General features: G+C 37.8%; 14 protein-coding genes across 21 annotated transcripts; 7 read left to right on the top strand and 7 right to left on the bottom strand.

The window, feature by feature from the left end:
- Positions 1 to 1050: 1050 nt before the first annotated feature.
- cxcl14 (chemokine (C-X-C motif) ligand 14) lies at positions 1051 to 7787 on the bottom strand. The gene is made up of 4 exons (XM_087799826.1): positions 7556 to 7787; positions 6159 to 6264; positions 2475 to 2588; positions 1051 to 2165 (listed from the first exon to the last, which is right to left on the bottom strand). Exons 1-4 carry the CDS (start codon positions 7617 to 7619, stop codon positions 2150 to 2152), a joined length of 300 nt encoding a protein of 99 aa, XP_087655952.1. The 5' UTR covers positions 7620 to 7787; the 3' UTR covers positions 1051 to 2149.
- A 30937-nt stretch (positions 7788 to 38724) lies between these two features.
- Positions 38725 to 56079, bottom strand: csnk1a1 (casein kinase 1, alpha 1). Of its 3 annotated transcripts, none has more exons than XM_087799774.1 (11): positions 55304 to 56079; positions 54962 to 55068; positions 51911 to 52037; positions 50825 to 50923; positions 47325 to 47408; positions 45108 to 45247; positions 44937 to 45015; positions 44508 to 44582; positions 44313 to 44419; positions 43852 to 43964; positions 38725 to 39553 (listed from the first exon to the last, which is right to left on the bottom strand). In XM_087799774.1, the coding sequence occupies exons 1-11, from the start codon at positions 55424 to 55426 to the stop codon at positions 39546 to 39548; spliced, it is 1062 nt and encodes a 353-aa protein (XP_087655900.1). In that variant the 5' UTR covers positions 55427 to 56079; the 3' UTR covers positions 38725 to 39545. The 3 variants fall into 3 exon arrangements, with proteins under 3 accessions (XP_087655900.1, XP_087655898.1, XP_087655901.1); XM_087799772.1 differs by having other exon boundaries at positions 43816 to 43964; positions 55304 to 56078; XM_087799775.1 differs by lacking the exon at positions 47325 to 47408 and having other exon boundaries at positions 43816 to 43964; positions 55304 to 56052.
- Positions 56080 to 58691: 2612 nt separating this feature from the next.
- LOC148071878 (serine protease inhibitor Kazal-type 1-like) lies at positions 58692 to 60225 on the top strand. The gene is made up of 4 exons (XM_087799476.1): positions 58692 to 58824; positions 59799 to 59836; positions 59942 to 60045; positions 60103 to 60225. Exons 1-4 carry the CDS (start codon positions 58758 to 58760, stop codon positions 60158 to 60160), a joined length of 267 nt encoding a protein of 88 aa, XP_087655602.1. The 5' UTR covers positions 58692 to 58757; the 3' UTR covers positions 60161 to 60225.
- A 4424-nt stretch (positions 60226 to 64649) lies between these two features.
- Positions 64650 to 99798, top strand: LOC148071877 (storkhead-box protein 2-like). Of its 3 annotated transcripts, none has more exons than XM_087798429.1 (4): positions 64650 to 65474; positions 89402 to 89554; positions 92774 to 95183; positions 96078 to 99798. In XM_087798429.1, the coding sequence occupies exons 1-4, from the start codon at positions 65129 to 65131 to the stop codon at positions 96280 to 96282; spliced, it is 3114 nt and encodes a 1037-aa protein (XP_087654555.1). In that variant the 5' UTR covers positions 64650 to 65128; the 3' UTR covers positions 96283 to 99798. The 3 variants fall into 3 exon arrangements, with proteins under 3 accessions (XP_087654555.1, XP_087654556.1, XP_087654557.1); XM_087798430.1 differs by lacking the exon at positions 64650 to 65474 and adding an exon at positions 74919 to 75161; XM_087798431.1 differs by lacking the exon at positions 64650 to 65474 and adding an exon at positions 85297 to 85454.
- A 1624-nt stretch (positions 99799 to 101422) lies between these two features.
- Positions 101423 to 112192, top strand: LOC148071876 (glycerophosphocholine cholinephosphodiesterase ENPP6-like). Its single transcript, XM_087799526.1, has 8 exons — positions 101423 to 101811; positions 105509 to 105688; positions 107057 to 107168; positions 107243 to 107384; positions 107457 to 107636; positions 109209 to 109346; positions 109607 to 109730; positions 110861 to 112192. The coding sequence occupies exons 1-8, from the start codon at positions 101574 to 101576 to the stop codon at positions 111064 to 111066; spliced, it is 1320 nt and encodes a 439-aa protein (XP_087655652.1). The 5' UTR covers positions 101423 to 101573; the 3' UTR covers positions 111067 to 112192.
- Positions 112193 to 114465: 2273 nt separating this feature from the next.
- Positions 114466 to 121680, top strand: LOC148071875 (glycerophosphocholine cholinephosphodiesterase ENPP6-like). Its single transcript, XM_087799816.1, has 8 exons — positions 114466 to 114703; positions 115839 to 116018; positions 116082 to 116193; positions 116273 to 116414; positions 119176 to 119352; positions 119590 to 119727; positions 120250 to 120364; positions 121357 to 121680. Exons 1-8 carry the CDS (start codon positions 114466 to 114468, stop codon positions 121557 to 121559), a joined length of 1305 nt encoding a protein of 434 aa, XP_087655942.1. The 3' UTR covers positions 121560 to 121680.
- Positions 121681 to 121890: 210 nt separating this feature from the next.
- On the bottom strand, positions 121891 to 128885 carry LOC148071874 (NXPE family member 3-like). 3 transcript variants are annotated; one of them, XM_087799807.1, is made up of 7 exons: positions 128748 to 128882; positions 127082 to 127215; positions 124561 to 125028; positions 124199 to 124494; positions 123829 to 123899; positions 122834 to 123031; positions 121892 to 122770 (listed from the first exon to the last, which is right to left on the bottom strand). In XM_087799807.1, exons 2-7 carry the CDS (start codon positions 127187 to 127189, stop codon positions 122196 to 122198), a joined length of 1716 nt encoding a protein of 571 aa, XP_087655933.1. In that variant the 5' UTR covers positions 127190 to 127215; positions 128748 to 128882; the 3' UTR covers positions 121892 to 122195. The 3 variants fall into 3 exon arrangements, with proteins under 3 accessions (XP_087655935.1, XP_087655933.1, XP_087655934.1); XM_087799808.1 differs by lacking the exon at positions 128748 to 128882 and adding an exon at positions 128185 to 128416; XM_087799809.1 differs by lacking the exon at positions 127082 to 127215 and having other exon boundaries at positions 121891 to 122770; positions 128748 to 128885.
- Positions 128886 to 130655: 1770 nt separating this feature from the next.
- On the top strand, positions 130656 to 136306 carry LOC148071873 (uncharacterized). Of its 2 annotated transcripts, none has more exons than XM_087799824.1 (6): positions 130656 to 130984; positions 131047 to 131106; positions 133107 to 133238; positions 133384 to 133530; positions 133610 to 133667; positions 136171 to 136306. In XM_087799824.1, the coding sequence occupies exons 1-6, from the start codon at positions 130820 to 130822 to the stop codon at positions 136272 to 136274; spliced, it is 666 nt and encodes a 221-aa protein (XP_087655950.1). In that variant the 5' UTR covers positions 130656 to 130819; the 3' UTR covers positions 136275 to 136306. The 2 variants fall into 2 exon arrangements, with proteins under 2 accessions (XP_087655950.1, XP_087655948.1); XM_087799822.1 differs by having other exon boundaries at positions 136168 to 136306.
- Positions 136307 to 136364: 58 nt separating this feature from the next.
- rab33ba (RAB33B, member RAS oncogene family a) lies at positions 136365 to 149845 on the bottom strand. Its single transcript, XM_087799821.1, has 2 exons — positions 149399 to 149845; positions 136365 to 138049 (listed from the first exon to the last, which is right to left on the bottom strand). The coding sequence occupies exons 1-2, from the start codon at positions 149615 to 149617 to the stop codon at positions 137570 to 137572; spliced, it is 699 nt and encodes a 232-aa protein (XP_087655947.1). The 5' UTR covers positions 149618 to 149845; the 3' UTR covers positions 136365 to 137569.
- A 991-nt stretch (positions 149846 to 150836) lies between these two features.
- Positions 150837 to 158684, top strand: hspa9 (heat shock protein family A (Hsp70) member 9). Its single transcript, XM_087799800.1, has 16 exons — positions 150837 to 151060; positions 151714 to 151772; positions 151882 to 151969; positions 152443 to 152624; positions 152707 to 152831; positions 152904 to 152977; positions 153064 to 153170; positions 153241 to 153403; positions 153569 to 153661; positions 154426 to 154635; positions 155116 to 155343; positions 155427 to 155649; positions 156615 to 156709; positions 156789 to 156881; positions 156950 to 157090; positions 157898 to 158684. The coding sequence occupies exons 1-16, from the start codon at positions 150980 to 150982 to the stop codon at positions 158012 to 158014; spliced, it is 2079 nt and encodes a 692-aa protein (XP_087655926.1). The 5' UTR covers positions 150837 to 150979; the 3' UTR covers positions 158015 to 158684.
- A 783-nt stretch (positions 158685 to 159467) lies between these two features.
- On the top strand, positions 159468 to 162914 carry LOC148071870 (uncharacterized). Its single transcript, XM_087799366.1, has 5 exons — positions 159468 to 159536; positions 160380 to 160488; positions 160556 to 160702; positions 160813 to 160906; positions 162650 to 162914. The coding sequence occupies exons 2-5, from the start codon at positions 160395 to 160397 to the stop codon at positions 162792 to 162794; spliced, it is 480 nt and encodes a 159-aa protein (XP_087655492.1). The 5' UTR covers positions 159468 to 159536; positions 160380 to 160394; the 3' UTR covers positions 162795 to 162914.
- A 2210-nt stretch (positions 162915 to 165124) lies between these two features.
- LOC148071869 (uncharacterized) lies at positions 165125 to 170180 on the bottom strand. Its single transcript, XM_087798607.1, has 9 exons — positions 170150 to 170180; positions 169891 to 170016; positions 167427 to 169049; positions 167257 to 167356; positions 167043 to 167191; positions 166802 to 166914; positions 165560 to 165649; positions 165350 to 165472; positions 165125 to 165277 (listed from the first exon to the last, which is right to left on the bottom strand). Exons 1-9 carry the CDS (start codon positions 170178 to 170180, stop codon positions 165125 to 165127), a joined length of 2508 nt encoding a protein of 835 aa, XP_087654733.1.
- A 2327-nt stretch (positions 170181 to 172507) lies between these two features.
- On the bottom strand, positions 172508 to 176672 carry LOC148071868 (uncharacterized). Its single transcript, XM_087798605.1, has 6 exons — positions 176531 to 176672; positions 175198 to 175432; positions 175048 to 175139; positions 172936 to 173075; positions 172756 to 172860; positions 172508 to 172685 (listed from the first exon to the last, which is right to left on the bottom strand). Exons 1-6 carry the CDS (start codon positions 176670 to 176672, stop codon positions 172599 to 172601), a joined length of 801 nt encoding a protein of 266 aa, XP_087654731.1. The 3' UTR covers positions 172508 to 172598.
- A 1264-nt stretch (positions 176673 to 177936) lies between these two features.
- LOC148071867 (uncharacterized) lies at positions 177937 to 194204 on the bottom strand. Its single transcript, XM_087799819.1, has 7 exons — positions 194032 to 194204; positions 184278 to 184416; positions 182355 to 182498; positions 181064 to 181186; positions 179962 to 180141; positions 179640 to 179765; positions 177937 to 178697 (listed from the first exon to the last, which is right to left on the bottom strand). Exons 1-7 carry the CDS (start codon positions 194124 to 194126, stop codon positions 178524 to 178526), a joined length of 981 nt encoding a protein of 326 aa, XP_087655945.1. The 5' UTR covers positions 194127 to 194204; the 3' UTR covers positions 177937 to 178523.
- Positions 194205 to 244150: the final 49946 nt, after the last annotated feature.

Raw genomic sequence — 244150 nt, 5'->3', positions numbered from 1 at the left:
ACGAAACTTATAATTTCAAAATATAAAGCCGAATTTCGATCTTATTTATTATATATATACACATTTTTTTTAGCAAAATGTGGAAGCAGCAGACACATGCCACCTAGTGGCGTGTGCGAGTAATGCGGTTATATTCTCGTCCATTATGAGATAATAGATTTAAAATTAAATGTATAATATAAATATTTAACAGCATTACGGGTAATGACCACCACAATATAAACTTATTAAAAGGCTTTCAATTAAATGGCTCGTATTTTCTTCTGCAACATCTGATCGATAGCAAACCAAATGAATAAATAACAATGATATACATCTTCTGTTGTTTATTATTTAAACTTTTATCTGTTTTGAGGGTTTCTAAGGGACCATTAACGGCCTAAATGTTAACCAAAATGTGTATAATTTGTTATTGTTATGTAACTATTATTATTATTATATCTCTATTGACACTATAGGCATTTTTTGTGATTCCATGAATTGAGACTCATTCATTCCACGAAAAGATGATGATATTCCATGTTTATCTTTGTATCCTTTGTCTTTGTTATTTTTTTTCTTTGATCTTTGTTCTTTATCTTTAGACTTATGTAATCTTGCATTATCTCTTTATAGAAACTTTGCTTTGGTTGGTAACACAATTACCCGAACGTGACCTCCAGAGGGATCAATAAAGTTGTATCTATCTATCTATCTATCTATCTTTAAATAATGTATCTTTATTCAATGAAAAACCTATTCACAGATGTATAAATAAAGTCTTACTATGCAATTAGCAATTAGCCTTGTAAGGAAAAACAAACATGTATTAAACATGAACTACAACGAACATAAACTTGAAAAAAAAAGAATAGAAAAAACAAAACAGAACAACAGCTAGAAAAACTAACAATGAACCTAAAACTAACAAACACAAACTTAACACAAGCAATTGTGAACTAAACACAGTCATCTATAAAACACAAACATCAAGAACTAATTAAATATGAACAAACATGGACTAACGTACAAAACATGAACAAATACAGACAGACAACACAAAGAAGCAGATGCTGCTCTATAGACACTTTATTTCATATTTTTTGCTGTTTTACATGTATTGGAATGTACATTGGTGTGTCTGGTGGGACACCCCACCTTACAAAAATCTGTTACCAACCCAAAATTTAAATATCAAAATAAGCATAATGCAGTAATACAATATACATGACTACATAAGAGTGGCTTTACTCTCTACAGCATATAGGCTAGCATGTTCCATTTACAAAATGCTCGTGATATATTTATACATTTATATCTGCAAATATAAAACAACAGTAATGCTCATTCTTTAAAAGTGATAGAAATGGTGTTAAATATGTGTGAAATGAACTCCAGGTGAACACAGTGAGGAGGTTTGAAACTAGAGACATGAATAAATCCTGGATTTGTTTTTTTTTTAAAGTCGATTGAAACATGAGATTTACCGGAAAAAAATGGTCCCGGATTCTCCAAATAACAATAAATCTGATTAATTAAATTGATACATTTTGATCCAGGGCCAAAATATTGATTTTATCCCTTATTTATCTTTCTCATCAGCCCCTAAACATCACAGAACTACATAAGTAGTTCATCAAAGGTGAACTTTTAGAAGTTGAAAGGGGTCTCGTGAAGGTAAAATGAAAATAAAGCGATGCAAGTAGGTCATCCACAACAACATTGAGATAATCTTGTTATCCAGATAATGGGTCACGTGAGATGAGCTGAGGAGACGTCCATGTCATCGTGTAATGGAAATATCAGAGTATTATGGAGATTTGTTAGCTCGAGCTGAGAGGCTGCAAAATCATCCTTATATTTTCCTTATAGCATGAATTTAATGGCACAACATTGTTATATTTTTTAAAAACTGCTGTTGATCTACAAAATGTTGACACGTCTATCTCTGCCTAGTTTCTCATTCAGATCTATTTGAGGAACTACAGTTGTACTTATGGCTGAATGCACAATGGTTGTCGGTCTGGAGCTGAAGAAAAAAGAGGAAGAAAAAGAAGAAGAAGAAGAAGAAGCTTGTTTGCAGATGACGTATTTGTGCTGCACCGAAAACAGTCCTGGTGGAGGATTTTGTAGATATTTACTTTCACTTTCCTGTGAAAGAGCTGAAGACTTAGGCCTCGTAAACCCTGTAAAGAAGATGACACATCACTTTAACATTATGACCACCTGTTGAAGCAGAAATAGTACAAGAAATGTAAAAAAGATTGTTTCTAGCGCCCCTAGTGTCAGCAGGGTGTAAGTGCAACGTCGCAACGAGCCGCAAGTAATAAAACATAAATAGTAAATAAATAGAGTAAGTTGGACCAGTAAAGACATTGAGGAACATTGAGAAATTACGTTTTACGTTATTACTATTCAACCATTGTATGTTATTTAAAAAAAATAAAATAAATAAAGGATTTTTATGGTGACTTATTTTAGGTTTCAATATTTACCTGTGCTTGTCTTTCCAGATCCGGAACCACTTGACCAGGTTCTTGGTGCTCTGAAGTTTGGGATGAAGACAGTACTCTTGCCCTTTGAACCTTGACACGTTCTCCATCGTCACACTGAGGAAAACATGGATGTGTTAATAAGTGTTTACGTGGTTATCATCTGCCTTATCATTGTATAAGTTTCAATTTGACAACTTTCATTAAACTGTTTTTTTAAACTTTTTTTCAAATCATTAAGTCATTTTAAGATCTGTCATTCTTAAGTCCACTTGAATTAAATTGAAGAAGTTAGTTTATGTGAAGTTAATAAAAAAGTTTAAAAAAAAAAAACATATTTGGACCACTGCATAGTATCTTCATTATTATCAACCTGTTGATTAAAAGAGTGTCAAAAATAACTCCATTAATCCTCAACAATAACAATCTTAACAATAACAACAGTCTTTAAATGATTATTTTATTTTATTACTTCTGCCAAGGAGGTATTGGACCATCAATAAGTATCTGTATATCTGCGAAATATTGCAAAACATTTATTTATATTGTGATCAAAACCATGTTATTACATATTGGGGGAGTTTGGGTTGATTTTCAAATACAGTTGGAATTTTTTCTTTCTTTGTCTATTGAGATGTGTGTTGTGCAAGCAAGTTTAGTAACACTAGTAACATCCAATCAAGCTTATATGACAATACAACTGATCATTTAAATGGTAAAAAGGCTGGTACAAATAAAGAACAATAATGTCAAGTGAATAAAGCAGCTGCTTGGCAGAGGTCTGCACCCTCTGAGGGATTATGTATTTGGGTTATATAATGACTTGCGTCAGATGTTTTTGCTTTTAATCTCATCTGTACTACAATAAGATTTCCACGCCACAGCGAGAGCTCTGGCTCGGTGCTGCCACTGAAAAATGCGACATCTGAACTCCCTGAATCACTGTAACCCGGGTCTTTGGGCAACGTTGGAAGAAAGTCCGCCTGCATGTGGCGTATTCAGGCCCAACAAGAGAAATGTGGGAAAAAAAACAGCCGGCGTGCCAGGGAGACCCTCCGTCCAGAAACAAAACATAAAGCATGAATGTTCGACGGGGAGACGAGAGAAGAAAAGACTCGACTCTCACCGAGAAAAGATGCATTCAGTGTTTAAAACGATTACAGACTTCATGTGTGCTCGTGTGTGTCATGAACTCAAATAAGAGCCTTTCTTCCAAATTAGTCTTTTCTTCAGTGACTTTTTAATGTATTACAAAAGTTTTTCATTGAATGCTGAACTCAATCACTTGCCCTAATTGAATGATTGACCTTAATAGGGAAATCTAATTATAAACAATTGAAAGCGTTCTTTTAATAAAGACATAACAAAAAAATATTAAATTACCTGGAAAGACACATCTTTAAAAAAGGATATCATTTAAAATATATATAAAGAATTTAAAGCACCATCAATCTTCTTTTTACAATTTAAGAACATTTTAAAAAATATATTTTTTTAGTATTAATTGTATGATTGATTGATTTCTTAATAATGAATCAACTTTCATGTAAATAATTTGTAATACATTTTTGAGACTCATTTTATAGAAGCAAAAACGTCCTTAATTGATTCATAATGTAGTACATACTGTTATGTAGTGTATTTTGTATGTATTTATATATATATAATTTAAAAAATATAAAATTTAGTTTTTTTTTCATTAAGAATAGTGTCAATCCATACATAATAATGGAAAAAGTATGTAAAAATATTGAGAGAACCTTTTTATTTGTTTATATTTTAATATATGTATTTATTGTTCCCACATTGAGTATTCCTGTTTTATTTCTACATTTATACTTCCTAATATTCTATGAAAATATATGTAATTAAGTGAAAATTTGGCTCCTTAGTGAAGAAAACCAGCTGAAAAATAGCTGTATTGTACTTTTACTGCATACTTCTGGGCCTCAGATACAGACAGCAACAGCTGCAGACATAACGTGAAGAGAAACTTCCTTGAAATGTTTCATGTTACACATACAGGGGAGCAGCTGGAAAGCAGATCATTCAGACAAGCTGCGTGTACACTCTGGATGGAACATTAAAATATATTTTTTATTTTGTCTCCACAAAACAAATGGGTTGGTGTTCAAGGTTATATAATAAAATAAACTCAGAGGTAATGGCCTCTTTTTTGAGGCCCCCCTGGCCGGCTTGTACGTGTGTGCTTAGTAGTATCATTCCTGAATGCCAAACTGTGAGCTGGAAGCCAAGCAGCCAAAACAAAGAAGCGACCTCTCTCTTGCTTTTGGAGGTTTTCCGGAGCCTGCTGGGACTCATTTTTCACCGAGCACCAGCGGGTGGTGGCCCCGTCTCATGCTAATAGATGACCGACCCTCCTGGAATAATGGCGGCGACTCAAGAAACCTGTGAGCCATCGCATCAAACTCATGCCGTCATTGTGGGGAAAATATGTTTTTATGGACAACATCAAAGAGATTTCACTATTTATTATCTATTTATTATTTAATTTATTGTTTTTAATTCTAATTTTCTGACACCAAACTGTCCACACGTTACCCCAAAATAACTACTAAAAAAAGAAAGATAATTAAAACCTTTCTTACTTTTTATTTGATCTCCATCTGCCTTATGAAAAGTGTCTTTAAAATTGATGAGTAAAGCAGTTTTTGGAGCTCACATTATTCCGTTTCGCCAGCAGGTGGCAGCAGAGATCGCCACTGACTAGTAACTTCTATATGTGATAGACTTCAACACACTTCATCAATAGAGGAAACAAAAAGAAAAGTGAACAAAAGTTCTCTCATTTACAGTAGAAAAAAAGTTTGAGGTTCGTTTTGGATTAAAGTGTAGCTATCAGCAAAAGAAAAAAAGTTCAGATTTTAGCTTTAAAATAATATTACAGACCAATTTAGCGGGTATCTGTTTATCTTTGTTATACACAGAAAGTATTTTAAATGATTCATGTGCTGGTCTTGGAAAGTACAGGTGATTGGGGGCGGGGCATAGAAGTTCCAACCAATAGAAAAGGATGGAAGCAACAGAGGCTCCGTAATTGAAAAAAACAAAAAAAAGAAAACATTAAATTAAAACATTAAAAACCTCAATACCTTTAGCCCTCAAAAAGAGGAAAAAAAACACAACATTTAATATAATTTATTATTGTAGAAAATTGGAAGGTTTTTTTGGAAGGTTAAAATAAATAAATAATTGAATTGAAAACAGTTGCACTACCAGCCTCGGCCAGAGGGGTGGCCCTAGCAGTATTGAGAAGTTTGTGTGGTTTCGAAAAATAGGGGGACCCCCTGGAAAGGCCGTCATGAGACATACAGGCATCAAAACCAAACATACATTTACAAATAACCATTACTTACTTACATACTTACTTTTCAGGATTTCAGAGCAGCTAATTCTGGCGCATTTTTTTCTATATTAAGTTGGTTGACAGTGTGTAGTGTGACAGAGTGAATCGTTTGAGTCGGTTCAGTGGTGAGTTTTAATGGCAACAAAGTCGAGACTTGATGAAGTGAAGAATTTCAGACAGATGTTAAATATTTCCTCTTTTAAAATATCATCATATATTTACAGATCTAAAAAAAAGGCATTAAAAATAAAATAAAAAGTGTATTTTTCACTGGGGATGAACTGAAATGAGATAGAAAGAACGTGTTATTTTGTACTTACAAAATCATCTTTTCTTGACAAAACGGGTGTTTGGGTTTGATCTCCAACTTCTGGACGTCCTTGTATCTGATCTTGGGTCCCTTCCTGGTGCACCGGCACTTGTAGGCTGTTGACACAAATGCAAGTCATCCTTTCATTCATTTTAATTCATAAAAAAAAAACAGTGGATCCAAACCAAATTGATAAAAATCGGCGAGTTCCCAACATGTATAAAATTAATTTAAGAGCTTGTACTTGTTTATAAATCACCCAAATCAATTAGAAAATATTAAATTAAATACAAAATATAATACAATAATACAATTGAGACATTTATAAATAAAAATGAATGGATGGAATACGTAAAAAAAAAGTTGTCTGTTGAATAAAATGACAGAAATATGCTACGTTCTCAATTAAGACAAAAAGAAACACAGGAAACCATAACAAAAATACAAAAAAATCATATAACAATGTTTGCGTACAAATAAAAATGTTTCTTAAAGCATTATATAAACATGGATACATACATATATAATATAATTATCAATAAATAATATATCATTATCATCATCCTGGAAGGGAAATTCTTTTTTGAAATACATTATAAAAATATACATTTAAAAGCAACAACTAATATGTGGGTAAGAAATCTATAAAATGTATACATTTGAGTTCAAAGTATGAATGTTTTCACAAGGAGGTCAAATCAAAACATTGAATATACGAGATTAACAAACATGTGTCTCTTCTGACTGGTCTTCCCTTTGGTCACCACTTTTCCAACAAAAAAACCCAAAAACAAACAGCAGATGATCGCCAGCTGCAATCAAACTACTGGAAGATAAATAAAATATTCTTGTGTTAAAGTAGTTTTCCACACGATCGCCTCCAGTGAGTGGACGTCCGGGATGGTTCAAGGTTCCAGTCATCAATCATGATGTTACACTCAGTCACAACAAAACAGAGGGACATCTTCACATCCATCTTTCAACCATCGTGTACAGTCCATGGATTGAGATATTTATTCAATAACATTTGAAGTTTTCTCCTATAAAATCATTGATATTTTTATTCTATAATGACATATTCTTGTTCATTATTTAGATCCAATTAAATTAAATGTTGAGTTATTATCACTATTACAACATAATAAATAATTTATAAAAAACAAACAAAAAAAAACGTTATAGATATAAAAGTGAATACAAATTATTATAAAGAGCATTTAGGGAAATCTTCAATTTAAATGAAAATAAAAGTATATTATAAACTATATAAAATATAAAAGCAACTGAATCACAAAAATGTATCAACGACCGGATCATGTCCTGCAATATTCTTTAATTCCAATATTTTGTCTTTTAAAAACACACCCGAATAGACACAACTAGTGAGTGAAAAAAGTGTATATTTACCTTCTGCGCTCAGCACATAGAACGCCAGCACTAACAAAACTAGTACTGCTGAGCCTCGATGCATCTCTCTTAAATAAAAGTTCTGAAAAAAAAAAAGTCCTGGCAAGTTGAAATCAGAGCTCTCACGAAAACAAAGTTTCTCGGTGCAGCTATATCCAGCGTCTGTCAGTCGCAGGAGGAGATTGTGCAACTGAGTGGTCTGGGATGAAGCCTCACTGCCTCACTGGAGAGAGAAAGGGAGCCGAGCTGCAGCTCTTTCTGAGCATCATTAATATTCACAGCCAGACAGCGAATCAAAACACTTGTGGACTGCGAGGGAGAAGTTGAGTCCATGGAAAGAGGAGGAGGAAGAAGAGAAACTATTACATGCATCAGCTGGAGGAGAGAGAGAAGAAGAAATGAACCCACGGCTACAGTAATATATTTAAACTATCGTCATTTTCGAGCCTTTTTTTTATTTTGACCCCAAGTCTCTGCGAGTCTGATTTGTTGTGTAACGAATGACTCACACGTCTTCTCTTGCTGTTGTTGCTGTTTTTCACCTCGTTCAGATGTTTGAACAAATATATATTCTATAAAAAAAAGGCCTATAAATCTTTTGCATAACGTTTTATATTGTAGTTATGACAGTGACCACCAGGGGGTTCAACGTGAATGTTTACTAAATGATGGTTTCCTTTTTGAAGGTCTCTCTTAGTTAATTTGTTTTAGCGAAAAGGAACACCCTGGAAAGCTTCCTAGACACATCTTTGAGAAATATTGTTTTATATTGATTTCCAGGCGGTAACTCACTAATTACGCTGATGAGTTCACTGAGAGGTAGCGAGACAAAGACAGTCGTACTGCAGTTAAAGTGCGTTTACAGAAAATTTCAATGAAACATTAAAAAAATGTACCTGGAAATACACACTTTTAACGTTTGGCTACTAAGTACTTTTTGCACAAACTTAAACAATCTGCAGAACTAAATATAAAACATGAATAATAACTTTTCAAGCAATTGAATCAAAATTATAGATTTATTACCACGTTAGAAAGTTGAAGAAAATATGTTTTCCCCCTACATTTAAACTGGTATGACACATTAAAATATTTGCAGTAATGTTGAAATATAACATGATATTGAAAATGTAATTTATTTAACGTAATTTAAAAAAAAGAACTTAAACGTGGCATATAAAAAATTATAGATATATATCTAGATCACTTGTATATAGCTTTGGTTTTGAGGAGAGGTAACCTTGATTGGAGGAACCTTCAGGTAATGTGCATTTTTTGGTTCATCCAAGAAGTCTTTAAAAGATTCATGGTCTTGGTCTTGCTTGGGGGAGGTCTGCGGTCTCCTAGTGCTCTCATCAAAGGATCCACATGATTCATTGGTTTGTATTCATAGTTTCACTTCATTTTATCCATTCCAACTTTTGACCTGTAAGAGATAGCCCTGAGAAGGTGTCCTGACCACTCCCACCAGGGACAGAGTGACCACAGGATTGCACCGTCCATCATCAGTCACCGGGGACTCTTCGCTGTGAGCTCAAAGGCTGCCGCTGTTATCAGTCAAGCCGGCGGCCATGAAACGTCTACACGTTAACAAGATCCGAGCGTAGATTTGAGGGGAGCGGGCGGCGGAGGATTCACCTCAGGACAACTCAGAACATCCATCCAAGTCGCTTCGATTGTTCTAGAATCATTGATGTCTTGTTGGTTTCTTTGACACTTTTTGATCCGGTGAAAATTGGCTGATCATCAATGTGACACGTGTCGTTTTCATCAATCGCATGAGGCTTGACGTCTATCGAGCTTAAGGTGATGAGAAGGAGAAGATTAATCTGTCAGGAAGGATCAGGAAACCATGTGAAGCGGTGAGAACACTGAATGAAACGAATGGGCTTTTCTGAACCTCCTACAGACGTCGGTGTGGCTTCCATGAGCGTCTCTGGATCCTAAAGGTTTGAAGGAATCATCAGGTCAAATTAAAGTTCAAAATCCAGCTTTTCTCAAGAATTTTCTCACATCCGGTTATCTTCACTGAATCCTGAATGTGATGCAGCTGGAATAAAATTCATCTCTTCCAAATCAGACACCATGGTTCTCAGTTTGAATCATGTTGGCTCTCTTGTCCAGGTTGGAACCGAGATGCTTCCCCAGGTGAAGAAGAACAAGTGTATGGTTCACAAGTGAGGGAGATGACGGGCGAGTGATTCTGTCTGTCATGGTAAAAAAAAAAGAGAGACAAGAAAAATGAATCCGTTTTACCAAACTTTAGGTGGTGACCCAAATAAGATGATTGCGAATAAAAGCAGACAAAATAAGAGTTTGGGTTAGGTAAGGGTAAGGGTAAGGGTAAGGGTAAGGGTAAGGGTAAGAGTTAGGGTAAGGGTAAGGGTAAGGGTAAGGGTAAGGGTAAGGGTAAGGGTAAGGGTAAGGGTAAGGGTAAGGGTAAGGGTAAGGGTAAGGGTAGGGGTAAGGGTAAGGGTAAGGGTAAGGGTAAGGGTAAGGGTAAGGGTAAGGGTAAGGGTAAGGGTTAGGGTTAGGTTTAGATTTAGGGTTATGGACTAGGGTTAGGTACGAGTTTAGGGATAGGTTTAGGATAAGGGGATAAGGATTGGGGAAATGGTAAGGTTAGGGTAAAGATTAGGGTAATGGTAAGGCTATGGTTCAAGGTTAGTTTAAGAGTTAGGGGTATGGTTAGGATAAGGTTTCGAGTTAGGGTTAGAGTTACTGTTAGAGTTAGAGTAAGGTTAGGGTTAGGGTTTGTGTTAGGGTAAGAATGAGGGTTTTTGCTAGGGTTTTGGGTTAAAGGTTAGGGTTAGGGTTAGGGTTAGGGTTAGGGTTAGGGGTTAGGGTTACCCAAGTGTAACAAAATGTTGTCATATTTTTGAAAATATATAGAGTAAAGCCTTTTCCCACTATGTGACAAAACTGACATGGCAAGACTTTTGATGAACCCTGCATGAGCAATATATACATAAATTTGAAGAGGATATGCATGTTTGTGTGCGAAACACTGAGGTGAATTTCTGATAAATCCACTCCCGCTCAAAAAACGTAGACAAATTGTAAATATTCATTCCACACCTAGGACTGTTTACAAAAGGAATTGCAGTGGTCACTGGTCTTTGGCAAGAGTTAAACTCTGAAATAAAACAGGGCTTGTGTCATGTGGGGAAACACACAGATGATAGAGCAGATGTTATTATGCATCTGCAGATGTTGCAGATGTGGTCAACAACAGGAAGCCACGGACAGAAGCGAGGGCAGGACGGGGGAGGACGAAGTTAAGTGAAAAGTGTCTTTGGCTCCTGAAGCTCAAGTGGCTTCCATTGGTGTCAGGGGTGAGGCGAAGGGTGAGGCTCGCTTCCCCCCTGAGGGAAATCCATAATAGCTTTGGATCACATCTCATATTTGGAACAGGTTTTGAAAGTTAAGTGCTCACGTCAAGGGATAATGAGAGAAAACAAGTGGCAGGTGTTACACGAACATTTGTTTCTTTAAAAATCTGACAGCAAAGATGGACGACACACAAACACACAAACACACAAACACACAAACACACAAACACACAAACACATGGAAGGCAAAGAACGTTAATTCAGTGTCTCGTTTCATTCTCTCTCTGGTTCTAAATTTGAACGTTATGTTGTAAAACTAAATCCCCACCTGAGGACAATGACTGATTATCATCTTGGATAATAAGCAATTATCTTAATAACTCACATTTAGATATTGACCTCTGGACCTAATGGGGCTTTTCTAGACCAACAACCGCTTTTCACAACCTGTCTACAAGAAAACACATTTTCATATCTCATCTTTGAAACAAACAATAAAGGAGTTAAATATTCAAACACAACAGCTGGGAATTTTGACGTTAGTAGAAAAAAGTTTTGAATTGGGTTTAAAACAGTTTTTTCTCTTTCAAAAAATTTAAATCCCCATCTTGGAGGACCTGGATTCGAAACATTAAGGTTATGGATACAAATAATTTATGAGAAATTAAATACTATTCCTAAAATAATTTCAATATATTCACTATCGGATGCCAATTCTGGGGGGGGGGGGGGGTGTATTCGAACCATTTTTATTAAAAAGATCTTAAAATGTTTTGACTGCAATGTTATTGCAGATTTAAAACTTCAATTTTCATATTAAAAAACGTTTTTATTTGTTTGAAATTTTCTTTGTTTCACAACTTTAGATATGTTTTTTATTTTTTTAAAGAAGTTAAAAAAAAAAAATAGACATTTGACCCAGATCCAGCACCATACTGTGACTTATGGTTTGGTTGTCAAATTTATCCACACAAAAAAGTTAAGCTTCTTGAAAATTGTAAATTCCGAGTCATTAGAAGTAATTGTTTTCAAGATAATTGAAAATCCTAGAGAAGATAAACATGAATTTCTTTGATTTTAAACCCACTGACTGTTTGTATTTAATGTGTTCTTCTTGTTCAAAAAACGAAGTTCTATATCAAACAGTCTTTGATTCTTTTTGTTGGTGTTTCGGAAATCTAATAATGTTTCAAACCCTTTTTTAAACCTTTTCTTTTTAACTTTTGACTCTAATTTAGGACCATAATACGAAACCTTTTTTTTCACAATTAATGTTTGTGGACTTGTGGGCCTTCATTTAACAATTGAGGTTCTAGTGACTAAATATATCTGTACCGTCTTGATTCTGAAGAACAAGGATTTTAGTTTCTATACTTTTTTTTTCCTGAGAAAAGATTCCGTGTTTGAAGATGAAACATGAGACGGGATGTGAAGAGTAAAGTTCAAATAAAGATGGAGGAATCTTCTGGTGTTAATAATGGAAAAAAAAAAAAATCCCAGCTCGAAGTACAAAGATGTCCTCCAATGTTTCCACACCTCCGTAGATCCAGCCAGAATAAAAGTGTTTACACGTGGAGCCACGCTGAAGATTTTGCCTTAAACAGCCTGAAGTGTGAGTGGAATGCAGCAGCGACACTACGTTGCCTGTCTGGGCTTGAAAAGAACAGACGGCACAAACATGCCATCGGTTGTTTGGACTCACTCGTCTTCTTGAAAAAGAACGTTTCGCAGGTTTAGCCCAAAGTGATTTGTGTGTGTTTTGCGCGAAGAGATCCCCGTCTTCCATCCACGCCACTTCACACGTAAACAGACGGTCCGTTGAAGCGCTGCGTCTGCGCAGAGGCAGGTGAAGCACACCATGTTCACGGGCGGACGGAGATAATGGCTGTTTTTTTGGATGAAACTAGACGGTATTCAATTAAAAACGGGGGTCGTTAAAAGCATCTTGAGGACGACACTGAAGAGCCCATTGTAACAAAGGTGGAACATCAGAGACGTTTGATGGTTCTTGACTTCCATTTATAGTCAAAACTAACCAAGTTTGACAGTGTTTCAGACCTTCTCTGATGACATGTAAATCTTATTTAATATCACATTATTTACCTCATTACGATCATTTTAAGTCTCCATTGATGTGATGAGTATCAGGATCTTGATCCAGTTTGAGGATTAGTTCCTATAGATCACAAACATGGCAGCCTTGAGTGAAAATGCATCCATTTTTTTTTTTTTTTTAATCCAGAAGCCCTGAAGACCTGAATGACTCATTCAACGTTTGCTGTGTGAAGATACGAACTGAGATTGAAACACATAGTCATTTGTCATTTTAGACTTTGAAAAGGCTGTAATAAATCAGAAAGTTCCTCAACCGTGACACACTTAACGATTTACTCTTTTATCTCAGATCAAGTTCCAGCAGAGTCGCAGTAACCGATCCAGATTATCATTCATGTGAATTAAAGTGGATTCCACAGATATAGTATCAAGCTTTAGAGGAGATCAACATTAAAAAAGCTTTAAAAATCTGACAAAATTATGGGTTTTAAAACGCAATACATTACATTTATTAAGTTAAAAGGGAAAATAAGAAAAATAATTTTATCACATGTGACATTATAAAAATAATATTAAAAGCCTGATGATTAAAAATTCCACCTGTTTAAACATAATTTCAGTTCAGAAAATTAAAAAAGTTTACTTTTGTTTGAAAAAATAAATGCTAACTATTATCGCAAAAATAATATATCTGTATAATAATGAGCAACAGGGATAACCATGATGTGTAAAATTCAATAAGTAGTATTACAAAAGAGAAATAACTATATCTTGAGCATTATATTAAAAAAACACAATGTAATGTAGGTATATAAAATGTGGATTTATACAAATATACAAAAATACATCTTGTATAAAAAAGAATGTGTACGTTTTATTTCAATTATATGTGACTTAAAGAAAAACATTTGCACATATTCTAAAATTAATATTCTGACCTGAACTATAGTAACGATTTTATTATGATGAGAAACAAGATAGGACTAAAAGGGAAAAACTTTTATTTGGATTATTCTCGTATTATATTTGTCTTTTTATTTAATTTTTATTATTATTTTCTTACTTCTATTGATTAATTATATTCTGCAAACAATGGGAATTAGAAGAACATGTTTTTTTATTCAGTTACTAAACAAATCCAGGTTAAACACAAATGAAATAAAGTCATAGTATTAATGCTGTTAGCGTCTAAAATCTGTTAGCGATCAGTGTTTTGATGGAATATTTGAGAGAACAGCTGCAGGGAAGACGTTGCCCAATTATTGCTTTGGAAAATCTTATCCTTAAATGCACTTTGCTGTTGAAGTAAAAAAAAACACACGAGGATAATATTCCATGTTCCTGGCAAAGCCGTGATAGAGAATGAAAAAAATGTGCTTCACAGTGAGAGACATTGTTCGTCATTATTTAAACAGATTACGTTGTGATGTTTCATTTCCACAGTTAGCTTTCGTCCAAACAAGCTAGCTAACGTGCTAAACATCATCTTAATACACAGTTGCGTCACTTTCTTTCTTTTTTAATTTGTTGTTGCATGAAACTGATCTAAACTATGATTATTACACATTATATAAATTCCCCCGTCATTATCTAGCTAGTTTAAATTATATAGCAACCGAGCAAAACAACAAGCGTTTGTGTCGTCGAAAAATAAAAAAGGGTCTCGCTCTGATTCTAAATGTAGGTCACGGTGCTCACTAGATATATCGGGGAAACACAGAAACGTGAGCGTTCTCCTGAAACATTCACGTGTAAAGAGAGCACACGCCTGACGACGACACAGATCTATAAATAGTCACATGACCGACGATAATTCATTCTCCGGCTCCGAGCTAAGACGCTAAAGTTTGACCCGACACTGGACCAATAAACTCCCGATTAAAACTTTTTATTTCAAATTGTTTTTGGCAGCTTCCTCTTTATTTGGTCAAACGAATTTAGGCTCAAATTCCCAGCATCAGTCATTGATGAGCCGAATGAAATATTCACCGGCGAGTCTTCTTTGTCTTGTGCCGCTAATTGACCACGACAACCTTCGGACACGCGAGACACGGCGTGACGCCTCCGGTTTCGGTCGAAAGACGGGGAAACCCACACATGGACACGCGAGACTTCCGCTTTGTTCCCGGAGCAACGCTCGCACACACCTGTGTAATATGAAGACAAGAAGAAGACGTGATTGATGTCGCACAACTGAGGCCGGTCACGTGTGCGTCACCTGATCGGATGACACCTGTAGTATTGAACACTCCCAAAAATTAAGAGGTCAGATATCAAGGGTCAGATAAAATCAATAATAATTCATATTTGCACATTAGTTAAACGTATAATTGTGCCTTTTCAGTCGATCATTTTGACTCTACGCTAACTTTAGACCCCCGTGCAAATTGACACGAACCAGCGACTCCATAATCATCGTTGCTAACTACATGTATGTCATTGATATCATTCAATAACTGTTTAAAGCATTTGAAATAAACTGCTCCGTGTTCATTGTATCACGATAACACAAGTCACATCATGCTTCCAAACCACTGTCCGGCACCAGTTGTCTCTGCAGGGAGCAGGACGATTAGGTTCTAGTCTATAAAGGCCTTTTGTCCCGAGTGTCTGCTAAACACACACACACCAGCACATCAACACAAACAGACACCAGCTGCTTTGTAACCTCATTATGTCGCCGCTACGATCAGGCTACTTGGAATTGCAAACACGGGCCGTGCTGGGGCTGTTGAGCTACTCCCGACACACACACACACACACACACACACACACACACACACACACACACACACACACACACCAAACAAACAAACAAAAACAATTATATAAACAATTACATAAACAAACAAATACACAATAAAACACACATGAATGTGAAACAACACTAGTACACACATACCGATTTAACGCACAAACACTAATGTAAACAAACGTGCAAGCACACAAACAAAAACTCACATGGACACATACATGCCACCCTTATACGCACACACATGCATGCATACAAACACACACACAAACATGTATACATGAACAGACAGACACACACACAAACATGCATGCATATACAAACGCACACACACACATACACAAACGCACACACCCGTATGCATACATATACAAACACACAGAATAATGGAGGCATACACAAACACACACACGCATACATAAACACACACAGAAACTTTTATTCATACACAGATACACAAACATGCATCGATACGCAAACGCACACACAAACATACACAAACGCACACACAAGCATGCATACATATACAAAAACACACACAAACATTTATGCATACACAGACACACACAAATATGCATACATGCATAAAACCCAAACCCAAACATACACAAACGCACACACAAGCATGCATACATATACAAACACACACACAGACATGCAGGCATACACAAACACACACATGCATACATAAACACACACCTACATGCACACACACATATGCACAAATATACAAACACACACACTAACATACATTCATACACAAACACACATACTAACATACACACATACACAAACACACACACAAACGTACACACATACACAAACATGCATGCATACACAAATACACAAACACAAACTGCATATGGAGACAAACGCACACACAAACAACAACAGAAATACACGCAAACATTCATATATACACAAACACACGTTTTTGGAAACACACACACACACATAATCTCGAGATACATACACAAAAATGCCCATTTGCACATATACAATCATAGATGCATCCAAAAGAGAGACACATTTGCGAACTCACTCTATACATACATACACACAAAAACACACTCCTGCACGCACACACACTCACAAACATGCATTCACACTCACATACACACACACAGAAACAAACACACACACAAACAGTGTCTGGTCAGTGTGGCCTTGTGTCAGTAAAGTGGTGTCAGGTGGGTTTTTCCAGAGAAACAGAAGAAGTGGATCCGTCACCGGCGTTGGAACCATCAACTCATCATCTCTGACACTTGTAGGTTAGTGTGAGCGACAGCTGAGGCGATGATCCAGGACGACGACGACATGGAGATCGTCTGACAAACACACACAAAACGTTTGTATCCGTCCAACGGATCTTATCAAAAGGATCTCGCGCTGTCAATCATCCTGATCTGCACTTGATTATTTCCTTCAGTCCAGATCCGTCCGAGTCAGGAAATGAGCAGCAGGATCCTTTCTTTAAGTCGGAACAAAAGAATTAAAGGTTTATTGTACAAAGAAGGAAGGATGCCATGGAAGGAAAAAAATACCAGTTATATAAAAGAAGATATGAATCATCGCTCAATTAAACGAGAAAAGGTCAGTTTTTGATCGTACGTGACTTAAAAACGGTTTAAAAATCGTGTTTTTTCAAGTACTTTGTGGTGTTTTGAAGACACTTTTCAGCCTCAACAAGCTACTGTTACTGAGCAACATGGACCTTATAGTGCGACTACATACGTGGCGTGATGCACATGAATCACGGAGGACGAAGGCGAACGTGGGCCGCTCCGGAGGCAGCGATGAGACACTTCAATTAGACGTTCAGCTGCCGATGACGTTTGTTGTCATGTTTGCTTATGAGTCACGAGAGGCCAAAGGCGGCTCAGAAAGGAGTCTTTTGTGTCGATTCAATGCTTCGATACGATCGCTGAATAGTCCTCCATCGGATTTTTTCTTTTCTTATTTCTTTTTCTCAAACTTGTCACAACCGGACAGGAAACGTTGCGAACAAAGTGCTTTTTCTTCCTCTGACGTATTTTCGGTTTCGGGGTCTCGCCTACTCTGTGCATAATTTCATTCATGACACACTTTTGAGCGCTCGCCTGAGTGGGCTCTTCCGACAATTTGACCACTTTTTTTTTTGTCCGATTCCTCTCTGTATATTGAATTCATTGAAGGGGGGGGAGTTCGGGAACATGTGGAAGACATTTGAAAAGCGCCGAAGGCAAAGGAAAATGTTTTTTTCTTTTATCTTTTTTTTAAAGGTCAGTATTTCTCAGGTGAATCTTTTTTTAAGAAAACTGTTTTAAAATCATGTTTGATGGACATTTTAATCAAATATATAAATTTATTAAGCATGTCATCAATTATATGTATCAAGAAAACATATTTAAATGAATAATAAATGTCCAATTATTGAAATAAATGTGTTTTAATATCATGCCTGTGAGTCAATCAAGAATATATTTAATTAGTTCTTATCAAACTTTTGAAAATCTTTCCATTTTAATTCAAAATTTTCTTTTATAGTTTTAAACGTGAGAGAAAACATTGGATTGTTATTATGATGTATACATCTTTACATGATATATATTTAAATGTACTACTTTTAAACTACTTTTGTTTTTAAAAACGTACTCAAACTCCAAAAGTTTTTTTTAGAGCACATCTTCTTTTTCATTCTCTTCAGTTTATGAAACTTTTCAGATTAATTGTGAATATTTAAGGTCTTAACTTGCTGGAAAACTTTTTAAAATCATGTTTGATGGACATTTTACACGAAAATAATCAAATATATACATTTATGAAGTATGTCATCAATTAAGTTTCTCAAGAAAACATATTTAAATGTATAATAAATGTCCGATTATTGAAATTAATTTGTTGTAATATCCTGCCTGTGAGCACAGTTTATAATCATTTGCCTCTATTTACCTAAAAGTAAATAAATCAAAAATATATTTAATTCATTCCTATCAAACCTCGAAAATCTTTCCATTTTAATTTTAAAATCTATTTTATAGTTTTAAACGTGAGAGAAAACCTTTTATTGTTATTATTATGTATAAATATGTACATATTATATATTTAAATGTACTGGATGTCATAACAGAATGTGTTGTTGTGAATGCTAATGTTAGCTTAAAGCTAACAACTTTTTTTTAAAAACCTACTTAAACTCCATCCGTTTTTTTTCAGAGCACATCTGCTTGTCATTCTCTTCAGTTTATGAAACTTTTTAGATTAATTGTGAATATTTAAGGTCTTAACTTGCTAGAAAACAGCATCTAGAATAACATATTTTGAACACTGTGTCAAATATCAATGTGTATTGGACGTTATTTAGAGTTTGAGGCTTTTAAAATGACTATTTAACTAGTTTTTCTTTGCCCAAAAGTATTTAAATCTTAGAAAATAAATGGCGACCCGGTTGTAATATACACAGGAAGTCAGAAACGATTCACCGAACGTGCCTCCGTTGACAAACTGCAGGACTGAAGCCATCAGCGCGAGCGTTCATCCACAGCCTCCAAACAGAAGGAGCTCAGGGTGAATCACCTCATTTCACCGACAACACATTTGCCTCGGAGCGCAGAAAAACAAGGTGAGCGGCGCCGGGATGCAGTTTTTTTCGAGACCCACAGCTTGATACAAACACGACCGTCGTCCCGTAAAAAAAAAGAAGAAAAAAGGGCGCCACGGACCGCTGCCGGAGCCAGACGGGACCGGATGTACGAGTCGCCTCGGGGACTGAAGAACGAAACAAGTTTGACTCTCGACGGAGTTTATTTTCACGTGGTCATAAATGTGGCGTCTTCGCACTTAAATCTGATGAGCAGATATGAAGCTTTCTTCTTAATAATCCTCTTAGCGTCAGTGATCTGAGGCTCCACTTCCTCATCAGGATTGATCATCCCGTCGTATCTCTGGCCTGATTATGTCTCTGAAGTGTTAGAATCACATGCAAACGTTACTTAGATCACAGCAGTGGATATTAAAAGATTTTTTTTAAGAAAGATATTTACACATGACGGAATAAAATCCAGATTATAATGCAACACTTTAGTCAGAAGATCTAACACTTTGGTCTCTTTAATCATTTTGAGATTTTCTTTTTGTGAAGAAGCTGGTGGCAAAAGTAAAAATGGCGTCCCAGTCAAAAGAAGCAGTTTGCAGAAAAATACTTTTTACAGATATATTGTGGGAGAGAAAGATCTGTGATGCGTTCAAAGACACTTTGCGCATAGTCCACAAATCAACGCTTTTTTCATGATAATTCCACATTTTAAGGGATGTCTTGTGTTGTCTCTGGGTCAAGGTGACCCGAAGATCCAGAAAACAAATCTAACAGGTTTATCCCTTGTGTTGTCTCTAGGTCAAGGTGACCCGAATGCTCCAAAAACAAATGTAATCGGTTTATCCCTTGCGATGTCTCTGGGTCAAGGTGACCCGAAGGGCCAAAAACAAATGTAATCAGTTCATCCCTTGTGTCGTGTCTGGGTCAAGGCGACCCGAATACTCCGAAAACAAATGTAATTGGTTTATCCCTTGTGATGTCTCTGGGTCAAGGTGACCCGAATGCTCCAAAAACAAATGTAATCAGTTTATCCCTTGTTATGTCTCTGGGTCAACGTGACCCGAAGATCAAGAAAACAAATCTAATCGGTTTATACCTTGTGTTGTCTCTGGGTAAAGGTGACCCGAAGATCCAGAAAACAAATGTAATCGGTTTATCCCTTGTGTTGTTTCTGGGTAAAGGTGAACACAAGCGATAAAACGGTTACATTTGATTTCGGGGCCTCCGGGTCACCTTGACCCTGAGGTAACACAAGGGTTCCTTTTACAGTGTGTCTAAAGAACTATCTTCTGAAAATATTGTTCATTTTTTACGAAAACAAAATGTAGTCACTTAAATAAAAAAGATGAAAAACAAGATCAAGAGAATATATTTTGTGGGACAAAATAGTTAAAATTTGACTTTAGTTAATCTGTCCAAGAAGACCGGCGACATAAAAATGTCATCCTCTGCTCTGACTTAACAGCTAAACTTTACGATAATTACAAGTGTGTTTGCTGGTACAACGTGTTAAACACAAATTACACCCATTGAATGCTGCGACATTTACAAAAAGTGGAAACGAGCTTGAGTCACCACGAGCTCCGCTAGAAGCACTTATCGTGAGGATAAGAATGAAAACCTCCCTCCCAGCAGTCGGGAAGTCTGTGTTTTCCCAAAAAACAAGATGTTCCGTCCTGACGCTGATGATAGTGATCGAGAGTCTCCACTCTACGAGGTGCGAAGAAGGTATGATCAGCATTTTCTAATTATTATAACTCTGTGGGACCTCAGTACGACCCGGGGCCACGTGAGGCTCTTAGCTCGGCCCTTATCTGTTATAAGTGAGTCAAAATATTCCACGTTTTTGGGTTATTTTTAAAGTATTTTTGAATTAAATCATCTTGAATGGATGATATTTATAATTTAATTTAAATCTTTTTCTATTAAAATAGTTCTATATATATCTAAATATAAATATAAATATTCATAACCCCTCAATTCTATTATTTTGGGATATTTAATTGTGAAAACTATTGGTGCTGACCATGATATCTTTTCAGTAACCTACAAGAGGATATAAAAGGAGTATGATATCTAATAAAAAAAAGGTTTAGTTTCAAGGGTTTCTGTTTGAAAAGGCAAAGGAGAAAAATGTTTTCACTTTAAACTTTTACGATGTGGCTCAAAAAGAAACGTTAAGTAATATTTCTTGTAACTATGTTTTTGTTTACGTCGTTGTCACCTGCGCTGACGTCAAATGATCAGACGTGTGTGTTCTTGAGGACGGTATGTTGCTCTAATCGTCCTCGTAATTACCTGCTCCAGGACTCCACGAAAACACTACGATACTCAGGTCTGTCCACAGGAACAGACAACAAAACAAGGTGGTGGTGAATTGATCTGAGGAACTTTGGTTTATGGTCTTAGTTTAGTGACATGGATCGACTTTTATCGATCCATGTGTTTTACACGTTGTACCAGCAAACACACTTGTAATTTTCTATTTCTATTTCTATTCTAAAACAGAGACAGTAACCACTTTTCTCAATCAGAATATTGTTAAAAACGTAGAAAAGACAGAGGTTTCTTGTATCCTTTTTGTATTTTTACATAACTATCTGAGGGTGTTCATCTCCTTATACTTAATTCTACGTTGCCTTGTTAAACACAAATGAATAAAATAAAAAAACTTGGAAGTAAATTTATGCTTGAAATATTTACAAACAAAAATTTGTACTGTGAGGCACAGACAAGAAAATAAGTTTAAAAAAAAAGTATACATTCACGACAAATAAAAGAAAATTCAATACAAATAAAACACTTACATTCAATAATGTCCTGTTATCTTCATTTTCCAGGTTAATTGTTGACATTATTGATCTCTATTACTTCCTGAGAAGAAGCAACTTTACTCAAAATAATTATTTTACTAATATTTTTTTTACTAAACTTTTATTAAGGTTTACTCATTTTTACTAACCCTCAAGTCATTTGAAGGGTTGGGATTATTATTTCAAAGTAGTAGTTTTAGGAGTTACAGGAAAAAATGTCCGTCCATGCTAGTGTAGTAACTGATGCTCACTTGTCTTCGTCCTTTTTTTTTTATACGTGCATTAGTTCGGACAAAACTCTGCAGCGAGAATTCTGACCTGCTCTAGTAGAAGAACTCACAGTTCCCCAATCCTTAAAGCTCTTCACTGGCTTCCAGTTTCTTTCAGGATCAATTCTAAAATTCTGGTTCTTACTCTCAGATCTATTCGTGGTCAGGCTCCTCCTTACATCAGTGATCTGATCCAGACTTACACCCCAGCTCAGGCTCTGAGGTCTGTGGATCAGAATCTACTTATGGTTCCTCGCACACGGTTCTAGGCCGGAGGAGAGAAACATTCCAGGCTGTTGCTCCTAAGCTTTGGAACAATCTTCCTCTCCCTCTGTGTTTGATGGATCTACTGACTCCTTCAAGAAACATCTCAAGACTTTCTTATTTTTGCAGGATTTTCCTTGATTTTCTGGAACTTCTGTGTTTGTCTTATTAGTCTTAGCCTTTTAAAGTATATATATTAACAGTGCATTGTTTTTGATTGTTGAAGCGCTTTGTGACCCTGGTCTAGAAAGACGCTTTGTAAAATGACTATTACTAACCTACTTACTTACTTACAAACAATAATGCTTGAAGAGAGGCAGCTTTAACATCAACACTGTGAATAATCTGTTTAAATCGATGAAATAAATGACTTCCTCTCTTCCTTCCCTACTCACTCCCGCCTCACGTGCGTCCTCTTTTATCAGCCGCTCACAGCAGCGCTAACCCGGCGTACGATCGGCAGCTCACATGCCGCCGCCTCCCTCCGTTGCAGACGCAGCTTATAGATAGATAACCCGCCGGCAGAAAACCACGTATATATATCATCCCATAGCGCGGCCTCACGTGCTGCGCCTGTCGACTTTCGTTTCACGCGACTCCAGACCCTCGAGGGAGTCTTTGGCGTCGTCGCCATCTCTCTGCTCTGTCACTTCATTTAGCTTTAGCGCTTCATCGCCCGCGACCTCGTCGACGACGAACAGCAACACGTCTTCCGTTAGGTTCGGGTTAACTTTACCGATGTCACAGCAGACAGTACTCATCGCCGGGGAGGACGTTTTTATTTGTTTCTCATGATTCTCTTATCAAGTGTTGTGTAAAAAAAAACCTCCCGCGCCAACCGCCGACAGTCTTTCTCTTGAAGTCGGCACTAATGAGCCGAGGGGAGGACGGACGGTCCAGACCTTCGTTTAATGAAGTTTTTTTCTTGTATAACATGCCGGTCTCACGTGTAGGCGGGTTTGTTGACACGCTCCTGCTCAGACAGTTATTTTTCCCTTTTTTCCAGACTGTGACTCGTGGAGTGGCGCCTCGTTTCTGTAAACGAACATGTGAACCGTCTCCATCCTCATCAGCCGGACCGGAGACTCTGCAGCGCTTGTTTGGAGAATGTTTGGCTTCAGGGATCTTTTTTTAATAGACAGCACTTGCTACCGAGTACCTGAACATTTACAGGAGAAGATCCAGAGCAGGGTTCTAGAGCTGTGGTTTTGTAGACATTTGATCCATTTTAATAAAGCTGTATTAATAGTTAAATATTGTTTCCACCTAAGTTGGTGCTAATATTTGTATTGTTTTGTTGATTTTATCAGCGGGATATGTTGGTTTTTCACCATAAGTATAAGTGCTTGCTTTCCAGGTACAGTGCCAGATTCAGATCGGATTGAAGGGAAGTTATCACGATAAGAAAAAGGTTGAATGACGACTTCAACAACGAATCCATTGTCCAACAATCATCTGTTACTTTTTACATGATGACGTCACATGCTCTGAATCGAACAACTTTTTATCTCGACTGTAATTTGGCTGATCGCCGAGGTTTGTCACGTCTGTCATCAATCCCGGGAAGTCTCCAAGGGACTTGTTGTATAAACAAAGCGGGGCATGATAACAGCTGGCTGGAGGAGGAGTGAAGAACATTATTACATCATAACGTCTCCCAACCTCTCGTTCTCAGAGAGAGAACTTTATAAAGGAATACGTTCAAAACATGGTCATGATGAGGGACTTAAACATCAACATTTGAAACATGTGAGTAAAAAGTTACCCCCGTCAAGGGAGGGCTGTTCCAATACTTAAAAGTTGTGGACATTTGAGATTCTTCGGGACCTCCCTTGGTAGTAAGGGGTATCCCAGAATGCCTTGCACATGATGACTGGAATCGGGAAAACGCTTACCTACAAACAAGTATATTCTTTATCAACATGATTGTCTTAGTTTAATGTGATTTTATCGATTACATACCTCTTTGTAGCTTCAATTAAAATAAAATGACGATCGTTATCCAGGTGCAGACAATCCAGCACTGAGCTGGCATGACAGCTGAGATGAATGTAACAAATATATTCCCATTATAAGTAAGTAAGTAAGTAATAGTTATTTGTAAGCGCCTTTCTAGGGTCACAAAGCACTTGAACTATCAAAAGTAAATTACTTACTTACAATTAAAAATACCAACAAATTTAGAAACTCTAAAAGGCAGACACATAAGACAAACACAGGAGTACCAAAAGATAGGGAAAAAGTCTGAACAAATAAAAATGTCTTAAGATTTTTCTTGAAGGAGTCAGTAGATCCATCAAGCGCAAAGAGAGAGGAAGATCGTTCTAAAGCTTAGGAGCAACAGCCTGGAAGGATTTCTCTCCTCTGGTCCTGAACCAGGAACCATCAGTAGATTCTGATCCACAGACCTCAGAGCCCGAGCTGGGGTGTAAGGCTGGATCAGATCACTGATGTAAGGAGGAGCCTGACCATGAATAGATCTGAAAGTAAGAAACATAATTTTAAAATTGATCCTGAAACAAACTGGCAGCCAAGTTTAAGAGTTTTAAGAATCTGGGAAATGTGAGTTCTTCTACTAGAACGCGTCAGAATTATCGCTGCAGAGTTTTGTATTAACTGTATGAGACTTCTTGTTTAAACACGAAAATAAACTATAACAATGGTCCGAGAAGACACAAACGCATGGACTAGAAGCTCCAGATCGTGTTGTGATACTAAATAAGTGTAAGTGCATCCTCCGTCTGCTCCAAGTACCTCAGCAATCCAGCCTCTAATTTGATGTGAATGTCTTTAGAGTTCTCAACAAACCCACTGATTCACCCGAACGGTTCACAAATACCGGAATAAACCGGTCCAGACATATGTGGCGCTTTTACTGGTAATTTGGACATTCCTCCGCCAGGGTTTAAACAACTTCCTTCCAGTCCTAATTGAAATTCTTTCTCCACATTACACCGTAATTGTTGAGGAATGTACAGTTCTAAGGAGCAGCAGACGTCCACAGCATGACATTAAATGACAGCTCATGGTTTCTCTCTCCTTCTTATTCCCCCCCCAAGGCACCGCCATCTGGTGCTGCCGTGCACGCAAAAAAAAAAAGAAAAAATTCCATAAACAAGCGATTGAATTGTCTCTAATTTGATCAGCAACAATAATTTCTCAACAGGAGTTTGTTCTCTGCGATTACTGTAACTTTGTAATTCCACCCTTTTTTCTCTCATCCATTAGTTTGGTCTGGAGTCGTAGATGTACGTGTGTGTCATCTCACATTACACTTTCTCTGTCGGCACAAAACAGATCTGAACGCAGTGACGCAGTCAACCGCGGTTCAGACGAGGGCCATTACATTATCTCTGTTTGTGTGGGTTGCATTTGTTTTGGGCTGCATTGTGAAATATAGGAACATTATTTGAAACCTTTTCTCTCCTACTGTCAGCAAACCAGGGTCATTAGGAGTTCTTTTGTGTTTCCGCCTGGCAGATGCACTTTTGACACACAACTCAACAACAGACAAAATAAACACAAGTGCCATAGAAAGGATTTCCGTTGAACTCTGGGAAGCCATTTAAGCTAATAAGTGTAGACATGAAATAGTTTGAGGGCGTCTGTTTGTGTAAATGTGACATTTTAGGAACTCATTAGCGGTACAATGTATGAATAGAAGAAGAAAAAAACAAAACGCTCTCTGTATAACTTCACTCACGAACGGAATTGTGAATACAAAGGGCCAAAAAAGTTATCTGAAAAGTGTCAGAGCTGTCTCTTAGAGATGATGTTGATAAGGATGGTTAGTCGGAAAAAGATCCTCTGTTTTGAGAGTCAGCTGAGGTGGCTTTGGGATCGGGAAAGAACGTCTCCTGGATGTTTCACTAGTAAAGTGTTCAGGACCATCAGTCGGAGACTACACCTTAGGGTCCCCCAAGAAAAACTGGATGAAGTCGCTGGGGAGGGGAAAGTCTCGGCCTGATCGCAGAAGTTGTTGCCCCAGCGACACGACCCCGGATAATGTCACAGAAAATGAAGAAGTTTAAAATAATCTCTCTAGTTATACGATCAATGTTCTATTGTTTATCCATCCAAGGGTTTCCAAGGTGATGTCAGCTTAACTGTGCATTCACACCAAATCCATCATAGTTGTTTGTTGTCAATAAAGATACCCTAACCCCCCGAAAAAAAGAGATAAAGAAAACAATTGACGTATTTTTACTACGAGAATGTATGTTCTGTATTTTCTCTCTCCTTGTACAAGTAAAATTATAGCGATTTGAACCATACCATAAGCAAAACTGCGCAGATAAAAACTCTTCTCGGGGAACAGGACGCATGTCCACATTACCTCACCTTGGAGGCACCATCTTGACTAGATAGCCATGCCTTCACTTAGTGTCTCACAGATGACTCACCTCTGTGGACCCCAACACTAAAGGGACAGTGTAATAAATCTGAGAGTGTTTCTACTAACATTGTTACAGTTGTTTAGAGGATTGACAGAATAATCTACTGGCTGACAGTATTGACACAAGGGCTTTTATAGTTTTTAGTTTGTCAAAATACTAAAATCATAGAATGTAGAAAAAATTCAGTTTAAGTCTATTTTTCACTCACTGTTACAAGGTTTTTGGTTCTTTTTGATCGTAAATATTCATCACTGTACACAGTTTCTAAAGCTTGATGAACCATCTTGAAAAACAATCAAGCAAATGATTAGAACAACCACACACTTTTCACACATTCCTTCTGACACGACACTCATAAGAACTGAAAGAAGAGAAAGATCCAGTTCTCATTGATCCCGCCTCAGGCTGACAAATGACATCCACATGATACACCTGGATGAGTTTCAGAGCATGAAGTAGAGACGGACGCTTGAACTGACTCACAAAACATCAACGTCTCATCGGATTAAAAAAAGCTTTTGGGAACTATTTTGTTTCTAGATAATTCCTACTTAACTCAAAGACGGGAAAATACATTTCCTAAAGGGCTCAATAATGGTACTGTTGGGATGAGACATTGACCCCCCTAATTTCAAAAGTTGTTTTTTTAATTTTCTTGTCAATTTTACAGAGAAAAACATTAACTTCAAGCTATATTTACTATATTTTAAATTATCATCCATCAGTAGTGTATACTGATGGATGATAATTTATACATCAGATTTACAGCACATCACTCTAACATCGTGAGGGCCACATTAATGAAGCCAAAGGGCCGCATTTGGCCCTCGGGCCAGTCCTGGTTTTATGACTCAAAATGTCTTGCTTTATTACTCAATGTTGGAATAAACCAACTTTTGTTAAAAGTCAAATTTGGTGCCTTAACTTGTTGCTCTCTTTGGTTCTACTTCAAGTCTCCCTGTGATGACCAAGATTCTTATCATGTCGTTCAAAATAAACTTATTTTAGTTGATTCTAACTGATATCTTGATGTATTTTTTGGCGCTAACCAAAGCTAGTATCCTCAAGACAGAAGGTGCAGAACTGAATATTTCGTCATGGCTAAGCAGAACAATACAATCTCTATCCAACACCTTCTGTATTCTGTCTTTCATACTTTGAGAAAATCAGAAACCCCCTCTTTTTTTTACATTGTTCAAACAAACTAAATCTGGAAAATTGGATTTGAACTCGCATCCTTAATAAATTCAGTTGTCAAGGGTGTGTTTATATCTTCGCTTCCACGGGTCCGTGTACGAGCACAAGTCGTTAAGTTTTACGATCAGCCGGTGGGAATATCTGGTTTAAACATGATTCCGAGGTGTGGCGCTCAGAAGGAGACACGCACTCGTCAAATGTTTTTTTTTCCGATGTAAACACGATGTTTATCAGCGTAACAGGAAGTACATTTATGAACGGACTATACATTTTGATCTTCTCAACACACCTTTCAAAGTAAATGTTGATAACGGGGACAGACGGTAGCATTTTCGGTGGATTATAATCTGGGAGATGTAGACTTTTGTTACAGTCTATTTGCTCTATTTCTACCCACGGAACACTACTGTTGCCTCTTTTAAGTACGGCTTTTTTCAACATCATAAATATTACAAATGAGCTGCTTGGCAGAGGTCTGTGCTCTCTGAGTGCTTTTCTTGTCTTAACTTTGATTAGGAAAAACATCATGAACAATATATACACACTTATTTTCAAAAGATTTTTAAATAAAACATATCAGTTAAAGGAAAGAAAATCATAATAAAGAAGAATTTCCTTCAACATAAATCGAAGGAGGCGAAGAGGAGAGTGCAGGCAGGGAGGACAGATTTTTAAAATGGAATTACGAGGAGTTAAAACGAGATGCTGAAGATGTAAGAATGACATCACATGTTTTTTTTTCCAGAAGACGTTTTAAGGACAAAGGTCAGACCAGGAAGAGACATAAAGCTGAGACACGACCTTGACCATGACTCTGACAACTGGACCGACGACTGCATCTGTGATTTATAACCGAGGTGAACCACGTCAGGTCGCAAGAGTCGTAAAAACCGCAGCATCCCTTCAGGGCAGGGAAAAAAAGAAAAAAAAACTCTCATGCGTTCCAAAGGTTATCAAAAGGCTTCTGGAGAGAAGAAAAAAAAAAGCTTAAATACAAAAGAGGGATTAGAGAAACACAAAGAGCTTTGTTGGGAGAAGAGAGGAAGACAATGAGCAGAAATGATGAGAGAGGAAGTGGAGTAAAGGCTGTCATGGAGGATGAGATGATTCTGGTTGAGATGAAGATGAAAGTCTACGGTCCTACAGTGATGCCGAGGAGGAGAAGAGGTTGGAAGAGTTCGGTGATTCTCATCTGTTTGTGAGATATTGAGGTCAAAGGTCGATCGGATAAGTTCTTGAAAATGTGTCAAAACATGATCCGGTGTTTCTTCAGTGGGAAGTCAAGACTGCAAAAAGCTGTGTGTGATTATGTCATTACAAAATAAGATAAATATATCTTATTTGCATCTATTTTTTAAAACGTGAATTGGCCAATTATTGACTGTATTAAATAACTATAAGTCAATTAAATAAACAATACTTGGTTTATTTAAAATAAAATAATACATGCAAATAGTATTACTCTCAAATACGTATATCAAAATAAATATTTCTTCCAGTTAAGTTTCATATTTTTATACAATGTGACCCTGATATATATTGCAGTGCACGAATGCTCCTCCCATGATGCAACACTAATAGACTCAGGGACTCATTTATTCCTCGTGCTTTTAGGTTGAGTTTGGGGGCAGGAGTGGAGTAAAAAGATTAAATTCTATGTTAATCTTTGTATCCTTTTTCTTTTTCTTTGATCTATGTTCTTTATCTTTGGATTTAGATTGTGTCATCTTGTTCTTTATTTTTATTGCACTTTGTTCTTGTTCTTGTTTCATGAATCTATCGTCTGTGTTGCTGTGTTCCTGAAGTCGACCTCCTGAGGGATCAATAAAGTTTATCCATCCATCCATCCATCCATCCATCCATCCATCCATCCATCCATCCATCCATCCATCCATCCATCCATCCATCCATCCATCCATCCATCCATCCATCCATCCATCCTCCAGAGGTATCAATAAAGTTTATCCATCCATCCATCCATCCATCCATCCATCCATCCATCCATCCATCCATCCATCCATCCATCCATCCATCCATCCATCCATCCATCCATCCATCCATCCATCCATCCATCCATCCATCCATCCATCCATCCATCCATCCATCCATCCATCCATCCATCCATCCATCCATCCCTCCATCCTCCAGAGGTATCAATAAAGTTTATCCATCCATACATCCATCCATCCTCCAGAGGTATCAATAATGTTTATCCATCCATCCATCCATCCATCCATCCATCCATCCATCCATCCATCCATCCATCCATCTATCCGTCCATTCATCTATATATCTATCTATACTGTATATTATATTTTTACTTTTTTAATTATTAATTGGGTCTTGCCATTAGTAGGTGATGGTGGATCAGGTGAACTAGTCTAATAAGAAAGTTAGATCGACCAATAAACATCCTTTTGGCTCAGCTCAATATAATGGATTCATTAAACGTATTCCTCACTCGTGAACAAGATGATTTTAAGTTACAGTTTTCGAGTGTAACCTCTAAGTTTGTATCACTAAATATTGTTTAACATTAATGCATTTATCTTTAAAATAATACATAATTACAGAGATATAAATCAGCATTAGTCACGGTTAGACGTTGACAGACACATTTTTGTCACTGTAGGTGTTTGATCATCATTCTAATGGGGGGGCGACACGTCTCCATGAGTCAACTTTGCAACGCCGCGAGCAGAATGTGCCGCCGGCAGCAAATGAGCGACTCTGGCGTGAGTGTGTGCGTATGAAAGCTGGGTTCACGTGGAGTGTAATGCGGAGCGTGGGACTGTCGGCGGCAACAATACACTTAAAAACACACACATCTCTTGATGCTGGTTCTTTTCTGTTGACTCTGCGTGTGCCTGTCAACGCCTCACCGTGCTCTTTAAACCCTGACAGGGTCTTGTTGGGTACATGATGAATGAAGACCAACCTTCCTTTCTTCTGCCGTACCCACTCGTTTTCCATCGTGGTGTATAAGCGCCACATCAAAGGGATCTTTGTTGAGGTCGCTTCCTGTGATTGAGCAGCTTTTGAACCACTTGTTACATCACAGGAATTACTCCGATGGAATTTGTTTGATTTAAGGGACATTATAGGACTCGAGATCGTTACTGAGGAGTCATTATTTCATGTTTGAATCCAAGACTCCTGTGAGAAAACATGAAATAGACATTGTGTTTTGAAGCTTAAAACCATCATTGCACTAATGGCTACATTCAAATAATACTGGGATGTTGGGGGGTTCCTTCTTTTTTATTCTTGAGTTATTGTAGGTTTTTATTTCAGATCAATAATCAGCATTAATGACCTCCCAACAATCTTCTAGTTTTCAACTGAATGACGGTCTCATGATGTTAAGGTTTATGATTTCTCCTTTTCGGGAACATGTGCCGTTTGTATGGAGGTTCATCATATAAAATGATTGGTTTTAACTTATTTTAATTTAACCTATATTTAAGCATTTATCATTTTATCTAATTTAATTTAAATAAACCGAGTATTATTTATTTAATTTACTTCTATTTACTTAATTTAGTCAATAATTGGTGAATTCACATTTAAAAAATATATATGCAAATAAGATATATTTATCATATTTTGTAATGACATAATCACACACAGCTTTTTTTAAATTAATTTAATTTAATTATGTTTATTGAAGAATCATATTCAATATTTTGTATATATTAAATTAGATTTTTTTTTTTTTTTTTACATAATATGATTCAAATTAATTTAAAATATTGAATGAATTTCTTTTTACACAGAGTTTGATTTTCTTATTCCAATATTTCAACAAAATATGATCCAAGTTCAATGTTTTTTCCTTAGTAGCCTTTCAAATTCAATATAAAAATGTTTATGTAATAGAACCTCCATGATTGGCTGAAAGTTCAAGATCCAGAAGCTCCGCACTGTTTTGTTATTGTCTGGTGGGTCTTTTACTATTCATTTGTTATTTCAAAAATACAAAAACAATTCAACCTTTTAATATAAAAAATATTGAATTCAATTATTTAAAAAGAAAATTCAATAATAAAAAAATTAAGAAAAAAATTCTATACAAAAATTAAAAGTTTCCCATTTAAAAAATGTAAATCCAAACTATTTATTATACAATTTGGCACTAACTTACTTCCTTATGTTTAACAAGATCTTGTTTAAAAGGTTCCTGTTCATTTTACTTGTGACTTTGCGTGTGTTTCACAGGAAAAAAAAAGCATTTTAATTTTATCTTCATTCAAATGTTTTACAAGCAATTCCATCAGAAGCGTTGGGAGTGTTTCACGATGAGCACGGTTGTCATTCCAAAACTTTGGAAATAAGTTGAATTCCTGTCTGAAATTGATGGACCTCAGATTCCGAAGTGCTGTGCCAGAGATTACAACCTCTCAGTCTGTTGGACTGGACATGCTTGTGTGAGTGTGAGAGTCATTGATGGGGTCTCGGGCCTGAGGGTCTGCCAAGACAGCTTGACTGGTGAGAACAGATGGCCGCCTCCTTGTGTGTGTGTGTGTGTGTGTGTGTGTGTGTGTGTGTGTGTGTGTGTGTGTGTTTGTGCGTGTGCGTGTGCGTGTGCGTGTGCGTGTGCGTGTGCGTGTGTGTGTGTGTGTGCCAACACTGTGAGTACGTACATTTTCATTGCCTCGCATGATGCAGACAGAACTTGGATTCTGCATCACAGTCGAAAAAGCCAAATCACTTTCAAACTGGATTATTCTCAAATGGTTCTGCATAAAAACGCACTTACAACTTGATGAGCCGTTTTACTGAAGTATCTGGCAACTGGTGAAAGTTGTAATGATGAGCCGGAGATGTAATCCATCAAAATAAAAGACTTATCTAATGTAATAAAGGTTATATGACAGAACTATTTGTTTAGAGATTTCCATTTTTTTTTATTGCAAAGCTAAACCAAATACCATGATTTACAAAAGATTAATAGTTATCTTCAAATGTGGCCATTAGCTACACAGTGTTTTCAGGCTTTATTTCAGACTAATCGCAGTGTCTGAGTCATCATTTAATTCATACAAAATAACATTTACTTTATATAAATCCCTTTTTTTAAACCATTGGTAGGAGAATAAAATCTGTTTCTAGCTCCCCCCGGTGTCAGATCAGTGTAACTGCAATGTTGTGAAACCTCCGTTGCCACATACTTCTTGTTCCTTTGTTTACAAAACAAGATAAAGGCTCTCTTTGAAGTCACTTCCTTGTTTGATCTTCCTGGTAACTATCAGATCATATCTATCAGGTCGTACAGCTACAGTTGTGTAGTACGAGAAATGACTGCTCAACTTTTTTATCGTTAAAACGTGTTTTAAAATGTTACATAGTGCTGCTTTAAGTATATGTAGCAACAGTAAAATGGCAGTTTGAAAACGTTAAAACATGATTTTTCTTCTTTGTGAAATGTTCCATTTAACCAAACTGATTATTTTAAGTTGTTTATTCGATTATTTTAATGTAGCCATTAGCTATCACGGTGATAGCTCACTGTACTGTTGTAGATACGCGTTAATTATCTTGACTTTTAGTCAAAATGTTGCATCAAGTTAAAGGCAGAATGCGCTACTTTGGAACTACTGCAAACCTCCCTTTTAATACTACGAAGAAAAACACAAAACTCTTGCTCTTCGGGATCAGTCTGCATTTATGTGCACGTTTGTCCAGACGCCATTTGGTCGCCATCTGTTGGTTCTCATGATGCTCGTCGACAGCTGTGGTGGGAAATATTCAGTCAGAACACAGACTCTCAGAGTCCAGATCTCAGACAAACACACACGCAACCTTGACCTGCAACATGAGGGTCTAATATCGTAAATACTAATTATAATTATATGATTTATTTATTAGCTAGTATTACATAGATATGATTGAAAGTGTCCTATAAACATAAATATAATGTATACTGTAGGGGGTTTTGCGAGCAAGATTATCATTAAAAATATAGAACAGGCCAATGATTCTTTTTGGGTTTTTTTTTTACATAATAGTCACACTAACAAATATATGTTATGGCTTTTATATAAATTACATCACAGACGGAATATTTGTATTCGGAGTTTATTATTAGTTTATTCCGGTTACTCCGGAAGTGTGAATAATGTTATGGTTGCGACCTCTGCCGGCGGAAGCATGTAAACGCAGGTTGAACAACGATGAAGTAAAATAACTTTAATGACATTTCAACGTGTGAAAACACAAGAATATTTTTTCAAGTTAGTGATATATAACGAATGGAAGACGTGTTTAGTTATTTATTTGTAAAAACAAAAAATCTAGGAATATTTAAGTGTGTTTTAAGTTTTTTAAAGTATTTAAAAATCCTCGAGGATTATTATTTGAAAAAAAATAAAAACAATTAAGAGACTCAAAGACTTCTCGATCCTTTATGTATTGGTTTGATACATATATCAGGAATATTCATTGGTAGTAATGAGCTCAATGCAACAGCAGGTGTCACACAGTAGCTGCGAGCAAGAACAGGAGGTGTCAGCAACTTCTGCACCACAAAGATAAAACTTCAAAAGATTCCTGGATTCAGATGCAAATGGTATTTTTTTTTTGTATCTTTCTGGGTCGGATCTCAGGGGTTGAGCCGGAGCGACAGGAAGAAAAAAAATGGCCAGACCTGTCCTACAGGACGACCAGGTCCCTGAGAGCGACCCGGTTAAAGTGAGGCTGTAAATGTGATTTATGGGCCTCGTGTCGACAGACGGCAAATGTGTCCAACCATTTGGAAGGTAAACCTTCTCTGAACATCTCAAAACACAATTGAGACGTAACTTCACTCGAAGATTCCACAGTTGAAGCACAGTCTGCGTTATACCTCTGCCAAGGAGGTTGTAAATAGTTTGAATTCAAATGTAAAGTGGATTATTCAGATTATAATTCCAGGAAATGTAGATATATAGATATAATTATTAGGAAGTGTATATTGAATTTTCGGTTGTGTTGGAGATTTCCATCTGGATCCAGGAAACATTTGAAGAATGCGTGGACAGCGCAGTGACTTACGTTTATAAATTAAAATGACAAGGCTTCAGTAAGTGCTTTTCTAGTTACTTTTATAAGCAGCTCCTTCTTTAAGCTCGACTTATCTTCAATGTTCCGAGAACACCGAGCATTATTGACGTGATGAGTCATCAAAAGTGACTCATCAAAAATGTGACCTTTAGACGCGATTCAAAAATGATTTGTCGAATCTACAGGTAGAATATGTGACCCTCGTCAGGCTATAAGGAACCGTTTTTCCAAGACTGTTTAAATTCTGGTTATGGTTTTTAAAAACCGTCTTCCTGACTCGACTCTATTTTATGGTTTTCATTAATGGCGCGGTTACGAAACAGATTTTTTTTTTATTGTTTTCCACGGAACGAACAGTCGAGCTGGTCGGACGGCTTCTGTATCAGCAGGTAAAAGCATGTTGGCTGCCGTGCGAGGACGTCACACACGCAACACCCGAGGCTAACGTCTTAAGTCGGGACGGGTTGCAGAGAAAAGGGAGAGGCCCCACTTAAACCAACAGAAACACACCTTACAGGGCGTGGCCCCCCCAACACACTGACGGGGAGGGAGGCTCCGGTGTCATTTTCAATTCTTGCTTGTCGGTTTGAATCCTGAAGAATGTCGAGAACACTCGGTCGATGGTGAGAAAGCAGTTTACTTGTTGTCTCGACTTGTTTTTTCGAGACGCCAGACGACGTCGCAGGGGTTTGATGTGGTGTCGCTGCTGGAGGACGAGGACGAACGGAGGGTTGAACAAAGAGCGTCAGTGTGGCGTAGTGAGTGATCGCAAATAACAATTACATTTGTGATCAAAAACACAACATTTAAATAGTTATTTCCTTTGATATATGTTCTTTATATTTGCACTTTGTCATCCCTTGCACTTTGTCCTTGTTTTTATGAAACTATCGTCCTTTGACCTATGTTGTTTATATTTGCACTTTGTCATCCCTTGCTCTTTGTTCTTGTTTTTATGAAACTATCGTCCTTTGACCTATGTTGTTTATATTTACACTTTGTCATCCCTTGCACTTTGTCCTTTTTATTTGCACTTTGTTCTTGTTTTTATGAAACTATCGTCCTTTGACCTATGTTGTTTATATTTGCACTTTGTCATCCCTTGCGCTTTGTCCTTTTTATTTGCACTTTGTTCTTGTTTTTATGAAACTACCGTCCTTTGATCTATGTTCTTTATACTTGCACTTTGTCCTTTTTATTTGCACTTTGTTCTTGTTTTTAAACTAACGTCTTCTGTGAACTTTGAGTCCCACCCGAATGACTCTACTTGTCTGGGGGCCAGCTTTTCTGCAGGACGTCCAGCTTGTGGCCCTCTACGACTATTTCCTGTTGAACGTTATGCAAACAGATGAAACATAGATCCACAACTTCACGAATCATTTACCACATTCAGTACATTCATCGTTAAACCTATTTCCGTGTAAAATAAAAAGCCTCTAAGGGCCCGATCTGGCCCACAGGCCTTAAAGTGACAAGTTTAAAATATAGATATTTTAGGGTTTTTTTCTGAACAATTTCTCATATCAAGGCTTCAACACGAACATGGATATATTTGGATGATTTTCAGTTTGTGTTTTTTTGAAGACGACTGAGCTCCAGTGGCTACATTAAATAAAACTTACATTATGTGTCTAGAACTCTGAAAAGGGACAGATTACTCTAAAAATAATCCCAACGGTTGGCCCCTGGGGCCATTATTTTGACACATAAATCCTATTAGTATAATTTAAAGATTAAAATCTAAATTACCCCCTGTTTGTTCAACAGAATTTTATGTCAAACAAACATTCGTATTTTTACAGGACGTTGAATTCATTGCTCATACATGACCTTAAACACGGCTCGTCCTATATACGTTTTATTTAACGTACAGTGGACCGACACCGGCTCTATAGACCGACCCGACTGGTGCTTCCGAGAGGTCCTGGTAGACTTGCTGTCCATTCAGCAGCTGCTCTCAGACATCAGCAGATTGTGCCGCGCTCAGCAGAAACTCGCCCTTTGATTCCGTGGATTGACTAAGAGCAGTCGACCATTTTGGGAAGCATGCGGGCCACACCTGTCTGCGAGGGCTCCGGCTCGTGTTGACTTGCTGAGAGCGAAGTCCACGTGAGTCACACAAGCTCCGAGTCACTCCACGATAACCATCCACGAGGAAGGAGAAACTCTTCCTGTACGATGCGCTCCTTAAACCTTATTCCTTGATCATAAAAGTTTGTGTTTTGGATTCGTGTCGTTGAACCGGTCTCTCCTCAGGTTCTTCCACCTGAAGACTTCAAACTGATGAATGCAGACAGAAGTTCAGGTGTCATTCTACATACGTCAGGTTCTTAAATGGAGCGGTAAACAATATTTCTGACTGTTCCATGACCTGCAAAGTAAACATGGGTATTTGACCTTACATTCCTTCAGCCAGAAACACTCATCTTCTCGTGGTCTACTTCAGTCAACTAGATGTATGCACATTTAATTCTCAGTTTATTGATGACGGACTCAAGTCATTTCTGTCACATTTAACTCAATCAATCCAGTGCAAGCACCTAGTTGTGTTGCCATTTCTTACTTTTTTTTATCATTTATTCCTGTTGTTAATGCCAGTGTTGGGGAAAGTTCACTTTCTAACTAGTTCAAATCATCTTAAAACGAACTGTTTCAGTTCATAGTTCAAAAGCTTATGACTCCAAGAATAAACCAGTTCATAGTTGTTTTTTTTCCATGTTGCTAGAAGCTTTTTTTTCCCTTCAAAATGATCCAAAACCTATATATAAAAGTTAAAGTTGGCAATCAGTGCAAAGTCTGCAATTATTAAACCCGTTTTAAAAGAACTTCCTTATCATATCGATAAAATTTTAACATTTGCCAGTATTGTCAAAACAGACATATATTGTTGTAGTGGAATACAATATAAAATACAATGACAATAAAAAAGATAATTAACGTACAGTAAAATAAGTGAGTTGCAAGTTAAAAAAAAGGGTGTAAAATAATTAAGTACCTGAGGTGTTCATGATCCAGACATGATACTATTTTGAATCATAATGAACCAGGTTTTCAACAGGGCAGCATTTTCTGTCTATTCAGTCACATTAGCAAAGATGCGTTCGTGGTCCTGAGGTGCAGATTGTCTTTTTCAAAGTCGGGGGCAAGGCTGAAACTAAATGTACATTTTCTTTCCATCCTCATGGGCCCCTTAAAAATCTTGCAAACTACTGGACCAAGATGAACGGAGTGTGACAATCGCAGACACCGGAACGAACGTGTTCTCAAAAGACCTTGCCTAACAAAGAAGGAAGACACTACAATTAAATATTGACATTAAGCTCAAGTTTTCTGTCGTTCATCTCCAGTTTTAATGACTATTATTCTGTTTTTAAACTCACCATGACAGTCTTTTGCTGTGAATTAGAAAAGTTTGTTCACATATATCAGACGAGCAGAAGAATAAATAAAAATGATTGGTCGGTGGACGTCCAAGTTATGTAATGTTTTTATTGGTATTTTTGGAGAAGACCATAGGTTTTACAACAGATTCAATAATAATAACAATTCAGAGCTCTAAAGAGAGGGAGAGAGCCAGAGCGTCTTTCTACCATCGACTGTTGCCATCAGCTGCTTATATCGTCAACAGGCAAACTCCTAATCACCAGAGGAAAAAAAAAAAAAAAACGAAAAAGAAAAAAAAACAAAAGAAAAAGAAAACTCCATTTGATTTTTTTTTTTAGTAAATAACATCCATGGTTGCATCATTCAATTTCTCAGAAACAAAAAAAAAAAAAAAAAAAGAGGGAGAAGAGTTTTCAGGTTTACATGTTTTAACATTTGCTCGGTAAAAGGAGGGAGTGACAGACGCGGTGAGGATGGTGGAGTTTGAGATGTTTCCACTGGGAGGGAGAGAACAGAGGGACCCGCTGACTAGCTTAACTCCAGTTTCCAAAGAAACCTGACAAAAAGTCAACACTGAAAAGAGGACAGACGAGGGAGAGATAGGCGGGTGAGTGAGTGTGTGAGGGTCACGGGTGAGAAGGGGAGAGGGGTCAAGGGGGGGCTATAGCCTCCACATCCAAAAACCTGGTTTGTCATTCTTCTTTTCCTTCGGAGTGGAGAGATTTTTTTATATACACATATGAATATATAGAGAACACAGCAGACAAATGCGTGTGTGCGTCTATACGATTCCATTACATAGATAGTTATTATGGAAGGAGAGACACAGACTTTCTGTTTGTCGCTTGTCCAGGAAGATAGACTTGTTGGTCCTGGTCACCAACACCTCTTCACCTTCTGCTGTGGGTCCACTCAGAAACCTGGAGACACAAAACAAACACACACACTCATTACGGACATGTCGGCGGCGTGGGGGGGCGGGTGGGGAGCAGGTGAGTCTTAGTGAGGCGGAAAAGAAAGCTGGAGAGAAAAGTGTCATCCTGCGGAGTGTGGAAAAAAAAAGGTGGCGAGAAAAAGCAGTCGAGCTCAGGTTGATTGGTCTCCTAGCAACACCCTCGCAATCGAGCGAGTTTATACTGATGGGCAGAGATCACCAAAGAGTCGAGCGTCGCAACAACACGGTTTTATCGCTGCAACATTCACCCGGGTAAGTGAATTTTAATTTAGGTTCTAGGAAAACTAAGTCGTGAGACGAAAAATAGGCTCTCAGAAAAACCCAACGTCCCATGATTCATACCTTCACCACCTTAGGGGACAAGTGTGTATCCTTGAGTCTCAAAGTAGTTTGACGGAAGAAACCCAGTGAACCAACAAGTGGAGTGTTGAGTCACAAACAGCCTGCTGACGAAGTAAACAAACAAGTTTGTTCACTTAAACACGCTTACGGTAGTTTTCCTAAAGACTATAATGCACTGAATCATCCTTGAAACTGTGACCAGTATGTCGGTCATTGGATCAAATGACCTCATGGTTGTGCATTGGTTTACAAAGCTTCTCCAGCCAATCCTATCAGAACAGCCCCACGTTTCTACAAATGATTTTCGAAGAAAGATATTTAAGACCTGTATGATAAATCTGATGATGAAGGTGACAGTAACAACACAATGATAAAAAAAAAGGATCAACAAGACTGTCAAAGTTGTGCTCTTTAAACCGACAAAAGGCAGTTGTCATTGGAGCATACACAAATATTTGCACATCATGACTTTTGAATCAGTATGGACTCGAGGGCTAGAATTATAACATTTAATTAATTGCTTTAAAATTGAACTGCAATTGGAACATTTTTGAGAGAACGTTTATATACATCTACTTCTCGTGAAAACAAAATGAAGCATATTATTACTAGACCGAACCCATTAAAGTCGTGATGCAAAGGAGAAAACGTAACAATAGTTAAAAAAAAAAAAAAACATCAAACGAACATAAGATAAAGTCATAAGGGTGTTTCCTGATGCAAACTTGTCGACATGGTGCATTTCTTAATATTCCAGTTTGGCAGCTATTTAACAAACGCCTCAAAGTTTTGTTCAAATCACTAGTATCTTTCAACACCTCCACGTAAGCACAATGCGTGTGTATGTGTGTGTGTGTAGCCTTGCATACTGGAAAAACAGGGTGTGTCTCACAATTCTAAACTTTATGACTTTTTTGCTTCACGTTTGCGGTCGCCATCTTGTTTCACTTCTTTTAAACGTCAACCCTCATAGCACTTAAAAGTCCTGCTTTCTTCCAGAGCTGGGCCGAGTTGAGGAATCAGACATGTGGTGTGTGTGTGTTGACTTGCACTCCAGTAACCGTGCGAGAGTCAAAGGCCAGACACGTTGACGCAACATCAGAGGTCACAGATTGATTCGGTTTCATCAACACGGTTCACAGGGAAAGCGAAGATCTTCACTGACGATCTGTAAAGAGTCACGTGTCTACAGGATAAACGCTCGAACAGTCGCTTTTGTGTACTTAAAGGATCGGATCAGAAACGGCCGAGATCAATAAACCCAATACCCTTTTCAATGGAGTCGTGACGACCATGTTTCAGGCAACATCCATGATGACGTCATTTCACACGTTATTCAACATCAACGCAAGTGTGAACAATCCTTGTCATGTTTACAACTGAGGTTGTTTAATTCTGTGTAAATTGTGGGATTTCCCTTATCTGTACATTTCTTTGTTCAAGATTTTAACGCATTTGTTGTGCTTCCAGGACGACTTAAAACTTGTCAAAACATCCAAAAGAAACACCGCAAATTCATATACAAACATCAAACTAAATAATCAAATTGGGTTAGAATTAAAACAATTTACATCGGACTGGACAAGTCCTTTCAATTATTTTTTGAAGAAGCCATTTTTAAAACGGCAACTTTTGTCGTCGCGTTTGAAAACTGTCGATGCAATTGGTATTGTGGCTACAACACATCGGACCACGTTTTCCATCTCTATGGTTTTATTGTAAACTCTCCATTTACATGAACAACATTTAGGAAATAACCCTATTTGACATCATCGTACATTTCTTCTCCAACCTTTAGCTCCTTGTATTTATTCAGATATACACAATTATTTAGCTTGTAGGTGTCGTCTTGAGGACCTTGAGGAGTTGTCAGGCGTCGGATTATTCTTGGGTACTCTTTTTGTCTCTTTTCTCGTCTTAGAATCATTTTTTGACCTGACCACGTTATCATCTGCCTTATCAAGTTGAAATCCTTCTGCTTCTGAAGACAACTTCTCTAGAATAAACAAAAAAAAGTCTTAGTATCTGGACTGTTGTTTTCATAGAATATATGTATACAGTTGAGCTTGTAAACTTGCAACTGTCATAAAACAAGTGTTCACATTCTCATTATCATTTCTCCTACTTAACCTCCCTCGTAACTTCAAAAATATTGTTCATATTATTGAATATTTCATCACCAATTGTTCAGAGGTCGTTAAAAAACTGTATTGAAGGAAAATTAAACTTTGGATTTATTAGAAAACGTATCTAATTGTAAGACATCGTGCAGCTCGTCTACTCACCTGCCATAACTTGCCTAGAATGTTCGCACGAGTACAAGCCAACTGGCTCGTTGTCTTATACAGTACACATCACAAGAAGAGCCTTCAATTATGCAACATATTCTGTGTAACATTGTGAGTCACATGAAAGGCGTGTGATAATATCGCTTTGATTGATTCAGAGTTAAATGCTGAACAATCTGTTTTTCCTTATTAACTTTTGGGCTTAAAAATTAACAAATGTCTACCAAAATAATATTGTGACCATCTTTACTTAAAACCCCTGATTTAGGATGTGAACACAAATATACAACGGTAAGATCCGGGTCTTTAAGACACCCAAACCTTCCTTTAATTAGTTAAGATCAGCAAATATTTTCTTAGGAATATGAATCTGCATTTGCTATAGTGGGAAGAATACATTGTTTATGAATAAGAAAAATTCAAAGAGCAAAATAAAGCCCCACCTAAATATAACCCGGACATAAAGCAGCTCAAGTGCTGACTGTGTGCTTTAGGCCTGGTCACAACAGCAACACAAATACACCTTATTAAGCACACAATGATAGTTTCCTCGAGCGAAACAGGGGTAAGCATAAGGGATTCATTCAACGGATCTGTTCATTTTCCCAGCAAGCTCAACCGCAAATGTGGAAATGTGACCAACATGTGTGCATGTGTGAAATAAAACCAGTGGTCTGTGAGCGGCTGCACATCCAACTTCAGACTGTGGTACATAACAGCTGTTTTACAGGAAAAGCATCAAAACGGACGAATGTTATCTGCAGTGACTACTGTGAGCTGGCGACGTCGTTTCTTTACAGGTTCATCGGTGACAAAAGCTTACTTTACAAATCGGCGGCGGGTTCTTTACAAAAAGCAATTTGGACAAAACAGCAGAACTGTTGCTTGCGCCCCCCCCACCCCTTCTACCATTCTGTGTGAAAATACACTGCTGGAAGAACGTGTTTGCAATCCGGGGAGCGACCACAGTAACGGATGGGCGACATGTGTCTCCTCGTCCTCCAGGACCAGTTTTTCATCGCGACTGCTAATGAGTCACACCTGTTTGCAGTCTGGACAGATGTGGTTCATTAATGTCACGGTACAAAAAAAAAGAAACAGCACAAGGGAGGAAGTGTTAATGAGAAATAGAGAATCTATTTTATCATCATCTAGTTTGAAGAGGGAGCTTAAATGGAGACAGACTGAAGAAAGGTAGGAAATTTGTCATCAGAGTGAGTTGGTTAAACACACTGTCACAGTGGAGAAAGCCCATCGTCCAGCCCCAACAAAGGAACAGAAGAGTTTGGCATCAAAGTTAGTAGTCAAATTCCCCAAGGACGTCTTTGCTTCGGCAAGACAGACCAATTGTAAAAATCTATTTTCTTTTTTTCTTTCTTTCTGTTCTTTTGAAAAGGTGACTCCTCAAAACTGTTCTTTGACTCCATTCGGCAGTGACAATTTGGCATCATTCCAATCATTTCATTATATAACTGGACTCATCTGTGCGTCTCAAATAATAAAAAAAAACGATAATATCCCTAGCTATGATACTAAGTAGCTAACTGAGCAATTGGTGTCTGTGGAAAAAAACGTCGCTTGGCTGTTTGCTACTAACCTTTCATGTTAGGCTTGGGTTTGTCAGTTTGCTTGCCTGTGGGGGTTTGTGCCTGCTGGCTCTGCCCCCCGGAAGTGGCTCCCTGCTGGGCAGCTTTCTGTTTCAGCATGGTCCAGTCAAATGTGTAGTCATACTGGTGGTTCAGAGTCCTGCAACACATGGTTAGAACAGCACTTTGAAAAACTTCTATGAAAAGTGTGGGTAGTGTCCAACAGAAAGGAAAAATGAGGAAATCAAGGATCATGGTATATTAAGGCTTTATCTAAAACATTCCGTTGGTTTTCTGCATCCACCTTTGTTATCATTACATTATGGTAAAACAAGAAGTTATCTACAAGTTATCTGCTTTAGATCGGTCAATTTGTGCTCTCGTGGAATTGTTTATGGACATACGGCCTTAACAAGGGCCAATGTCATACATATGGTAGAAGAAAAGTGTTAAGAGTTTAGAAGCTTTATTGCCGATATCGTTGAAAGTTCTTCAATAAATGTATTACCTGAAGAGAATGCGGAACAACTGGCGCAAGTACATGTAGTCTGGTGCCTCCTCGAAACGCAAGCCACGGCAATAGTTCAGGTACATGGCAAACTCTGCTGGGAAACCCTGGGGAGAAGAAATCCCGGCAGTGAGACCAACGAACAAGACATAAAGAACACAGTGCGCTCTCATCAATTTACAGGACAAAACTTACCTTACAGAGGATTTCCACTGGGGTAGACATTTTCTTCTCTGAGATTTTCTCATACTTTTGCTTTTTTGTGGCAGCCTGAAAAAACATGTCCACATAAAGCCATTAATCAATGCCAGGTCACCTGCTTAAGAGAGCTTAACAGCATGTTTAGTATATGATCATCTGGCCTGACCCACGCGGTCACTATCCAACCAGAGCTTTAAAAGAACTGTCTAAAATAGTTTTGAAGGCAATTCAACTTTAATAATTAAAGTATCTCCAAGTATTAGCCAACAAGAAATACCCTTTGATTATTTTTAACGTCAACATATGCCGCTACTGGGTTTAATCAGGGTAGGCAATGGCAATGGACGGCTCAGATATTAATGCAATACAAAACAGTTTTTCCCCTTTGAAAACTGTGGTCCACAGAAAGTTAGATTGGTGTACCTTTAGTCCTTGCCATGGTAGACTGGTTCTGTTGAAGTACATCAGCACATAGCCTAGTGACTCCATGTCATCACGGCGACTGGAGACGACAGAATTTACAGTTCAGTACAACTTGTGTTAAAATACAACTGAAACTTCAAGAAACGTTGGTATAGACGAGGTCATATGTACCTCTGTTCTATGCCAAGATGTGCATTAATGGAGGCATAGCGTGCCGTGCCAGTCAGATTCTTGTCTTCTCTGTAGGGGATGTGCTGTCGTGATCGGTTGTCTCGGTACTTCTTTGCCAACCCGAAATCAATGAGGAACAACTGATGGCAGATGGAGAACACCGGTTAGATTCCATTTCAGATGGAAAGCAATTACAGGATACGAAAATTGTACACAAAAAGAACATGCACAACGTATAGAGAATAAAATGAAACCATAGATATGCTGCAGCAGGTCAAGCTGGAAAACAACTATGTGCAAATATAAAAATGTGTGTTAGCAGTTACAAATGAACATATTTACATAGTGTAGACATAACTGTGTTGTAAATGAGGCATCACACATGGTATCTAAGGGACTAACCAACTTCCAGATGTGCAAGGCTGCATTTCAGTTTTTGCTAGACTGTTTTAAATGTACACACACATGGTAGGATAAAGTAGAGATTCAATGCCGACAACAAAAGGACTTCAAATAAAGTCAGCACAACATAACTCAGTAGTTTAAATTACTCTAAGTACCTTCTAAAGATTATGGTTCTATTAAACTATAAGGCAAACATAGCAGATACAAGCCTACCACCTCAATTTTGAAAAACGTACACATTCAATGCACTGTGACAGAAGCCCACTGATTCAAACTGTAAAGTATTTTAAAAAAAGTTACACTTAGCCAGCGATCACCTCATATTATGACTAATGCAATGTTCCAATATCTACATTAACGCAATAGTATTAGAAGTTTATAGCTAGAACAGTACTATTCTGTTAAGAAATGCTCACCTTTTATAATGTAATACTCCCATCAAAAAACATTAAACACTCCCTTGTTTATTGATACCCAATTGGATCAGTGTCCAAGCAGTTATATTCTAAACTTACTGAGTCACCAAAAGGTTTATACAACTATCAAAAACCCAACTTCATTCACACAGCTGAAGGTACCAGGAATGCCAAAGGTTGTTAACAAATATTTAAAACCATGAGAAGGGAGCCCTATATAAACCTTAATGTCCACAAACACAGATTGACCACGTGCAACCAGACTGCACCCCCTTACTATAACTGCCATGTGCTCAACTTCTTAGCAGCAGCTGCTTCCCTGATGTATTCCTGTCACTGGACTAGCTGGAATGCTTGCATTTGTTATCATTTGTCATTTAAAGTAAGCTCTTCTGATATAAACAACTAATGCAGAGTCGGGTGACTTAACCTGCACAAAATCCTATTCATGCATACCAGCAGACATGTTTGTTGAGAAAAATCGTATCCATTTTGGGTACAAGAAGCAACAGAAGCCACAGGCAGTGTCGGACCATTTTAACAAAATATCTGGCATGTGATCGTCGATGTTAGACTGCAAGTTATCAACTAGATTAAAGCATTATATAAAGCTACAGTACAAAATTTAGATGTAGCCGTTTGCATTACACACAAGTGTTTATAAGAGTTTTTTTGCGTCATTTAAAGGTTTGGGAGTTCCGTTGTCTTAGTCTCATCTTAAAGTTAAGCTAACTGGAAAGCTGTTTTCTGATACCAGATGATATGAAAGGATAAAGCGCTGAGAGCTACACGCGCAGCCTTATAAAGCAGGCTTCCATTGCATTAGCACTAGAGCTTGTTTACTCCCCATTATCATAAAATCATTGTGATCACATGACATTCTAGAATGATGCTTTCAGCTGAATAAGGATTTAATGAAAGCTATTATGAGAGTAGTAACTTTGTAAATAAACAATAGGGGATCCAAGCAGATGTCTTTAAGCTTATCACAGCAGCTTTCACTTTATAACGCTTGAATAGATACAAGAGTCTATTGCTCTTAAAAGCTGTGCAATTTTTTAATGCATTTTCACCATCCCTATTATTCTGTTATCTAAACCATCATTTGCATAAACATGAGTTATTTTATATTTAACATACCTTCAATAAGAACACAAATGTCACCTAAACTCCGTTCATATGGTCATGCTTAGAGAGTACTTGCCATACGAATCAGACTAGACTACTGAGGCAACATATGCTATCCTTGCAGTAGCATGAATGCTGGTGGGTGGGGAGTTATGAGTGGAAGATGGGTGCAGATGATTCTGTTCACTTGAAGCCAGTGTAGTTAGAAATGATTGCAAAGCGTCAACTGCGGTTTGTGAGGCAGCTGTTGTAGCGGTAAAGGTCACACCTGGTTTAATCCTGAGAAAGATGGGTCCTGAGAAGAGCTAACAGCCAAGCTTCTTTTCCTCTTCCCCACTGACGAGTCTAAACACTAGAGCAGACAGTAGAGGGGCACGGGTCAAAAGTCATACAAGCCTCCGTCCAGCTTCATTCATAGCATGAGTACAACAGGAAATTTGGGTTGCACCCATTTCTTTGAGGCCGTTTTGGTTCAACTAGCAGCTGTGTACAGTGAGGGGAGGCACCTCCTGTACAGCCGAGGCTGGACCAACACATGCAGAGACAATTTTAAATTTCAATCAATCTGGTTATCCGTCGAGAAGAACAGACTTTTCTTCCGACAGAGCAACCCTTTGCAAGACAATTCCAAATGTGGAGGTGTTGAAACTTAAAATATGTCTGACAGTGACAATAAAGGCCAGTGCAGACAGGCAACACCACTGCTAAGAAAAGACCAGGAGAGGGGGATGGGTGGCAGATGATAAAGACACTATTCCAAGTATTTATATATAATTCTGCTAACAATGAGGACTTATGGACCCCTGTGGTTAGTCTGGAATTGATGTCACTATAAAGATGTTCGCCTCCACCGGTGAATACTCTCAGCTAAATACAACTTCATAAGTAAAGATATAGTTATACATGCCTGTCTCAATGGACTCAATTCAAAACGTTAACCACGCCTCAACTCATAGGAATATGGCTAAACAAAGCATAGAAAGATCACTTAAACCAGTTTGTTAGCATCAGCAGGAGATTACATTCTGTTCAGAGATTATAAATGACAAGTACGCTTGAAAATGAGCATACAAAGTTGAGCTTGTGTCGTCTATATCACAAAATAAAGGACTCACTGACACATCTGACTGAATCTACAACATGTAGCTCTGAATTCCAACCTACTACATGCACATGACTAGAAACCCACTGTAACACAACAGGTACTTGAACTTTAATTATGTGTACCCTGATTGTTTCATCAGTAAGAAGATCAAGCCCAAGAACACAGTCAGAAAATACTTAATCCAAATAGGTTTTTGTGTATTTCCTCACAGGCATGACAGTGAGTGCATACAATTATTCTAGAGTCTTTATTTAAAAAAGGTAAAAAAAAAAACAACAACCAGCAGTCATATTTTGGGTATGAACTGCTTAAACAGTTAAAGAAATATCTCGTTTCAAAAGTTAAGCTGACATGGAATGATTAAATATGAATACACCGATAGGCTTTACACTTGCATATAAACATTTGTTGTTTACAAGTGGGATTGGATGACAAAAAAATATAACAGAAAAGGTATTGAGGTCATCTTCTGAAATTAACAAACGTGATTACATTTTTAAAGACCCACTGCCCCTCAATAGTTGATCAGGCCTTAAACATTATCATGATACATGGCCATGAAACAAGACAAGTCATTTCAGGTAGTTTATCTCAAATACCTCAAAACTGGCCAGCCTGCTTCAACAGGTATTTCATCAGTTGACTTATATTCCCATTGTTCCTTATATGCAGCAACGTCAAATTTAACAGTTTGGTTCGCTGTGTGATTAGTTCAGGGAGCATGTCCAGACAGGCAAAGTGTGCCATGGTTGTCTTCCCGACTGCACAGTTATCCTGCAGCACTGCTTTTCTTCTGAACCCACTGCAGCATGGAGTTGCAACCAACACCACATCGAAACACAGTTAAATCATGTGACTGAATTTGGTCTAATAAGCACAGTCACATTTTGAATATACCCCAGAATTGACAAATAATCTTAAGTGATGTCAACAAGTAGCTTCTAGTTGTGAACAGCAGAGCATGCTGTGCCGAGGGTGTACCCCTTTATATGACCATGCCAAATTGGCATCAGCCACCTTTCATTGCTACAAGCACAAACATGAAAAGATACAAACAAGATGTTGAGTAAAAGGGAAATGTTGCTCAGCTCATCTTGGTAGAAGGGCCAAGGAGACAAGCGTAACCAAACCAAGGCTGATGTGAGTCACTTGTATAAATAAAAGTCAGAAAGAAAATTGTTGAAAAGGGAACATCAATTACAATGTGGAAGAATGCAAATTAACTTAATGTTGACCAACCTTCAACATCCTGGTTTCTAAGACAAAGGGAAAAAAATGCTTCTAAAATGGGTGTGTAATCAGAGTGTACCACATAGCCTGTAGACGGGGTGTAATGGGTTCTATTGGGAATGTTCTGTTCTGTGGCTTATACACTTCAAATAAAACGTACATTAGGTAAACACCACCAACAATGACATTTTTAATCTACACATTGAAAGACAACCGATAAGACAAGCTATAAAATAAAAGCAAATATACCCTTTACAACAAAACTAAGAATACTTGTGACCTACTAGTCAAACACTAGAAAAGCATCACTGACAAAGCCAACTGATCAAAATGCCGACTACACAAATTCTTAAAACTAATGGCACAAAGGCCAAGTCAGCCGATCATAGACCCGAAGTTAACGTCCTTGTAATTCAGCATGAAGAACTCAAGAAGATAGGGCCAACAAGCACTCTCTTTCTTACCTCAATGCCAGCAACAGGCTTTCTAGACTTTGTCAGTTCAACTCAGTGGAAGAGAAGCAATTCTTTGTTGTGAATTATACAATGCAGCACAGTGCACATACTTTGGAAGTTGGTCAAATATTCATCCCATGCTTAACTTTGCCAAATGTTGCCTGTCTGCAAGGCGCTTAACAGTAGATACCATTTTGAAAATCAGGCAACTGAAACACACAAATATATTTGAGACCCAAACAAAATACAAGATCTGAAATTTGGCTATGCTTTTTTTGCATGGGCATCAAAATAACGGTCAAACGTAGAAAAAATACATTGCCGATGTTGGGAAAGACAATTCAAGCAGGTTGTAGAAAACACAAGGAAGACAATATTTAAAAAAAAAGTGAAACCAGAGTTAGGAAGGTCCCAACTTTTTAAAAACAAACTATACACTTAGTATAGAAGTAGAACATAAATTAGTTACAGAATAAGACCTCGTGGTTTCCGTTTTGCTTATTAGGCTATTAGACCAACTCTTAATAGTGTATTGACAACTATATAAGCAACTCTGCTGTGACAGTGTTGAGCTAATCCTAACTACCAATTTATTGTTGCTCCCTCAAATGCAATATTTGCACTTGTATTCATCAACTCAAATTAAAGATTAATTAATCCGTCTCTACTTACTTATTTAAACCTAGTTAAATTAACAAATTCACAACGGACACTAGGTCTTATTTCATGTTTTCATGAGAAAGAGCATTGTGCCCGGAAGGAATCAGTTCATTAGTGGCATTAATACTACAGTGAAATAAATAACAGTCAACACTATTAAATGCACAACTCTCTAAATAAATACTTTGTCAATAATCGGGTAAGCCTGGAAAACAAATGGTCATTAAAACAGAGGCCTCTTCAAAATCAGTATGATTTGAAACAAAGATCCTCATGACCAGGAGTGAAGAGTTTTGTTTAATTCAAAATATGACTTACCTTGTTACAGTGACGGCCAATGCCCATGAGAAAGTTGTCTGGTTTGATATCTCTGTGGATGAAGTTCTTTGTGTGTACATATTCAATTCTGCTGATCATCTGCAAGAAAGCAAGACAGGAAGTAAGACCTTGATATGGTACACTGCAGGATTCTTGACTCTTGTGTACTGTGCCGTTTGGCATTTAAGGAAAAACATTTTAAGCACCACTGTCAACTTGCTTTTATTCACTCGCTCAAATAATCTGCAGTGAAATCTAAAACAAAAAACACGATTTGTATAATTTAACATTAAAACATTTGAAATGTAACCAATATTAAAGGAAGTGTTTTTGAGTATTAACAACTGACATGAATGAGGAAACTGTAAAAAAAAAAAAAGAAAAAAGAAAGAAAAAGCTGACTATATCCTCGATCCATTGTTTACCTTGTTCTCTGACAATTGTACATAGATTTGGTCACAATAATAATAAATAAATATTTAATTATAAGACAGGACTATCAAATATTTTATACTGAAGCAATGTGGTTGCAGTGTGGTTTTCAGGACCAAATGAGAGCAACACTCAAGCAAGGTTTACGGCACAATATTAATTTTAAGCCAATTATCTTGTTTTAATTGTGATAAGGTGTAAGCACCCACCCAGCCCCAATTTATTGAATTATGAAAATTCCAAAACAACTCTGCCAGCATTCCATTTGGTAAAAGAAAAAAAAATGTGATAAAGATTGAATGAGAAGTGAAAAATCGACCCTATAGTCTGCAAACAGACCATTTGTCAAAGTATTTTTTACAAGTGAGGAGCACTTTCTGTTGAAGCCTTCCAAGACTACGATGCAAGACTAGAGCAGGAGTTTAGAACATCAGCTTAAGAAACTCCAATATTGTAATCAACAAAGTAAATATAGTGGCATAATTTAGCAGTTATTACTTAAGGCAGAATAATTTAATATGTCATTGAAATCTACCCATCATTGAGAGTATTTTTTTCCGAGTGTATATTTGGTCGCTCATAATTTTGAACAGCTTTCCCGTTTTTTTTTTGTTTTTTACAAATACTAACTACGGGGAGAATATGTGCAATTACCTGATCTGCCAACATAAGGACAGTCTTCATGGTAAAGCGGCGGGAGCAGAAGTTGAACAGGTCTTCAAGACTGGGTCCGAGCAGGTCCATGACTAGGACATTGTAGTCTTTCTCCTGGCCATACCACCTGGTGACAAAAGATGCCAAGACAATTTTATCATCAACACTCTTGACTGAAGATGGTAACAAGATCATAGATACACTTTATTAATCCCTCTGGAGACACTATATAACAAAATGTACTTTTAACATTTAATAATGGTAAGTCCTGACCATTTGTTTATGCACTTTACTATTGATTTGGAAATAAACATTGTGGACTCAATTTATTAGCATGTATTAATAAAGCTTAACATGTCCGTTATTAACAGCAAGCAAACAAAAACACTGTTGACTTGGTAACAATGGCATGTCTATTGGTCGCTTCACCAACAAGAACAAACAAAGGAATGACTTATGGGTTCACATCACTTGTACTCCATTCCGAAGAAAATCCATTTAAATTATTTTTGAAGTTCAGTATAAGTATCAGTAGAGTTTGAAGCAACCAATAGTAAAATAAGGCAATACATATAAATCTTCAACTGATCTGCAATTAATTCTTGACACCAGAAAAGTCTGAAAATCGCATAAACCGTTGATAACTTGCATACTTTCCTTATGGACGTGATTAAGCCCTTTTTCAACCAACATAAGATTGTAAGAACAACTGACCCTAATTCCTTTCTGGTCAGACGGGTTTGCTCATGCATTTACACAGACCCTCAACGTAAATTTGACTAGCATTCTGGTGTTAGTGTGAATCAGAGTACGGCCATCACGGCTTTGAAAAAGAAGCATATTGCCACTTATAAAAGTAGGACGTTGACAGTTCATAAAAGAACAGGGTCCAGCTTCCTTTACAGAGTTGTGCAAGCATTGAAAAGACCGACAGGTAGTGACTGTACAAAGGTAAGCCAGGTTGTAAAGTGTGGGGGATGGGAATCTGGACCAGCAGGTAGGACAGGCTTAAACTAGCTTTAGCTGCAGATGTTAAACCAAGATATTAACTTTGAAGTATTGGTGTTTTTTCCCAGTGATCATAAGACTTGTTAAAAGTTAACATGGTTGAAGATTATAGAAATAGCCACAGCATCCAATAAGTGAAATGAGAGTTACTTGAAGACGTTTTAAATGTTTACCATAAACAACGTTGTTCAGGTACTATTTAAGCAACATACCATTAATGTTTACTGGTTTGTGGAGAAACAAGCATGTGGCAGTGGCCATGAGAAGGACACAAACGTGTAGTAACCATAAACCCCGGTGTGTCTGTAGCAAGTTCAGTTACTTAACAATGAAAGTCTCGTTTGTAGAGATGATGTGGGCGTGCAGAGTTCAGGTTTCAACTCAGTCGCAGAGGCCCGCAGTCATTGTCTGCAGAAAGCCATGTGCCAGCTGGACAGCTAACTGTATATGGTTGTGCGAGTGTGTGTGTGTGTGTGTGTTAGCATGTGTATGCAGGGCAGATATAGAACAGGGAAGGACGATCAACCAATGCTGATATAGACTGTCTTAGTTAAAAAAAACAAATGCACATAGTTTTGAATAAAATATGACTGAGTATCACCAACAAGTGTCACTGGAAAGTATTAAAAAAAAAAAAATACAAGATAGATTCCATTCCCGTAACTCAAGGAAACAAGTGTCAGAATGGAAGGAATCTGTTGAAATTGAAGCCTTAACGTTAATAATTATCAAAATGTTATTTAAGAACAAGTTGCAGAACAATTATTACTAATCACAAGGTTTTACTTTATAATGAACTCATAAGGATCTACGTGTATAATTAATTGTGACAAATAAAATTGCTGAATGAATAAGTGCAACAAACCAAAATACCATTTCTGATTTTTACACACAGCTGATTTTAAACTATTTGAAGCTTCCCAGAAAATATACATTTGACCAAACAGCTTAAAAAAAAAATACCACCATATGTTTATTACAATATAATCCTGCGATCTGATCAACTTCATGCGTATGCATAAGAGTTAATTATCCCACTTGTATGAGAGTTATTGAACAGAAAGAAAGTGTTTTAAAGGAGATTTAAATGTGTCATTAACAAATTATTCTTAAATTGGTGGTCGCTTTTGGATGGATGAGCAACTCGGTGTGGGAGTTTTGCGAGTATCATTTCAAACATTTAGCACAAGTTGCCTTAGTAGAAACCGAATTTAACATAGTTTGACCCCTCCTTGGAGTAAGACAAAACGCACAAATGTGATGACAGACATTTAAGAGCAACAGTTGTTGTGTTCATATGTTAAGGTCAAGGGTGAGCAACAACTTCTGAATTGACAATTGGTGGCTCAGGTTTTATTTATGCTTTCTCCTCCACATAAAGACTGCCTTTCTGAAGTACTAAATAATCAGATATATGTCAACGCTGAAATTTCATTGACTTGGTTATGAAATAGTCACAGGAATTGACAATGTAAAGCAGTGGTTAGCATTTAAATGTTTTAAATCATTATATCTGGGCTGATTATATAGTAACTTCTTTAACCATTAAGACGACGTGTCGTCAAATAGCACACAAGTGTTTGCTTTCAAATATTTAAACCAAAAATCGAAATGACACGACACTACGGATAAAATTCGTGACATTTCCTGGTCGGCATCCACCTTTAGTCAGGAGAGAGCACTGGGCTCTCTGGGCTTGGATTGTTGTTTTCTCCGCCGCCATTTTCTAAGCGAGCAGAGAGGAAGACATGTTGGGAGCTAACACAACAAAAGAGGAGCGGCCATTTCCAACCGCACAGGATAGTTTTCCCCACAAACATAACAGTTACTGTACACACAAAACCACATTTGACCAACCGTGAAAATCACGATCAACATTCACCGAATGGATACAGGTTCTGAGTCAGCGGAATCGTGGCCGTTGACATGAAACACGTTAGGTAGATTAGCAGGCCTTAATACCCAACAGGCTGCTCGACTACAAGTCCTTTTTTGGGACAAAAATCGAGCACAATATCGTACATAAACGGCGAGTAAAGTTACCTTATGTGAGGGATCCCGACACCGCCTTGTAGGATTTTATACAGCTTGCTTTCGTATAACAACTGTGGATGTCTGGCTTTCTGTGACTCCAATTTTACTGCTACCTCCTGGAAATGGGGAAAAAGATGCTTTTAGTGACTTAAAAGATTGTGAATTTGACTTCGGATTCGAACACATTGACTCAAATCGAGTGCTTTCCATGACTAAACAGGTTTAAAAAATCCAGAAACTTAATGACGCCGTGATGCAATGTACATTACAGGGTGAGTCAGCCCAACTAGAAGTGTTCGACCATAAACCCATAAGTTCCACAGAAGAAGAAGAAAAAACCCAGTTGCTTACCTCTCCATTTGTGATGTTGATGGCCAGATATATGTCGCCAAAAGATCCAGATCCAATTTTCCGGACCAGCTTGTATTTTCCACCGACGATAAACTCGGTTTTGGAACCGCTGCTGCTCGCCATAATATCCAATTCCCCACGATTTCACTTTAGGAAAATTCTCTATGGCGATCTAAGCCAAATGCCAACCAAACATACAGAACCAAGTTTGTGTCGGATGGGAAGGAAATCGGTTCTGGATCAAGGAGCGTTAAAAACGCTTAAGTTAGGAGAAAATATATTGACTTCTCCACTTTCTTTCCTCCACCGACTACCATCAGCGAGTAAGGCCTTCTCGAAACGCCTTTTTATAAAAAGTATTACATCCGAAACTAAATCTGGAAAAAAAGAAGCCCTCGGCCTTCGACGACTGCCCAGAATACAGTAGCTAGGCGAACCGAATAAAAGCTAACGTTAGCATGAAGCTAACGCCGTCGAAAAGCCCGTCCCGACCTCCTCCGAACTGAGGCAAATGTCTCTTAAACGAATACTAATCCGAGGCTTCTCGCTCGTCCTCTTCCTTGAAAGCGTTTTTCGACTAACTTTCGAGGGTCGCAACCGTCTGTCCACAGCGCTACCCACTCAATCCGCCATCTTGTCTTCTCTACCCTTTCTCTCAGCTGGTTTCCGTGGGAGGCGATTAAGCTGTGGTTCGATTCGAGCCGTGCTCCCTTCAAGTGCCGTCGGAAATACTGTCCATGGGAGTCATAGTGCGCTTGAACGCAGCAGTACAGCGATTACTCATCCACAAAAGACGCCACACCTTCACAGAGGAAGTCTGAACGTATGGAATTTCACAGTCGAAGGTTTAAAGATATATGTTTTCTCCAGGTGCGGATAGTGATCGAGTCGCATTCATGACTTTGTGAAGTATCACTTTTGAGACGAGCCTTTTATGTCATTTTTGTAGTCATCCCATACCCTTTAAAAACACACTTGTTTTATTTGTTGTAATACATTTAGTTACGAATATGACGTCTTACTGTTGAGCTTATTTAAGGGAATAATACTTTAAAACAACACAGTAGTCTTGCCATATCTTCAGGATTAGACTGGTTTACTTAAGTAATATATAATATATAAAAAATGTGTAAAAAATGAAGTATGTAGTGATACATCTCATGAGCATTTTTTTCAAAATGTTTGGAGTCCAACATGGAATGATAACATATCAAAATATGCATTTAAAAATAACATTTTAATTGATTTACCAATTAAAATAATCGTTAATAGTTTGTTTTTTTTACCTCTGTTACTGTTAATTTCATATTTATTTACTTTTAAATCTCCATAGCTATCTATCAAATTCACTACATAAATAATATATATGCATCTTAAGGCCTAGCAGGTATGGTTTGTCTTTGCAACATCTTTTGTTAAAAATACAGTTTTGTAATACTTAATAATCTGATATCATGTAGTGGCATCACAAAATATGGTATGCTGCATCAAATAATCTATATAGTTTGGCGATAAAAGGAGGCACAAAAGTAAGTAAGTAAGTAAGTAATTTTTATTTATATAGCATTTTTCCAGAACAGGGTCACAAAGCGCTTAAACAATCAAAACAATATTCAAAAAAGTATATACACTTTAAAGGTCAAGATAAAACTGAGAACACAACAGGATTGATGACCTCTGTGCATATCTAGAAAAGCCTGTTAGGATCACAAAACAGAGTAAACAAACTACAACAGTGAAGAGAAAGGAAAAATAAAAAGGATTATCCAGGAAAACAATTACAAGTTCGAGACATTGATTGAAGACTCCATTAAGTTTCATTGAGTGAAAAAGGACGAAAGTTCAGTGATGAGTCAGGACGCTGATGAGATGGTTCGGTGCCAAATGGACAGTTGACCTTTCAGCAAAAGTGGGACCAAGTCACAACCTCCATTTTTCTGCCTCGTTTATTCGGATTATCGTCAACAAAATCTCAGACGCCCCCTACTGACGATTCAGATAAATGGCTCTTATATTATAAGAGATGAGCACAGCTTAATAAAATGATAAAAAAAACTCCCTTACTCTATATACATATAATGTATTTACTTCAAACTTAAAATAATCTAAACAAAGCAAGTTTTGCCAGAGCCTCAACCATGCTGCATAGTTTATCAAGTCTTATAGCGCCATCTACTGTTCATTTATCCACACAACCATTAACAAGCAGTCTCCAACACTTATCATTTAAATAAATAAAAAAATGTAAATAATTACTGAACTTAAGACAGATTTAATTGACTAAACACTTATTTGAACTCGAAGAATCGTGCCCAACACGTCTTGACTTCCTGTATTTTCCCGGAAGTTAGTGAACTTCTGTCCGTGTAAACGAAACATAATGTAAAATGATTCTTCATGACCTTATTCTTGAGCTTAAGGTAATAAATATTTTAATACACTTGAGATAGATAATGAAACTAAAAATATGTTTCACCATCCTTAAAATCCAAGTCTTCAAATCTACAGTCTTAGCATCAGTTGTATCTGTATACAGATGTTAAGTTTTACACAAGTTACACAAGTTTGTCCATTATTTTATTTTTTTAAGTTCTAATTTAAAAAAAATACACATTCCCCCTTAATATTTGTCAATTTATTTTGATTTATAATATCCCATGCGCAGCCTCTGGGTTAAGGGATACCTCAAACACATTTGTTTTCGGGCCTTCAGGTTAACTTGACCCTGATATAACACAAGGGTTCAACTAATTATAATTATATTTACATAGATTCAGAAGCTAAGAACCCATTTTACTTCAGTTTAGCTTTCCCTGCTAAAGTTTAGATGTATACTCATAAATATCTCTTTAATAATAAAACGACTAACTTGTTTGGCATCAACTTCAACCCATTTATTTACCTCAGTTTTCTTACCATGATAAATTATTTTTATATATATTATTATTCATAAAAAATGTCAATTAATATCAAATCATAACGAGTCATTGGAAGTATATAAATAGAAGTATATGATTTTTATTTACTGTAGTATGTTTTGAAACAATTAATTATGTTTATTATTTAAATAAGAATAAATAACTATACACAATTTTTTTTAGACGTTTTCTTTTTTGAAACAAATATATACTTTATTGTCATAGCTACGAAGACAAAATGAGTCACAAAAATGTCCTTCAGGTTCAGAATCAAGATAAAAATGGACGCCACAGCGCCATCATCAGATTCAGTTAATATGGTGTTCATGTGAACATGTCATTTCAGCAGCCTTCCTCAAATATTTGTGTTCTCACAGTTTTTGTCATGGTGCTTTCCAGAAATCGGAAATCCACCTGTCCTGGCTGAGAGTCACTTGACCTGTTGTCTCACTGACGGTCAAGCCCCGCCTTTGTTGCTCTTCTATTTAAGAGGAAAACAAAGTGTGAGAAGGACACACCTGGCTCCGACACAACACATGACCACAATGGCTGCCATGAAGCTCACCGTGCTGCTCTGCTGCGTTCTGCTGCTCTCCTTCTCGGGTGAGTTCTTCAACAAACACACTTTTATTCACAACACTTATTCGCTAAGAAAGAAAGACAGATTAATTGATAGACCAATAGAGAGTGTGTGTTTTGCCAAGCAACTAAAATGCAAATCTTAAAAAAGCAGTAAAACTGGTCTTTGCGTTCCTCAGTCAGTTAAGCAGGTGATGATCATTTTCCAGACGTGTGTTGTGTCAGAGGTGTGGAGTGTTTCAAAAAACCACAGTTGATTTGTCATTCCCTATTTCATCAGAGGCTTGTGATAGAATGTTTTTATTATTATTAAAGGATTAACACTTTTCCAGTTCAACACAGAGAAGTGGAAAAGTCCTCAAATTAAGATGTGTGTGTTGTCTTTTAAGACAAAAAATAGAGGAGTAAGGTTGTGTTTGACAGTTACCAGACAGACATGTAGCCATGTTTTGACCTAAAGTTCGCTCACTTTAGGAAAAGAGGATCAAGTAGTGGAGAAATAAAAAGGCAACTGCCATACATTATATGGCTAACTTTAAGGCCATACATTGACAGACATCGGTCAAATATCAAAATGTATTATAAAGAAGTTAACTTTTCCACAGTGAACAGGTTGTTTTCAATAAATCAAATAATGAGCAACATTTGTCTACTTTTGTGTTTGATTCTTTTTAATATCAACTATACCATTAAAACCTAATAAAGTATAGCATTTGATGTGATGATTTTTTATTCCTTAACCAGCTGACATTTTACAAACCTTGAGTCCAGACAGAGCCATTATGTGTTCTCAAAATAAAACTCAATAAACTAAGTTATTGTTAAAGACTAATAGCTTTACTAAATACCTAGCTTTGTCATTGTGATGACAAAAAGATACTATCTTTTCTACGTGTAACCTTGAAGAAAAGGAAGCTTCTCTTATCATGTTTGCACCGATCAATTTATTTAATGATACGATCGAATCACAAAACCAAATTATATTTTTCTTTCTACAGTGAAAAATATTCTCTGCAATGAAGAGACTGAGGAGCCGGTAAGATCTACCAGCAGTGTTGTACTTCCTGGTAGAGGGATCTTCTCTTGCAGTAATGGCTGAAAAGATCATCGTAACCTCACTTGTTTTTTGCCTCCTATGAAGCTCCGTGAGTGCGACACCTACACAGGAGCATGTACCCGGGAACTGAACCCGGTCTGCGGCAGTGACGGAAAGACGTACAGCAATTACTGTGTTTTCTGCACAGAGTACGTTGATAATTCTTAATCTATTGGTTCAAATGACTGAAGTTTCCTTCTCCACAGGAGACCGGATGACAGCGTCAAAATGACTGCTAGACAGTCTTGCGATGGAACAACATGAAAACAGAAGTTGTGTACAAATATGGGTGGATCCATTACACAACATTAAATTATAGTACAGCATCACTTGTTCTCCCATGACATTTATTTTATCAGGTACTTATTGTGTTAAAACAGCAAGTCCACATAACCAGCGGGTCTGTCAGAATTTAAAATGACCGAATTACCAAGTAGGTAGGTAGGTAGAACTTTATTGATTGATTGTTGTGGGTTTTTTTTTTCAAATTATCCACAGCAAATACAGCAATTTTTCATAAAAAATAATTAAAATAAGAACAAGTGGACTTTTTCCAAGTTAAAACAGGAAACGGACCCAACAATACCCCTGGGATCCAAAACAAGTTGACTGGTGACATGTTTTAAAGTCTTTGAATTCTTGTCTTTTCAAATAAAGGACATGAACAATGATAGAATGTACACAAACAAGGAAGCTGAGGAAGGAAAAAACCCAGTTCAGGCCTTTAAATTTCACAATGCGGCCTACATGTGTCAAACTGGTCCAAAAAATGGCCGAGACGGTGCAGGTTTTGGATCCAACCAGTCAAGCACATATAGTTGAACCAATCAGATGTCTGAAGACAGTAATCAATTAATTGTCAGTCAGGTGTTGCTTGTTTAAGCTGACGCCTGATTGGTTAACTCGGGTGTGCTTGACCGGTTGGAACAAAAACCTACACCACCCTGGCCCTTTTCTGGACCAGTTTGACACCCCTGCCTGAGTCCAATACCTGTAGAGGTCATCTTTGATGTTTTATTTTCACATGACACAAAACAAACAATGTCAAAAAGATCAAATGGGAAAACATTGGCTGCAAATGATAAACCGCTGCTTCAAACTGACGAAAATAACACTCAATGCCAAATTCAAAAGCGATTAAGTCAATCAGTTCTGAAATAACTCGGCATCTTATAGTTGAAAAATTATGATTAATAATAATAATCTTTATTTCATATGTAATAGTAAGTAAATAAGTAATATTTATTTATATAGCGCTTTTCGAGACCAGGGTCACAAAGCGCTTAAACAATCAAAACAATACTCAAAAAAGTACATACTTCAAGATCAAGATAATACTGAGAACAACACAGGAGTTCGAGAAATTCAAGGAAAAGCCTGAACAAATAGAAACGTCTTAAGATGTTTCTTAAAGGAGTCAGTAGACTCCATCAAGCGCAAAGAGAGAGGAAGATCGTTCCAAAGCTTAGGAGCAACAGCCTGAAAAGATTTCTCTCCTCTGGTCCTGAGCCGTGTGCGTGGAACCATAAGTAGATTTTGATCCACAGACCTCAGAGCCCGAGCTGGGGTGTAAGGCTGGATCAGATCAGTGATGTAAGGAGGAGCCTGACCATGAATAGCTCTGAAAGTAAGAACCAGAGTTTTAAAGTTGATCCTGAAAGAAACTGGAAGCCAGTGAAGAGTTTTAAGGACCGGAGAGATGTGAGTTCTAATGTGTGTATATATACCTGTCTACTTGAGGACCGGATCCTTCAAGGGTTTGAGAGACTCTTCAAGCTTTCTGCAATATACTTAGAATAGTATCATTGGGACCATTTTAATTATGAAATTAATTGGAATTTGGTTTTTGAATGCATATGTTGATAGCTGATCATTTTATATGGGACTCACAATACCTTGATAGCAATTTTGATCACTTTAAATATATAAAATAAGTATTTTATCCAAACACTAGTTTTATTTTGAACATGAACTTATTTTAAAGGTTTCTATCTATAATGTGTTAAAGGGTAAGTTTAAGATTCAGGTAAATTAGTCTTAAAGTGATAGTTCACCCAAAATTCAAGATAATTTTCTACTCGTGTTGACTAAGGGTTGGGATTATTTTCCGAATCATCTGGTTTCTTTTTAGAGTTATAGGCTAAAATGTATGTTCATTTTAATGACGCGACTGGAGCTCGGTTGTCTTCATCTTCTTCCAAAAAGATTAAAAACATCCAAATACCTCCGTAATACATTAGGAATTGTCCTCAAAAACTGAAACGAGTCCATATTTTAAGGTTGTTTTTATTATAAACATTGCGCACTGACACATCCAATGTTTCAATAAGGAAAGACCGCAGTTGAGAGACTGATGATTTCTGGTACATGCATAGTTAAAATATAGACCCATTTAAGTGTCTTTGTATCCCTTGTGTTGTCTCTGGGTCAAGATGAACAACCTCCACCACTGCATATGTATTTCTGGAAGCAACATTAGCATGGACATTTTTGAATATAACTTTAAAAAGGAACAGATTACTCTGAAAATAATCCCAACCCTTAGTCGAAAATGAGTGGAAGTTTAATTTTGGTTGAACTATGACTTTAAATGACCCTTATCTATCTGGCAAAAGAGCAATTCGAGGCAAAGGGTTTGACCTGTTGTAAAAAATACTGCAGAGTTTTGTTAACAATTTAAGAGGCTTGTCTTAGTTCCTTTAAAAACTATTCAATACATTACCTTTTTTGAGAACCTGAGACCTGGACTGGACACAAATGGTATTGAATTAATATGTTGTGTGACGAGGTACAGTATCGTCCATCTTGTTTTGAATCCTTGACAAGAATAAAATTGTTCCGGAAAAACTTAAACGTGTCTATGATTTAAGCTTGTTGTGGGTGGAGACTGTCTACGATGGAGCGCTCGTGATATTTACCCGGAGTACTTGGTGAAGGATTTTAGACTTCAAGCTTCTGCTACAAACGATTTTAAAATACAGACTTGTTTAAATTTTTCCGGAACAATTTCTCGTGTCGAGGCTTCAATACAAGATGGACATTACAGACAAGAAGTATGGAGGTATTTGGATGTTTTTAAGTGTGTCTTACTGGACGAAGATGCTGAAGAAGAAAACAACTGAGTACGAAGGACGATAAATGACAGTAGTGTAAATAAATGTATAAACACATGACTAAATGTATAAATAAATATCAAAATTTCAAAATGCATAAATGACTTCTGATTTTATTTTTGTCAGAGAAAGGTGCTTTTCTATACAGTAAGTATCGTAATTCATTGAATATTGTTTTGTTTAAGCGCTTTGTGACCCGGTGCTGTGTTTCAAATTGCATACTTACTTAAAGTACTCAAAGTTAGTCTTTTTAGTGCGTAAGTGCGTCTCAATTCTTAGTATGCGAAATTTAGTGCGCCATGCACACTAAATTGGCGTACTAAAACGCCCACAAAACTGAGTATGGTTCGATGGAAAAAAAACGGAAGTTACGTCATATATATATATATGCATATATTCATATACGTACAGGTGTATTTTCAGCAGCAGTTGAAGGATGAGACGTCTTCGGTGCTGATACCATCTTAAATATCTGGCGAATATTTCGATTCTCATATTTTTTCTTTATTTCTTTTTCCAAAGTTGCAAAACGTGCTGCCATAAGGTGTCGGCGATAGCGTTCAAACAGCTGGTTGCAACCATCGTTAAATAGAAGAAGAAGCTGTCGCGTAATTTCCTGTTAGTGTGTAGCGACAGTGTTTTATCTGAGACATACATCGTTTAAGCGCTTTGTGACCCTGGTCTGGAAAAGCGCTATATAAATAAAAATTACTTACTATCTGGTGAGAATTTGCGTACTAGTTAGTACGTACACTATCCTGATGCATACTAACTTCTAGTATACTAAGAGAAGTATGCGAGTTGAGACACAACACAGGTCTGGAAAAGTGCTCCATAAATAAAAATTACTTATTTACATGTATACATTTATTTATTTATACGTTTTGACTTTTATTTATTTTGACATTTAATTATTTATGTATTTCTTTATTTTGTCTTATTTATTTCAAAATGTTATTGAATTAACATGTTGCGTGACGAGGTACATGACAATGCATTATATATATATATATATATATATATATATATATATATATATATATATACATACAATATATTTTCTGTTACTATTTCCGTTTAGTAGATTTTACTTTTGAAGGTTGAAGCGCTTTGTGACCCTGGTCTGGAAAAGCGCTATATAAATAAAAATTACTTACTTACTTAAATGTATCAATTTATTTATGTATACATTTTGACTTATTTATTTTGACATTTAACTATTTATGTATTTCGCTATTTTAACATGTATTTATAAATTTTTTCTTATTTCAAAATGTTATTGAATTAACATGTTGCGTGACGAGGTACATGATAACACATTACTTTTGTTGCTTTATTCTTTCAAATGTATATATAGTTATTTATATATGTATGTATATATATATATGTTCATTTTTACTGTGCACTTTTGTTGGGGGTACAAAGTAAGAATTTCATGTTACGTAGTACCTATGACAATAAACTCTGAATCTTGAATCTTGAATCTATATATATACAAGTTACTATTTCCGTTTAGTCGATTTTACTTTGGAAGGCTGAAGCGGAAGTGGTTCTCGTCACCAAGATGAACTTGACGCACCTCGGGCTCGATGCCTGCCCGACCCTCGCCGTACCTGGATGAGGCAGACCTGCAGCCGAGAGGTTTCTCTCGCTTCGGCCGCGCAGCGAGCCAGCCTCCGGGACTCCCTTCACCGCCTCCGAGGGACAGGACCGCCGGTGAAGTGCCGACCCCGTAGTACTTGATGCCGCCCGGCTCCGAGGAGCGAGAGGAGGAGGGAGGGGGGCTCGCCGCCGCCGCATCTGTTGCCCGGGTGAATCCAATAACACGTTAGCATCCAGGTAGCTACACCAGGAAACTGGACGTTTTCACGGCGTGGGTCACGAATGTCATCCCTCGGTTCCGGTCCGCTGTGTTACCCACGAGGTGCGTGTGAGAACGGGCCCGGTTTTAAGGTGAAATCCACGTTTTTTTTCCCCCCCAACCCCCGGTTCGGAGGACGGAGCTCAAGGTGCAGCAGGAATGCGGCTACTAGCTACTAGCTACACACCCCTGCTAGCTAACATGGTGCCCGACGCTGTGTGTATTAGAACCCAGTGAAAAAAAAAAAAAAACACGACGATGGAGTCTTTCCTGCAGATCGCTCCGCACTCCCTGGCCATAGTGCTGTCGCGGGTCGGAGGAGCCGGGGAGGCGGTGGGGGCGAGCGGGGTGTCGGAGAGCGACGAGCTGCCGAGGCACCACACCGGCTACGAGATCTTCGCCGACTTCAAGGCGGAGAACACGCCGCAGCAGCACGTCTGGAACCCGCGCATCACCGAGGCCGTGTCCGAGACCTTCTTCCTGGGCTGGATAGACGAGCATGTGCTGCTCATCCAGGGGAAGGAGGACCACCTGGAGGTGCTGAGGGAGGGATGGATGCGCAGGTCCCTGAACCCACCGCGGGGATTCACCATCAAGTACCTGGGTAAGGCCTTCTTCGCACCTGCACCCGAGCACGACCGTTATTCTGCCTTACATTGAGTTATTTATGCTTAGATTATTATGTTTATTTGATGCAGAAAATCATCTGGATCTCAGATTTCACTTAAGAAATTAATGTCCAGGACTTTTAAAAAAAATCTATTGTATGAGTTAAATTACTTGTTGGGGTTATTTTCATACAAGAGTTAAGAATAATTTGGGAAAATAATCCGCAACAAAAATATGTAAAGTGTTCAAGGTTTTTGTTGTGTAAAATGGAAGTAAAATGATGTGAAAATAGGGAAAAGTATTAAATAATTATTTGATTCACTGCCATGTCCTCATTGCATAACACCTGTATTATCTTGATATTTTTATTATATACATTTTTTTTTATTGTTTAAGCGCTTTGTGACCCTGGTCTAGAAAAGCGCTCTATAAATATAAATTACTTACTTACTTACACCACAACTGTATACGATAGATAATAGATATATATAGGTAAGGAGTGTAAGGCAATATTTTGCTTATTATTGTAAAGTTTTATTAAATAAACCTTTAATTTGATATTGAAGTTTCTACTTATTCTCATGTCGACTAATGGCTTTAATAGGATTATTTTCAGAGTAATCTGTTCCTTTTTCGAATTAGAGGAAACATGCATATCCATTTAAATGTAGCAACTAATAGCTCAGTTTTCTTCATCCAAAATGATACGTTTAAAAATATCCAAATACCAAAGTGGTGCTCGTCTGTATCGTCCATCTTGTATTGAATCCTTGACAAGAATAAAGAAATTGATCCGGAAAAACTTAAACGTGTCTATGATTTAAGCTTGTTTCGGGTTGATATCGAGGACGCTTTCACTCTACTGTCTACGATGGAACACTAGTAATATTTACCCGGAGTACTTGGTGAAGGATGTTAGCCTTCAAGCTTCTGCTAAAATACAGACTTGTTTAAGTTTTTCCTGAACAATTTCTAGTGTCGAGGCTTCAATACAAGATGGAGATTACAGACAAAACGTATGGAGGTATTTGGTTGTTTTAAGTGTGTCTTACTGGACGAAGATGATGAAGAAGAAAACAGTTGAGTATGAAGGATGATAAATGACAGTAGAATAAATGTATAAACACATGAATAAATATATGTTTAAATAAATGTCAAAATAAATAAATGCATAAATTACTTTTTTCAGAGAAGGGTGCTTTTCTGTACATATATAAATTTATTTATTTATACATTTTGACTTTTATTTATTTTGACATTTAATTATTTATTTATTTCGTTATTTCAACATGTATTTATTTATACATTTTGTCTTTGATTTATTTCGAAATGTTGTTGTCAGTATGCAAATTAAGTAGGCGGGTCGAACATCGTTGGATCAACTACCACTGCCTTGACGAGAGTCATATGTTCACTTATCTTCAAAGCTTACTTTGGATAATCCTGGGAAGATGGACTGTGTACATGTCATTGATAATGATCTATGATCAGCACTGATATAGAAAATAATTTGTACGATATTTTTGGTTGTACTGCGTTTACGTTTTTCGGTCCTGTTAACAACGTTGTTTTTGTGATCAGAGTACATGAGTTATTCATTTCATACACAGAATTAAAGGTGTTCGGCCGTTTGAAGTAGGAGATCCAGACTTCTTTCATGAGGCTCCTGTGGTTAAATCTGTCTCATGAACACTGGAAACGTATCAAGTTGGTTTGCTAAGGTTTCAGAAAAGATTCTTCCACTCTTCGTGCAACGTTGATGCTTTAGACTAGTTGCTGCCGGAGCAATAGTTTTGAGATCGATTGCTTTAGTTTGTTACGCTTGTCTAGCCAATCACTGCTTCGGAAAGACGTTAGGTCCCCCCTTTAAATTTGCATACAGCCAACGAAATGTCGAAATAAATAAAAGACAAAATGTACAATAAATAAATAAAGTACAAAATGTATAAATAAATGTTTGTATATATATATATATATATATATATATATATATATATATACATACACACACAGAAAAGCATTGTTTGTCAACAAAAATAAAATCAGAAGTAATTTATTTATTTTGTCATTTTGACATTTAGTTGTTTATTTATACATTTATTTATACTTTGAAAATAATCCCAACCCTTCTTCAACATAATGTTAAGTAGAAAATGATTTAGAAAAATAAACCACAAACCAGTTAATGAATGAGAAAAGAATCGGAACAAAAAGTACACTGTTGTGCCATTTATTCTTTTCTTTTAAATAAAAAAACAAGAATAAAAAATACTATAATATGAAGAAATCTGAAAATTGTTTCTCTAATTGTGTTTTGTCCCAGCAGAGTTCTAAACACCTGTTTGGTACTAATTTAACGTTTACCGAAAACTAGTTCTACCATGCATGATGATATTATGACTAGTGAAAACATGTTCCAAGTTTTGCAATTTTTTTAAACTTATTTGTAGCTTAATGTTTGTATTCAATTGATTCTTAATGCGCCTTTAATTTCTCATTTCAAAAATAGCAATCTTCTTGTTTTCTAGATAATAAATGTGCATTTTCAGATGGTGTTTGTAAGGTAGTTCTAACAAGCCATGAGTGATCCATGTAAAGAAAAATAACCTATTTATTTAGATCTATGACACAGAAGCAGTTTGAATTTGGCATTTAACTAAAACATAAGGTTAAAAGAAGAAGTGAAGAAGTGTCATGTCATGTGGGATTCTGCTGGTCCATCAGTTTTAGTTAAAGAACTCTTCTATAGAACACTAATGTGTATCATGTATATTGTTGTTTGATTTATGCAGTTATTCAAAATTGTATTAGATGTGATCAAGAAGTAATAAACATGTTTTTCGTGGGTTTAAACCCTCCTCAGTCTTCTGGGGGATTTTTCTGGTTGCACCGGTAGTCAGTCCTACTGTGTCATAATGAAACACTCATTCAAAGATTCACCGAAAAGTGCAAATCAAGCCTGTGTTTATGCATCGGGAATCTGTAATTAAATGTCTCTGTCAGACACCTTCAGACGCTTTCAGTCTAACGTTCTTGCAGCAGGTTTCAGCTCGTCACCAGTGACTGAACCCATCCAAGAGGACACCATTTGCACTGTTGTGGCTTAAGTTCCTGCTCACTTCCCCTCACCGGTGCCCTCCGGGAACCTTACTCACAATCTAAAATCAGCCTCTTGCTCATCCCTATGATCATTGCCCATGTGGACAAGTTGTGGCCACAGCTTGTAAGGCCCTTTCTGTCCATCACAACCAAAAATGGTGGATTTATACGACGCCAAAACTTCCCTTTAAGTGGGTTAGTCCCCCGTGGGTTGTTATTTAATTCTGCTGCTTGATCAAATACAGCACCCTTGTGTGTGTTAAGTACTGTACATGGAGTTTTTTTGGGTGAAAACAAAGAGGGCTGTGTTTGTGTGGTGAAAGGACCTCTCCTTATCAAGCCATGATGTGTTGTGTGTGTGTGTGTGTGTGTGTGTGTGTGTGCGTCTGTGTATGTGCCGGGGTTTTCTGCTCTGATTAGAGAGAAGAAAGACAGGACTACCATTAATAAAGGTCTTATTCTCCTCACCACCACAGGCGGTTCTACACACACGTTTGTCCTCACGTGCCCAATAGATGGAGTGTGGTAGAATGACGCTATAAAACGAAACGCTAGAACCTATTTTCAACCAAATATTATGCCTATTCTGCTCTCAAATTACGTGGTCGACTTCCTAATTTAAATCCCGGTTTCGATCAGCTGTGGCATGTTTAAGTTGCCATCGAAAGGCTAATTATCACCACCCCTGTTGAGTCACTGGTTGGCTGCTTCCCCCGCCTCCTATTTTGGAAATGCCATCTTGCCATTGCCGTCACTGGATAGGCAGACTGACTTGGCGAGTCTAGTCTGTAGATCATATAGCAAAAGGTAGTCAAACTCTTTTAGCTGTCCAAGTCATACTGTAAATTCTTACTGTACGTCTGAGTTTTATTAAGTCTTTTCATCCTCTCAGGCTCAATTCATCTTAAACACCTCTGTGTTTGTTCTGCTTCACCGAATAAATTCCAGTTTGACTTGTATTCTCAACATCCAGAATCTACTCTGTCTCTCTTAACTCATCTGAAGCCCTGGCATCTTTTACAGGTCACCATATCAACATCTATTTTTGATTTTGAGCCAACCATCTGGCAGGCTATGTAAAATTACTGGCCAGATTTGGCCCCGGGGCCAACACATGTGATCTAGTACCAAGCATAAAACGGCCAATTGATGCGCCCCATTTCACTTTAGCCCATCTTATCAGTGATGGATGGAAGTTCTTCTAAAGCTCAGATGGCGAGAAGACCTCCTCCTTTTCCTGTTTGTTTGTTATTATTGTAGTATATAAAGGGGCTCGCCTGTGACATAGGCAAGCGTCATTAGGGAAGGTACCTCAAAAATGACTATTTACTACTTACAAGCGTATCCAGTGATTTTTCTTTTTTTTTTTTCTTCAGTATACAAATCATTTATCTCTTTATCTTGATTATGTTTGTCAACATTATCAATTTCTAAACATGTCACGGAAGATTCTAACCATCGTATGGAGTCCAGATAACCATCAAAATTTAATAATCGGCTACTTAAGATTTCCTTAAGATTTTGTGTTAAAAGGTTAATCCGTTTTTGAGTTATTTAGCTAAGAAACAAAACCTCCTGGGCAAAGGTAAGAATGGAAATGCAACAGGACTGCGCATTAAATGAGACTGTGCCATATCGCATCGCTTTTGTCCTGTTAATAATTGAAGGTATATTCTTAAGTTTCACTATGAGTCGCATCTTTTGAACAGGAGCGGCTAACGTTTCAGAGAAGGACAATCATTTATCATTGTATAGTTTAAATCACTCGCAAATATATATATACAGAGAGCGCACACCTCTGCCAAGGAGCTTATTTTTACATGAAATTTTAAAGCACAATTCAATTAATCCAAAAAAAAAACATGATTTAAAAAGGATATTGGCTTAGGGCAAGTTCCTAAATTCGGGTTCAAACTTTGTGACTTGCGTTAACATGCTGGGTCTTTACCACTTTGTCACCTGTGATATTAACATTCAGTCACATAAAAGATGAGTAATTTTAGTTCTAACAGACAGATTATTTCATAACCTCTTTGATGGCGGCCATTTTTATTAACCACCCCCTCCCAGAAGCGCCTTGTTTATTCATTTGTCCGATTTTTAAAAACCGATGACACCAACGACTGTGTTTGTAGGGCACACACGTTTGGCTCAAGGGCACTTCGGCAGGTCTGTAGATGCAGCGAGCCTGGCAGCAGGAATGCGTTTGCCGGAATATCAGGTTCCAGCTGCAGACTGTTTTTCTTGTGTGCCCCTCCTTTGGTGATTGTGGCCCTATCTCTCTCACACACACACACACTCACACACACACACACTCATGTCCTTGTACAAACAGATGAAGTCACTTGTAAAGGTAATGGAGCCGGGCCTTTCATCGGGAGGAAAATTACTTCTACCACTCTGGTGTTGTGTGTGCACGTGTGTGGCTGCGCATGCCTGCAGGCTTCTTTCCTGGATCTTCCTCACATGGCTTTTAAAAATTCGGTTCCCCTTTTTAATTATTTTTATGTAGAACTTTGAAGCGAGTGCGGTGATCTCCACATTCCCTCATCAAGTTGTATACGAGTCTCTGTAAACACGTGCGCAAATCGAATTAGAAATCTATGAAAATCGGTTGTAAGGGCAACATCTGGGGGTGCAACTTTTAGCATCTCCATCACCCTTTGTTATATTAATGGTTTAATCCAAGTAGATATTTAAGAATTTTAAGGTTTCGTAATCTCTATTCCATTAAACTTCATTGTAATGATGGCAAAGTGATAATTAATGTTAATAATTGACGAAAATCTTGTGAATTTAAAAAAGGTTGTCAACAGTATTGAACATTGCGAATTAAAGTGAGGTGCAGTTAAGGCGTCTGTCCACTAGATGTCATCCGGACAAAGCCAACGCGAACCAGTATGCGCTCACCCAAGTGACCAGTTCAGTTGAGGCCACGCTTTTAAAATGTTTAACGTGGAAAATGTATGTATTTTTTAATACTAAAATAAACATATTACTGCCTATTTGGTTAATAATTATCTACGTTTCTCAACTCTGGATGCGTTTATGACATTCTTGTAATATGTTTTTACTGTTTTTGCAATTAGAAAAATAAAAAACCCTTTGCTTATTTGAGAAACTTCTGTTTCCTACAGCTTTGTCATGCGAAATTAAAGTATACCGCTTCTGCTCTGCTGTCCTCTGCTGGCTGTTCATGCAAATTGCAGTTTAGTCAAAGCTCCAAAACGCAACTCTACTCAACATGAGCTTCCACAGATATTTGAGGGTTTTTACCACTCTATAAAATGGTTTAAATTATTTTATCTGCGACTCAAATAATTAATAAGGGCAGGCTATCAAAGCCAGTTTCCTAAATGGATTCAATTTTGATTTACAGGGTTCTTAATCGATACCGTTTGATTCAGAATCTGCTCTGGAATTATGAAAATGGTCAGGTTTCCCATATATGTTAAGAAGCTCTTAAGTGCCTTTTATATTCTTTAGAGTATGTTTAAGAAAGCTGTAGAAAGAAGGATGTGTTCACCAGATTTGCTCTGACATTAAGAAGATCTTTCAATAAAGAGGAAATGTAAGATCAAGTGAACCCACTCTTAACAGCCTTCCTAGCCACCGAATGCTCAGTGATCGAGTTCCTCAGTGAAATTTAAATACTTCACTTTTTAAAAAAACAAACAAACAATGCTCCCTGGAGAAATGTTTTTAAATTGAATTAAATGTTAATAGTACTACATATAATTACGTGTGTGTATAATAAGACAGACGTTAATTTAAGTGACGTCATACAAAAGTTCCACTTCATTCAATCCAGGGCTGTGATTGGCTGACAATCTAAAACAACACATGGTGGCAGGAGAGGAAAACGATTCAACTCATGGCATTTCACAGATATCACGAAAACTAATGTAAATAAAGTCTACTGAAGCTCCACTTGCTACTCTTTATAAGAGTGTTGCCAAAGACTGCACTGATATAAGCTGATAAAGAGGTGGATGATCGATTGATGAATGCAGTTTCAGAACCACCATGGTGGACAGCTCCCACTAAGAGCTTTTTACAAAGCTCCTTTGGCTTGAACATAACGTTTCCCCTAAGAAAGCAGTTACGTATGTGTCTAGAAAACACGGGTGTCATAGTTCAACTTCTTAGCTAAACCCTGCTTAAGAACGATAAAATCTGGGAAACCGTAAGCGAATATCGGCACGTTTTAGTGGCTTTGTAACCCAATTTTCTGGCTTTCTGCATTGTTGTTATTGTAGTTTATTTTTCTTGTTTCTAATAACTTTCATCCACTGGCTTGACAAATTGTTGGGAAATAATCTTAAGCGAGGAAACAGACTGGTTGAGAAAGCAACTTGTACCTCGAATTTAATTGACGTATAAACGTGTTTTTACAAGACTCACTTATTTTATGTTGAACCTCTGATAACCCGTACACTTCCGGTACAGCAGAAGGAAATGTTAAGAATACTTTAACATTTTCTACTTTTCATTTGTATTTAAATTAGCTGTAACTGTACCCCTGGCTATAACATATCCAGGGCTTGTTGAATACTCATATCTCATGCTATGGTGAACTCATCGAGCCAATGAATACCTTAGTCAGGTATCTGTTAGTAGATGTGTGGTAATTGTTACTTAGCATCTTTAGTAGTCAACAAGTGGTATTGTCTGCTAGCATGAACACAAGTATGCGTTGTAGCAAACCCGTCATGGTTGTAAGCACATCATAACCAGGAGCCGTTCTTGGGAACATGTACCTCTTAGGCGGATGTATCTTTAGTCCTTGTTATCCCTCCAAGTCTGTACACAGATTACGCTGTTTATGCCATAATTGACCTTGTAGCTGTTGAATCAAAAGGACATTTTCACTTAAAGATGTTTGGCCTGATGACGGCAGAAATATTTTCGAGGCATTCACCCGCCGGTGTTGAAAGTCCCTCAAAGTCACACAGAGATGCATGTCTATTTTAATCTGTGACGTGTAATGACCCGGATGACGGCATGGCAGGAGGCTTGAAGGTGCTTTGGCTGAGATGAAGCCTAGTAACTCTCTGGGAAAAAGGCTGTTGCCCGTGTTGCTGTGTGGGTTGCAACATTTGGTCAGCGAGCTACTAACTTAAGAGTCACTCTTAAGAGCCCGCAGCCGATTGGCCGGTTCCGTGAATTCCTGGCCGCCGTCCAAGAGGAGTTAACGCTCGCAGTCGTACACTCGCGGGGATAAATGTATTAAATGCTGGCGAACCATCAGATTGACTATTGGATTTCCATGTGTGGATGCCTGTGGCTGTTTTCTGTGAATGGGCCGCATTCAGCTGTAACAACAGGGGGAAACAAGGGGGTGGGCAGACGAATAGGATACTAGCTGAGTGACAGGACTCCCCTCCTCCTCCTCCACCTCCTCCTGCTGCTCCTGCTCCTCCTGCTCTCCCACAACAACACTGCGCGTCAGAGTGAGCGCGGGCAGGGAGAGCGAGGCGAGGAGACGAGCGAGAAGACAAAGGAGAAGCAGAGGCAGCACTCGCTCTGCTCTGGATTAACCCTTTCTGTGAAGGCTGTTTCCTTATCATTTCTGGAGAAATATCTGTATTTTATAGCGTCGGCGAACGTTTGCTTTGTTCCATCTCGGTGTCATCTTTTTTTTTTTTTTTTTTTCCTCAAAGGGAGTGATCAATCATGGATGGATGTTAGAGGAGAGTGTTTTTCACATGGATATCGGCTCTTCTCTCCTCCCTTTTCTAGATTTCTTTTGTATCCCCTCCCTTCCACGCTTCATCGCACGGGCTTTAACCTGCTCGACCAGATGAAGCTCGCCTTTTTTTATTCTTCCGCAACCTCTGCTGACCTACTCGAGGGGATGGTCCGCCGTCCTCACGCTTCTGCTGACGGACCACAAGAGCCCGATGATGAGCACAGGCTAGGCTAACGTGCTAGCCTTCGTGGAAGCGCTGTTGAAACCTTGCTGAGTGTCTATTTTTTCCCAAGTATGTTTTGGAGTACTGAAGCATTTTTTGTGTTGATGATTTTTTCGTGAGGGCACAGAAGGGAAAGAAAAGGGCCTTGATGTTGATTTCCACCGAATACACCCCATAGATTTAATGGTTGTGTCAATAGTGACATGATCAACCATGAAACCCGAACGAACAGACTTTCACCACAGAATGGATATTTAATGTTCACTGTTGAATTCTAATCACCTGCCGGCGGTTCAGAATGGAATTCACGTGAGGTCCAGAGAAAAGCTGCCTTTGGTGGTGGTGGGGGGGGGGGTCAAATTATTTGGCCCAAAATTTCAGTTGGTTTACAAAAGACAAGTGTGACCCGAAGTCTCGCGGAGACATTTGCTGTCTGCTGGTCGTCCTTCACCTGCTGAGGATGAAGAAGGCCAGCAGCAGCACACTTAGGCGGGCATGGCCCAGCTCCGAACTGTCGGAGCGTCTGATGGTCCCGGCAGCTTTAGCGGAGCCTCACCGGACCCGACGCTCTCGGAGTGAGAAGGACTACCGGACCCACAAAAGCAGCAAGAGGAGCCACTGCCCACCTCAGTACATGTGCCAGAGTCCACCCGCGTACATCCACAAAGGTACCTCGCTTGTAGTGATCCCGTCACAAGAGTACCCACACACTTTAGTAGTAACTACAACTCCAAACTAATATAATACTCTACTACTTCACACTCCATTCTCACGAATCTAGGCTGCTGCGGAGTGTTTTTTTTTTTTTAGTCTGCCCAGGAGAGAACTGTGCTATTATCTGGATGACATCATCAGGGTTATTTTCAGATTCAGTTAAGCTTCAGAGAGAATTGTTTGTCCTTCAACCACAGAAACGATTACATGGTGATCCGGATCATCAATTCTCAATCATTGCAGATGCGATATAGCAATGATTTAAAACCGAATTCAAGCCGAAATTCTTTAATATTTCAGTCAAATAAATTGGAGACGCAGATGTCCTTATTATTTGCAAAAAAATGAGCACCAATGTACATATAATCAAATTATAACTTCACGTCATTTAGTAGACTGTGTGCATTCATCACTGTCAGTGGCGAGGAATGTTCCTTGATTCATGGGTATATAGAGGAAAGTTTGGTTTCACAACCATCAATCATCTGTGATGAAAAGAAGGAGTTGGGTTTGGTTCCCATGGGTCAGGAAGCCCTCTAAGGGAGAAGAACTGAATAGAATCACAGTGGTTGTCCACCACTGAAGAGTTTTCAATGAGGGATTTCTTTTGTGTCAGATTGAGTTCATAAGATGACCAGAACTGAGAAGTGTTTCTCTAAGAACTTCCTCCGGTCTCATAGCAACCTCACTGAGGTCTTAAGGATGGGATGGTGGTTCTGTGCCAGTGTTTTTCAGATGCTTTTAGTACTTAGATATTCTGTTTGCTTTACCCAGCTAAATCCTCTATTCAATCTACATGTGTTTTGGGATTTAGAGTTTTTTTTAGAATGGGTCTCTTGGCAAAGATTGTCATGGTGTGGAATCGAATCGCTGGATACCAACATTTAAAGTTGTAGTCAGATTCTCTGGAGCAGGTTAGGCAAGTGGTTAGTGACACTGTGTAGTCATTTATTTCGCAGTAGCTACATTTTTCTTACTGATGCCATAGTCTTCTGCTAGTGTTAGTCTTCTGTTTGAACTGTTTGAAAACATAACCATTATAATAAACACTTTAAGTGTTCAGACTCAAGTGGTTGCTATTTCATAACACCATAGTATGTCTTTCACATATCGCTATTCTGTTAAATATACCCTTCCACTCACACCACTCTCTCTGCATCACCGTTTTGTCATACACACAGTCTGACTGGTACAATTAGTAAAGTAATACCAGACCCAAAGTTCATCCTTTTTTTTTAAATTAGTTTCTTGGCTTCTCTCTTCAGCAATTTGGCTGAATTATTTCATTCACATCCAAACATGATGGCCATGTTTATTTCCTTTTGATTCGAAGATTTTTCCTTCTGCCAGTTATTATCTGGATTGTCAAAATCAGCTGATTTGTGGCCTGATGTGACTCCAACAATAGTGTGCATTGTTAAGAAATAAGACGTAATCTCAATGGTATGATGTATGACAAAAGATCTACGGCCAAGAAACCTACTCCCAACAGAGAGACATCGACCCTCTAACACAAGGGGCCACCAACCTTTTTTTTTGTTGCGTTAGTGCGTTTTATGTAGGCTTTCTTTTTCATGATATGGCGTGACCAGCATATTAACTAATGTTTAGATGTTTCCTTCAATTGTTGACTCTAATCATTTATAAAAAGTAAATTATTGATTCAGTTTGGCCCAGGAACAAATGCCCCACATACCAGTATCAGACTGTGAAACCGTGGTTCAGGCCACTTTTTAAATTTTTCCAGATCCAGCACAAAGTACTTCACCTGAAAGGTCTTCCTAGAAGATGCCCGAGCCAGCTCGAAGAACATTTGTCTTGTTTACTCTGTTACAAAGAATTTAAGGATTCATATCCAAAAGGTAGTACATCTAAAAATAGGACATCTTGGGAAACATATTAAAGATGACGGTCAATCTTAAATTGCAATTTGCTGTGACGTCTCTCTGGTCTATTTATCGAAACTACAGTCGGCGATCATGCCAACAGGAAATCATCAGCCCCAACCTCTTTCACAATGTGATTAGATTCTTCAGGCAAAATAGATTTGAGTCTGGTGGACATGAGCTCTGTGACACGCCATGGGATCAAATTCCACATCCGAACGCTGCATCACGACTCTCTATCCCCGCCTCAGCCAGCTCTCTCTCTGCAGCGACATGTGGGCCAACTCCATTAATAGTCCAGCCTCAGTTCGTGCAGTTTACTGGGAAAGTGGTTGATGGTGCTGTCCGGTCTGGGAATCAAAAGGAATTACTTTCTTTTTTTTCCCCCACTTCATACATGTGTGTGACGATGCTTTATCCTTTCCCCCTCTTTATCCTCAGCATCATCCCCATCTTAGTTTGATCATCCCTGTGCTTCTGGGAATATTTCTAGTTCACATAATCTGCCTGTGTGCGGCTGGATCATTTTGATATTGTATTGATGCATCGGTTGTGATCTCTTTTGCAGCCCCGACTTGATTCAGCCAAGATGACGCAGGATTTTGTCATGTTAACAAGCCATTTAGGCATCAGGAAGTTTAACAATTCGCAGTCCCAGATGATGGTCCGACTTTGAATTCTGTCTTCCTCAATCAATCAGAAAAAGATGGTTCCCGAAGTACTTGTAGTCCGATTGGATTCTTGTGTTTCAGGAAGAGGCAGTCGGTGTAATGTTACAGGCTACACTGTCTTGACCATTCTAACTCTACTCAGTAGAGGGTTTCTACCAGGAAAAGCTGGACAAACTAGAGGATAGGCGAGACAAGGTTCTAATTCCAAGCCGAGTAATATGTAATAATATGGCGACTCGGGCAGTAATACTACGGTGACTCAAAGTGTAGCAATTTAACAGATTTTCCAGCGCCGTGTAGCACATAAAATCAGTTCGAAGGCAGCGGCAGAATTATTGCATTAAAACCACTGTGGATTTTTTAGAAAGTCAGATCATTTTAAGTGCCTCATGGTCAGGGAAATGGAGCAGAGGAAGTCATTTCGGCTAATATTTAGTACCTTTGTGACTTTGTGTACAAGAATCAATATTTTTGTCTAACTATTGGATGAGTTTTGCTGTAATATGATTTGGTCGAATGAGTTTGAATTGAGATGGAACGCTCTCATGGTTATAGAGTTCAAACGTGATAGAAAGTTGGTAAATCACAAATCTAAGGTTATTAGCTTTGGTGACGCGTATGGAAACATTTTAAATGTTTACACCCAGAAATTACCTAAACTTTTCAAAGCTTCATCTTATCTAGAATTTTTTTTTCTTCTTCTTTAAGTTCTATTAAAAAAATGTTGGACAACCCAAACGCCAACAAGGTTCACATGCATCAAGAGATGCACAAATATTCTCGATGCTACTGCAGCCTTACAGAATGTTTGAGTAAGAAATTTTGTTTTTTTTCCATCTCAGTTAGGCAGGTAATTGACCTTTTCAAGTACGAGTGTCACTCTAAAACCTATATAAACCAATATTAAAATAACAATAAAACTAATAAAAGAGGAGGTGAAGTGGCCATATTTGTGGATAAGGCTCTTATGAATACTTTAGTAAAAGCGGTAGAAATGTGGACCTGAATAAATCACTTGAAACACGTAATTTTCACATGATAAACACGTGCACACTTGCATAAATGATCCATGGAAGTACATAAAGCCAGTATTCTGTAACATCAAGTTTACACAAGTAAAATTAAATCATTTAAGTATGAAGTAAATATTGTCGTCTGTGGAATAGAAAAGTATTAATAAGGGGAGGGCTGCACGATAGATGGATAGATAGATAGATAGATAGATAGATAGATATCGATATTAATGCGATCTATTTTTATTTCAACTTAAAACGTAGCCATGTGCATGCAGGCGCGAGTGCTGTAGGGGAGGTCTGGAGGTTTAAATAAGGAAAAACTATGCGATTTTTCCCTTTCATTTATTTCTGCGCTTCGGTGCCGACATGATCAGAGAAAAATATCACTTATAACGCTCAGTTTTGCAGGACTTGCATCGGTTTCCCGCAAAACTGAGCGACATCAGAGAGGAGCTTCCGGCGTGTAGCAATATCACCAAATCAATAATAAATACCACCTTCCTGTACACGCACACATAACAGTTTATAAATGACCTGACGCTAACAACTTGGCTCATTTGCAAAGACAGACAGATTTACACTTGTTAGGTAAGTTCTGCGATCTTATAAAAATGCTGAAAACGACGATGAAAAGTACTTACAATATGTTGCTTTAGCAAAGGGGTTTGAAAGCGATGAGCGGCTGACTGGATCACTCGTGTTTGAGTAGCGCTCATAAGTTAGTCTTACTTCCGTGTAAATACTGATCTGGCTAAATCAGCGCGCCAGCAAGACGCGTCGCCATGGCAACCGAGCCTAGCAAGCTGCGCCGCAAAGAAGTATAAGTACAAATTGACGATTCACAACAGAACGTGACACTGATTGGTTGAAGTGCGCATTTAAGAAATGCTTGATTTATCCAATAAAAAATTAACACACATGTTTTTGATATGCATATCGCATGTGCCAATATCGGAATATTGATATTTTTCGATATATCGTGCAGCCCTAAATAAGGGTTAGAAATAACCGTTCCCTCCTAGTACTTTTCCCTCTCACAATCGTGTGTATACTGTATCTATATCTATATAGAGAGGAAGATACAGTACGTTAAACTAAGATGATCATGGGAAGCGAACCCAACAGTCCAAATCAAAGTTTAGGAACATTGGTCACGACAAAGACTGGATGACTGACCACAGTCGTGTGTGTGTGTGTGTGTGTGTGTGTGTGTGTGTGTGTGTGTGTGTGTGTGTGTGTGTGTGTGTGTGTGTGTGTGTGTGTGTGTGTGTGTGTGTGTGTGTGTGTGTGTGTGTGTGTGTGTGTGTGTGTGTGTGTGTGTGTGTGTGTGTGTGTGTGTGTGTGTGTGTGTGTGTGTGTGTGTGTGTGTGTGTGTGTGTGTGTGTGTGTGTGATATTGTTAAGCACTTATGACGTGGCCTTCCTCCTTTTTTTTTTTTTTTTACCCTTCCCTCCTCTTCATATTCTTTCACAACGTGTTTGATGCATTACAGTTGGGCTTATGACGTGCATGCTGGGATTGTGAACTCATTAACCCTTGCTTTGCCGGACCCACCGGCAAACTGGCGCATCACACACACACACACACACATCTATCCACGTAAGCACAAAGCTGATGTAATGGGTCCTTCCGTCTTGTAATGGAATTAAAACTCATCTACAATACCCACATGGCCGCCACACATACACACATGGACACGAAGGCTCTTACAGTCGACATCCCTTACTTGTCATAGACTCGTTCTCTAGTGGTGTCTCCACCAATCAGATCGGCCGTGGCCCTGGCCTGGTTTAGATGGGCCAACCCCCTGAAGCGGACTGCAGCGGATGGGGCTATTTCTGGTTCCTGTCTTCTCTGTTCCCTCATGCACACTTGCATACGCACACATGTGCGGTGATATAATGTACGGCTGTGGGTAATTGACATTCAAGTCTAGGTCAGGCATCGTTATCGCTTAAACTAAAAATATCCTAATTAATGAATGGTCACCCAAACTAAGAAATGGGGGGGGGGGAAAAGGGTCTCTCTGGCGAAATGGCCTTGTTAAGACGTGGTTATTTATTCATTCGTTCACTCAGCAATTTTCCACCGCTTGTTCGGAAACAAGTCAGAAGGGAGAGTCGAGCCACAGGGTCCGGCCTCAGGGGGAGGACCCACATTGTCCTGCCTTAATTCAGTGTAGATGTTGGATATAAATGTACTGTAAGATGAAAGTTAAGTATTGGTTCATTTTAGTACATACATATTTGTATGGAAAAAAGGAAATGGGAAGATTTTTGCTGTGTTTTTTAATGCATGTATATTAATTTAAAATGCAAGTGTTTGTAAAGATGCCATAAAGAACAAACTAAAAAAATAAAATAAAAAACACATATACTGTATTTGTAAAGCAGCTTAATTACAACCAGATTTTAATTTCCCCAATATTATTGCCACAATAAAATACATCTTTTTTTCTGTAATAGTACTGTTGGAACCTTGACTCCAGCAAACACAGTTGTAGCAAAGAAAAAGATGCTACAGCTTTCTGCACATAGGTGAACAAATTCTTCAAAAAGATTTGTGTATTCAGATGGTACTCTGACGATCTCACTTTCAAAACTTCTTGAAATGTTATCAAAATGTGTTGTGGAGCAAATTAATCAATCATACGACTTAAAAATATGACTCAAAATCCAGATTTAGCCTTGGAAGGTTTCAACGGTCACTGAATGCTGTTTGGTCAGTCGTGACCCAAAGAATTATCGAGGAGCTTCCACTCCGCCCTCGTCGTTGCCGAATTTCATTCCCTCAATCACAAGCCAGCTTTGCGTCGTCCACTTAGCTGTGTATTAAAAAAAAAAAAAATCCGAATGACAAAGCGAGGGACAGAGAGGTCATCTGCACTCCCAGCTGTTCCGACCTGACCGCCAGCCCTACAGATTACTGCTGGACAGCCTGTCCCTGACGCACACACAGAAGACCTTTCGTGCCCTTAATGCATCCTTACATGTTCCAGAAGACTCATTCAGCCTCTTGTCGTTGGATTATGTCCACTCTTGTCCACGTCGACCAATCAGAACTGAGGCTGACTCGACAGATGTGGCCTGAGAAAAGCTTCTTTTTGTAGAGGTTCTTAATGACCCGCCACAAAAGTACCCCCATTGTTCTGGTAAACATCACATTTAGTGTGATTTATTTGGGATTGATTGATTCAAAGTTGTGTTAAATTATAAATATTAGAGCTGCATGATGTATCGAACAAACATCGTGATATTGGCACGTGCATATCGAAAACATGTCCGATGTTTCATAATTCTTTTATTGTATAAGTCGAGCATTTCTTAAATGCGCACTTTGACCAATCAGTTTTAACGTCTGTAAAGTTGTCAGTTTGTACTTCTATGTCTTGTTGTCGTTTATGTCTGTGAGTTGTGTGGCGCAGCTTGCTAGGCTCGGTTGCTATGGCAACGCATTTTGCCAGCCGAACCGACTTAGCGAGGCTCAGTTTATACACGGAAGTAAGACTAGCATATGAGCGTTACTCAACCGTGAGTGATCCAGTCACTCATCTCTTTCAACACGCTTTGCTAAAGCAACATATTGTAAGTACTTTTCATCTTCACATCTGATGTCGCTCAGTTTCGCGGGAAACCGATGCAAGTCCCGCGAAACCGAGCCTTATAAGTGATGTTTTTCTCCGATCGTGTCAGCATCGAAGCGCGGAAAAAAACGAAAGGGAAGCATCGCATCGTTTTCCTTATTTACAGTTTTTCATGGTAGCAAAACTATTGCGAGACATGTCAAACTACTCTGTTTTTAGGAAAAACGTTTTTTTCGAAAAAATGTTATTCAGGCTTGTTAAGGTTGCAGTTTTGGATATTTGTCTATACTTTCAAACTGAAAATCTCTTTTATTGGCTATGCTGTATCTCCAGTCGTTTAATCTCAAAACAAGTCACCACCGAAAACTACAGATTACGCTCATTTAAGGATTCTATTGGATGCTTTCACCATACATACATCTTTTACTACTTATCCAATGTTGGGTTCTTTTGGTTGTAGTCGGAGAAAATCTCTTTCTGGTTGGATATACTCACTAAACCTCCGGAGGAATGCTTTCTGTCGCATCCTAAAAATCCTGTCTAAGACTCTGATGTCGGAACACAAGCAGTTATACTTCCCTTAAATTTAGTCTCTTGAATAAATGAGCTCTTCAATTCACTTGTGTGCGCAATTGTGTTCTTTTGGTCACTACACAAAGTTTTGGACCATAGACAAGGGTAGCAACATGGACAAGATTGTGAGCAATGCCAAAAGGGACTTTTGCTTTTCCTGATAATCTCAGTCTTTTCCACTTTTGTGAGCAAGACCCCCAAATACCGGAACTTCTCTACCTGCGGAAGGATCTCGGACTGATCTGGACTGGACAGACCCCTCTCTTTCTGGCAGATTTCACTGATGACTCTTTTAATATTTAGTCAAACAGTAATATTAATCTCTACAAATAACCGGCTTGCCAGTGCCGATGGATGAAGATTCTCTGTGAGATCAACTTTTGTTCATGGTCGAGCCAATTTTGCTTTAGCAAACACTGGGCATGCATTCCGCCTGCAACGTTCACAAGAATACATTTCATACACCCAACACGTTTTTTGCTTGTTGGAACCAAGATCAGCCACTATATATAGATAGCTATTATAAATATCATGTCATGGGTCTTGCGTCAAGTTTTCTTTCTTTTTTCTAAGTTGTTGAGGCCTCAACTGTACAGCCTAATTCTAGATTATGCTCCTGACCTTCTGTTTGAATTGTGTGGCCTCCTTTCTTGTTTTTCCAGAATTTTTGCATCCTAGCTCTCAGTTCCTCTGGTGCGACTAAAGACCTTCTGGATACATAGGCCAGGCAACCTAGCTTGAGCTGGTGGACCCTAACATGACCCACAAGATATATTTTTAAAGATCTGTAATATCAACTTGATACTTGTATTAGTCCACATTCATGTCAACAATATAGATTTAATTTTGCCCACCAGGTTTGTGTTTTTGTTGTTTTTTTTAAGTGTGTTCACCATAACTTCTCCAGATATTTACGATGTTACACACAGGCCAGGCAAGTGTACAACAATTCAGTGTATTTGACACTTAACATGACTCCATCTTCACAGTTTGGAAACGGGGAAAAAGATTTAAAAGCGGCAAAAGCATTTATACCGACAAAAACATTTCATTTGACACGTCAGCCACACATTTAAACAGGTTATCTAAGACTCAAGTTCTTATCTTCAATCTTATGCAAAAGTCTGCGTCGATACATTCAGGGGATGTTGTTTGACTTGTAAAGTGTCGATGTGTGTTTTTTTTAGGTCATTTTGAAATAAAAAAAGAAGCAACTTTTCTTCGGTCCGACTTTAACAATGCATCCCAAAACCTTGTCAAGTGCCTTTCAGGGTTTTGTGGAAGCTTGCATTGAAACTTTTAACCCAAGGACCACTGAAAGAAAAGAGTCCCCCTCCCCCCTTTTTCTTGTCAGCTCTTTAACCCCCGCAGTCCAGTCGAGTTCAACAAGTCCCAACTGGCCTGTTCCCTCTTTCATATGGTAATCCGCTCTAATGGCACATTTGGGTTCAACTCTCCACTGACCTGTTGATGTAGGTTTTCTGAACATTTTTGTTTCTTCCACAAAATATTAATTTAAATGTAGCTTTTTTTCTTACATGACTAACTTGTTAAATAGCATCTCATAGGTTGGCGTATGGTTTTTGGCGTAACTCTTTTTTTATGCATTTTTTAAATGGGTCAACAACTATTTATTTGATAAGAGAGAGGCTGAAATAGTGATCCAAGAATTGTTAGTCCTGATGTAACGGATCGGATCGGACCACGGAACGGTTGATCATTTGTGTTGTCTAAATAAAGTTTACATGTGATTTATCATAAGATAAGATTTGTTTTAATTGTTTATCTTTGAAGGATTGCTGCATAGTGCTGCTCGTTTCACTGTGTGTGTGCAGGCTTGTGTGTGTGTGTGTCCTACATCAGCCCGAGTGTTCAAACTGGGTCACACCAGAACCGAGCTGCAGTACTGCAACACCGGGCGCAGGGAGCATGTGCAGACGACGCACACGGCAGCGAGAAAGAGATATTGCTTTAGAGTTCTTAAAAGGCAAAGTGTGTGTGTGTGTGCATACAAGTGACGGCAACAAAGAGCAACTTGGGATGCGTTGTCATGACGACCCTCTCGGCAGCCCGCCCACAAGCTTGTATGTCTGTGAGCATTACTCAGTGAGAGGGAGGGGGGGGGAGAAAACCACGGCTGCAGAGTGAGGCAGTGTGTGATTGGTCACACCCCCTTGTCTTTGTGTGGCGCAAAGGATTGTGGGTAGCCTATGACTGAATGCTCATTTGTGTGTGTGTGTGTGTGGGAAAGAAGGGGAGGGTGCTTTGGTGTGTGTGTGTGTGTGTGTGTGTGTGTGTATGCGCGTGAGAACAGTGGAGGACGTCGCCTGTGAGTGTGTGAGTAGAGGGGGAGGAGCTCAGTGTGTGTGTGACATAGAGAAGAGCTAGTGTGTGTGTGTCTGTGGTGTGTGTGTGTGTGTGTGTAAGAGAGAGCTGCGTTACCATCTGAGACTACTCTGGTCCTTTTAAACCGGATTCTATTTTCATTTCTTCCAACTGTGGTCCACGATAAGCCGAGGTATGGATCCGTCTTTGCGTCTGTCGAGTGGACTCGTTCATTAGTTAGCCTATTAGCATTGATGCTAGTTAGCAGGGGATTGAGAGGTGTGTGGGGGGGCTGAGGGGGGTGTCATAGCAAAGCATCACAGCTGCAAGGAAGACGGGGATGTGACAGGAGGAGTGATGGCTGACAGATGGTCAGACATGCCCGCATGCTAACATGGAATCATATCCGGGTACTTTACACGGCGAAGAAATGGAAGAAGCGAGGGACGGATGGAGAGATAGAGGGGGTGAGGGATGAAGGAGGGAGAGAATGACAAAAGGAGGGGGTGTGGTTTAGCGCTTTGGACAAAGGAGGCTGGCTGATTGTTTACTACCACTGCAGTGAGAGAGACATGGTCATCAATGCTCCCCCGATCCCTGTCTGACTTCCTATCATCTCGCCACTCTCTGCCTTTTAAAGATCCTTTCTCTGCATCGCATCTTCTTCCCCTCATTTGCCTCCCAACGTCTCCTCACACTCCCCCCCCCCCTCTCTCCAGCCCTCCCCCTCTCTCCCTCTCTGACTCTGGTTTTTGGACAGTGTAGTAGTAACGGAGTGAACAGGGCTGCAAGCTAACAGCTGCTACTACAAAATGGCTCTTGCTTACATTCATCTGAGCTGTGTTGCCGACACCGCAGTGCCGACACACACTCGGGGAGGCAAAAGTGATCCTCAACAGCTGACGCTTCATCGAATCCCTAGTCTGCGATGTGACTTCCGTGATATGTGCTAAACACCGCTAGTGCCATGAGTCCTGTGCGGGGAAAGGAATCTTCCATTTTGACCTGAATATTAGATGACAAATGTGAAATCCCTCCATCAAACGTAGTTCCCTCGCACAGTCGTGAAGGTTTCCTTCGACGCTCGATTCATCAAAAAGCTCTCACACGCATGATATTGAGAGATCGTGGCTTCTCAACGTTGTTTCAGAACTATGTGTCATGTTCAGGAGATAAAACACAGATTATAGACTTAAAGATCAGAGTATCATATAATCGTATAAATAGCATCTAGCGTTTGAGAAGCCTCAGACACTGAATGCACAATGAACATTAACACAAATAAATCCAAATGCCATGAGGTAGAATGCTTTACTTTCCTTAATATTGAATACAATTGTTTAGCATTACAATCTACAGCAAACCAAAAAGTAGCTGAGAAGGTCTATCTATACTTGAGATCTTGTTGACAAGTGTATGTGATCAATGAGGATGATTGATCAGAGTAATAACCGGTCTAAGGGGTTCTTTAAGTCACAGTCCTTCCTTTGAGGGACATCCTTTTAAAATGGAAGTCGTGTGGGGCCAAAGGGCCAGTTCCTAGTTTGATTGGCTTTCCAGAGACCAGAAGCTTTCGTAACTTAAGGCCCTGAGTTTAAGGTTCAGCATAGAACAAGCAAATGACTCAGAACTTCTTATCTTGGTTATTGTTAATGACAATGGGGCACAGTATTGACAGAAATCAATCTGAACAATGGCTCTCGATTGATGATCAACTTTCATTCCTACCGTCGCCTTTGAACGTGACATTTTTAACGAGACTCTTAACTTAAGTTAGAGGTCACATTAGCCATGTTACAAGATCAGTCATTCACTAGGGACTCGGAATAAAACGTACGTTCAATATTGTAGACTTGTGATTCTTGAAACTTCTTTTGATCTAGGCACCAATTTGGAGTAGTCTGTCGGTCTTGTCTCAGTGGTCTATCGTCTTGGTCTCTTTCTCAGCGGTTTATGGTCTTAATGCACGAGTGCTCAGACTTTTTTTTTTTTTTACCATAAAAGCTACAATAAAATGAGCAATTAAAAATTACCAACCTACTGTAATTCTTTATACAAATGCATAATCCTAGTTAATATTGCGCAACGCGATACATTTTGGCATCCCCCAAGTTTACTCTGATGACTTGCACTGAATGGAATAATTTAGGTCAATGCAATCTCAACATTTAATCAGTTTAATCTGGCGGTCTTCGAAACGCCAAATCAGCTACTAGTAGGGGCTTCGAAAAGCTTTCTTTCCAAGACAGTGTAGTGTCAATAATGCGGTACAAGTTATCAGAATAAAATACCAAAGTTGAAGTGAAAAGATAGAAGTCAGATTTTACAAGTCTTAAGTCGACTAAGTGAATTGATGTTGCGTGCGGCCTCATCACTCTCTGGACAGAAAACTGCTTTTGAAGTGATTATACTGATAGAAAAAAGAGTCAATTGTACAAGGTTGACAGCAAAATTCAACGAATCAAGTCATCCTCTTTTACCATTTAGTCTACATTGCTTTTGTAAAATGTTTACTTCTGAATATTGGTTGGGAAAAGTTGTCTTATTTTCTATCAGTTGGATGGAAACACTCCAGTTAAACTCCAGATTAATAAAATATATATTTTACTTGAACAGTGTCCCCTTATAAGCAGCATATTGGGAATCATCTCAAGCTCAAATATCTATAATTCATCACTGACGTAGCACCAGCATGGAAATGGGATGGGAAATGGCCTCACTCAGCTGTTTTTATTTCCTTAAAAACACGCTTGCCACCCTCATTCTGCCAGTTTTTAGTGTCTTCTAAAAAGAACTTCCATGTTTGGACATGTCCAGCTGTTAAATGTTCAAGTGTGGTGGTCAGCCACTGTTGTTCTTCAAGTGTTTCAGATGGTCGTTCATGTTTGAAAAGAAAGCTGACTTATCACTTCTAATATTAAAATGATGATGAAGCAACTTGATTTCTTCACATTCTTGCATATTTTTTTATACAACAAAAGGTACATTTGTTCTAATAAAATAATGATTAGGATAAAAATAACTAAATATACTTATAAATTAAATAAATAAATTTAACAGTTTTTTGATAATAACTAAAATAATGTAACTTCTTCAATCAATACCTGTGGCAATGTACTGACAAAAATGGTGTTTTTAAGCATTTCATGTGTAATGTCTGTTGACGGACACATGGTACACACAGTATTTGATTGATAACCATTGTAGAAGAAAAAAATCTGTCAGTTTTCACATGAGACTTGTGTCATTTAAAAAGGTTAAACATGGTTATAAAGTGTTACTTGGTTGATAATTCGGTTGATAATGCAGTTGAAAAACATAGTTGTGAAGTTTTTTAAGGATTTGTAAAGAACCACATGGACAACAGGATGATAAATTAAAAAATATATAATTATTTCATTGAAATGGTTAACATAGTTTCAACATATTTGTTTATGTCCTCCAACGTAGTGTTGTTTTGCACTGGGAATTATTTGTTATTTATTTTCTCTGTACGAAAACAGCTTGGAGTTCAACATGTGCCAAAGCTGAAACTTAATTTGTACTATGTGAACGGTCCTTTTCTTCTGTTACAATTGATCTTATGAAATTGTTATCGAAAAATGTATCGTTCAGGAACTAGTGACAAGGGAAGGTATATAAGTATTATTACCTGTATCAAAAGACTTTCAAACGATACGGCCCTAATCCTATATTTGGTTAAACAACAACATTAAAACGGTCAATAGCACATCATCCCTAGTTCTAGTGCACTTGTGTATGTGCTGAACTTATGAACCCAAGGTCTTTATTATTCAGCACCACAAATATCTTCCTTTTCTGCTGACATTGATGCAACACTTACAGTGTGTGGACACATTTTTCTTTCTGTGAGCTGGACACTGAATAGAAAGTAGAAAAGGAAGAAGAGCATCTACCTGGTGGGATCAAGGCAATTGAAAACGCAGGAATAAAACCAGTTTTTTGACCAAATCAAGATTGACGTTTTTACAGACTTGTGTATCAATGTGTTCATCCATTATTGGCTTAAATACATTTCTGTGAATGACCATCTTCTCTGCTCTTTGATAGTGTTGATGTTGATGCAAGAAGTCGATCGGTTTTCTCACTGATTAATCCCATTTCTCTGCTTTCTTTTAGGTGATGTGTCACCCATCAGTATGTCCCCTATTAGCCAGTCACAGTTCATCCCTCTGGGAGAGGTACTGCTATTGGCTATCTCTGCTATGAACTCCGCCCATAAGCCTGTCACTCAAGAGGCTCTGACAGATCATCTGCAGACATGTTTTCCAGGTAAGCCGGCTTCTAACTTTGTGTACCGTGCTGCTGAAGTTCCAGTCGTTCTACACATGCTTGGAGTCTCACACTCCAGTTCTTTGGGAGACAGAAACTGGCATTTGGATTAGTATTTACCGTCCTTAGGAAAGACGCAAAAATAAAAACAAAGATTGGGTTATTATTCTTCAAAACCATTCCAGGCTCAATCAAAAGGTAACAAGTTATTTTCCACGAGTGACTTTGACCGTGTCCTAAACTATCAACCTGGGGTTGTGCTACATTTCTTTTCAAAACCAGTTATGTATCTTCCAAGACTCGGGAGCTCTCGGCATCACTGCAATGGAATTGCTTGAACTTCCTTCTCAACCATGACTGGAAAAAAAAAAAACTCTGCAAAAGACCATTTCAAGGTTTTCTGTGCGTCACATATTTTAAAACGGGCCCCTCACAATAATGATACGACATCCTAATGAAACACTTCCAGATGTGAGTGGGTGTTCCGACAGCTGTGCCTTAGACCTATCGTGTCGGAGGCTTTGTCGGTTCTCTCTGCCTGTGACGCCACTAAACCGTAAGATAATGACAAATATTTTGGAATAAACAGGAGGTAATTTGCAGCGAAACCAACAGTGCTTGATATTTTGTGGAGCCGTGCGACTTATGCACAAGTAAACCAATGATCTGCTTTGGGGGTTCCCTTTCAGAAACTTTGCGTCAAGTCACCAGGACGGGTGCATGTGTATGATGTAATAAGGGGCAACACACTCGCACAACCACAGATGCCAGACCAGCTGCTATCAAGTTAATTAACATGCTTCTAATAATTAGTCTTCAGTTTAACCCTGGATACCTTTTTTGTTTATTGCTGATAATGTTTAGGAACATGTCAGACCCAAGAGACGTCAGAGAGTCAATTTCTACTTTGGTGTACCCATATGAAGAGGCCAAGGCCGTCTGATTTAATTTGACAAAACTGACTTTAGGAGCTTTAGCTATAATGGATGCTAGCTTTGCCTAAGCCTGGAAACAAAACCTTAAGATTGGTGTAGTTTGGGAAATGGATCAAGCAGTCCATTGCCATCTTCAGTTTTGGCAAATCTGTTTTCCTTTTTAATTTTCTGTATTTGGTTGCTTAAGGTTTAAGAAAAGATGGAAAGTAACATGACGACATAAGAAATACTTGTAGCAATTTTCCAAAATGTCTGCCCTAAAGACGAGTTTGATTTTAAACAGTATTTGAACAGACTGTCAAAGACTAAAAGCAACTAAAACAGAATGGAAAACCAACTCACCAGAGTCCTGAATTGTTGGCAACCCCTGGCTTGTTTCCCTGGTAGGAGTTGGTCTCACATTGGGGGGGAGTCTGTCACTTATGTCAGGTCTAAGCAGAAACTTGGTTTGGGTCTCCATCACAAGACAATCAATCTTGACAAAGATGGGAGGCAATGGAATGAAACATGCAGTACCTAAGTGTTTGTCCATCTCTAAATATTAATTTGATCTTAATCGGTTGTTATTTAAAAAAACACATGTTTATGCTTCCATATTTTGGCAGTTGTAGTAGAATCTGCTCGCATGAATGGGCTTTATTCACCTGGTTTGTTTACAAATAGATGTAAGTTTGGGAACATGGTTGGAAAGTACCACGCCAACCCTCCTAATTATCTAAAGAGCTCTCTAAAGATGTTTGCTTTTGTAAGCATGTAGGTACAGGATGCCTCAGTCTCTATCTAGTATGCAATAAATGTTGTTTGGTGCCTGATACCAAATAAGTTGTCAGTCGCGTGACGGCTGGGGACCACTGCCTAAAATTGTCTATTTGGTTTATGGATCATTCATGTATTCATGGATCAGTTCCGATACCTTCACTTCAGAAGTACAATGACATTACACATAGAATATCTTAAATTTCTTTTTTTTTTAGCTTTGGTTAATTTCCACTGTTTTCTAACAGAAATAATGACAAATAATTTCCAGTTCAAAAGACACTTGCTACTAACTGACAAGTCAATCTGATGTTCAATTCCTTTTTCAGTTATAGGTTTTTCTCCATAGAAATCCACACATTATAAAGTTTTGCTGTGGGTATTGAAACCTAAAAAACAAATCATGTTTCGCAACTCTGTACAATTAATGCTATTAGCATTTCGATTAGTGCTACAAAAATAATTGACATTCCATACCAGCTCTATCAACACCAATGTATGAGCAACATCTGGTTCTGTTTTTCCCCCTTTTTCAAAGACAAAGTCCACAAGAATCCTAATTGAGATGTTTTTATTTTCGCTAACTGTCCTGACAGGACGATGATCAGTCAGTGGTTCACATGAGGTGAGGTAGCATCCCATTATGCCCCACCAGTGAAGCACGTTTTCTTTTCTGACAAGCATGTAGAGCAGCCTGCCATGTACCTTATGCCACTTTAAAACGTGGGCTCTATTAAACATGTTTGTATTGTCGGGATGAGCGTGTCCTTAATTAAACACAGCAGCTCCCAGACACCGCCTGCTTGTACAGCCACCTCCCTACCTCGACTCTGCCCTGTTTTCAACAAGATGGAGCGAAAGGGGGGATGGACAATCGCTGTGTATGTGCAGTCTGTCTGCAAGGTGTTGCATCATTGTGCCCGGGCTGAAGGCTGCAATGATGTAACTGCCAGTAATACCTCCAGACTGACACAGAGCAAGAGAGAGAGCTATACTCGGTAGTGAGTAAGGGAGTGTGAGAATGCGGAGACAAATTAGAAGAGGGCGAATAAGAAAGATATTTAAAGAACTTACCAGAAATTGAGATTATTTGCGACAAAGGAAATTTCCTGAATGCTGTTGTTGCTGTTGTCACATGATCTTGTTTAGGAAGTTCTATGTTTCTTTCGCCTCAAAGCCATATCTACTACATCGCAAACCACAATTTTGAGCCTCTGTTCTGTGTTTGGAAAAACTATTCCAGATTGTTTTGCATCAATGCTTAAAAGAGAAGGTGACCTGACTTGGACGTTCTTGAGCATCAGTGTCTTAGATACCATGCTACCAGAGACATTATTCTTTATATCACTAAGGTTACATATCCAGTCTTGTTTGGAACAGAGTGGGAGCAGCAATTGTCAAAAGCCATACATGTCCGTTACAAATTTATACAAAATGTCCTGCCCCAAGGTGTTGCTTCAGATCACCTCCAAAATCATCTCAGTGGATATTTTTAATGACAATATATTTTCTCTTGTGTTCTCCACAGGTGTCCCAACACCAACGGAAGAGGTTCTGCATCACACACTAGGAATGCTGGTCCGTGAGCGGAAGATCTATCCAACACCAGACGGATACTTTATCGTAACACCTCAGACTTACTTCATCACTCCAAGCCTGATCCGAACTAGCTCGAAGTGGTACCACTTAGATGAGCGGGCAGCTGACCGACACCAACAGCAGCACCAACAGAACCAGCAACAGCATCAGCAGACCCAGTGTACATCTCCCCTCTCCGGCACCATCACCCCATCGACTTCTGGTGGCGTACGAGACAGAACGCATCAAAAGTGCTCCCAGAACCACAGTGGAGGAGGAGGAGGGGATTTTTACAATAACACTTACCGTGAAGATCCCCCTAGCCACCACACCACGCTGCAACGCAGATCCCCCAAAGACCACCGGGAGGCCTACTCGTCTCCACACTCCCCACATTCTCCACAAACACCTCCACAACAAGGAGGTAACACAGAAAAGAGCAGGAGCACTCTCGGGTTCCCCTTCAAAACGGACACGCTCACCAAACACCGAGGAGGAGGAGGAGGTGGTGGTGGTGGCAGTGGAGGAGGAGGGACTACGGAGCCAGAGAAGCCGGCAGTAAGTGGAGGAAGTGGTACGGGGAGTCGGAAGTTTGGTTTAAAGCTGTTCCGTCTAAGTTTTAAGAAGGACAAGACCAAACAGCTGGCCACCTTCTCTGCACAGTTCCCCCCTGAAGAGTGGCCGCTACGTGATGAGGAAACACCGAGTCAGCTTCCACGCCATATAGAAATGGAGATAATCCGAAGAATCAACCCTGACCTCACAGTGGAGAATTTGGCCCGGCATACGGCCGTCATGAAGCGGCTAGAAGAAGAGCGCGTTCAAAGGAGCAAAGCCTCGTCGGCAAACCAGAGTTCTAGGAGTCGTAGGAGTGGCGGCAGACATCGGAAACCATCCCAGACGAAGATGAGTCGCTCGCATAGCAAGACAAGGGCATCACGTGGTGAGCCTAGTGATGGTTCCCATTTGGATCTAGCTGATAGGGACTATAGAGCTTATTCTTCATCACTTGCCCGGTCACCCAGAGAACACGCCCTGGCCATGGAAAGGCAACGGACACGCCTTCATCTGGCTCACAGCAACCCCAACATCCTTGATGCCTCCCACCTACCTGTCACACCTGAGTGGGATGTTTCTGGGGAGCTTGCAAAACGACGGACGGAAATGCCTTTCCCTGAGCCAAGCCATGGTCCTTCAGCACACCACTCCAAAGTCCACCGCTCACACTCCCACACCCAAGAGAGGAAGTCCAGGAATGAACGCAGTGACAAGGCTAAGGAACGTTCCAGATCCATGGACAACTCCAAAGGACCACTCGGTGCCGGGTTACTCGGGCCACCAAGTTACTATGATGATAGGAGCAGGTATTACACGGATGATGGGACACTACGAGCCAATAAGAGTTCTCACTATCCTCGGTCCACTCCCCCTTCAGCCAAGCTGCCTGGGGATTCCCTTGGGTTGGAAGGTGGCAGAAGCTTAGAGAAGTGTAAGAGCAGGGACAGTTTGCCAGCCTACTCGCCTAAACCACTGCCCCCTTCAGCCCCTCCTGATGATTACTTCCAATGCTCTGGTTCTTCTGAGGCGGTACTCACAGCACCAAGCCCACTTGGAACTCTCGGCAAAAGTAGCCATGATGGGTTAAAACTTGGCAGCGTCGACAGGCAAACGGACAGACACACGCCACATCTACAAGACAATAAGGAAGATCTGTTAAAGGTTGGACCTAAAGGTGGAAGCCTGCCTCCTATACCCCTCTCTATTCCTGACCCCTCTCTCTCAAATGGACGACCTCTGCACAGTACCTCCAGTGTACAGGAGAAACGCAAGGAGATCTTTAGTAAAGACACTTTGTTCAAACCTCCTCCTAGTCTCCCCTTACCTGGTTATAGCTCTCTGAGAAAAACCCCTGCCCTTACTTCCTCCAATCTTTCATCGTCCTGTGACGCACTTGATTCCCCAGAGGCCTTTGATGCTCCGAAACCTCTGGTGGCTACACCGTCCGTCGTCCCACAAGAGATTGAACCAATGACCACTGCTGCTGAGGCCTCCTTCGACTACTATAACGTTTCGGATGATGATGAACTAGAGGAGGGAGGAAGTAAAGGCAGGGGGGAGGGCGATAAGGCTGGAGGAGGTGTCGCTGGAATGGGAGGTGGAGGAGCAGGAACCATGCAGTGGCTGCTGGAACGGGAGAAGGAGCGGGATCTCCAGAGGAGGTTTGAAAGAACCCTTGCCTTCCCTGGTGCTAAAGAGAACCTCCCAGAACCCAGTCAGAATCAGCAGTCGGCTCATTCTGCCAGACTGGACAGCATGGACTCTAGCTCGGTCACTGTGGACAGTGGATTCAACTCACCACGGTAAGATCTGGAAACTCTGAATGTGGATGCATGAAACACAATTGCTTTGACTTTGATAATAACAACATAAGTTCATTATAAGAGTAATTGTTTTATTCAGTTATTTCTGATTCATATTTGTGAGTAATTATAAAGTAGAATAAAAGAGATCATGTTGAATCAAGCTTTTATTTAAAAAAAATATTTTAAGGTGTCTCTAGCTTAGTGACATAATTCACAATACAGTAGTTTAAAAGGAAAATATTAGACACATGATCCCACAAAAGGTAAACAACAACAACAATAGCAAGATGTGGAAAATGGGTCCTGTGTATTTGGCGCCCTCTCCCGGTCAATTATGTAGCATCGGCGTCAAACCAAATCCTACTATTTGCAATAGTGCCTTAATAATGCCTCTAGAACCTTTCTTTTAATGAAACAAAAGTGTATTTTAAACAAACAAAATATCGAACCTTTTTTCCTCAGTCAGTTTCTTAATAGGTCATCAATCTTTTTAGCACATCACGTCAATAAGTTAAGTAAGGCTGCTTCACTTAAAATGCTGCTTATTTAAAAAATAACTTGCGTAAAGAAAGTGTTTGTTCTTTAATTCCCTGATTTATGAATTTTTTTTTTTAACCCAATATTATTATTATTACTACTGTACAAGTTAATACATAGTAGATTCCTCGGAAGTCTGAACCTAATTGTGTTGTGAGTTTTATACTTTGCTAAGGATATAAGTTTTAACATGGAAAAAGTAGGGAAGGCCCTGTGAGATAGTTTTCAGATATTTATAAGTTAATAGATCTGTGTTACCATACACCTTATAAAGAATCATATATAAATAAAATATTATTGAGTAAGTAAAGGCGTTTTGGTTTAAGATATACTTTTTATCTCCCCCCTCTGCAGTACCAGGGAGAGCCTGGCATCGAACACGTCCTCCATTGTGGAGAGTAACCGTCGGCAGAACCTGGCACTGAGCCCCGGACACCTCGGTATGACGACTGGCAATGGCCCTCCCTTCACCTTCCGCGCCATCCCTGAACCCGCGGGCACCCAACCGGAGAAACTCCAGAAGCCCAACGCTTGCCTGGCGTCAATCACCAGCGTCTAGAGGCGTCTCAAAGATTGCGTGGAGCTCAAACGTGCCCCAAGGGTAGTCCCACCTCAAGGACTGTTAACACCTTAAGACTTACAGACTGATCAGTGGAGCTGCCACGGGCCCGCTGTGGAACTCTAGCTGTTAACATACACACAGACACACACACACACACACACACACAATCAAAAGAAGAAAGAAGTAAAGACCACCAGGAATATTTCTCTCACCATGCCACTGGGCAGACTCATCCTGTCATTCTACACACTCTAGTTTACACACTGCTGTTTTTTTGTTCTCTGTATGTTTGTGTGAGTGAAAAAGGTGCGTGCGTGTGTGACATGTTCGCATAATCTGTAATCTCAGGTCATGTCATTTCCACTCAGTCCCAGCTTCTCGAGCAGTGTGGCTCCCTCTAGTGGTAGCGTCTGCATTTGCACCTTAAAGGGACGTTCAATTACACACTAAAGACTGTTTCTCTGAGTATTCAGCGGAGGTGAAAAGACCACTACAGTATGCTACTTGAATAAAGGTACCATCACGATTAAATTTATCTTAAATACAAGAACATTTGCTCGTCCCCCAAAAAAATGTCCCTATGAACTCTGGTTGTTGAGGTTTTTTCTTGCGTAGTCCAACTACTGCTACTATAATGTTGGTTCAGAAAATGGTACCAATATCAAAACATTATTAATGAATACTTTTAAAAGTACAATAATGACTAAATTACAGTAACATAAGTACATGTAACTAGTTGCTTTCAAACTTTGCCATTCAGAGACAATTGCTAATGATGGAACTGAGAAATGCTTTCGCCATTTAAACCAAATTATCTTGACTATCGTGACACGCCTCCAGTGTCCAGTGTGTGTATCTCCTGAATGTAGCCATTATTGACGTACCGCCGCACAGTAAACCCATTCAACATGTTGTGTTTATTGAGGCGTGACGTTCGACTGGAGTCACTTCCAGCAGACAATTGGATCATGCGTCAATCTTGCAAATTCAGGCCTGAGTTACACACAATTTTTGCACACTTACATCCCAGAATATGTAGGGTTAATGACCAAATACTATGTGGCCTTTTATAAGTTTGGCAAAAAAAACGGTTCACCTCACCTGAACACGTTGTTGCGCCCTCTAGTGGATCTCAGCCCAAATGAAGGCTGACACCAACCAGTGAAAAAAAAAGAGTACAAATGCAGAATCACCAATAGCAGCGAAAAGCACATCTCCACACAAACGGCTGGGAAGTGGACCTGTTTTTTTGTTTTGATCACGCCCATCTCATCCAGTTTGTCTCATCAAAAAACCCCTGAGTGTTCGATCCTGGTGCTAAGATGTATTGTGGCCTGGGACGGCCACGACGATAATCATTATTAAGAGTGATGATATAGTTGAAATATAGTATTAACTGGCTGCTTGTATCATACGTTTCACCAATGGCCATGTATTCCCTTCTATGAAGCATTTAGGTGAGCTAGATCGGTGTGACACGGAGAGCGAACAGGCAAAGATGCATTCACGTGAAGACGGACGAGCGGTGGTCTGACACTGAACTGAACTGCTCGCAGAGAGCCCTGAGCCCCCCATACGGTTTCGGGCAAGGTTTTCGATTCCCGAGACCTTGTCCTCCTATTGGCTCAGGAATCTGTCAGTCATCCCAGTGTGGTTGTCCTACAGGCGTCTCTACAACTACCTCCACAAAAGCAAAAACACAGCCCGACCTTTCTACAATCAGACTGTCATCAGCCTCGAGCCTGTGAATGTCTACACACTTACACACACACACACACAGACACACACACACACATGGATTTAACACACATCAAAGTGCTGGACTCCCCTGTTGTTTTTCCTCTGCTCACATTCACGGCTTCTTCTGATATGGAACATGATGGTCCATCCAACCGTCCTCCCTCATTACCGCGCGCCCCCTGCTGGTATATGCTGGTAGAAGCCCCCACCCGCCCCAGCAGTCAATCCAGGCCTTCAAGACCCCCACCCCCCCTTCGACTTAAGTAGATTAATCTGGAGTTTGCAGAAATATGTCTCATATTTTCAGTCATAAAATGGGCTTTGAATAAAAATACAGGATGTGCCGAAAGATCTGCATCATTTCATTAATAATTACTTAAAATGTGTAATTTATTTTTTGCTTTCTTGAATTTACCTGATGTTCAATGAAACAAAAACTAAAAGGAAAAGGAATTATTTGTATTGGGGTACGCCCACAATAAATATAAATGCAAAACACATGTTTTTATACACATATAGCATTTTTAAAATTAAAAAATAAAAGATGTGTGTCCAAAAAATAATCTTATTAATTGTTATTTCTCCTGATCCCAAAGGGACACCCTGTACTTTTATTTTAAACGTCCAGTAGTTGCATTTTTATTTTTCCCTCCCTGATTCTTGCACTAATTGTTGGCAACCTCACTTCTCTGGAGTTCTTTAATCCATGTGAAAATAAAAGATATCACCCGTGACACAGAGAAATAAAGTTGATTGTCGAGTAACCTGAATGAGCCAACAGAACAACGCTGTACACCAAAGACTGTTCGGATGATTATGAACCATAATCATTGTGCAATTTTCTTTTTTGCATTATTGGGTGAAAAACAAAAGTTGTCGTCCATACTAGGCGACGTACTGTACGTCCTTAAGGACGGGAACTTCTGAGGAGTTAGTTGCCAACGGTTGGCATCGCTGTTGAAACACTGAACCTTAAAAGAAAAAAAGTAGACGGTAACAAAGTATAAATAAAAAAAGGGGGTAAATTAAAACTCGTGAAAAAATAGTGTTCAAGGCAAGAGAATCTTACAAGAAAATTTTAGGGGCTGAATTGTTATATGGTCGTTCCACCTTACACTTCTGGACGTCATATTTCCTCAACTGCACTTGTAGAAATCGGATCATGAAGGGGTACAGAAAAAAAAAGCTAGTTTAAAATGAACTTCTCTAGCCAACCTGAAGTTTATTTTAAATTAAAGATTTAAGTTGTGACTAAATTGGTACGAAAACCCATTTTTATTATACTCTTAGGAGTATCTTCTTTTGAATTTGAACCCCTTTCCCAGCTGAGAAATACGACCGTTCTAAAGTGTCCGGTGGAGATCATAGGGGTTCCAACCCTCGCCCCATTTACACCGCCCCCCAGTGGACCTCCATCGACCCGGCCCTTCCTCGCTGTAACACTCCTTCAAAACCTTCCATCCCCCTTTTCTACACTGACAGTCCATGAAATGTCTTCCCTTAACATCAGTGGTGGTGGTTTCTAACAATTGAGGTTCAACAATAACATTGTTTCAAATGGTGACAGTAAGTCATACCTGTAAATGATGTTTATCTGTCATGCCTAGTAAAAATAATTTAAACAATAAAAAGAGGGATTTTTTAAAAATGTCTATAATATCAGAAAGTCCCTTTTGATGTTAGTACTGGTGTTACCGTTGTTGTAGTGTACGTGATACCCTATGGGGATTGTGTTACTTTTTAAGATAATAAAATAACAATGTTTGTTTATAACATCGTTGTCTTGTTTGATTACGTCTTTCTTTATTTATGCCGTTTGCTGGTTCCTGGTCACTCCTCCATTCATTTATCTTTACTAAAAACTACAAAATATATGCAACTTTTTACTCCTCATTTTAACTACTCGGTTTTTGATTTATTTACATTTTATTTGTACGCTCAAATATTTAAAAATGTTTGGAATAATAAATTAAATAATGGGAGACATAATTCTTAAACGTATTATATAATGTTTATATTAAAATTTCCCCTGGAAACAAAAATTTACAGTACAAACATTCATTTAAAAATGTAACAAATGTCAACATTTATTAATTTTTTAACTAAATTTTAAATGTTATATTTATTGGTGACTGTTTGAGGTAAATAAATTATATATATATATATATATATGTATATGTATATGTATATATGTATATGTATATATATATATATATATATATATATATACTGTATATATATATAAACAGCATATTCTTTGTTTAAGTAAAAATACCTTAAAAAGATATTTATATTTTTACCTCAATGTAAAGGTATTTTAATTGATTATGAATCACATGTACTTGTTTTAAAGAATACTTGCATGCAATACTTTTAAACTTTTCTCACTCCTTCATTTCCAATGAAACGGTTATTACCTACATTTACAAGTTCAGACCCGGTTTGTTGGATTTGTGCCTCTAACTACATATACCATTAAAAAAATGGAATTACATACATTTAATAGAAATTCAAAAACAGTAGTATAGTTTCATAATAAAATTGTAACTGAGGAATGATATTTGTTACAAAAAAAAAAAGCACGATACATGACAAATATAAATAAATAAAATAAATAAATACACTACACAACTTTATATATAAAACAAATATCGCACTTATAACTTCTGATTTAATTATTGTCGCAGAACATCCTTAATTCTGTGAACATATACATTTTAACTTTTAACTATTTTTTACATTTATTTGTTTTTGACGCACATATGGTCACAGCCAGAAGGTTGCTGGTTCACTTCCAGGCCGAGCCAACTTGTGACCTTTCTGTGTGGAGTTTATATGTTTTTCCCATGTTGCGTGGGTTTACTCCAGGTACTCCGGTTTCCTCCCACAGTCAAAAAACATACAGAGGTGGATTGAGAACTTTTTGGGAAAATTGTCCATTATTAATATGAGATAGTGTGTGAACGGTTGTCTGTCTTTGTGTGTGCCCTGCAGAAGACTGGCATCCTGTCCAGGGTGTCCCCTGCCTCTCGCCCTATGATACTGGGATATGCTCTAAATCTCCCCTGTGACCCCTGTAAGGGATAAAGAGGTAGAAAATGACATAAAAGATTTATTTGTTTATGTATTTCGGGGTTTGAGGGTGCAGTTGGAGGGTCTGTTTTGGGTCATTTTCGTTGGTAAAACTTGAATTACGTGCCATTTATGATGATTGACAGCTCCTCCTGAAGAAGCTGGCATTGTGGGTATAGTGACGTCATCGTGCGTGTGTTGTTAAAGTTAAACAAATACTCTTGGAGTTATAAGAGTTAGCTTTAGCATCGATATGACCGTCAGATTTGATTGTCATTTATCCTCCTTCAGAGACTCACCCCCTTTTTTTTGGTTTTGAAGCCAATCCGGTCCAGCTTCAACTGGATTAGCTCCACCCCGGCTTGGGGTTCCACTCCATCTTCGTCGCCACTCCTCCTCCATCACTTTTTTCCTCCTAAGCGTCTGTCAAAGCGTCTCCTTCTTCTTCTTCTTCTTCTTCTTCTTCGGGCGCCATCATGACCACACGGAGGCTCGCGCTCTTCCCGCCACTTCTGCTGCTCCTGTCGCTGCTGCAGATGGTCGCTGCTCGGCCGCTGCTCGTCTTCCTCATCGATGGATTCCGTCACGACTACCTGGACGACCTCAGGGATCTCCCGGGGTTCCGTCAGCTGGTGGAGAGCGGCGTGAAGGTGGACTACGTGACCCCGGACTTCCCGAGTCTGTCCTACCCGAACTACTACACTCTCATGACAGGTGAAGACCGGGTCACTCACGGTGACCACGTACTTTGTTATCGTTGTTTTGGGAATATTTAATATCATGAAGTATTTTTTTTTTTAAATCCTCATATTTACAATATAAATATACAGTACAAACATTCATTTAAAAATGTTATTTATTTTTTAACTTAATTTTAAATGTTATATTTATTGGTTACTGTTTGAGGTTTAAGGAAGTTGAAAAGTTGAAGTATTGCATTCAAGTATTCTTTAAAACAAGTACATGTGATTAATATTCAATGAAAATACCTTTACATTGAGGTAAAAATATAAATATCTATAAATGTTAAAGTGCAACATTAAACACAATTTCAAATATGTTTTTAAGGTATTTTTACTTAAACAAAGAATGAAAATATGCTATATATATATATATATACATACATTGGAGTTATAAGAGAGGGAGTTAGCTTTAGCATTGATATATATATATATATATATATATATATATACACACATAAACAGCATATTTCCATTATTTGTTTAAGTAAAAATACCTTAAAAACATATTTGAAATTGTGTTTATTGTTGCACTTTAACATTTATAGATATTTATATTTTTACCTCAACGTAAAGGTATTTTAATTGAATATTAATCACATGTACTTGTTTTAAAGAATACTTGCATGCAATACTTTTCAACATTTCTCACTCCTTCATTTCCAATGAAACGGTTATTACCTACATTTACAAGTTCAGACCCGGTTTGTTGGATTTGTGCCTCTAACTACATATACCATTAATATCTGAAGAAAGTATGTATACTACGGTAAATATTTCATTATTTAAGATGAACCTGTTGCTAGCTCCAACTTTGACTTGAACTGTAATTTGCATTTATACATGGCAATATATACTTTGAAAGAACAATATTTCAAGTAAATGGAGTACCGGTAGAGCCTTTCCTCAAAAATAAAATTCAACCAAAAGATGGAACCGAAGTCCAGTACTCGAGTATATTTACATAATAAACTAATAATGATAATGTTTATCATTTTATAACGCCAGCGGCTCCTTTGTTGTGGCAGTGGTTTAGACAATAAAACTGGAATCATCGGGTTGACAAGACTGACAAGCGTGGCTTTTATATGTATTATCACGAGTAGCTCAATAAAATGGGGTTATCACATATACTGTAAGTTAAATTTTAACATTGAATATTGCAGCTTAGCGCGTGTATTATCAGTGCGACAGGATTTTTCCAGTGTGTTTGTATTTAGGAGAGATTGTTTGCACAAGTGTTAATCAGTGATGAACATTTAATCGATGTTTTTCCTCAGATTCACTTCTTCAGCAGACATGTGTCCAAACATACCGCAGTAGGCATGTGAACTGTACCAGTCACAGCTCTTATCCTACTTCATAAATGTTAATGGAGTTTGTTTTTAGAAGTACTTTGTAGCAATAATGGAGACGGCCTTGGACTACCAAGGAATTTAAATTTAAGTCAGTAAGTAATTAGTATTTATAAAGCGCTTTTCCAGACCAGGGTCACAAAGCGCTTCAATTATCAAAACAATACTCAATAAAATATATACTTTAAAAGGTGAAGTCAACACAGAGAACAACACAGGAGTCTCAGAGAATCAGGGAAAAGCCTGCACAAATAAAAAAGGTCTTGAGATGTTGTTCAAAGCATCTATTCATCCATCCAGAATCTTAGTTGTGTCAAATGGAGATGGGCATCTGGACTTCACAGTAAAGTTGAGTGAAGCAAGTGAAAGAAGAATAACAATGAAATCCACTCAGTTTTTGTTGTTTTATACGATGCAGTCATGCAGAAAGATGACTCAGCACTTCTGCACTAATTACTAATAGTAATCTAATTATCTACAATAGCTGGACTCGGACCAGAAGTCTACTCACCCGTGAGTAATTCGTCCCCCAATTGTTGCTTCTCTAAACAACTTTTTAGTAGATTAAAAAAAATGACCCATGAATGGACGCTCAAAATAGACTTTTGTTTTTCCTTCTCCTCAGTCATTTATTCATGCTTCTATTCATGCATGTCATTTATTCGGGAAACTCACGACTTATATCCTCATCCATTTTGTATTTGAAGTAGAAATAAGTGAACATTATGTATATACATATACAGTCTACAGTTGTGTTCAAAATAATCACAGCATTAGCAAGATTAACTGCTGTTATTGTTAGAATTTCAACTTCAACACTCAAAGTAGACCCAACAGTCATCATATGCACACGTCTGATTCTGTGAAACCAAATCACTAACAAGAAGAGGCGTGTTAAAAAAAATAGCAGTGCTGAGTTCAAGTGTTTACGTGAAAGAAATAATGGTGGCCTTTATTAATAGATCAAGGCAACTGACGCTGCATATGCTGACTGTGTATTCGTCCTTGGAAAACAGACTAATATTGGGTCGTTCAAGACACTGTTCAGATGAAGAGAATTATTTGATTAAAAAATGAATAAAAGACGTAAAATTGATAGGCTGTTTTAGCTAAAATGATATAAAACGCTTTAAAATGGCAGCCAAAACCAGAAATGCGAGGAAGAAAAAGAAAAAACGACTATTTGAATGGATCGCAAAATAACCAAAATGGCTAAAAGGCTTAGCCAAGGATCCGCTCCAAGAGGATCAAAGAAGATCTGGATGGACTGTGAGTCTATGTGAAGCCAAGCGACCAGCATGAAGGCCTCGCAAAGTCCCATTGTTGAAAAAAAAAAGATGTGTCCCGATTTGGTAACAATTTGCTAAAGAGCACATTGACTGGCCTAATATGAATGGAGTAATATTTTGTGAACTAGTAAAAGTAAAAATGTTTTTTTGGAGTCCAAGAGCCACAGACAGTTTGTCAGACGTCCTTCAAACGCTGAATTCAAGCCAGAGCAAAAAAGTTTATTTTAACAAGTTAAATAACAGCTTATAGTCTTTTCTGCTTGATAACAAATTAGGTTTTCTAAAAAAAAAAAATACAATACACACTTATTATATATATATATATATATATATATATATATATATATATATATATATATATATATAGAAGAGGCCAAAGCAAAATAAGCACACTAGTCTATACTCTGCTTCATATAATGGGCTCTGCTGAGTTTATTTACTTGAGATAAGAATTAAAAAAGGCTGTGCAGGCTACATAAAAACTTCCCCATCCTCAGGCAAAAGAAGTCACCATATTTCTTGAAACAAATTAAAAATGCCATTGTAACCACAACCCTTGGAAGATTTACCTCGATTACCATTTTGTCTCTAAAACATTGCAAGAAAAAGTTGTAAGCATTAGTTGAGTTTGCAATGGCTGAGCGAGCAGGATAAATGATGTTCTGTGTGTAGTGAATTGAAGTTTGTGTGTTAAAGATTGCGTGTATGCAGCTGTTTCCCTTGTTATGGATCCCTAAAACAATAGTCCCTCCTGGCCAATGGGATATGAGCTCTGGATCCTGCCCCAAAGCTGAGGATGTGCTGATCCGTGTGTTTCATCCACAAGGCTTTCACGCTCAGGCCACTGGTCTTAAGCTAAATCCTTCTATTGTTTAGTGGGGACTCAACTGAATTTGAATAGAACCTGGAGCAGTCAGGCTTTTTTTCTTTCTAAATTCAAGTAGCGTATCAAATGGTTTGATTTCCTCGACCCTTGGTTGCAGGTTTGGTGCGTGACCTCCTTATCATGATGCTTTATCTCTGCCAGGTCGCCACTGTGATGTTCACCAGATGATCGGAAACTACATGTGGGATAAAGATTCCAAGAAAGAGTTCCTGATCGGGACGAATCCGGAGAGCACGCTGCCTCTGTGGTGGGACGGGTCGGAGCCGTTATGGGTGACCCTCCAGAAGAAGAAGAAGAATGTCCACATGTATTACTGGCCAGGTGAGCACAGTGGACCTCTATCTTCTGCATGAAATGAAGCAAAGTGAACAAAAAAGCTCTGCAAGACTCGACCACTTTCTGCAGCAAGAGCGAGAGTTTTGCTGATTTAAAACAAACCTAATACCTTACAAAATACAACTTCCCTCTGTAAATATTGTAGTCTGCACTTAACATCTTAACCCCATCTAATATTGAGGAAATGTACTCGTATAAATCTTTTTTTTTTAAATTACATTAAGCCAATAGCTTTCTTCCCGTTGCCTTTGGCAGGGTAACATTTTATTTTATTTCTATATACAGTAAGTATACTGTTTAATATTCCTTCCGGATGTCTGGAGCCCTGCCTAGTGCATGTCAAGGCAAACAAATGAATCTCCTTTTTAACTTGACAGAGGAAGAAGAAAATGCACCCAATAGCATATTACTTTTTAGAAGAGTTTTAAAGAGGGAGATGGAACGTTTTTTTGCAAGGGGTCACCCTGACCTATGATCACCTTTCATTTGAACGCCAAGCCTGTGGTTATGAAAAAACATTTTCTCAAAAAAATGTCCCACAGTTTGCATCTTGCATACTTGTGTCCTAATTAAGGGTGTCGAAAAAATATTGATTGATAATTGATTCCTTTTGTTTTTCGGCTTAGAGTTCATTCTTTTATGGTTTAAATATTTTAATATATATATTTATATATATATAAAATTAAGTTATATTCACAGTATCTGTTCACTTTTGTATTGCAATTAATCTTCCGGTCATTAAAACCTTAGCAGCTAAACTAAATCCTGCGAGATCTCAGCCATGACTGAGCACAAGAGGATACAGTCGACTCGAGCAGCTTTTAAAACTGATGTTTGGACGTATTTTGGTGTCAAATCAAAATGAAAGCAGTTACGACTTTGTCAAGAGTCTTGAAAGCTGTACATCCTGCAACACTAAAGTCAAGTAATCGACAATACTAATAATAAATTCTTATTCCTACAATATCATAATATATCACGTGTTGTCCCTTTATCGTGATACGCATCATATTGTCAGATACTTGCCAATAGACACCCCTAGTTCTTCACCGGATTGAACAATCTGAAAATTGTTATACTAACAGAATCTATAAAAATAAAAGATGGAGCTAGATTTATTGCTAAGTTTCTGTACAAAACACAATGTATATATAGTTATTTTGTCGTACAGAAGCATCGTAATGCATTCCATTATTATAATATAGTGAGGAAATCAAAGCCAACCTTTTTTCAATTTTTTCAATTGTTAGTAATCCAGCAGAACTGTAGTTTTATGTACGTTATGAGAGTAATCCAGGCATATAGAACAACAATGTTGGACATTTGTAGTGATGATCTTGGTTATGTGTTCAGGCTGTGAGGTGGAGATCTTGGGTGTTCGACCATCATTATGTGAAAAATACATCTACAACCCCTCCCTTGATCAATTCACTCGTTCAATTGAAGATTCTCTCTACATCCTCGGGTAATAAACAAAGTTCATTCATTATATATTTTAGTTCCATGTGCATCAATCTTGTGTTTGGCTCATTGCAATAGTTCTGGCAAAGCAGAAATGGCAGCGATATATTATGAGAAAATCGACGTGGAGGGCCATCACTTTGGCCCAGACTCCCCTCAGCTTAAAGCAGCCTTGCAAGAGCTAGACACTGGCATCCAGGTTCTCAACCGCCAGATCAAAGTGAGTAGAAACCGCTCTGATCGATTGCTGAATTCAAATGATACCATTAAAGTTGATGTGTTTCTGCTCCAGGATAAAAACATGATGGACAAGATCAATGTCGTGATGTTCTCTGACCACGGCATGACAAACCTAAAGTGGATGGAAAAGGTCATTGAACTGGATAAATACATCAACATGGTTGACATTCTTAAGATGATGGACAGAGGACCAGTGGTCAATCTTTGGCCGAAACCAGGCAAATTGGAATCGGTAAGACTTAAAACTCAATTTACTGTATTCAGCATTTTCCTATAAGCAGCACATTTCTACAGCCGGGTCACAAACCTAGAGTTCCGTTGTTTAATTTCCGAGATCAGGGTGGGGTGCTCTTCTCATAATACTCTCCGCCAGCGAAGTCCCTTCAGTATTGATGTCCGTATTTAGACCGGAAAGTTGAGACCAGGACCACGACTGGAATGTGGAGGACTTGCCAAGTCTTCACATGACATCTCAGATCTAACAGCTGATGATTTAAGTCGGGAGATGATGAATACAATTTAAATGGTAAAGAAAATAAAGTTTGTATTGTTAACATGGAGGAGAATAGGGAGGAATTGGACTGAAGTGTAAGTAAGTAAGTAATAGTATTTATAGAGCGCTTTTAAAGACCAGGGTCACAAAGCGCTTAAACAATAAAAAAATATACCCACTAAAATAAATACTTAAAAGGTCAAAACAACACACAGACAAACATAAGAGTCTCAGAAAATCAAGGAAAAGCCTGCACAGATAAAAATGTTTTGGTTGTTGAAAGTGTTGAACTGTGACTCACACACAAACATTATCATTGGAGAGATGAAAGAAGACTTTAGAGTTTACAGTTACAATATACACAGACAACATTTATTTCAGCCTGTTCCTGAAATAGATCCATCAGCTTCAGCTTCATGTTGATCCACCTCTTAGAAGTGCCCCAAAGACTCTTGCAGTAGAAAGTTGTCCACCATGAAAACTCGGTTCACCTTCTGCAGACTCACAGTTTCATAGATTTTTTTTTTTGTTGCTCAGTACTGCATATTTATTCTAGCAATCTGCTTTAAAATGCTTGAACTGTTACTAACAGGTTCTACGTTGAATAGCAGGAAAGCTTGAAAACAAACAGAACTTTTAGAGGCTAAAATTACCGCATCCTTCTTACTTAAGGTGCCTAAAAATCTGTGACTTCCCATGATTTGGTTCTTTACAATACTCTATTAATTGGCTGGTTGGTGGTTACATTACTGTATTTGAATTCTACGTCTATGTTGCTATGTCAGAACAGGACCCCCACAACAAACAAGGGACCATTGTAGTTTCATTCATTTAGCTTCTTCTTTTTCTCAAACTCAATTCATTTTTTTTTTTTTTTGTTGACTCACAACTATTCATACACACAGTTACACCAACAGAAAATGTAGGGTATTCCATCAACCTCAGTATGTTTTGGACTATGGGAGGAAACCATTAAAATGATACATTTTCTTATTTTAATTCCCTACATCATCAACATGACTATCTCAAATAGGATCTTAGATCTGCCTTAACAAGCCTATATAACAAACCAGGATATCTGTGTGGGACAGATGGTTCATCTGACTGAGGTGTTTGCATTGATAACATGGAACTGCTATCAGAGGATTTTATGATACAGATTAGGTCGATGAGGGAATAAAAGTAGGAGTCAGTTGCGGATGCTTGAAACATCTGTGACCTTAAAGATCAAGTTACAAGAAATACCGGTGTCTCTATATCCTGGTTGACCTGAGTTTGACTGTAGTCAAACAGATCCATGTGTTCCCACAGGTTCGCGCCGCTCTAGCTTCTGTCCCAAACATGAAGGTCTACGCCCAGAAAGACATCCCTGAACGCTTCCACTACAAAGGAGGAAAGTTTGTTGCTCCGCTGACGTTGCTGGCTGATCTTGGCTGGTTTATAGCTGAGGTAATGTTTTTTTTTTATGGTTTTCATCCTCATGATTTTTGTGATCTGAAGAGTTTGCACTGTCAGGACAAAACCAATTAAACATCGATGCAGCAAAGTACTGTAGATATTATCAATATCTTTAGATTTTAACTTTTTTTTCAAATTCATTTTAAAACAAGAAATGCAACGAATACATCTATGTTGAAGGAGTGAATATTTCAGATGATTATGCTCTTTTCAGTCACTCTCTCTCTCTCTCTCTCTCTCTCTCTCCACAGAATAAGGCGTCACTCCCGTATTGGAAAAACTCCTCTGGTGAGGCCAAGGCCTGGCAGAACGGTTGGCACGGCTATGATAACGAGTTCATGGACATGAGGGGATTTTTCCTGGCGTCAGGACCCGGTGAGAACATTGTTGCCTCATATTGACTTTATTCAGATGATACGTTTTTAAACAAAGAGAGTGACGTTAAAGTCGGACTCTTCCACAGCTTTCTTCTTAAAGGGTTAGTTCACCCAAAATGTGCTCATTTTCTACTCACCCTCATGTCGAGTAAAGGGTTGGTATTATTTTCAGAGTAATCTGTTCCTTTTTTAAATTATTGACAAAAATGTGTGTTTATTTTAGTGTAGCAACTGGAGCTCAGTTGTCTTTATCGTCCAAAAAGACACACTTAAAATGGGTTAGCGATACTGTAGGAACATCGATATATATTGTTTCTTTTGAACAAAGACTTTTTCTGGGTTTTACAACAAAGAAATAGGCAACAGGATATATTGTTACAATCAATATTTTCTTACACCCCTACCTAAAAAGATAGAAATACCTCCATACTGCTTGTCTGTAATGACCATCTTGTATTCAAGAATCAACATGAGACATTTTTTGGGAAAAAACACCCTTATTGAAACACACAAGATTTAGGCTATAAACCTGGGATCTCTCACTAGAAACAAGCTTTATACAGATTTATGTAATTTATTTCTTAACAATTCCTCATGTCGAGTCTCAAAACAAGATGGACGTTATAGACGAGCAGTATGGAGGTTATAATGATGTTTTTTAGTGTCTTTTTGGAGGAAGAAAAGTGAGTGCTGGTCGCTATATTAGCATTAGCATGAACATACATTTCGGCATATAAATACAAAGAACGGATTCCTTTGAAAATGATCTCATCTCTTAGTCGACACCAGAGTGAGTAGAAAACTAACTAACTCACCTTTTAAAATTGATTCACAGACAATGTTGAGTCAATATATGTAATCTCTGTAAATTCCTGCTGTGTTAAACATTCTAGGCTACATTATGACTGAGGGTGAAGGTCAATTCAGCTGAATTTGAAGCCATGTGTCTTTAAAGATCTGTGTTCTGCTGTAAATGTTCTCTCTCACGGGCTAAGTTAATGTTTAAGTGTAAAAGAATGTCAACATTTTATTGCTTGTCTCTTTATTATTTTCTCCTTAAAGACATGAAACCTCAAAGAAAAATAATCGATTTTAGAGTTCATTAATCCTCACTTCTGCTTCATTTAGATTTCAAGAAGAATTTCCAGGCGGCTCCGATACGATCCGTGGACGTTTACAACCTCATGTGCCAGACCCTGGAGGTGGAACCCTTGCCCAACAACGGCTCCTGGTCTCGGGTGCAGTACCTCCTGAACGGCTCTGTCTCTCCATCGGTGAAGATGTGGAGCGTGTTCGTCGGTTTGTTGGCGACTCTGCTGGCAGCGTGGGGTTAAAATACAAACTGCATGTGACGCCTTTTTTTTAGAAGAGCGTCACACGTGGTCGGCCAAATTAACTTCACTTTTCATCCATTACATGTTGACAGTTCTTGTCACTGTGTTAAAACATAATTTTACTGTCAATTTACAAATATGTGAGGTTTGTATGGAAGCTCATAAAGCAGTGTCCTCATATTCAGAGCGCAGTAGGTGGCGCTCTCCCTGATAAAATAAATAATTAAAATAGTTCTTTCAAACAGATTATAAAATAGAAAGTGTTATCTGGTTCCTCCCTATCAACAATCACTCTCTGTAGCCACTCTGATTTCCTCCCACATTTTAAAAATCAATAATTAATTAATCATAAATAAAATAAATGTAGTCTGTGCCTCTCTTAATGTGTCCAGTTACCCTGGCTAGCTGGACACATGTGCATCATTGTCTTGGCTTATTCATAAACAGTTTTTAATCTAATGAATTAGATCATTATTAACAATAACACACTGTTTTCACTTTTTGTGTGTATGTTTTTTCAACGATAGAAGTAACAGTAATGGACCGTGTTTCAAAGTGTATTTGAAAAAAAAAAAGACTTGATTCAAAACGCATAATTCTACTGATCTTAATCTCCACCCTTGGAAATAAGTTGATTCAACCAAACTACTACTACTTTTTATTTCTAATGTATTATTTTTCTGATATATAGCTAGTAACCTGTTTTTTAATATGTTCAATGTTATTGCTCTGTCCGCTAAAAAGCATGTATTTACCTTAGCAATGGCGCCATCTACAGGTTTTACCATATAAAACACTTGTATACGGTCTGTGCTCCATGACATTATTTTACATAATGTCAATGTTTTTAGCTACATTTTTAAATAAATACATTTAAGTCATCTCGTGAATTTGATTTATATCTTCTAACTATTCTTCTGTTTTGATTTTTTCACTCTTGTTTCTTTCAATATATCCTCATTTTTAGTTAAATTACATTTTAATTGCTATTATTCTGTTATCATTTTTGTGTTATTTTAGGGAAACGTTAATGAAGTATCTTAGACTCCCTCCTATAAGTATATTGCTGTGTTATATTTTTCATTGTTCAATGAATATTAAACAATGTATCACATTTTTCTTTGAAATAATAATTAAAATGTTTCAGTTCTTTTAAACAACAATCATGTCTGCTTCATTCATTCATTGTGAAAACCTGTTTTGTAAATATTTCTAAACATGTATTTATATTCCATCACAAAGAAAGAAGATCATATTTGGACCATAGTGAGGGGCCGTCAAGTCAGAAGAAAGGAGCCAAAAGAGCCATGATATGATGTGGAAAAACTAAAAACACAAGTAAAAAAGAAAACTAGATTTAAATAATTAAAAGATTTAAGTAAAATAAACCTGTATATCTTAAATTGTATTCATTGAATTGTATATACCTCTTAAATACTATTAAAAAGACAAAAACAAGAAAGAAAAGTCCTAAACAAAAAATATTTAGACTTCAGCCAGTTATTATTAATATAATTCATACAAAATAAAATTATTAGAAGTTCACTTCTGCTCTGACCTCAAGGTTGGTCTGAAAATACTATTGTACTTGATCAGCAAAGTTACGTCTTACAGTAAGACTTAGTCTTCCTCAGTCTTAAAGGAACAGTAACATGCAAAACAATGACCGTTATAGTATTTTACTTAAGTTTGTTCAAAAATGTAATTTAAAACTTGTGCAGACGTTAAAAAAAAATCAAGAAATGGTTAACAATCATTTCTTTAGGTCTACGTATTTTATACTTTTCAGCAAGTCAGTGAGTTAAAAACGTGTACATTATTAAAAAAAAGTTTGATAAGATATCATTTCATTTTGAATGTCCTATTATTAAGTTTTCTGCATTGTTGAAATAAAAATAATAACAATGATGACACAATTGTTAAGACGTATATTAGTGTATTTAATGTTGTTGCCCTCAACAACCAGCGGATCTACCGGGAGAGCAGCTTGTTGATCTTCACACAGACGTGGCTCACTCAGCTGACTCCGGACGCTACCGTGAACCTGCCGGGCTTCACCGTCAGAGCGAACAGAGACACACACACTTGCAGGAAGCGCCAAGAAGGAGGTCTCATCATGTACGAAAATAAACGTTTGGTGTAGCCCGGGACATGTTACTGTAAAGAAAGTCTTGCGTTGTCAGGATTTAGAACCGTTGGCTGTCAGCTTGCGCCCATACTATCTACCATGTGAGTTCAGTCACGTGATTATGTTGTGTGTTTACATTCCTCCGAGTGCTCCATCTTCCTGTGAGAAGTTCCACGCAATGACAGCTAGACTTCAGAATCAGCATCCTGACGCGTTTATCATCATCTCTGGACCACTTAGTCCAAAGACACGCCCACGTACTCACATGACACGCCCACTTACTTACACGAAACGCCCATTTAGTCCAAATACACGCCCACTTGTTACATGTTCTGTTCAATCTTGTTCTATTTCGTCATATCTGTTCGAAAGGCTCACCTGTGACGTCACGTTTACATAGCTCAACACTTCGCAAAAGCAACAGACTGTCAGTTCTTAATGAGAAAGTGAACATCTTGATTAAGAGTTAATAGTAAACATTCTCATTTAACAACCAGGTTGTTTAGCTCAGTTGGTAACTCAGTTGGTAACGTGTTGCACATTTTTGGAAGATTTAGATTTTAGGATGTGAAATTTCATGGGTTCCAGTCCTGCTCATGAAATTTTAATTTTCCTTATTTGTGTGTTAATATTTTTATTTTTATTAATTAGTTAGTTTATTAGTTTATTAATACTAGTTTTTAAATATATATATATATATTCTTTGCACTATATTTGTGTGTGTGATCATTTGCTTGAAAGTATCTCTATCATTGTGGCGCAAACGACAGGTTGGTTTTGAGTTTTTTTTAAATAATTTAGTTTATTCTGTATGATGTACAGTATATACATAAGTTTTTCATTTGGAAGGAAACAAGGAGCATAACTAACATTATTTTACAGTTACAATTGCAATTTCATTCATGTCGTATGTTTTGATACATGTATATTTGACAATAAAATAACTTGATTATAATCCAAGTGATTTAAATGTATTAAAGGCGCCACAAATAACCCTTACTTACTTCCTATTAATGTGTTGATTTTTACATGTAATATATAGGATAGGGGGGGGAATGTACTGCCCCACCTAAAATATTTTTCTCCAGCCACCACTGACTTATATATTTAAAATATTTATTGTACTGTGTGTAGTGAATTTGTCAGAAATAAAGACAATAATCAAGTTAAAGGTGTGTCTGGATCGAGATTAATTCGTTTCAGCCGCGGCTGTTGGCTTTAAAACAGTTGGACCTCCAGACACCAGTTTTCTTCAGCCTTCGATCGGCGTCATGAGGTCGAGAAGACTCGAGATCTTCCTTCCACTTCTGCTGCTCCTGTCGCTGCTGAAGATCGTCGCTGCTCGGCCGCTGCTGCTCTTTCTCGTCGATGGACTCCGTCACGACTACCTGGACGACCTCAGGTCTCTCCCGGGGTTCCGTCAGCTGGTGCAGAGCGGCGTGAAGGTGGACTACATGACGCCGGCGTTTCCGACGTTGTCTATGCCGAACTTCAACACTTTCATGACAGGTGACGATCCTGGTGTCACTCCAAGATAACCGAGACGATTAAAGACATTTTTAACACTTTTATTTAGATGCTAAAGTTTTAAAATCATCAACTTTTTTATTATGTCTGTCTTCTAAAATTAAAAGTATCAGTTAAACTTCAACTAATGTGGGAATAATATGGATATCTACAATTGTTAAATGAATAAATATCAACCGAATATTTTTGATTGTTTAATTAAATGTATTTTATTTTGTTCTATTTATTTATATGCCATTTTATATTAATTCTTCTAATTTTATCTTATTTAATTAATCTCTTATTTAATTCGTATTATTTCTATACTTTTATAATGACACCACAAAAAATTCCAGAGTTTGTAAAACTGACAAAAGTCAAATCTCATTCTGATTATAAACGTGATCTAACAGATTTAATTTTTTTTTTTTTACTAGATAATCCCATGATTGCTTAAGAATAATTGAGATGAATTACATTGATATATTGTATATTTTGATCACTTTAATGGAAAAAAGAAATGTATATAAAATGTATATATTTCTTATAGGTATATTAATAACATTTATCTGTAAATTATGTTATAAGTATTATTTTCAACGACTCCTTTTGACGTAGCTACAGGAACAAGGCTAGAAATCTTGATTTATTCATTCTTTAATTCATTTATAAGTCTTTCAAAAACTTTCCACCGCTTTTACCCTCATCACGGTTGCTGTGCAAGTTTCCAGTAGGGGTTTGTATTGGCAACAATCTCACGATACAGGGCAATAATTCAATATATTGTGGTATTGTAGAAACAGGGATATATTTGTGGTATTGTCCGAGTACTTGACTCTGGTGTAGCAGTATTAACAGATCCCATGAGTCTCGAGGAAGTTGTAAATGCTTCCAAATCCAAAATTTGTCTTTAGCTTTAAAGGCTGCTGTAGTTGAATGTATCCTCTCGTCCTCAGTCATTGGATCTCATAGGATTTTATTGTTTTTTTTGGCTTTGTAGGATGAAAGGACTGCGGAAGTTTAATTGAAACCAGACACTGAAATATGAAGTCATATAAAATAACACACAACACATCCTTGTGAAACTTTTAACCTCATTAATTCTTGGGAATTTTTCCAATGGTTTGTCCTCGGCCAGGTCGCGACTGTGAGGTTCATCAGATGATCGGTAACTTCATGTGGGACAAACGGTCGGGGAAAGAGTTTCTGCTCGGGGCGAACGCGGACAGCGCTTTGCCGATGTGGTGGGAAGGCTCGGAGCCCTTGTGGGTCACGCTCGAGAAGTTGGGGAAACGAGTTTCCAACTACTACTGGCCTGGTGAGTTTCTTGCTCACAAACATGTCGAAGTGTGTTTTGAAGGGTAGTTGTCCTCGTCTGCAGGCTGCCAGGTGGAGCTCTTTGGTGTCCGAGCCTCGTTCTGCAAGCCTTACGTTCCCAACCTTTCTGTGCGACACGTCATCGAGGCGATGGACGATGCTCTAGACGACCTTAGGTAGCGACCACTCCTGGCGCATTATCGACAAAACGAAATTAAAGAAAATCTGATTTTTGAGAGAATATCTTTTGACTAGGTCGGGCAAAGCTGAAATGGCGACGCTGTATTACGCAGGAGTTGATGAGGCGGGACACTTCGGAGGAGGAGACTCCGACCTGGTCAAAGAAGCCGTGCGGATGTTGGATAGGGCCATACAGGCGCTCAACACCAAACTGGAAGTGAGTAATGATGGCGAAGACGCAAATAATTCTGGCTTGAGGTGCAGAATTCTTTAGCCTTTAGCCCTATTTGTTGTTAAAATGATCGCCCACCCAAAAGTCACTCACATTCTACTAACCCAGTGTTTCTCAATAGGGGGGCGCGAAGCGATGCCAGGGGGGGCGCGAGTGACCCTGGGGAACATGCTTCTTTTTTTTTACGTGTCGTATAAGAATAAAGTGTAATTGCGCATCCACTAAGGTAGGTGGCAGTGGCGCTCTCGTTGTCAGTGTACGCAGGGAGTGGGTCTTTTTGCACCGAAGAAGAGCCCGTAGCGCAGAGCAGTGCTGTGTCTCAAATCGCATACTAGCGTACTAAAAGTTAGTATTTTTAGTACGTTAGTGTGTCTCAATTCTTAGTATGCGAAATTTAGTGCGCCATGCATACTAAAATGGCGTACTAACACGCCCACAAAACTAGCATGGTTCGATGGACACTAACCATACTAAACAGCCGCCATTTTAGTGACGTTTTAAACGGAAGTTACGTCATATATAAATGCATATATATGCATATACTTAAATGTGTATTTTCAGCAGCAGTAGGAGGATAAACACGTCTTCGCTGCTGATACCAGCTTAAATATCTCGCGATTATTTAGATTCTCATATTTTTTCTTTATTTCTTTTTCCAAAGTTGCAATACGTGCTGCCAGCAGGTGGCGATAGCGTTCAAACAGCTGCTTGAAACATCGTTAAATAGAAGTAGAAGAAGAAGCTGTCATGTGATTTCCGGTTAGTGTAGCTTCAGGGTTTGATTTGAGACATACTATCTGCGGACAATTTGCGTACTAGTTAGTATGCATACTAAACTGATGCATACTAACTTCTAGCATACTAAGATTAGTATGCGATTTGAGACACAGCACTGGAGTGTGTGGAGTAAACGAACCGTGGAAGTGCAGTGAATAGCATGGATAAGTATCTAACGGGGAGGAAAAGAGTAGCGGACAAAGACTGTTGCTGCACTGAAGACCAAGTACAGGTCCCAGCTAAACATTGAGCACGAGCTGAGAGTTGCAGTGTCATGCTTCAAACCCCGCTTCGAAAAGCTGTGCTCTGCAAAACGAGCTCATTGTAGCCATTAAGCTTCCTCACTTCCTCATTTTGATAAAAGAAACAAATCAGCACACATTGTCTTATTCATTTTCGGTTTTTAAGAGTTTAATATTTTATGCTCCTGAGTTGATGTTGCTGATCAATTACAATGTATAAGTATTCAGTATCATAGTGTTTTATATATTGCTGGTTCAAATAGTTTTATATATTGTGCTCCTGAGTTAATGTTGCTGGTCAATTTCATTTAATTATTATTTATTGATAAGTTTTCTTTCAGTATCCAATGCTCAGAAAATGTTTGCACTAAATTTATGCTCTTTAAGTTTTTTCTACTGTGTTAATAAAGTAATTATTTGTTAAATTGATCCATATTTCTTTATTTAGTCTTCTTTAATGTTAATAAGAATATAATGTTATGCAGAGGTGCAATTTTATTGACAAATGATATTATTTCCGGTGGCAGCGTATATTTGGGGGGGGGGGGGGCGTGAAATTTTTACTTCTTAGGGGGGGCCTAACAGCAAATAATTGAGAAGCACTGTACTAACCTCATGTTGACTAAGGGTTGGGATTATAGGAGTAATCCATTTTTGGAATTGTAGGCATAAATGAATATCCAAGCTCAACTTTATCGTTGTACAAAAAGACGCCATTAAAAACCTCCATATACTACGAGATCTCGTCTGTAACGTCCATCTTGTAGTGAAGCCTCGACTTGATAAATCGGTTATAAAAAAACGTAAATAAACCTATATTTTAAGATTGTTTTTGGGTTTTTTTAAGCCGATGTTGCTAGGCTCGCTTCTAGGCCAACATCCCACAGACAGGAAGTACTCCGGGTAAATATTGGAAGCGCTTCCCCTGTAGACTGTAACTGGGAACTATCCTTTGAAAAGGTATTGAATTCATTAATCAATGAATGTAATGTGATGAATGTAATGTAATCAATGAATGTAATCCATGCATTTGTTTCTTCTCGTCTGGACTATTGCAACAGTTTGTTTTTATGTCTTAACAAGAAGGAGCTGTCTCGTCTGAAGTTGATTCAGAACTCTGCAGCGAGAATTCTGACCCGCTCAAGTAGAAGAACTCGCATCTCTCCGGTCCTTAAAACTCTTCACTGGCTTCCAGTTTCTTTCAGGATCAACTTTAAAATTCTGGTCTTGATCTGCATTAAAATGTCTTAAATTGTATTTTCAAAAGTTGATTTTTACTCTAATTTCGAATCTTAAATCTATAGTTTGATTTACAATCCTAATTGTAGAAGTAACAATATGGTGTTTTAGAAGGTACTGTGTACTTTGTGCAAAAAATATTCTTAGATTGGTTCGATAGGAGTCAAGAAGTTTTTCTGTGGATTAAGAAGGTGTGTTAAAATAAATATTTTGGTAAAATTGTCAGTAAATCATCTGTAATTAAGGCGTTACATTTTTCAAAATTAGGTTGATTGTATAGTTAGTCTTAGTTTTCATTTTAATTGGTACTAAATCTTGCATGCTCTCCTCTACCCAGAGTAAGTCTTAAAATTACTTGTATCCAGTTTCAAATAAATTGTCAGTATCGCACACTTTTGTAAGTACTTGATTAAATCTATAAATAAAACGACCGCCATGTTGACCCACGTTTGAAACAAGGTTCTGATCCGTCACCGCTTCTCTCACAGGTCCTGAACCTGAAGGATAAGGTGAATATCATGATGTTTTCGGACCATGGCATGACAGACGTGCGGCTTGACCGGATCATTGAGCTGGACAAGCTCATCGACCTCGCTGATGTGGAGAAGATGATGGGTGCTGGACCGGTTGTCAACGTGTGGCCCAAAGACGGCCGATTTGAATCGGTGAGCGCAGGGATTGATTCACGGAATGCTATATAATAAGTGCGTAGATTCTGAAAATAACTTTGCTTTCAACCATGATTTGCTAGTTTCAGGAATTTAATTTGTCTACTATGGCACTATTCTTGTCTAAATTTTTTAATTATCAATTTATAAAGATTAGAGTTGTAGAAAACAACATGTCCTGGTGGATGCTGGGAAATCTCATCTTTTTTCTTTTTTTTTTTTCTCTCCTGAAAGCTGCGTTCCAGTTTTTCCCACATCAAGAACGTCAACACGTACACCAAACAAGAGATCCCCAACCGTTTCCGCTATAAACACGGAAGGTTTGTTTCGCCACTGACGCTTGTGGCAGATCCGGGCTGGTATGTATCTGAGGTGAGAAGACATTTCGCAGCAGAAATCTGCTTATTTATTTTAGACTCTAAACATTCGCACTCCATCTTAGCTATGGGTAGATTAGAAGTGTTTATTGGGAAGTCCTAGACAGACCCAGCCATAAAAAGATGTTTATTAAAACTCATTCATTCATTCATTCATTCATTCATTGACTACCGCTTTATCCTGGGGTGTCGGGGAGACTGGAGCCTATCCTAGAGTCATAGGGCGAGAGGCAGGGAACACCCTGGACAGGACGCCAGTCTGTTGCAGTTTATTAAAACTCAAGGATGGTAAATGTAAAACCAAGATGATGCAAAATAAAAAAATAAAAACTGTATTAAATGGAGGAAATTAAATGCTCAATTCTGCACCATTCATGTAATGAATACACTTTCAAAATGATGCGAAAACTACCTGACCCCAAAAATGGCTTTAGGTTATTAAGAAATGACTTCAGATTCTATTGTTCAAATATCTGTTGACTATTTAACTGCAGTGACAATGTTTTCTTCTCTACAGAACAAAGAGGAGCTCGAGGCATATGTAGGTCCAATAGGAAACCGTCAGATCGGCTGGCATGGCTACGACAACGAGCATATTGACATGAGAGCCTTTTTCCTGGCATCTGGACCTGGTGAGTGCCTCGTCGTCGCCGCCGTCAGATCAGGGGGGAGGATAATTGTGTTAAGAATGACCGTCAGCTGAAAAAATACAAATTAAATTAGATTTCGAATGCGTTTCCTGCTTATAATGAGATCCTCCTTGTAGCAAGAGCTGGATTAATGCCTCCTTTTTCTACTGGACTGGACGATAACTCTACTTCCACATTAAGTCCCTTTTTGGAGCTCAATACAATGTGATATTTAAAACAAAAACATGCATCCAGGGATATGTTTACCTCATTTAATAATTGTTTACATTAAAGGCAAAACGTATATAATGGGTAAATTCTTTACCTACCTGTATTTTCCGCACATTTTCTATGACATCTAAATGTATTAATCCAATATCAATGATTAATTTAAGTTACTTTAAGGCATCCTACAAGAATGAAGGTCAGTGAAGTCTTTCCATAATCTCTTTAGCGGGTTGGCTGAGCCAAAATTCACATTTCACTCATTTTCTACTTGCCCTCATGTTGAATAATGGTAAGGATTGTTTTCAGAGTAATCTGTTTCTTTATAGAGTTGTAGAATTAAAAATGCATATCCATTTCAATGAAGCGACTGGTGCCTAGTGAAGGAACTTCCTCCAAAAAGATGCTTAAAAACATCCTAATAACTCCATTTCAGTTAAAATCTCGATATTAACACTGGGCGCGAGTCGCTACACTAAAATGAACTAACTTTTTTTTTTTTTTACCTATAACTCTAGGGGTTGGGATTATTTTCAGAGTAAAAATGTTCCTTTTTAGTCAACATGAAGGTGAGTGGGGAAATGCTCTAAATGTCTTGTTCCTTGTAAACTGATTTGACTTGGGCTGTCGTTAAACTGTTAATAAATGACAAGTCTTTAAAATAACAGTCATTAATCAGCCTCTTTATACAGACTACTCCATATTTTTTACAGTCCATCAAAATTAAGTTTGTAAGCGTTAAAAACTGATGAGATTTTTTTTTTTTTTAGATTTCAAGAAGAACTTCCAAGCGGCACCTATACGTATTGTGGACGTTTATAACCTCATGTGTCGGACGATGGGTGTGGAACCGTTGCCCAACAATGGGTCGTGGTCTCGAGTGGAGTATTTCCTGCAAAGTGCTCGTCCTCCGTCCTCGAAGACCGCATGGTCAAAGAGCAAGGGCTTGTTTGGAGTGAAAACGGCGTTATGAGTCGGACAACTTCATTCCAGGGGAGCGCAACGAGAGCCGTTTGTGAAAGGAAATGGATTCCGTTGTAACCGGTGCTTCGTTGTGCAATAAAATGTGATCTCGGTTCAAATGTTGGTACCTCAAGGATAGTGGAGATTTGCATGTAGAACAATTTAAAATCCACCTTTTGTCAAAAATGAGCTAAAACATTACATTATTAATAACAAAGTTAACATGACACACAATGTTCATGTGAGCAAAATACCTTAACAAAGTTAGCATTCTGTATAATCAATAAATAAACTAGGTTATAAAATCTTAAACCAGTAAATGTATTGTTCAGTGAAAATATAATTTTATTTCAAGGTGCTTTTCACGGAATAAATAGAAATAGAAAAGCTTTATTCATCCCCAGAGGGGAAACGCACTTTTACAACAGCGCAGTTTAAATAATAATAAATAAATAAATTGTAATCCTAACGGCCAAGCATTAAAAAAACAATTGGAAACATTAAGACACATAAATAAAACACAGTGATTAGGTGCAATAAAAATATTTAAATACATTTGTTTTAAGATGTGATTTAAAAGAGTCGATTTTTTTCGGAGTTCAGGTGGCAGTGAGTTCCAAAGACTGGGAGCAGAGCGGCTGAATCTTTATCCTTTAACCCTCTTTCCGGGCCGGCCCTTTTGTGGACAAATGTAAGACAAGAGGACATCGATCATATTTTTGATGATGGTGTCTTGAGGATGGAGTTCATGTTTAAGATAATGAGCCAAAGTCATCTCCCAGGCATCCACCCACTGGACTCGTACACCTTTGAACACAGCCCTGAGGATCTTGTCTCGCTCTAAAGCGTACCAGTCACTCCCGACCCATGACACCAAAGCCGATTGGGTTTTAAAGTTGGCCGTCCGGATGACCACGAGTGTTCCTGGAGCTCTTGTGAGCAGTCGAACGACAGCCTGGCGGATGCTTTGTAAACGTCGGCTGTAGACCCTGAGGGGAAACGCTCCGAGGTGACACCAGATGCCGATGACCACGATCGTCTTTCCTCCTCCCGCGACAGCATCCAGTTCATTTGCTACATACTGAAGCTCAGCAACGGGTATGTTGGCAAAGTTAATTGGTGGGCCGTGACTATGAAACTTCACATTTAAGACTCTTTTGAAATCCACAGCTAAAAAAGGTCCTGTCATTTGACCTGTGTGCAGATTGAACTGCTTCAGCCCTGGAACAAAAAGAGAAAAGCTCAAGGATTTGTTCTTCATTAGTTCATTGCAATGATTGTTACCTGGTAGCAACTTCAATAAGTATGTGTACCACTGTCTGATGGTGGAATCTCCAAACAAGTAAATTGTTTTGTCCTGTAGACATTGGCTGATGGAAGTTGGGTTTTCAAAATGTTGGGTTGGGGTGCCAGTCACAGATTGCCAAAGACCACGGTAGTAATAACCAGAAATTCCATTATCCAGAGTCGGGCCTTTCACTCCTATTTTGATGAGGAAATGAGTCATTAGAAACACATCACATCGAAAAAGGCATCAGTAAAACTAATCACACTGGTTTGAAACATATACAGCGAGATGCTCGCCACAGTGGAGATGTAAACTGACCTGATTCTAAAGTAATGGCTCTACTTTAAGCTCTTCAAGGTTATCAGTTTTCAAAGTAAGTAAGTAATTTTTATTTGTATAGCGCTTTTCCAGACCAGGGTCACAAAGCGCTTAAACAATCAAAACAATATTCAATAAAGTATATACTTTAAAGGTCAAGATAAAACTGATGACACACCAGGAGTTCCAGAAAATCAAGGAAAAGCCTGAACAAATAGAAACATCTTAAGATGTTTCTTAAAGGAGTCAGTAGATCCATCAAGCTCAGAGAGAGAGGAAGATCGTTCCAAAGCTTAGGAGCAACAGCCTGGAAGGATTTATCTCCTCTGGTCCTGAACCATGTGCGTGGAACCATCAGTAGATTCTGATCCACAGACCTCAGAGCCCGAGCTGGGGTGTAAGGCTGGATCAGATCACTGATGTAAGGAGGAGCCTGACCATGAATAGATCTGAAAGTTAGAACCAGAATTTTAAAGTTGATCCTGAAAGAAACTGGAAGCCAGTGAAGAGTTTTAAGGATCGGTGAAGAGTTATAAGGATCGGAGAAATGTGAGTTCTTCTACTTGAGCGGAAGATTACAAATTGTTGGCTAAAAGATGTCAAATTAACGCACATGAATGTTGGAGCGAACATAACTCCGGCAGTTGAAAGGAGAGAAGAAAAATCGAATGACCTTGTTTCACAGGTAACACAATCACGCTCTCTGGTCCAGATGCAGGTACCGCCACTTTCAGGTTGGTTTTACTGGCAGAAAAAACAAACAATAAATACATGTTGAGTGAGAAAGGAACACGTCACATACAGAAGATTGAATACTAGTTTGGAGAGAAAAAGTACATTCCTTAGATAAACTGGATAAGGTTTATGGGACAAGGAACTATGGGTCGATTAATCTGAAAAGTTTTGTGGAAAAATGAATGTATGGCTTTCCATGCGGTTTTGGAAACATTTTCAGCTGTTTTGTACGTTTGTGTTTTGTACCAAATACAAAAGTCTGAAGCTTGTTCTCTACACTTTAAGAGCCAGTGTCCAGAAAATCTTACATTTGAAAGAGCTGCTTCTCTCCGACCCCAAAATTCTCTCTAAATCGCAACTTGGTGTGCGATATTCTGAAGTCACAGCCCATTTTTATTGGCTTGTAGCAGAACCAAGGCTCTCCCGTTCTGTCGTCAGTGAAGTCACATATGGGCCTGCCAATGGGTCGCAGGCAAACGTTACACACAGTTGTCTCTGAGACTCTTCCTTTACGAAAAACACCTCCAAACTTCACTCTGTCCGGATGCTCTCTGGCGACTTTTCGCAAGACTGTGATTGCCTCACTGGAATGAACCAATTTCACCTAAAGGTAGAGAGAGAAAAACCCAGTCAATAGATTCCCATCATTCTGTGATAGTCAAGTCTCTACCTCAACGATTGCCTTTCCATCCCAGAGGAGAGGAAACACAGCGGAGTAGGAGCCGTTCAGATGGTCCACAACGCGTCCAGCGACGCCGGCGAATAGAAGTGGGTTGTGGAGTCGAGCGATTAAAAAGTCACCTCCATATTTTTTCGGATTTCCCCGAAAATCCCGAATGTCGATCGTAACTTGAAGTCGGTCCCCAACTTGCCACTGCTGTCCTCCGACCCGTGGTAAAATGGTGAAGGAACTGCCTCTGGGGTTGCTTGTCTCGAGTAAAGAAAATTCCCCTGATAAGGATGGGGTTTGAGGCCAGGCGTTAGATTCCAGCATGAGTCGCTCTTCAATCTCTTCTTCGGGTGAAAGAGCCCGAAACCTGCAGAAGTCATCTTCTGACAGAGGCCCTGTTTGGTTGTTTTCCGGGATTAGGGACTCGGTGCGCGGTTCCATCTTTGGAAGTATGTTTGGCCATAAAACCTAAAATACAAAATATGGAAGTATATCATTGCCATTCCAATATTGAATAGATGAATAAACATTTAAATTTTTAAAATGTTGTTTATATTTTTAAGCAGTTTTTTTTTTTTTTTTTATAATTGAATTGAATAATGTAGATATTGAATTTGTTTTTATTGAATAATTGAATTGTATGAAGTTAGAACATGAAGTCCCACATACCCGAGATCTGTACTCGTACTAATAAGTTGCATTGACGTAACTACATATTCACACTTGTAATCCAGAAGTAAGTAAGTAAGTAAGTAATTTTTATTTATATAGCGCTTTTCCAGACCAGGGTCACAAAGCGCTTAAACAATCAAAACAATATTCAATAAAGTATACATTTTAAAGGTCAAGATAAAACTGATAACACAAAAGGAGTTCCAGAAAATCAAGGAAAAGCCTGAACAAATTGAAGGCATGCATGCGTCATTGAAGACGGATGTTTTGGTCTGAAGTTGTTTATAAAGCGATAAATTCAAAGTTTTTTTTTCTCGCTGTGATTGAAAAAACAGCAGATTAAAGCATTTGTCAACTTATAAAATACACAGTCGTAATTTTTTCGAGTATTTTACGACTACAAGTCTTCAATTCCACATGTGTGCCTGGTGTTTTATGGGTACAAATATGTAGTTACGTGTATGTGCATTTGAAGTACGGGTACAGATCTCATGTTACGAGTATGATGGATATATTCACCTATTTTAGCAGTGATTGAGGTGCAAATAAATCACCCAATAAAAATGAATTTAACCTGATTTTAACCAAAAATCGAATTCACCGTAAGAACATTTGAAATGTTTAATTCGACCATTCAACATTCTGCTATACTCCCATAGAAAATGTTAATAATGTGGAAATGAAGATGTTGTAAAATATATAACTGTAAAAGAGAGCAACATATATGAATAAATAAACCTCCATACATCATTATCCCAAAAAAAAAGAGAAGCAAGCAAAAAGAAAAAATATTTTTACCACTAAATAAATTCAAGTCTAAAAAGATGGTCCAAATCATTCATTGCAAAACCATTCCATCTTAACCCTTGAAAGAAATACATATGTAGGAGGTCGTTCACCTTGACCCAGAGACAACACAAGGGATACCACGGACACACATTTCTTTTCGAGCCTCTGGGTCACCTTGACCCTGAGATACCAAGAGGGTTAATCTGCTTCTTTTTTTTTTGGTCTGAAGCCGAATGGCAGCATAGCAAACAGTCCAAGTGCATATTTGTGTCATTTGGAAGTTGCATCGAAGCCAACTTTCAAGAAGAGACTGGAACCAGAAACAGGATCCACAACATAAAACATATACTCCTCCTCACCAGGACCGTGTCCTGTGTCATCTCCTGTTCAAGCTGACATAGGCGGTTGAGCTGTCATGTTTGTTTGCTTGATAATAGTGAGATGGGTCCGACAATATACACTAAGCGGCACACCCAGTCGTGTTAGAACTACTCTTGAACCATAATTATTTAATTCAGCTCACAATACGATTTATTCAGCTCACAATAGGATTTGTACGATATATTTTGATCATTTTCTGAACTTTTTTAGGGGACACTGAACTTTATTTACTTTGTGTGATTTTGTTAATCTCTATTGGTTCATCTTTAAAAGATAAAACTGAAACTCTGGTTATTGCGCCTGATGATACGGTTCCAGGGTTGAGTCAGTACTTGACTTAGGTCAGTCTGTCAAACTGAGCCTGAGAAACCTGGGTGTTGTATTTGACTAAGACATGTCTCTAGTTCAACACTGCAGAAAACTGACCAGAAACTGGTTCCTTCAACTGAGAAAAATCTCTACACTTGGAAAATGATGTCACAACACGATCTGGAGCTTTAAATCCATGCTTTTGTGTTTTCTCGTATGGACTATTGCAACAGTTTATATTTGTGTCTAAATAAGAAGGAGCTGTCTAACCTGTAGTTAATACATACAAGATATTTATAGCCCAGCTCCTATTTGAACCAGGATGTTTATATGTTTTTTATTGCTGACACATTCTCAGCAATGCTCTCACCTGTTTTACGTCCAAGTAGTAGGACAGAAAAACTGTCAGCAAAGTCAGCAAAATTAGGAGCGTGGCACCAAATTTGAACACGGAACTCTGTAACGGTTTAGCCTTCATGATCCCATTCAATCCCAGCAGCCAGTCTGTAAAACAATCATCATTCACGGTGACACTTCAGCAACACAACACAGCTTAGCTTCATACTTCAAGTAAGTCAACATTGTTTAGAGAGCGCTTAAACTAGTGTTTAGTGATCAAATATGTACTAAAGATGTTTTTTTTACAGGGCTGAAATGTAAATAAGAAATTGTTTATACAGCTTAAAACACAGAAAGGGCTTTTCATTTCATCTCTTCCGCAATGTGTTTGATTCATAAATCAATTTACAGTCTTCAAACTTAGGCCTTGAGTGTAATGAAAAATGCACACAAATAAAATGCATTATCATGGTTTTTAGAATCAACGTAAATGATCGGACATGAGCTGTAGTTGAAGAGACTTGACTTTATCACCAAAACATTCCATAGCAATTATAGATGTGTCAGTGACAGACAGATTTGAATACTGGGTGTGTGAATGAACAATAAACTTGTCCATCTGGAAATTCTCTTTTTTTTTTTTTTCGGAAATGTTAAGAATAAATCAACAGTAATAATGTTTTGTTTCATTTTTTGTCAACCTGATACAATTATTTATATTTATTATCTTTGTATTTATTTTAACCAACAACACAAATAAATCATTTTAAATATTGTAATAATAGGGTTAAAGAAGAAGATGATGTATCTCAAATGTAAAAGAAACATGATTATAATATGTCAACGTCTAACCTTTTAAGATTTTTTTAACATGATCAAAAACAAATGTGTAGCTATTAACATATTAAAATGATATAAGTTTAAATTTACCTCAAAAAAAAGTTTTAGATGCATCACCCGCTATAACCCTATTACTAAACTTTGAATTAAGTAAGAATATTTTTGTAGTTTTAGTAAAATAAATAAATATTATAATAAATAAATAATAATAATTTACTCAAACGGAATCCAACATTTTTAATGTACTTTCGTGACAAAAAAAAACTTTGCTGGGAGCGTTTATATTATATTTACCGTAGCAATGGACACGTTTTACAAGCCTTCTGACGTCTTTACCGTGGTTGAGACCCGCTGGTTTCCAAAACTAAGTTGTGATTCATAATAAGGAACGCTGGATCGTAACACAAAGGTTTTCAGTGCGGGCGTGATCACATTGTTTTAGTCTCTTTTCCTTCCTCTTTTTGAAATTCATGCTTACTAGAGGGAACACCTTGAAAATCCACCTTAAATAGAATATATCACCCTTTTATCTGCGATAGATAGAGACCCGGATTCAGTTTGGAAAACGAACCCCAGTTATATAAAATGTAATTTAAAAAAAAATCAATAGTACTTTATTTTCCCACAAGTAAACACAGAAACTGCTGTCAGACCTAAGTCCAAAGTCCAAAAAAATCAAAATGTAAAAAAAACGTCTGATAGAAATAAGTAAGTAAGTAATATTTATTTATTTATATTGCGCTTTTCCAGACCAGGGTCACAAAGCGCTTAAACAATCAAAACAATACTCAAAAAAGTACATACTTTAAAGAGCAAGATAATACTGAGAATAACACAGGAGTTCCAGAAAATCATACCTGTTTAAAGTTATTTCCTTCCCCCGGGGGAAACTAAACGTTAAATCCACAGCATGTAGTCATCTGAACTTCTCTCGGGTTCCAGGGAAAACCTCCAAGATAAAACGGTTGAACACCTGCCTCCCTGTTACCTGCTGCTGAACAACCCCTTCCTGCCAAAGATGCGTGTTTTTTTAGGCGTTAGCCCCGCCCACCGTCCGATTAACTCTCTCGTGTAACGATTTCATTTTTTATTTTATTAAATTATGAGATTAAAGTCTAACGAAAATACTCGATTACGAGATAAAAGTGGTATTAAAATAGAGCCGCCCACCCCCGTCTAATCGGATATACAAATAAGGGGTTTCTTAATCTTTAGCACATTGCACTTTAAAAATAATATGCAAGAGACTATGTATATTCCGATCCGAGCCATCTTGTATTAAACATGAGGAATTGTTCTGAAAAAGAATATATAGATAGGTAGAAACCGGCAGTTCATATGTGGAAATAGGCTAGAGTGCAATATCAGATGTTTCTGTGATATTCTGTGATAATTGATGCCCAAGTCAACAGTTTACTCAATTTACTTTAAGTGAATATGATCTGTTTCTCCAACAAAAATGCGGTCCAACATGTCGTACTGAGGTGGCAGATAAACTAGCTTAAAGTCATTCTACTGAAACCAGTCGGATCACTAGTTATAGCCGGAGGGTTTAGACAATTGGCAAGTAAAAAGGAAAAGGACATATCATCTTTCTCTAGAAGGTCAGGCAGTACTGGTAATGAAACTCATGTGGGAGGAGGGAAATAGACAATCGTGTTGGGTCCTCTTACATATATGTTGTTTATTTTAGCTGTTACAAGGAGCATTGGATGGTCAATTAAATTCGATCAAAAGCTCAAGGCAAAGCCGGGAAGCTCTGCTGCTCTAGCTTTTTTATTGAACATTTCTATGTTCAATTTATGCTTCATTTGTATATAAAAAGTACAAAAAAAATGCTGGACAAAACGGCCTAATAATAAAGAGAATATATCACAGGTTGTACAAATACTGCAGTTATGAGCTGTCAAGTGCATGCGATTATAACTAAAACTACTAGGTTATTATAAAGGAAATTCCAAATTCAATTTGGTAGGCAAAAAAAACACTGACATCTGCTGGCGGTCATTGGGGCTCTCTGTGACTCACACTGATTTCACTTCTGTATACACTAGCACAACATTTTATGTACAATCCACAATTATTTCAGACTTATTTTCAGAACCACACGTTGGCTTGGTGTCATCCACTATAAAAGATAGCAGCCAAAAATGTTACTGGACCTGTCAGGCAGGAAAGGTAGTTGGAGGAAACTGGGGACATTCCATTCAATTTTATTGATAGTGTCCAATCATTACAAAGTTTTAAAGTTCAAGTAAGATATTGGAGAAATGAAAAACAGGTCCCGGTGAATAAACAGTGGATTATTATTAAACTGAGAATTATGGAGCTTGAAATAAAATGGTCTGGAAAAAGAATTCCAACGTGCTTTAAGTTACTGACTGGTCGAGTAAAACTGTAATGTTTTAATACATTTAAGACCTTAACTCCTACCTCACTGCAGTCCTCGAGGCATATCCCACAATTCAGTGGTACAGATCAAAGGGCAGGATTTAACGAAAACAATACTGACAGTAGGGGGCACTGTTTCCCCCCATTTTAGTGAATTTAATGCAAAGTCCTTCACTATGTTACTCTATGTCTGTGATCTTTTGGTTTGTTTTTGCTCTTAATATTTAACTTGATCATGATTCTTCTTTATTTGTATCAGTTTGTAACTTTTTTCCCAGCAGATTAAACGAGAGCCTGCAAGACAAAACTGTGGGAATCACCTGCCGCGGTGACGTCATCCAGGTTAATGGTTAAACTCCACACCTGCAGAAACGCTAGTCGCTGACCGGAAGCCATTTCTCGGTCACTTCCTGGAGCAGAAAAACACTTTCGCTTTGATTTATCAAACTGCGATAACCGGCATGATTTTATTCGAGAAACACAACCGCGACCTCCACCTGTGTGCAGTGCTCGTATAGCGGGTTTCGGAACCTTGAAGATGGACCCACACAAGTACTTCATGTTCCGCCAGAAACGAGTTCTGGTTCTGGGGATCCTTCAGATCGCGTGTGCGGGGATCTGTGTCATCTGCGGGTTGATGGACGCAGCCTTCCGCAAGAACACGCCGCTGAGCTCCAGCAGGACCCCGCTGTGGGGCGGACTGGTGAGTCCAGGAGGTTCTGCTCAGGGACCCGAACCTCGAACTTGTTTTTTTTTTTCCTCCAGATCCTGGCCTGTCCCGGTGTTCTGGCGCTTTTTGCATCTCAAAGAAAAAACGCAATTCTGGTAAGTTTAGAAAACGTCATAATAAAATAAATTTAAAGTTTACATTTAAAAAAAATTAATAATAATAATAATCTCTATTTATATAGCGCCAATATCGACTTTACTCTATTTGGTTTAATTTTAAGTAGTGTTATTTTTCTATAATATGATTTGATTAATTTAGCGACAACTTTTTTTTTGTGGCCCTCGTAATGTCAAAGTATGATCATGTATAAATGGTTCTAATGCATTTAAAACGTTTTTTTATTTATTATTTTCATATAATATATAACACTTATTTACCTTTTCCCTCTTTTTTGTGTGTAATTTTTTTAGTATATATTAATCCCTCACAATATTTTTTTAAAGTTAGTTGAAGAAATGTTTTGAAAAAAACTCGTATATACAAGAATAAAATAGCAGCTGATTTAGCTTAAAAAATGTCACGGCCTAATGACGAATTTCCTTTTTTTTTTTTAAAGGAAATTCTCGTCTTTCTTTTTGCTCGACGGCCCCTAACAATATTCACAGAATTGAATGTGGCCCTTGAAGAAATTGAATTGCCCGGCCCTGCTCTAGACCTGTGTCCCTGGTGGGCCGCGATGGTATTGCAAGTGGGCCATAAAATCGTTTCCGTCATCTTTTTTGTGGGGGGGTGGATGTAATTATATAAAAATAAAAATACACATAGCAATGTTTTAATGTTAAAACTGGTTAACTTTTAAAAGGACATTAAATATTTTCAAAATTTATTTTCGTTATATTGTTTTTCCTTCAAGTATTATACATGTGAAAATGAAATGAGAACGCATTAAATTGCCTTTGTATTTATGGGGCCGGAGGTGGGCCGCAAAGTTTTTTGGGACTTAAAACTGGGCCCTGATTTGGAAAAGGTTGGGGACCACTGCTCTGCAGAGTGCCATCTAGTGGCCTTTCAAAGTTAAGACACTGTATCATGATACAGTTTCGAGAAGCTGATGCTGTATCATTAGGCCTCATCAACCCATTACTACTTGACAATGTTTTTCATCAATAAAGCAAAATTTAATCGATAATAATCATGATTAAAAAAAACAAATTAACAGTTAAGTCACTGTTTTTTTTTAAGTGACTTAACAGCCATGATCATGAAGCCAAAGTCTCAAGATAGTTTATTTGCTATTATTGACTTGCTCTTTTTGGTAGTGACATAGGGTTATTAGTATAAACGGTACCGCTTGTGATGGGGTCGATGTGGTTATAAAGCGTTTCAACAAATGGCAAAACTGTATTGATACTGTGTCGCTGAATACTGACACCTGCTGGACCTTAGATTGACAGGCTCAACAGACACCGATTTGGTGTTTTGGTTTTACTATTTCATATCTTCATTGAAATTTGAAATATCCAAGACGTTTTGCTAAAGTCAATAAATCATGTAAACATGTATCATTCTGTGAACATGTTAGTGAATGTGTTGTGAGTTAACTAAGTCACTTTGGCTCGTCAGTACGACACAGTCCTGGTATCGTTCACGTGACTTTCTTAAAGCGACACACACTGACACAGGTTTTGCCATATGATCTTGAGGCATAGGGTTTGCCGGACCCTTCACTACTAACCGACCTGTAATGCACATTAAATATTTAAAATTATATATATTTTTTTTAATGGACATGTATAAAGAAAAAAATCAAGAGGGTTCTTTGCTGCTGGAGGAGGAGAGAAGCCATTCTTACGTCACAATGGGCTTCACTCTCGTAACCTCTCGTTCGCCAAGATTTCAGACGGGGGAGAATTTAATAGCGTAATAACGTCAAACCATGGTCATGATGAGGGACTTACTGCATCTTGGAGAGGAAGACTCCAACATTTGAAATATGTATATATTTTCAATATCAAAATGAGGAAAAACATTCAGTATTTTGAAAACAATATGAGGCAAAATGACTGACTTAAAGTGCATCTTACGGCGTGGTTCAAATAAATAATCCAGTTTACACAAGCACTTTACTTCCTTTTTTCACTTTAAATTTTTCTAGGTGAGTGCGATGATGGCGGCGGCCGGCGTGTCCTGCGTGTCCGCGGTCTTCGTCTCCGCCTACGCCGGCCTGACCCTCAGTTACGGGGAGGATGACGAAGACGTCTTTCACCATCACGACAGTCCGAAAGTGGTAAATGCTCCATGCAGGGTTTACACATATACTTTGGGTTGAATCAAAACAAAATTTGCAGCTTTTAATTTTTCCTGTTTTAATAGTCTGTGTATGCATCGTATGGAACGATCTCTAGCACAAAAATAATGCTCTTCTTTGGCAGACTTTCGTGCTTCACGGGATGGTGAAAGGAGCAAACGCCACCATCCTGCTGAGCTGCACCGTCAGCCTGCTTCTCTGCTCCCTCATCCTGTACGTGGGCTCCGTCAGTCTGCCCTGCTGTGGCTGCTACGATTCCAAAACCGGATTGGTGAGTCCTCTACAACACAGTTGCTTATGTTTGATAATTTCTACATGATTCCACCTAACCACCTCATTCTTCCAAATAGGAGTCGCTTGTTCCTCAGTTTGATCCTGGAGACACGGAGATGGTTTTTACTCGACAAGGTGAATATATTACTCTCGACTGCATCGCCATTTGTACAACATGAAGGCGCTTGTGTGTGGCGTTTAGAGAACAAGATGATGTCGCTCAGGCAGAGGTGGAGGTGTATTGGTTTATGTTGATGATGTTACTTTTTAAAAATGTGAACTAATAAGCTGGTTGTTAGAGGTTAAAGTTGAATGTATTGGTCTGAATATAACACTGTCTTCAGCCATGTATTTTAGTGTGATTTGTATGTACCGTTTCCACATCTGATAAGAACTTGTTTTATGATAATAGGTGACCTTTGTATCAACTCGGGACAGCAAGCCAGACAGAAAAAAAGTTGAAACAAATTGCTGATAAGTACAATCTAACACAGATGGTAAATGGACATATGAGAATAACGAATACATCTGAAAACAACAGTTGATTTTAAATGTTTACAAATAACCTTAAAAGAATTGTGAGGAGATCTTATCTTCTATCTGGTCTTCCTGATCATAATTTCATTTTCTGCTCAAGAAAAATTAAGAGGCAGCAACCAACTACAAGCAGAAAGAAAAGGTAGATCCTGTCTTCATATAACCAAACATGTACAGCAACATCTGAAGAATGCACTTAAATTAAATTTTACTTAAATTGGTCTAATGTATTGGAGAATATGGACATTGAGATCTGCTCTAATAACTTCATCAAAAGTGTCAATTAAATCTTAACTCGGTTTACAAAAGAAGGCAAATGTAAAAAGCCTACAGATAACCTTGCCTGGCTTAACAGTGACTGTAGGAAGCTGATGAAAGAAAGCTCTAAAGAAATCATTGAAAACTGGAATTGCAAGTGATCAGAAAATCTTTACGTCACTTCAAAAAAGTGATTAAACTAATGGGTAAAGCTCTCTTTTTATATTGACATAATTAAAGGGGCAAATGGAAAAATAATATGTGAAAATCTAAATAAACTCTTGGTGCGTAACAATGACGATCATCTCGGGAATCTGCAGCTCAAAGTAAACGTGACTGATGACTTGGGCAAAGTTGTCAATATGTTTAATACATTTTTCATTAGCTCAATTGAAGAATTAACAAGGCACGAGGCTTAACTGTCCTGATATCCCATGTAATTCTATCGATGTCATTAAACCGATATTTAGTCCACAAGAAATCTCTGTCCCTGATGTCATTCAAATAATAATAACTCTAAAAAACTCTTAAGCAAGATACACATTTGGTCTAACAAATCACCTTGTGAAGCTTTACAAAGAGACAACCAATTAGTCTTACAAGTAACTTACCCATTATTTTAAAGAATCACAGAGTAATGGGTGAGAAACTAATATATCTAAATAATAGTCAGACCTCCCTCCACCCAATGCAGTTTGGGTTTAGGAAGCATCACTCCACAGGGACAGCCACTTCTAGAAAATGTAAAACATCTACTAGACCAGGGTGGTTTTGTGGGTGCTGAGCTGAAGCCAGCATTTGACACAATCAACCATAAAGTTTCAATCAATAAATTAACCGATTTAAATTTGTCTAACAATGTCCTCTCCTGAATTAAATCATATCTGCCGGGCAGAAAGCAAGCAGTACAAATAGATAATTCACAATCTGCCTTTCTTGCATGCACTGCTGGTGTCCCACAAGGCTCAGTACTCGTACCAATTCTATTCAGTCCATATGTCAATAATCTACCTGATGTGTGTAGAGCTGTAAAGGTACAGTTATATGCGGATGACGCCGTTAGTATCTCGGCACTAAATTAAACAGTTTATGTTTTTCTCTTGGCAGCCAGCAGATGGTGAACAACCATCAGTGCTGGTCAATGGTGAGAGGTGTGGTACAACAATTTAAATACTGTCTTTGATTCCAACTTCAAGCAGCATGTGAAGAAAAATCAGCATTTAATTAAGTTTAATCTGTCCAATTTTAAACATATTAGACCTGTTCTCACTACAGAGTCTGTTATACAACTTGGTTTTATACGTCACAGAATATCTTGAAGCCATTAAGTCTCTCATCAAGAGAACACTAAAAGAAAACAGAAAACCTCTACAAGTATAACATTTTAGATGTTGATATTTATCAGATAATCATGGATGCTTACCTAATTTTTAGAGTTTTTTAATAAACTTGCTCCCCCTCCCTTGATGGATTTATTTGATTACAAAGGCGCGACACTAAATTTGGCCAAATGGTGTGGTCTATCAGAGGCTCGCAAGAAACATCTTAAGACGTTTCTATTTGTTCAGGCTTTTCCTTGATTTTCTGGAACTCCTGCTGTGTTATCAGTTTTATCTTGATCTTTAAAGTATATACTTTATTGAATGTTGTTTTGATTGTTCAAGCGCTTTGTGACCCTGGTCTGGAAAAGCGCTATACAAATAAAAATGACTTACTTACTTACTTACCATGTCAGAAACTGTGACATCGATTCAGGATTTAAAAATTGCACTGAAACATTTGCTGAAAACTAACCACACATGCAGTTAGATTAGATAAATAAATGTATGTTTTCATCCAGCAGGTGGCGACAACAAGCTCTTCAACTCTCCAATTCAGTCGTTTCCTCCGGAGGAAGAGGAGACGAGGGGTTCATCCGGGCACCCTGCTTACAGTCGACTGACCTGACACATCATAATATGTAAAGATGATTCCGAACGATGGCTAAACTTTTATAAACTGAACTTTAAAAAAAAATAAAGACGACCACCGAGTCTGTGACGTTCAAAGCAATTTATTTTACAGTTCCAAGTGTAAAAAAAAAACTCAAGTTCACTCGGTCAGATGGCTTTAGATACCAGGAGTAAGGCAAATAAAAGGAGATAAGTGAATGTGCGTGAGAGAATTCAGTCCTGAGATTGCTTCAGAATAACGTTCTCTACCACAATTCTTACCAGTAAGTCACTCAGTATGGATGGTGTCGTGAGCCTGTTTACATCAAACATGTATTTTTTAACACTTTTTTACATTTACTTTTGTGCAATGGAGCTCCATTATAAATTACATTTATAATCGGTTTGTTGAATAGCTTGTTAGATATTAAAGTTCACTCACAGACTGCTTCCTGCATCACAAAATTAACATGCGTTTTCCTGATTCATACTCGTTATTCCTTTATATAATTATATAGGTAATTATTATAAACTAAACCATACACATTTAAAGCCATCTGTGGCCACATCATTTAGCAGGCTGGACTTCTATTGAAATCAAGTACCTGCTTTCAAAAATTCCATCAATAAAAATGAGAAAATCTCACTGGAGAATAGTGATTAACTTGACAACAAACCTCTCACATTGGTGCTTTTTTCACATAAAGCTTTGTTTTCACATAACAAATGATTTTAAAAATCGCTCTTAAAGCGATCTTAAGAAGAAATCACTCCTTTTATTTTATTCTCTTCACTTTTGCACTCTTTTTGTAGTTTCTAGTGTTCTGGTTGACACAGAGAGGCGCTCGATTTCTCCACCACAGCTGGAGGTTTAGCTTGGGTTATTTTTTGTTTTTGTTTACCCTCTTCTTTAAACTATTAAATAATATTTTAACATCTTAGAGGCAAGAATCCTCAGTTTATGCTCTTATGAACTTCTGAAGTTCTTTCTCTGGTCCCTGTTTTTTGTGGATTTGTCGATAATAAATGATAATAGTTCAAGTCTGTGGTGAAGTTGTCGTGACAAATGAGCAGTGAAGCAACAGCTGAATAGAACCTGAAGCACATTGAACATCAGCGTCGGTGCCTACGATATGATTTTGAAGTTGCTCAAAAAGAATCGTTATATTGTTAAAATTGTCACAGTGTTTTCTTGTTTTCAATCGGATCTCGCTTGATTCATTCATGTCTGAAGGTTTTCAACATTTTAACAGAACGATCATTAAACTGGCAACACCATCATTAAGTCTCTGTTTTCAGGGGGTTTTCACATTAGCATCCGCAGCCCCACCCTTTGGCTTCGCCACTGTCCGCGCTCTTGCTGCTCAGGTTGATGGTGCCACCCGCAGGCTGACTCAGCACCAGAGGTTTCTGGGACTTGAGCTTGTGAGCCACCGTCATGAAAATGGCCTCCACGTGGTCACTGTCGCCGGAGCGTCTGTCCCCCTGGCTGCTCGGGCTCTTGGCGGACGTCTCGAACACGGGCATGGAGTGAACGTCCGCGAACTGCTGCGCCACGTCCGTGCTGACCTGGACCGAGTCCTGGAGGTCGCACTTGTTCCCCACCAGGATCCTAGGGACCTCGGCCCCCAGGGCGTGCTGTTTGCACTCCTCGATCCAGGCGGGGAGGCTGCGGAAGCTGGTGGCGTTGGTGACGTCGTAGACGAAGACGACCGCGTGGACGTTGCGGTAGTAGTGCTGCACCATGGATTTTCGGAAACGCTCCTGGCCTGCTGTGTCCCACAACTGGATCTGCAATAGAAGTAAGTAATAAGTAAGTCATTTTTATTTGTATAGCGCTTTTCCAGACCAGGGTCACAAAGCACTTAAACAATCAAAACAATATTCAATAAAGTATATACTTTAAAGATCAAGATAACACTGATAACACAACAGTTCCAGAAAATCAAGGAAAAGCCTGAACAAATAGAAACGTCTTAAGATGTTTCTTAAAGGAGTCAGTAGACTCCATCGAGCGCAAAGAAAGAGGAAGATCGTTCCAAAGCTTAGGAGCAACAGCCTGAAAAGATTTCTCTCCTCTGGTCCTGAACCGTGTGCGTTGAACCATAAGTAGATTCTGATCCACAGACCTCAGAGCCCGAGCTGGGGTGTAAGGCTGGATCAGATCAGTGATGTAAGGAGGAGCCTGACCATGAATAGATCCTAAAGTAAGAACCAGAATTTTAAAGTTGATCCTGAAAGAAACTGGAACCAACTGATGCTTAAAGCGACCCTGGATATTGAGGCGGCTGCTCCTGGATTCAACATGTGCATTTCAAATGACAGCAACTCAATTAAAGTTCATCCTATGCAGAAAAAAGTATACAATATCTTCCTTTAACTGCTGCTTTAGACGCATATAAAGGATATTATATTATCCATCACCTAAACACAGACCACATTCATCTACATGCGTCAAGAGCTACACATGATTATCAATATAATAACTCCTTTTAGCATGAATGATGGAAAAAAAACCTGCTAAATGCTCATAGCTAAAGGGATGAGTTCACTGAGAGGTTGTGCACAACACATGAAGGATAGGGTTTATTGAGTTAAAAAACAGAGTAGTAGCTGATTTTTAATCTTTGATAAAAAGTGTCTTTGGACAGTTTTCAAGGGACAACAATAGCCAGGCTGCTCGGTCCTACTACACAAGATAGAAAACACGTGGACTCAGCACCTAAATTAACAGAAAAACTGAGTAATAAAAATCCAACATTGAAAGTATTTTATAATAAATATGTAGAATAGATAAGTTTCCTTGGTTGTGTATTTATAGAGCTACGAAATTTAGTTTTTTTGTATTTCCCAACCATATGTATAGAATCCAAAGCATGATCTAGCTTTACATAATGGACTTGCTCCTGCTACTAGCACCACTGTAAAGAATATTGGTGTCTGCTTTGATGAGGACTTATCATTTAACTCACACAAAAAATCTCACAGACCGTTGAAGACATATTCTAAATTACTTTCCTATAGGTGTATCCATTGATGAGTTGAATGTATGACCTTTGTGTAATCAACTGTTAAACATTGATAATGTCATCTCTCATTCAGATCTTAAACATCCTGTGTTGTGTTTTACGACAGCTCCCTTCCTCACAGCAGGGGTTATGAAGTTTCAGGGCTCAGGGGCTCTGGCCAACTGTGTCTTAACTTTTATGGCCCTTGGTGACATGGCTTAAAGGTGACTGTGAAGATAACATACTGTATGTATTGGGGGAGGAAGGATAAAGCCACGGTAACAAATGTTGTGATTGTTTAGACAAGGATGTTCCCGACTTTTGAAGTATCAAGACACAGAATTGATGGTCCACGAACCTGGTTTGAGATAACAGGTGTGAAGGAGGTCAGGAGATTCTTTGTTTAGATTAGTGATCAGATCAAACAACATCTGTTGTTCATTATGGAGTCAGATTTGGGGAACTTAACTTATGATGGGAGTGTCTTGAGTGTCTTGAGGGCTTTAAAAGACGAGACGATCTAAAGATTAAGGGCCACTCTCTGGGAGGACCTGGGTGAGCCAGGATGACTGACAGAGACTGGACCAAGCGCTGGAACTGTGGTATTTCTGAACAATTTGAATAATTTGCATTTCTTTGTTTAACTATTGTATTTAAGGTCTTGTAAGGCCTACTTTGGTAATCATACTTTGTTATTAATAAATTGACTGTTTTAATTCTAAAATGTCACTCTTCCTTGGATCAAACGAATGCGCAGAACTCATTAGACAGGAAAGAGATTTGAGTTCCTTTAAATTGGTGGACCCTCGACGTGATCCAAGGAGGAAAAGACGATTCCGGTTGAGGTGACGGGGCCTGGATTCCTGGACTCAAAAATTACAAGCTGCGCAGCATAAAACGGTAAGAAGACACCACTTTATTGATTAGAAGTCTTCTTTTGAGTCCAGATCCAGGTTTCGTGGCTGAGATCAAGATAAATTTAAATTTAAATAAGTATAGAGCAAGGTGTGTTTGATTGTTCGGAAATACCAGAGGTTGATTGTTAAATTTTGTTGTTGTTGTTAAATATGTGTAAGGAAAAAGGTCAGATGTGCTGCTTTTGATTTGAAATTTTATAAAGTAAGAAAATAAGGGTCATTTTTGATTTAATGAATCAAGTTTTATGAACCTAAAGGGTGTCAACATAAATAACTTGTTCATTGAATGAGAAATGATCATAAGCTGTTAAAATTGATAAAGTTAAAAAATAAGGGTCATTGTTGATGCAATGAGACAAGTTGTATGAACCCAACTTGTTCATTGAATTAAACATGATCATAAAATGTTAAGATTAAATCAATAAGGGTTGTGACTACTTTCACGATCATAGAAAAGCAGACACATCTGGAAGAAAAAATAAATAAAAATAGATAAATAATAAAATTAAAATCAAAATAGAAATGAAACAAATATTTTAATAAAGGCTTAGGCTTAAGACGCCTAATATTGATTGGGAATCAATGCCTTTAAGGTTTGGAACCTGCGTTCTCCTCGGGCTGGGCCCGGAGTATTGAGTTGTATCAATAACTTGAAGAACCGAAAAAGGTTGGAGGCCTTGGGGTCTGATCCGCCCCTTAAGAACCCAAGGAGTTAGACTCCAAGTTCAAACTAGGTTGAGTCTTTATAAAAAAAAAAAAAAAAAAAAAAAAAAAAGGTTAGGAACCTGCGTTCTCCTCTGGATGAGGCCGGAGTATTGAGTTGTATCAATAACGAGAAGAACCAAAAGGGTTGGAGGCCCTGGTAATTTACAACCAAAAGAACCCAGAGTGGGACTCTGTGTTTGAACTAGGTTTAATTAAAGACGTCATTTTTGTTAGTTTTGTTTTGCTTTGTATTGTGATAATAGCTTGATTTTGTGTTGTTAAGAAGTTAATTTTCTATGAAGTTGAAATTAATCTGTGGTTCGAAGTGGAATTTTGGGTGCAGCCTGCTGAGCTGAGGAAAAAACCTACAATCTTGTCCTTTTTTAGGTGAATCCCTGGACTAAAACGCAGAAAGGGCGTTGATAAAACAAATTCTCTTGAACTAAAACGTATAACATCTTTAATGTTACGTTTTTCTTTTCTTTCCATATTCTCTTGAAAAAACGATGCTTCTGTGAATGTTACGTTCTCCTTTTATATTTCCTTTGATATCAAACTTACAGCGTCTTTGAACGTTGCATTTTTTCTTCTTTTACTTTCCTAATTTACAGCCGCTGTGCTGAGAAACGTCTGTGGACGTTTTCATTTCTTGTAACAAAATGAGTGTGGAAATTGACCGGGAGAAAGAATGGTTTGACTGGGGAATGGTTCCACGGTGTGGTGAATCTGTTGGGATGCAACTTGAAAAAATATTTGAGCAAATGAGAAGTTCTGTCCCAACAGCCAAGGATGCAAAGGAAGTTGAAAAAGAGGGTAAAAAGAATGTGAAAGAATGGCAGAGTACGGGATTATTTCTAGCAAATAATCACAGATATGTTGTGTTGAAAGGATGTGCAGAGAAATGTTGGAAGGAGAGTGTCTCTGAGAGGAGAAATGAGGGGGAAATTCCCCACAACCCCCGAAATACAGAAACACAGGAGAAACCTGGAACATGCAGGATCACGGCAAACATCAACGTCACTCGACCATCTGATCGACGGGAGGAAAGCAGACAACTTTCTAAAGCCAGTGACTTGACATGGAACTATTGACGACCCAAGAGACTTCTGACTCGGTAATATGAACACAAAAATACACTTATTATGAATGGTTTGGAAAACTAGGCCTTAAAATATTGTTATTGAAAATAAAAATTCCTATTAAAAATACCAAATTGATAAGAACTGAATACAATAAATTTCTCTAAAGAAAATAATTAAGATTATAGCGCTAAAAAATCCTATACCAATAAAAAGTAACAATAGGTAAAAAGATAAAAGCTTTTAAATAAATTAAAATAAAACATATAAAAGGAAATACTTAATATTTCCTTTGTTCCTCAACATCAGTGAAAAGACAAGAAACTAACTGTTAAAGATAAAAATGAATTTGAACATATTAAAACCAGTTCCATTATTGAACAGGCTCATTGTTGGACAGAGTTCTGTCATGGAGTAACACATGTCTTAACAGGGGGGATGGTAAGGTCAAAAGGACACTGTGTAGCAACAGGCATCCCGCCATACTGTGAATTTTACTTTTTGTAAATCTTAGTTTAAAAGCTTAAAAACACAACCCACATTGTATCATGAGGTTAAATCTAGTTGGTTTTATGGTTGTTCTGTGAATTTATGTTGCTTGACTCTATTTGGTTGGACTATGGAAGTATTTGTCTTGGCTGATAAAGAGTAATGGTTACTTGTTTAAATTGTGAGCTAAAGTTAGTCCTTGTTGTAAAGTTTCGACTCTGACTGAGATTGTTCTTTGTGGCTTGTTTGTTTACTCTGAGACTGTGTCAGCTGTTTTAACATCTAGGATTGTTTAAATTAGGTATATTTTTTAGGTTTTCAAGATCATTTTATAATTCAAAGCAAGTTCTGCTCCACTGAGTGTTTTCTTGTCCATGACATGAAATTAGACTGAACCTCTAGAGGGAGGAGCTCTATCTGTGGGATTGTTCACTACTTGTGGTTAGACTCTGAGATCTGTTCCTGCCCTACTAACACACTCCTTCCACTCTGTGACTTTTAACACAATTTTGAGACATAGTGTCCATCTAATTACACTTTTTCAAAAAAGCTTTCTTTTATGGAGATGAAATTTTCTGTCAAACAATCAAAGTACTATGGGTCACAGTGAAACATCAGAAAATGACCATTACTTTGACAAACAATTTTCTGGGGTCGGACAGTCATCACAACAAATGTTTGGTTTAAGAAAAAGGCAAAGTGGCTTCTCTCCCCTCTACTGTTATCACTCTCGCCCTATGAAGCAGCCTGATTCAGGAGAGTATGGAAGGCTGGTTCGCTTATGACGGGTAAGATCCTGACTCAAACCATGGGACAACCTAAGACAGGCACAGTCACGATTACTTGACCTAAGTCCCGTGAGAAGATTTCTCACTGATGGGACCATGCAGGTGATGCTGGTGAGCCGAGGTGGAAGAGAAAGTTTGTCAGAACCCTGTCTGATGATACGACGAAGCCACTCATGGGTCATGTTTTGCGAAACAGGCCAAAACCAATACATTGACTGATCCCATGAGGATGTTTGCAGCTGAAGAAAATCCTCCTTTTCTTGCATGATATTGTTTTCTTGACATTTTCTTGTCCGTTAATTAAAAGCATTGAAAGCTCTGATTTAAAATAGAAAAGGGGAATTCTCTGTAGAGAAGATTTTGAGATTTTTATTTTTGATTGGGAAGTGTAATTCTCTAGTAGAAGAGATTCTGAACAGTCATAACTGTGAGACGGTGTAATGTAGGGAGTTAGGAAATTTAAGTGAAATGGAATTGCATAAAAAACGGGAAGTAAACTATCCTTTTATCTGCTACTTTTGGAAAGAAAACAGGGATAAAAGGAGAGGAAGAAGATATATGGTTGAAAATGTAGTATCATTGAATTGGGATCATTTTTAGGATAAGTATTGCTACATTATATTCTGATTGTAAATGATTTGATACGCTGACTGGTTTGGAGTGACAGGCTTGACAACAGAACAATCTCAGATCTACTTTGAAGATGAAAGAGAAAACTTGTTAATTTGTGTTTAGGAATGTTGAGACTTTACCAACCAGAAGTGAATGAATAATCGAAGAGATAAAGAAGTTAATGAAGAAGTTGATTCTTAATTCAGTCTGTTGAGGTCTGTAAGTAAAAATAATTTTTAACTTAGATTTGAAAAGTAATGACGAGGCTTGATACATTGTCATTAGCGCTGATGGCAGTGAGATCATGTCCTATGAAGGATTTTATAGAAGTGATAATTGATAATACAATTAAAATGATTGATTTTCAGATTCTTTAGGGAACAGTTTGGTGTGTGTCATAAAGAAAAATATAAATACTTTAAATAACTATAAGGGGTTAGAATATTTTTGGGAACTTTTGATAATTGTTGATTTGAGGATTACTTTAAAATGGTTAAATTCTAAACTTAAACTGGAAATCACTTATTATGAATTTGATTTGTGTAAAGTTTAATAAAAAAAAAAAAAACGTTATGAGTCGATCAACTGGATAAATGAATTGAAGAAAGAACATTGAAAAGAAATAACCGCTTTATATTTGAATCATCAGTTTGATCAGATGATACTGAACTTATGCATTTGACTGACTTACAGACATGACATGACGTAGACCGAACACTGTGCATCTGCAGTGCAACAGATTTTGTGTCTGTGTGTTTGTGTGTTTGTGTGTCTGTGTGTCTATGTGTCCATGTGTCTATTTGTCTGTGTGTCTATGTGAGTGCCAGGATGAATCAAGTGCAAGAAGATGAGATCATGTGTGTTTGCACTGAGAGAAAGAAGCAATGAACACTAACATATTAACGGCATGTGATATGTGCATGTGCATGATTCAATTGATCATTGTTTTGATATTTGTCTAACGAAGTGAACAAGATTTATCCTAAAAGGTTCTAGGAATGCTGCACCTCAAGTGAGGTGGAGAAGAGTCCTCGTAAATCTCTTCTTTCCTCAATTCTGTGTGTGTGAGAGTGAGAGACACCCTTCACCCCCAAACGTTTATTTTGCAGGATCAGGTCGGAACCTGAAGACTCCATTTCACATATCAATGATGTTTAGTAACAGTGTTTGTTTCTAATGATGACTTAAATTCTCCAGGAGCAGAAGCAACACACCTGTCAGTAGTTTGGTGGTCTAGAGACACCAGGACCTTGTTGAGTGTGTTGTGTCTCATGATATTGTGATAATGTGTAACTGTCTTGTCCTTTGTGATGAACATTGTGCGCTTGCGAATTAACCTTCAATTTTATAGAGAAATGATTTGCAGCACTGATAGGTTTAAGTGTGGGACCTCCATGACTAAGGTAAGACCAGGAATTCATAACAAGAAAAGATTTTTCGAAATTTAGGAAGGTGGTGATAGCTGCCGCGAGACGATGCCTGGTTGAGTTTGGAGACTGTGCTGGGTGGGACCATGACTAAGAGCTCACCGCCGATATGGCTTTGAGGGTCTGAGAAAGGAGACCTAGTCCAGACGAACGGCGAGTCTAGCGGAGAGGTCGAAGGTGCCACGCTGGAGACAGGACCAGCGGAAGGAGGGTGTAACGTGAGACCAGACCAAACACGTGAGGGTTCTACACAGGAAGCTGTACCGGCTACATCCAAGTCCGGACCGGGTTGGAGTTCCAGGTGGACAGAAGATGCGTGCTGTCCCCAACAAGTGGTAGAACGTTACCACCAACTGCGGCCCTACAATCTGCGGCCCCTACTTCCTGTGGTCCCTGCATCCTCACTCCCTGAAGTCTCACTGCTTTTCACCAGCAGTGATCCACCCCTGCACCTGATGAAGTCTCGCTGCCAGCGATGACCTTTTCCACCACATCACTACCGCTTGATGGCAAATTTCCTGCTTTTGCCTATTTCCTTAAACCATTTTGAAATATGGCTTTCCACAACAACCAGCGGAAACACCCTACAATGCCTACATGAGTGCATTGTCCTGAGTCTTGAGCCCACATGGACTGGGGCGCTCAGGGAATTTCCATTTCTTTCTATCAAAAAGGTGCTGAATGGAATCCTGCGCCTCCACCAAGCGATCATGTCCCTCATTGAGTTTGTTTTGCTCATGAAATCATCTCAATTCACTTGATGAACTAAAAAGTTTGGAAGCCCACAAACGACATTGGTAGCTCGCTTGAAAACTCTTTGAATGATATCCCTTGTAATGCTGCCTTTCTGACACAAACTTGGGAATTAACTATTGAGGTTTTCTTGTTTAAGATTCACACTGGAAGTGATAAAATCTTGGTTGGTTTTGAACAAATAGATAGATAATGTTATTGAGATTTCACTGTAGCAATTGGTATTGTTCAGTGAAAGGAGGGTGTATGATTCATATCAAATGCACAGGTTAAATAGTTTTTGAATGCTTCCAAAAGTGGGAAACAGACACATAGGGTGTCCGTAAAAATTGAAAGATTGTATGAGATGATGTTTTTGGGAGTAATCTGTGAGCATGAATTTAGTTAGAAGCCACATTATATAAAAATAATAATAATTTGGAAAAAAGAAATGAGAAAAAATCTAATTGTATAATCTACAAAGTAGGGGATTTGTAAAATTTTTGCATATTATAATTCTCACGTATAAGGCCATATATGAAATTGTGTTGAGGTTTGGGGAAATACATGTAGAAATACATAGACCCTATGATTAAAAACTCCAGAATGAGTTATTAGAATAATTCGCAATATTTCCCATTAGAAAAACTACTAATACATAACTTAGAAAGTCTGGCATTTTAAAAATTAGTTGACATTTTTACATTTAAAACATTAGAAGCATTATTTTGAGTTAAGAATTGAGAACTAATCTTAAATATAGTTGGTTTCATTTATGTAAGCGAAATAATGAAAGAGGCTTTGTGACATAGTTTTGTAGAAACTGGTCAGTTTATAAATAAGATACATTTAAAAAATATAAATGAAAAGCTAATAACATTGAAATGTAAAATACCTAAGGATTACAAGGGGAAATGAATGAAATGTGAAATGATTTTGTTTTTATTTTTTGTTTAGAAAATTGATATTTTGGGTTTATTTCATGGATTACATAGGATAGGAAAATAAGTTTGGGCTTCAGCCTGCTCCTTTTTCGATTACAGAGTTTGTTTAAGGGTTTGTGGTGAGAAAATGGTGTGTAGAAGTTATGGAAATAACTGCAAACTGATTGATCATTTACCATGTACCAGATTTTGAGACAAAAGGTTTGTTTTGAACTTCAACATTTTAAAGGTTGACCTCTGGTTTCAGAGGTCAAAGGAGGGATTGAAGACATATTCTAAATTACTTTCCTATAGGTGTATCCATTGATGAGTTGAATGTATGACCTTTGTGTAATCAACTGTTAAACATTGATAATGTCATCTCTCATTCAGATCTTAAACATCCTGTGTTGTGTTTTACGACAGCTCCCTTCCTCACAGCAGGGGTTATGAAGTTTCAGGGCTCAGGGGCTCTGGCCAACTGTGTCTTAACTTTTATGGCCCTTGGTGACATGGCTTAAAGGTGACTGTGAAGATAACATACTGTATGTATTGGGGGAGGAAGGATAAAGCCACGGTAACAAATGTTGTGATTGTTTAGACAAGGATGTTCCCGACTTTTGAAGTATCAAGACACAGAATTGATGGTCCACGAACCTGGTTTGAGATAACAGGTGTGAAGGAGGTCAGGAGATTCTTTGTTTAGATTAGTGATCAGATCAAACAACATCTGTTGTTCATTATGGAGTCAGATTTGGGGAACTTAACTTATGATGGGAGTGTCTTGAGTGTCTTGAGGGCTTTAAAAGACGAGACGATCTAAAGATTAAGGGCCACTCTCTGGGAGGACCTGGGTGAGCCAGGATGACTGACAGAGACTGGACCAAGCGCTGGAACTGTGGTATTTCTGAACAATTTGAATAATTTGCATTTCTTTGTTTAACTATTGTATTTAAGGTCTTGTAAGGCCTACTTTGGTAATCATACTTTGTTATTAATAAATTGACTGTTTTAATTCTAAAATGTCACTCTTCCTTGGATCAAACGAATGCGCAGAACTCATTAGACAGGAAAGAGATTTGAGTTCCTTTACCGTCTACTTCCACCTTCGTAACATTTCAAAAATCAGGCACTTCCTTCCTTTGGATGCTGCTGAGAAACTCATCCATGCTTTTGTTACCTCCAGGCTGGACTATTGTAACTCTCTTCTGTCAGGATGTTCTAGTCTCTCAGAACTCTTCAGCTCATTCAGTACTCTGCAGCTCGTGTCCTGACTAAGATTAAGAGGCGCAAACACATTTCCCCTGTGCTGTCTTCCCTACATTGGCTTCCTGTAGAATACAATTTAAAATCATTCTCTTAACCTATGAAGCCTTACATGGTCTAACACCAACATACATTAAAGATCTAATCCAAACTTATCAACCCTCTAGGACCTTACGATCCTTAAACTCAGATCTATTAGTTATACCACAAATCTCCAAATGTAGATTTGGAGCCAGGGCATTCAGTTTTCAAGCCCCTCTGCTTTTACCGGCTTCAGTATGGAGGGCAGACACCCTCTCTATGTTTAAAAACAATCTTAAAACATTACTTTTCGATGAAGCCTATAACTAACCTAACTGTTTATCTTAGCTGCTATAGGCTGAGAATGCTGGAGGAGTTTTAGACATCGAGCTCTGTATATCCTTCTTTTCTGCATTACATTCATCACCTGTGCAGTTTAAACCCCCACTTTTTTATTTATCTCCCGGGGCCCCAGGGCTCCACCTCCAGAGCTGCTGCTGATCCAGGATCTTCACCACGTCATCAGATCCCGAGTTCTCTCCAGCACCTCCATGGACTCTCCTACACACTCCTCTTTTTTTATTCTCACTATATCCTCCCTCACTCTTCTCTTCATCCATCTGTCTAGCCCCCCCTCCATCCTTCCTCCCAGCCGGTCAAAGCAGGAGGCCGTCAACAATGAGTCAGGTTCTGCTCTAGGTTTCTGCCTTCTTAAAGGATGTTTTTCCACGCCACAGCTCACTGCACAGTGTTTTGTTTACTGCTCATTGTTGAATTGCCTTTCTCCACTATAGTCTTTCTTCAACTGTAAAGTGTCTTGAGATAACTTTGTTATGATAAGACACTTTAAATTGAATTGAATTGAAATACAGTTGTGTTACCATAAGTATTAATTATAAATTCCTTAAAACCTGAATGAGAACTAGGTTTAAATATATACAACATATTATTTATTTTTTGGTCCAATGATAAGTGTTTAATCCCCAAATAGTGTATACTACTTGGGGATTAAACACAACCACGAGATTTTTTAAATATTAGGATATTGTCATACACTGTATGCCAATATATTTTAATATATATTATCTATAACAACGATGTTAGTTTATGTTTTTCTTTATGACGCGTCTCATCTATGAAATGTCAGCAAAACTCAAGATCAGAGGAACAAACCTTAATATTCTCGCCGTCTATCTCCACCAGCCTCTCCCTGAAGTCCACGCCGATCGTGGCCTCGGTCTTCTCGGGGAACTTGCCCGCACAGAAGCGGTACGTCAGGCAGGTCTTCCCGACGCCGGAGTCTCCGATCACGATGATCTTGAAAATCCTGGTCCTCGGTGGAGGCAGCGAGGAGCCGGTCAGCGAGCCGGGGATGTGTCCGCCCTCCGCCATGTCTCAGGGACAGGACTGGACCTGGAAAAGGTGCAGCCGATCCGAGCCGATCCTCCCTGCAGGCACTTGGGTCACAATCCTCTGGAGCTATGGCCGGAAACGACGCGTCAGAATCCCGCCATATGTCGCAGTTGTCGACGTGTGTTTTTTTTTTATTTTCTAGGAGTTGTCATGTGTTGTTTACGGCCTCAGGTGAGACTGGAGATGTAAACAAACGGAGATCCACAAGAGGCCACGTTTACCCCCCACGGATCTCGCGAGATCAGTTCTTCTTCTCGTGCTCTTTGTATTACTGCCCCCTTTTGGTCAAATTGGAGTATAACTTCAACTCAACGAAAAGCTAAAGCAAACATTAAAAGTAATAAATAAGAAAACGTCAAATTAGAACACGTTTTTTTCTTTTATAAATATTAAGCTTTAAAATAATAATAATTTATAATGGAAAATAAACAAATATGTGTCGCCATGTATTTCACCATTCTACACTATATGAGTAACTTATTTAATATTTATCCAATAACCGACTCATCAAACTATTTAGTGATAATAAAAAGACATTACACCAGCATTAAAAACAGTGACAACGAGTTTTCTTTTAATTGTAATTGTTTTTTAATGATGGGAACCATGGCCTCAGATTAAGATGAGGACACGTCTTTGGGAAGAAAAAAAACACCCTTTGCCTACTTACTTTTCAGCAACTATTTCACCAATATTTGATTTTCTATTTCCAAGATCCAAAATATCACTTATTTTTCTGTATTGTTCGGTGACATCCAGGAATGCCAGTACTTTACAGATATTACTTATTTTTTATTTTATTTGTTGTATTTTTAATAATTCCCACACCGCCAAAATATATCATAAAAAATAAAAGTAAATAAAAATAATTTCACATTCGCAACATGTTCTTAAAAACGCAGCATCTTGACGTAACACATGGTCAACCTCTGGCGTGCCTGTTACATCATGACCTTCATATGCCCAGCACGTTGATCTGTCCAGAAATAATCCTGTTTAAAATCAAGTCGAAAACATGCACAAAAGTGGATTTTCTAATGCTAAAAAACCAAGGCACTCTATAAAGTATTTCAAATAAACAATCAAATAAACATTGCTACTTCGCATATGTATAAATTCTCCCCTTTTTTCTCTCATTTTATTCAGGCACTGGCCTCGTGTGGCCCTAGTGGGTTCATGCTGCAACACATGTTGGATAATTCTAGAAGCTGCCCAGCATTTCAACCGGTCTAGCATCAGCCGAGAGCGAGTCAGTCCTCCGCCATAGCTCACCTCTGTCGACGTAAAACGCCTCTTTGCTTATTTAAGATCATATCTAAGCCAACGACATTTCCATCGAAAATGCTGAACGTCACTAGGAATCTTGCGAGGAGCTTCCCCGCTACCAGCGGCTCCCGGAACATCTCTACCCTGGTGAAAAAGGTAATTTAAATAACCTTCATATCAAATGATTTGTTTAACATGCTTCTCATTATACAGTTTTATAAATATATATTTGCGAACTGTCGTCGTTTAGCGTGTCGTGTTTTCTAGCGTCGCATAAAACTCCATTAGCTGCTATGACGTACTACCGGCTTTTCAAGTTTTACGCATTTTATTGATATCAATTTGACATATTTCGATGAACTTTTTCGATAAATGCATCGCTATCACCGACAGGTTGTGATATATTGTTGTTTTTTCCATATCTGAACGGATGTATGACCTTCATTTAAACGTCCTCCATTCCCCCCCAACATGCTGCAATCGTTGTCACATGGTGTTCAGGGTTATACACTTAAATGTTTCACTCTTTTATTCGCTGTCTTTTCCAAAATTCAATGTTTTTATCGTGATAAAACAACTTGATTTTTATTATCGAGCCATTGTACAATTTACATAAAGGTGATTCCAATTAAATGTGTTATTAAACACCCATTATATCCTACGAAGGACTATCTTTTTACTTTCAGTTAATTCTATGATCACTCCAGTAATCCAAATGAAAATAATTTAATAATAATATAATCATATAGTATTTTAATTTACCTCATGGCTGTCATTAAGTTTGAAAGTTATATATCTTGTTTTTCCAGGCGTGTTGGAGTGGGATCCAAAGCGAGGCTCTCAGAGCTCTGTCAAGGAGAAACTATGCGTAAGTATTTAAAAATGAAGAGTGTGAATAGTTTCTAAACAATGAGTCTGTGGGGGAAAAACACTTATCCATGAACCTTCTGACCTTCATTATTTGACCTCATCTTCAGGTCGGAAGCGGTTAGGGGGGCCGTCATTGGGATTGACCTTGGGACCACCAACTCCTGTGTGGCTGTGATGGAGGGAAAGCAAGCCAAGGTGATTGTGATAAACTGATATTGTTGACACAAGGCTTAAGAAGAACTTTAAATGGTCAGATTAGAATTGTTTGCTTGAATGTTCGTAGCATCACGATTCATAATCGTGTTGATACATGTGGTAACTCAAACTCTAGTTTATCATAATGTACAACTCAGTTTTATTAATCCATGTTCAAAATAGAAAATATTGCCAATTTTCTTTAAGGTTAAAGTGGATTTTTATCTTCCCTGTTGAAGTTTGATGGTTTTATTGACGAATTTAGTATATTTATTATTCATTGCTAGGCTTTTGAAAAGGTTCTAAGTCTTAAAAATGTAGTCTCTGGATTATTTTTCTCGAGAATGACTAAAGTATAGTCCAGTTAAATCCAAGTTTCTTTCCTAAACATCATTTTGTTAGTTTTTAGTTATTTAACAATGTTCCTTAGGTCTTGTGTCTGTTTATACTTAAATTGTGGACTCTCTTTACAGGTGTTAGAAAACGCAGAGGGAGCCAGGACGACCCCTTCAGTCATCGCCTTCACCGCTGAAGGGGAACGTCTGGCCGGCATGCCTGCGAAGCGCCAGTCCGTCACCAACCCACAGAACACCCTTTACGCGACCAAGCGACTTATTGGACGCCGTTTTGACGATCCAGAGGTCCAGAAAGATCTGTAAGAATATCCTCAAAATGTCTATTTCTTTCACGTCGTTGTATTTAGTCGGGAATCATTATTGACATCTTTCATTCAACAGAAAAAACGTGCCCTACAAAATTGTGCGTGCGTCCAATGGCGACGCCTGGGTGGAGGCTCATGGGAAAATGTACTCCCCCAGCCAGGCTGGTGCGTTCGTGTTGATGAAGATGAAGGAAACCGCAGGTATGACCGTGACATGTCAAAATAAGTAAATTCAAAACTAGACTTAATTTGCGCTTCTTTTTTTTGCTTCAGAGAACTACCTGGGATCAAATGTGAAGAATGCTGTGATCACAGTTCCAGCTTATTTCAACGACTCCCAGAGACAGGTGCGTGATCACAATGGCAGTTTTTAGCAAAGTTAAGTTATTACCAAATGAGGAAATTATTATTAATCTTTTCTCTCCGTCTTCAGGCCACCAAAGATGCCGGACAGATTTCAGGTTTGAACGTCCTTCGTGTGATCAACGAGCCAACTGCCGCCGCTTTGGCCTACGGTCTTGAAAAAACTGAGGATAAGATGTAAGTCAAAGGTCGTCGTGCGAATTATTTGAATCGTGGCCGTTTCTCATTTTGCTTAAACTCCCTGCAGCATTGCCGTGTACGATCTCGGAGGTGGAACCTTCGATATCTCAGTCCTGGAGATCCAGAAGGGAGTCTTTGAAGTCAAGTCCACCAACGGTGACACCTTCTTGGGTGGAGAGGACTTTGACCAGCATCTGTTGAAGCACATTGTTAAAGAGTTCAGGAGAGAGGTAACTGTTTTTTTGGCAACATTTAAGGATTCTTATAATATTTAACCAAAACTTGTTTTGATGTTACTCTGTTGAATTTAATGAAGCAACTTGTTCTCAAAATATTTAGGTCTGTTTTGACTCATCTTGGTTTTCTCTAATGTGTGATGTTTTTTGAATCTACAGTCTGGCGTTGATCTCATGAAGGACAACATGGCTCTTCAGAGGGTCAGAGAAGCTGCTGAGAAGGCAAAGTGTGAGCTGTCATCTGCTCTTCAGGTACCATCACCCGTTTGCTTCTCCGTTCTTCATTGTTGAAAGCATTTGTTCCCAAACCCCCGGCATTTGTTACCGATCCACAAAGAAATTATGATGAATATAATTTAGTTTCTGTTGAGTGAAAGATTGTATTTTTCACGAAAGTAACATCAGTCTTTGACTCTTGACACGTCAAGATGCTGATCAGTCAAATTTACTCAAAAAAAATAAATCTGAAAATGACGGTAGCACAAACTTTTACAGTTTATTTTTTACTTTCTCTGATGGTCGGCAGTGTGAAAAAGGTTGGGGACCCCTGATTTAAAGGTCCAACGTTACGCAAGTGTGACTTGCATTGAGTAAGATTAGTAAAATCACTTTAAAAAATGTGTTTTGGCCTCTAACTAAATACACAGTATATCAGTGTTAATTTACTCTTATCTTTGACAAGGTATGGTAGTGACACTATACACTTTTAAATTTCTCATTTCAATATCCCTTTTAATATCTGATTAATCTTTACTTTATTATTCATTTGTTTTTCAAAACATATTTTGGTCAAACGCAATATTTATATAATAGGATGTATGCCTCTCCCTTTGGAAGTGCGGAGGGAATAAAACAAATCTATAGTATCAGGGTAAACTTCTATCAATACGTTCTTTAATGCATTGATTTTTCTTAAGGTTTCCAGCTTCACTCAAAACCCCTCAGGAGCTCAATCATGTCTCCAATGCGACTGTAATGTTTTACCATTTTACAACATATTTGGTTTTCCTCCACAGACCGACATCAACCTGCCTTATTTGACGATGGACGCCTCTGGGCCCAAACATCTCAACATGAAGCTGACCCGCGCCCAGTTTGAAGGCATCGTTGCCGACCTGATCCGCCGCACGGTGGCGCCATGTCAGAAGGCCATGCAGGACGCTGAAGTGTCGAAGGGAGACATTGGAGAAGTTCTCCTGGTGGGAGGCATGTCTCGGATGCCCAAGGTGTGTAAACCAGACTTGATGGATTATTCCCTTTTTTATCAAAACTTAGGTTAGGTAGAACTTTATTGATCCCTCAGGAGGTCTCCTTGGGGAATTTTTTTTCCCCCAATTAGCCACAGCAATACAGCAATTTTTTATAAAAAATAAAATAAGAACAAGAGAAGTAAAGAGAAATAACAAGATGATACAATCCAAGTCTAAGATAAAGAACATAGATCAAAGAGAAATAACAAAGGATACAAAGACTAACATAGAACAGAACATCATTATACTTTTACTCCACTCCTGCCCCTGAACTCAGAATTGTAAAATCTCATAGCCTGAGGAATGAATCAGTCCCTGAGTCTAGTCTAGTGTTGCATCAAGGGAGGAGCATTTGTGCACTCATTCTGCTTCTCTGCTCACTGATGACAGTGTTCAGAGGATGACTGTCATCCATCTTGACTTGGTGCTTCATCTACTTCATGTTTTCATCTGCAGGTCCAACAGACCGTTCAGGATCTCTTCGGCCGGGCCCCCAGCAAGTCTGTGAACCCAGATGAGGCCGTTGCCATCGGAGCCGCCATCCAGGGTGGAGTCCTGGCGGGTGATGTCACAGATGTGCTGCTGCTGGACGTGACCCCGCTGTCGCTGGGCATCGAGACCCTTGGCGGCGTCTTCACCAAACTGATCGGCAGGAACACCACCATCCCCACCAAGAAGAGCCAGGTACCCCCCTAGTCGATCGCAGCAGTCGTATGGGAAAGGCGCCTGCTCTTTTCTAAACCTTCTCTGCACCCCCCCCCCCACAGGTGTTTTCCACCGCTGCTGACGGCCAGACCCAGGTGGAGATCAAGGTGTGCCAGGGCGAGAGAGAAATGGCCGCCGACAACAAAGTCTTGGGACAGTTTACTCTGATTGGAATCCCCCCGGCTCCCAGAGGCGTCCCCCAGGTGGAGGTCACGTTCGACATTGACGCCAACGGCATCGTCCACGTGTCGGCGAAGGACAAGGGCACAGGCCGCGAACAGCAGAGTGAGTTGGATCATTTATTTCAAGAGGAAGAGTTTAAATCAACTTCAGGTTTGATTGTCTTACAATCTACATGTATTGGATGGACATGTTGAACTTCTGCCTGAAAGATATGTGATACACACATTCAGGGGTTGCTCACCATATTGTGTTCACCTTACACGGTCGCACTGTTTCACTTTTAGTTTTAAACTTTAAACTTTTTAACTTATGAAAATTTAACTTGGTGGAAAGCACCAACTACTGCATCCACCTGACTTATGGTGCCAATAAAACGGTGAATTCCTGTCATTACTTTTTTCACACACTTTATTTAGCGGCCGCTTATTAGACGCTACAATACTGTATTTAATAAGATAAGTGATCAGCTGCTGTTATTGGTTGGCTGGGCGGCAAAGCTAAGAGCTGTTGAGATGCAGGACCTCGTATGTTATGTCGAGTTTGCAAGTTCAAATAAATGTTGTTGATTCAAACGATAATGAAATGGTCACTACTCTGCATATTACATTTAATGCAGGTTTACAGAATTTAAACACAGCAATAACTGAGGCACTGCTTTGTTTGTTCCATATATGATATAAATGTCTGTCCCTGTTGCCAGATCCCAATGAGTCATGTTCCAACACATGAAATGATAAAGTCAGTTTTTAAAACAAAGCTGCTGATTCTGTTGTACAAAAAAATCTCCCTAACCTTGTAAAACGGATATAGAACATTGGTCTTGTAAAAGTAGATTTGTTTGATCAAGGACAAAGACTCGTGAAAAAGACAAGACTTTGAGATCCATAGTTCTTGTTGAAGAATTGCATCAACTCTTCATTCATATTTAGAGGTAATTATTTTGAGCTAAACAGACGATAGACTTTAGATATATAATAATAAAATAAATAAAAAAAGCTGACAAACGTGTGTCAGTTTAAATGGGATTGACAATGAAAATCAAATGTTCTTATTGATTTGAATTTCAGTCGTCATCCAGTCGTCTGGAGGTCTCAGCAAGGACGACATCGAGAACATGATCAAGAACGCTGAGAAGTACGCCGAGGAGGACAGGAGAAGAAAGGTGATTAAAACGTCTTCAAGTGCTTCAAAAAACCTAAACTCTGGTCTCTAATGGCTTTTTTTTTTTCTTTGTCAACCAGGACCGCGTTGAAGCTGTGAACATGGCAGAAGGAATTGTTATCGATACAGAGTCCAAGATGGAGGAGTTCAAGGACCAGCTTCCCGCCGATGAGGTACAGATACAAAAGTGGTTTACAGAGTGAAAATGTGGTGATATTAACTTTTTTTTTCTTCTCTTCAGTGCACTAAGCTGAAGGAGGAAATCGTGAAGGTCCGAGAGATCTTGAACAACAAGGATGCGGAGACGGGGGAGAACATCAAGCAGGCGGCAACCACCTTGCAGCAGGCTTCACTTAAACTTTTCGAAATGGCCTACAAGAAGGTGAGCTTCTGAATCCATGTGTCGAACTCCAGGGCCACAAGAAACGAGAAGTAAATGTGATATAATGTAGATTGTTTTATATCAAATGCCAATTTGAAACGGGGCAACAACTTAATTCAGTCATGTTACACAGTAGTAAGAGAATAATGAATTTATTTTGACACAAAATCAGTATGTTTCTTTTTGCACAAAGCTCATTTAATAAAGATTTACATTAGAAAATATGCTTAAGCCCTGCCCACTTAAAATGCAATGTTTTGGCTGAGAAGAAGTCTCGTCCAAGCAACCACACCCACTCTGCTCTGATTGGCCACAAAAACACGAGTTGCATTCAAGGACTCACGTAAATTTCACCCCTGAAACTCCCGTTTTATACATTAAAAACGAATGATAAAAATCAGGTTTGCTGCTTAATGTACACATTTCAAAAATGCCTAAAGGCAGAAGTAACTCTGACCATGTTTACATAAATATTGAATTTGTTTCACAATTAACATGTAGATACTTCACCGAATTAGGGCTTCTAGGGGAGGACGCCTCCACCAGAGTGACGTCAGAATGTTTAATTTAAACCGTAATCTCTTTTGGCGAGATTTCAAATTGGAGAGAACTTTATTAAGTAATAACTTCAAAACTGAGCAACGTCATGATGAATGACCGTCTGCATTTTTGGACGACTTCAACATTTACAACTTGTGAATAAGTCAGGAGAGTCGGGTTTTCACGTAAGGGGCTTAAGTCTCCTGTGTTTCAATTGATCAGTTTTCATCATTTAAACGTTGTGCTCTTCCTCCTTTCTGTCTCTAGATGGCAGCAGAGCGCGACAGCAGCAGCGGCAGTGGCAGCAGCAGTGGAAGCAGCGACAGCAGCAGCAGCAGCAGCTCAGACTCCTCAGAGGGAGAGAAGAAGGAAGGCAAGCAGTAGATGCTTCTCTCATCGTGGCTGTTGGGTTTCAGAGCAAACAAAGGACTGTTGGATTGTGGGGGGCGGGCTCCACTATAAAGGTGGACATGCTGAATCATTGTCCTTCTCACAGTTGAAAATAGTTACTGTGTTTTGGCAGTAAGTCATTCTCGCATAAAGCCATTGTCTGTCCTATGTCTGTAATTTAAATTTTACTTTTTTTTTTTTGTCCGTTATACAGAGCTGTTTATATACATTCTACAACAATGTTTTGTCAAAAACAAGGATCCATTTGCGTCCCCTTCTTTTGCAAGTTTAACTTGTACACTCGGTCTTCAGGTGGAGACGTAGGTTCAGTCAAGTCTCATTGATTTCTCACACGAACGCCGCTTCCATCCGAGCTCTTTTGTTTCTCTCATGTGAAAATTGGACGTTTAATTGCACAACTGAGCCGAGGGTTGGAGCGGCTTTGGTTTCTACTCCCAATAATCATGAAGTCTGAGAAGAGCTCCGCCTCGGCATTCCTGTCTTTTATTTTCTGCCATCTAAAAAAAAAAAAAGAATTGTCTGGTATAAATGGAGAGTGAAGCCTGCTGCAGAGGACAAACGGCTACACTGGACCGCACCCGAGGAGTTGGTGTGATGATGTTAAAGTATAATCGTCTTTTCTAATAAAAATTAAAGTGTACAATTTTTGTTGCTTGAAATCTTTCCGGCTCCTTCTTTACAAGTCACTTGTCTTGACAAAATTTGTATCGGAGATTAAGAGTGAAATGTACCTTCATAGTTGGTCGTCTTTGATTACGACTAACAATATCTGTTACTAAACGGCTTAATTTAAATCTATAAATGTTTGCTTTTTCTTTTATTTTTGTTGGATTAAGAGCTTTGTGACCCTGGTCTAGAAAAGTGCTATATACATTTTCAATTAATTACTTTTAATTTTATGTAAATGCATTTTCGTAATTGAAAGCTGTATTCATTAAAAAAACAGTTGTCAATCTGAAATAAAAGGCCTAAAACGACCTTTATCGACCAGAGGGTTTTAATGGAATATATCAACCCACTGCGGAGCAAATGGCACCATCTAGTGGATAAAATATGTGTCGCATTTTATCTTGGTTGGAACTTAGTGAATTACTTTAGTTGTACATTTTAATTATGTTCAAATAAATGTAAGTAATTGATCCAAAACACGTTATGTGATCAGGATCTGCAGGTTCTATATAAAATGACTCGTTTTTATAATAGAACGCGATGAAATGATTGCGTCAGCGGCTCATAGATGTCAATGAGTTCAACTGAAACTTCTTTCATCTTCAGTTTAAAGAGAAACATTTCTATTTCTGGTAACATGTAAGGCAAACAAAAAGCTTGTTTTAACGATTGGAATTCAACTTCTTTCTCGTGCGTCTCTTTGACCTGATGACGTCAGAGCGCCAGAGACTTTATGACTGCGCCCGAGCCTCCATAAACGACTGTGCAAATCCCACGTGCGCTTCTATTAGTGTCTTTTCGTCGCTGCGTCCGCATCTCTCCGACAGTGAGTTCTCTCGTACATGACAGAAAGGATGACAGAGATATCTGTCGAAATTGAATAAATCCTTTTTAAATTTGATATAGATGTTGAAATTTGTTTCTATTTAATTTGGTAATTAAAAATAAATAAAACCTGGGCCTGTTCAGGCCCCAACGTCAGTGCAGAATGCAGATAAATAAGGCAAATCCACGTTTTTATTTAAATGAAAAATAGTTGTCTTGAACATGTTACCCTGTGTATAGTATTCAGCTTGACCATGTGCCTCTTTTTTTCGTTTGACCTCATTTTTAAAATAAATCCATAAACAACCCAAAAATAACAATAATAACATAAAATCAAATCCTAGTTACTTAAATGTGTTTTAAGGAGAAAACTAAATGGTTTTAACACATTATAGATTCATGAAATAAAATCAGTTCTATTTATTACCATATTTCTTATAAAAATAGAGAAATATTATTATTCAAATATATATATCAATATTAATATATATATATAATATATTAATTTTAACAAATTGTATTCTATTGTTTTTTTTAGGATATTTCCTCTTTTGGCGAAATGAAAGCTCCTTTTCGGTTTGACCTAAAGGACATAGTGTCCCAATAAAGACATAAAAGACAAAAAGATTGTTCACTGCATCTGTCAGAGTCAAAGAAATTACGGGTAGAGGTCACTGAGGCTTCACAAGTGATCTTTTCGATGAAATGACCAATAATTCCTCATTGATTTGACTTTTGAATCAAGATTTGAGCAATTTCTTTTAAGAAATCAGGGGCCTGAGTGAACCCACCAACATCTTCAGCTAGCTCTAGAAGGGAATGACATTTTTTTGTTCTTTCTCAGTCGTGTGATCGAGACATGGAAAACCCACTGAACCACCCGGCTGGACTCCTGCACTTCTGTGAGGACCAGGACTTCTTCCAGGACGACTTCTCTCTCCACTCACTGCCAGGTAGGCCTCGCTCTGGGTTCATCGAAATGTGAAGATTGGTCTTGACCGCGTCCCTTTTCGTTTCAAGTGTTCCCGAGCGATGCTGCCCACTTCCAGGTCAACTGTCCTCAGGAGCTGTCGCTCATGACCTTGATCAACGTCCCGAAGGTCGAGCCACAGAATCTTCATTTCGGCGGCGACGGATTAAAGATCTTCTCTCATGAACCACTAAGAGGTACACGTTCCTTCAACTTCATGGTCCAACAATTAAGATTTTAAACAAAACCTTTGACTGCATTTAAAGCTAATACTTTTTTTTTTTTTTGTATTTTCAATGTATTGCAGATCCAATCATCTGCCAGAAGTCCAACACTCAATTGGCTAATAAGACGGGAAAAGAGGTTTTACAGAAGAAGACGCTTCGTTTAATAAGTCACAGGTACAAAATAACGGATGCCTGTCTACACCAAGTATTACTACTATATACACTAGTGAAGGGCTGAAGTAGCAGTGTCATGTTGTTGGGAGGTCAGTAGGTGGCGCCATCAGTTTAAACAAAATGATATGGGGAGGCGTTTAAAAAACAAATGAAAAATGCTGCAGAGATCGCCCTCTAATGGGCTCTGAAGATAATGACTCATGAAGCTTCATCAGACCATCATCAATATAAACCATTGTTTAAGTCTAGCTTTAGCATAGCTAACAGAAGAAGTGCAGCTAGCAACTTTAGCAATCGACTCGAAAAAGAAACATCGATATGAATCAACCACCGTTTCTACTCTCTACTAAGATTGTTTTTATACATAGAGAGGGTGTCTGCCCTCCGGACTGAAGCCGGTAGTTGGTTCCACAGCAGAGGGGCTTGAAAACTGAAGGCCCTGGCTCCAAATCTACATTTAGAGATTTGTGGTATAACTAATAGATCAGAGTTTAAGGATCTTAAGGTCCTAGAGCAGGGGTCGGGAACCTTTTTGACTCAGAGAGCCATGAAAGCAAAATATTTGGAAATTTATTTCAGTGAGAGCCATATAAATAATATTCAGATGTAAGAATCTGTGCTTGACACGAATTCAAGCCCTTTTCCTTTGTTCATCAAAATCAACAAAGAATTCAGACGGGTTCATCCCTTTCCATGCCTCCATTTCAATATGTCAATCATATTTAAATGAAGCACAAGACTAAAATTTCTCCATTTCTGTGATCATGAAAAAACAAAAAACAAATGAAAACATGAATTCAAACTAACAGTTTATATTTGTTAATTTTAAACATGTCTGATATGAATCACACAAGTGGATTAATTAAATTTCAGATGAAGTTTAACGAGAATAAAACTGTTCATCAGTAACTTCACATCATCATCGCTTTGTCTGATCGTCTCTGACGTCATTAGAATGTGTGTCTCACCTGTTTAACGTGTTTGTGTTTCTGCGTATTTTTATTACATTCGTGAGATAAAGGTAATTTACAAATAGTCATCATGTGATGGTGTATTAATGCAAGTGTGTTTTAAGGACCGCGATCACAAAAGGAAAACCAGCATTTGTTGCGCTTTCATTGAAACCTGCAGCTTAACTTTGATGGACCTGACGTCATGTTTCTGTGACTCTCGTAGAGAAGAACCTGAAGCGATCAAACGCGCATTATTTTGTTCGATATATTATTAAAAAAAAACAAGCTTATAATTCTATATCGTTTTTCTGAATTGCGTAAAATGACTGTCGGACGTTTTGCTCTTTTTATTCTCGATTCATATGATCTTTTCCGTGCGTTCAGTGGAAGAGGCAGGAGCTCTGATTGGCTGCTGTGCATGTCAATCAAATTTTCAACCAATCGGCATAATAACCATTTGATTGACATGCACAGCAGCCAATCAGAGCTCTCTTTACTATTTTCTTATATCATATTTTATTAAATCACGCGATCTACTCGCAACAGCTTCGCGAGATCGACGTATTGCCCACCCCTGAAACAAGCGATAATATTTTATGTTTTATCTGAAAAGCCGAAATCTGCGAGCCAGATGCAATCATCAAAAGAGCCACACCTGGCTCGCGAGCCATAGGTTCCCGACCCCTGTCCTAGAGGGTTGATCATTTTGGATTGGACTCCCAACATGGGGCCTCTGCCTGTCTTTCCAGGGTGTCCCTTATGTGGCTAAGCTCTGTAATGTGTTTTGCAGGAAAGCCAACCAGGAGTATCGACAGAGGAACAAGGAATACCTCAAGAGGCTTGAGATTCACGTGGCTGAGCTGGAGAAGAAGAACAAGGCACTGCTGGAGCAGATACAAGACGTGAAGAGAATATTTGAGCATAATGTCCAATAGTTGTTAGGACGTATTTTTCATCCCTCTGAGAAGTTTTCCTCAGACCTTCTCTCCACATTGTTACCGTCTGGGTTTCGACCTAGAAAACGAATTGAATAAAAGCGATATTTTTTTGTGTTATTTTGTTTTTCGATCTCAGTATCTCAGACTCTACATTTGATTGCCGAAGCTGAACGGGGAAACCCTGGAAAGAAATGCAGTTGTTCAAAGCATGTGTTTGCTTGTACATGCTTCGGAAAAGAAACTACACTCGTCAAATCAAACAAATGATCAGTTTAATTACAATTTTTTGTTCAAATAAGTCATTTTAGAGACTGAAGAATTCATAGTTGCATCTTTTTTAATACAAGTTACAAAAAACAAACATTATATCTTAACAATCCTCCGTAAAAATAACACAATTTATAGAAAACATCTACCAAAGTCAGCACTTGTTTTGACTGTTGTAGGATATCTGTGTAAAAATATTATAATATATTTTATTTTAGTTAAAGTAAAGTTAAATAAAAAAAAAAAACCTTTTAATTCTATAAAATTTCATTTATACACACAGAGAAGAAACCACTACTCTCATTCTATAATGGAAAACAAATAAAAGAACAAAACACAAACATTCAGAGTTTTAAGACATTTTGTAAAAAATAAATGTCTCAAACTGTTTGTTTCACGCTGCAGGCTTGTGTGGATCATCTCATAGAAAACAGGTCACCGAGGGTTGTCTCAGAAAGGAAATAGTTGAAGCCGTAACTCTTTACATTTTCCCAGAAGACTATCCGCGTCTATTGTGTCGCGTTAAATGACTCCACACGAGTCAATTGTTCCGCTTCTTTTATCCAAAAAATCCCTGCGACACGTCATAATTGAGTGAAGAAAGGTGAGTTCCATAGAGGAACTCCCAGAAGAGAACGTTTAAATTACATTTCTGCCTCTAAGATTTCCCCGATATTAACGTCTTTTGAGGGCAGAATAGACGGAGAATGAGCTTAAACAAAATCACTTTAGCTCCCTGGTGAACAGTGATTTATAGATTAGGTTCTTGTTAACATGAACAAAATGAAGCTCATTGATTCCTCGACTACTCGACCAGAATTAACCCAGAACTGCTCGGTCCCAGACAGCATGAATAAGAGGAGAAGATTAATTTTAATTCCATGCTTTGAAAGAATAATGAAAAAATATTCCTCGTAATAAAAACATATATCGTCTCAAAATCAACCCACTTGAACACCTTAAACATGTGTTTACTTCCACACAGAGGTTCAAGTGTCCTCCACTCATCGGCAGATGTTGTTCTTGTCGTTCACGTCTCTCTCCTTCGAACACGACCCTGATGGAAACGACTCTTTGAAAACAACAAACCACTTCAGGACTGCAGCTTCTGATTACTAGAACCCTCAAGCGACTTGTTCTGCTAATGGGTCTCCCTGCCCGAGTGATATAGAAACATCTTAAGAGAAGTGTTCTGTTGATTTAAAGATCCTATTATGCTTCTCTTTACCATGGGGTGGAAGTCAGGTCGGTTCAACAGAAGGTTTTGTGGAACGTAGTTGCAAAATGACACCAGGAAAGAGGGTCAGTGTAGAGTTTTAAGGATCAGGGAAATGCGAGTTCTTCTACTAGAGCAGGTCAGAATTCTCGCTGCAGAGTTTTGTATCAACTGCAGATGAGACAGCTCCTTCTTGTTCAGACACGTAAATAAAATGTTACAATAGTCTAAACGATAAGACGCAAATGCATGGATTATAAGCTCCAGATCGTGTTGTGACATAATTTTCCTAAATTTAGAGATTTTTCTCAGTTGAAGGAAACAGTTTCTGGTCAGTTTTCTGCAGTGTTGTAGTGTGTAAGACATGTAATACAATGTAATACATATAATATTCATTTTATTTCCCACTGAATCAGTTATTGTTTTAATATCCTTTAACCTTTTTCACAAAACGAAATACAAAAAAGAGCATTTCTGGAATTCATGTAAATGTTTTATTTCAATGAAATAAAGTCATGGAGCATTAATGTTACAATCATTAATACTGAAATAAGAAAAACATATAGTATGGGTAAAAATAAAGTAAAAATGAAATTACAAAAAGGCAAGTTAAATAAATAAATAACAAAAACTCCAATAAAAAATCCTTTAAAGCAGGAAGAAATATATACAAATATTGTGTAAAAAAAAGTCCAATTAAATAACCTTATATATAAATTCGATAATGAAAATTGAAAAAACTGACATTATATAAAAATAACTGTGCATAACATGACAACACAATTTAAAATGGTTGTAAACAATTGACTTCATTAAAAGATTTGTCTGCTGCAGTGAACATATTTTACTCTGCTGTGGCAGTTGCTGAAGCGATTGTTAAATTCTCTGGTATTCTCTCCTCTTGAGAAGATCCTGCTCCTTCTGGATCATCTTCAAAAGCCAAATTACTTCGCCCCGACCTGTGCTTCTTCTGCACCTCGGCGAAGATTTGAAGAACCTCCAGGATTGAAAAACAAACACCATATAATCATCATGAATCTTCAGAAAAGGTCACGTCGTGCTAACCCACCTTGGACTTGGGAATACGACCCTCTCTGAAGAAGCCAATCTGTCCCGTTTCAATCTTGGTGCAGTCCACCACCGTGGAGGCTATGTTCTCAGGTGAGGGCCCGTCACACAAAACACCGTCCACCTCGACAACAGAAGGAAAAAAAAAAAAAACGCTGTTAGACGAAGCAAAAGTGTCTCCTTCTTTCTGAAACACCATTTCAATCTTCACCTTGTCAGTTAGCTTAGCATACACCTGGTTGTGGTGAGTGGTGTCAGCTTCTCCTGTTGGGTTAGCAGAGGTGACAGCGATAGGTCCAACCTGGTGCCAGAAAAAACATACAGAGGGTCTTTAAGAAAACATCTAATATTTAACGAAAAAAAGGTGGCTAAAGAAAGCTGAACTGAAGCTAACAGAAATGGACATTATTCTGAATTAATTACATGAAAACCCAAATGTGTTTTATTTAGACAAAAAGAGAACATGCTATGAATCTTATACAAATAGAACTAATTTGGAAAGTTTTCTTCTAAATCTCCAGTAAATCTAACAATAAAAGTAAATCACGTTTTATTGATTAAGGACTAGGGGTGTTAGCAAATGTTGACACAGCGATATATCACCGTATTTTCTTTGAATGTAGGGTTCTTTTATGGTGTACAACTATAAAAAGTGTGTTTAAAATAAAATAATTAGATTTTTACATGCAAATAGTCATAGCTGTTGTTCATTTTTGTGTTGTCATTAAACTTCAGGCCACTAGATGGCAGCAGTCATTACGTCCTCCGCCGTTAAAGGGACAAAGAATTCCTGCGAGATCCCGGTGATGACTGAGGACAAGATTCGACTCCAGCAGGTTTTAAAGCTAACATTTGGACATATTTTGGTTTCAAAACAAATGGATATAATGTTGAGACTATTTAACACATGTTTGTCAATGGCTGCCCTGGTGCTTGGTTTTGTTTCTCTATTACTTATTTTGTGTGTTATCTTATTTCATTCTTTCATTCTGTACTGCAACCACAAAGAAATCCAATTTTGTTTTTACAACACTAGCAATGAAAGTTTCTTGTTCGGTTTCAAATCAAAGTAGAATCATTTTCATGTGAATATAGTGAGAGCACCGTTTTTATCTTCTACGTCTATTAAGTAAAAACTTGATAATGTGTGGATTTTACTGAAGAAAAACTATTACAAAGGCAGTGAACATCAGAGTGACTTGTAATTTCTTAGCAAGTATTCTTTTGCATTGGAAATTGGTTGCTTATTTTTTCTGTGAGAAATAAATGGAGGGAAAATTGACCAAAAACTGAATATTTGTACTTTGTACGATTATTTTTGTTATAATTAATCGAACCAAATTTGTATCGAAAAAAAAACTATAGTTCAGGAAACGAGTATCGAAGTGAAGGTACATCATTACTGGTATTGAAAATGTTGGATCAATACTAATTGTTTAAGCCCTGAATTTACCAGATTAATGAGATGCGTTGTCACGGAGCAGTCTGGATTTCTGATGGCGACACTTTGTGGAGTCCCAATATGTATCGCAGCCTTTCCTAATCCAAAAGTTTCCATCCATGGACCTGTTTTTGAGAGACGATAAAAGAAGGATTTCAACATCATTTACAAACATCTGTGTAGTTTAATAATCCAGAGCCACTGGCACATCTGAACAAAGTTACCAAAGAGGAGAAAGAAAACAATGCCTTACCTCTGGGTATAACCATGCTGATGGATGAAGGCCATGCGGCTTCCATGAAGTCCAGGAGCAAGGGGCTCAGCAGGTGTCTGACAGGGTCCAGCTGCTTGATGGAGGAGAGCCACAGCGACATGGGTCGATCCTGAGCCTGCTTCTTCACACTGACGGTGGTTCAGTTAAATCAGGAGTTCTTTTAACAACAATGTTACTAATAATGGCAACTTACTTAAATGCTTTGACAACCGCGTCCGGTCTGTTGCACGCAGCGACGAGGACGTAGACGGTGTCTGTCGGGATCCCGCAAACTCCCCCGTCCTTCATTATATCTGCGACAGAACTATGATTCATATACAGAAATCTAGTTTCATTTTGGAACCTGATGATTAGGAATATCACCTGCGATCTGTTGGACGGATGTGGCTTTGTTGGCCGGCAGGTGTGGACAGGTGCTGGTGCCCCTGACCCCGGCTAGCTTAACCATAGGCCTCCCCAGAGGCAGGCGAGGAGAGTCGAACATACCGTTGAACATCTGCGCGACGAAACAATACAAGCTAACGAGGCCGTAGACGGAGGCGACCGCGGCGTCGTAGCCACGAGGCACGGCGTCCACGGCGTCCAGCAGGAAGCTGACGACGACGAGCTGGAACGCGCCGGCGTACAGGAACCAGGCGACGTTGACAAACGCGGCGGCGGCCACGACCAACAGATTCAACAGCGCGAAGCCGATGATCCCGGCGGCGACGTTGAAGCCTCTGGCGTCGGAGTAAAAACCGGCGTATCGCGTCGACCCCCACGTGATCCACATCAGCCCGTAGAAGATAAAAACGGCGCTCTCGAAGGTTTTGCCACGAGCGAAAGAGACGGATCCCACCAGCAGCTGAAGCGCACCAGCTGTCGCCACCCAAGGCGGGACCCAATCTGGACTCTCGGGGGTCGCGGCGGCGAGGGCGGCCGCCGCCAGGACGCCGCACGCGTGGCCCAACGCTTCAGCATCTGCGTATTTGGAGTAACCCAAGTAAGGCGTGTGCTGCCCCTTATCGCTCATCACGACCCCGGGTACACGAGACAACAACGCTTTAACGCAACTCGTCCCCGCGCTAATGGCTTTAGCGGACACCATGTTGACGGCTAGCATACCGGCGGAGACGACAAATATGGCCGCCTGCACGCTCTGAGCCCCGCGGTGGAAGAATCCTTGACTTCGTGCCGCAACAGCGATGCAGTAGCTTGCAAACAACAGCTGGTAGAGACCCTCGAGCAAGCTCTTTTGGCAGCTGAACACGGCCAGGAGGAAGAACAGAACCGAGAATATGACGAACGGGGGGACGGGGACGAGGGGCTTCATGGAGTAGGAAACTAAAAGGGCACCGAATCCCTCTGCAAGTCGCAGCACAGATGTGAGTCCATGAAAGGTTCCAGACAGCGAGTCCATAGCTCTGAAGGAGAGGACACACATGGATATTTGGAAGGTCCCGGCGGTCCACAGCCAGGGGACGTGACCTACAGAGAGCCGCGGGACCACCCCGAGCAGAGGGCAGACCAGGACCGAGGCCGACAGCAGATTCATCACCAACGCCACTGACGCCGAGGTGCGCTCCTCTGAGTTCTGCCTTGGTTTCAGCTTTGAATGACATCCGGGTAGTTCGACTCCCCCCTGCGTGATGGTGGAAATTAAACGCCCAAACCCGAAGTAGCAACCCACCAAACACACCAGTAAGTAATTTGCGGCTGACGCCGACTGCCCGAAACCGACGGAAGTCAGTCCGGCGATCTGATGAGCACATGCTAAGCTAACACCGATCGCGATAAACGACAGGACCGGTCGCTTCACGACAAGCGCAAAAACGCCGATGATCAGAAGAGTGACTGTGAACGCTGCCAGACCGGGAACCAGTGAGGAGCTCAGCTCCGTGGGCTGCAGGACACCCTGACCAGCCAGGACGTAGACCAGACCTGAACCAGACCATAAGGCCGAGACTGTCAGACACAGACACGTCAAGAGCTGGTCTTGGTCGAAAGCTGAAAATGGATAAAAGGGAAATTAATTACTTATTTATTATCCTGTTGGCAAAGTAAAACAAAACCAGATGAACATATTTTTAATGACTTCTTAAAATGTTGGTTATTCTTCAGGAACATTTTTTGCAAGATTTTGTGATTCACTTATACGGCTTTTAATGGCTGCTGCTTGTCTCCCAGCTAACTTCGGACTGGCAGAAACAAAAACTTGTCTTAATAACACATAGCAGTTCTGTCTATCATTTACGTTCTGTCGGTTATTACTGTGTGAAAGGTGTTTTATTTTGAAAAAAAGACACTTGTTTTAAGCAACTTTACTCACACAATAAATATTTCAACTAGTGAAATAAAAACTCTATATTTCTATCTTTATATTTTATTCATACTGGTTTTATCTGAAGGTCGGTTCGTGAAATGATCATTTTGAATCCGACTGTAGTGACCAAATTAGTTATTTTTAGTCTGATAATGGTTGCCACTACAACAACTAGTTATAAATAGTTATAGTTATAAAAAACGGGTTTCCTTCTTGTTAAGATTCTGACTCCAAAGTGCTGTCAACCCAAAATTGTGTGTTTGATTTCAAGTCAAAACAATACTTGAATAATAGAAAGTTGGTGCATGCCTCAGTTAAAAATATATAAATAAATATCATGTTAAATTAGCTCCTTGGTAGAGGTATGTGCTGTCCCAGTGCTTCTCTTGGTAATTGTTTTATGCTGCATTGTTTTTGAGTGACACAAATTTTCATTTTTTAACACGAATGCTACTTTAAGTGGAACCTAAACTGTTGCTGTGTATCATGGAAGTTGTCGTAAAAAACAACATGATTTCAGGAGACATGGGTACGGACCTGTAAGCGCCAACAGTCCCGACAGGATGAGCAGAAGAACCCCGAGGGCGGTGGAGGAGATGAAGTCGTTCTGTGCAGAACTGCCATAGTTGTTCACCAGCAGGAGGAGAGAACCTGGAAATCAAAATATATTATTTTGTTTTATTTTAAATCATGCTCCCAAACATAAAAAAAACTAAAACATTCTCCTGAAGTACAAGAAGCAGCAGAGCAAGTAGCAACTACATCTTCTAGAGTTGATCTTTACCTCCAGCGATGCTGAGAATCCCGACAGACATGAGTGGAGAGTGATCTAGTTCCTCTGCATCCCAGTGTGGAGCAGATTTATACTGTTGTGACGCGAGCGGAAGAAACCTGATGCTGCTCAGGTGTTCGGGAAATAACACCAGCGTCACTGAAACCAGAACAGACTTTTTACAAGAAGCTTCTTACTCACAAAATTCCCATTTTCTGAACCTACAGGAAGTATATTATAGATAACAAAATAAAAGGAAAAAAGAGACTTTCTTTTGAAAATAATTGATGAAACTATTATTTAATTTTTGATTACTTTATAACTGATGATCAAGTTAGTGTTTTTTTTTTCCAGCAATCGTGAAATACAAATGATCTAAATAAGAGAAGATCAAAGTAACACATCTGGGCGTCCAAGTCATTTTATGGTCGCAATATCAATATACAGTACATCAATGTTCATTTTGATATTTTAACCTATAAAGACATCAGTGATTAAGAAAAGATAAGGAAGAGACAAGAGTAAAATGATGACGTTTGATGGGAATATTTGGTAAAGAAGAACAAACACAGAGATACTTGAAATAAGTAGAACCTTTAAGAATAAAAAATATTATTTCATACGTCCTGTTAAAGACAGTTTATATATATTTACGGCTGCAGACATAAATCGTTTAAAGACTTGGGTCAAAGTAGCTGGGAAAGGTTTTAACCCTATCAGGAAACATGTGGAACAAAAATAAGTGTAAGAACAACATGTTTGTAATTGTATATAATAAAGAGAATGTGGGCGTCGATGCTCCACAATTGGCGTCAAGGACAGAAGAAGAGATGATCTGATAGATGTCAGTGGAACAGATGAATTAGTTCCTCTGGTTGGACAATATGAATTCATCCATTTATTTACTTTTTAGCTTCACGTTAAGAATCTTGTGCTTTATAAGGGAAAATATTGAAGATATAAAAATGTTTTGAATAGCTGATGAGAACTATGGATACGAGTCAGTGATGCCATTAGAATATTGAATGGTTGAATTTTACATTTTCAAGGTTTAAACTTTTCACTTTTAATTGAGATGTTGTTTTTTTTCCAAGCATTAATATATGTTTTAATAATTGTATTCAATAAACTGGAGATAGAAACGTTGAATTTGTTGACGTTTGTAACTGAATTTAAATATTTTCTCTAATTAATTATTTTCTTTTACAGACAGATTTGATATTCTAACTATTTTCTAAATTCAATATATTTTTGAATTTGTAGCATTTCAAATTCAATTATTGTGTAGTTTTACTATCTTGGCATTTTCAAATATTGAATTGAAAATGCTAATATTTGAAAATTTAGAAAATTGGGAAAAATGTATCCTTGGAATAACAATATCCATATACACATGTGTGTAAAATGTTTGAATAATGTTTTAATATTCCATTTATTTGTAAAAGAAGATATCAACAATATCAATACACAAATAGTTGAATTAAGATATTCAATACAAAATAAATCAAACTTTCAATATCGAAATGATTGAATAAAACAAAAATGTAAACGTTTAAAAAAACAATTTGGAGAAAGACAGTCCAAATTTTTGACTTTTTTTAGTTTGAAGGTCAGTGACAACGACCAACAATTATGTTAAACTATCTTTTTCGATACTTTGTATTTGATTATGTAACCAGAAAGCATAGGTCATGGAATAAAACACAGATTAAGTTTTCTTCGCATTTCATTTCATCAATAAAAAAAAAATCATAAAACTATGAATATATAGTACAAATGAGTCGGAAATACATTTAAATGGCTGCAACTCTGTAGGGAAATATAACATCTATCTGAGATCTTCTTCAAAGTACTTTTAGAACGAACTCTTGACACACAAATTCAGAGGTTTGTATCAACTCCTCTTAACCCTTGTGTTGCCTCTGGGTCAAGGTGTTTGTGGTATCCCTTGTGAAGAGAAGAAACTAGGGTGTACCGGAAAATGGAGGGCAAAAAGAAGTAAAATACAGATTTAATTCATTCTTTATGAGCATACATTCCTTTTTTCACATTTTTAAAACAAAATTTTAAATTCTGCCTCTTAAATGTTAACATGTTAATTTATTTAAAAAAAAATAAAAAGTCGTTGAATGTCAGCGGGCAGATACTTCAGAAAGCACGATAATTTTTCAAGGATGTATGTGATGTAGAAAGTAAAATACATGAAAAACAATCAACATAAACTCATGCTTCAGTAACTTGATTGATTGAATCTGGTCTTTCTTGATCTTACTATACATTTTAAGCACAATGTTCAATACTTTGCATTTAAATTAACTTGTTATTAACCGGTAGATGAAATACACAAAAAACAAGAGAGACACTTCAGAGTCAGTTTTAATATTTTAATTGTATATATAATTTAATGGATCTTTGGTCAAATGTAGATCAAACTCCTCTCTCTCTAGATGGATTCCCAGGTTCATGTGCTTTTGCTTGAGAAGTGATTAAACTGGTCGGATCCAGAGATCAACACGGTAGAGTGGAATTTTCTGGGACGATCAGGATCCTTGAAACGAACAGGAAAAAGTGATTAGTCATCATGTATTTGGGAGTTAAGATGAGGTCGAGTCTCTCACGTCAATGGGGAAGGCACTGGTCGCAACGTAGCGAACCACGAATCCACAGCGTCTTTTCTGGGACATGTTGGGGTCACTGGCATGGACCAGGAAGCCGTCGTGAACCTGTGTGAAGATGATTAAAATCAGCAAACATTTAAAAAAATATATATCTGTGAAGCAGGTTTCTGTTTCACTCACAGACATCTGCCCGGCTGACAGAGGACAGAGAACAGCGTCCTCAGAATTCACCAGTTCGGACGGGATCTCCTGGTTCACAGTCAGCATGTTCCCAAAACGAACTGCTTGGTGATGAGGGAACATGCCGGACTTGTGACTTCCTGCAGAAAAAACGATAGATTCATGCGTAAAAATGCGAAAATTAGCCAAAAAACAAGTTACATTTAATTAAAATGATACTCTTTATTCAACAATATGGATTTGATCCTCCATTCGCCTTTTGTGAAGTTGCTGCAGTACATTATGGGGTTTGTAGGAGTGGCGTCTTACAGCTGACATTTTATACAAGATTGGTAAAAAAAAACAAACAAGATTGACGGTCACAAACTGTTGATGACAATTCAAGAGTAGCCAAGACATCTTGTGGAAGTTTTGTGTGAATCAGTCACAAAGTAGTTGTTTATAGTTTTACTCAAATCTCGACTGACAAATTACCTTTTAAAACTGATTGTTTAGTTGCAAGAAGTGAAAAAAGCATCTTACTTCACTATTAATCCAACAACTGTGCTACATATCAGTATTCCTGTTTAATGACGCCAACACCAACACAAACCTCCTACAAAGAACTACCTTTTATACAATTTTATTTATATTTAATGTAAACAAATTGAACACTCCAATGTTAAAACCCAGCTGATGACGTTTCATTTCAAATTTTTGCTCAAAAGCCTTTATAAAAGAATCCATATTATTTTTTCCATGGTTTGTTTTAACATGTTCAGTTTTTACGGATGATATCAAGTAAGGTTGGTTCACAATTTAATTGAAATTGGCCCTTTTTGGTCTGCAAAACTGATCAAGTTTGAAGTGTGGTAATATTTTGATTGGAAATACCGGTGCCTCTCGGCTGTGTACGCGAGAGAAGACACTGTTGCTAATAAGAACTGATGCTTTTGATGAATGAGGAGAAGAAAAAACTAGCACTAAAGTCACAAAAATGATGAAAGCCCCTCAAACATTTGTCGTCTTCTTCCCTTAAAGCATTAGATTTCGCTATTTTAAACCATGATTGAAATCTCTTTTAAAAGCTTTACAATTAAACCGTTTGGTTATTCCTTTTCCTAAAATACTGTTAACTTGAAGAGAAACTATATATATATATTTAGAAACTATATTTTTTTCTAATTAATTATTTTATTTTACACATAGATTTTGATATTCTATGTGATATTCTAAATTAAATATTTTAGAATTTGTAGCATTTCAAATTCAATTGTTGTGTATTGGTACTATCTTGGCATTTTAAAATATTGAATAAAAAATTCTAATATTTAAAAATATGGAAGAGTAGAAAAAAAAAGGAGTTATTTGTATAACAATATCCATATACACATGTGTGTAAAATGATTTAATAATGTTCTAATATTCCAATTTTTTTAATCATCCAACTATATGTAAAAAAAGATATCGACAATTTAAATATACAAATAGTTAAATTAAGATATTCAATACAAGATGAATCAAAATTAAACAAAAAAAGTTGTGGAGAAAAAAGTGGAGAAAGACAGTCCAAATGTTTGACTTTCTTACTTACCAACAATTATGTTAAACTATCTTCTTTAATACTTGGTCATTTGATTATGTAACCAGTAAGCATAGGTCATGAAATAGAACACACATTAGGTTTTCCTCGCATTTAATTTGATAAATTAAACCGTTTGGTTATTCCTTTTCCTAAAATAAGGTTAACTTGAAGAGAGTATTGTTTATTTTTTATTCTCTTTTTACCTTTGTTCTTCCTTCAAACATTTGTTTAAGTAAGCTTAAGTTGTTGTATTGTTTGTTTGGGTCAACATCATTAGATGCTTTTCGTAAACAGCCTAAAGCTGTTTTGACAAAAACCGTGAAGGTTTTAATCATTTAATTCTCATGTTAATAATTAAAGATAATATGAATATTCACATTTCACATTTCAAGTAGTTTTTACTTTTTTACATTTTTCTACTTAAATAAATTCCTATAGAAATCTGATGCATACAATTAATACAGTGAATAAAAGTATTCTAATTCAAAACTATAAAACATTTCCTTCAAAGAAGACAATAGTAATAATTCTTATATCTCTTGAAGTACCTGGGATGACCAGCAGAGCGCCGTTTTCCTTCGTGGCGTCGTCCAGACCGAGCCAGACGGAGATGACCGGACCTCCGGCAATCCCCCAATACCTGCGAGCACGAGAGCAGTCAAAACCAAAACCAAAATTCCAAGAACAAGTTAACAAACCTCATATCCTGATGCCAGGCCACGAAAGGAAGTCCAGATTCAGGGTTGATTTCGCTCCGTCTCTCCTCCACGTTGACGATGGGGTACTTGCAGATGAAGCGAGAGTCCAGCAGGATCACATCGGGGCCCAAGAGGGCCGTCATCACATTGAGGAGGTTCGGGTGTTTGGCGAGATCCATGGCCCATTTATGTTGGAGGTGAATGTTATGGAGGCTGTACTGAGTGTAGGATTCACCTGAGAGCACAAAGTATTTGATTATTCTTTCGGATACATGCAGGTGATTGTATTGAAGTAAACCAATGACATCATAGTGTTGACTGGTTGAACTTTTATATATATATACTGTATATTGTTAATATTTGAATGTAATACTCTGTATATTGAAAGGTCATTTTTTCAAGAATCTTTTTCTCAATTCATTTTTTTTTTTAAATTTGAAGCAATTCAAAGTCAATATAAAGATGTTGGTATCATATAGTATCATATATATGCTATACATATCTTTTTACCGATGTTATTATATTGAATTAAAAGGCTAGAAATTGAAATATATATTGAATTTAGAAAATGTAAATTATTGTAATTTCAATATCAAACTCTATGTGTAAAAAGAAATTGGAAATATTTGAAAGGTTTCATTCAAATATAAAAAAACACGCCAAACAATTTCAACCATTTCAATATACAGATTATTAAATCAATCAATAAAAACATTTCTTTACATTTTTAATATACTCTGTATAGTATAGTTTTTCTTTGGTGAATAATCGAATTAAATAATTTTCTTTTAAGGTGGATTTTCATCTGAAGCATTTCAAATTCAATATGAAAATGTTGGTAAAATAGGTCACCAAGAAAATGACAAAAGAGCCGATCATAGTGGCAACATATTACTGAAATTATTATATACAAATTTGAATATATATTGAATTTAGAAAATGTATTTTTATACTATTTTTATTAGAATATCAAAGCATATGAGTAAAAAAAATGGATAATATTTGAAATGTTTCAGTTAACTTTAACTAAAACCCAATTAACTTCAACCTTTTCAGTATATTAATTATAGAATTGAACGATTGAATTAAAACAAATTCAACCTTACAATATACAGATTATTAAATAAAATTATTCAATAATAACAAATTCAAACTTTCAATTTAGATTTTTTTTCCCCCCAAAAATAAAAATAAAAGGCCAACAAATTTCAATATTTCAAATTTTCAGGTCAACCATTAAATATTCTGATGACACTTATACAAGAATCATTTAGTTTAGTTTGTGTTAGACTGAAATAAATCTGATGTTGACGCTCCAGAGTTCTTCGCTCACCGTGCTTCTCCTCCAGCTCGTGGAAGGCTTGCTGAGCTTCCCGGAGCTCCACGTCACTGAGGATGGACAGGGATGACAGGTAGCCCTGCTTGTCGTATCTGCTTTTCATCTCTTGTTTCTGACTGTCTCCGTTGGAAGGCATATTGGAAGTTGTTTTTTTTCCGTTCAGGTAAGCTGGAGAGAAGAAGAAGATTCAAAATGTTGATCCATCTTTCATTTTCCGAGTTCTGTCATCCAACCAAAGGTATGAAAACTTACCTGCCTGTGATGTCCTCTTGTCAGTCCTGGACTGGAGTGTCTGTTGAAGCCCAGCAGCATCTATATATACCCGTCCAGAGCAGCTCCAGGTAATCCTGCTGCTTTTGTCAATATCACAAAAAAAAAAAAAACACACCCGTACTTTCCGGGAAAGACAAATACAAGTAAGAAGAAAAACCAACAATTGGAGAAAAGCTCACACAACAATACCGGTCTGGTTGTGGAATCTCAAGTTCCGCAGGTGACAGGAGGAAATTTGAGACGTTTTTTAAAGGACGTCATTCTCTCTGCTGAGGTCATTTATTGAAAACTCATTCATCTGTTGGACTTTCCAAACCATTACGACCTCATATGATGCTTTGGTTCTCTGGACTGAGTTTGTCATTTGATTGTCATGTGCTGTATTATCCCATGTTAACGTGAAATATTACTTATGGTAACACAAATACACATACTTTGAAAAAGCTGCCTGTTCTTGAGCTGTCAAGAATATTTATTTAAAGGGTTCAAATCTATGAATGAAAGTGTGATGACATGATGCATGTGTCAATCACATAGTTCATTTAAATCTCACTTACTTACATTTTAAAGTACATGGTGGATCGCCCAGTGTCTGCAAGGTCTTACACTAAATGCACTTGATTTAAAATTCATATTTTAAAACAACATTTATATATATATATATATATATATATATATATATATATATATATATATATATATATATATATAAATATGTACAATTAGAATCTCCCCAAATCTTATTCTCTGTTAATTAAAAACATGTCTGATTTTTATGAAGTTTTAACATATTGTTTAATACTATGTGAGGAAGATTTCCATCATTTCAGTTCCTTTTCTTAATCATAAGGGACTGAAATGGGGCAAAATTCCCACTGAAAATCGAAATATGTCCAATTTCAATTCATTTATTCCCCCCCACAAATTATGCCCATACACCCAGTTTTACATAGACACTGTTACACATATTATGGCATTTTATTACAGTGATAGACAGCAAATGTCATCAGTTAACTAGGGTTGTGTAATGGCAATAATCTTGCGATACGAATGTTAATTCAGATACTGATACAATTGCTATTGCTTGACTCCGGAGTTGCAGAATTTACAGACCACATGACTCTTGATGAGGTCATAACTGCTTTTATTTTTTTTTAAAAACAACCCAAACATGTCCAAACATCAGCTTTAAAAGCTGCCAAGTCAACTGTATCCTCTCGTCCTCAGTTGCCGCTGGGATCTTGCAAGATTTTATTGTTCCTTTAGTTGCGAAAGACGTAATGACTGATAATATTAATACCAATAATTGAGGCCGGGATTAAATTATTATTTTTAATATTTTTATTATATAAAATAATCCACAAGTGGAAATTAGACTGCTTTCCTGGAACCTTCTCTCAATCGTCATCCCTCTATCCAGGGTCTTGCTCATAAGTGAAGGGAAGAATAAGTGCATTATCTTCACTCTTTAGAAGGAGGATCTTTTTCTTCTCTCAAATTGGATTGGATTAACAATTAAATATCGTCGAATTAATGATTTGTATCGTGAGAAAACAGTTAATAAAAATTAAATATAGCAGGAAGAGAGCAATTGTGTTAGCTTAGCATTGCTACATTTCACCTGATTATCGTGAAGGTTACACAATTTTAACAAACACATTTGTTTGTTGAACAACAAATAAAAGAGAAATAAATGTCATTAATGAATGGAAGGTTAATAATCTTTATTTGATGGTGTGTTTCTGTCCTCTTCGTACGGCTGCTCTGCATTGTTGCGGCGATGAATGAGAACCGGCTCCTTCTTCTTCTGCGATTTTTTCATCAACAGCCTTTCCAGCACTTGTTTGTCAGAACGCTCGCGGTAGAAGTCGTCCTCGTACACCTTCAACTGGAGAGCGAGATTAGAATCAACGATTTGGTGAAGAGCAGCAGTGAACAATTGACAAGAGCGTCATTAAACATCTTAAATTTAAGTGTAATTGTCAAAAGTTTGACCCATTTAAAAACATATTTAATGTCACAAGATGAAAGTGTAAAGAAAAATTAAGGAACTGAACAATAACAGTATACAGTAATAATAATAATAATAATAACAGTAACAACAATAACAATAACAGTAACAACAGTAACAATAACCGTAACTGTAACAGTAACAATAGTAACAATAACTGTAACAGTAACAGTAACAGTAACAGTAGCAGTAGCAGTAGCAGTAACAGTAAATATAACAGTTACAGTAACAACAATAACAATAGTAACAATAACCGTAACAGTAACAGTAGTAGTAGCAGTAAAAATAACAGTAAAAATAACAGTAAAAATAAAAGTAACAGTAACAGTAACAAGAATAACAATAGTAACAATAACTGTAAAAATAATAGTAAAAATAACAGTAAAAATAACAGTAACCGTAACAACAATAACAATAGTAACAATAACAGTAACAGTAACAGTAGTAGTAGCAGTAAAAATAACAGTAAATATAACAGTAACAGTAACAACAATAACAATAGTAACAACAATAAGAATAACAGTAACAGTAACAATAACTACAATTTCTATATATACATAAATGCATAAATTCATAAAAGAAAATAGAATATATATCTATATCTATATATCTATATATCTATATATCTTTATATATATATTACACAGGTTTCCATGAACATGTTGTTATACTATACTAAAAAAAAAGTAAATAAATGTAGCTTTAACTTTTACAAAAACGTTTTATGTAAAAAAAGCGAAAAAGAATGTGGATAAAAGTACATGTCTTGATTCTCTAAGGGGATTAAACTAAATTTTAAATTATGGTGAACTGTACAACCTGCTCTTGCATCAGCGCCACCTGCTGACCCATTTCCTCCCTCTTCCTCCTCAATCTTTGGTTCTCCTGTTTGGTCTGCTTGTGGTGTTTGTGCTCGGACCGATATTCGCCCTCATAAATCTTGGTCTGCAGACACAGCAAATCATGGCGATCAGAAACAGAAGCCGCTTTGTTCGTGATCAGATCAGAGGAACCACTTGGTGGTGCAATTCCTCTTCTGTGCATCATTTCATGGCATTTTCTTCCTTGGCAACAGTAAAGATCGATTCAAGTCACATAAACATAAACATTTTTTGACTGGGTGATGCAGAGAGCGGCCCACCTGGTGTCGTAGTGCCTCCATCTGCTCCTTGAGAGCCTTCACCTCTGGCTCCGGAACTCTCGGGGGTGAAACCTCCCTGCGGTTGGAGGTTCTCTTCCCTGAGACCGTCGGTCCACAGGACAGCTCAGGGCATGTGGGAACTCTGATGTGGTTGCTGTACATGCCAGCACTCACGTCGCCCTAGAAAATAAATCAAAAATAAACACCAGGAAATACCTCCTGGACATTCAAGGTATCAGATGGAAATATCCTTGAGTTCGTGACAACAACGACAACCGGAATGTTTGTGGAGATAATTCCAGCTGACATGTTATTGAGCAACATCACATGCCAGTAGAGAACATGCAAGGATGATGGACAGCTCAGGAAAAACAATGTTTTTTGCGAGAGAAATCATAAATAATTTGTAAAGTTTCTTGTTGGAAAGATTTTTTTTGATGCTGGATGAAAAGATTTTATTTCATTTCTACACTTAAAACAATACAACAGTATGGAAGTACATCAGTGCCATCATAATATTGAAAGTATTCTTTTTATTGACATTTGAAGCTTTAAGCTTTTGATTATTTTAAATGGAATTTTTAATTAGTTGTGTAAAAGATTTCAATAATTGAACATTTTCTCAATATAGCAGTTTGATATTCCACATTTTTAAATTTTAATTTGATAGCCTCTTAAATTCTATATAACTATATATTAATGTTGGTATACAAGTGCTACTACGATTGGCTGAAAGTTTGATTCGAGTAGCTCGGTACTCTTTTGGTATAGTCTGGTTGAACTATTCTACCAACATTTTTATATTGAATTTAAAAGATTACTAATTAAAATATATTAAATTGAGAACATTTATTTTACATAATTACAATAAGAGTATTAAACTCTATGTGTAAATAAGGAAATATTCGATTTAAAAAATGTATTTATCATTGAAAAAAACACAACTTTTTACTAAAGTGATTATTAAACTAAATTATTTAACAAACAATTCAATGCAAACGTTTAACACTTTTAATTCAACATGAATATAATGATGGCACTGACATACTTCCAAACAAAGCCGTCCTTCTTATGATGAGGATTTCTGTTGCTATGGAAATACCTGTGTTGACTCTGTGTTGTCCACTTGCTGCAACTGACTCTCCAGCATGTGGATGTGATTCTGAAGCTCCTGAGTCTTCTTCGTCTCTTGAATCAGCTCATGCTCGTAATAGTCTGTAGAAGCCTGAAGGAGCAGAGACATAAAATGAACTAGAATATTTGCATTTCCAGAAGAAAATGCAGCGTGAATGCTGAATCTGCTGAATCTGTAAACTGAAACGTTTGAAAGTATTAGTATTCAAGGTAAAAATGTGAATACAAGAAGAATACAAAGAAGGAGAAGAAGAAAGAGAAAAAGAAGGAAAAAGTACTAGAATTACTAGTAGAAGTAGAATAAGAAGTAGTAGTGGGCGTAGAAGTAGTAGTAGAAGTAGAAATAGAAGTAGTATTAGATGTAGAAGTAGTAGTAGAAGTAGTAGTAGAATTAGTAATATAATTAGTAGTAAAAGTAAAAGCAGAAGCATTAGTAGAATTAGTAGCATCAGTATAAGTAGTAAATCATTAGTAGAATTAGTATTAGAATTAGTATAAGTGGTAAAGCAGTTGTAGAATTTACGAAGAAGTAGAAGCAGAAGTTCTACTACTACTTCTTCTACTTCCTACGCAGAATTAGTAGTATAAGTAGAAAGATTAGTAGTAAAGGTAGTAGTGGGAGTAGAAGTAGTAGAAAAATTATTGGTAAAAGTATATGTATAATTAGTAGTACAATTAGTAGTATAAGTATAATTAGTAAACGCAGTAGTAGAATTAGTAGTAGAAGTAGAATAAGAAGTAAAAGTAGAAGTATTAGAAATAGTAGTAGAATTAGTAGTATACGTAGAATTAGAAGTAAAAGTAGGAGTAGTATAAGTAGTATTAGATTTAGTAGTATAAATAGGGTTAGTAGTATAAGTAGTAGTATTGGTATTAGTAGAAGAATTAGTATTAGAAGTAGTAGTATTAGTAGTAGTAAGTAGACAAAAGTGTTTTTAAAGTTGAATGAAGTTTCTAGGTGTGAGTAGATGAATGTACCTGAAGGTCAAAGTTGAAGGAGTTGAAACACGAGGTAAAGAGTTTTATCATTCAAGGGAATGGAGAAAAAATAGGAATAGAAGAGAAAGTTGAAGAGATAAAAGAGAGCTAGAACATAGTGGAACGAGCCGAACTGATAAAAGTTTGAATGGTTAAAATCAGATAAAATTTGTAGGAGATGCGGCACAAAGTTAAAGGTCAGTAGAAAAGGCGTCTCTCAATAGTGTGAAAGCTTGATGAACCTGTCGTACAAAGAAATGTTCTGAGAGGAGCATCTTCACCTGCTGCTGCTGGACTTTGAGGAGCAGACGTCCAGTCAGGTGTTTGACGGCCTTGTTCTCCAGCTCCAGGCTCTGCAGTCGCATCTGTAGGCCCACGGTGGTGGTTCTGTAGACCTGATCCCAGTCCTCGTTGAGCTTCATCAGCTGCGACACACGATCCACACATCAGCGACAAAACTGATCCGAACATCATCCTTGAACTAAACCATCTTCTACTAACTAACTCATCATCACGGCCTTCAACAAAATATTTTGAGTCGCCTCAGAGTTAAACATGAATTATTTTTGTACTAATTCTCTCTAAATTGCTAAATTAAGCTTTTGATAGTTCAAATAAAGTTATTTTTGGCTCCTAGCTCGATGGAAGGACAAACCCTTGACTACAGGCTTCCAAAATCTTAGTAATACATAGATCAATAAAGTTCATAAAATGTCATTTTACAAGTAATTAGAAAATGCAGTGTGAATGCTGAATCTGATGAATATGTAAACCTGATTGCTTGAAAGTATTAGTAAAAAGTAAAAATTTGTGGAAAAATTATGTCATAAAGAAGGAAGACTGATGTGAAAACGTTGAAATAAACTGAAAAAGGATTTAAAAAAGAAGAAAAGGAAGAAGAATACAAAGAAGGAGAAGAAGAAAAAAAAGAAGAAAAAAGTGGTAGAATTTGTAGTGGAAGTAGAACAAGTAGTAGTTGTGGGAGTAGAATATGCAGGAGAAGTAGAAGGAGCAGTAGAAGTAGTAGAAGTAGAATAAGTAGTAGTAGCGGGAGTAGAAGAAGTAGTTGAAGTAGCAGTCAAAGTAGTAGAAGTAGAGTAAGTAGTAGTAGTAGAAGTAGAAGAAGTAGTTGAAGTAGTAGTAGTAGGAGTAGAAAAAGTAGTAGAAGTAGAAGTTGAAGTAGAAATACAATTAGTTGTAAAAATATAATAAAAATTAGTAGTATAAGCAAAAGTAGTAGAATTAGTATTAGAATTAGTAGTAAAAGTAGAAGTACAACTGGTAAAAGTAGTAGTAGAATTAGAAGTAGAAGTAGTAAAATCAGTAGAAGAATAACCAGTAGAAGTAGAATAAGTAGTAGTATCAGGGCCGGGTCTAGGCAGGGGCAAGAGGGGGCCTGGCCCCCTCAAATAAATGTTGTGCCCCCTCAAACTTACATGTAAGTAAGTAAGTAACAGCACAATGCCCCCTCAAGATTTGTGGCTGCCCCCTCATACATGCCTGTCTAGACCCGGCCCTGAGTAGTATAAGTAGTAGTGGGAGTAGAAAAGTAGTAGAAGATTTAGTAGTAAAAGTATAAGTAGAATTAGTAGTAGAAGTAGAATTAGTATGAACTGAAAGTAAAGTAAATTAGAAGTAGTAGCAGTAGAAGAAGTAGAAGTAGAATTAGTAGTAGTATTAATGGTAGAGGTCGTAGTATTAGTAGTAGTAAGTAGACAAAAGTGTTTTTAAAGTTGAATGAAGTTTCTAGGTGTGAGTAGATGAATGTACCTGAAGGTCAAAGTTGAAGGAGTTGAAACACGAGTTGAAGAGTTTATCATTCAAGGGAATGGGGGGAAAAATGGGTAGAAAAGAGGAATAGAAGAAAGAGTTTGCATTTCGGGAACGAGCCAAATTGATAAAACGTCGAACGGTTCGAATCGTATACAATATGTAGGAGGAGATGATTCTGGATAATCATCTGGATACTCAAATAATTTGAAGAATCTTTCAAGCGAATTCCAGACCGCTACTGCCACCTGCTGTTTGAACCGAAGGACAAACGTGGAGCGATCGACCTTTGGCAATTCAAATATATGTTTTTTTTATCACTTCTAAAGTACCCAAAAAGAAAAAGTTTGTAGAAACGGGCGAGTCAGCAGCAGTTCTGGCGCCTACAGGCCTCTCTCTCTCTGCTCCTCACGGACGTGGAAGCGACGACGAACCTCTCGGTTGACTCGTCGCAGCTCCGTGTTCTTGTCGAGCAGCATCAGCTTCTCCCGGTCGTTGGACGTGACCGTCATGCTGTCGCTGATCACGGAATAATGCCGCTCGTCCGCGGACGCCAGCCTCTCCGTCGCCGCGCTGTCACATGATCACGAGAAGGAATATTTCTCATTAAGAAGCACAACATGTATGTAGCATGAGACCCTCACGGGGGGCAGCGTAGTTTTTTTTTCCATTTTTTTTTTTTTTTTTTTTCAAACACCCACTTCCACAGAGTGCACTTAGAGCGACTAAAATGGAGGTAATTATGCACACCCACGCTCAGACGGACATGCAGAGTCACAGCTCGCACACACACTCTCTTCCTGCTCCGCAATGAGACGATGATACGAAAAGATTGAAAGTAAAAATGGTGTGTTTTTTGCCGACGTTATTTGGTTTGGTGATACACAGACGCCTGAAGGGCTTCCTCTCCACACGCACACAGAAGCTTTACTGTAGCCTCTTATGGCCGCGTTAAGTCGCACAAAGATTCACGATCTGCAAACACCTCTCATCCCCCCCTTAAGGCAACACTCCCCCGCAAACACACACTTTCAGCCGCTCTGTTGTTACACCATTTTTTTTTTTTTTTTTTACAAGGCTGCGTCACCGGGTCGAGGAAGAGTAGCGTCTTCAATGATTGACAGGAGGAAGTGTTGATCGTTTTTTTTAGATTTCAGTTTCGCAGTGTTTAAATTCAGTTAAAGTGGAAGATTAGTACCTTTTTTTTAAACTTGTTTAAACACACAAGAAAGTACTTAAATGATAATAAAAACTGATTAAAAATGTTTTTTTTGTGTTAATATGTGCTTTACATAAACAAAAAATGTTAATAAAGAAAGAAATGATCTTTCAAATTGTTAATTTACAGGATTATGTATAACATGTAATTAATAATATATAGCATTTGTTTTTAAATATTTACTTAAATAGATAAAGAAACAGTAACATCGTATAAATAGGTGAATAAATAGTAATTATAAATGTTAGAATTTCATTTTAAGATGCATCATTTCATTGTAATTGATTCAGATTTTGTTTCATAAAAATAAATGTTAATTTATACGTTTCTAATATACATTTATAATGAACATGTATATAATATATGATAGAATAATACATAATATAGATTATATTATAAAAAATATGTAATATATGTATAATATATATTTATAATGAACATGTACAGTATATAATATATGATAGAACAATACATAATATAGATTATATAATAATAATATGTAATAGATGTATAATATATATTTATAATAAACATGTATATAATATATGATAGAATAATACATAATATAGATTATATAATAAAAATATGTAACATATGTATCATATATATTTACAGTAAACATGTGTATAATATATGATAGAATAATACACAATATAGATTGTATAATAATAATAATCATATATAATATATATGAAAAATACATATTTAGTATAAACATTTAAATAAAATAAAGGTATTTTTACAATCCTCAAGTTAATTTCATTTAAATTCCATTAATGTGACAATAGGATATAATTAAATAGAGTATTAAAATAATTACACGTTTACATATATATACATTATAATTCTAAAACTTTCATTTTAATATTTCCAACACAAAACAATGAATGTTTTTATTTATTCATTATTACAGTTTGTCCAACTGGAAGTTTGAAGACACACATTTTACTGTAACTCTGACTCTGCTGTCATTATTGCAGTATTTTGATGATGTATTTCTCAGAAGGAAACCTTGGAGATATAGACTTTGTGACGACTTCTTGTTTATCTTTTCTCTTTGGGCTTTATTAGCTCAAGTGTTTGTTCTCTTTGTCAACAAATACACTTTCGTCAACAGACTTTATTCAATGTTGTTACTTTCAATTCTCGCGTCTGCTGTCGACCCTCATTTCATCGTCTGTTCTTATGAAACTATCACCAATCCATCAAACCATCCATCTATCCATTAAACATCCATCCCTTCAACCATCCATTCACCAATCCATTAAACCATAAATCCACCAATCCATTAAACCACCAGTTTATCAAACCATCCATCCATCAATCCATTTAACCACCAGTTTATCAAACCACCCATCCATCAATCCATTTAACCACCAGTTTATCAAACCATCCATCCATCAATCCATTTAACCACCAGTTTATCAAACCATCCATCCATCAATCCATTAAACCATCCATCCATCAATCCCTTTAACCACCAGTTTATCAAACCATCCATCCATCAATCCATTAAACCATCCATCCATCAATCCATTTAGCCACCAGTTTATCAAACCATCCATCCATCCATTAAACCATCCATCCATCCATCTATCCATCAATCCATTAAACCACCAGTTTATCAAACCATCCATCCATCAATCCATTAAACCATCCATCCATAAATCCATTTAGCCACCAGTTTATCAAACCATCCATCAATCCATTAAACCATCCATCCATCAATCCATTTAACCATCAGTTTATCAAACCATCCATCCATCAATCCATTAAACCATCAGTTTATCAAACCATCCATCCATCAATCCATTTAGCCACCAGTTTATCAAACCATCCATCCATCCATTAAACCATCCATCCATCCATCCATCCATCCATCCATCCATCCATCCATCAATCCTTTAAACCACCAGTTTATCAAACCATCCATCCATCAATCCATTAAACCATCCATCCATCAATCCATTTAGCCACCAGTTTATCAAACCATCCATCCATCAATCCATTACCCCATCCATCCATCAATCTATTTAACCATCAGTTTATCAAACCATCCATCCATCAATCCATTAAACCATCAGTTTATCAAACCATCCATCCATCAATCCATTAAACCATCCATCCTTCCATCCATCTATTAAACCATCAATCCACCAATCCATTTAACCATCAGTTTATCAAACCATCCATCCATCAATCCATTAAACCTTCCATCCATCCATCCATTCATTAAACCATCCATCCATCCATTAAACCATCAATCCACCAATCCATTTAACCATCAGTTTATCAAACCATCCATCCATCAATCCATTAAACCATCCATCCATCCATCCATTAAACCATCCATCCATCCATCCATTAAACCATCAATCCATCAATCCATTAAACCATCAATCCACCAATCCATTTAACCATCAGTTTATCAAACCATCCATCCATCAATCCATTAAACCATCCATCCATCCATCCATTAAACCATCAATCCACCAATCCATCAATCCATCAATCCATCAATCCATCTATCCATTAAACCATCCATCCATCAATCCATTAAACCACCAGTTTATCAAGCCATCCATCCATCAACCCATTAAACCATCCATCCATCAATCCATTAAACCACACGTTTATCAAACCATACATGCATTAAACCATCCATCCATCAATCCATTTAACCACCAGTTTATCAAACCATCCATCCATCAATCCATTAAACCATCAATCCATCAATCCATTTAGCCACCAGTTTATCAAACCATCCATCCATCCATTAAACCATCCATCCATCCATCAATCCATTAAACCACCAGTTTATCAAACCATCCATCCATCAATCCATTAAACCATCAATCCACCAATCCATTTAACCATCAGTTTATCAAACCATCAAACCATCCATCAATCCATCAATCCATTAAACCATCCATCCATCCATCCATCCATCCATTAAACCATCCATCCATCCATTAAACCATCCATCCATCCATTAAACCATCAATCCACCAATCCATTTAACCATCAGTTTATCAAACCATCCATCCATCCATCCATCCATCCATCCATTAAACCATCAATCCACCAATCCATCAATCCATTAAACCATCCATCCATCAATCCATTAAACCACCAGTTTATCAAACGATCCATCCATCAATCCATTAAACCATCCATCCATCAATCCATTAAACCACACGTTTATCAAACCATCCATCCATTAAACCATCCATCCATCAATCCATTTAACCACCAGTTTATCAAACCATCCATCCATCAATCCATTAAACCATCCATCCATCAATCCATTAAACCATCCATCCATCAATCCATTAAACCATCCATCCATCAATCCATTTAGCCACCAGTTTATCAAACCATCCATCCATCAATCCATTAAACCATCAGTTTATCAAACCATCCATCCATCAATCCATTAAACCATCCATCCATTCATCCATCTATTAAACCATCAATCCACCAATCCATTTAACCATCAGTTTATCAAACCATCCATCCATCAATCCATTAAACCTTCCATCCATCCATCCATCCATTAAACCATCCATCCATCCATTAAACCATCAATCCACCAATCCATTTAACCATCAGTTTATCAAACCATCCATCCATCAATCCATTAAACCATCCATCCATCCATCCATTAAACCATCCATCCATCCATCCATTAAACCATCAATCCATCAATCCATTAAACCATCAATCCACCAATCCATTTAACCATCAGTTTATCAAACCATCCATCCATCAATCCAATAAACCATCCATCCATCCATCCATCCATCCATTAAACCATCAATCCACCAATCCATCAATCCATCAATCCATCAATCCATCAATCCATCAATCCATCTATCCATTAAACCATCCATCCATCAATCCATTAAACCACCAGTTTATCAAGCCATCCATCCATCAACCCATTTAACCATCCATCCATCAATCCATTAAACCACACGTTTATCAAACCATACATCCATTAAACCATCCATCCATCAATCCATTTAACCACCAGTTTATCAAACCATCCATCCATCAATCCATTAAACCATCCATCCATCAATCCATTTAGCCACCAGTTTATCAAACCATCCATCCATCCATTAAACCATCCATCCATCCATCAATCCATTAAACCACCAGTTTATCAAACCATCCATCCATCAATCCATTAAACCATCAATCCACCAATCCATTTAACCATCAGTTTATCAAACCATCCATCCATCAATCCATCAATCCATCAATCCATTAAACCATCCATCCATCCATCCATTAAACCATCCATCCATCCATTAAACCATCCATCCATCCATTAAACCATCAATCCACCAATCCATTTAACCACCAGTTTATCAAACCATCCATCCATCAATCCATTAAACCATCAATCCACCAATCCATTTAACCATCAGTTTATCAAACCATCCATCCATCAATCCATCAATCCATTAAACCATCCATCCATCCATCCATCCATTAAACCATCCATCCATCCATTAAACCATCCATCCATCCATTAAACCATCAATCCACCAATCCATTTAACCATCAGTTTATCAAACCATCCATCCATCCATCCATTAAACCATCAATCCACCAATCCATCAATCCATTAAACCATCCATCCATCAATCCATTAAACCACCAGTTTATCAAACCATCCATCCATCAATCCATTAAACCATCCATCCATCAATCCATTAAACCACACGTTTATCAAACCATCCATCCATTATACCATCCATCCATCAATCCATTTAACCACCAGTTTATCAAACCATCCATCCATCAATCCATTAAACCATCCATCCATCAATCCATTAAACCATCCATCCATCAATCCATTAAACCATCCATCCATCAATCCATTTAGCCACCAGTTTATCAAACCATCCATCCATCAATCCATTAAACCATCAGTTTATCAAACCATCCATCCATCAATCCATTAAACCATCCATCCATTCATCCATCTATTAAACCATCAATCCACCAATCCATTTAACCATCAGTTTATCAAACCATCCATCCATCAATCCATTAAACCTTCCATCCATCCATCCATTAAACCATCAATCCACCAATCCATTTAACCATCAGTTTATCAAACCATCCATCCATCAATCCATTAAACCATCCATCCATCCATCCATTAAACCATCCATCCATCCATCCATTAAACCATCAATCCATCAATCCATTAAACCATCAATCCACCAATCCATTTAACCATCAGTTTATCAAACCATCCATCCATCAATCCATTAAACCATCCATCCATCCATCCATCCATCCATCCATCCATCCATTAAACCATCCATCCATCCATTAAACCATCAATCCACCAATCCATTTAACCATCAGTTTATCAAACCATCCATCCATCCATCCATCCATTAAACCATCAATCCACCAATCCATCAATCCATTAAACCATCCATCCATCAATCCATTAAACCACCAGTTTATCAAACCATCCATCCATCAATCCATTAAACCATCCATCCATCAATCCATTAAACCACACGTTTATCAAACCATCCATCCATTATACCATCCATCCATCAATCCATTTAACCACCAGTTTATCAAACCATCCATCCATCAATCCATTAAACCATCCATCCATCAATCCATTAAACCATCCATCCATCAATCCATTAAACCATCCATCCATCAATCCATTTAGCCACCAGTTTATCAAACCATCCATCCATCAATCCATTAAACCATCAGTTTATCAAACCATCCATCCATCAATCCATTAAACCATCCATCCATTCATCCATCTATTAAACCATCAATCCACCAATCCATTTAACCATCAGTTTATCAAACCATCCATCCATCAATCCATTAAACCTTCCATCCATCCATCCATCCATTAAACCATCCATCCATCCATTAAACCATCAATCCACCAATCCATTTAACCATCAGTTTATCAAACCATCCATCCATCAATCCATTAAACCATCCATCCATCCATCCATTAAACCATCCATCCATCCATCCATTAAACCATCAATCCATCAATCCATTAAACCATCAATCCACCAATCCATTTAACCACCAGTTTATCAAACCATCCATCCATCAATCCATTAAACCATCCATCCATCCATCCATCCATCCATCCATCCATTAAACCATCAATCCACCAATCCATCAATCCATCAATCCATCAATCCATCAATCCATCAATCCATCAATCCATCTATCCATTAAACCATCCATCCATCAATCCATTAAACCACCAGTTTATCAAGCCATCCATCCATCAACCCATTAAACCATCCATCCATCAATCCATTAAACCACACGTTTATCAAACCATACATCCATTAAACCATCCATCCATCAATCCATTTAACCACCAGTTTATCAAACCATCCATCCATCAATCCATTAAACCATCCATCCATCAATCCATTTAGCCACCAGTTTATCAAACCATCCATCCATCCATTAAACCATCCATCCATCCATCAATCCATTAAACCACCAGTTTATCAAACCATCCATCCATCAATCCATTAAACCATCAATCCACCAATCCATTTAACCATTAGTTTATCAAACCATCCATCCATCAATCCATCAATCCATCAATCCATTAAACCATCCATCCATCCATCCATTAAACCATCCATCCATCCATTAAACCATCCATCCATCCATTAAACCATCAATCCACCAATCCATTTAACCATCAGTTTATCAAACCATCCATCCATCCATCCATCCATCCATCCATCCATTAAACCATCAATCCACCAATCCATCAATCCATTAAACCATCCATCCATCAATCCATTAAACCACCAGTTTATCAAACCATCCATCCATCAATCCATTAAACCATCCATCCATCAATCCATTAAACCACACGTTTATCAAACCATCCATCCATTAAACCATCCATTCATCAATCCATTTAACCACCAGTTTATCAAACCATCCATCCATCAATCCATTAAACCATCCATCCATCAATCCATTAAACCATCCATCAATCCATTAAACCATCCATCCATCAATCCATTTAGCCACCAGTTTATCAAACCATCCATCCATCCATTAAACCATCCATCCATCAATCCATTAAACCACCAGTTTATCAAACCATCCATCCATCAATCCATTAAACCATCCATCCATCAATCCATTTAGCCACCAGTTTATCAAACCATCCATCCATCAATCCATTAAACCATCCATCCATCAATCCATTTAACCATCCGTTTATCAAACCATCCATCCATCCATTAAACCATCCATCAATCAATCCATTAAACCACAAGTTTATCAAACCATCCATCCATCAATCCATTAAACCATCCATCCATCCATCCATCAATCCATTAAACCACCAGTTTATCAAACCATCCATCCATCAATCCATTAAACCATCCATCCATCAATCCATTTAGCCACCAGTTTATCAAACCATCCATCCATCAATCCATTAAACCATCCATCCATCAATCCATGTAACCATCAGTTTATCAAACCATCCATCCATCAATCCATTAAACCATCCATCCATCAATCCATTAAACCACAAGTTTATCAAACCATCCATCCATCAATCCATTAAACCATCCATCCATCCATCCATCCATTAAACCATCCATCCATCCATTAAACCATCAATCCACCAATCCATTTAACCATCAGTTTATCAAACCATCCTTCCATCAATCCATTAAACCATCCATCCATCCATTAAACCATCCATCCATCCATTAAACCATCAATCCATCAATCCATTAAACCATCCATCCATTAAACCATCAATCCACCAATCCATTTAACCATCAGTTTATCAAACCATCCATCATCAATCCATTAAACCATCCATCCATCAATCCATTAAACCATCCATCCATCAATCCATTTAGCCACCAGTTTATCAAACCATCAATCAATCCATTAAACCATCCATCCATCCATCCATCCATCCATTAAACCATCAATCCACCAATCCATTTAACCATCAGTTTATCAAACCATCTATCCATCACTTAATTAAACCATCCATCCATCCATCCATCCATCAATCCATTTAACAATCAAACCATCCATCCATCAATTCATTAAACCATCCATCCATCCATCCATCCCTTAAACCAGCCATCAATCCATCTTCATATGATTTTGTTTGTGTTTGTTTATGAAATAAACACACACACGCACACCATCCATCCATCCATCCATCCATCCATCCATCAATCCATTTAACCATCAAACCATCCATCCATCAATTCATTAAACCATCCATCCATCCATCCATCCATTAAACCAGCCATCAATCCATCTTCATATGATTTTGTTTGTGTTTGTTTATGAAATAAACACACACACGCACACGCACACGCTGAGACAAATAAAAATGCTGTGGACCGAGGTCAACACAATCAGCAATAAACATGATCTATAAGGTTATATAAGTGATGTGTGTTCAAACTTGGCCCATTTAAAGATACAATGAATGAAACACATTCATTATAATGAATGAAACACATTCATTATAATGAATTTGAAGCAAAGGTCAAAGCGTCGAGCGCCCATTTGAAAGTGCATGAGAGGAACGTTCCATGAATAGGAAGCTAATTAAAGAAGTGACCAGACTCCGTGTGAACGTCCTAATGACCTCTGCGGGGAAACTCCACTCGAATCCCTCTTCCTCTTAAAACCACTTCCTTGTCAGTGAACTCAGCTGTGAAATCCCACTTTTGCTTCTCTCACTTTCCCATTTTTCTCCTCCATTTAAACGTCTTTAACAATCCATTTATCGTTCAAATGTTTCACGCCACCAAAACACAAGTTAAACACTTGTTAAACAACCTAAACCATAATTTTACTTCCTCTTCCTGTTGTGTAGCGCTAGCGAGTATTTGTGGCATTTTTTATTGATTAGCTTTGATGCGTAGCATACATACCATAACTCTTCAGCCGACCTGTCCCTCTGCGGGAGGCTGTCGTCTTCTGCCGCCAACGATGATGAAGGCGTCACGCACAGCAGGGCGTCATCCATGACAGAGCGCCGCAAAACGCAGCTGAAGCCCAGGAGAGTGTTTGGAAAGTTGTCGTTACCGACGGCAACTTGAAAAAAAAAAAAAGGGAAGTAGAGACACATGATGTATAACTAGAAGGAAGTGGTGCGAGGACAATGGCTGACTATTAAAGTGAAAACTCGGCTCAACAGACAAAAGAAAAGGTAAAAATGTATTTGAACTGTAAGACAAATGGTTTTACACTCAATTTTCTTTTCTGACCAACTGGACAAATACACATATTTATACTCTTTTTCTTGAGAAAAATGAGCAGTTGAAATGTGCTTAATCACAGTTTAAATCAATTGCAATAGAAAATGGTTTGATAAAATCTGAAAATAGTTTAATTGAAGTTGAGAACTGTTTGATTACAGTTGAAACTTGTTAGATTACGGTTGAAAATTGTTCAATTTTAGATGATTTTTTTTTGATTACAGACACATTTGTTCATACTAATTTAAATTTTTGATCAAAGCTTTTTTCTCTCATTACAGTGGAAAATTGTTTGATTTTAGTTGAAAATTGTTTTTATTACAAATTAAAATTGTTTGATTATAGTTTCAACTTTTTTGGTTAGAGTTGAAAATTGTTGATTACAGTTGATAGTTGTTTAATTTCAGTTGAAAATTGTTTGATCACAGTTGAAAATTGTTGATTTCAGTGGAAAATTATTTGATTTTAGTTGTAAATTGTTTGATTATAGTTTAAAATGGTTTGATTACAGTTGAAAATGTCTTGGTTAGAGTTGAAAATTGTTTTATTACGGTTTAAAGTAGTTCGATTTCAGTTGAAAATTGTTGGAATACAGTTGAACAGTTTTGATTAAAACCACATTTTTAACTCGTTTAAAAATGTTTGATTCCAAATTTTTTTTTAACATTACAGTGGAAAATTGTTTGATTTTAGTTGAACATTGTTAAAAAAAAAGCTTTAAACCAAAGTAAAGGACAATGATAGGAGATTCAAAACAAAGATAATAATAATGACAACAGTACATGAAGAACATTTGCACCTGAGAAGTCAAATGCAACTCACTCTCTATTTGGATTCAAGTTGTTAGAAAATCTTTTTTACTTTAAATTCAGTTTCTGTTCCATAAAGGTTTATCCAACAATCCATACTTGTCAGCCTATCCCTGAGGACATACGATCAAAGATTAATTTCACTGAGGCATCTAGTACAGACTGACAAAGTTAAAGTAAGATAAAATCAAGATGTTTGGTCTGCATGTTCTCAGCGAGACTCCTGCACAGGACACGCATCTGATCGATGGAGGAACATGCATTTATTCATGATTTGTAGCCTGAACTGATTGAGTTCATGTGTCTGTTAATTGAGCAGCACCAGGTTAATTACAAAACCACTTGTTCATTTAAGAATAATATCACCAGGTTCTACTTCATTGAATTATTAATACTTTGAATTGAAAAGGACACCTTATTATTTAGACACTCTCAAGGGTTAACTAGTATCTTTGATTATAGGTCAACATTGTTTTATTACAGCAGGATTTATTTTTTATTACAGTTGAACATTGTTTGATTACAGTTGAAAATTGTTTGATTATAGTTAAAAATGATCCGATTAGAGTTGGATTGATTTTCATTACAGTTGAAACCTTTTTGAATACAGTTGAATAGTGTTTAATTATAGATGAATAGTGTTTGATTTCAGTTGAATATTGTTGATATCAGTTGAAAATTGTTAAATTAAAGCTATAATTTATTTTTATAAATGAAAATTGTTCTAGTTCAGATAAAAATTATTGGATTATAGTTAAAAATTATTAAATGAGAGCTGGATTTATTTTTTATTAAAGTTGAAAATTGTTCAATTTCAGATAAAAAATGTTGGATCACAGTTAAAAATGATTCAATTAGAGCTGGATATATTCTTATTCTAGTTTAAAATTGTTCAATTACAGCTGAATTTATTTTTATTACAGTTGGAAAATGTTCAATTTCAGATCAATTTTTTTTTTACTATAGTTGAAAATTATTAGATTAGAGCTGGATTTATTCTTATTCTGGTTGAAAATTGATAGATTACAGTTGAAACTTTTTGGATTACAGTTGAATATTGTTTGATTTCAGTTGAAAATTGTTCAATTACAGCAGGATTTATTTTTTATTACAGTTGAAAATTGTTTGATTTCAGATAAAAAATTAAAATGAGGTTAAGGACAAGAGGAGATTGAGATAAAGAAAAATAGAATCCAATCTTTAAAGTGCTTCTGAGTGTAATGTGTAGTTGCACCCAAGGTTTCAGGCAGAAAAACGAATAAAGGCTGATGGTTTGGATATAAAAATCATCAGGAATTCTAGACTTCATGGCGTTTTTTTTATATTCCTCAGTTTCACTGTGATGGAAAGAGAGTGATTTTGGCCACATGCCCTTCGATTTAGAAACCACGAGCTCTGCAGCACATCAAAACATTTTTTTTTTCCCCTGCCGTTCGATCTTTGGCGGGTCATGCTAACCCTCGATGAAGCTCGAAGGTGTATCATTTTATGAGAAGCCTGAGAAACTTTTTTCCAAAACACCCATTAAAACTGGATTTTTATTTTCCAGTAAGTGATTGTGAAGTGATTGGTCTTGGCGGAGCATTTTATTTAATATCTTTCTGTTTAAAAAGTTCACAAGTTTCTTCTCTGGGAATTTCTACACAACAACGGTGTACTACAAAGAACTTTATGACGTGAAGTCAAGTTGATACATTGTTGGCAAAGTTTTTAGATAAACACCTGCAACTCAAAAATTACCCACATTTCCTACCGTCTGCATCCATTATGGGTGTACTTCAAATCCGTACGGAATTCAATTGCGAGAAAACTTTGTGTACTTAGAGCTCTTGAACGAACATCTGAAGACATGGTGTTGATTTTATAGAAGCTGAAGCTAGAAGTTTGTTTGTCTTTCAATTGACGTATTTGTCTCCGTGTCTAATTCTCAATCAGTGTTTGCACGTTGTAAACAGGCCAATATAAACTAATGCGCTTTGTTTGTCGTCATTGTCACTTTTTGTGTTTAGTCTCTGTGTGTAGTTCTCAATGAATATTTGCATTTTGTAACTGGATGAATGTCATTATGTTAATGTAGATCTGTTGGGACTAAAGATGTTCTCAGTTATAAATTATTTTTTACTCAGAAAACACGTGTAATATTCGGGCAATGTTCGGGTTTTTAGAAACACAATTAAGTAGAATTAAAAGAGGTGTTAAGACAATATATGTAACAGGAAGAAGAGAATATCACTCTTTTATCAGTCATTATTCACCAGAGGTCCTGGGTAAGAGCTTTTATAGCACCTTCAAGATATTTATTTTTTTACATAAAAACTCTCACAGAGAGACAAGATTGCAGCTCACATTATTATTGAGTAATAAACTCTAAGCTAGGTCAGGGTTTTTCTTCATATTTAACCAAATCTAAAAACTTTTCCTAGGCTTTTTCACCGAATTTAATTGATATGCTTTTATACTTGTTACTTTTACTGAAACAAACACAAAGTAAATTGTTCTATTAACCCCTGTGTTATCTATGGGTCAAGGTGAGACAGAGACCTGAAAACAAATGTTTTTAAGGTAACACAAGGGATAACACAAACACATTTTTTTGTTTTTGTTTTCGGATGTCTGGGTCACCCTGACCCAGAGATAATGCAAGGGTTAATACAACCATTCACTTAGATAATTCTATGAAGTTGCTGTTAACATTTTTGAACGTGCTTTGAAATTAGACACAAAAGTTTCACTCGGTTTGTGTGTTTATGTTTTCTCATGTCAACTCTTGTTTGTTTAACCTAAACATTAGCAAGAACAAAAATGTTTCAAGATTGTTTCCCTTGAAGCTTAATCCGATATTTTACACATTATTAACCAATGTGTTATCTAAGGGTCAAGGTGAGCCGAAGGCCCGAAAACAAATGTGTTTGTGGTATCCCTCTTGTTGTCTCTGGGACAAAGAACCATGGAGTTTGTTCTACCTTGACCCAGAGAGGACTGATCGATTGTCAAAAAGGATGAGCAAATGTGGATTTAAATAGTATAGAGTATGAGCGTGATAGTAAAGGATTACAAGGAAGATGCAACTGATTCAATGCTCTTAATTTGAAAGGTGGATGTTTATTTCCTCCTATTAAATGGCATTTAGGGGAATTTACCGTAAAGTTTAGCGAGAACTCTCCAGTTTAGATCAAGAGTGAAGAATCCTGAGTGATAGCTTGATGCTGTAATAGCTTGGCTGGATCTACGCAAACCACTAAAATGTTTATTATGGTGAAAAGATAAATATTGAATATTAAATGGCTCAATATAAGCGTGAGAAAAACAAATAATATTTGAATTAAGGCAAATTTCTATTGTATCTTTCTTAGTCTTATCTCCTTTTTATATATAAGACATCAGCCAGACTGTGAATAACCAACGGAAATAATAATAATGTATCAACGCAGTTTGTGATGGATTGCGCATTAAGAGGCGAGGCCCTGACTCACCTGCCTCCCCTGACCGCACATCCCTGGGTACAATAAAATGTGGAAACATCTCTTTGTAGCAGCTACCACATCCTGGTCATAAAATGTAATAATAACATAAATAGTAATTACAAGTGGGAGGAAGCAGTGTAGGCGACTGATTCTGGTGGTACGGTTATGATCGTGGTTCCTGCAGCAGTTGTTTTTTTTAAACTATGGTAAGTAGCTCTCATGACTCTGTCTGTCAGAGAAAATGCTTGTAAATAGACAGTGTCCTGGGTCATCCCAGACCTTTGTAGCCTGTTAGAGGAGACGCCCAGAGTAGTAGTCTAGATGTAACAATGGGCAGTAAATTAATCCATTGAGTAGTTTTGAAGTTCAGTAAAGCTGGCATACAACACTGTACATCCATAGGTGAAGACACTCCATTGCGCAGTGCTAGAAGTTTTTAAGCAGAGGTTTAAGGGAGTTCAATCCTCCTCAGCGTTCTCAGATATAGGAGACATGGCCAGGCCTTTTTGAGGATTTTGGTGGTGTTAACAGTCCAGTCCATTTCTTCCGAGATGTGCAGGCCAAGAAACGGAAGAAATTTCAGAAGGTGTTGGAGTCATGAGTACGGGGCAGTCGCAAGTGCACAGTGTGAACAAGACTTGAGTCAGCACAGTGGCCTGAGGGATACCAGTGCTGAGGGGGGATGGTCGAAGATTTGGGGGTGCCTATACCTACAGGATGGGTTCTGTTAGATAGAAAGTCCTTGATCTACAGACCGAGAGAGGGCGGTTCCAAGTTGTAGAGTCTGCAGTTTGACCCCGAGTTGGCTGGGCCGAGCTAAAGTCAACAAACTGCATCCTGATATACGTTTTTGGGCTTTAAATTGGGCAAAGAGTGTATATATATAATATATAATATATATTATACAACTTATTGCCTGTTAAGTATTTGGACTTGCCAAAGGCCCATATGTTTTCATATTAAAGGTTGCTTTTTAACAGTTAGTCGAAGAGCTCCAGTTTAGATAACACAACATGGCCCTAACAGAGTGACCCAGAGTTGCCATGGAAAAGAAGATTTGACAAGGAATGGATATAAAATATCTAACAGCAAACTCAAGAAGCATTCCTTTCCACTTTTGTATCACAATATCTGGGCCGTCAACAAGGACTATAACATAAGGAGACACTATGCTGTTGCCATTTCAATAAATATGAGCTAAATGATTTATAACATTATAACATTGTGTATCTATGGTTCATCTGTTTGCCTAACATTAAACAGGAAATAGAAGTAGAAAGGTTGAGCCCACAGGCTGGACATCCCTTCAGCGAGTCAACTGGTATGTGTTCTGGGAAGACTTCTAACTTCTGGAGCTGGAGTTTGGAGCTACCTTGGGGAAATGTCTTCCCAGAACTCTACACTATCCAGTTGACTCGCCTTTTTAACCACTTGGATAACCATGACCTGGATAAATGAGAGCCTTCACAGAAAGATTGGCTCACATTTCGGGCCGAGTACACTTCAGCTGTTCAATGAGCAAGAGAGAAGAGGGCTACATGGACCACATCCACTTCAACCTAAGATGCAGACAACAACCACTTGTTTCAAAAGGTCTACGATTTAGTCTCCATAGTTAAACAGGTAAAACGTGTTGCAGTAAACATGCCAGACTTCAATGTAACATTGTAACTGTAGGAAAGTTGTCAATGCTTTGTTCAAAAGGACAACACAATAAACACGACAATCCTTACGGAATTTAACAGACAGAACCGCATTAATCCCTTGGGGAGTTTCCCTTGGGTTTAGATCCCCGCACAGCAACCAATAGAAGAACAGAAGGGAATTTTCAATTAATAATTCCATCAACTACTTTTGGATTAAATGCTTGCCCAAAGTCTTACAGATAAAGATGCAAAACAACATTTTGAAATCTATCCACTCTGGGACTCCGTTTCACAAGGTTTCAGTTCCATCGACTAAAAGGCAGGTTTTGACGTATGACCGACAACTTACTTACGTGGCCCTCGACTCTACAGCCGTCCGATCACTTCGAAGTCTTTCTTCATCTCCTGTACAGTTGTATCTCTTGTGAAGGATCATTTTAACACCCGACAGACGACGCAATTTTGACCCGATCCAGAAGCACGAGCCGTGCTCCGACGCTTCCTTCACACGTCTCTATCATCTATCACCGCCGGGCAGTCAGTGTATTGCTGTACCAAGCAGAGACTTCGCTGGGAGGCCCGGCGAGGGAGCGGCGAAGCAGTGCGTTTATTGACCCGCGCTTCTGTCAAAGCAGAGGACAAATGCTCTGCGGCGCCACGGAAGGGATTGATTTTCAGTCTAACGGGAAATTGTGGAGGGGAACAGAGAATGTCCGATGGAGTGACCGCTTGTAAATGAGGGCTGCTCCTAAATATGCCCAAACTTCTCAGAGAAAATAAAAAAGGCCTCGTTCATGCCAGTGGAAGAAGAGCAGGATCATTACAGTTTCATGACTTTGATGCACGTCATTAATCAGTCATTATAACAAGCATGTTGCCATCTGGCACGACGGCGGCGCGGGACACTTTTCAGTCGGAGATGATGGATTTATATCTCCATGAAGAATAGATCTCCGTGTATGCAGACACGGTATACATGACAATCTCATGACGTGCACCGATACACAAGAGACAAAGATTTGCACTGTGAGATATTATGTCTTCTATTTATGCTGTCAAAAAGTTAGACTTAAATCTGAAATTAACTCTCAAATGTTGTGTCCCATAATAAAAATGTTTTACTTGACAATAGTTATTATAGTTGCAGATATACATATATTATTATTTTCAAGGTGGCAAATAACAGCTAGCATTGCCTCGCCTAGCTAAGCTAGCAAGTATATCATTCAGTTTAAAATGTTCTTAACTTTAAATTTCATTTTTTCGCATTGGGTTTACAGTATATCTGTACATTTTATTAGTACCATTATAGACTTTGAATCTTATACTCATTTTGCCTTGTTGAATCTTAAACATACAATTGAAACATTTTCAAATGTTATAAAGTCTAATCAAACCAGCAGAAAGAAAAAACTCTCTACTGAACTGATCTAATATTTATTATTATTATTTCTTGCCCTCATTCATTTTTTTTCCACTTCACTAAACATAATGTTTACTTTATAATTATTAATTTTCTAGAGTTAAAGAAAATAACTTTATTTTAAGTTATATTTTTTGACGTTAATGTACAAAAATAAAGTCACATCACAATGTGATGGAACTCAAGTGCTCGGGACCTTGGCTCCTGCAAGTTATGGAAGGATGTCACCGGCTGTTTGTGATGTCATTTAAGAATTTGTGTCTAAGTTTAGAGAATGAGTAAACGTTATGGAACAAAACGTAAAACTGAAGGACCATCGTAAATAATGATTAAGTCTATAAAATTATAGTTTGATAAAAAACAACCAAACAAATGTTGGTAGAATGACACACATACTCATCTGTGTGATTGTTGTTCAACTCAAAGAAAGCTTATTTTTTTTTTCAATCTAGTTGCATTATTGCAACATTGCTTTGACACTTCATGGCTCCAGGGGTCGGCAATTAAATCGAGTCAGGGGCTACATCATATCTTGCTGATGGTTGTCAAAAAAATAGATGTTTCAAAGTAGTTTTTGAACTATATTTACGATTGTTTTAAGGGAAAACGAATGGTCACGGACAAATAAAATATGATATTTACTGTTTAACCACTTAAAGATTAAACTGGATACAGAATAAAATGTCATATAGTTTCAATGTAACATCATAATGGTTTCATATATACTTTTCACAGCGCCACAATAATTCATGCATTATCAGGCCTCGATAAAAGGCTTTTGCTATCTAATGGATAATGCATGAATTATTGTGGCGTTCCCAGATGACATAAATATATAATTGTTTTATAATCTTTATCAAAAGATCACCATTAAAGAAGGATAATTTAAATTAATTAAGGACATGCCTGACTTACCACAAGATGAAATATGGGCACTGGACCGTCAGCCTATTTGTCAGAGGACAAATGGTAAAATAATGTTTCTGAGATTCATATGAACTCCTAGAAACGCTAATGGCGTTCGTGCGGAAATGCAATCAGTCTTCTTTTATTGATGTCTTTTACCCCAAAAGAGTGATTGAGATTAAACTACGGTTAATATAATAATTAAGTATTAAGTACAACAGAACTGCATATGCTTTAATTTTGCCTGTGAAGTCTGATAAGGTTTGGATGTGCTATTCATTTAGGCCAGTTAATGACAAGTGCCTTTTATTTTTTATTAATGATAATAATTAACAATTCATGACACATTTGTAGTGGGATATGTATAAACTTAAACAAAACACCTTTTATTTTTCCAACCATGACGCACAAAACAATGTTGAAATTATATTTCTTGGTGATTTTAATCTGCAACAAAACGAAAAAAACAACCCCCCAAAATAAAATTAAAATAAACATTAATGCATAATAAAAAAGTGTTTCTGGTCCAAGACATTTTAAGGGATTTAAATAAATGACTCAAAATACATGTGTTTGTTAAATAAATAGCAGGTTAAACTAAATTATATATATATATATTTTTTAACAAAAATGCATCTTTTGAGATATTTTTTTCTGTATTTGTGTATTTGTGTATTTTTTATTCATTATTATTAATCTCTGCCAATGCTTAAGATCAAGCAACTTTGTATTTGATGTTCTCCTTGCTTTGGAAATCAAGTTGCTCGACCTCTGCTCCTGTCCGCATAAATTTTTTTATCGACAATATAACTTCAAATCTGGATGTGCAACAGACCTCTCGAGAATGTTCTCAGCGTCCGCCTGCCCTCCAGCCACGACTCAAAGATGGACGAGCGGGAACAGACCAGCACCGTCGAAGATCCCTCTCAGGCTGAAGGCTCCTCTTCCTCCTCTTCCCTCGTCGACGATACTGAACACTCATTGTCCTTTTGTTACATTATTTTGTCATTAAAAGTCTGCAAAACAAATAGTCCGGATAAAATACTTGGGAATAAAATAAACTGACCAATATTTGAATGAATGATGATGATTTTCTTATCTATTGAGAAAAATACATAGAGATATGATTTATATGTATATACTTGCTAAACAAAATGATTAAAAAACCCTGAACTCTTATTTAACATGTTGTGTTATTATTATTATCATTTTGGGGAAAGGAAAAAATAAAATAAAATAATCATAATGGAGACTCAAGGTCTACATACATATAAATTTAATACATATTAAAAAGAAAACCCACATGAAATATAATGCAATGAGAAGTTAATAACATCTCAGAAACAGTGGAGAAGTTTTAATTGGGAGGGAACAGACAAGTGTATGGAGGAGTATTCTTAAGATGTATGTATATTAAGGTATACTTTTAATACTATTACTATTATATTATGGTATACTTATTTGGATTTTCGTAGAGGTCTTCTGCCCCACTTTTGTGCTCCATTACAATAACCAAAAAGAGCTGAAAATGTTTATTTATCTCTTACTTAGTGTGTAATACATACAGTATAAGTAAGTAAGTAATTTGTAATTAGAGACATGTCTTTATCAAATACAACACCCAGGGTTCTCAGGCTCAGTTTGACAGACTGGCCTAAGTCCCCCAAGTACTGACTCAACCCTGAAACCTTATCATCAGGAGCAATCACCAGTGTTTCAGTTTTGTCCACATTTAGCTGTAGAGTGTTTTCACTCAGCCATTGTTTGATTTCTAGCAAATAATTGACTAAGCTGTTCAGCCTCTGGGGCTCAGTTGGATCAAAAGATCAGTAGAGCTGGATGTCATCAGCAAAAATGTGATAAGAAACATCAGGAAATCTCTGAATGATTTTACCGATGGAATCAAGTACAGCAAAAACAATAAAGGACCCAGAACAGAACCTTGAGGGACTCCACACAACAGATTTGCCGATTCAGACCTCATTTGATTGGCATATACACTAAAACTGCGCCCAGAAAGGTATGACGAGAACCACTGTAACACAGACCCAGACCCACTTCATCCCTCAGTCTTCTCAGCAGCATCTGGTGATCAACTATGTCAAAGGCTGAGGACAGATCCAAGAGAACCAGAACACATTGACCCGAGTCAGCTGACATCATGATGTCACTGGACACCTTCAGTAAAGCTGTCTCAGTAAAGCTGTCGCAGGAACAAAGACAGCTGCTCAGACAACACCTTCTCCAAGATCTTGGACAAGAAAGAGAGCTTAGAAATAGGCCTGAAATTACTGAGGTCAGTTGGGTCTTGGCCTGACTTTTTGAGCAAAGGCTCCACAATGGCATGTAATAGTCTGATGAAGCTTCATTAAGCAGTGTCATTATTTTCAGAGCCCACTAGATGGTGGTGTCTAGACTGTTTTCAATTTGCTTTGACCACCTGACCAGATAATTTTTTTTAACTCATGGCGCCACCTACTGACCTTTTAAACAACATGACACTTTTTCATGAAGCTTCATCAGCACATCACTGCCGTATGGTGTAACTATCATCCTAATTGGACATATAATAATTAGTCTGGGGGTCTTCTGCCCCCCTTCTAGCCCCCTTTCCCTTGACCTAATCCACTTTTCTTCCCCACCAAAACCTCAGAGGTCAGTAGTCTACCCGCTAATTTTCAAACATTTTTGTCGAGAGGTTTGTGAGTCCAAAACGCATTAAGATCTAACGGACACACACACACACCATTGTACAATTCTGCGAAGTGTCTGTGTTTAATTTCCTCTTCTTATATTCAGATGCAAAGTCAAATATATTGTATTGAGCAGAATCTTCATCTCTCCATCCAAGTCTGAGACAGAAACAACAAAGTCCACTGACCTGTGAGGTCTTGAATCTGGAGTGTGAACGGACTTGGAAGCCACATAACAATGTGTGTGTGTGTGTAGATAGGAGTGTGTGGTGTGAATGGCCTGAGGGGTTTGGAGGAGTGAGCTGGCAGGCTGTGGATCAGCCTGACAGAATCAATGGGATCAATTAACAAAAGGCCCGAGTGAAAGCAAACACTATATCAAATCCATCTGTAATCCACAGAGGGATTCACGTGTGAATGGTAGAGGAACCCTCACTGGCCCTGGTCTGTTTCAGCCTATTTTCCTTTTACTATAATACGCTGCAAACATCTCTATTTTGAAATGAATTAGTTTGGAGGTAAAAATGATTATTTTCCCAGGTAAATAATAGGAAATTAATTTAATATATATGTACTACAGATTCTGTACCAAGTTTGCTACTATAGGAAGTTTTGATATTGTAAATTACATTAAATAATTCTATAACCTTTTATGAATTAAGTTTCTGGGCTTTAACTTCTTTCGTTTATTAAGATATCAATTTAATAAAAATGTAAGGTTTTACATGTATATTCAACAGAACAAAAGAACTGGTGCTTGTTGAAAATGTTAAATATTTAATTGATGGAGGGAGAAAGATTCGGTTGAAAGTGCAGAGAAAACTCAGAGAAGGAGTGAAGTCTTGCATGATTTATTCAGTAAATGATGACAGGCAGACTGCTGCAGTTACAAAATATGGCTATTTAGTATTCAAGTGGCTGCTCACTCCTCATTGACTGAGCAGCTGTTGATGCATTGTGCCCGGAGAAAAACATAAACAGCAGGGAAAGTAGTAGATGAAGACCCATCAGGCCTCTCTGTGAGGTCATATTTACTGTGAACGTTACCTTGCAGTGTGGAGGCTGACTCATCTCTCCATTATGTTGCAAATCAATGGGGTCAATGAACCGATAGCATAAAGAAAAACAAACTGCAGAAACACTTACGAGCCAAAAGGAAGCTTTTGGCTGATCATCAAGCACACGTTTGCAGCGGGTCATGGGCCATGTGTTGACAGTAATGTGCGTAGTGACAGCATTAAACTGATAGTGTAGAAATGGTTCCAACAGAAAACTAATTTTATTTTCAACTTATTATTGATTGATTATTAGTTTAATTTGTTTTAGACCTCATTTCCTCATCTTGACATTAGTATACATAAAATATATATTTTTAAGCAACTGTACACTATATTACGATACCGTTATGAATAACATAATATTTGTAGTTATTATGTTTTTATTGTAGTATTCAATTTAAAGACCACATACTTCTTAACAAAGTGTAACCTGGTTTAATTGGTTTTGAAGCCAAAAATTGTCAAAACATAAGCATTAAATACTACTGTAATCGACTGTATCCTCTCGTCCTCAGCCATCGACGGCAAATATCATTGTTCCTTCAGCTGCACAGGATGTAATGACTACTGCCATCTAGCTGAAGGAGGTTTAATTGCAACACAAGAATGGACAAACGCAGTGAATATGATAATTTAAAATAAGAAAACGTATAGAGACTTCACTGAAATATAAACCATAAAATAACGAACATTACAAATATGATTTCAAAGCAAGGAAATACAGAAATGTGAAAAATGATCGATACATTGTTGTTGAATATCGATACAGCCGTGTGAACAAAATATCGCGATATATGAATGTATCAATATTTTCTGACAATACTACAATTTTTTATGGCATTATCCCATCTGGCAATATCCTTCCTGACATTATTTTTACTTACTCTCATTTCCCCTTGTTTGTTAAGCATTTATCATGATATTACAGCAAAGTTTTACCTATTTTTTATCCAACCAGGCATAGTCTATGATTCGGCCAGTTGGGAAATGCCTTATAATAATACTTACCACCACCAAGGAGATTATGCCAGTGTCATTAGGCAAGCAATGACAGAAAAACAGAAAGATTTCACCTACTTAAGCTGAAAATGCTTAGAGACAGATGAACATGTTGATCATCTTTTGATAACCATGTGGAGCCACATGTTTTTTGAAGGATTTCTTTTGTAACACTTTAGCCAAACGCTGTAGCAATGAGCTCATTGCTATGCTATTTCAGATGCTAACAATGGTAACCAATCTAACAGATAAAGAAAATGTATGGAAAAGAAATTGTCAAAAATGTTTTATTATTAAAAAAGGTATGAAAATAATTTGGGGGCTCTGTGGTTTCGTAGATGAGACGTCAGGATTCACCTCATTAAGAATTGACAAACTCTTCATTCATATTCATGGCGGCACATGTTCACGCAGCTCTCGCTGGTGAGAAAAACAACAATGTTTTTTTTTTAAAGACCAGACAGAAATGCTGACTAAACATTTATCCCGTAAATCAAATTGTAAGCCCGTCACCCACTCGTAAAAAAAAGTGAAATATGGAGCAGCTCCGCGATTTCAGACCTCCCTCGTCCTAATGTCTCAATAAAACTGTGCACAACATCATCATCATCTTCCTCCCGTGACCGGCAACAGGGAAATCACGGCGCGATGGATCATACTAGCTAAGTTTTAGCCAAAAATCGGAGACTCCTTGATGCGAAAACCACATTTTTTAAACAATCTTTGTTTTACCCTTTCTTGCTGAATTAGAAAAGGAAATCACATCCCAAATCCAAAGGGATTTTGAGCTTCTGGTTCTTCCTGCATCGTCTCCTCCACATGTTTTTTGAAGGCGGACTCTGGCGCCCGTCCAGGGTTTGTCGCACTGCCTGGTACCGCGAGCTCACTGCAGGCCTAATTGGACCGTGTCTAATAAAGCAGATCCCCGAGGTTTACTCTAATGAACAGAGAATATAATTAATGCAACAGTGATGGATATTGGCTCGTAGCTCTTGGGATTTTCGAACCCCGCTCACCAATCAGGCTCATCTTTCCATCCCTCTAAATATCCCTGAACGAAAAAACAAACAAAAAAAAAACCCTCCAGCGTTCATTCACTGCTACGATTGGTAACATCCATCTGTGACAATACGCTGGACACATGCCAGCTCTTTCTATTTGGAGCAGGTTGTGTTGTTGCGTGTGCGTGGTGTGCGTACGAGTAAGAAGGTGGGTGGATGGGTCGACGATACGTGGGGCTGAACTTTTCGCGTGAGGTGGTGTTTTTTTTTTTTCCAGAGCAGAAGATGGAGTGAACGTCTCTCTCTGCTCCGGCCTGATGGATTCACCCTCACCGCTGCCCTTTCCCTCGCCTGTTTATGCGTCTCCTCTTCACACTGCTGTCTCCTTCAACCCCATGATGCTGTTTTAGCATCTCAAAGAACCACAGTTACGCTGGCACCACACTGCCCTCTACTGGCCATAGCGATCGCTAATCAATTGTGGTTTTAATTAGTGGGAAGTGAATCCACAACAGATGAGGTGTTTGGTATGGTCGGCGATGTGTTTTTTGGGTGTTAAGCGAGGCCAGGGTGTTGCATGTGTCCAGGATTAAAGGGAAGCACGATAACATTAAACAAGAGTTGGACGCCGCTTTTGATTGACATGTGAATGCCTGCATGTGCTCATGTGTGTTGCTGCCCATGTGCTTTTTTAGCTTGAACGCGTTTTCTAACTGAGCTCGCTTCCCTTTAAAATTGAGTATGACTCAAGCAAGTGTTAACACTGAAATAAAGTAAGACGGGAGTTTTATTAAAGCCACTCTTGGTATTATACATGATTCAAAGCAACCATTACCTAGTTAACTGTTGTGTTATCTCAGGTACAAGGTGATCCGAAGGCTCGAAAACAAATGTTTTTCTGGTATCCTTTGTGTTGCCTCTGGGTCAAAGTGTATTTATGGAAGCCAAGGAGGTTGTTTACTTTGACCCAGAGTCAACACAAGGGTTTAGCAATTCCGAATACAGCAACTATCAAAAAAACCATTATATTTATTTATTTATATTAATAATTTCCATGTACTTCGTTTGGCTGCCAAAATCCGAAAAAAATTGCAAAATTGTGGTACAAACTCTGCTAAACATTTGCTTTTTTTATATTTGCTTTTAGAAATACATTCTGATAACTGAAATGTGTAATAAAAAACAGTCAATAAGACAAATTGCTCAAACTAGATCATATGCTGTGGTGAAGAAACGTACGGAGCGAGACCTAAATGCTCTCGAAAAAAAAAGATGTCAAGCAGACAAAGGAACAGAAGAATATATATTTAGATCAATATACTATTGAATACAAAGTCAAATACATAACAATAAAGTCCACAATCCAAGAAATAATAAAACAATTTACAAAAAGTCCAATATCTCTAAAAATATCAAAATGTCCAAAAGCCATGTGCACTGAAACAGGAAATAAAACAGGAAAGAAAGAACAGAGAACCATGGAAAGAAAACCATCGCTAGCAATAAACAACAACTAAAACACTAAGGGTCTGAGGCAGGAAGGCAAAATACTAAGATCAACAAAAACACGAAAACAACCAGGGAAACGCAGCCAATTACCGAACAAATGGAACTCTTTCATCTGGCACTCTGGCCTGGAAGCCAAGGGTTGATCAACTCCAGCCGTGTTCCATTATTTAGGTTCACGTGGAGAGAAAGAGGGTAAATGGGAACTATTCATAAAAAATAAAACCACAATAAAAGGGAAGCATGTCACCCCCGTTTGTAATTTTAAATACTACTCTACGTTTTCTTGGATGGAATAAAAAAAGTGAAAACGGATTCGACATATCAAATTGATTCCCTTTTACATCCAATATTAGGATAATAATATATTTGAATAAACTAAAGCTCAGTCCTAATGATATTCAGATGCAATAGTCAAGTTAAACTATTTATCAAGAATTAAAGTGCTGATATCTGTTCAGGTAATATCCACTTAACTTTTGCTATGATTGTGTGTTGGTTCGACAAATGGACTTTTGACAATCTTCATCATCTTCGTCATCTCAGTGCTTTATAATTTATATCCCAGACCTTGGTTGCTCCTGGACTTTTGCTGCCAAACAAAGCCAGGAATAAAAGAATGACGGTGCACTCAGATTTAAAGCAAGCGAAGGAGTCATAATTTAACTCCAGTCTTAAAATACGAAAGAGAAATCAAGGGCTGTATTGGACGACAAAAAAAAAAAAAAAATTTGCTGATGACATCCAGCTTTACTGCTTGTTTAATCCAACTGAGCCCCAGAAGCTGAACATCTTAGTCAATTGCTTGCCAAAGGTTAAACAGTGGCAAAGTGAAAACACTTTGCAGCTAAATGTGGACAAAACTGAAACTCTGGTTATTGTGCCTGATAATAAGGCTCCAGGGTTGAGTCAGTACTTGGGTTGAGTTAGGCCAGTCTGTTAAACTGAGCCTGAGAAACCTGGGTGTTGTATTTGACAAAGACAGGTCTCTAGTTCAACACTGCAGAAAACTGACCAGAAAAGAAAAATCTCTAAATTTAGGAAAATGATGTCACAACACGATCTTCAGTTTATAATCCATGCATTTGTATTCTCATTTAGACTATTGCAACAGTTTGTTTTTGTATCTAAACTAGAATGTGTCTCGCCTGCAGTGTATACAAAACTCTGCAGTGAGAATTCTGACCGGCTCTAGTAGAAGAACTCACATTTCTCCGATCCTTAAAACTCTGCATTGGCTGCCAGTTTCTTTCAGGATCAAATTTCAAATTCTGGTTCTTACTCTCAGATCTATTCATGGTCAGACTCCTCCTTACATTACTGATCTGATCCAGACTTACACCCCAGCTCGGGCTCTGAGGTCTGTGGATCAGAATCTACTGAAGGTTCCTGAACACGCTTCTGGACCAGAGGAGTGATATCCTTCCAGGCTGTTGCTCCTAAGCTTTGGAACGATCTTCCTCTCCCTCAGTGTTTGATGGATCTACCGAAAAACTTAAGACTTTTTTATTTGTGCAGGCTTTTTCTTAACTTTCTTGGTTAAGAATCTTACTTGTCTTATGTTATCGTGACCTTTTAAAGCATGTATTTTAACTGTGTATTGTTTTTTGATTGTTCAAACACTTTGGACCCAGGTCTGAGAAAGGAGCTTTACAAACAACAATTACTTACTTACTTTTACTAATAAACAATTTTAAAATGAAAGAAAGGAAAATGTTTAGCTCATGATGGTTGAAAATAAAGGCCCACAAAAAGCTGGTGAGGTGCAGCGAGTGAAACCATATTATCACTTTTTTTTTTTTTACAACAGGGAGAAAAAAAGAAATCAGTCTTTTGATCATCACCCGCTGACGCAACAACAGGCGCCAGTTACTCGACTGATGGATCCTCGTCCTCCCTCTAATGGAGAGTGAAAACTAATTCCAGCTGCTTGTATCCATGATCCTGTTCTTTTCGGTCGCTAACTCACGACCTCAAATCAAAAGGGCGACTCAAACAGTTGAGTCGAGGCTAAATATAGACGTCCCACCGTTTGATTGACAGCAGAATAACGATTACATTTTCACAGCCATTCGTCTCCGTTCGTCTGGACATTTGGATAAAAACACATTTACGGTGTATACGTGATCATGGGCGTGTTTTCACCGCCACGTTATTATATTTCCATCAGGAATCCAATCAGTGAGGGAAATAGAGGTCGGCTTGTCACCCTTCAGTGAACGCATCACTTTCAGCGCCGTCTCGTTGGAGTATTACCCAATGATTTACGCTCGTTGAAACTTCAAGTGAAGAATCGACATTAAGAACATGTCCATCAGTGCGTTTTCTTCCCAGATGGTTGTCTAATAAATAAAGCCACTGTTAAGGGTCAAAAACAACATCTTGTCTAGTGGCATTCTATCGCCAGGGGCCTCCAGGTGGAGCTGATCGATGGCTCCTCCTCCAACAATCGGTTGCTTTCATGGTTTTTGGTTAACCCTTCCGAAAGAAAAAGGCTCCGAGGTAAAAGTTTTTAACTTTGCTTTTAGATATACTTTTGTTTTGGTTGTTCTTCTGGATCTTTTTGGTTTTTTAGAATTCGGATATACCAAGACATTTCTTGATTTTGGTTGTATCGGTTTTAATTTTCCAGGATTAACCAATCTTCATCCATTCATCCCTCCATCCCCCCTCTGCTCTGAACCATTCTTCCATCGTCCCATCCATCCATCCATCCATCCATCCATCCATCCATCCATCCATCCATCCATCCATCCGTTGTTCAATCCATCCACCCATCCATCCATCCTTCCATCTTCCCATTCATTCATTCTATCAATCCATCATTGCATTGCACTATACTGTACCTCCATCCAACTATTGATCTACCTATACATTCTTCCATTGACCGTTCCAATCATCCTTCCATCCATTCAACCTTGAATTGCCCCATCCATTTATCCCTCCATTTATTCATCCTTGCATTGCCCCATTTCATTAATGCCTCCTTACATTTATCACTCCATTCAACCATACTCGCATTGCACCATCCTTACATCCATTAATCCGTCCACTTATATCCTTCCAATGCACCATTCCTCCATCAATTAAACCCTCCATCTATCCATCCTTGTTTTTCACCATCCCTCCATCCAACCATTGATCCTCCCATCAATCCTTCGGTTGTTCCATCCATCCATCACCCACTCATCCTTCTATGCATCCATGTTATATTGCACCATCCCTCCATCCAACCATTTATCCTCCCATCAATCCTTCGGTTGTTCCATCCACCCATCACCTACTCATCCTTCTATCCATCCATGTTATATTGCACCATCCCTCCATCCAACCATTCACCCACCTATCCATCCTTCTATTGACCAATCCATTTATCCTTCTACCCATCCATCCTTTAAAATTACACTATTCCTCCATCCAACCATGCGTACACAGATCAATCCGTTGGTTGTTCCATTCCTCCCTTTTTCCACCGACCCTTCCATTCATCCATTTTTTCATCTATCCGGCTGAATATTTTGTATTTTCCCATCAGGTTGTCATAGATGGATGTTCATGCCAGCATTTGGGTTGTTGCTAGATGACAGGACAAATTTAAGAGAACTTGTATTGTGTCAAGTACTCATAGAAACATGTTTATGTTAATGTCATTAGTATTCCTCGTCAGTACACGTCCCTCTATTGACATTGATTAATATCAGTGTGAAGTAGAACCCCACTGATATCATCAGGCCTCAGCGTTATCCTCCACATGACTTCCATTCCACTTAATTACAATATAATAATGGAAAACACAACCGTATCCTGTTGTAAGTACTAGGAATATTCAAACAATAGCTCACATACTTTAAAATATTTGAATATGGTTTTATAATTATGCTATTATGATGTTGTCAGTGTATATCTAAAACTACATGAACAACAACCCCACAATGTGACTCATTTAGTTGATTTAATCAAGGCCTGGGGGCCAAAATTTGACCCTCCAAGTCATTCTACGTGGCCCATCAGATGGTTGGCCCAAAATCAAAGTAGATTAATGTTCATGTTGATATCATGACCTTCACATATATCAGAGAAGATAAGGAACAAGAGATTGAAGCCGTCAACATCCCAGAGCCTCGAGTAAAAGTAAAGCCGGTGCTGAAGAAAAGGTATTTGAAGGAGATGAAAAGACAATATCACAATAAGACTTCCTGTTTTGTAAATACATATTTCACTGGACACAGAATTTCACCCCTTCATCTTTTGGCTATATTTGAGATAGGAATATGTTTTTTTTAGTGGTTACGTGGTAAATATGTGTAATATGTGTGAAGATGAGCGACAAAAAGTGTGTATTTAAGTTACAAGTATGCATGAAAAACATTTAATTCCAGGGTCTCCAGAGTGAAAATAGCTTTTTTCATACACAAAGCTTCAGGTTCTCAGAGATCTTTGGCGGTGAGCTATGCGGGTGTCTGGTGAAGGTTATTTGCTGTTAAAGGTTTTTATAATCATTTTCACAAAGTAACTGTGAAAGCATTCAGTTCAGATCCGAGAGGGGAGGAGTCTTTGGCAAAAGGTGTTCTCCTGCTACCATCATAAGAGAGTAAGTGGTTAGTCATGAAGCTCTTCATTTTGTTGCTGGTCCTTTTCTTTGGTATTTTTAAGTGATTTCAGAACAGAACTGAAGTAAAATGAAGGAAACATCAGATCCACATTTAACTCTATGTTGTTTTAATATTTAGCTTATATTAATTCCATTCCAAAAATGTTTCCCTCGTCTCCTTCAACGAGTCATTACAAGTAATTGTTGTTGGATTCTGGGGTGGTTGCTGTGTATGATGACAACACAGCGTCTAATTATATAATCCACAGCTTACACATTAGTAATGTATTGATAAATTCGATTTTAGGTTTGATATTTATTTATCTAATTTTCCAAAATAAAATGTACAGAGAGATCAGCAAAGTTCTATCCATCCACCCATTCATCCATCCATTTTTGTATCCAACCATCCATGGATATCTAAGTATCCATCTATCTATCTATCCAGGTTTCCATCCAAACATCCATCCATCTACATATCTATCCATGTATCCATCCATCCAGGCTTCCATCCAACCAACCAACCATCCATCCATCCAACCCAGTCCCACCCATACATGTATCATCCATGTATCCATCCATGCATCCATGCATCCATGCATCTACATACATTGGCCTTCATTCTGTCCATCTAATAATTTTTTAAGTGAGATTCTGGAAAAAAGGAGGTTATTGGAATCCATCTATATTGACTTTGTTACCAAGAAGAACAAGATCCCGGTTACCAGCAGCCAAAAGGACTTTTCTCAGCAGGTTTTCCGGAGTAAAATTTAGAATAGCTGCTACTCCACATCAGGTGAAGCCAGTTAAGATGGCTAAGGCAACTTTTGCCCCTTGAACGCCTCTTGATGGTGATGCCTTTACTTAAGACCGGCTCTTGAAATTCCCATCTGGCAATAGATTTGGTACAGACCCGGGTTGTCCGATACATTGTCACTTAGAAGAGAGCTGGAAGAGGTTGCTGGCGAAAGCCTCATCGCTTAGGCTGTGATCACCACGACCACACCTCGGTATCCATCTTACTTTTTGCAGGAATAGTGCACTTCTAAACTTTCTTTCCAACCGCCATCAGACTCCTCAACAGTTAAACCACATATACCTCATGCACTACTTGTACTTTTGTTGCTCTGTTTTTCGATTTTATTCTTTCAAATGTATATATATATATATATATATATATATATATATGTTTATACTGTGCACTTTTGTTGGGGGTACAAATTAAGAATTTCATGGTACGTAGTACCTATGACAATAAACACTTTGAATCTTGAATCTAAACAAAATGCTGTTATTGATCCATTGATGTGTCCTTGGCCTCTTTTTATTTCCCCTTAAGAGGTTTGTTTTTTTACATTGACGGATAACCCCAGCTCCTGTAAGGATTTCGTCCATGTATCTTTCTTATTGTCCTTACGAGAAAGATTGATCTAATAAACGATATTGAAGTCAATTGATATGTGTTGCTTCCTTGATATATTTCAAAAAGTTTTTTTCATTTCTATTTTTTATTAATTGGACGTATTCTCACTTAAACACCACACGGCTCCAGTCCTCCCCTCGCAGAGACTTGCTCACGTAACACATTTGCTGCCTGGCAACACCTCTTCACTGGAGGATGAAGAGCGCTTCATTGTTTTTCTGCCATTCACGGAAGCCAGCTCAAGGTCTCACAGAAAGAAGAGGACACCGCTCGCTTTATTTCTACTTGTACGTGCTGAAAATGTTCAGAGAATGTTCCCGGCTGAAACAAACATGGTGGCATAAAGGAATAATTCGGGGTATTTAAGGACTCCATTGTCGCTATAACATTTAATGTGTTTGAAGCCGAGGGATCCATTTTCTTCAATTACTGTGCGAGGACAGAAGGTTCAGCCATGAGCTTCAGAAAGAGGGATTCAAGAAGAGGGTAGAGGACAGGTCTATTACTGTCACAAGTTAAGAGCCCGATCACGTAAACCTCCCTCATGTTCCATTTTGCTCAAAGTTGGCCGTGGATCAATAAAAGGTCACTTATTGCCTAAAACCCCGGCCGCTCATAGAAATGCTTGACAGTAACTCTGCTGCCAGTCGCACATATCAACCTGTCATCTTTGCTCGAGGCTCTGACACGACTCAGCGAATGTAATATTTGAAAATGAAAAACAAACACATGTGGTCTGAGCGTTGCTTATCGGAATGATTTATGCAGGGCCAACACAAAGAGAAAGCACTCTCTGCCGTGGCGGGATCAGCGAGGGTAAAATATAGACCAGGCATGTGAAATAATAAAAAATAAATCCGCTCTATTATTTAACCTTTATACTGAAAAGCACACTTCTGAAAACTCAAGGGCTGTAATTTGGACAGGAGGTGAAAATGCGCCTTATCTCTTCCCTACACCCGAACACTCTTTTGTGCTCCTTCTAGTTGAGAAAGCGGATTCGTTGATAATGGTCCCCGGTGGCAGACGCCACCATCCACTTCAAGGAGCCCGATTACTCATTCACAAAGGTCGGCGGGACACAGTCAGACTTGTGACTTATTAGGATTTTATATTTTGGTTGGAACTTACTTGCCGAATACAACAATGAAAGAGATAGAAAAATAAATGGAAAATCCAAGAATAATACTAATTAATACATATGAATTTTTTTTTTTGTTGTAAAGAGTTAATGTTTAAATTGTCATGCCTGGAGACCAAATAGAGGTGTTTGAAAGCTTCTTCAAATATGTTTTGTTCTTCTTATTAAGAGAAAAACCTATTGTAATTACATTAAAATTTAAAGAAATGAAGCTTGCGAACCATCTTATAATAACAATAATTTGTCATAGTCAATTACACTCGGACGGCGTCTGGTGCTTTTGGACCAGGAAGTGATGTAAGCAAGTAATTTACATTTGTAGAGTGCTTTTCCAGACCAGGGTCACAAAGCGCTTAAACAATCAAAACAATAGTCCATAAAATATATACTAAAAGGTCAAGACAACACCGAGACAAACACAGGAGTCTCAGAAAATCAAGGAAAACCCTGCACGAATAAAAGTGTCTTCAGATGTTTCTTGAAGGACTCAGTAGACTCTATCAAGCGCAGAGAGAGAAGAAGATGTCTGACTTAACAAGAGGTAATCAGCGCTGAAACTGGACAACAACAAATGCAAACAAAATTCAATTGTTTCTTCATAAAAACTGGCAGAACTTGCACTAAAATGTCACCGAATAATGGAGGAAAAAAAGAACTCGCATGACAGAAAGTTCCCAAATTAAAGGTATAAATAAGAATTCTATGTGACAATATATAAAATAAGTTCAATTAAAGTCTATAAAGAAGTACAAATAAAAAAGAAATATACTACCATTCCACCAAATGAATTCCCTTCAACATACATTTTACTCTTTATTGTAAATCTCTATTGACCTGGGTCTTCTATGTTCCTCATTTTATCTTAATCTCAGGCATCTTTAAAGATGACAATATCAATGTGAAAATACAGCCAGAAGTTTGAGTTTGGCACATTTGCTCTATAGTGCTATGGCACTTGTTGCTGGACGTCAAACAAATAATGATGTCAGTGGACAAAACTTCAACACAATCACCGAACTAAGTGAGAACCACTGATTACTGCAACCATCTGATTTATGGTGCCAATTAAACAGTGACCTCCCATGATGCCTTTCTTAACAGTTCTCAATTTAGTGAAGGCTGATTGCTCGCTACAATACTGTATTTAAAATCTACATTTATTCATAATTCAAAAGTGGTCGACAGGTTTTGATTGGTTGGCTGGGCGGCAAAGCATTATTGGAGCTATGGTCACTATAACGGAGAAGGTTGTTGGGAGGGATAACACCTCATATGCAACGTTTAGTTTGCTAGTTCAAATAAATGCTAACAAATTATAAGTGTTGTAAATTTAAACATGTGAAAAATAAAATCACTTCTTTTGTTTAATGCGGGGGGCTTCAGAACAGAACGGGGGACCACAGTACCAATTACTGTATATGTAGGCGAACGGAAATACAGATTACTCACCTACTTAAAACCGCAGGAGAAAAACAGCATATGTTCAAGGTTTTTCCTTCGACCCAGTGGGAAATCAGATTCCCGCTGCTTAGTAACAACATCTGGAAAAACATCCATACAGATCAACTGATGACATTTAATTGTCGTTAGGCAGCAAGTAGCTTGTGTGAACATCTTTGAACTCTCTTCAGTGAACCTGTGTCGCCCCCGGGTTGTATGAATGTAGGATCAATGAAGTGAAGTGTGGAGAAAAAAATCCACAACCGGCTGTCAAGAGTATCTATGTATAGACTCGTTGAGGGTGAGTAATCTGCTAGAGTCGATGAGTTGCAGCAGAAAAAAAAAGGTTAAATATTAAACCATTTCAAAAACTTCTAAAGCTTAAAAGTATGGTAACCTCATTAGGGTAAAAGTGTTTTTTATATTTATATTAATTTGTGTTTAAGTCATAGTTCACCCAAAATTCAAATTTAGCTGATTTTCTACTCACCCTCGTGTCGACTAAGGGTTGGGAATTTTTTTCAGAGCAATTTGTTCTTTTTTTTTTTAAGTGATAGGCAAAAATATTAAATTTAATCTAGTGATTGTAGCTCATTTGCCTCGCTTCATCTTCCTCTAAAATCGACATTCATTTTTGACTATAACTCTAAAATGGAACAGATTACTCTGAAAATAATCCCAACCCTTTCGTCGACATGAGGGTGAGTAGAAAATTGGTGAAACTTTAGTTTGAGGTGAACTACTTCGATCTCTTGAGGTGAACTATTTTGTAAAGTATGAAAATTAGCTGCAATTTTCCAATTTAAGAAACTGCTGTTGTAGACGTGTCCAATGGAATTTGCAAATAATTGTATTAGATTACTTAAGTGTATTAAAATTCATTAAGATAGAATATTATTGATTATTGGTACTAACCCAATACAACTATTTACATAAACTTGCCGAAATAAATGGGATTTTTCAGTATTTGCCAAACAAAAACACCTCTTACTGGCAAAAAACAAGTAAAGCAGAGAACGGACCAAATTAAAACAAAGAAAACAACATGAAGTTATTGTTATATTATTATTATTAGTAGTATTTATACCATAAATCAATATGTTTGGGCCAATTGGAAATAGATTTCCCTCCATGAGGCCGCTGAGCTCAAATAAATCCGACACTCTCGGTCTAAATCCTAACCATTAATACCCATCATTATTATCATAGGTTCCATCAAGCATCGATCTTACAGGATCACCTTTCTGAATGTTTTCTGCTAAACACAGCAGGTTCTTCACACGTCAAGACTTTTTAGATTCTATTATTTCCATCCTAAGAAAACAAACAGCTTCAAACTGATCATCATCACAGCTCTGAATAATTGAAGCTAAAAGAAAAGCTAATTGTGTTCGCTGTTGAAAGAACACAATGTTGTGATTAGTGATAGAAATCAACCTCATTTCTTTACTAGCTTAAATCAGATCCTGTTGCCGTGAGTCATTTTACCAGCCACTCCATAGATACATTACTTCACAACAAAGCTTTTAAGAGCCAGCTGCAAAACATTGACCCGAAGTCATGTGACGTGAATGAATTTACAGCCTCTCCTAGTGTTGTCTCCGTGTGATGGGAAAGGTCCGGAGTGAGTGTCCGCCTTGATTTAGCCCGACTGTAAAACGGAGCTTCATTTAAGTGGATTTACATCCAGAGACTAACGGGAGCTCGTTTGAGTTCAAACGATTTGTGTAATTACGGATACAGGAAAATTGACTGCGACCAAAAATTCTACTGACAATGCTTTTGTAAGATTGTAAAGTTCTGTCAAGTGTAGAGATTGATATTTGAAACACGCGTGTATAGGATGCATATTGAATAGTGTGTTTTTTATATCATAATCCATAGGGTGTTGTTGGCTTGGTAAGACTTTTTATGAAGCTGCTGTGTATAATACATTATTGTTACATACATAAGACTTTAAAATGCATTTATATATGCAGTTATAACTGCAATAATACATGGACACCTATAACAAGGTTTATTAAAGGGCAACTAATGTAAAAAGCTTAAAACTCTCCCAACTCACTTGCATGTTTCAAATGTTGAAGTCTTCCTCTCCAAGATGCAGTAAGTCCCTCATCATTACCATGTACTGAACTTATTACTTTATAAAGTTCTACCTCATCTGGAATCTTGGTGAATGAGAGGTTACGAGAGCAGAGGATATTATGACGTAATAATTCCTTCACTCCTCCTACAGCCAGCCGTAATCACGTCTTGCTTTGTTTATACAACGAGTCCCTTGGTGGTGGAGACCTCCGGGATTGATGACGCACAGTGACAAACCTAGATGTTTGGCAAATCCCAGCAGAGTGCGTGTGGTTATGCTTAACAAGATTTTTATACCCAGAAAAACAGTTGGCAGGGTTTAAGCACATTTTCCAATGTCAATATTTAAATGACAAGAGAGTTTTGTACAAACACATACTGATGAGTACAATAGAGTCCAAGATACATTTTAGACACACTTAAATCAACACATTAGTTTCCCTCTAAGTGTTATACGTGGTAGACTCAATGCATTATAAATCCAAAGTCCATAATGTTTTAGAATTCATTACAAAGTGCCATTAATCTACTATTATTTTACTCTAACCGTCTAGCAGGGAGCTTTAATCACTCGGCCAGATTTGGGCCCCAGGTCCTGAATTTGACAGATGTCTCCTTATTAAATTACACACTCTTTGGTTGATTCACAACATCTGTTCAGAAAGAAATCTTATTTCATCCAATATAAACCCTCATAATGTTTTCCATAAGTGCATTATAATGATATGATGGGACCATAATAAAGAAAGAAATATATATACTGTAAATTGGTACTTCTTTTCAAGAATATCTATAAGTTTTGAAGGGAATTATAGCCCATTTTTTGTGTAGCAAGTGTGTACTTTACAAGAGAGCATTTTCTGCACAATACATTGAAGGCATAATATCATAAATCAGTTGGTTTAAGCCTTTTTCAGTTGCAATACCTCCACCAGTTTGCTATAAAAGCTTGAATGTCGTGATGATCATGGATGAAATTACTTCCATCTTATTGCTGCTGAAATGAATCTGTTATGAACCAACTCAACGTAAAGGTGTACGTTCTCCATTTACTCTTTGAAACGCATCCTTTGACATGAATAATACATCTAACATCTACTTTATTCTACAAGTATTAGCATCTATATTGTTCCTTGTTCAGGCCTAACTTTGCTGTGAAGGTTGTTGAGTCTCTTGACAGTTGACTGCAATGATTCGACTCCGTATCCACGGATGAATTGATCTACTGAAGCTTTTATATTAATGGTTCTAATGTCTGCTGCTTCCATAGACTTTGTTCCCCAAATGAAACATCAATGAGCCTTGGCAGACCTTCACACTGTCGCCAGTTTAATCTGCAAATCGGCTTGATGTTCCCTCAATGATGGGATCATTTCACTCCGGGGCGAGAAAGGACAGACGAGTTATTCGGGGTCAGTCCTCCGGAGTGATAGACGGAGATTACGGGAGTTGAAGAAGAGAGTGCAGGCAGGGTGGAACATGTTGCGGAACCTGTTCAGGTGAAGAGTGAAAGGAGAGATTTAGCTACGGTGAAAAGGAAGTGGTAGGAGCGGCTATAATGGTTAAAATACCCATGAAAAGAGTCCAAAACTGGCCATGTTGGATGAATAAGTGAAGGAATTAAGAAAGCAGGGGACAGGAGTAGGCAAAGAAAACCACTAAAGAGGAAGAAAGTACCGTGTTGTGGCAAAATTCTGATGGGAATGAAAGCAGTGAAAAGGGTGGAATTAAACAGCAGAACATCAGAAAGACAGACTAACAACGCATCATCATCTTACAATTCAGATGAAGTGGCAGGTTTTAAAGTAAACTAAAATCCCGCAAAAATGTTTTTATTTTGACATTGTATTGGTTTTCATAGTTGACTAGATGAACCCATCTCACTTCAATTGTTAATCCACTTTATTGGTTTAAGGTAAGGTAAATAATCTTCAAAACATTGTGAGTAAGATGCATTCTTAATTCAAAAGTCGCCCAATAAATATTCAGAGATTTTTTTTTCTTTTTACATTACATTTTTACACAACACAATGCAATCACACGTTACTATTCGTGTGTGCATTCCTGTGTCTCCGTTTGTGTACCTGTGTGTGTTTGACCATTTTATTGATTGGCAGCAATCGTTTTTTGAAGGGGATTATAGCAGTATTTTGAAAGAGTTGAAAGATAAAATGTCAACACTCTGCTTACCTATCTGGTGCCTGCATTGAAAACTGACGGTGCCCGTGAGACAAGTTCAACAACTGGTAATGGAGCTTTGTCTAAAACATTTTTTTATTAAAGTAATGTTATTTATATATCATGTTACTTGCCATAATTGTAATTTAAATGATGCATTGGTATGTTATATTTTTGTTATTTATCTCATTATATGATTTGATGTTTCAAATTAGTTTGTTGAGTACATAGTCCTACATGTATTCATTCATAGTCCCGATGCGTTCGGTGATAATCTACAATCTAAATAGTCATGAAAATAAGGAAAAACGCATTGAATGAAAGGGTGAGTCAAAAGTTTTGGCCTCTCCTGTTATTATATTTCACAAAAGTTGTCCGATTTGTTATTTTATTGAGGAAGTTTGTAGCGAACAGGCCCTTTTCGTACTACTCTGTGGACATGAAGTATCACTTGGTCCCAAAAAAAAAATTCGAATTCAACATCCCTGACTGAATATCGAGTAAAAACCTATTCCTTGGTCTCTTGCTTTGTTTGTCCGGCTGCCTCCTGCACTCACATCTGTGCTCCGTCGCCCCTCAGCGAGGCCTGCACACTCCACCAGCTTCAGTCTGTCCGCATCACTCTCCGTCACCTTTATCCCCTGCAGGTGTTCGCTTAGCATTCAGCTCCAGCGACAGTCGCAGTCGGAGAGAGATCAACCCCTCGAAACGATCGGCGATACACCGTCACCCCAGGTTGGTTATTCAATCAGGCAAATCGATGTTTATGAGCTGTGGGAGATTTAATTTATGAAAGAACATCGAGGGTGGCAGCAAAGTGATAAATGGGATGATGTCAGACGAGTGACAGAAGACTGACAGCATACTTTCCCCGACGCCAAGACTCACACCGACCCGACTGTAAGGCAGATAGCATGTTTTTACGTCCATTAAAAACACATTATTTGTATGTGAATCTATGAATACCAACCAGACAAACACTTCATGTGACTTGAGTTCAGCAACATCTGATCTGATTATGATCGGTTTCAATTACGACTGTGCAAAAGTTATGTTAATATCTACAAATTGTTTGGAAAAGTGGGTTTGGACTTCTTGGATTAAAAGAAGTGTGTAAATAAGCTTGTTTCAGTAACACCACTTTTTTCAAAGTAGCCATCTGGTGGGTCCACGATTTGGCTGGATTTTGGCAAGCAGGCCTCGAGTTGGACAAGCCCACATTTAAGGCCGAAAAAAAAATATGTTCACTTTTCGTTGTCCAAAAAAAAACACCAAAAATATCCATAAACCTCCATAATGCTCGTTTGTTATGTCCCTCTTATATTTACACCCGGGCATTAGAATTTGTTCCGAAAATGTTTAAAAAACATATGATTTTAAGAAGATCCCAGTCTCCATAAAGGAACAGATTACTCTGAAAATAATTCCAACCCTTAGTCGAAATGAGGGCGAGTAGAAAATGAGTAAAACTTTGGGTGGACTTTCCCTTTAAGGAAAATATCTCCTGCGTTTCATCTGGCCTGTGTCCTGTGTCACTGCTCATGTGTTGGCTGGTTCTGTGTCAGATGGACGGCTTGTTACTGATAAGACCAGCGAAAGACCAAATCCTTCTTGGAACCATCACTTCCTGCACTATGGTCACTTCACCCCAGCGTCATCCCAAAATAGCCCGAGACATATTCTTTAAAACCGCTTTGGACAGTGTGATGTGTCGTAGCCACGGAAGGCAACAATAGTCCAGGTCAGGTCCAGCTCTGGATAAAAGCTGCATTAACTGGTAACAAATTCATCTGAAATCACACCACAAAACCACACATCGAACTCCTAATGGCTTCAACAATTCACAGTTAAAATGTACTTTTACTGTGCTTGATCTCACTTTATCTCACTAAATTGATCTATGTATATAATTAACAGTATTTGACATAGCATTATCAATGAGCTTAACTGGACAGAAGGTGGCCATGGCAGAAAACACACACCTAATGAAATGTTTAAGCATAAGTGGAAAAATCCAAAGCCCATCGGTCAAATTTGACCTGAGGCATTTTGCGAGGCCAGCCGGATAGTTGGCTCAAAATCCAAGTAAAATAATGTGACTGTTTATATTATGAGCTTTAAAGATACGAGTGTTTAAGATAAGATAAGGTATGTTAAAGGAAATACATTTGATGTGTTGGATGTAGAACAAACACAAAAATTACAACAGATTAAACCTCCAAAAAAGACGATGTCTCAATCTGATTCATACTTCCTGTTACAGATGGATACATTTTGTTGGGTCCATTTAGATGTTTACCCTTTATTTTTCACAATCCTAAATTAGAGTGAGGATCCTCCAAATTATCCAAATCCAAAATTGCCATTATCAACATATCCTTATAATGTCATTGAACAATATGTATCCATATTTGAGTTGTACAACCAACAGATAAACTGATATATATACTAACATATCTGCCGTTGGTTTTATCCTTTGCTTTCCTTGATTACTTACTTACTTAAACAGTGACAGTAAATATGTTTTTGATTGATTTGTCTTAGTGTTGGGAAAAAACAACTAGATTCTCTCCATTTGTCACTCTATTTTAAAAATAGAAATTACTTATAAACAGCAGAAGCGTTGACACTTGCTATGCCAATTATAAATGAAAGCATTTTTTGGGACCTTCTGTTCAGGAGAGCTTGGGGCTCAAAAAGACAGATGTTTAATATGTGGCTGTAAACAACTCGGGTCACAAGACAAGGACAAGGACTTCTCATGTCACCATGGGAAACTCAGGTCCCCAGATTATGCAGACTGAATTTAAAATGATATCCAAGAGAAGATATTTCAGTGCAACTAGTTCATATGGCGAGATATCGAGCGTCTGTACAGCCAATGCTGAGCAGAGAGAAAACGTATTCCAAAAAAATCAATTCTGAGGTTTGAGTTGAATAATCAGTGTTGAAGAGGTTGTGGGTTGGAAAACAAAACATGACTCAAACATTGGATTAACCCCCTTGGTACCCCCTCCAGCCCCCAGCTGAGCTTGGCTTCAAAATATAGGCTTACATTTAAGGATTTATGAATTTATGAATGTATTTTCCATGATAGAATTGATTTGTGTCAGAAGCATTTTCAAAGAATTGTATTGTTGTATGCAAGTGCTTTGTTGTTAATGTGGTTTGATTGGAAAGGTTTTTCAATCCTGTTTGTGCGAGTACATCTTGAATCCATTATTGATTATAGCGCATCATTTAATTTCATAGTGCACATACACCTGCTCATCCTTTTGTCGTTTCCTGAGCTACAGACACAGAGATTTAATCGCTTTATCTTTTCCACCCCGTAGCCTCTTCTAAAGTCTCATTATACGCAGTAATAAAGACTCTGACCGGCACTCGTCTGATGGTTTAGATTCTTCGATCTGGTTCTCACTGGTCGCCCAGTGTCTCCTCACTAATGAACAACATGTCCAGGTAAGAAAAACGTACCAACCGCAGGAAAATAATTCTTCCTGCCCTCGGGTCGGAAAATTAAAGAATGCCGATAGCAACGGGTCCCTGAGATGGATTCATATTGATTTTGCGTCCATTAAATGAAAAAGATCAATTAAGTGGCTAAGATGTCGTTAGAAAGCTCAAGAGAAGGGAAAAATGATTGCACTGGGTATTTAGCAAAAGTCAAAAGAGCAGTTGTGGAAGTTAACTCTGCTTCCTGGTGTATCCTGCACACAATAGGTCTTTTAACCCATCATGGACTCCAACTCTTGAGTCCCAGTTTCTCAGCTGGAATAATGTTGAGGTGCCCTCTTCTTCACAGAACGATATTTGGTGGTTAAAAGAGAGTTTAGCCGGAAAGACGAGCTCTGTGTTTGTCCCTATCCTCATGGTTCTCAGGAGCCGTTGTTAGTGATTGAAAGTGGCAGAGATTAGAATTGTTTACTTTGGGTTTGACTACAAGGTCAGAAATAAATATAGACCTGTGGTCCACAACCTCCAACCCCCCAAAAACAAGAGTATTTTTCAAAAAATGTAAAACCCTTTCAAACTTTTATAATCAATACAGAAGAAATAACTTTTTTTCTCTTACCGTTTGGCTCTGAATCAAATGCTTTGCTGGCAAGTGTACACAACATTATAGACAACATTAAGGAAAGCCAGATGGTTTTGACTGTGGACTGTGAACATATTGGAAACGAAGGCTGTTGGAAATAGAGACATAAAGAAGAACAAATACGATTCATGTGCTGCAAAAATTGAAATCCAAGCAATTAGAAGTGATTAAAATAACCTTATTTTCATCTATAAAAAAAGCATTTTCTCTCTTGCCAATTGGGTAAGAAACGGTTTCCTATAAAGTTTTAAAAAAAACAAGAATAATGTCTTTATACAAGAACCCAAACATGTATTTTTTTTAAAAACTAAAGGTAGTTTATATGTGAAACAAAATGGATTTCAGTTTTTGAAGTTTGGACCTGGTAAAGCAGGACAAAAAAGGTAAAAGTGGGACTGTTTATAAACTCCCAAAGACAAGTAAGAGGATAAAACTGACAGATTGTTCCTGATTCTGTAGTTTACTCAGACATAACACAAATCATTCTTCATTCGCATTTTCCAGCATAAACACTTAAAGCAGTTACTCCTCATTGGCTCTCCACGATGTCTGATGGCAGATGTTCATTTAAATGTATACGAGCTTCTGATATCGGCAGTTATGTTTACCCACATCCTCAGTCACCCTTTAGTTGATTGAAGTTGCCCTTTTTTTCTGCTCCAAATCAATTTAAAGCACCAGCTTTCAGGTGGTTTTCCAGTGCTATGGGTTTATTGCACCCGTCAATCAGAGAGCCAGAAGCTTATATTTCATCCTGCTTTGAAGTAAACTAGAGAAAAGGTTCAACTGTCAGTCAATAGTCAGACACACAAGCTTCTCAACTATGTTTGCACCCAAATTAGTGATGGATAAAATCTTTTTAACCAAAGAATAAACGATGAATTTGCATGTTTTTGTATTCTAAGGAAACTTATTGTGGAATTGTCATGAGGAAAATGATGAGTGAACTGGTGAAAACACAAAAACACTGGTTGTAATGCACTGAGACAATTAAGAGAAAGTTTTTGCACTTACAAATTGAATAAATGATGAACTATATTTGAGTAACATTTACAACACATTTTACACTATTTCTCTGCAGCTTAAATGATCTTTATGTTGTTAAATGTGTCTTTGTTGAAAACAATGACATGAAAAATGAGGCAAATTTTAAACTCAACACCTTTATGTTCTACTGAAAGCATTTTTTTTTCTGCATAAAATGAAAATAAATAAAACATTTTGACGTTCTTTAGAGCCAAAAGTCTTGCTTACAACAAGCTCAGCATCTTTAAATGAACTGGGTTTTGCCTTTTTTGGAAAATACGGCAAAGACAAACCAATATTTTTTCAGCTAAGCTAGTAAATATTACTACACCCAAAAAAAAAAAAAATCTTTCAGTGTGTTTCATGGAGCGGTCGCGGCTCATTGTTTGACCAATGGCTCATTACTTAAAGGCCAATGCATTAACCTCAGTCATAACTCTTTCCCAATGACGAACATGGGAACAGATGTCATGCATGATAAAGTCAGACAGTAATGCAAGAAAACTACCACAGAATTACCAAAGAGACTGTACAATTATCTTTATTAACACCGTTTCTCCTACATCGTACACACGGCCGAAAACATTGCAGGAATTGCGTCACCACTGATTTGTGTAACGATACTCAATTGAGGGAAACATTATTGAACCATTTTAAAGTTCTTTTTTTTTGGAGGCGATTTGGATATTTCTACCCCCTTGTAAAAAAAGTGTCATCCTTATTTTTGCCCTTTTGTTCTTGCCAACCAGCACAGAATGACTAATGCCGACTGCCGGTGAATGATAACACCATTAGTATGGATAATTGGACTTTCGCTGTAACGATGGGAGAATCTGGAATAACAAATCAAATCTCCCAAAGCGGATCTGAGCTGTCATGAGACAGGAGCTCATTTTCCCGGTCAAGTCTCCCTCGTTTCATTTTCACAGAGGAACTAAATGCAACGACACCTGTCTGAACGTGGCAGCTTGAAAAATCGAGGCCGCCTGACGAAACATCAAATTATTTTTCCTTAAGGAAGTGCACATTAAAATGATGTAACTGATGAGGGTCTGCTCTCTGACTGTGTGTGTTGGGGGGTTCCTCAGATCCTCAAGAGCATCTCTCCCATCTTGAAGGTGTGACGGTGGCAAGTATCATCCGCTTAGACTGATTTGAAAGCCACAAGGTCACTCTGTCAGGGGGAAACATGACTTAACTGAATAAATGAACAGCTGGAGAGCACGACTTCCCCCTTATATGCAGAGGTGTTTGTACAGAGTTGACATCTTTATGCACACCACTGTAGGTGAGTACACATACAGCCTGACCTACCGCTCAGGAGTCATAAATTATTCTTCATAAAGGCACAGTGTTTAATGAAAGGGGCCCTGAGCAGCATTACTTAACAGGAGCTTAGATTTATCAGGATGATTAATCAGTACATTTATGACCAAATAAAACATTTTCACTAGCTCAATAGTTCTAGTAAAAGGGACTGAGAGGTTGAAAATGTAGGAATACAAGTATTATTTCAGGAATAGACAAACCTTGAAATAAGCAGTAGTACTAAAAAATGTATTTTATCTGTAAATCGGCCTTAAAAAAAGGGCTCAGTGGTTAAGTTACAGTAAGTGTTTTGAAGAAAGGGAGTTTGAACCGATGCTTCTTCTGCACCACAGAGATTGACTCTTCAAATGATCGGTGGATCCAGATGGTAATTCTTAACTCAACCAACATTTAATGATTTTTTCCTTTGCACATCTTTATTATTTCCCCCGAAATATTACTGATAACATGACTGTTATAGTTATTTTGTGAAGCAAAAAAATTAAATAATTATGATTAAATAAAATGCACACACAATAAATGTTTCTGATCATTATTTTTGGATTATGATTTCAAAAAGGTATTTAAAAAATGTTTTTCAAATATTTCTGACCCCAAAAATAGTTTCTATTGCCACTACAAATTAATAAAGTAACTTACTTACTTACAAATTAAGCTAAGCTCTAAGTGCACAAATTATATCTTGATTTAAATTGCGTGATTTTTTTTTTATAATACCGACTTGTTCCCCGAAGGGCAAATCTTAGTTGCAGCTGCTTTGCAAGCGAGAGCTGAAAGTGATCAAGGGAAAATCAAGGAAAAAGCTGTAATTCCATCTTTGATCATTTAGTTGTAATGTCAGTGAAATAAAGTGTTTTCTCTCTAATCTTTGAGGCTTTCATCACTTGCAGAACCGGTCAGAGCAGCCGGCCATAGTAACAAAGTCCAAGATCTCCTGGTACCGAGACGAGAGTTGAGAGTTCTGACCGTCAATTACTTCAAACGGCTGACGGGTCAAGAACTGCAGCTCACATCCGCCAGCTCGGGCCCACAGCAGACATGACGGGAGAAGGGAAAGGTGTTTTTGGAACCAGTGGACTGTGTCGAACAACTACAACGGTGTAATCAGATGTTACAGATTGTGTTTCTGTTCGGTTCTCGCAGCACGACATCCAGGGCTGAGGTCACCAGAGGACACATTTTACATGACAGAGAATACACAACGTGGAAATATTGTCGACTGTTCCCACTGTTTAATTGATTAAAAATGATTTTCAACCTTACAGCCAAGAATATCAAGAGACAAAGTCTGAAGAAATAAACAATAAATATTTAGTGAAACTCCGAGCAAAGATGTTAAGATACAGGATGTATTGGGAAAAATACTGAGCTAGTGTGTAGTACGTTTTAAAATGTGCTAAACCACAGGCATTTCATGTTAATCATTTCTTGTGTTTACAAGTGTTGCTCTCAGTTGTTGATGAAATGTGTGAGAATCTCACAAAAAACACATACAGCCTTTAAAGAGAAGACATTAGGAAAAAAAAAACACTAACCTTTTTATGCTTCATTGAAGACCTGAACTGTAACTTATTCCAGTCTGTATTTTATTTTAACTTTGTTCTTTGGTCTCCTGGATAATCTATAATGTATGATGGACTTTAAGTTGTGACTGAATCAGTTCTTACTTCAGAGTGAAAATGGGATATTCGATGAGAAGGTTCTGTATTATGCTCTCCTTGCAAGTAAAATTGTTGTGACTTTAAACCGATTCAGATCCCTGATGTCTCTTCTCACGTGTCTTCAAGTTCACAGCCTTAAATCAGATTCTTAACTTGACGTATTGAATATGAAACATTGAACATTTGTATCTTAAATTATCATTTACTTTTTCAATATTTCTTGTGGGGCATTTTTGCTGTTTTTTATTTTTATTTGAAATGAACATTTTCCACATCATTATATATATTTCTTTGTCATCTCAAGAGAAAATCCATTGCTCATTATTTTTTACTGTTTATATACATATATATATATTTAATGTTATTATTGATTTAGTATTTAAATTATCATAGTTCATGATTTTAAATTATTATTTTTTTTATCTATCTTCTATTTTTTTTTTACCATTAAAATGTAGCCCCATTTCCTAGTAACATGTCATAATTTTTATATTTTTTTTCTTTTTCATTCAATTTGAAATAAGGTGCTTGTGTTACAAATACATTTAATGATGATATTGTTGGTTTTCAAAAAGGTTCCATTGGAGAATTTTGATCATACATTTCTTTTTTTCCATTTTTATCCAAGGACATTGTCTTAATATCTACCAGCTTCCTCTTCCCCTCAAGCCGGCTCTAATAGTTGTGGCATATATCAGTTGTCAGATGTTATCAGCACAATTGCATCATCGCTTAAACTGCTTCAAAGTAATTGTACAAGTGGATTTTAACAACCTGTGGTCCTCCAGTGTATGGATTCAGCCTCAAGGGAATGGGATTGACGTTTAAATTGTCTGCAAACATCGACTTGTAGAACCACTTTGGGGCAGTTTTGGTTAAATTTTAACTATTTAACAATGTAACCGAACCTTCCGAGATTCCATGTGAAGAGAAAATACTGTTCTGCCGATATTTTGATACTTTTATCTCTCAATGCAATCTTCAAACTGAGTATTTCTTCTGTTTATCGACATCTTGAGAATAACAGCGAACCACTGACTCAACATACCTTGTAAAGTGTAAACCTAAAGGTGAACGTCTCTGGCTAGTTGAGGAAAAAAAAGGCAGCAGATCAGCGTTATCGCGAACATTCATCTTGTCTCTTCTTCCGGCCGTCGTGGGCTGTGTGATAAATGATCTGACAGCCACACAACAGGATGGTCTTCCCACTATTAATCACCGGGGCTGGTATTTGCACACCAGGGGAGCGGTTAACAAGGGAAGGAGGGGAGGTCAGTCCGCCAGATAAGACCAGACCCTTCCGCTCCTAAACCCTCTGAATGTTAACCAACGTTAATTTGTAATTATTGGATACTATGAAGGGGAGAATGTGTGAGCTACACCTGTAATGCCTACTTCAAAGCCACAGCCGGCACACACACACACACACCATCTGGCTTTGACACCAAACAGACCGCAGAACCACTGGGAAATTGTCGGATGATATGAAACGAGTGAAAAGTCTTGGTAGGTACTCAGCACACACAGATTTTGACATGTTCCATTAAGCTGTCACTTCGTTGTGTGCAACCTGTCACCGAGTTGTTCAATAAATCTTGGGCTTATTCGTAATTGTTTTTCACATTAATGCAATTTCTAGTCGTTGCCAAGTCAAGGGTTAAATCGTTCGCGTGGCAATATTAACCGGGATAATGAGACCCACGGAACTGATTTGTTCTCGGCATCAACTCGGGTCAAGAGATGATACGAGTGACAACTTTGTGTTTATATTATCCTATTATCGTGAACTATAATACCCATTTATTTTGTGTATACAACACTGTTTGATTCTGATGTAAAATTTTATACAGGTTCAAAGACAACAGGTGCAACAAAGGAGAACTAGTAAATAAAGAAGACAACAGTGGGAAGGAAGAAGGTTGCCATCCCTGTCTTATATACTTATAGTTGAATTATTTAACAGTGATATCTTTCCCAAAGCAGTGAAATCACTTAAAATGTTGAACTTAATTGTGGTGAAACTTCCACTATTGGTTTTATATGTGCTAGTAAGTAAGTCAGTAATAGTTATTTGTAAAGCACCTTTCTTGACCAGGGTCACAAAGCGCTTGAACAATCAAAAGCAATACACATTTAAAAATACATACTAATTCAAAAACTCTAAAAGGCCAAGACACATAAGACAAACACAGGAGTCCCAGAAATTAGGGAAAACCTGCACAAATAAAGGGGTCTTAATGGGTGCTATAAGGAGATTTCGATCATCGTAGTTTCATCATACACTTGTACAGCTTCTAAAAGGAAAAAAAACATTGCAACTTGACATAAAGTGCAACTCATTTAAAAACCCAACTCTCCTGACTCACTCATGTTTCAAGTGTTGAAGTCTTCCTCTCCGAGATGCAGCAACTCCCTCATCATGACAAGTTATTACTTTATTAAGATCCATTTAAGAAACACTCAATATAAAACATTAGTTGCCCTTTTACCCTTGTGTTATCTCAGGGTCAAGGTGACTCGAAGGCCCCAAAACAAATGTGTTTGTGGTATCCCTTGTGTTGTGTTGTGAGATATAATAAGGATTAAAGCAGCAATATTTAAGATCTGTTTTTCGTTCCCTCCAGTGACATAACAAATAAAATGCATTGAAACCTCAGTTGAGCTGTTGCCACATACCACATGTGTATGTAATTACCAAAAGCGTGAAAATACTTTTGTTGGATCAGTTTGCCGTTGTAGCATCCTATTAACTTCAAAGTCTCTCAGTTCTACTTCCTGTGAAAACATTGTATGCGACCAACTGCTGTAGGGCAGCTTTGGGGTCATGTGACCCTTAGACTCCCCATTTGGGTCGTCCAGACAAAGTTATAGTCGAGAGCATTGTTAAAATAATAGCTATGACTGAATCTTATTAGAGATTCTTGTCTGGATCCCAAGCTATTGTCCTCCTAATCAGGCGTTTCCTAAAGTCCAGAGGGAGACCCGGGACACGCTGGTGAGATTATGTTCTATATCTTGCTAAAGCCTCTGCATTTTCCCAGAGGAGAGAAAGGAGGTTTCTATTGAGAGAGAAAGAATTGAATGGATGGTTTCAAAGCATTTGCTTAAATTCTCCAATTATTTATTAACTCCACCAATGGCCGACATTGACTGGAACGATTTAAAGTAGATATTAAGGAACATTTTAAAAGGACAATTAAATATGGATGATGGTTCAAGATTACCATCTGGATCCACAAGATATTTTGCCGACATGTCCTTTCCTTTCATTTCGTTGATTGTAAGGGGGCCGAAAGGGGGCTGAAAAACCCTTTTAAAAATGTAAATATGTCCAATTTCGATTATATTAAAACCATTTGTACAAAATACATTTAACTAGTTTTCAAAAGAAATTCCTTTCCTTTAGTTAATTGTAAGGGGGCGGGAAGGGGGAGCAGAAAATACTGAAAATTTCAACATGTCCAAATTTGATAATATTAAAACTATTTTTAGAACATACATGAATAAGTTAGTTTTCCGGAATTTCCACTCATTTAGTTAATTGTAAGGGGGCTAAAAGGGGGACAAAAACCCTTTTAAGAATGTAAATATTTCCAATTTCGATAATATTAAAACTATTTGTATAAAATACATCATTTAACTAGTTTTCAAGAATATCAGATAATTTCTTTAATTGGAAGGGGGCTGAAGGGGGGCAAAAGACACCCCTGAAAATTCAAATTCATCTAACTTTTAAAAATGTTATAATTACCATTTTTAAAGTATAGAAAGTAAGCTAGTTTTCAAGAATATAAGATTCTTTTTTTAAATTGTCAGGGGGGACAAAGACCTGCCCCTATTTCAGAGTCTTTGGTTGTTTTTCTTGCCGGGCAACAATGGATCAGCTAGTACCTAATAACGAAATGTAGGGAACAAATACTTATAACTATTTTATGTCATAACATGTTCTTATCCCAGTACTTAATTCAACACTGCTAGTATTTTGTTTCACCGTAATTATTTTCTTCAGTTGCCTCTAAAAAAAAAGAATATTCCACTAGATCAGTGAGAATGGTTTGCTTGTGTTTAAGAATATTTTGGAAAAATAAAAGTCAAATCTGCCTGAAGATATTTTTTGGTCCCGTTTATCTGTTTACAGCTGCTGTCACTGTCTACAGAATCTTGAATTTCATGACCCCTTCAGGCCACGCATCAGCAGTTGTGTGTGTGTGTGTGTGGATCTGTCTCACAGGAGTCAGTGCAGAGTTTGTGTCCGAAAAGTCAAAATGTACTTCTGCATTAGCGGCACATGCACAGGTACACTTGTGATGTCCTCAAGGCTCGTCTTGATAGGCAGTTTGCCCTTGAGGGAATTAAAGCTTGAAGCATGACAGGAATGATTAAAAAAAACAAGGTCGGCCAACGCATCTACGATCCGTCACGGCTCGAAGCTGTCAAGTGCAGAAATAAAAACAAGCTCAGACTTAAGGATGCTAAAAATTCCTTTGAAACCAACTTTCATTGAAGTATTTTAAGAGACAATGCAACAAATGTGACTTTTTTTTACCCAGACAAGCCATCCACACTGGTCACACTTCTGGTTGTTTAGACACCATCACTGTCTTTGAATACTCAAGATACACACAGTTGAAGAACCTGCTATTGTCATTTTAAACTTACAAACAAGTCTCACACACAAAGGAGATTAGACCAGAGCAGATCAGTTTGAGAAAAGATTTAGAGCATTCTATTGTGAAAAGAAACAAGCGTGTGTGAAGTTAAACTTGATTTTATAGGTCTATTTTACTTCCACGTCACATCATCTGTACTGATGGTGACATCACATCCACTTTTTCTGTCAAAGATGAAGACACAAATGTCAGCTTTGAAGTGCTCAAGAGTAAATATTAGTATTTGGACGTTTATTTTCGCCACAAAAGAGCTCATAACTGCCATGAAAAACTCCAGCCTTGGTAGGAAATGATATCTTTCCTGAGGTGAAAATGTGAGTTCAGGCCTTGGAACTTTGCTGCCTAAGAAGTCAAGACTCTCCCTTCACAGGTGAACGTGTTATCCATCAGACTAACGCCACCTGGATACTGTCCCAACTTCTTAAAAGACCCAATACACATGAGAGTCGTTTAAAAATGTGTTTTTTCAATGTTATAAAAACCTTTACAAAAAAATCATAGCTAGCGTGCATTAGCAGAGAGATAGTGAGATGAACAGACAAGTGTTAGAGTGATTATTGTTTATTTTATTATATATTATTATTGTATTTAGTTAAGGGTTATTCAACCTATTAAATAGGGGTTCATTCGAGATCATACAGCTACATTTACCTTTTGAAAAGCAGAGAAACACTAACAAAAGCCTGGGAGTGAAAATGTATTTTTTAATCACCTTAGTTTGTGAAGTTAAACGGTTTCTTTTTTTTCCCATTTTAACGGTTATTATCGACAAACCCCCCCTGCAACCCCCAAAGCTTTATACTTTTTGTCTTCATTTCTCTTTAGGGGCTCCATAAATAACTGCTTGATATTAAAAACAAATCTTTAGTAAATAGTTTTTACTTCGATGCTACTCCAGATTTTGTGCCATTAAATCAAACCATAATAAACGTAATGTATTTGTCAAGATGCTGCTGTTATTTACATTTTGAATAAGGAATAAAAGGGGTAAACATTTTTTATTTATTTATTTAATAAATGCGCTATAACTTATGAAGTATTCCTTTTTCAACTCATTTGATGAGAGTCAGACTTGTGTGCAAACCCCCCATTCAACCAGATAATAAAAATAAAATGAAAAATACATGATTTACTATTTGGTCTGTGCTACATTTACAACTAGACTCAAACTTATGTGTGGCTGAAGTAGGCTTTATGGGAAAAAAAAGAAAAAGGTTTTGTGGGATTATAGTCATGTATGGCAATTTATAAAAATATTTATTAAGTATTAGTGGTGGACTTTATGAGCTTAAAATAGGGCAGGAAGAACTGTTACAATCTTAGTACAACTTAAACAAAAAATTACATTCGGAAAAGTTTTAAATCAACCGAATACAACTTTATTTGTAATTAAAATGCAATAACAAGACATAAAGCTTTCATGTCCACCACTCATAAGCTTGTAATACATTGACATACATGGTAATAAACTTTGACTTAATAAATAAACTTTGATGATGCATAAAGCTGCAACATCAAAGTGAAAGTTGTGATTACGTGTAACATCATCTTCATGGAGGATCTAATCCCGTAATGCAGTTAGAATGTTCCTGTAAATCAACCCATGTTCGAATGCTAATGTGCAACACCATCGATTACAGGTTACGTTGCTTACAGTCCTTGTTGTTGGCATCTAATACATTATTTATGTATGTGTTGAGACCTTAAAAGGAAGAGCCGTCGCAATAAATATTTGAATGAAACTAACCATTATTCTTAGGGCTTAAAGGAATAGTTTAACCAAGATTGAAACTTCACTGGTTTTCTATTCACCCTCTTGTCGACTGGGGATTGGGATTATTTTACAAATCAATTATCCTTTTCGGAGATAAAGACAGAAATGCGCATGATAATGTAGCAACTCAGGTTCATCTTTGTCTCCATCTTCATCTAAAATAAGGCACCAAAAAACATCCAAATACCTGCTCTTCTGTAACGTCCCACTTGTATTGAAGCCTCTTAAAATTTAAATGAATCTGTATATTTTAGACTTGTCTTAGATCCCAGGTTATTAGCTCCTGATATACCATCAGTAGATTCTGATCCACAGACCTCAGAGCCCGAGCTGGGGTGTAAATCTGGATCAGATCACTGATATAAGGACTAGTCTGACCATGAATAGATATGAAAGTAAGAACCAGAATTTTAAAATTATCCTGAAAGAAACTGGCAACCAATGAAGAGTTTTAAGGATCGGGGAAATGTGAGTTCTTCTACTAGAGCAGGTCAGAATTCTGGCTCAAGAGTTTTGTATTAACTGCAGGCAAGACAGCTCCTTCTTGTTTAGACAAAAAATTAAACTGTTACAATAGTCTTAATGAGAAGACACAAATGTATGGATTATAAACTCCAGATCATGTTAAGACACCATTTTTCTAAATTTAGAGATTTTTCTCAGTTGGAGGAAACAGTTTTTGGTCAGTGTTGAATTAGAGACATGTCTTTTTCAAATACAACACCCAGGTTTCTCAGGCTCACTGACTGAAGTGCTGATTGCTGTATTATTATTTTGTATTGTTTATGAAAAATTGCTGGCTATTGGAAAAAAACAATTCCCGAAGGAGACCTCCTGAGGGATCAATAAAGTTTTACCTTACTTTACTTACCTTATAAAAAAAGGTACAGATTTTAATCCTGAAAATAATCCCAACCCATTGCATGAGGGTGAGTAGAAAATGAGTGGAATTAGAATTTTAGAAGAACTTTAATTTTCAAGAGTAAAGAAAACATCTATATAATGACTGGTTTAAAATTTTAAGATAGCAATAGTTAATTGAACCATGTTGGAGTTGGTCTAGGTTGACTCCTGGTGTTTAGTCTGAAGCCAAAGATGTGAATATTTTCTGAAGTTTTTTTTCTTTTTTTTCCCCCTGAGTACATCAAGTAACTACAGCGATCTCGTCTCGTTGGTTGAAATTCAAGTCATATGTCGTCCTCAGGGGATGTTGCCGACGTTCAGAACTGGCACGCTTCAGCTGGATCACCGACTTCATTACGACAACAACACGACACGCAACCATGTCAAGTCATCGTCTCCGACGACTGATGAGTTCGTACAAAGTTCTGAATCTGATTTTTCAGATTTATGGGAGCCGTCAATCATTTGGCGTTCGGGAATTCTGACCCAAACTAATCTAGTTCACGGAATGTTGTTTTCAAAGCATCTGTCACGACCATGGCTCTTGTCGCTTTCCATCAGTCACTGCCACGAGTCAGTTGCTGATCCAAGATAAAGGGTCACATCGTTCGCTCCACTCACAAAGACGCATAAATCCTGATGAAACTCCCCGAAAAAAAAAGTTGGACAAAAAAAAAAAAAAAAAAGTCCAATTCCAATTCCAAGTGAGGGACAGACGCTTATTGGTGGTGTCTGTCTCCAGCCTTCTCGTTCTTCCTGTTCATCTTCATCCATCTGCCTGGCTCCGTCTGTTGTTCTAGCAGCTCTCTCCCTTTCTTTGTCTTTCTTGAAAAATACATCAATAATTCTAATAGATCCAGGGCATGATTAAGTGCAGCCGTCATCTTCAGTAAGGCAGCTGAGAGGTGAATTAATCACCGCAAATGTCTGTAGATTAGTTCGCAACACAGTACACTGTTGTTAGCCTCCAGCAAGTGTTCATTGTCACTGTGCATGTGTGTGCGTTTATGTGTTTTATTTGTGTGTTTTATGTGTATTCATGTCTTATTTGTGTTTGTGCTTTTATTTGTGTGTTAGAGCTTTTGTTGGTGTGTTTGTATATGTGTTTGTGTGTTGAATTTGTTTGTTTATTTTACTTGTGAGTATATGAGTATGAGTATGTGAGTATTTTTGTGTGTGTGTGTTATATTGGTGTGTGTTTTTTTATTTGTGTGCTCTTTAGTGTCTGTTTTTGTGCATGTGTGAGTCTGTGTATTTTACGTGTGTTTTTTTCATTGTGTGTGAGCGTTTTATTCAAGCATGATAAGGTGTGTGTATGCTTGTTTTTTTTACTCATATTTGTGTGTGTGTGTTTTTTAATCATGAGTGTGTGTGTAGCTGTGTATATGCGTTTGTCTGTCTGAGCGTGTGTGTTATGTTCAAACTCTTGCAGTGAATTGTGAAAGTGTTACCAAACAAAACAAGTTCAGTGCAGCTGCACACAATGTAACTATGAAAGACAAATCGATAATGTGTTAACCAAGAATGTGTTGGTCGTGTTGGGTTGTGAAAGGAAAAAATAAAACCACAACACATTTTCATTTCATACGTTTTTTCAATTTTAAAGATTCCTGTCGTGTTTTTCATTCCATCTCTGTCGATTCTGGTGGTTTCTTTACATAACTGTCAGTATCTGTCAATTGTGTTTCACTCAGAAAGATTCAAACTGACAATTTATTTGGACAGAATCTCCTGCTTTCATGTTTACATTCAAATTCAACAGTCATTGATTCTGCTGCCAAAACGAAGCTCTACCTATTTCCACTCCGACTCCACTTATCTTCGCCTCACATGGACACAGATGGCCGACGCTTCACTTCACCAGATATATTTAACGTGATGGTGATAGAAGGAAACATTATTAGCTTTGAAATGCAATCATGGCTTTGAAGAGTCCTACAAGCTCTTTTCGGTCCTGGAATACAATTTTTTCAGTCAGTTTTACTTTAATTTACAGTGAAGAGTTATGTATTTTGTTTAGAATTGCCTTTATTGTGTTGTTCATTTTATGATTCTCGTTTTTTTTCTTTTCATTAAGACAGCTGATTTTTTTTTTTCTGATCAAATTGACCTAATTTAAATGTATAATTAAACACAACTTATTATGATTCAAATGGAGGAATATACTGTTAGCATTTGGAAAAAAAATCATACTATATAATTTATACTAACTTCCATATTAAAGACAAACAATTAAATGTTGTGGTGACATTTTACATATTTTGATGTAACATCAAACTGTCTCAATTCATCTTTAATTGTTTTTTTCTTTTTTCTTATTGTTTCAACTCTCATTAATTCCATTTAAAAAAATTCTGTCTGTATTCATCGACTCTTTTTTTTTTAGCATTTGAAATATCATTGATAGCAATGATGGGACAGCAGTATTGTTTTGAACTTAAAGTAGCAGGGCGCCCCCTTCTGCACAACTGAGTGAACTTCAAAAGATTTGTAGATTCTTAGTCACGATACTATTTTCTTTAGAAAAACTAAATAAAATGTTAGTTTGGAAACACAGATGACCACAACGATCATGAGTCCGGAGAAACACTCAATTCCCATTATACTTGTGTAGCAAGTTTAACCCTTGTGTTATCTACGGGTCAAGGTGACCCAAAGACCTGAAAACAAATGCATTTGAGATATCCCTTGTGTTGTATATATCTGGGTCGTTCACCTCGAGCCTGAGCCTTTAAACTCCTATGAACCACTAGTGTAATATTTTCTTCCTTTAAAAAACAAATACGTTAAACAATTTGACCAAACACATGCTTTTTGTACAAACAAAAGAGGTGTGAGACGAATCTGCTGGAGTGCCAGTCGCGCTGGCTCTCCTCGGCTCTCGGCCCCGACAACATGACAGATGCAAAAGTCAAAGGATACAAAGCGGCGCCTGCCAACAGTCCTCATTATCTGCAGGGCACGAAGGCGCGGCACAAGGTTCAACTAACGGGTCTGCTTAACTCACAGCGAGCCCTGCAGACTGAAAACACTCCCACACAATGATAGTGTCTGGGATGGTGATGAACGACTGATACACAGGGAAGACTGGAGAATCAAGAAATCGCTGCCTGCATGCAAAGCAAATGTTCTTGCATGACAGTAGGTACTGCACTGAAATAATGTTCTGTCGAACCGACTTCCCTTCGCCTCTCTCCGAGGCTGCTTAGGATGTCACGTAATGGATGCTTCAACATACTGGGAGAGCCTCACTGTGTTCCACTTGTCACCCTGCGTATATATCTGCCGACGGTTTCTGGTGAGTGCAGGCGAAAACCTCCACCTCCACCCTTCCTTCTGTTCACTTGTTTAATATTCAGAGACCCCGCATTGAAACCTCATCACTGTCAAACGTTCTCTTTTGGTCGCCCTTCTCCTTCTTTTCTCTCCTGAAACTGGGCCAGCACTAAATCGGCTCATTGGCTCAAGAGGAGAGGTGGAGAATACAGAATTTAGGGCTTATGAATATCTTCGACTAGTTTTCCCCCTTTGCCGAGTTTATACATTCGTCTACCGATTGTTGGCCTTTATGTGAATATTTCAATGGAATTTATAAAAGAAGATAATTTTGGTGGCATCTCATGTTACCATCTGGATCCACAATTTTTTTTGAAGATATAGTAAGTAGGTAAGTAAGTAATAGTTATTTGTAAAGTGCTTTTCTAGACCAGGGTCACAAAGCGCTTGAACAATGTAAAGCTATACACATTTTAAAATACCAACACATTTAAAAACTCTAAAAGGTCAAGATAACATACTACAAACACGGTCCCAGAAAATCAGGAAAAACCCTGTACAAATAAAAACGTCTTTAGATGTTTCTTGAAGGAATCAGTAGATCATCAAACACAGAGGGAGAAGAAGATCTTTCCTAAGCTAAGCAGCAACAGTCTGGAAGGATTTCTCTCCTCTGGTCCGGAACCATGTTAAGGAACCATCAGCAGATTCTGATCCACAGACCTCAGAGCCCGAGCTGGGGTGTAAGGCAAGATCAGATCAGTGATGTAAGGAGGAGTCTGACCATGAATAGATCTGAAAGTAAGAAACAAAATTTTAAATCTTTATCCTGAAAGAAACTGGCAGCCAGTGAAGAGTTTTAAGAATCAGGAAAATATAAGTTCTCCTACTAGAGCGGGTCAGAATTTCTGCTGCAGAGATTTGTATTAACTGCAGGCAAAACATATAAACTGTTACAAATAGACGAGATCCGTGTATTTTTACAGTCCTTGACTGCTTTGAGTACCATTGAGGTGAGGATCCAATAGATCAATGGTTGCATTTTTGTAAAATATAATTTTATGTATAATTAGGTCGGACCTGTAAAATAATATTTTAATAACTTTAAAACAACCATTTCTGAATGTTTTCTTTCAGATTTAATTAAGTTTTTTTCTCTGTTGTCCCTAAAAAGCATTTGTCAGCATTATGACCAAAGCAAAAAGTAACAGACCAAATATTTTAATGAGTATAATATATAATATTGTCCCAAACCCCTGGTCTAATCTCAGAGGTCAGATTAAAGACGTTAAAGTGCCTGACTCGGTCTCAGGGGCTCAAGTTCGGCTTCCCTGATTTAAACCATTTCTGTTCTAAAAATGGGTTATGAGAAAGAAGAGTTGAAACCTTGAACGAACCGAGCAGATTTCAAAAGGCAGTTTTCTCACGCGATACGAGAAAATTCCCTCTTTTCTTTTTCCTATTCATCTCATTTCTACATGTACTCCATCGTTGTAAAGACACCACTGAAGTGTAAAGTCGCACAGAATGCAAATATTCAACCTGACGACTGCCTTCGGTTTCGCTCCACTATCCATGGAGACAAACCAGGTACGTCTGCTTGCTCTCGTGTCTCCTGACTTCAAAATCCCTAATGTGCATTTGCAGTATTACCACAACACATTTCAGAAGCATGTACAAAAAGTCTCAACAATCCCTTCATGATGAATAGAACACGAGCAGCAGCAGCAGACACACAAGACGCTCTCTTGAGGGTAAACCTCAGGTATCTTTCTTATCTCTCCATCCAGCTGGGCCCTGTAGAACACAATACCACTTTTTGCACTGATCGATCCCTTTTTTCCCAAATCCACGGAGACGACGGAAAGAAGGGTCGCGTTAGATTTTTTTTCCCTCCCGCTTCTTCTCGTCGCACACATAAACACACAAATTGCTACATGCTTATTTCATGAGCCGCTCAATCTATTCAAATGCTCAGCTAATAGGAAAAGGTCAGAGGCAGCGTAAGGAGACGGCGGAGAGCTGATGTGTTTAGTTGAAAATATATTAAGGTGTAATAGGTAATAATGTTTTAGTAATGTGCAACCGGGCGCCTCCGGTGTCGGAAGGAAAAACATCAAATTCATCACCGTTTTTCGTGGAGCGACATTAATTGCTGCAAGAACAGGGTGTGGCGAAGTAACTCATTTGGGAAAGTTAAAAAAATAATTCAGTGGTTCTGATTGAATCCCTTAAGCTTCATTCTAAATCATTGTCGGCATCTTTAGTCCGTTACTTTTGTCATGAGCTTGACTTTTTTGACCACAATTATGGTTGGATTCACCAGCTTTTCTACACAAACATACCATTAATTAGATCCCCTGATATTTAACCATTTCCAGTTTCTTTCCTTCCCGTTTGCAATTACGCCTGCCAGTCAACTTTTATTCTGGATACAAATCCTCTTTATTTATCCCCATTATCTTCCCTCGAGTACATCTTCGTACTACAGATAGAGTTATACACTTTAATAAAAGATAACACCACTGACTGAGTAGTAAATAAACTAGCAAAAATGTACACTAAACAAAAAAAAAAAGTCCTGTATTTCTGCCTTTCATTGATTGTTTGTTCTCACCTGTATTTGTGTGCAGTTTTCTCCTCCTCTAGAATTTCATGATTAAAGGCCTGTGGCAGCGAGGAATCTTT

Source organism: Callionymus lyra, chromosome 9 (assembly GCF_982586985.1).
Source record: "Callionymus lyra chromosome 9, fCalLyr1.hap1.1, whole genome shotgun sequence".
NCBI classification, from domain to species: Eukaryota; Metazoa; Chordata; class Actinopteri; order Syngnathiformes; family Callionymidae; genus Callionymus; species Callionymus lyra.
This window is presented reverse-complemented; position numbering and strand designations above follow the sequence as displayed.

What these genes read in the sequence shown, in the direction of transcription:
- cxcl14 (XM_087799826.1), bottom strand. Translation starts at nt 7,619, where the DNA reads ATGCATCGAGGCTCAGCAGTACTAGTTTTGTTAGTGCTGGCGTTCTAT. An exon ending in CTATGTGCTGAGCGCAGAAG is followed by an intron (nt 6,265 to 7,555) that starts GTAAATATACAC and finishes TTGTGTCAACAG; the next exon opens with CCTACAAGTGCCGGTGCACC. An exon ending in TGTCAAGAAAAGATGATTTT is followed by an intron (nt 2,589 to 6,158) that starts GTAAGTACAAAA and finishes TGTTTTCCTCAG; the next exon opens with TGTGACGATGGAGAACGTGT.
- csnk1a1 (XM_087799772.1), bottom strand. Translation starts at nt 55,426, where the DNA reads ATGGCGAGCAGCAGCGGTTCCAAAACCGAGTTTATCGTCGGTGGAAAA. An exon ending in GTCGGGATCCCTCACATAAG is followed by an intron (nt 52,038 to 54,961) that starts GTAACTTTACTC and finishes TTTTGTCACCAG; the next exon opens with GTGGTATGGCCAGGAGAAAG. An exon ending in TACCATGGCAAGGACTAAAG is followed by an intron (nt 44,583 to 44,936) that starts GTACACCAATCT and finishes ATGTTTTTTCAG; the next exon opens with GCTGCCACAAAAAAGCAAAA.
- LOC148071878 (XM_087799476.1), top strand. Translation starts at nt 58,758, where the DNA reads ATGACCACAATGGCTGCCATGAAGCTCACCGTGCTGCTCTGCTGCGTT. An exon ending in TCTGCTGCTCTCCTTCTCGG is followed by an intron (nt 58,825 to 59,798) that starts GTGAGTTCTTCA and finishes TTCTTTCTACAG; the next exon opens with TGAAAAATATTCTCTGCAAT. An exon ending in ATGAAGAGACTGAGGAGCCG is followed by an intron (nt 59,837 to 59,941) that starts GTAAGATCTACC and finishes CCTCCTATGAAG; the next exon opens with CTCCGTGAGTGCGACACCTA.
- LOC148071877 (XM_087798429.1), top strand. Translation starts at nt 65,129, where the DNA reads ATGGAGTCTTTCCTGCAGATCGCTCCGCACTCCCTGGCCATAGTGCTG. An exon ending in TCTGCAGACATGTTTTCCAG is followed by an intron (nt 89,555 to 92,773) that starts GTAAGCCGGCTT and finishes TGTTCTCCACAG; the next exon opens with GTGTCCCAACACCAACGGAA. An exon ending in AGTGGATTCAACTCACCACG is followed by an intron (nt 95,184 to 96,077) that starts GTAAGATCTGGA and finishes CCCCCTCTGCAG; the next exon opens with TACCAGGGAGAGCCTGGCAT.
- LOC148071876 (XM_087799526.1), top strand. Translation starts at nt 101,574, where the DNA reads ATGACCACACGGAGGCTCGCGCTCTTCCCGCCACTTCTGCTGCTCCTG. An exon ending in GATTCTCTCTACATCCTCGG is followed by an intron (nt 107,169 to 107,242) that starts GTAATAAACAAA and finishes TCATTGCAATAG; the next exon opens with TTCTGGCAAAGCAGAAATGG. An exon ending in TTGGCTGGTTTATAGCTGAG is followed by an intron (nt 109,347 to 109,606) that starts GTAATGTTTTTT and finishes CTCTCTCCACAG; the next exon opens with AATAAGGCGTCACTCCCGTA.
- LOC148071875 (XM_087799816.1), top strand. Translation starts at nt 114,466, where the DNA reads ATGAGGTCGAGAAGACTCGAGATCTTCCTTCCACTTCTGCTGCTCCTG. An exon ending in AAGACGGCCGATTTGAATCG is followed by an intron (nt 119,353 to 119,589) that starts GTGAGCGCAGGG and finishes CTCTCCTGAAAG; the next exon opens with CTGCGTTCCAGTTTTTCCCA. An exon ending in CGGGCTGGTATGTATCTGAG is followed by an intron (nt 119,728 to 120,249) that starts GTGAGAAGACAT and finishes TCTTCTCTACAG; the next exon opens with AACAAAGAGGAGCTCGAGGC.
- LOC148071874 (XM_087799807.1), bottom strand. Translation starts at nt 127,189, where the DNA reads ATGAAGGCTAAACCGTTACAGAGTTCCGTGTTCAAATTTGGTGCCACG. An exon ending in ACTACTTGGACGTAAAACAG is followed by an intron (nt 125,029 to 127,081) that starts GTGAGAGCATTG and finishes TTTGTATTTTAG; the next exon opens with GTTTTATGGCCAAACATACT. An exon ending in ATGGAAAGGCAATCGTTGAG is followed by an intron (nt 124,495 to 124,560) that starts GTAGAGACTTGA and finishes CTCTACCTTTAG; the next exon opens with GTGAAATTGGTTCATTCCAG.
- LOC148071873 (XM_087799822.1), top strand. Translation starts at nt 130,820, where the DNA reads ATGGACCCACACAAGTACTTCATGTTCCGCCAGAAACGAGTTCTGGTT. An exon ending in CCCCGCTGTGGGGCGGACTG is followed by an intron (nt 130,985 to 131,046) that starts GTGAGTCCAGGA and finishes TTTTTCCTCCAG; the next exon opens with ATCCTGGCCTGTCCCGGTGT. An exon ending in AAAGAAAAAACGCAATTCTG is followed by an intron (nt 131,107 to 133,106) that starts GTAAGTTTAGAA and finishes AAATTTTTCTAG; the next exon opens with GTGAGTGCGATGATGGCGGC.
- rab33ba (XM_087799821.1), bottom strand. Translation starts at nt 149,617, where the DNA reads ATGGCGGAGGGCGGACACATCCCCGGCTCGCTGACCGGCTCCTCGCTG. An exon ending in TAGACGGCGAGAATATTAAG is followed by an intron (nt 138,050 to 149,398) that starts GTTTGTTCCTCT and finishes CTTCTATTGCAG; the next exon opens with ATCCAGTTGTGGGACACAGC.
- hspa9 (XM_087799800.1), top strand. Translation starts at nt 150,980, where the DNA reads ATGCTGAACGTCACTAGGAATCTTGCGAGGAGCTTCCCCGCTACCAGC. An exon ending in CTGTCAAGGAGAAACTATGC is followed by an intron (nt 151,773 to 151,881) that starts GTAAGTATTTAA and finishes CCTCATCTTCAG; the next exon opens with GTCGGAAGCGGTTAGGGGGG. An exon ending in TCAACGACTCCCAGAGACAG is followed by an intron (nt 152,978 to 153,063) that starts GTGCGTGATCAC and finishes CTCCGTCTTCAG; the next exon opens with GCCACCAAAGATGCCGGACA.
- LOC148071870 (XM_087799366.1), top strand. Translation starts at nt 160,395, where the DNA reads ATGGAAAACCCACTGAACCACCCGGCTGGACTCCTGCACTTCTGTGAG. An exon ending in CTCTCATGAACCACTAAGAG is followed by an intron (nt 160,703 to 160,812) that starts GTACACGTTCCT and finishes AATGTATTGCAG; the next exon opens with ATCCAATCATCTGCCAGAAG. An exon ending in CTTCGTTTAATAAGTCACAG is followed by an intron (nt 160,907 to 162,649) that starts GTACAAAATAAC and finishes TGTGTTTTGCAG; the next exon opens with GAAAGCCAACCAGGAGTATC.
- LOC148071869 (XM_087798607.1), bottom strand. Translation starts at nt 170,180, where the DNA reads ATGTCTGTCGGGATTCTCAGCATCGCTGGAG. An exon ending in GCTTACAGGTCCGTACCCAT is followed by an intron (nt 169,050 to 169,890) that starts GTCTCCTGAAAT and finishes ATCCATTTTCAG; the next exon opens with CTTTCGACCAAGACCAGCTC. An exon ending in CAGCATGGTTATACCCAGAG is followed by an intron (nt 166,915 to 167,042) that starts GTAAGGCATTGT and finishes TCTCAAAAACAG; the next exon opens with GTCCATGGATGGAAACTTTT.
- LOC148071868 (XM_087798605.1), bottom strand. Translation starts at nt 176,672, where the DNA reads ATGCCTTCCAACGGAGACAGTCAGAAACAAGAGATGAAAAGCAGATAC. An exon ending in CGAGCTGGAGGAGAAGCACG is followed by an intron (nt 175,433 to 176,530) that starts GTGAGCGAAGAA and finishes TTGTGCTCTCAG; the next exon opens with GTGAATCCTACACTCAGTAC. An exon ending in CGCTCTGCTGGTCATCCCAG is followed by an intron (nt 173,076 to 175,047) that starts GTACTTCAAGAG and finishes TTTTTTCTGCAG; the next exon opens with GAAGTCACAAGTCCGGCATG.
- LOC148071867 (XM_087799819.1), bottom strand. Translation starts at nt 194,126, where the DNA reads ATGGATGACGCCCTGCTGTGCGTGACGCCTTCATCATCGTTGGCGGCA. An exon ending in AGGTCGGCTGAAGAGTTATG is followed by an intron (nt 184,417 to 194,031) that starts GTATGTATGCTA and finishes ATCATGTGACAG; the next exon opens with CGCGGCGACGGAGAGGCTGG. An exon ending in TGGAGGCACTACGACACCAG is followed by an intron (nt 179,766 to 179,961) that starts GTGGGCCGCTCT and finishes CTGTGTCTGCAG; the next exon opens with ACCAAGATTTATGAGGGCGA.